The sequence below is a fragment of the Hyla sarda genome, chromosome 4 (genome assembly GCF_029499605.1).
Source record: "Hyla sarda isolate aHylSar1 chromosome 4, aHylSar1.hap1, whole genome shotgun sequence".
NCBI lineage: Eukaryota > Metazoa > Chordata > Amphibia > Anura > Hylidae > Hyla > Hyla sarda.
In genome coordinates, this window is record NC_079192.1 from 385093962 (window position 1) to 385382319 (window position 288358).

Sequence of the window (288358 nt, forward strand, 5' to 3'; positions counted from 1 at the left end):
CTTCTCTGGACAGTTCCTGACATGGACAGAGGTGTCAGCAGAGAGCCCTGTGGTCAGACTGAAAAGTAACTACACAACCTCCTGTGGAGCAGTTGATAAGTACTGGAAGGATTAAGATTTTTAATATAGTTAATTTACAAATCTGTTTAACTTTCTGGCATCAGTTGATTAAATTATTCTTATTTTTTTTTTTACAGAGTATTAACCTCATTGCTACCTTTACTAGCAATATTATCTCGAGGGTTAGAAGCATATTCAGAGACTTTTATTCAGTACGACTGCTTCCAAAGCAACTGCAAAAGGACCTGTGACCCACATTCTATACATTAAGCCTTAAGTCTTGTAATTTGCCAACCTGTGCTATAAAGTAACATTATCATCTGGATTCTGTACATAGGACGTCAGCTGCAATATGTGTTCTACATAACAACTGTGTCTGGAATCTTATTACTGCACATAACATCACATGACTCTGACCCCCAGACACCTTGTCATGTTTACCCCAGGGTCATGGACTCTGTTCTGTGAAAGACAATCCCCCCCCCCCCCATTTCCAAAAGAGTTGTAGGGTTCAGGTTGTAGGGTCCTGATGGGTCCAGTTTAGCCAAATCAGCTGACCACAGGTGACATTACAACATACTTCACCCACAGGAACTACTGCCCCCTGCAGATGCCTAACTATAAGGGGTGTAGAATGATACTACTGCTCTCATGCTATCATGGGTACCACAAAGACACATGGCTATGGCTCACAGATTCCATTATATTTCATGGGACATACAGTGCCTGATGCAGTCAATGGGGTCTTTCCTTGTGGAATCACGGCATCCTAAAGGGGTATTCCAGTGGACAAAAAAAATTATTTTTTTTTAAATCAACTGATGCCAGAAAGTTAAACAGATTTGTAAATTACTTCTATTAAAAAATCTGAATCCTTACAGTACTTATCAGCTGCTGTATACTACAGAGAAAGTTATTTTCTTTTTGAATTTCTTTTCTGTCTTACCACAGTGCTCTCTGCTGACACCTCTGTCTGTATCAGGAACTGTCCAGAGCAGGAGGTTTGCTATGCGGATTTGCTCCTGTTCAGGACAGTTACTGACATGGACAGAGATGTCAGCAGAGAGCACTGGGATCAGACAGAAAATAAATTCAAAAAGAAAAGAACTTCCTGTGGAGCATACAGCAGCTGATAAGTACTGGCAGGATTAAGCAAGTAATTTACAAATCTGCCTAACTTTCTGACACCGGTTGATTTAAAATAAATGATTTTCCACCGGATTACCCCTTTAAATTCCTTCTCCCTGCTCCTGAGACAGAACCGAAAAATAGACGCAAGACAGATGTGAACCCAGCCTTGTTTGTAACCAAAGTCACACACGCACCTCGGCCTATAATGACTCTTTCCACTATGGCAGATGTTGCCGAGTTGCTTAATGAAACATTTCTCTGTCCCATTGTGGTAGCAATATGTTTCGTAGGTATCGACAGGGAATTTCTGGGAGAAAAGACCCTATTTCAAGTATGCGGAGTCTGTTCTTATATTGTACCGGAGAAAATACTAATCAGGCAAAATCATTGTGTAGTTCAGATGTGGCATAATGCAGTGCCATCTGGTGCCGCAAACAAGATGGCACCTCCTGGTTCGCTTCTCGCAAGACAAAAATGAATTTGTTTGTCATTTCCACAGCGACAGACACATTGGGTTGGCTGCGGGATTTAGTGTACTGTACTAATCTGTTACCCATAGTGGTTTTTTTTTTTACTTTTTGCGTCTTGCTTGACAAGGAGATTGTGTTGCCTAAGGTGAAAAGGTTGTGTCGTGGATGCAATATTGTGTGTGCCGAAAATAGCGCCAAATTTTGACATAAAGTGAGCCAACTAATAGGTTGTCTATATTGGTGTCTAAGGGTGCGCCAAATTTATCAAACAGCATGAACCACTGTCATAAATGTTAAAATGTAAAATTGCGCTGTTGTATTCTAGAGCAATGTTTTCCAAACAGTGTGTCTCCAGTTGTTGCAAAACTACAATTCCCAGCATGCCCGGACAGCCGAAGGCTGTCCGGGCATGATGGGAGTTGCAGTTTTACTACAGCTTCAGACACGCTGTTTGGAAAACACTATTCTTTCCTTTAGAACACTATTCTAAAGGAATAGAGGTGCTGTACAGAGATACACAGCATGCCTCCTGCCCCATCATTTGGAACCATGGTTACTTTGTGTGTCACTTCACAGTTTTTTTTCTATGTCTCAAAAATCTAAAAAAAAAATTTACTACTAAAGTCTATTGCACTATTAGTACTATTGCACTCAATGGCAAAAATGAGTGTTGTACACACACATGCATTTTACATGATATTTATTAATATACAGTGACCCTCCGACCTACGATGGCCCCGACATTCAATAATTTCAACATGCGATGGCCTCTCAGAGACCATCGCATGTTGAAGGCAGCATCAACATACGATGCTTTTGTATGTCGGGGACCATCGCATAAACGGCTATCCGGCAGCGCAGACTGCTTCAGCTGCCACCAGATAGTCGTTTACCGTGCCCAGTGTGCCCCGACTATCACTTAAATGTCCTCGGGGCTCCGGCGCGTCCTCTTCGGGGTCCCCTGCTATGCCGGCGCTCTCCTTATCATCCAATAGGAGCGGCGTGCGTAGCTATGTGATGGCGGCGATGGAGAGCGAGGACCCTGGGCAGCAGAGACGTTCCGGAGTGACGGGGACACCCCGGGGATGCGGCGACAGCGATGGAGGGCGACATCCAGGGCAGCGGTGATGGGTCCTGAGTATTGCCTCCTATACTTTACATTGCACGGATCCCTCAACATACGATGGTTTCAACAAACGATGGTTCATTTGGAATGGATTACCATTGTATGTTGAGGGACCACTGTATAGAGATGAGCGAACTTACAGTAAATTCGATTCGTCACGAACTTCTCGGCCCGGCAGTTGATGACTTATCCTGCATAAATGATTTCAGCTTTCAGGTGCTTCCGTGGGCTGGAAAAGGTGGATACAGTCCTAGGAGACTCTCTCCTAGGACTGTATCCACCTTTTCCAGCCCACCCGAGCACCTGAAAGCTGAACTTATTTATGCAGGAAAAGTCATCAACTGCCGAGCCGAGAAGTTCGTGACGAATCAAATTTACTGTAAGTTCGCTCATCTCTACCACTGTACATCAGAAAATGACCAATTTTTTTAAATCAGTTTTTTATGTGAACCATCATTTTTAAGAATTTTGGGTGATTTTTTTTTTTTTTCATTTTTCATTTGACTATCTATATTTTATAACATTACTGAAATCTTGCAGTTTTCATTCTGACCACTAGGCCTAAAACTAAGCTGAGACTTCCTTTTCTGCAGGGATCACTTCCCAGTAATGCCTTTTATTTTCAAGAGCACAGAAAAAGGTGACATTGGTAGAGAGATAACACTGAATCCACCACCATTCATGGCAGAGATCAGCATCTCCTCTCCCCATAGAATGGCCTCTGAAAAGGTCACAGAGAATTCTCAGTAATGTCTACACTTCATCTGCATGAGGCAGCACCTCTCCATTGTTGTCTATGTCCATGGGTCCTGCTGTAAAGCATATCACTAAATGCTACAATTTAGAGCGATATGCTTTACGGCATGCCTTATAGACATAGGCGCAATAGACTGACCCAGACCCTATTTACTAGTATGGGAGTTTTATCTAGGCAGCATCTGTGACCTGTGTAAAGGGTTTTCTACAGGGAGGGGGGAAGCCGCGCTCTGATCTCCAACTTTTGTGAATGGTGTCTCCCGTCTGTGATGATAAGGAGCACCCAGTTGGAAAGTGATCTGTACAAAACAGGAATTCTTTGCTTAGTTTAGACCTAGTGGCCACACTGCAAATGTGAATCTCCAGTTGTTGCAAAACTACAACTACAACTCCTAGCATGCCCGGACAGCCGTTGGCTGTCCAGGCATGCTGGGAGTTGTAGTTTTGCAAAAACTGGAGGTCCACAGTTCAGAGACCACTGACCTTTATTGTACTGGAGGCCGTTTAAAGGGGTACTCTGGTGACATTTTTTTTTTAAGTCAACTGATGCCAGAAAGTTAAACAGATATGTAAATTACTTCTATATACTTTCAGGTCTATTCTGTTTCAGTTCCTCACTGATCCTGTCACCTTTTCTGTTCCTTAAAGGGGTATTCCGGTGGAAAACATCTTTTTTTTTTTTTTAAATCAATTGGTGCCAGAAAGTTAAACTGATTTGTAAATTACTTCTATTAAAAAATCTTAATTCTTTCCAGTATTTATAAGCTGCTGTATGCTCCAGAGGAAAATTCTTTTCTTTTCTATTTTCTTTTTTGTCTGACCATAGTGCTCTCTGCTGACACCTCTGTCCATGTCAGGAACTGTCCAGAGCAGCATAGGTTTGCTATGGGGATTTGCTCCTGCTCTGGACAGTTCCTGATACGGACAGAGGTGTCAGCAGAGAGCACTGTGGACCAGACAGAAAAGAAAATAAAAGAGCTTCCTGTGGAGCATACAGCAGCTGATAAGTACTGGAAGGATTAAGATTTTTTTTAATAGAAGTAATTTACAAATCAGTTTAACTTTCTGGCACCAATTGATTTAACAAAAAAAAAAAAAAAAAAAAGATGTTTTCCACCGGAATACCCCTTTAAGGAACAGAAAAGTTGACAGAATCAATGAGGAACTGAAACAGAATAGACCTGAAAGTGGCAAAGTCCATTATACAATAACTAAGCTTTATTTCTAAATGCCCATAAGAGTCCAAGTAACGGGATCAACATAAGAACGGCATTCACATTAACAAACAGGCCAAAAATAGCAGATAGCAACTGGCACGTCTTATAATTCATCAGAAAGTAGTATTGAAAGACCTGATACACTTACAGTACAAACAAGGAACGGCTCTCGTGCCAAATAAAGTGGCGTCTGGCATCAGATGAAAGCAATCACTTTAACTACCAGAATAAAAAAAGATTCAGGTAGGCTCAATTGTCTACAAGCTTTTATAAGGAGCGGCTGAACAACCATTTTAGGCATTGAACATCTATGGGTCTGGCCAGGAATACACGGTGGCTTTTTGCGCTGCTACTTAATGATTTTTAACTGTTAAAGGGTTTTTTCAGGAATCAAAAAACATATATATTTTCCTTCAAAAACTGCTCCCTGTCTGTCTCCAGGTTGGGTGTCGTATTACAATTTGGCTCCATTCACTTCAATGGAACTGAGCTGCAGAACCACACCAAACCTGGAGACAGACGGGAAGAGGTTTTTGAAAGAAATTGCCTCTGTTTTTCAATTCCTGGACTGTCTGGGGCCTTGTTCTCTGTAAAATTGCAGGTTCACACCCCATTCTCCCAAACCCATGTGCTGGTTGGCTTCCCAATTTGTAACATGGCGTCCTAAGGAGGAGCATGTGACCATACATGTCCCTATCATTGCTTGAGTGCAGTGCAAGGCTATGGAGGAAGCAAATTGAAGTGTTTTGTCACATGTTCCTCCATAGGATGCCATGTTATGGATGGGGGAGCCGTCTAGTCAGCACAAGGACTTGGGAAAACTGAGTGCAGAGCTAACTTTTTACAAAGAACGGGGCTGCAGACAGGGTTCAGTATATGAGTATGGACCCACATAGCGCTTACACAACACAGCGCAAAATCTACTGTGACACAGTCATGACTGCTCCACCTCCAAACCTCACTGCTGCCGGGTACCCCTGTGTGTATGCTCAATGGAGAATATGCAGAGTATTTCCCCCTGCGCAGCATGAAATTTGCTGTGTAAGCGTTGGGTGGGACTGTACCCTAAAAGTAAGTGTTGTCAGTCCCACCTACGGGGTTGGTGGTGGTGGGGGGGGGGGGGTTACTACATACAGTGGGCAAACTACCTACAGACAGGGTTCTGCCTACAGGGGATCCTATTAACAGTAGTAAACTACCTACAGGGGGTCCTGCATACAGGGAGAAAACTACCTACAGGGGGTCATGTATTCAGGGGGAAACTACCTACAGGGGGTCCTTCATACAGTAGGCAAACTACCTATAGGGGGTACTACTTTCAGATGGCAAACTACCTACAGGGGGTCCTACTTACATGGGGAAAACTACCTAAAGAGGAGGGGGGTCATGTATTCAGGGGGGAATACAACCTACTGGGGGTTATACAAACAGGGATTAATTAACTACCCCCCCTGGTCCTTCATACACCAGGAAAACTACCTACCACATACAGGAGAAAAACTACCTACATTTAGGTGGAAAACTACCTACAGGGGGTCCTACATATAGGGGGCAAACTACCTACAGGAGGGTCCTACATACAGGGGGAAAACTACCTACAGGGGGTCCTACACACAGGTGGCAAACAACCGGGAGCAAGATCCTACATACATGGGACAAACTACAAAGAGGAGAATGTATTGGGAAAATAAATAAAAAAATTCCGCTCTGTTACAAGCCACACCTCCACAAACCCCACCCACAATAAACCACACCCACATATAGGAGGAAAACGGAAAACTACCTATAATAAGTGGGCAAACCAAGGGTCAAGTCCTGGAAAAAAAATGTGTGGGAACTTATCCAAGATTTCCACTCAAGGGCTGGTCCTGCTAATGGGAATGGTGTTCCTGCTGTTGAAAAAGTGCAGGAATCCAGTTCCCAGGCATTCCTGCAGGGCTCGAGCCCTGGGGAAAACTACCTACAGGGGGCCCTACACAGATGGGGCAATTATGGAATAGGAGTCTTCTTTTGAAATGGAATTGCCTCTGTATTCAATGTGTATGGTACTGCTGAAGATCCCCAACAGTCCTATAGACAATGAATTGAGCCAGAATGCACTTACCTGACCACCATCCCATTCCGATGGAAAACTAAGGTAGGTCTCAGGATCACAGGACTCCCAGTGGCAAGACCTCCAGAGATAGTCTATGGATAGGGGATATGTTATAGGGGATAAATGGAGTTTGGTACCAAAAGCGTGCAGTTCTTATTACGCTGTAAATGCTCCTGCTACAATTCAGGATATTTAGAAAACATTTTGTAAAAGAAAAATAAAAGATAGTAGTTTTATCCCACCAGGTTGAGATTTAACAAGGATGGACCTTTGATAAAGTAGAAGATTGCATTTTTTTGCATGCAAAATAATGCAGAATGTGTTACTGGATTTTGGATCTAGTATATTGGGCAGAATTTGTTTATTTCAACATTGGAATTCATGTAATGCCACAGCTGTCCACCAGATGTCAGTCTAACACAAGTGTAAAAAAGCTCTAAAATAATGACAACCCAGAGCATCTGGACCTATGTCTGGTTATTACATATTATTATGATCTGACGCTCTTCTGAATGGTATCTCCTTGCACTTCAAAGGTGATGTTTTTTGTTTGTATTGTCACATTACATTTCAGATAATACTTAGGATTTTAGTAATATGATAATATATATATGGAATGGCCATTACGAACAGTGTAAGGTGGATGGTAAAAAAAAGCTTGAAATGGCAGTAGTGTTTTGCCTGTAATTGTGGTGAATATTCATGATTTCCATATGTTTGTCTCTCTTTTTATTAATTGCATAGAGATTTTCAAGGCAGCAGGCATCTCGCTTTTAGCTGCAAGGAGAAACAGTGATGGGAGTCGGCAGACGGAATGAGAATCAACAATTATACCAGGACTAGATGGATGTCGACAGGTGGGAGCAGAGATGGAGGGACTAGACTCACAACCAGGAGTTAGACCGAAATGAGAAATGGAACTGGAGTAGACAGGAACAGAACTTCACATTGAAAAGACAAACCCAGAGACAGGCACACAGCAATGATATGTAGGTAAGGTTCCATGGTCCGTGTAGTGCATGTGGTTGTAATTTTACACATATATGTAGTGGCTAATAAATGAATGGTTTTTCCAGTAAAACGGGTGAATTGGAAGTAACATACGGATAGGGTTTAGTCTGCATACCCTATTCATACTATGGGATCCTACCTTACATGGGGCTGCATCTATACAGCCTGATAGAACTGGAAATCAGAACTAATAACCATAAGTAAGAACACAATGCAACTGGATTGAGTTAACTGGAAAGCATACAGCAGCTGAAGGCGTCAATTACTAAGACATCCCAGTTTGTTCCCAGAAATAAGTCAGCCCAGACACAATATTTAGAACTGAACAAAAAAGAGAGGCTGGGACTGGGCACTGCAGGCAAGGGAGGTAAGTGGATGTGGCCAGCGAGAGTGTCTATATGGCGGTGGGGGGGAGATGAAACATGGAGCAAGGTGCAACGTGGTGCTCACGTATAGCAGGTGCAGTAAACTTCAATATGTAGAAAAGAAGAAAGAGGAGGAGCACACCCCTGTAAATCTTGCTTGAAGTGGTTTATTCCGGTAAACACTGAACAAGTTCCACCATCCCAACACCCCTAGACCAAGCAGAGCTGGAGCGGCTGGAGCTATTCACCTGAACGACCGCGCAGTTTCACGCTGACGTGCGTTTGCTCAGGTCCCCAGGGACTGAACGACCGGGCAGTTTCACGCTGACGTGCGTTTGCTCAGGTCCCCAGGGACTGAACGACCGCGCAGTTTCACGCTGACGTGCGTTTGCTCAGGTCCCCAGGGACTGAACGACCGCGCAGTTTCACGCTGACGTGCGTTTGCTCAGGTCCCCAGGGACTGAACGACCGGGCAGTTTCACGCTGACGTGCGTTTGCTCAGGTCCCCAGGGACTGAACGACCGCGCAGTTTCACGCTGACGTGCGTTTGCTCAGGTCCCCAGGGACTGAACGACCGCGCAGTTTCACGCTGACGTGTGTTTCCTCAGGTCCCCGGTCCCCGGGGACCTGAGGAAACGCACGTCAGCGTGAAACTGCGCGGTCGTTCAGGTTAATAGCTCCTGGCGCTCCAGCTCTGCTTGGTCTAGGGGTGTTGGGATGTCGGAACTTGTTCAGTGTTTACCAGAATAAACCACTTCAAGCAACATTTACAGGGATGTGCTCCTCCTCTTTCTTCTTTTCTACAATATTTAGAACATAGGTGTCAAAGAAGTAGCAAGTAATAATAATTTAATGAATATCTAAAGTACATAGAGCATAGGGGGACACCGCTGAATGACAGTGGGGAGGGGGGGGGAGGGGTTATATTGGTAATAGGAGATATTTATTATGGAATGTTATAAGCAGGCCTGAAATGGTGTTTTAGGGCTCATATGAAACTGTGGATGTCGGGTATAAGTCTGAGGTATCGCATTCCAGAGAACTGGTGCAGCACGAGCAAAGTCCTGGAGACGGGAGTGAGAGGTTCGGATTATAGAAGATGTTAGTTTTAGCGCGTGTAGGATGGTAGGAAAGGTAGGGAGGTGCAGCACTGTGGAGAGAGTAAGGATTTTGTACTGTATTCTTGACTGAACAGGTAACCAGTGTAGTGACTGGCATGTGGAGGGGGGGAGGCATAGGTGTAACGGCTGGAGAGGAAGAGGAGTCTGGCTGCATCATGTAGGGAGGACTGGAGAGGGAGGAGCTTGGAGAAGGGAAGTTCTATTAGTAAACAGTTACAATAGTCAAGGTGAGAAGGAATCAGAGTGACAAAAAGAGTTTTAGCTGCTTCAACAGTGAGATGTTTTTCAGGCGCAGGTAACAAGATTGTGAAAAGAAATGGACATGGGGAATGAAGGACAGAGTCTAGCACAGCATCAAGACAGCAATCACGCTGCTCAGTAGTTATGTTAGTACCACACACAGAGATGGAAATGGCAGGTTTAGGTAGGTTAGTTGATGGAGGAAACAACAGAAGTCCAGTTTTAGAATGATTTTGTTTAAGATATAGGGAGGATGAAAAAAAGTGTGGGAACTCACCGAAGATTTCCACTTCAAAGGGTACTCCGCCCCTATCCATCTTATCCCCTATCCAAAGGATGGGGACAAGATGTCTGATTGCGTTCTCCCTGCTGCACCCGGCATTCGTTTAGAGCGCTGCAGTGGTGATGTGATGGCTACAGCCCCTAAATGCAAGTCTATAGGAGGGGGCATGACAGCCGTCACGCCCACTCCCATAGACTTGCATTGAGAGGGCGTGGCTGTGACGTCACAAGCGTCTGCCCCCCTTCGCCAGTCATCTGGCACGGAGCGAAGTTCACTCTGTGCACTGGATGTCTGGGGTGCTGCAGCCAAGATCGCTGGTGTCCCCAGCGGCGGGACCCCCAGGATAAGATGTCTAGGGGCGGAGTACTTCTTTAAGGGCTGGTCCTGCAGGATTCCTGCTAATGGGAACTGCGTTCCTGTTGTGGAAAAAGTGCCGGAACTCTGTTCCCATGAGTTCCTACAGGACTTGAGCCCTGGAGGATGTGATGTTTGGGACAGAAGACAAACAGGTGTTTTGTAGGAATGCAGGGAAGATATCACAGAGGGATTTAAAGCGCTAAGTGTCATCCGCATAGGGATGGTACTGCAAACCAAATCTGTTGATAGGTAATCGAATGCCGGCTGTGTAGTGAGAAAAGAGGTGAGGGTCCAGAACAGATCCCTGAGGAACCCCGACAGCAAGAAGAAGATAAGTAGAGACAGAAAAGGATACACTGAAGAAACTGTCAGAGGTAGGAAGAAAACCAGGAGAGAGCAGAGTCCTTCAGACCAATGGAGAGGAGCCGTTGGTAATCTACAGTGTCAAACGCTGGAGTGAGATCCATCAATCATCCATTGGACCCCATAAAGAGCTTGGATTAGGGCTCCTTTTCTCCATGATCAAGTTATATCAAGAGATGCAAAGCTTATGATAATGTTGGTCTCCATTCTGTTTCCATTGCTTATTCCGTTCCCCCATTTTGTCATACTATACACTGTGATCCCTGTCTATATGCCTATCCTGGATTTGGTAGAAGAGAGTCTTTTGCCCAGTAACCATCTATATGAGCCAGAGCACAAAGCGGCTAACAAGTGTTTGTCCCATTGAATTATTCAGTAAATGAATGTCCAGGTTTACTGCACATCTCCTATAATGGCTAGGCCGGGAGGGATTTGGTAGCTGATGGAAACTTCCCCCAGCAAATACAACTGGTTGCACGGAGTGTGAGGAGCCAGACCCATTCCTGAGATATAATGATATTTTCTGTATCGCTGCAAAGCTGTACATTTCCTGCATTCTGAAACTGAAGGGGCACAAGATTCATAAGCCAAGGTGGTGGCAGAGAGCACTGTGGTCAGACTAGAAAGAACTACACAACTTCCTATGGAGCATACAGCAGCTGATAAGTACCGGAAGGATTAGGATTTTTTTTTTTTTTATAGAAGTAATTTACAAATCTGTATAACTTTATAGCACCAGTTGATTTGAAAACAAATGTGTCCGCTGGAGTACCCCTTTAAATACCAAAATACTGTTGCAATGAATTTAAACAAGAATTTCCTGTGGGTGGGATGAAAGTGCCCTGAACCTAAAGTGACCCTCAGATTTTGAAATTCTTTTGAAAAGTTACAGACAGCTACTTTTGTGGGCTCCACCAAACAGTTTAGTTTTGCACTCCAGATCTCCAAACTAATGTTAAAGAGGTACTCCGGCGCTAAGACATCTTGTCCCTTATCAAAAGGATAGGGGATAGGATGCCTGATCGCGGGGGTCCCGCCGCTGGGGACCCGTGTGATCTTGCACGCAGCACCCCGTTACAATTAGTCCCCGGAGCATGTTCGCTCCGGGTCTTATTACTGGCGATCACGGGGCCGGAGCATTATGACATCATGGCTTCGCCCCCATGTGACGTCACGTTCCGCCCCCTCAATGCAAGCCTATGGGAGGGGGCGTGACAGCTGTCACGCCCTCTCCCATAGGCTTGCATTGAGGGGGCGGAGCGTGGCATCACACAGGGGCGGAGCACAATGTCCCAATGCTCCGGGCCCGTGATCACCAGTAATCAGACCCGGAGCGAACATGCTCTGGGGACTGATTGTAGCAGGCTGCTGCGTGCAAGATCACGGGGGTCCCAAGCGGCGGGACCCCCGCGATCAGGCATCCTATCCCCTATCCTTTGGATAGGGGATAAGATGTCTTAGCGCCGGAGTACCCCTTTAATGGATCTTCAGCAGGATTCAGTGGTATACTGTTTATTCCCACCAATGCAGTTGTTTAAAAGCAGAAGGGTAAATTTAAATTGAAAGGATCTCAGTTTTATTACAGTTTTTGAAAAAAATTACTTACCGTGTAGGCCTATAATACTGATATAAGAATTACTTACCGTGTAGGCCTATAATACTGATATAAGAATTACTTACCGTGTAGGCCTATAATACTGATATAAGAATTACTTACCGTGTAGGCCTATAATACTGATATAAGAATTACTTACCGTGTAGGCCTATAATACTGATATAAGAATTACTTACCGTGTAGGCCTATAATACTGATATAAGAATTACTTACCGTGTAGGCCTATAATACTGATATAAGAATTACTTACCGTGTAGGCCTATAATACTGATATAAGAATTACTTACCGTGTAGGCCTATAATACTGATATAAGAATTACTTACCGTGTAGGCCTATAATACTGATATAAGAATTACTTACCGTGTAGGCCTATAATACTGATATAAGAATTACTTACCGTGTAGGCCTATAATACTGATATAAGAATTACTTACCGTGTAGGCCTATAATACTGATATAAGAATTACTTACCGTGTAGGCCTATAATACTGATATAAGAATTACTTACCGTGTAGGCCTATAATACTGATATAAGAATTACTTACCGTGTAGGCCTATAATACTGATATAAGAATTACTTACCGTGTAGGCCTATGATACTGATATAAGAATTACTTACCGTGTAGGCCTATAATACTGATATAAGAATTACTTACCGTGTAGGCCTATGATACTGATATAAGAATTACTTACCGTGTAGGCCTATAATACTGATATAAGAATTACTTACCGTGTAGGCCTATAATACTGATATAAAAATTACTTACCGTGTAGGCCTATAATACTGATATAAAAATTACTTACCGTGTAGGCCTATAATACTGATATAAGAATTACTTACTGTGTAGGCCTATAATACTGATATAAAAATTACTTGTCATAGAATCGGCATTATTTGTATACCTGTGTTCAAAGAATATTCAATATATGTACTGGAGAAATGATAGAACATCATTGAATGAGTTGTCTGACAGTCCTTTAATCTCCTCACAAAGGCTCCACCAGCGATCAGTGATCTGTGTGAAAACCCAAAAGTGAGTATTTTATTTCCCTGCACCACTAGAGGATATTAAAGGGGTTATCCAGGAACATTTATATATATATATATATATATATATATATATATATATATATATATATATCAACTGGCTGCAGAAAGTTAAACAGATTTGTAAACTACTTCTATTAAAAAATGCTATTCCTTTCAGTACTTATGAGCTTCTGAAGTTAAGGTTGTTCTTTTCTGTCTAAGTGCTCTCTGATGACACGTGTTTTGGGAACCGCCCAGTTTAGAAGAGGTTTGCTGTGGGGATTTGCTTCTTAACTGGGCGTTTCCCAAGACAGGTGTCATCAGAGAGCACTTAGACAGAAAAGAACAACCTTAACTTCAGAAGCTCAGAAGTACTGAAAGGATTAAGATTTTTTACAAATCTGTTTAACTTTCTGGATCCAGTTGATATATAAAAAAACGTTTTTTTTCCTGGATAACCCCTTTAAGCATTACACACATTCAAATGAATGGCTTGCCTGTGTAATGTAGGAGAAGACAGGACCTCCAGAGCTCTCCACTATGGCCAACATACGAGGATCCTGAGCAAGGGTCCCCACTGTTATTTCATAATATCCTAGTTGAGTTTACAAAAATGTGGTTTCCAAACCAGAAAACCCCTTTATATATATATATATATAAGTGATCGACCGATATCGTTTTTTTTAGGGCCGATACCGATAATCGGTGCAGGTTAGGGCCGATAGCCGATAACTTATACCAATATTCCGGTATAAGTTATCGGCTATTTAACCCCCTGCGACACCGCTGCAGATCATTGATTTAAAGCGGGCGCTTTAAATCAATGATCTGCAGTGGCTTTTGCGGGGCCATAGGCCGCCCCCCGCTTCTCTCCCCCTACCTGTCAGGGTGGTCCGGGCCATCCATCCTTCCTTTCTGTAGTGTCCGGCGGCATTCCGGGTGGAGGGTGAACCGGTCCGGGCTGTCCTTCTTCTCCGGCGGTCATCTTCTCCACTCCGGGCAGGCTCCGACCTAGTAACGCAGCATAGACGCCGCTGCGCAGTGACGCCCGTGCGCAGCAACGCACCTGACGTCATGGCGTAGCAGTGTCTATGCAGCGTACTAGGTCGGAGCCTGCCCGGAGTGGAGAAGATGACTGCCGGAGAAGAAGGACAGCCCGGACCGGTTCACCCTCCACCCGGAATGCCGCTGGACACTACAGGAAGGAAGGATGGATGGCCCGGACCACCCCCATTACGGATAAGTTAAATTTTTTTATTGACTCGGAGGGTGGGGGAGGGGTCCGACCAGTATAGCGGTATGGGCAAAAATCCATACCGGTATACCGCCCAGCATCACGGTGGGGGGTGCAACGCGGTGCGGCGGGTCGAGGGGGTGGCGGTCGCGGTGCGGGGGGCGGGGCATTATCGGCTTGTCGGCAAGGTAATTGCCGATACCGATAATGCCCAAAATCGTGATTATCGCCTGATAATATCGGCCATACCGATAATCGGTCGATCCCTAATATATATATATATATATATATATATATATATATATATATTTTTTTTTTTATTGTTGCCTTTCTTTTTTTTCTCTCCATAGCTTTGTTTTATGCCAGTTCACAGAGTACTGCAGGTACCTGAGAGTAGTGTGGGTTACAGGAGGAGTAAAATATTAATCCACAGTATATTTCTCCTGAGAAATCCTATCATCTGCTTATGATAAACAGGCAATGAAATATTCTCTCAAAAATGCTAGAAGACATGAATATAGTTTACAAAACAATAACAGGGAGAGCGCTCCCACTGTAATAATCCCTTTGTAGGTTTATTGCTGTTATTTTCTAAAGGATCATTCAGTTTATGTGGGCAATTCAGATTCATTGTCATAATTAAAACTTTAAGACAAGACAATGATGAGCAAACGGGAAGGTTGATAGTTTAAGGGCCCCGCAAAAGATATCTAGTCCCATCATGACTTGTGATTTCACGACTATCTTACTTTATGGGAACATTTACATGAAATGCACATCGGTACATTTTTTCCTTAAATTTTTGTAATGAAAAAGCTCCAGCATTTTTGCCTTGGTTAGCAAGAAGTGTGAAAAGTAATGTGGATGTAAATACAAATATACGCTATGACTATTTACTAGTCAGATTGAATGGATCCTTGACTGTAGGGGCCCACGTGGGATTATGGACATCCCTTGTGGATTTTTTAGGGTATTTTCCACAACATTAATACTCTTGCTTATAGAAGTATATTTGATTCACATCAATGTTTAGGTATTTGGTGCCAGAACCCAAGCTTTCCAATTTTTGGCAAGGTTGCCAAGAACATCTCACTGCTACCGCTGGCTTGTGGTCTTCCCATAGTGCATCATGGTGCCATCTCTTCCCCAGGTAAGTGGTGCACGTACACCCAGCTATCCACTTGATATACAGGACAACATGACTTATACCAGCCTACCTTCTTGGTCCAGTTTTGATGATCACATACACGTAGTATCCACCTTCAGCAGGGGACAGGGATCAGCATCGGTAATCTGACCTTACTTTGGCTAAGTAGCCCTATAAGTAGTAAGCTCTAATGCACTTTGTGTTCTGACATCTTTCTATCTTACCAAACATTCTATCTTAGCAACAATTTATGCTACAGTAGCTCTTCTGTGGGATCAGACCAGGTGAGTTGACCTTTGCTCCGCACATCAGTGAACTTGGGCACCCATGACCTTGTTACCGGTTTACTTGTTTTCCTTCCTATGACCACTTTATGTAGGAACTAAACCACTGCATTCATGAAACAACCCACAAGACCTGCTGTTTTGCGCCCCAAAAAAACTTCCAACCCGACCATCACTCCATTTTTCCAAGAAAAAGGGCTGTGGCTGCCCGGGAAAAGGGGCGTGTCTCCGACAAAAAAGGACGTGGCCTGACAAAAGGGGTGTGTCGGGGAAAAAAAACCACACATAAAGCTCCACTCTACTCTTAGTAAATCAACCCCAATGTCTTTGTTTCCCCTATGCAACATTTGGCTGATATTACATTAACACTTTATGTTGCACTATTTGATATTTGCGAGTGTTCCCTAAACGTGTGCATTGTAAGGTTATGTTCAAAAAGGGGAATTTTTGCAGAATGTTTGGTCCGAAAAATTTCTGGCGTACTTTCTGCAAACAGTGGGTGCTAGGACTGCTAGGAAATGCATTGTCTCCATTGGCGGGATTTCTCTGGCAGAGGTTTCCACTGTGGATCTTACGCCATGTGCATGGTGCAATAGAATCTCCTTGAAAACAATGGGACTCTGCTGCAACGGAATTTCCCAAGCAGAATTTTTCTGCCAGATTCTGCTAGAAGATTCTGCCATGTGAACATGGGCTGATAAACTGGTGTGGTCTTAAAGGGGTAGTTCAGGTAGAAGAAACAGACATGGTCGCACATCTACATATTGTATTTTGATCTAATTGCTTCTCAGCATAAATTCAAAAACTAACAGGTTGTTAGTATACATTTTGATCAAAAGGTACAAGCCCACTGGCCACGTCAAGGCCACCTAATTTGAGTGGGTCCCTAAAGTCCCTAGCATAAAATGGCGTAGCCCTGGGCAGCGACCACCACCGCCGCGACACCAGTGTCCACAGGGGGACGACCCACTGGCAGAACGGCCCCAATGCCACTCAAACCAGTCCATGGGTTGCACCTCCCCACAGACACGGCGCCACGGCAGCAACGGACGCCACACAGCACCACACCAGTGATAACAGGGTGTTAAAGCTCACTTACCATGCGCTCCCAGTCAGACTGGGAGGCTGCTAGGAAAGAAATGGCCCTTGTGTAGCTAACTACTACTTATATAGGGTTGGGCTGATGGGGTGGGGCGCCGCACAGCACCACACCAGGGGTAGTTTGACAACAGACTTTACTTTAAAATCTCATCAGAAAGGGGATAAGTAAGAACAGTATTTTACCTTTCTCGTTCGCACGCCTCTTCCGGTTTAACTCTGCTTTGTTTGGCTTGGGGATGTGATGTCACACATCCGCGCAGCCAATTTGCAGCCGCTCAAAAAAGCGGACATGTCATGTCACATCACCAAACTTGGAAGTGCCGAAAAGCAGAAAGTGGTGCTCTGTTAAATCGGTAGAGGCGCAAGAACGAGGAAGGTAAAAGACTCTTTTTTTTACTAACCCCTCCCTTTAAAGGGGTACTCCGGTGCTTAGACATCTTATACCCTATCCCCTGTCACGCCCCCTCCCGTAGGCTTGCATTGAGGGGCGGAGCATGACATCACACGGGGGCGGGGGCGTGACGTCACACGCTGCCCACCCTGTAGTCGCCAGTAATCAGTCCCGGAGCAAACACGCTCCGGGGACTGATTACAAACGGGGTGCCATGTGCAAGATCACGGGGGTCCCCAGCAGCGGGACTCCCGTGATCAGGCATCTTATCCCCTATCCTTTGGATAGGGGATAAGATGTCTAAGCACCGGAGTACCCCTTTAATTGTTGCGCTTTTCCCTATTTTTATTTTTATTTTTTTTAAATGGAAAGACCACTTATTCCAGTGATGGTAACACTTAATGTGACTGTGAGTATTAGATGCTTTCTCCTTATATCTACAACCAAGTTGTGGACCTTTGCAAAAAAAGTTAATAAAATATTGTTTAATTAAATAAATAAATAATTAAAGTTATGTGTTGGGGCTGCATTAAACGGGCAAATGGCTGACCAGTTGCACACTTGAAATAGTACATCTCCTCAACTGAGTCATACAGACTCCAAGAGACGAAAAATGATGCCATGATCTATTGTAAGCCTGTTATCATTTATAGCAGAGAACAAAGTGCCGCATCAGGGCAATGGACCTGTAGGAATCCTGTATACCACCACATGGGATTCTTACATATAGGCGAGTGCACAATGCTGTAAACTTTTAAATCCTTTTATGATCCACCATGAATAAAAATAGATCAAAAGCAGAACAAGCTGCCCCATGTGAACCAGACCTATGTCTGTCTCTTTCTTGTGGGCTAAATGCAATACGTAAGATCTGCCTTAGTAAACTACATCTGGTGAAGGTGTTCAAAGAGTTCACATGAAGACGATGTGGTTTACTGGTTAAAAATAGACGTCTATTTCCTATTTTGCGCTGTCATATTTCTTAAAAAGCTTGAAAATCCTCAGCATGTTCTGTGCAAAACATTTCACTTTATCTCCATGGGTTGAATCCGTCAAAGCAGGAGCCACTCTCTTAAAGGGGTACTCCGCCCTAAGTCATCTTAAGGATAGAGGGTAAGATGTCTGATAGTGGCGGGTCCAGCTGCTCTGACACCACACGATCTCCGGGCCAGCACTTCGGCATTCTGAACATTTATGTTATGGTTGCCTTGAGCCCAAAATTCTTAAGAGTGAAACATTTTGCAAACCGAAGAATGTAATGTACTTAGTATTGTAAGCAACAGGGAGTCCAGCAGTATACAGGAACCCCTGCTCCTGTATGTGTTTTAAACAGGAGGCAGACTATATTAGCAGATCCGATATGACTGGCACAGAGAACTTCAGAAGGCATCCAGCTGCTTTATTAGCTGATGGGGGCTACACTTTGTGCCTCAGTGGTCTTGATCGGACCCCTTTGCTTTTTTAAAGAGAACCTGCCATGATCTTGTTAAATTTTACAATCCTCCCAGTTCACTGCCTCCATCATGATAAACCACCCCCTGCCTTTATTTTTATTGTTTTTTTTAGTTTTCTACCTTGATATTGCTCTGTATTTTCTGCTCAGTCTCAGTCAGATTCACAGACTGGGAAGGGGCGTTCCCCAGCAGGCGTGACATAATCTGAAGCCATATAGGGGAGAACTTCCTCCCTCACTCTGCTACACACAGCCCAGAGCAGTTCAGCGTGTGAGATGAGCTATTATTGGATAAGGCTGCACACACACACACACACCTCAGCATTTCCTGATTTTGGACTTCTGCTAGGCCAGCAGGAGTCCAGGACACCCAAAAGATAGAGGGAAATGTGCTCTGGACTATTAGGGAGACACCTAGTGGCAGCTCTTTTAAACACAAATAAAACAAATTTTTTTTTAAAACAAAGTACATTAGAAAGATTATTTATTTACCATAAGTTTTAATGATAGTGCCCATTTAAATGCCTTGGTATATGGCATCCAAAAGGTTTCATGAAGGACATGATCTCTGATGTCCGTCATTATCAGTGAATGTCAGCAGCCGATAGCAGGCGACGGGGTATGAAGCGAGATTAGCTCCTGAGCTGGTTTTATAGTAACCATGCGCACACATGATATATACATATGTCATGAGTTGTAATGCGGTTTATAACAGAATGATGTTATTATTTAATACTGTGGTAATATGTCATACTGGTGTGGAGGTAATACTTTATTTTTTTTCAAATCAACTTTAACTAATGTACTATTGCTAATGACTCTTCTGCAAACAACGACTTTAATCAGAAAGCTGTAGCTCCTAAAGCCCTGAGCAAACAGCCGCCCATTTGTAGTATTGCATGACGGTCCATTTAAATACATGAATGACTACGGTCAGAAGGAATGAGGCTGCTGTTTGATAGTTCTCTTAGTAGTCTCTACTTGTATAGGAAACTTTCCAAGGTGGGGGCCCCTTTATTATGTTCATAGGACATATGCCCAAAGGCATACTTGCTAACAGTCCAAATTCATGTAGGTACAATTCAGTGAACAAAGTCTCAAAAAGGGCAGAGATTATGCAAACCCTTCCCATAGAGCAAGTGTTTTAGGGGTGTTCTTGTGGGGCGAGCAATAAAGCAAAACAAGTTAAAGGGGTATTCCAGGCCAAAACTTTTTTTTATATATCAACTGGCTCCGGAAAGTTAAACAGATTTGTAAATTACTTCTATTAAAAAATCTTAACCCTTCCAATAGTTATTAGCTTCTGAAGTTGAGTTGTTGTTTTCTGTCTAACTGCTCTCTGATGACTCACGTCCCGGGAGCTGTGCAGCTCCTATGGGGATATTCTCCCATCATGCACAGCTCTCGGGACGTGACATCATCATTGAGCAGTTAGACAGAAAACTTCAGAAGCTGATAACTATTGGAAGGATTAAGATTTTTTAATAGAAGTAATTTACAGATCTGTTTAACTTTCCGGAGCTAGTTGATATTTATAAAAAAAGGTTTTGACTGGAATACCCCTTTAACCCCTTAACAACGCAGGGCATAAATGCACGTCCTGGTGATGTGGTACTTAACGCACCAGGACGTACATTTACGTCCTGAGCATAACCGCGGGCATCGGAGCGATGCCGGCATCATGCGCGGCAGGTCCTGGCTTTGGATCGCCGCCAGGGACCCGCCGGTAATGGCGGACACACCCGATCCCGCGGATGTCCGCCATTAACTCCTCAGATGCCGTGATCAATACCGATCACGGCATCTGCAGCATCGCGGTCACTTAACAGGATGATCGAATCGCCCGCAGCGCTGCCGCAACGATCCGGTCATCCTGCACGGCAGACGGAGGTCCCCTCACCTGGCTCTGCTTCCTTCCGGGAGTCTTCTGCTCTGGTCTGCCTTCCCGCAGACCAGAGCAGAAGATTACCGATAACCCTGATCAGTGCTGTGTCCTATACATAGCACTGAACAGGACTATTCCCTATGTGGACTATTAAAGCGTAAAAATAAAAGTAAAAAAGTAAAAAAAAATTTAAAAACCCCCTCCCCCAATAAAAACGTAAATTGTCCCATTTTCCCTATTTTACCCCCAAAAAGTGTAAAAAAAATTATTTTATATACATATTTGGTATTGCTGCGTGCGTAAATATCCGATCTATTAAAATAAAATGTAAATGATCCCGTACGGTGAACGGCGTGAACGTAAAAAAAAAGTCCAAAATAGCTGCTTTGTTATAACATTTTATTCCCCAAAAAATTTATAAAAAATGTAATAAAAGTTTTGTATAAGCAAATATGGTATTAATAAAAAGTACAGATCACGGCGCAAAAAATGAGCCCTCATACCACCGCTTATACGGAAAAATGAAAAAGTTATAGGTCTTCAAAATAGGGAGATTTTAAACGTACTAATTTGGTTAAAAAGTTTGCGATTTTTTTTTAAGCGCAACAGTAATAGAAAAGTGTATAATCATGGGTATCATTTTAATTGTATTGACCCAAAGAATAAAGAACACATGTCATTTTTACCATAAATTGTACGGCGTGAAAACAAAACCTTCCAAAATTTGCAAAATTGCGGTTTTCTTTTTAATTTCCCCACACAAATAGTATTTTTTTTGGTTGCGCCGTACATTTTATGATAAAGTGAGTGATGGCATTACAGAATCAGCAACCTAAGAGAGCGATCAAGATGGCGCAGGTCCCTTATATGGGCAGGGGCTGGCCGTTTTGGATTGGTCCATAACAACTGTCACTCACCGTTACATTGCATTGTGGGTGAACACGTCATGGGAACCTCCAAAGGTCCTGTAGCAAAACCATAGAGTTCTAACCTAATCACGTGACCCGCAGGTCCTGCTACGCTGAATAGGTAGGCAACTAAATATATACATATATCTATACTTATATTTATAAAACTTCTATACAGTCATAGACTAACTGAGGGGTGACAAGGGGATAACTATAGAAGAGGGACCCCGACGTTCCTAGGGACTCTGACTATGGGGACCTCTACAAAGGTAACGTATGAAATACGGTATCGGGACACCACAACTGCGGCCGGTGATTGGCTGAGTGCAGTATGACTCGCCGACCACCAGCAACCAGGAAGAGGATCGCGGCGAAGACCGGAACCAGTTACCGAGGGCCCCGGGGGAGAGGAGGAAGGTATGTACATCTTAATTTTTTTTACTGCCGGCAGTATGGGGGACAATTTTTATATTCTGGAGTTCTCCTTTAAATATTTTGAATTGGGTTTGTAGATGTTGGCAAGTATGACAGTGGTTGTTCTGATGGGATAACCTCTCCAACACAGGGTTTTCCAGAAACAGTGGTGAAAAGGAAGTTACTTATTGAACTTTTTATTCTATGTTCTATATATCTTTTTGTGTGGTAGTATACAGGTCATAAGTAGACATTTCGACCATTGCGCCAAACATCCATTTCAATCACATTATTTACATAGATGTTCAGGGAAGTATGAAAAGTTCTGAACCTTTAGGTAAATGTAGTCATGGATTTGTTCAGTGTATTAGAAAATCAACACGGTAATTTAACACAAAAACCACTTGGCTTAGAAATGACCAAACAGGTGCCAGGGACACGCACAGCCAGTTACAATTTGTATCGCTCTTCTCCATGGAATTACCTTTGGCTTGGAACTAGGGTATATGTGAATGGGAATACAGATGAGACAATAGTAAGGGCTAAACTTATTCTGACAACTAGGATCATATTTGCCAACATAATCTGCTGGATTTTACAAGCCGCATTACTAGATGTTTCCGAATGGCATTTAGCAGCGATGACTAATTAGGATAATGAAAACTCTACATATCATAGACAACAAATCACCTCGCATTGACCATAAGGCCGTGTTATCAGTCTGCTCATGTCATATCACTTTTATTGGTGAAATACCAAACCTGTCCCTTCTATTCTGACTCTTCTAAAATATTTAGAAATATAATTTACTGAAAAAATATAACTAAAGTGCCCAAAAAAAAAGAATACAACAAAGAATTGTACATAGAAAGTGATGGGGAGGGGGATAGGGTACAGGTGAATTTATACACTGGAGTCCCTACCTATCTAGGATGGTGACTCCTATTCTAAGAGTGGATGGGGGAGCAAGGAACGTGATGTACAAAAATGATAGTAACACTTGATAAGTAAGTCTCACTTCCTTGCTCCCCTATCCACACTTAGAATAGGAGTCACTTCAGTGTAGAAATTCACCTGTACCCTATCCCCCTCCCCATCACTTTCTATGGACAATTCTTGGTTGTATTCTTTTTTTGGGCACTTTAATGATATTTATTCAGTAAATTATATTTCAAAATATCTTGCCTAATTTGTGGTTTCTCCTATATGATAATTATTTATTTATACACACCAAGGGATATTTTATTGTATCCTGGTTAGGGGTACCAGATATCTATTACCGTACCTCTTTTGTGCTTACTCATACTTCTAAAAAATAGATAAAAGTAGGAGCAGTATGGGTGTAACTTAAAGGGGTACTCTGGTGCTAGAAAGTTTTACAGATTTGTAAATTACTTCTATTTAACAATATTAACCCTTTCAGTGCTTATCAGCTGCTATATGTTACAGAGAAAGTTGTGTAGTTCTTTCCAGTCTGACCACAGTGCTATCTGCTGAGACCTCTGTCAGTGTCAGGAACTGTCAAGAGTATAAGCAAATTCCCATAGCAAACCTCTCCTGTTCTGGACAGTTCCTGACATGGACAGAGGTGGCAGCAGAGAGCACTGTGGTCAGACTTTTCCTGTGGAGCATACAGCAGCTGATAAGTACTGGAAGGATTCAGATTTTTAAATAGAAGTAATTTACAAATCTGTTTAACTTTCTGATAGCAGTTGATTTGAAAACATTTGTTTTCCACCGGAGTACCCCTTTGAAAGTCTCTAAAGCAATAGAAATCTTCCCTGGGCCATCTAAAGGAAACATGTTATCAGAAAATGCCCTATTGTTTAAATCATATTTTTTTCTTCAAATTTTTCATTTTACTTTTAGTTTTATTAATTATTCCTGAAATCATGCACTTTCAGACTGGCCACTAAGCCTAACAATACAATGAGACTCCCTGTTCTGCAGATTTTTTTTTTTTAGCAGTGTCATCACAGGGAGGATATAAAGTTAGAAACCTCTTTATAGAAAATATGGGATAAGAACTCAGACTCCTCTTTCCTGTGAGTGCTTTCTGCACAGGTCACAGAACATGACTAGAAAGCTTTCCTATAGAAGTCAATATTGGTAATAAGACAGAGATATACGAATAAAAAGTCCCTTGCGATGCCAATCTGACGAGGAGTCCAGTATCCAAAACGCGTTATTGGTGAAATAAAGTTTTGAAACTATACCAAAGATTCTCCTTATTGTCCACGCTGAGTGCAGTGCCTATCAGGGGACTGTCACGATGCCGGCTGGCAGGTAGTGGATCCTCTGTGCCAGAGAGGGATTGGCGTGGACCGTGCTAGTGGATCGGTTCTAAGTCACTACTGGTTTTCACCAGAGCCCGCCGCAAAGCGGGATGGTCTTGCTGCGGCGGTAGTGACCAGGTCGTATCCACTAGCAACGGCTCAACCTCTTTGACTGCTGAAGATAGGCGCGGTACAAGGGAGTAGACAGAAGCAAGGTCGGACGTAGCAGAAGGTCGGGGCAGGCAGCAAGGATCGTAGTCGGGGGCAACGGCAGGAGGTCTGGAACACAGGCTAGGAACACACAAGGAAACGCTTTCACTGGCACAATGGCAACAAGATCCGGCGAGGGAGTGAAGGGGAAGTGAGGTATAAATAGGGAGTGCACAGGTGAACACACTAATTGGAACCACTGCGCCAATCAGCGGCGCAGTGGCCCTTTAAATCGCAGAGACCCGGCGCGCGCGCGCCCTAGGGAGCGGGGCCGCGCGCGCCGGGACAGGACAGACGGAGAGCGAGTCAGGTACGGGAGCCGGGATGCGCATCGCGAGCGGGCGCTACCCGCATCGCGAATCGCATCCCGGCTGGAGACGGTATCGCAGCGCACCGGGTCAGTGGAGCTGCCCGGAGCGCTGCGGTAGCGAGAGAGGAGCGAGCGCTCCGGGGAGGAGCGGGGACCTGGAGCGCTCGGCGTAACAGGGACTTTTTATTTATATATCTCTGGCTTCTCTGCGGTGGCACACCGCTACCCTACGGCAGCAGCACGGTGGATCCCATCCCGCTGTACCCTTCATTGTAAGGGAGATATGCGTATACTATATACGCTCAAGGTGAGTGTGACGAGACCAATCTCGCCACATTGCATTGGAGAAGCCTGGTTGCCCATCTGCTGCCTTTGGACTATGGCCCTGGGAGATTGGGCCCTTTAAAACAGTATTCAGCCATACCAGAGTGTATGTCACTCATTCTGGCCCTTTAAATACAGTGGGGTCATTCGGTACTTGCCCTGCGTGAGCAGTGATACCCCAGATAGCTATGTCATGGAGCCCATTCATATAATTAAAGACTATGGGAAAGACTTTAGCTCCATGGCAATTGAACTGTATGTGTGTTGTCTGAGCACCATTTGATAATGTGCACTCAGACCTAAGCTATCTGGGGATATGTTGCATGTATATGTTTTATGTAGTAATTGTGGCATTGTGTAGTTTTATGTCTTTTTGCAACCATGTGCTCAATGGAGTCTGCCTCTATCCCTGGGAGGTAATTGGATTTCTTCGTCCTGGGAGATAATTGGATTTCTTCCCAGTTGTCTGGGGGATAGAGAGGAGGGAGGTATGGGTAAAGTGGGAAGGGCTTATGTTGAAGCCACTGCAATTGGCTACTGTCCACTATGTTTTACAGTATTCCATCAGGTCCCCTAGGGGAGTGTCCACCTGGTGGAGAACTGCATAAATACCGGGCAGGTAGCCCCATTAAAATCAGACCACTGCTTGACCCTCAACACGGAGCCTTGTCTCGTTCTTGGGGGGACTCACTGTATGCTGATAGGGACTGACTGCCAGGAGTGTAAGCCGCTTGGGAGCTTTTCCTGTTCGTCCCCTAGCAGCTATTCATGAGGTTCCAGTTTGGAGTGCTATTTTGTATCCAGTTCGGGAGTTTGGTGTTCTGCAGTAGCTGTGCCTGTCTCTCAGAAAGGGGCATTCGCCTAAATGGATTTTAATCCCTTTTCTGCTGAAACGGTCTGTTACAGTGAGCAGTATATATTGATTCACTTATTCTCTTTGTAATCGTTTAAAGGGGTACTCCGCCCCTAGACATCTTATCCCCTATCCAAAGGATAGGGGATAAGATGTCAGATCGCCGCGGTCCCGCTGCTGGGGATCCCCGGGATCCCCGCTGCGGCACCACGCTATCATTACAGCACAGAGCGAGTTCGCTCTGCGCGTAATGACGGGCGATACAGGGGACGGAGCAGCGTGACATCATGGCTCCGCCCCTCATGACATCACGGCCCGTCCCCTTATTGCAAGTCTATGGCAGGGGGCGTGACGACCGCCATGCCCCCTCCCATAGACTTGTATTGAAAGGGGTGGGCCGTGACATCACGATGCTCCGGCCCCTGCATTGCCTGTCATTACGTGCAGAGCGAACTCGCTCTGTGCTGTAATGATAGCGCAGTGCCGCAGTGGGGATCTCGGGGCTCCCCAGCAGCGGGACCGCGGCGGTCTGACATCTTATCCCCTATCCTTTGGATGGGGGATAAGATGTCTAGGGGCGGAGTACCCCTTTAATGCAAAAGGTGCCGGTTCGTTTTCCTATATTATCTATCAATATTGGTGATAAGGGAACTGAACACTTGTTGCAGGATTCACCCACAAAATAAAAATATTTAAAAATGTGTCTCATACAAGAACTTACACCACCATGCTGCAAGACATTCAGTCTCTTTCATGACCAACAGAGTGCATATGTTCAAATTGTGTCTGTCTTGTCTGATTGTTAGTAAACAAAAGAGGAGAATGCGTAAATAGATCAAAAATGATCTTTATTGAATACAAAAAACATTAAAAAGCCCACAAGGTGTAAAGAAGATAGAAAATATAGTAATGCAAATAGTCACCATGGACCAGACTAAAAAGCTGTGGCTAGAGACACAGTAAAGATTCACATATGATACAGTGCAAGGGAAGGCATGTTATGAACAATCCCTAATATTTGGGACTAAGCCCATACTACACATAACATTACAATATAGTAAATACTCCATATATGTAAAAGAATATCAATACAAAATTAGTATGTAAAAAAGTATAGTGCCACAGTGGGACGGAGTATACCTGAGTAGCCACACACTGAACCCAAGGTTTTGCTACTGCTTCATCCGGGGCGTGATGTCTAATTGTTATTCAGCACTTTTTTTTTCCAAGAAAGACTGGTATTTTTTGGTACTGCTGGATCAAGCTTCTTTCTGCTCTTCAGTGTTCATGCACATCACAAGGCCAGATAAAGATCCGAGCACACGACTGAGGAGGTGAGCTGAATATTTTTCTTTTTCTATCACATTTAAGCTGACTTCATGAGTCAACATATGTCAACACAACTTCATTCCTGTTAACATTTCATACTTGTGCTTACAGACACAGATACAGGTAAACGTGTGATTTCCATTGTACAGCCTTTGTGATCTGCTCTCCCTGAAGACTTGCATGCCTTTCTCATATCCATACTCAGATCTGTACAACCGAGAGGGCAGAAAGACAACAAGAAAAGGAATGGTAGGAACATTTTTAAAAGGCCTACAGTGAAATTTCTTGGAGAAGACCTCCCAAAATTCTGTTGAAAAGTTTTCTTAATAGTCTTCATAGTGCCTATTTCTAAGGAAAATGGGCACTATGCATAATGTATGGTGCACGGAAAATCCGTCACACAAAATCTGATCTGAATAAGGACATGGTCTTCCCAAAGTGGTGGATTGGAGATCTGGAGAAGGTTTACTGTAAAAGTAATTACTGATGGTCTCAGCAGAAGGACACCCTATGACCATCTTATTCTTGGAGGACCCTCCTAACTAAAAGAGAGTTTCCAAACCCATTTAAAGCTGTAGTAGCCATTCACGTTACATTCTCACTTTATATTTACATCTGGTATACAGAATGCCAAACTCCTGCCTCTTCACTAAGGTTCACTTCTGTCACATCACTTCACATTGTTTTACGGCATCGATTCTGTAACACACATTGTTAGAAATTGTCTAAAGGTCACTTGTTTTAGTTCCATAATTATTATTATGGTAAATGTTCATTGTAGTGTTTTGTTACTCCTGTAGCTGCATCAAAGAACGACCACCTCTCCATTGGAAAGGTACCTTTAGAACTCTTTGAATTTTCATCAGAGGTAAAAGGGGTTAAACTTTTCTTTCTACCTCTATTTAATCTCTGAACGCTATTTTCTCTGGACACAGAACCTTTAATGCGATTCTGACCTTTAAAAGTATCCCCCCCAACCCATTCCATGTTAGACAGAGCCAGTCATGGAGCGCGAAGGGTGGGGGAGGAGGGGGCTCGGGCCATGTAGGGCAGAATAATGTTGATGAGATGCAGTGCTCTCCCATGTTTGCTTTAATGGTGTTTATCATTTATTTAAGGCTGACATTTTCTGTGGTTAAATCATGTGGAAGTGTTGTTCGCCTGAGCTCTGCCAGAAAACCTTCTCCGTCTATTAGTATTTTTGCAAATGTTGGGGGAGAAATACATTGTGCTTATACAGTACAAAATTTGGCAGGCAAAACTAAATGCTGCTATGGGACCTTTGAAGGGAGGCAATACAATCTACTTTGTTTAGTATATTAGTAAAAAAGTGCTGAGAATAGGTAAAGAGAACATGTCATCTGGTTTTGGGACACTAAACAACCTTTTAAGGCTAAGTTTCCACTTTTTTTTTTTGGCAGTTTTGGAATACTGCCACTGCAGTTTTTTAGCCAAAGCCAGAAGTGTATTCAAAAGGAATAGGACATATAAAGGAAGGGATTATACTTCTCCTACGTTATGGATCCACTTCTGACTTTGGCTCAAAAACTGCCAGAAAAAAAAAAAAAAAACAAGTGGGAACTTAGCCTTAGTGCTGCTGAGGTTCTGTGTCCCAAAACTGCTTTTTCATTAAAATTTGTCATTTTATTCAATGGGAGCAGAGTGCTGGACTTGTATCCCGGGATTGCTGTGCAGGTACATTCTACTGATCAGGAGAATATACCTCACTTTATTTTTCATGCATAAAGATGTGCTGATGTCCCAAAGCTAGTTGACAGGTTCCCTTTATTTGGGTGCATTAACACCATAAGTTATGCTATACGGCTGCCGGATCTGGCAGGGAAATGTAAAAACTGTTTGTTGCCGTATCTTCGCCCGACCCGTGCCGCATCCCATTCATTTGAATGAATCTACCGGAGTCACTAGCTAACTCTGGTCGGCTTGTTCAAATACTTAAGATGCTGCACGGGTCCGGCGAGAAAACAGCAGTGGATGGTTTTTAATTTTCCCTGTGTGCTCAAAATGTAGTGTGAATATAGCCTTAAAAGTATTTGGAACTTTTGAATTAAAAACAATAAATAAATAAATCTGTTTTTACAAATATAAGCAGTTACTTTGAGTTCAAAATGTTGCACTCATTTTAAAACTGCAATCTTTATTTCTTCATTCATTTCCAGCCCCCTTAATATACAGTTTGCAACCTGCTCCTAGTTTCAGACTGGCCTTATGTGGGCGAATAATACATTCTAACTGTCTGTGTATCTACAATGCTGAAAGTTAGACAACCAGCATCCAAACCACTTGCTCAGCCAGCAGCATGAGGAGGAGGTCTGTTACAGTCTGTCACCCCATTTGTGAGCTAATTACATGAGGAGGAGGTTTGTTACAGTGTGTCACTCCATTTGTAAGCTAATTACATGAGGAGGAGGAATTTTACAGTATGTCACCCCAGAAGTAAGGTGGGGTGTGTCAATGGGCGGAGTCAAGAGGGAGCCAAATTTACTTTTGCCTAGGGTGGAAAAAATCCTTGCACCAGCCCTGCTTCTGGTATGCTCTCCATTCCGGTGCTCACTTGCAGTTCACTGAGGAGAAGGAGGAGGCACTCCCTCCGTCTGGAGAAGAAAAAGTTTAGTCTCAAGGGGCGACACGCCTTCTTTACCATGAGAACTGTGAACTTATGGAACAGTCTACCTCAGGAACTGGTCACAGCAGGAAAAATAAACAGCTTTAAAACAGGATTAGATACATTCCTGGAACAAAATAACATTAATGCTTATGAAGAAATATAAAATCCCATCCCTTCCCCAATATCGCGCCACACCCCGACCCTTCAATTCCCTGGTTGAACTTGATGGACATATGTCTTTTTTCGACCGTACTAACTATGTAACTATGTGGTGTTCCCTTTGGTAAGCGTGACACTTGCCAGCACATATTGCGGGGGAACTTCTTTCTCCTCCTTGCAGGTCCAGCAGGGCCCTGTGCCATGCATTCTAAGCAGGATGATTGACCAGCCTGGAGCACGGTCTTGCGTGTCCATCTTGGAACAAGGCCTCTTAGTTGCATTATTTATAAGACCCGACTTAGCATCAAAATAGGTTAACATTTTTGTTGATGTGTATTGCAAAGATTATTGCTAAATTCCAAATATGTTTGTTTCTGACAGTGCCCAAATTTTTTTTTTAACAGTGATCTACTATGGAGGTTGTCGACACTATGTATAGTGGACTAACAAATCAATTATACAAAATCTGGTCCTGATAAGGTGGATTAAGGGGGTGGACTTCTCAAAGAGGTCATCTTTGGGGAGGTGTTTTAGAAGTGTGATAACATTAACCAGCCCTATGTTAATCTTTGCTATGTGGCCCCTTCACCTCTTGTAAATGTGTTAAAGGGGTATTCTGGCCTTAGACATCTTATCCCCTATCAAAAGGATAGGGGATAAAATGTGTGATCACGGGGGGTCCCGCTGCTGAGACCCCTGCTATCTCCATGCAGCACCCAGCATTCTGTTCCGGGTGCTGCACCAGAGTTGGAGACATGACGTCACACCCCCTTTTGATGTCACACCACGCCCCCTTCATTCATGTCTATGGGAGCGGGCATGTCGGCTGTCATGCCCCCTTCCTATAGATATGAATGGAGGGGGTGTGCAGGAGGACATGAGGGGGTGATATCACAAGGAGGCGTGGCATGATGTCACGTCTCCGTCTCGGGAGCAGCACCTGGCACAGGATGCCGGATGCTGACGGAGATAGCAGGGGGTCCCATTGGTGGGACCCCTGCAATCAGACATCTTATCCCCTATGGATAGGGGATAAGATGTCTAAGGCCGGAATACCCCTTTAAGTATATTCTCATCTGGTGAAGTCACTTTGTTGGGGCAGATGAGCTCAAATAATTTGGCTAAAAAGTGTGTGCTAAGAACCTCAAATGTATTTGTATATTAAATATAGCAGTAATGCAATATAAAAAATCTATATACTTAATGTTTACATATGTCTTAGCAGTGTGCTTCTGTAAGTTTTGGTGTGTCCTATAGAACTATTCACTCCTAGAAGCATTTCATATTCTGCCTTGTTTCATTATTATTTCCTCTGGTTGTAATGTATAATTTAAGAGAACATTTTTGATTCTTAATATGATACAGCATCGTGAGTGTTAATTCCCAAACACAATAACCCACCATCCTCTTCTCCTTTCTCTACCTCCAGGGTTCTATGTCTGCTTTTCTGTGCCTGCCTGCTGAGTCGTAAAGAAAAGCGTCCCATTTAAAAACCATTTTTTAAATGCTGACATTACCCAGCAGGGTGTGAGAAATGCTTTCTGCTTCTGGGAAGTGCATTTTAACCCCTCATCAAAACACTTAGTACTCTTATGATGTACAAATATTGCCTCAGGACTTTGCAACTTTTTTTTTTTTTTTTTTTTATGACAAGTAACATTGCAAAGTACATTTATCCCCATCTACAGCAACCAGCAAAGCACTGGTTAATGGGGCTCAGACACCCTTTAGATACATCATCCAGTCACCATTTCAATGTATCATATTTTTCTAATCTGTTATCAAACTTTGCTAGATGATGAAAGAGTCCATATTTATCTGCAGGGACCCAGCGGAGAGTGTGAGCAGAGGTAATGGGGGGGGGGGGGCACACTGGTGTTGGTAGAGGTTCATCCGGGGCACATCCTGGTGACAGTATCCTGGCTCATGGCATTTTAATGGTGCCCTTAATGTTGGTGATGTGTGGACAAAAGCCGCATCACCAGGACTCAAGGAGTTGCGTTAGAAATGGGCAACTTTTGCTGAGCAAGAAAACTTTATACACAGAATTGCGGTACAAAAGCTAGAACAGGTGTTTAATGCAGTTTCATGTGGTTACTGGCAGTATGAGTTATCCCGTACAGTATGTTATGTTAAGCCTAGTGTTACCCCCTGATCCTATTCTGCTTTGAAGGATGATGGACAGACTTGCTTAAAGTACGGGTAAGCAGCAGTTTCCTATCATGGGATGCAGATCTGAATGGAGAGATGACATGCTAGCCATGCACTGTAATGGTCCTGACCAGCAGCCTAATTCAGGTGCCAGGTAAAAGAAGTTCCACTAGAAACCTTTGAAATGTCTGGGAACTCTTAACCTATTACTACCACTAGAGGGCAGTAAACTACAGAGCCCAACAAACTAACAGAAAGAGTGAGCATACCTGAAAAGCTCGGTAGTCTCTTACCACTTGTGGACAACCCAATAACCCAACCATAGATGGCTGGCCATTATGCTTAAAAAGAAGTCAACTTTTCAGGACCAAGTTTATAGGAACTTACAGTCCCCTTGGGCTATTTTCACCTGTGCATCTACACCCACTCCAAAGTCTTTATCAAAGAATGCACAGAGGTAGACAGGAACGTTGATGGCCATAACGTGTCTGGAAAGAACCACTGACTCCACTCTTCCTTAAACATAGATAACCTTGATCTCCTTCTGTACCTCTCACCCCTATCCATAATCTTATCAATAGGTAAAGACATATAGGCTGTGTCCATGATTGCAGCTCAACTCCATTGACTTGAATGATGAGCTGCAATACCGCACAGTGCCCATGGACAGGAGTAGTGTTGTTTCTGGTAAAAAAAAAAAAAAATAGACACTTTTTTTTTCTTACAACCTCCACAACAAGTAATGACACTCATGTGCTCATCTTCCCATATTAGATTTGTTACATTTGTAACCTTAATAAGTGGTAAGCCATCTTTTCGATCTATAAGTTTGAGTGTGCTGAAAATGTTTTGTTTCACCCACGAAAGAAGAAACTCAATCTGTTTCTTAATAGATATTGTTTTGTCCTTTTCAAGAATTTGAACCAAAAGTACCCAGACCTCAAGGAAGGTATAATAAATGTAATAGATTAGACTATAATTAAAGAACCAATGATCGTGCTTCAATTATACTAAAATATATAGTTTTTATTAAATGATATAAAAAATGATGAGAATACCACCTCACAAGGGGCCCCTTGTGAGAGGAATATGCATTTGCCTATTAAAAAGTTAAAATATACAGGCTGACACTGATATAGAAAGAAGACTATTTCTTCTATCACAGAATGCACTAAAATGATGGAACCTTAATTGCTAGATAGTGTCCTTGAAACCAGTCCTTTCTCACTGTAAAGATGGAAAGGATGCAAGGATGTATGCAATGTTGTAACGAATTCCTCTTAACAGATAAAAGTGTAACAATATTCAATATGTTACCACTATGAGGAAAAGAAATAATATTCTCCGTTGCAAGTTTCTCCGTGTCTCTGAATCAGAACAAATAGCTAGCAGCTTTACAGTACATTACCGGTCCTTATGAGCGGAGATCTCCCGTTGGGCCAAATGGAAAGAGCACTAAGTATGGTCACTGCAGGTGAGCCACCTCCGGGTCCCGGCGCTGGCAGGCGTCAGGGATGGAAACTTTTTAGAGGTGGCACTGACAGATGGAATGTCCTGCCGTCGAGGTCAGGTCTGCGTTGGACCGAAGATGAAAACTTCTACGTCGTGAGGATGGCGTGTGACGTCAGTGCCAGCACCTGCAGGATGTGCTTGGATTGCCCCGGCTCGTTGCAAGTCCACTCTGGCCTGGAGTGGAAGTCCGGTCTGGACTGGAGCAGCAGGATCGTCTCCAGACTGGTATAACAGGATATCCAGGTAAGTTTAAAACAGAGAACTTGAATGTAGTTGTTGTTGTGTCAAGTGCATTCGGAATGTAGTCTCAGTGATAGTCCACAACTGACTAGACACGTTTCAGGGTATAAAAATAAACCCTTTCTTCAGTAGTCATAATTTAGACTGGACATGGTCGTCATTTTATAGAAGCATGGATCCTATCAATTGATTGCACACGTAAAACAATGCCTGGATCAGAAAACAAGGTCTGGAATAGAAAACAAGATCTGTTTTATAAATGCAAACATGTTGTTTATGATGTGAAAAAATATATTATTCAGACGTAAATACACAGAATGTGAATATAGACGCTAATTTAGTATTAGATAAAATAGTAGTGATTGAAAGATATAAAAAAAAATGAAGAAATAGGTGGTGAATATGAGACATAAATAAAAATAGAAACGGTCAAAATTGTAAATAAATAAAAATAAATGAAAAAATAGAAATAAAAATAGAAATAAAAAAAATGAAAAATAAATTATAAAATAAAAAAAATAAAAAATTGAGAAAATAATAAATAAACATTGGCACTTGTTAAAACAGGACCGAGAAATTGGACATTCATTACCTCCACGTCCCCCAGTTGTCTTCACTCGAGCCCCTAATTTGGGGATTTCGGTGGCACCGATTATTAAACCTCCAACTAGATTATCAGAACTTGGTCATTCTTGGCTAAGCTCGAAAGGGTTTGTAAAATGTGGTAGCTGTGCTAATTGTGCCAAAATCAAAGGCCCAAAAAAAGTAGAAGAAATATATTCCAGAGACAAAACATTTAAATGAAAGATAGAAGATTTAATTACGTGTAACACAAAGGGAGTAATATATGTCATAGAATGCGGATGTGCTAAACAGTACATAGGACGTACCAAAAGAACATTAAAATTACGGATAGATGAACATCTAAATAATATCAAAAATAGAAACGTGAAACATCTGCTCTTGGCCCACTCTACTACAGTTCATAATGGCAATTTAAGCACTTTATCATTCACTGGTATACAAATAATAAGAAAAGATTGGCGTGGAGGAAATTTTATGTTGAAAATGTCCAAGGCAGAAAGCAAAAAAATATTTGAGTTTTCAACATTAGAACCGGGTGGACTCAATTCCAACTTCGAGCTGTTTGGATTCTTGTAGTGGATGCACTTGGAATTGATGGACACCCCCGGTTTATACATAAATGGTGGTCTCCTCAATACTGACTGCATCCTCCTTCATCCCTTCATCTACTGTTCTTAATGATTTTATTGTTTTCAGTGACTGTATTATTGCTGTTATTTTTTATTTATTTTTTATCATTTTTTATAATTTTATATTTTTTTATAAAAAAAAATTTATTTTAGCTTTTTTTATTTATTATTTATTTATTTTTTTATTTAAATTTTTTTATAATTTTTATTTTTTATTTTATTATTATTATTATAATTTTTTTTATATTTTTTATTTTTTTATTAAAAAAAATGAAGAGATAGGTGGTGAATATGACAGACATAAATAAAAATAGAAACGGACAAAATTGTAAATAAATAAAAATAAATGAAAAAATAGAAATAGAAATAAAAATAGAAATAATTAAAAAAAATTATTAAAAAATAACAAAAAGTTATAAAAAAATAAAAAATAATAAAATATTTTTTATTTTTAGATCTTGTTTTCTATTCCAGACCTTGTTTTCTGATCCAGGCATTGTTTTACGTGTGCAATCAATTGATTGGATCCATGCTTCTATAAAATGACGACCATGTCCAGTCTAAATTATGACTACTGAAGAAAGGGTTTATTTTTATACCCATCATTTTTGATATCATTTAATAAAAACTATATATTTTAGTATAATTGAAGCACGATCCTTGGGTCTTTAATTATAGTCTAATCTATTACATTTATTATACCTTCCTTGAGGTCGGGGTACTTTTGGTTCTTTCTCTTATTTTTAATACTAGCACCATAAGGTATAGGTGCATTACCCGCTTGTCCTCGGTAGGTTTTATAATTGTGAGCTGCACATTTCCTTTTTTCTTTTCAAGAATTTGCCTGAAAAGAAACAAATCCAGCACATGCAAAGACGAATATTAGCCCTGATTTACTAAGAGTGTAGGGTTATTTTTACTCACACGTATTTATCAGTGTTTCGCACATGTCGGGACAATTCTGTCGCATGACATAAAATTTTGTTGCACGGAGGAAAAATAAGTGTCCCTCAGGAAAAATAAAGCGTAAATCAAATAAATAGAGAAAAAAAAGAAAGAAATGAAAGCCAAGATAAAAAAAAAAAAAAAAAAAAAAGAGAAATGCCAAAAAAACTAATACATTTTTTTTTTTTTAAATATAAAAAGCTACTAAGGGGACAAAGTAACAGTCGGGTTTTCAAGTTCAGTAATTCACAATTTTTCTGGTGGGTTTTTAAATACAACTATCGGGCTTTCAGGAAAATGTTGGGAACACGCCCCTAATTATGCAAACCACGCCTCTTTAGTCGGGTTAAAAAAATGCTCAGAGTAATTGGAAACCGTCGAGTTTTTACCAGTAAAATGTGTCGCACAAAGTGTTGCAGAGGACGTGCGACACAAATTGTGTTGCATAACAAGATAAAAAGAGTTGGGATCACGTTAGTAAATCAGGGCCATTGTTCGGCACTGTCGCTAATCAGTCTCATAAAGTATACTGTACACTATGGTTGTTGAATATTTTCAGAGACATGGTGGTGCTAAGTCTTTAATAGTTCATCATGCAAATGTCCAATCAAAAGAAGGAAAGAGATGGCAACTCACCTGATCTTCATAGTATCTTCTTTATTTCTCAGCCATACTTACATAGTTGCAGGAGGGAGACAGACAGGGGGTACAGAAGAAATGAGGCTACTGCAGCCATTTCGTACTAGTTGTGCTTCATAGGGCCCTATGGAAATGTTTTCTTAAAAATGGACCAAATGCATATTCGATTTGTGGAAAACCTACATCTTATTCTAGAGGAATATATTTAGAGCAATAAAAGGAAGTAGATGTTAGCAGTCTGGACCCCATAAACGATGATGAGTCTTCTCTGGGCCGCCTTCCACAGCATCACGTTTTTGATGAAACTGGGCAGACAGAAGTAATATTTTATTTTTATGGTGAAAGTTGGTCCTGCACCTTAGATAAAAGCTGGCCCCAATGGTTTTGGTTGGATCACTTGACTATCAAATATGTACTGGGCCCCCCCAACTTACGCTGAAGGTAAATGTCAGACCTAATGAGTGGACTTGTTGAATTTTTTTCTGAAGGAAACAAGCTGTCACCAGAGGGGATTGGCAACAGCTTTTCTCCCTGTCACCCTTAATGGAGATCTGCAGCGGTATGTAACTTATATCCTGTGGATAGGGAATAAGTGTTTGATTGAGGGGGGGTCCTACTGCTGGGACCACCTATGATCTCCTGTACAGGGCCCTGGCTCTGCCATGGCTCTCCCCGTGCATTAGGCGTGAAGGCCACAGCATGATGCCCCCTCCATGTATCTCTAGGGGAGAGGCGGAGATGCAGTGTTCGTGAAACCCGTGCCTCTCCCATAGAGCTGAATGGAGGGGGCGTGTCTGCCGACCTCAGCGAGGTCGATGACACAAGCACTAGCCATGCAGGGCTGCGGCAGTGCCAGGTCACAGTATGGAAGATCGCGGGGGGTCCCTGCAGATAGGGGATATGTCATATACCGCTGCAGATCTCCTTTAAAATTATTATCCATGCTTGCTGTAGTCATGCTTAATGATTTATGGTGGAGTTGGGAGGATAAGCTGTCAGTTAAAGAAATATTTATCTTAACTGTGACCAACTTAAGGCACTATTGATCTATTCAGGACCTGTCAGGGAACTATTAATAAAGCTTGATCTACTAGCTTCCTACCTAGGGTCTTAATCAGCTCAACCTACAGTCTAGAGTCGATAAGCGGTCGACAATGCAGATCTTTGTGGCCCCCCCCAATCATCAGTTCACAGAAGTAGAATAGTTAGTTCAATTAAAACTTAACTTAACCTTTAATAGTATTTTGTGATAAGATAAGTAGTCCTCAGATTACAAATAAAAGTTTACATAAGGTATAGGTCAGATGGATGGAGAGCCAGGAAAAATCAATGGGGTTCCAATACCATCACCTATCACAACAGTATTATCCTACAAAATGCAACCTGTGCAATTAAACACTGGGAAGAAGTAATCAATCCCGATGTCTTTCCCCCCTCCAAAACAGATAAAGTGGAGCAATACAGGGTTCATCAGGGCATATAGAATGTAGGAAACAATAACCAATTATGATACAGCTGGTAAGTATTTGCTGCCAGCTAAACTAAGATATAAGGTCCGATAATGACCACTCACTCAGACCCAATGGTACAGTCCTTCACCTGGAGTGGTTGTCCGGGTAGCCAATTGATGACGGCTAGTTCCCTCCTGGCAGCGTAGCAGCCAATAGCCACTATTGTCCTAATAGCCACAATCAGCTGTCTTTTACAATTTCAGTGAATTTGTTTCCCTCAATCATCAGGAGCCAAAGCTTCATACTAATATGTTGCCTATGTCAAGATACTGTAGTAGGTCTGTTGTTGGGAGTGGAAAATGAGACATATGCTTAGAGAGTTCCAATCCCCAAGTGGCATAAGTAGCAAATGTGTAAAAGAGGGGCTCATAGGAAGCAGTCTGTGGCAAAGGAGTCATAGGAGCAGTCTATGATGGATGGGGGCTGTCTGTGTGAGGAAGAACCATTGGGAGGAGTTTGTGTGACAGGGGTACATTGAAAAGAGTGTGGTGTAGGGGTAACATTCTTTGAGTGAAAGAGAGGGAAATATAGGAGCAGTCTTTGTGAGAAAAGGGGAAAAAGGTAGCAGTCTGTAGGAGAGAAGCGCAACTATAGAGCAGTCTATGTGCATTGGGCTTTGTGCTCCTGATCTCTTATGACTGAATCAATGCCTCAAAAACCAATCTTTGTACATCACCTTTGGAATTCACAGAATGTGACTCTGTTGTTGGTACAATATTTCAGCATTTGGGATACCACTTTTTATTTTGTCCTTGGATACATTTTGTCTAAAGTCGTCCCTGAGCGTAATTCAGAAAAAAATAGCTGTCATTCACATCTAGTAAGTGAGAGTCCCAAAAGTGAACCTCCACAACATACACTGTTGATTCCATGCCTCAGATGGATGTTACCTTTTTGAGTTTTATTGTGTTTAATGTGGACCATGGGAGTGGTATGATTTGACAATGTGGCCCTTAGACCAGAAAAAGGTATACTGTGCCTAAATGATCCTTTTCATGAAACTTGCCGCAGTTCCTCTCATTTTAACTAATAATGTAATCATTGATCTGACAACATAAACCAGATATTTTTTTCTTTAAAAAGAAAAAGGTTTTTATCCTCCACAGAGAACTGTAGTTTAGAACTGAATCCTCATTGTTCTCATTTTATTCCAACAGGTGAACAAGAGAAGAAAGAACATATTCAAATATGTTGAAGGTAGAAGCAGTACAATACATGGAGCTCTCAGCTGTTTCACTTTAGTACCGTAGCTTGCCATTTGCTTTTATTTCTAAGAAATATTTCGTTCTCGGTGTACGGCTGTGATCACCGCCTCACATGTGATGACTGAATCCTCCACGTACCATCACAATGTATTCAAGGTTATGAACAGACCTTGGAAATTGTTTAATTTGTAAGCCTGTTACAATGCTTGTGTCATGATGTCACTTTCTGGCGTTGACTGTAGAGATGAGCGAACTTCCAGTAATTCGATTCGTCACAAACTTCTCGGCTCGGCAGTTGCTGACTTTAGCCTGCATAAATTAATTCAGCTTTCAGGTGCTCCGGTGGGCTGGAAAAGGTGGATACAGTTCTAGGAGAGAGTCTCTAGCCCACCGGAGCACCTGAAAGCTGAATTAATTTATGCAGGCTAAAGTCAGCAACTGCCGAGCCGAGAAGTTTGTGACGAATCGAATTACTGTAACTTCGCTTATCTCTAGTTGACTATACAAAACATAGCATTAATTCCTTGGGGACGGAGGGTTTTTCCATTTTTGCACTTTCATTTTTTCCTCCTTACCTTCTAAAAATCCTAACCCTTTCAATTTTGCACCTAAAAATACATTTGATGGCTTATATTTTGTGCCACCAATTCTACTTTGTAATTACATCAGTCAGTTTACCCAAAAATCCACGGCGAAACGGAAAAAAAAATCATTGTGCGACAAAATTTAAATTTGTAACTTTTGGGGGTTTCCGTTTCTACGCAGTGCATTTTTCGGTAAAAATAACACCTTATCTTTATTCTGTAGGTCCATACGGTTAAAATGATACCCTACTTTTATAGGTTGGATATTGTCGTACTTCAGACCAAAAATCATAACTACATGCAGGAAAATTTATATGTTACAAATTCTCATCTTCTAACCCCTATAACTTTTTTATTTTTCCACGTATGGGCCGGTATGAGGACTAATTTTTTGCACCGTGTTCTGAAGTTTTTATCTGTATCATTTTTGTATTGATCGGACTTTTTGATCGCTTTTAATTCATTTTTTCATGATGTAAAAAGTGACCAAAAATACACTATTTTGGACTTTGGAATTTTTTTGCGCGCACGCCATTAACCGTGTCATTTAATTAACGATATATTTTTATAGTTCGGACATTTTCGCACGTGGTGATACCACATATTTTTTTTTTTTATTTACAAAATTTTTTCTTTTTATGGGAAAAGGGGGGTGATTCAAACTTTTAATAGGGAAGGGGTTAAATGACCTTTGTTAACTTTTTTTTTCTTCACTTTTTTTTTGCAGTGTTATAGCTCCCATAGGGACCTATAACACTGCACACACTGATCTCCTATGCTGATCCCTGCAAAGCCATAGCTTTGCAGGGATCAGTCAGATAGGGGCTCGATTGCTCAAGCCTGTAGCTCAGGCTTGGGACAATCAATCCCCGATCGGACGCCGCGGAGAGAGGTTAGGAGACCTCCGCCTGCGTCCCAGCTGATCGGAACATCTCGATTTTATCGCGATGTCCCGATCAGCCCGACTGAGCTGCCAGGAACCATCTACTTTTGTTTTCAGACGTGGCGGTCAACTTTGATCGCCGCGTCTGAAGGGTTAACAGCGCGCAGCACAACGATCGATGCTGCGCACTGTTAGCCCAGGGTCCCGGCTATCGTTAGCAGCCAGGACCAACCCGGTGTGATGCGGGGTCATGGCGTGACCCCGTTTTTCACACCGGGACTGGGCTTAGGGCGTACTGGTACGCCTTATTTCCTTAAGAGGTTAAAATTGTCATCTTCTGACCCCTATAACTTTTCATTTTTCCGCGTCTGGGGCGGTATGAGGACTCATTTTTTGTGCCGTGATCTGAAGTTTTTAGCGGCTCCATTTTTGTATTGATCAGACTTTTTGATCACTTTTTTTCCATGTTTTCATGATATAAAAAGTGACCAAAAATACGCTATTTTGGACTTCGGCATTTTTTTACGTGTACGCCATTGACCGTGCAGCTTAATTAATGATATATTGTTATAATTCAAACATTTCCGTACGCGGAGATATCGCATATGTTTATTTTTGTTTTTATTTACACTGTTTTTTTTTAAATGGGAAAAGGGGGGCGATTCAAACTTTTATTAGGGAAGGGGTTAAATGAGCTTTATTCACTTTTTTTCACTTTTTTTTTTGCAATGTTATAGCTCCCATAGGGAGCTATAACACTGCACACACTGATATTTTACATTGATCAATGGTTTCTCATAGGAAACCATTGATCAATGATTCTGCCGCTTGACTGCTCATGCCTGGATCCCAGGCACTGAGCAGTCATTCGGCAATCGGACAGGGAGGAGGAAGGTAGGGGACCATCCTGATGTCCTACAGCTGTTCGGGATGCCGCGATTTTGCCGCTAGCTAGGCGGGAGCAATTTACTTTCATTTTAGACGCGTCTCAAAGGTTAATAGCGCGCAGCACCGTGATCAGTGCCATGCGCTATTAGCCAGGGGTCCCGGCCTCCCAACCCGCTATGATGCGGGGCCACACCGTTATGGAAAGGGAGTGGGCGGAGGGCGTACAGGTACGCCTTCCATCCCGAACAGGTTAAGCTCTTGTAGTTAAAGGGGTACTCCACTGGAAAAAAAAATGTAATCAACTGGTGCCAGAAAGGTAAGAAGATTTGTAAATAAAAAACAATCTTAATCCTTTCAGTACTTATCAGCTGCTGTTATGATCCACAAAAAGCTCTTTTTTTTCAATCTCCTTTCTGCCTGACCACAGTGCTCTCTGCTGACACCTCTGTCCATTTTAGGAACTGTCCAGAGTAGGAGAAAATCCCCATAGCAAACCTCTCCTGCTCTGGACAGTTCCTGACATGGACAGAGGTGTCAGCAGAGAGCAATGTGGTAAGGCAAAACGGAAATTCTAAAAGTAAAGAGCTTCTTGTGGATCATAACAGCAGCTGATGAGTACTGGAAAGATTAAGATTTTTTAAAATTTGTCATTTACAAATCTGATAAACTTTCCTGCATCAGTTGATTTAAAAAAAAAAAAAAATGTTTTCCAGTGGAGTACCCCTTTAAGGCCTGAGAACTCATGTGCAGCTCTACCAATTAATATATTAATAACTGATTATTATCATTTATGTTGACAATGGAATTCTTATGGAATGTTCCGCCAGACAACAGAGCTCTTAATTTCGACCTTGAAAAGGTCATGGCATCTCACATTCTCTTTGTAAGGCTTATTGGAATATTTGGAATCCATTCACTTTAATTATTTTATGGCACAATGGACGGCTTCCGGTATTTCGCTCATGATGGTATACCATATAGTGCTAGGGGAAAAAAAGAAGGTAACAAAGGAAACCTGCGGACAGTCCACAATGCGCCATAGAACAGAAATTCTTTGGCAGATTTGCATAACAAGAATATCTTTCGTTAATTCTTATCATTCAGCATTTTAATAGCCATGGTAAATAGCTGTAAAATTGGATTTTATTGTCATTTCATAGAATGCGACCGGAAAAACAATGGGCCTTATTTATTAACGAAACAAAAGATGGACATATTGTCCATAGAAACACAGAAGATTATTCTCTGTGATAGTAATTAAGTCACATAATAGAACATAACTTTTATTTCTTTCTTAAAATACATTCACTTTAAAAGAGAATAAATCAAGGGAAAAAAAAGAAGAAAAAAATAGAGAGGGGGGAACACATGATGGCTCCTATCCAGGTATAATGTGGGCCTTATTGTTCTCGTACGGATTTAAAGGGGTACTCCTCTGGGAAACATTTTCTTTTAATCAACTGGTGCCAGAAATGTAAACATATTTGTAAATTACTTCTATTTACAAATCTAAACCCTCCCAGTACTTATAATTTTTCTTTTTGAATTTCCTTTCTGTCTGACCACAGTTCTCTGCTGGCACCTTTGTGCATATCAGGAACTGTCCAGAGTAGGCGCAAATCCCCATAGCTAACCTCTCCTGCTCTGGACAGTTCCTGACATAGACAGAGGTGTCAGCAGAGAGCACTGTGGTCAGACAGAAAGGAAATTCAAAAAGAAAATAACTTTCTCTGTAGTATGCAGCAGCTGATAAGTATTGGAAGGGTTAAGATTTTTAAATAGAAGTAATTTACAGATTTGTTTAATTTTCTGGCACTAGTTGATTTAAAAAAAATAAAAAATAAAATGTTTTCCAGCGGAGTACCCCTTTAAGCCCAGGTCTGGTATAGTCAAGGTATGTATACGTGAAATATTACAGTTAGGACCTACAATAAGTGCATAATTGGAGCACCCATGCTAATACAGAGGACCCTAACCTGAAGACTTAGGGTGCATTCGCACTACATTCAAACTACAGGCGAAGACTCCACTTGTAGCGGGAACTAGGACCACTCAGAAATGCGCAGTTTCGAGAGACGTCTCCATAGTGTTTTTTTCACTTTTGACAGAGTTTGGGATCCAAACTTTCCACGGCGGAACGTCTACTGTGGAGGTTTCATAATGTGAATGGTGTAGCAAAATCCTATTTAAAACAATGGGAGGCTGCTATACCTTATTTTCCGCAGCAGAACTTTAGAGTGGAATTCCGCTTATCTAGTTAATTGAGATGACCATGAGGTAGAGGTCCTCAGCCCTGTCCTCAACCAACCAACAGTCCAGGATTAGAATTTTTACCTGTTTTACCAAAAGAGTAACTGAAAATGTTGGTGGGACTAGGTTACCACTGTCATTAGGGATTATGAGGTAAGGGAATGTATAGAAGAAGACTATGTGCAATGATACACATTTATGAAAGCTGATACAAAAACTGTCCCCTCAGCTGGGCAACGTCACTTCCCAAGTGAATGACAAACAAAAAAGGGGAAAACACCAACATATTTTTTACAGAATATAGGGTATATTGGGACAGTCCAATTAGATGCTTTCTACTGTGAGGGGCCTACACATGTTGACTTTCTGTGGTACTATACTTAGTACACATAGCACTAACACTGACCGTATGTCCACAAAGAGTATGTGTATGCAGAGGGGCCCTTGGTAAGCTATTCTCCTCCTCTGACAAGTAGATGCTTTTTCTTGGAGTTGGAAACAGGAAGAACAATGCCCTCACAGAATGAACTGGAAACAACCTTTTGAATGAAATCCTACAAAAATCTGTACAGTGCAGTAATCACTGTACTTGTGACACAGATCTGTCTCAGGTTAGATGGTGCTTGCAATTAGCAGGCTTATGTACTAATTCTAGGAGGGACACTAACTAGGTGTATGCACTTTTTGTGACTGGTAAGTCTTTCTATCAGAAGCAGTGCTAGGAGAGATGTTCACTCATCCCTGACCTTAACCAGACTAAACCTTTTTTTGCCTCAGCCTTTCTAGAAACCTCTGCATAGAAGCCTAGCTTGGAGTGTACATGTGACAAATGATTCACTTATCTTTTACAGAATGTGCAAAAACGTAACCCTTACACAGTTGTGATACCTCTCTGTATATTTGGTAATGTCAATGTAATACACAAACACAGTTATACAAGCGTACACACGATGCCCCCCACACAGATTTAAGCACTTGTTTTGATTCACTTGTAGAGGTAAAGAATGTCAAGAAAGACTGCACAAAATATATAATGCTACTATCACTTGCTAATCTCCTAGCCTTATGCTCCTGCTCTCGTGAAGGTTGAGATTATTTCGTATTTCTGTGCTGAAACAGATGCAGGGTTATCAGGGGCCTTTGAAGGAATTTGGGGGCTCCAAGCAAAATGGACATGGAGGCCCCCCCCCCCCTTGATGTTCACGCACGTCACGCTCTAGGGCCGGCGACAGGATGTAGTAACCCCCCACATTAGGTGCAGCAGAGTCCCCCCCCACATTAGGTGCAGCAGACAGAGTTCCCCCACATTAGGTCCAGCAGAGTTCCCCCACATTAGGTGCAGCAGAGTTCCCCCCACATTAGGTGCAGCATAGCTCCCCCCACATTAGGCAGGCGGTGTTCCCCCCCACATTAGGTGCAGCATAGTTCTCCCCACATTAGGTTGGCAGTGTTCCCCCCACATTAGGTGCGGCATAGTTCACCCCCCATTAGGTTGGCAGTGTCCCCCCCACATTAGGTGCAGCATAGTTCTCCCCACATTAGGTTGGCGGTGTTCCCCCCCACATTAGGTGTAGCAGAGTTCCCCCCACATTAGGTTGGCAGTGTTCCCCCCACATTAGGTGCTGCATAGTTCACCCCACATTAGGTTGGCAGTGTTCCCCCCACATTAGGTGCAGCATAGTTCACCTCACATTAGGTTGGCAGTGTTCCCCCCACATTAGGTGCAGCATAGTTCACCCCACATTAGGTTGGCAGTGTTCCCCCCACATTCGGTGCAGCATAATTCACCCCACATTAGGTTGGCAGTGTTCCCCCCACATTAGGTGCAGCATAGTTCTCCCCACATTAGGTAGGCAGTGTTCCCCCCACATTAGGTGCAGCATAGTTCTCCCCACATTAGGCTGGCAGTGTTCCCCCCACATTAGGTGCAGCATATTTCTCCCCACATTAGGCTGGCAGTGTTTCCCCCGCATTAGGTGCAGCATAGTTCTCCCCACATTAGGTTGGCAGTGTTCCCCCAAATTAGGTGCAGCATAGTTCTCCCCACATTAGGCTGGCAGTGTTCCCCACAGACATACAGACGTCAGTGACGTCCTGGCGTGCGCTATCATCCGGCGGCCCCTGCATTTTTAAACTTAACGCAGGGCCGCAGAGAGTTAACGGGGGCATTCCTGTGTCCCGAAAATATCTTTTGGGACTCAGGGATGTCCTTAATAGTGATGGGGGGAATTGCCCCATCACTACAGGACTGGCCAGCTCAGGGCCCCAAACAATTGCTTGGTTTGCCTGTCCTGTAGCGACGGGCCTGAGGGTCATCAGAATTTGTGGATTCTCAGATGTTGGGTTAAAGGAATTTTACTAAATAAAAAACTGGATGTCCAGCGCCAAAGTTTGTGCAAAACAGATTCTTTAATGCTTAAAATGTCATAGCAGGGGTCATAATGTAACGCGTTTCAGGTGCGTAAGCACCCTTAATCGTACACAAAGGAATTTTACTGTACCTGATGCAAATAACATTGGTAACCAGCTAATGCGAATTATCAATCTTAATTGAATAATGAGGCCACTGATAAAGGTTATTCGCCAAATTAGATAAAATCACATACACAAAGCTACCTATTACAAAGTGGGCGGTCACAAAACACAAAAACACTAAGTACAAAAAGAAAAAATGAGTAAGCCTATTAAAGCCATATTCTTGCCTGTGTCTTCCTTCAATTAACCAGCCTACCTTTCATCTCATTAGAAGTTTATACATATTAAATATTTCTGTATTATAACATATGCATGGAAAAGATAGAACGAAGAACGAAGAAGATGGAAAATCTTTTATAAATCCTTAAATTTAGTGATTAATTAACTTTACAAACTGAGGGTCGTTTCAGCGTAATACATTGATACATCACTAATCTTAGATCTTACACAGAATTCATTATATCCTGAAAAATTACTGGCTTTGTTATCTTTGTCTCTTTCTCTCATTTCTATCTATCCAGGTAGGTAAAGCGAAGAAAGCAGCACTTCAGTGTGAATGGGTGCCTGCTGCTGTTAATCCTGGTCAGGGATCCTTTTCAGTATCAATGGAAAAAGCAGTGGCACTCCAGGTTGTTAGCAAAGTGATCTTTATTCACTCCAAATGGTGCTATGTTTCGGCAACCACATGTTGCCATTGTCAAGTGGCAATGGTAAAGTGAGATTGCCGAAATGTGCCATTGATATCTATCTATCTGCCTATTATCTATCTGCCTATTATCTATCTATCTATCTATCTAGGATAACGTCAAATAAATTGGGTGTAGAGCAGTACCTCCAAAACCGTGAATTAAATAAATATGGTGCAGACAGGTCTCTGGGACCCTGGTCCCGGGTCCAAAAGGATACAGGAACAAAAGGATGACCGCAGCACTCCAAAGTATAAAAAATAAAAGAACACCGAAACATCGCACTTGCCTGTTCATGGAATAAAGGTCACTTTTTATTTTTGATACTTTGGAGTGATGCGGTCATCCTTTTGTTCCTGTATCTATCTATCTATCTCATATGTATCTATCTCATATCTATCTATCTATCTCTATATCTATAGGAAAAGACCGCAGCACACATAAGGTTCCATAATATGCAGTGGTTTATTGTGTCCTCACAACATAAGGTGCAACGTTTCGGAGACCTCTCATGTCCTTTCTCAAGAGACGAGAGGTCTCCGAAACATCGCACCTTATGTTGTGAGGACACAATAAACCACTGCACTTTATGGAACCTTATGTGTGCTGCGGTCTTTTCCTATGGATTTATGTTGGATACCCTGACGATGTGTGCACCTTATACGTTGTTCTGTTGGGCGGATGTGCTGCTTATTAGGATTTCTGTATCTCTATATCTATCTATCTATCTCATATCTATCTATAGAAACATAGAAACATAGAATGTGTCAGCAGATAAGAACCATTTGGCCCATCTAGTCTGCCCAATAATCTGAATCCTATCAATAGTCCCTGGCCCTATCTTATATGAAGGATAGCCTTATGCCTATCCCATGCATGTTTAAGCTCATTCACTGTATTTGCAGCGACCACTTCTGCAAGAAGGCTATTCCATCTATTCCATGCATCCACTACTCTTTCTGGAGTATCTATATCCTTCTGGAGATACAGCCTCCAGTACTGCGCACAATACTCCAAGTGAGGTCTCACCAGTGTTCTGTACAGCGGCATGAGCACTTCTCTCTTTCTACTGCTCATACCTCTCCCTATACTTCCAAGCATTCTGCTAGCGTTTCCTGCTGCTCTATTACATTGTCTTCCTACCTTTAAGTCTTCTGAAATAATTACTCCTAAATCCCTTTCCTCAGATACTGAGGTCAGGACTGTGCCAAATATTCTATATCCCCCAGGTGCATTATCTTGCACTTATCCACATTAAATTTCAGTTGCCAGAGTTCTGACTGTTCTTCTAGTTTGCCTAAATCCTTTTCCATTTGGCGTATCCCTCCAGGAACATCAACCCTGTTACATATCTTTGTGTCATCAGAAAAAAGACACACCTTACCATCGAGACCTTTTGCAATATCACTAATGAAGATATTAAACAAAATTGGTCCCAGTACAGATCCCTGATGTACCCCACTGGTAACAAGACCTTGCTCTGAATATTCTCCATTGACTACAACCCTCTGTTGTTTGTCATTCAGCCACTGACTAATCCACTCAACAATATGGAGTCCAAGCTCAATGACTGTAATTTATTGATAAGTCTTCTATGTGGGACAGTGTCAAAAGCCTTACTAAAATCTAGATATGCGATGTCTACTGCCCCTTCGCCATCTATAATTTTAGTCACCCTGTCAAAAAATCAATAAGATTTGTTTTACATGATCTCCCTGAAGTAAACCCCTGTTGTTTTTCATCTTGCAATCCATGGTATTTTAGATGTTCTACAATCCTATCATTTAGTAGGGTTTCCATTAATTTCCCCACTATTGATGTCAGACTTACTGGCCTATAGTTGCTTGATTCCTTCCTACTACCTTTCTTGTGAATGGGCACAACATTTGCTAATTTCCAATCTTCCAGGACAACTCCTGTTACCAGTAATTGGTTAAATAAATCTGTTTTGCTAGCTCACCACTAAGCTCTTTTAATAATTTTTGGTGTATCCCATCAGCCCCCTGCGACTTATTTGTCTTCACTTTAGACATCAAATGTAGAACATCTTCCTCTGTAAAGACATATGCATCAAACAATTCATTAGTCTTCCTCCCTAATGAAGGTCCTTTTCCTTCCTTTTCTTCTGTAAAAACTGAACAGAAGTATTCATTAAGGCAGTCGGCTATCCCTTTATTCTTTTATACATACCTTCCTTTGCTTTTAATTTAGTTATTCCATGTTTTAATTTCCTTTTTTCATTTATATATCTGAAAAATGTCTTATCCCCTTTTTTCACAGACTGAGCTAGTTTTTCTTCTGCCTGCGCTTTAGTTTAGTTCTTATGACTTGCTTGGCCTCTTTCTGCCTAATCTTGTAGATTTCCCTATCTTCATTGCTCTGGGTTGTTTTATAATTACAAAATGCTAGCTTTTTGCTTTTTATGATTTTGGCCACTTCTGCTGAGTACCACAGTGGTCTCATCCTTCTGATTTTAGTGACATTTCTAATGCAATTTTTTGTTGCCTTCAATAATACATCTTTTAAGTAGTCCCATTTCTCCTGGACTCAATGTAATCCATTCCAGTCTGATTGGGACTCATTTATGACTAATCTCATGTTTGAAAAGTCTGTTTTTCTAAAATCTAAAACTTTTGTTTTTGTGTGGTGTGATTCACTGTTCTTATATTAAAACACACTGACTGGTGATCACTAGATCCCAAGCTTTCGCCTATAATCACATCATATACCAAATTCCTATTTGTGAATACAAAATACAAAATGGCCTTCCTCCAGGTTGGCTCCTCAACCACTTGTTGTAGAGATAATCCCAGTAGGGAATTTAGAATATCTGTACTCCTGGCAGAACTAGCTATTTTGTTTTTCCAGTTTATATCCAGAAGAAGTCTCCCGTAATGATAACTTCTCCTTTCATTGTCATTTTAGCTATTTCTTCAACTAGTAGATCATCTAATTCTTTAACTTGGCCAGGTGGTCTATATATCACACCTACACGAGTTACTGTCTGATTACAAAATTGCAACGTCACCCTCTATGTTTGCCTCACTAACTTGTATTAGGTTAGATTTTATGCTGTCTTTCACATATAGGGCCACTCCTCCTCCTTTCTTTACTTCTCTGTCTCTTCTGTATAAAGAGTACCCTGGTATGGATATGTCACAGTCATTACTTTCATTAACCCCTTAAGGACCGGAGGTTTTTCCGTTTTTGCATTTTCGTTTTTTGCTCCTTGCCTTTAAAAAATCATAACTCTTTCAAATTTACACCTAAAAATCCATATGATGGCTTATTTTTTGCGCCACCAATTCTACTTTGTAATGACGTCAGTCATTTTGCCCAAAAATCTATGGTGAAGCAGGAAAAAAAATCATTGTGCGACAAAATTGAAAAAAAAAACGCTCCGTTTCTACGTAGTACATTTTTCGGTAAAAATGACACCTGATATGTATTCTGTAGGTCCATACGATTAAAATGATACCCTACTTATATAGGTTTGATTTTGTCGGACTTCTGGAAAAAATCATAACTACATGCAGGAAAATTAATACGTTTAAAATTGTCATCTTCTGACCCCTATAACTTTTTTATTTTTCTGTGTATGGGGCGGTATGAGGGCTCATTTTTTGCGCCGTGATCTGAAGTTTTTAACGGTACCATTTTTGCATTGATAGGACTTATTGATCACTTTTTATTCATTTTTAAATGATATAAAAAGTGACCAAAAATGCACTATTTTGGACTTTGGAATTTTTTTGCGCGCACGCCATTGACCGAGCGGTTTAATTAATAATATATTTTTATAATTCGGACATTTCCGCACGCGGTGATACCACATATGTTTATTTTTATTTTTATTTACACTGTGTTTTTTTTTTTATTGGAAAAGGGGGGTGATTCAAACTTTTAATAGGGGAGGAGTTAAATGATCTTTATTCACTTTTTTTTTTCACTTTTTTTTTGCAGTGTTATAGGTCCCATAGGGACCTATAACACTGCACACACTGATCTTCATCATTGATCACTGGTTTCTCATAAGAAACCAGTGATCAACGATTCTGCCGCATGACTGCTCATGCCTGGATCTCAGGCACTGAGCAGTCATTCGGCGATCGGACAGTGAGGAGGCAGGAAGGGGTCCTCCCGCTGTCCTGTCAGCTGTTCGGGATGCCGCGATTAGCCGCGGCTATCCCGAACAGCCCGACTGAGCTAGCCGGGAACTTTCACTTTCACTTTTAGCCGCGCGGCTCAGCTTTGAGCGCGCGGCTAAAGGGTTAATAGCGCGCGGCGCCGCGACCGGCGCTGCGCGCTATTAGAGGCGGGTCCCGGCTTCACTATGACGCCAGGCCCGCCATGATATGACGCGGGGTTACTGTGTAACCCCGCGTTATATCAGAAGAGCAGGACCAAGGACGTACCGGTACGTCCTTGGTCCTTAAGGGGTTAAACCATGTCTCAGTAACAGCCACTAAATCTACATTCTCAGATGCCATTATTGATCTATCTATCCATCTATCTATCTATCTATCTTATATCTATCCATCTATCTCACATCTGTCTATCTTATATCTATCTATCTTATATCTATCTATCTATCCATCTATCTCACATCTATCTATATCTATCTATCTATCTATCTACTTTACTACTATCTTTATTTTTTCACATTTTATTATGCTGCAGCCTCATGCTAAAAAAAAACTCGCCCCCCCCCCTCCCAATCATTCTGCAAAATCCATTGACATAAGTATTCAGACCCTTTATTCAGTACTTAGTTGCAGAATCTTTGGCACAAGGTTCTTGAGGCCACAACGTTTTCACACCTTGATTTGGGGATTTTTTGCCATTCTATTCTGCAGATCCTCTTCAGTTCTGTCAGGTGGGATGAGGAAAGGCATTTTCAGGTCTCTCAAGAGTCGGGCTCTGGCTGGGCCACTTGAGCACATTCACAGAGTTGTCCCTATGTCACTCCTGTGTCATCGTGGCTGTGAATTTAGGGTCATTGTATTGCTAAAAGATGAACCTTTAGACCAGTCTGGGGTTCAGATCATTCTGGATCAGGTTTACATTAAGAATTTCTCTTTACTTTGCTCCATTCAGCCCTGACCAGTCTCCCTTTCCCAGCCGCTGAAAAACACCCTGACAGCATGATGCTGCCACCACCATGTATTGTTGGGATGGTATTTGGCAGGTGATTTTCTGAATTTAGGCCAAAAAACTTCAATCTTGGTTTCATCAGACCAGAGAATCTTGTTCCTAACAGTATGAGAGTCCTTTAGGTGTGCTGTTTTGCAAACTCCTGAAGGTTTTTATGGTTTTTTTTTTGTTTGTTTTTTTACCGAGGATAAGCTTCTTTCTGGCCACTCTGCCATAAAGTCCAGATTGATAGACTACTGCAGTGATGGTTGACTTTTCAAAATTTCTCCGATCTGCATATACACAATTCTTGGAGCTCAATCAGTGTGAATATTGAGTTTTTGGTCATCTCTCTTACCAAGGCTCGTCTCCCTCAATTATTTGGGTTGGTGGGGCAATCAGGTCTAGGAAGAGTCCTGGACATTTCAAGTTTCTTCCATTTAAGAATTATGGAGGCCTTTGTTCTCTTGGGAACTTTCAGGGCAGCAGAAGCTTTTTTGTACCGTCTCCAAAGCCATTCCTACAGACAGTTCTTTCATCCTGGCCTGGTTTTTGCTTGGATTTGCATTGCCAACTGTGAGACCTAATATAAAGACAGGGGGGTGTCTTTCCGTTAAAAATGTAGAAACATCTTAAAGGAGATCTGCAGTGCTTATTCGCATAGTGAATAAGTTATAGATCACCTGGGAACTGAGCTCTGCCCCCCCCCCCCCCGTGATCTTCTGTACAGGGCCACGGAAATGTACAGGAAAGGGGGCGTTTCGTCCACGCATGTCATGGCAGCTGGCACACCCCTCCATGAATCCCATAGAGATACATACAGATACGGAACGCCCCCTTTCCTGTACATTGCCGCGGCCCTGTACAGGAGTTTTCGGGGGGCCCCAGTGCTCGGACCCCCTGCGATCTAGAACTTATCCCCTATCCGAAGGATAGGGGATAAGTTCAGAGCACTACAGATCTCCTTTAAAGGTGAATATGACAGAGCTGAATTTCAAGAGCCAATGCAAAGGGTCTGAAAACGTATCTCCATGCAGAATTTTCATTTTCAATTTTTAATACATTTGCAAAAATAACCAAAATTCTATTTTTTATATTCCCATTATAAACATGCAGACAAACATTTGACATGTCTCTACAAAATATCAAGGTACACTTTAAGTTTTTCAGTTCTTTATAAAATGGGACCGTGAGACAGCACACAAGGTTATGATTTCGCACCTAACTATATGTAGCCACAACATAACAGACAGTATTTCGAAGAGACAAAAACCACAACCATATTACAAGAGCTGGCTCATATTTTCCTTTAGATGTTTTCAAAATTCTTTTTAAAAACCCACATGTGAAATTTGTGGTTTACAAGTAGCAAGTCAGTGCCTTACAGACTTACTGGTGCTTGGTTCTTTACATTCTTCTTGGCCAAATTTGAATAGTAAGATAAGTAGAGAGCATTGGTTTTTTCCATGTAGCTGGCTCCTTTAGGCACTGTCAAAATTAATTTAATTTTAAGGGAAATCCAAACCTCTTTGAAATCCCCATTGATTAGTTGTACTGGAGCTGATGGGCCGTCACAATACTCCGGTCCCGTGGTCACCCGTGGACTATTCATAGTATTCAGAATATTGGGCAGACTAGATGGACCAAATGGTTCTTATTTGCCCACACATTCTGTGTTTCTACAGAGCCACTTAATATACTGGTATATACTGGTCATAGTCAATAGTAAACTGTGATAATGAACTATGCTAATTCCAGGCTATAGTACAAGGTTTATTCTTAGAAAATTGATCAAGTTTAAAGAGAGAGACATAAGATAACCTGATCTAACACTTAAAGGGGTACTCCAGTGGAATTTTTTTTTTTAAATCAACTGGTGCCAGAAAGTTAAACAGATTTGTAAATTACTTCTATTTAAAAATTCTAATCATTCCAGTACTTATCAGCAGCTGTATACTAAAGAGGAAGTTCTTTTCTTGTTGAAGTTCTTTTCTGTCTGACCCCAGTGCTCTCTGCTGACACCTCTGTCCATGTCAGGAACTGTCCAGAGTAGAAACAAATCCCCATAGCAAACCTATACTGTTCTGGACAGTTCCTAAAACAAACAGAGGTGTCAGCAGAGAGCACAGTGGTCGGACCGGAAAGAACTTCAACAAGAAAAGAACTTCCTCTGTGTTATATAGCAGATGATAAATACTGGAAGGGGTTAAGATTTTTAAACAATTTAAACAGAAGTAATTTACAAATCTGTTTAACTTTCTGGCACCAGTTGATTTAAAAAAAAATAATAATTGTTTTCCAATGGAGTGCCCCTTTAATATTTCTGTAGACAACCAGAGGGCTGGTTGCACTCTACCCCTTGCCCATATTTGAAGTGAACTCAGACTTCACCCTTCTCAAAATTAAACAAAGGGGGGGGGGTCAAAAAAACAAAGGGGGGGGGGGGGGGGGTCTGACTGACCTGAGAACCATGCCAAAATTGTCTTCCATAGAGAACTAGAAGTGTAATGGGGTTGAACAACCTTCTGGTCCTTCTGGAGAGTTATGGTGATTTAAGCTGGCTACATGGAAGGACTGCCCCTACCGCCATGTTCCTTCTCCCTCTCCTCAAAATCTATTTTTGTTTAACTTTTGTATTATATTTTATTTCACTAGACAGCCACTTATCATAACAAGCTGGCTACAGAGAACATTTCTATATCCTGCAGTAATAACATCAGATTTGAAGCGTTTCTTTTTTTTTTTTTTTTTTACTGGTATACATATATAGACACATATATCTTGATTATGAAGTGGCACCCTCCTGGAGCAAGGATTTCTCAATCAGCTCCTTGAATAAGGGTCAATTATTAGCTCTTAATGATAATTAACATTTGGAATCTGGTATGCGGTTGTGTGTTCTTTTGGATTCTGATTTAACCTGAAGAAGGCACTTTGTAATCAGACATGAGTGTTCCCCAGCGTACCAAAGGCTAGGGGACTCCTAACTCATAGCAATGAGATGCTGGGTGACCTGGACAGATTTTGATAAAGTTCAGTCATTAGGAAAATTGCCTTCACCTGTCTCCTGTAATATATGCTTGAAACACAACCACTACAGAATTATTGGGCAAAAACAAGGAGCTGATTTGGATCCGTATAAGTGGTTCAGATAACTAAATAGACTAGAAGAGCAGATGATGTGCAGGGCATTAGACTAGGAAATGATCGGCATAGTCATGGAGACTTCCGTCAAAAACGTCCAATATTGACTCAGTATCAGTCCAATATTTACTAATCAAGACATTTCCTGTCCAAGTGCCATTGAGGCAGATTGGTGTCATAGAGGGGAGTCTCCAACTGTGGACTCGCTCCCTCCTCTATAGCTAGGATGGCTTCTTCATTGATGTACGTGAGGCATCCATCTATCAGATACCACATGTTGGGCTAGTCACTGCTTCCCTAATAAATAAGCCGTATTTTTCGCCCTATAGGACGCACCGGCATATAAGACGCACCCAATTTTAAAGGTACAAAATCTAGAAAAAAAAAAGATTCTGAACCCAAAAGTGATCTTCAACCTGCGGACATAGGCGTGCGCAGCCTATTGCATTAGGGTGTGCACCCTAAAGCACAAACTCACTCCGCGCACGCGTGTGTATATATATATATATATATATATATATATATATATATATACACACACACACATACATATACACACACACACACACACGCACTCCTGCTTGCATAGTGTAGGAGGATTGGATCCAGGGCCAGTTTTAGGCTTAGCGTGGCCCTGGGCAAAATCAGAAGTGGGGTCCCAAAAGTCGTAATAGTGCACTAATCAGATTAGCACATTTTTGATCACTTCAAATACCATAAAAAAATATCTAAAAAGCAATGAAAAAAAAAAAAGTACCGATAAAAACTACAAATCACAGCGCTAAAAATGACCCTCATACATCCCCATATACAGAAAAATAAAAGTGCTATAGTACAATTTTATATTTGTGTATTCACATTAGGTTGGCAGCATAGTTCCCCCACATTAGGTTGGCAGTATAAATCTCCCATATTAGGATGGAAATATATTTCCCCCACATTAGGTTGGCAGTATAGTTCCCCCACATTAGGTTGGCAGTATAGTTCCCCCACATTAGGTTGGCAGTATAGTTCCCCCACATTAGGTTGGCAGTACAGTTCCCCCACATTAGGTGCAGTACAGTTCCCCCACATTAGGTGCAGTATAGTTCCCCCACATTAGGTGCAGTATAGTTCCCCCACATTAGGTGCAGTATAGTTCCCCACATTAGGTGCAGTATAGTTCCCCCACATTAGGTGCAGTATAGTTCCCCACATTAGGTGGAATATAGTTCCCCTACATTAGGTGGAATATAGTTCCCCCACATTAGGTGGAATATAGTTCCCCCACATTAGGTGCAGTACAGTTCCCCCACATTAGGAGCAATATAGTTCCCCCACATTAGGTGCAGTATAGTTCCCCCCCCATTAGGTGCAGTATAGTTACCCCACATTAGGTGCAGTATAGTTCCCCCACATTAGGTACAGTATAGTTCCCCCACATTAGGTACAGTATAGTTCCCCCAAATTAGGTTGGCAGTATAGTTCCCCCACATTAGGTACAGTATAGTTCCCCCACATTAGGTACAGTATAGTTCCCCCAAATTAGGTTGGCAGTATAGTTCCCCCACATTAGGTACAGTATAGTTCCTCCACATTAGGTTGGCAATATAGTTACCCAACATTAGGTACAGTATAGTTCCTCCACATTAGGTGCAGTACAGTTCCCCCACATTAGGTGCAGTACAATTCCCCCACATTAGGTGCAGTATAGTTATAATTGTAGGGAGGAGGACAAGTCTAGAATTTACCATGAGGCTTACGGGACTAATTCTACCGCTGATCTTATATTTGCCAAGGGGTTCAATGGGCGGAGCCAAAGGATTTTGCCTAGAGTGTCAAAAATCCATGCACCAGCCCTGACTAGACCTCCCACTTGTGTGTATGTTTGGTGGTCGGTGTTTAAAAAAAAATTTGAAAAAAAAATTGTAAGTTGAATGGTAAAACTCATGTTTTTCTTTACTTGGCAAACAGAAGAACGCTTTTACTATAAGATGGGGGCACAGAGGGGGGAATATTCCAAATTACATTTTTTTTTGCACCAGATTGATTGAAAAAGTCTGCAGCTGACCCAAAACTAGGACTCCCAGCATGTTGCACCATAATCTAAATTGTACTCCTATATAGTGCAAGATGTGTGGAGTTGTAGTTTTGGTCATCATAGATTGTATCAGGTCATGCTGGGAATTGTAGTTGGTAACTGCACCTCCCAGCATTGCATTCCTTGAAGGAATACAATGCTGGGATTTGCAGTTACCAACTACAATTCCCAGCATGCCCTGATACAATATATGGTGTCCAAAACTACAACTCCCATTATGTTGCACTATACTATAGTATAGGTTATATGGTGCTACATGCTGGGGGGAGCTGTAGTTTCGGTTCAGCTGCAGAGATATAGGCTGGAATCTGGATCAAGGAAATTTCTTGATCCAGATTCCAGCCTATATCTCTGCAGCTGAACCGAAACTACAGCTCCCCCCAGCATGTAGCACCATATAACCTATACTATAGTATAGTGCAACATAATGGGAGTTGTAGTTTTGGGTCAGCTGCAAAACATAAGCTGTATCAGGGCATGCTGGGCATTACAAATAGTAACTGCAACTCCCAGCATGCCCTGATACAGTCTTGGTCTGCTCTGCAGCTGTCCCAAAATTAATGCATTGCTTCCCCAGGACTCAGGAGTATAGTGCAACATAATGGGAGTTGTAGTTTTGGGTCAGCTGCAAAACCATAGAGTGTATCAGGCTGATGCAGCCTATGGTTTTGCCGCTGACCCAAAACTAATTTTGGGACAGCTGCAGAGCAGACCGAGATTGTATCAGGGAATGCTGGGAGTTGCAGTTAATACTAACTGTAATGCCCAGCATACCCTGATACTATCAGGACATGCTGGGCGTTACAGTAGTAACTGCAACTCCCAGCATGCAACTCCCAGTATGCCCTGACCACACCACACATGCCCAGGCTCACAGCTCAAGACTACATCCCCATCATGTATGATTGTGACTGTCTATTATATGTAGGCTCACAGCTCAGGACTACATCCCCATCATGTATGATTGTGACTGTCTATTATATGTAGCCTACATATAATAGACAATCACACATGATGGGGATGTAGTCCTGAGCTGTGAGCCTACATAATGTAGGCTCACAGTTCAGAACTACATCGCCATCATGTATGGCAGCAGGTCAGCAGCCACTTACCGGCACTTGCAGCTGCTGCAGGCCTCTCTCTCCTTAGCCGCCCTCTCCAGCAGCCCAGATTCCAGAGCTGGGGGCCCGGGCTTCTCCTGTCCTTGCCCTGGCAGCGGGCCTCTCCTGTGCGGGCTCTCCAGAAACAGTGCGCGTGTGCGTCATGACGTCATGTGCAGCCGTGCGCACTGACGCCGGACCCATCAGCCCCCGCGCTCTGTAAGGTCAGTCAGCGTAGGGATAATGTGTGTAGTAGTGGTTGCGGCGCCGAGAGGGGGGTGGGGGGGGGGGGTGGGGATAGTGGTGTGTGCGTGTTGGGTCGGGCTGGTGATGTCGGCGATGTCCGGTGGGGCTGGTGTTTAGTAGTGAGAAAAAAAAAAAGTCCTGCAGCAGCGGGCCGCGGTGATTAGGGTGTGCCTGTGCACACCCGGCACACCCCGTGCGCACGCCTATGCCTGCGGACCTCCAGATGTTGCAAAACTACAACTCCTACCATACCCGGACAGCCAACTGGAGGTCCGCAGGTTGATGACCACTGGATAGGAGGTAGTACTCACGTGTCCCCGCCGCTCCGGACCTGTCACCGCTGCCCTGGATGTTGCTCCATCGCTGTCGCCGCGTCCCCCGTGGTGTCCCCGACGCTCCGGACGCCTTCCCCGGGATCCACGCTCACCGTCGCTGTCATCACGTCGCCGCCATGATGTCGCTACGCACGCCGCTCCTATTGGATGACAGGACGGCATGCGCGACGACGTGATGACTTTGAAGGAGAGCGCCGGCCATGCAGGGGATCCCGACACGGAGCAGACACCAAGGAGGCAGGTAAGGTCCTTCCCGGTGTCCTGTAAGCTGTTCGGGACGCCACGATTTCACTGCGGCGGTCCCGAACAGCCCAACTGAGCAGCCGGGTTAGTGTCACTTTCCCCTCAGACGCGGCGGTCAGCTTTGATCGCCGCATCTGAAGGGTTAATACAGGGCATCACCGCGATCGGTGATGTCTTGTATTAGCCGCGGGTCCCGGCCGTTGATGGCCGCCGCAATAGGTGTGTGTATTCGCCGTATAAGACCCCCAGTTTTGGGGAAGAAAAAGTGCGTCTTATACGGCAATAAATACGGTATTTATCTAAAGCATCTATTAAAGGAGAACTCCGGAAAAAGTTAAAGGGGTACTCCACTGGAATTTTTTTTTTTTTTAATCAACTGGTGCCAGAAAGTTAAACAGATTTGTAAATTACTTCTATTAAAAAAAAGCGTAATCCTTCGAGTACTTATCAGCTGCTGTATGAGCCACAGGTAGTTCTTTTGAATTTCCTTTCAGTCTGACCACAGTGCTCTCTGCTTACACCTCTGTCCATGTCAGGAACTGTCAACAGCAGAAGTTTGCTATGGGGATTTGCTCCTGCTCTACACAGTTCCTAAAATGGACAGAGGTGTCAGCAGAGAGCACTGTGGTAAGACGCAAAGAAAATTCAAAAAGAAAAGAACTTCCTGTGGAGAAGATAACAGCTGATAAGTACTGGAAGGATTAAGGTTTTTTAAATAGAAGGAATTTACAAATCTGTTTAACTTTCTGGCACCAGTTGATTTAGAAAAAAAATGTAGATCGTGGGGTGGTCCGACCGCTGGGAACCCCAGCGGCCTTTGTGACGGGATCCCGGCTCTCTGTGAGGAGCGTGCGTACTCTGGCCCTAAGACATTTTATCCCCTATCCAAAGGATAGGGCATAAGATGGCTGATCGCGGGGGTCTCGCTACTGGGGACCCCCACAATCTCTCATACAGCACCCACCTGTTTCAGCTGCACATAGTGATGATCGCTCTGTGACTGAAGCCTGTGTCTGAAGCCTCACGACCACGGGGCCGGAGTATTGTGACGTCAAAACTCCGCCCCCTTGTGACATCATGCCCCGCCCCTCAATGCAAGCCTAATTGAGTGGGCGTGACGTCACGATACTCCGGCCCTGTGGTCGTGAGGCTTCAGAGACGGAGCGATCATCGCTTCATGCAGCAGAAACAGGTGGATGCTGCATGAGAGATCGCAGGGGTCCCCAGCAGCGGGACCCCCACAAACAGACATCTTATCCCTTATCCTTTGGATAGGGGAGAAGATGTCTTAGGGCCAGAGTACCCTTTTAAGGAAAACCCTATAAGAGAATTTACTTATAAATGCAGTGTTTAATGTCCATTTATTATCCAGAGAGCTAGAGGACCAGCTTGTCCATGCATTACATGAACAGCCAAATCGTTTCAATGGAAACTGAGCAATACTTACAGGGGTGTTCCCATCTGATAAGTGATCTCTTTTTCACTGGATAGAGGATAACAAGCTGAACAGTGGGGGGCTGCTGAACATTGGCAAGTTCAGCGCTCAGCAATGTTTGGTGGATTTACTTCTATCAGCTGCTGTATGCTCTACAGGAAGTTGTCTTTCTAGTATATATATATATATAGGAAGGGGTATTCTGGGCAAAAACATCTTATCCCCTAAAACATTCTATGCATGGCTGCATCTGAAGTTTAGGAAACCTCCGGTCTGCCGAAACGGGGATGTGACGTCACACAACGCCCACTTTATTCATTTCTATGGGAGGGGGCATAGTGGCCGCAATGCCACCTCCCATAGACATGAATGGAGGGGGCGTGGCGTGACGTCACATCCCCGTCTCGGAAGCCCGGAGGTTTCCGAAACTTCAGACGCACAGCGCATAGAATGCGGGCTGCTGTAGGGAGATCACGGGGGGGGGGGGGGGGGTGTCCCATCAGCTGGCCCCCGCGATCAGACATCTTATCCCCTATCCTTTTGATAGGGGGTAAGATGTTTTTGCCTGGAATACCCCTTTAAGGTTTAGGGTTGTCATGTGGCTGAGGTGTTAAGTGCCTAACCTAATCTTATTATCAGAGGTTAAAGGGGTTATCCAGCATAAACATTTTTCTTCAATAAATGTGCCTAGACTGTGTGATAACATAAAAAAGTCTGTACCTCTCCCGCAGCCTCCATTATTTCATCGCCTGGTCTTCGATGAACTGCACTTCTTGGTGCTGCAGAAGGTACGTCACATTTCCACTGTCTAAGGCGGGACAACGCTGTTGCCCGTGGCTGGTTGAGTGGCGCTGTGTTGTGTTTAATGCAGCATCAAGAAGCAAAGTTTACTGTATTTTATAACATCAATATATAATTCGCTATATCTTAAATGCTCTACCAATCTTCAGTGTTTCAGTGTTTATTTTGGTGGTGTTTGGTGGACCCACTTTACCTGGGTAGCAAAGTCTCCACAATCAAATTAGCCCAGGCTCTAAGGAAGCCCTTGTCTTCACCTATAACTCCCTCTGAAGTATGTTCTTTTACCTGTATTTTCTTTTACCTGTGGCACACCATTGTCGCAAAAGATGAATATGGATACACAATTTGTTTGCGCAGCGTTTGTGTTGGTTTGTGCCGCAAAAATTAGCATTTGTGCCGGTTTGGTTCCTGAGATATTGCGCGTTAGATTTTTATGAAGCCCCACCCACTTTCCACCCCATGTTTTTACATTTTAAAAACAAATACAACATTCGTTTGTGCTGCGTTTGTGCCGCAAAAATGAACGTTTGTGCTGCTTCGGTTTCCGAAATATTGCACGCTAGATTTGCTGGGGAAAAAAATACACTATTCGTTTGTGCAGAGTTTGTGCCGCAAATCACTGTAACTGATGTATGGATAATAGGAGAGAAAAAGAATGGAAAAACACTGCTTTGCCTTCCGAGATATTGTGCGCTCGATATGCTGAAACCCCGCCCACTTTCCACCCTATGTTGGTACATTTTAAAAACAAATACACCATTCGTTTGTGCTGCCTTTGTGCCCCAAAAATAAGCATTTTTGCCTCTTTGGTTTCTGAGATATTGTGCGTTACATTTGCTGAAACCCTGCCCACTTTCCACCCCCATGCTCTTAATTTTACATTTTAAAAACAAATACACCATTCATTTGTGCTGCGTTTGGGCTGGTTTGTGCATAAAAAAATGAGGGTTTGCACCGCTTTGGTTTCCGAGATATTGCTCGCTAGATTCACTGATCCAGGCAAGGATTAACGTTGCACCAAAAAATTTAGTAGTCATCAGAGAAGTTAATTTAGCATTGCAGGGGTGGAAAACTTTGATTTTTTTTTTTTTTTTTTTTTTAGCAACTGGTGCCATAAAGTTAAATAGATTTGAAAACTACTTCTATTAAAAAAATCTCAATCCTTCCAGTACTTTTTAGCTGCTAAATACTACAGAGAAATTTTTTTTTCATTTTGGAACACAGTGCTCTCTGCTAACATCATGACCACAGTGCTCTCTGCTGACACCTCTGTCCATTTTAAGAACTGTCCAGAGTAGGAGAAAAATCCCCATAGAAAACATATGCTGCTCTGGACAGTTCATAAAATGGACAGAGATGTCAGCAGAGAGCACTGGGGTCATGATGTCAGCAGAGAGCCCTGTGTTCCAAAAAGAAAAGAATTTCCTCTGTAGTATTCAGCAGCTAATAAGTACTGGAAGGATTAAGATTTTTTAAGAGAAGTAATTTACAAATCTGTTCAACTTTCTGGCACCAGTTGATTTAAAAAAAATTAGTTTTCCACCCCTTTAATGGATTAACGTAGCAATATATGCTTTATTATGACATACACAGGTTTATTACTTCATACACCATGACCGGTCAGTGATGAGAAGATGTTATACCTGGCAGAGGTGGGAATGTCTGAATGTGCATCTCTGCTACCTGAGATATAACTCCACCTCCAGCAATGTCAAGGGACGATAATTCTGTGGTGGCTGATGTTCATTCTGTGTACATTTCATTATGCAGAATGGAGGTTATTGGCTGAGCAGCATTAGCTGACACTCTCGGCTGTTGAGTGGGGATTTAGCTTCCACTGACCTTGGAGGGGACCGCACATTTGTAAAGAGTTTGTGCCATCACTGGGGAACAAGGTAGGGATACTCCTGCATTTATAACCTCTACAGCCAAGCACTGGTGCCATTAGTTGTAGTAATTTTTTTTTTTGATGGATGTACAGTAGGCCAAACCACAACTTATGTGATGTGATTGTAAAATGAATAAATAGAAAGTTACATCCGGTGGAGGAGTGTGGACAGACATTAAGAGTGTGTTCAAACTAAAGAATTTCTGAGTTGAATTGCGCTTGTGAATTCCACGCAGAAATTCCAGTTCAGCAGAGTCCCATTGTTGTCAATGGGATTCCATGGCACCATGCACACTACGGAATATAAAAAAAGGAACATGTCCATCTTTTCAGCAGAATTCTGCACAGACAGCAAAACCACCCATGGGGACTGGCAATGTCTGTGCGGTCCTAGCGCCATTCTCAGAATCTCCACCAGGAATTTCTACAATTGGCACAAACGGTCATTTTTGCAGCACAAACGAATGATGTATTTGTTGCTATAATTTAACAACATGGAAAGTGGGCGGGGTTTCAGTATATCGAGCGCACAATGGCCCTCATTTACTATTCTAAACCCGACTTGTTTTGTAGTTTTTTTTGTCGTTTTTTTTGCGAAATTTTTTCCCGACGGACCCAATGTGGATTCTCCCAAACCCGAAAACGGGGCGTAACCCGACATTTCTGAGCTTTCCCACGTATTTATAAAGCTTTCCAACCCCAATTTGTTGAATTGTTGTGGATTTTTTCCCGACAACTCAGAGGAGTTGGAAACCAAAACCAACAAAACCCAGTGCGACAAACAGGATGCAACATAATAATAAATACCAGGGGAAAAAAGCAGTCGGGTAAGAAAACAAGATAGATTTACAACCCGATTTTCTAAGTAAATGAGGGCCAATGTCTTTTTCTTTTTTCACAATTTTTTTTCTCTCCTTTTATCCATACATCAGTTATAGTGATTTGCGGCATAAACTCAGCACAAACGAATAGCGTATTATTATTTTTTCAGCAAATCTAGCGTGCAATATTTCGTAAACCAAAGCGGCACAAATGCAGCACAAACAAATGGTGCATTTTTAAAAAAAATTTAAGAACATGGGGTGGAAAGTTGGCATGGCTTCATTAAAATCTAACGTGCAATATCTCAGGAACCAAACCTGCACAAACATTCATTTTTGCGGCACAAACCAGCACAAATGAATGGTATTTATATTCATCTTTTGTGAACAGGGGATGCCAACTTCACACAGGTCCTTCTTTTGGGTGCTTCTGTCATGGTCACCAGGATAGTCTATATTCAAAAACCAGCAGGGAAGACTAAATTCATCCAAAGCCTGAAGTTAAGCCAATGGTAATATCACAATGGTTTCAGGTAAGAAATTAGGTAAAAATGTAGATGAAGATCTGGGATACATAGCGGAAATCACGACCAGAGAGAACATATAAAAATTAAACCAGGAAGATAGAAAAGGGTCATAAACAACCAAAATGCCAGGTATCAGGTAAGACAATAAGACCCTCAAGTAAGGTCACATGAACCTCCAGTTACGAGACTGATGATGGTCCTTTAAAGGTGAAAACCAAAAGCCAACTATGGGTTCATTACTTTTGCCATAATGGTACATTACAGAATCCCTTGCTTTACCATGTAGAGCATTGGTCTCCAGCCTATGGACCTCCAGATGTAGCCAAACTACAACTCCTTGCATCCCCGGACAGCCAACGGCATGCTAGGAGTTGTAGTTTGGCAACATCTGAAAGTCCCCAAACTGATGTAAAGATTATTTGGAAAAACTATTGTTTCTATCACGTTACTTACCACGTTACTTAGCAATCCAGATCCAAAAAGGTCATAAAAAGAGTCATAATACCATAAAATCAAATAAGTAGTCAATCCTAAATCAAAAATGTAAGACATAATATAAACGTGTCCAACCCCAAAAGTGCAGCTAAATGGTCTTTACTGTGTCTTTACCATTGACCTTTATACTTTTTTTTTTCACAATGTAGAAAATGTGACTTGTCTTAATGAGAAGTCGACTTGAATTTTCCCGACAATTCTTGTAATGTGACACTTGGAATCAGGCTTAAATAAAAGGCTTAAATAACAAAGCTAACAATGCGCTCACATTTGATCTTACTAAGATGAATTGTGCTCCGTCCCTGAGAACTGGGCTGAGGGGGTGCAGGTTATATTATTAATTAATTTTCTACTTGCCTGTATGAATGGCCTTATGGACTGGGTATATACTGTATGGTATATTGTTCTGTATAACCACATACAATATCTTGCTCATGTTATGGTATAACTCCCAATCACTTCGGTCCTTGAGATCAGGGACTCTATTCAAGCCAGTAAGGGTGTACTGTAGATGATAAAGGGGCTGTGCAGTGATTTTTAGAGTATACTGGGTTATATTGTGGGTGAAGAGCTGTAAAATAAGGGCTTACTCACTGAAATCCGTAGGTTAGGTTCAGAATTATGCTTGTAAATAGTTTTATTCCTAATGTGTCCCAGCGCTCATTGGAGCTCCCCGTCTCCTCCACAGTCCCCCGTCCACAGGTGAAGGCCGCGGTTGAGTGAACAGAGAGTAGAGTGCTCACCCGCAGCCTTAATTAGCATAATAATGAAGGGGCGGCCTTACTGTGTGTGCTGGAGCGTATTAGGAATAAACTGTTTACAATCATAACTCTGCACCTAACCAACTGATTTCAGTGAGTAACCCCTACTTCTACAGCTCTTTACCTGCACTATAACCCAGTATGGGTTTAGTGCAGGTGAACTAGCTGTCAAATTCTCCTTAACCCCTTAGGGACCAATGCAAATAAACCTGTACGCCCCTGAAAGACCAGGCCTGTTTTTTCAAATCGGGGATGTCTGTCTTTATTAGAGAATAACTCTGGTAACGTTTTGCCAATCACGATAATTCTGACATTGTTTTTTTGTCACAAGTCGTCCTTCATGTACATAGTAAAAGTAAGCCGATATCATTTGTAGTTTTTATTTGACAATGCAAAAAATCATGAAATTTTTACAAAAAATTACGATTTTTTGCTATTTTAACACTAATTGGTTGCATATATTTATACTTACTGACCAAATAGTTTATGAAACTTATACTTTCAGATGTCTACTTTATTTTGACGTCATTTTTTAGTTTTTAATTAACATTTTAAATTAGTTAGAAGCCTAACAATTTAACTTGAAATTTTGAAAATTTAGAAAATTTGAAAAGTAGATCTTTTTTTGTGTGCTATGCAAGGTTTGCAGAAATTAAAAGGTAGTAGAACATAGGAACACCCCCCCAAATGACCCCATTTTAAAAACTAGACCCCTCAAGGTATTCGCTAGGGGGTACAGTGAGTATTTTAACACCATAGTTTTTTGGCAGGAATTATTACAAAGTCAGTGTTAAAAATTCGAAAATTGCAATTTTTCACAAATACATCATTTGGGGGGCATATTTTTTGTACATCACTTCTGATATTAATATAAATCCTATATACACACTGGAACACCAATTTTATACATAAATAGTAAACTTTATTGAGAACATCATTTAATAAAAGCAATTAAAAGGGACAGTATAGCCAGACAAAAAAGGAGTTGGTAAGGCAGGTGATATATTGTTGGTTAGTATAACTGCAGAAGTGCAAAATATGACATAGTTATTCTTAACTATAGAGTAGAGCCACCAGTATAACAATAATTATAAGTTACACATCACAGTCCTATAAAGAATTGCACCACACAGCAAACCTAACCTAAAAAAGAAGGTCACTGCATATATAGCCTCCAGCGAGTGGTCAGGAGAAAGGGGAAAGACAAGTAATGGTGTGCAATTGGAGCACAGAGTATCAGCATTACCGGAAAACTTCCCCACTCACAAAGCACAGGCTGGAAGACATAGACAGTGTACCTACCTACACAACACCAGTACCCCAACGTCGTTTCGCCGTTTGGCTTCCTCAGGGAGCTACTCCCTGAGGAAGCCAAACGGCGAAACGACGTTGGGGTACTGGTGTTGTGTAGGTAGGTACACTGTCTATGTCTTCCAGCCTGTGCTTTGTGAGTGGGGAAGTTTTCCGGTAATGCTGATACTCTGTGCTCCAATTGCACACCATTACTTGTCTTTCCCCTTTCTCCTGACCACTCGCTGGAGGCTATATATGCAGTGACCTTCTTTTTTAGGTTAGGTTTGCTGTGTGGTGCAATTCTTTATAGGACTGTGATGTGTAACTTATAATTATTGTTATACTGGTGGCTCTACTCTATAGTTAAGAATAACTATGTCATATTTTGCACTTCTGCAGTTATACTAACCAACAATATATCACCTGCCTTACCAACTCCTTTTTTGTCTGGCTATACTGTCCCTTTTAATTGCTTTTATTAAATGATGTTCTCAATAAAGTTTACTATTTATGTATAAAATTGGTGTTCCAGTGTGTATATAGGATTTATATTTAGTCATCAACACACTCGACTTTAAATATATTGGTATTATTTTGCCCTTTCTTTGGATTTACTATCACTTCTGATATTGAAAGAAATGCACCCTATATTTTATTTAGCTGCTTGTCCCATGTTCGGAAATACCCCCGCTTTGGCCATATATGGTTCCTTGGCCGCGTGGTAGGACTCAGAAGGAGAGGAGCGCCATTTGGCTTTCAGGGCAAAACAGTACCCCCACCCCCACAAGTGACCCCATTTATATACCGCACCCCTACAAGTTGTTGGCTCGTCGGCTGGCAGTATAACGCGTCTGTCTGTGACAGCTAAGGCTCCTGATGGATATATCCGCCATGTTGTGGGAATAAGCACCCGCTCATGGCGAATATATCCATCACTGCTGCGGCTGGGTAGCTCAGTGTGTCCACTCATGACTGCTGGCGTAAAATCCGCCGCTATGAGTGGACGCACAAAGCTACCCAGCCGCAGCAGCGAGCTCATTACCGTGACTGCTGCATAATGTGTAGGATCACGTGCCGGACATCCGCAGCATATTACATGCTGCTGATGTCCGCCAATGCGATCCTACACATTATGCTTTTTTTTTAAATTAGATTCATTTAATAAATGTATTTTTAATATATATATTTTTTACACTTTTATTACATTTTTATTTATTTTTACACTTTTATTTTATTTATTTATTTATTTTTACACTTTTTAATGCTTTGGAATACTTCGTATTCCAAAGCATTGCAGTTATATGCTGCCTGCCAGTTTTCACTAGCAGGCAGCATATTTCACTAGCAGGCAATACCCAGGGCAGACCTGGGGGTCTTTGTAGGACCCCCGGCTGCCCAGGTATGCAGCAGCACCCCGCGATGCTCCAGGGTGCTGCAGGAGAGACAGAGGGAGCTCCCTCCCTCTGTCAGAACTCCTTACAGCGCTCGGTCACTTCTGACCATCGCTGTAGGGGTTAAACTGTCGGGAGTGAAGTGAACTTCACTCCCGGCAGTGCGGCCACACACAGCACCCCGCGATCGCGCTGTGGGGTGCTGCAGGAGAGACCGAGGGAGCCCCCTCCCTCTGTCAGAACTCCTTACAGCGCGCGGTCACTTCTGACCGCGGCTGTAAGAGTTAAAGTGTCGGGAGTGAAGTGAACTTCACTCCCGGCAGTGCGGCAGGCCTCGGCCAGCCGCGTATTACACGCAGCACCCCGCGATCGCAATGCGGGGTGCTGCAGGAGTGACAGAGGGAGCTCCCTCTGTCATAACACTTACAGCCCGCGGTCACTTCCGACCGCGGCTGTAAGGGTTAAAACTGCCGGGACCGAAGTTTACTTCGGTGCTGGCAGTGCAGCAGGGTCCCGGCTGTTTGATACAGCCGAGTCCCTGCCGCGATCTCGTGGGTGCACTGGGCAGCACCCACGAGAATAATGGACGAGTATAGATGTCCAGGTGCGGGAACGGCCGCCAACCTGGACGTCTATACTCGTCCGTGGTCGTTATCGGGTTAAACTGATAGTCGATAGTGTTGGGCGTGAATATTCGCATTTTTAATTTTTATCGCGAATATCGCAAATTTGCAAATTCGCGAATATTGCGAATATATTCGCTATATATTTGAAATTACGAATATTCACTTTTTTCCGCATATGCGCATTTTTCTTCTTTTCACTTGTGGGCCAACTAGAAAGATGCAAATAGACTTGTCAGAGGTTATCAACAACATCCCTAGCAACCAATAGTAAAGTTGCCCACCCCCTCACTGTTTTCTTGCTCGAATACGTGAATATGCGAATATAACGAATACGTGAAATTGGCGAATATAGAATGAATATACGTCTATATATTCGCGAAATATCGCAGATACGAATATGGGCAATGCCGCTCATCACTAATTCACCCGCACTAAACCAAATACACAGGGTTATAGTGTTTGGTAAACCTGAGTAAAATGATGTATTACTTACAAAAATCGATGCAGACTCCATTGTTAGTATGAAAATATGTCCATTTTTGCATTGAAGGTTGGAACCAAATCCCCAAGCTTCCCCGCCTCCTTTCCTAGGTACTCCCATATGACCACTCATATTAAAGCTCATAAAATATTGACAGACAGCCTCTTTAAAGGGAAACTGACAGGTGCACCTTTTTTTGTTGCACTCGGCTTTCCCCATCCCCTTGGTGCGCTGCTCTGCGTGCTCGTATCAGCAAAGTTTTACAGCCTCCTTTATGATATTCATTCTGCTTTCTTCAGTACATCGCTGATGTGTGCTCTGACATAGGCATGACGTACAGCCCCATACAAAGATGGCCCCTGTACTTTAGCCACACCTCTCCTGGCTTTCACGTGTAGTTGTGCATGCGCAGGGGTGCTATGGTGCACCAAGATGGTAAGTAGCATATTTGTTATTTTTGGTCCTAACTAGTGTTGAGCGGCATAGGCCATATTCGAATTCGCGAATATTCGCGAATATATGGATGAATATTCGTCATATTCGCGAATATTCGCATATTCGTAATGTTCTCGTTTTATTTTCGCATATGTTAATTTTCGCATGTGCGAAAATTAACATATGCGAAAATTTGTACATACAAAAATTAGCACGAACTAAAATTCGCATATGCGAATATTATCATATGCAAATTTTCGTATATGCGAAAATTCGCACGCCAGTCTCACACAGTAGTATTACAGCTTTCTTACACCACATAAGCTGGAAGCAGAGAGGGATGATCACTGTGATGTGTACTGTGAAAAAAAAAAAATAAAAAAAAAAATAAAATACGAATATTCGTCATTACGAATATATAGCGCTATATTCGCGAATATTCGCGAATTCGCGAATATGCGATATTCGCGAATAAAATTCGAATTGCGAATATTCGCGAGCAACACTAGTCCTAACTCTGGAACTGGTCCATCGATAGAAAAACTGAAAATAGCATTGGAATCAGCATCACATGCACTGTATAAGCATGTTAGTGTGGATGGTGCATCTGTCAGATATTCTGCATATTTGAATGATCCAGCGGGCTCTAGGACCGCTCTGAAATGCACCATCTCATAGACGCCAATGCATTTCCGAGCGGAATCCGCAGAAAGAATAGACATGACTATTCTTTCTGCGTAATCAGGATTTCTGCAGCAGAAAATCTGCCCAAAAACATTCTGCCGTGTGCACAGTGCAGCAGAATCCTATTGAAATTAACGGAATTCTGCTGCGGCGGAATTTCCAAGCGGAATATTCCCACAGAATTCAGCCGTGTGAATTCCGAAATCGGCATTTCTGCAGCAGTAACATCTGCCATGTAAATTCCGCAGTGCGCAATGGGATGGGACTCTGCTGCAGCAGAATTTCTAAGCGGAATATTCCTGGGGAATTCTGTTTGGAAAATCCACTGCGTGAACATAGCCTAAGACTCTTTCCACTCCGCCACATTTTTGGAGAATGTATACGTCAAAGAACTCCCTGAAAGGTATCTCTAACATACAGCTATGGCGAATATCACTTTGTGACATCCATCATACCTAAACCATACCATCATGACCGGGGTCTATAAATCCATTTTCCGTAGAGCAGTGTTTCCCAACCAGTGTGCCTCCAGCTGTTGCAAAACGACAACTTCCAGCATACCCGGACAGCCGTTGGCTGTCCGGGCATGCTGGAAGTTGTCGTTTTGCAACAGCTGGAGGCACACTGGTTGGGAAACAATGCAACAGAGTTTCACATGTCATTTTCTACTATGATAAAATGCCGATCCACATCTTTGTTTCGCTCGCCGTGAGGTTGCATGTATTATTCCGATGTATGCGTCCAGCTAATATACTGTAGCCTGAAAAATATATATGACATAGATTGAGGAGAACTTGGAGGTGAAACGGCACATGAGGAATAATCGTGGAAGAGGAATTTCCATTAAACACCACTGATGCGTGTATTGCCGCAACAACGCTAGTCCCTCGGCGCCCCGGTTTAAACAAGCCGTGAACATTGTCCTTCTCCCATTCCAGCTTCTCCGGTGAACTCGCCGTCACTAGAGGGCACGAAATCTGATCTCCAGTCATCGAGGCTGTTGCATTAAGCTTCAGTCAGAGATCTGCTGTTCGACATAATGATTCTGTAATTCCTCTTAGTCGTGATGAGTTTTGACAGCGCGTTTCAGAAGCTGATGCCTGGGTAACCAAACACCTTAGCTCTTGATCTGTTTGCCACTTAGGCCTAATGGACTCCTTTTGCATGAACACAGCAGAACTTGACTTCAATTAAAGGCAACATCAATATCTAAGATCCCTTAGAGGGGCAACCAGCCAGAGAAGAAAAAAAGATGTTTTGGAGAAAGAAGAGAAGTCCGCGGGAGGAGGGAGGGGGTTGGGGGACAACGATGATGAAAGAAATAGCATTGTGTTCAAGGGGAAAAAAATAATACCAAAACCACAATAGGATTATATTGGGCAGTTCTTTTTTATGCTTTAATGCTACTGTGATTCAATGACATACGAGACACAAACCCATAGTTATAATGAAGCGATGGAAACGTGCCGGAGAGCACACGTAAAGAGAGAAAAAATCTTAGATCTGTAAGAAATCCGTCTAATAAAAACTATGATCAAATGTTTTCAAAATGCGCCTTGCATTACAATTATACTTGTGAGTATGTGAGTTTGAATAAGAAATGTATAAATAGGCATTGACTGAATCAAAGACTTTTATATGATGTACATCTTGGAAAAACATCAACTTTTCTAATATACTTCATTAAAAAAATGTTGCCTCCTTTTTTTATTTTAGCAATGATGACTTATAAAGAAAGACCACTAGGGGTCCCCATACCATCCAGAACATAATAATGTCCGGCTGCAGCATCATCTTTGTCCCAGCTAAAGCACAGGCAGGGATAAAGTCCAGTAAGTGAGGGCAGGACTAGCATTCATCTGTGCTCACTCCTGTCCTGTCAGACTGCAGCATGACAACAGAGAGGAGGGGGTTACAGAGCATCCTGTTCATAAAACAGACATGTCAATAATTGGCATGATCTAGCGAGTAATATATATATAAGCATTAAGATTCCATTTTGTTTTTTACTTTTTTACTTGTATATTGCTTTTGTGCTTGAATTTACTTTCACAACTTCCATGATTTTAATGTAAACAGTTTTAATAAATAAAGTCAATAGGGGACATAGTCAAAATGTAGTGTAATTATGCTAGAAGACTGCATTGGGATCCCCAGGGACCTGGTGAAAATCTTGCAAGAGCTGGCGGTATTAAGCATGTTGCGAGCGGTCAAACATTATAATTGCCGCAAATCCCTGCACCGCAAAGCACTCAACATACCCGGGCCCTCTGCTCTTTATATGTCCCAGTAAAGATAGCCCTGATCCTAAAGTAACCTTAGCTAAAAATGTGGGGGCACAGGATGGGGCATTATTACTATATATGAGGGGCACAGAGTGTTTTGCATTTCGGAGGTATAGGCCGACATGTATCATTGTAGGTGTAAGTGAAACATTTTTCTACACCTTTTTTTGTGTGCTGTAATGTGTAGGAGCACCAGGTTTATTAAAAGGTAGCAGACCATTTGATACATTTTGTGCAGGTCACATTTTCTGAAATTTCTCTCTTCACATACACCAAAAAGCTAAGCTAAGTCTGGGCTGGTCTAGTTTTAGAGACTTTTCAGTGGCTTTGCGCCTTTTTTGCACCTTTTTACAAAAAGGTGCAGTTCATAAAACCATTCTATATTATGTGTTTTGCCAAAATCAGTGCAAAAAAGGCGCAAAAAAGGCGCAAATAAACCCTGCTTGCGCCTTTTTTGCACCATTTTCATTTTATATATAATGTAAATATTTTCATATAATGGCCCAGAAAAATTCTCAGCACCAGGCCCATGATGCTCTTAAGCCGTCCCTGCCTAAGGGTTAAGAGAGCCGTACTTACTCCTGTATAATACTTAAGGATGCCACCATATATACTGTTTAATTCAAGTCCAGTGGGCCCAACAGTGCCCCATGCACACATAATGGCATGTATTGTACTGCATGACTTATCTATAGTACCTGAGAGTACCTGCAGATTTGCCATTCAGGATCATAAAAAAAAAAAAAAAAAAAAAAGTTACCGTATATACTCGAGTATAAGCCGAGTTTTTCAGCACGATTTTTCGTGCTGAAAACACCCCCCTCGGCTTATACTCGAGTGAACTCCCCCACCCGCAGTGGTCTTCAACCTGCGGACCTCCAGAGGTTTCAAAACTACAACTCCCAGCAAGCCCGGGCAGCCATCGGCTGTCCGGGCTTGCTGGGAGTTGTAGTTTTGAAACCTCCGGAGGTCCGCAGGTTGAAGACCACTGCGGCCTTCGACATCATCCAGCCCCCTCTCACCCCCCTTTAGTTCTGTACAGTACTCACCTCCGCTCGGCGCTGGTCCGGTCCTGCAGGGCTGTCCGGAGAGGAGGTGGTCCGGTGGGACAGTGGTTCCGGGCTGCTATCTTCACCGGGGAGGCCTCTTCTAAGCGCTTCGGGCCCGGCCTCAGAATAGTCACGTTGCCTTGACAACGACGCAGAGGTGCGTTCATTGCCAACGTACTTCTGCGTCATTGTCAAGGCAACGCCTCTATTTTGGTCCGGAAGCGCGGAGAAGAGGAGCCCCCGGTGAAGATAGCAGCCCGGAACCACTATCCCACCGGACCACCTCCTCTCCGGACAGCCCTACAGGACCGGACCAGCCCCGAGCGGAGGTAAGTACTCAGAACTAAAGGGGGTGAGAGGGGGCTGGATGATGTCGAAGGCCGCAGTGGTCTTCAACCTGCGGACCTCCGGAGGTTTCAAAACTACAACTCCCAGCAAGCCCGGACAGCCGATGGCTGCCCGGGCTTGCTGGGAGTTGTAGTTTTGAAACCTCTGGAGGTCCGCAGGTTGAAGACCACTGAGGGCGGATGATAAGAGGATGATGGAGGGGGGGGGGGGGTGGGATGATGAAGGGGTGTGTGTGGGATGATAACAAGAGGATGATGAAGGGGGGAGGGGGGTGGGGATGATGAAGGGGGGGGTGTGGGATGATGACAAGGGGATGATGAAGGGGGGGGTGTGGGATGATGACAAGGGGATGATGAAGGGGGGATGTGTGGGATGATGACAAGGGGATGATGGGGGTCTGGATGATGACAGGCGGTGATGATGATGAGGATGTTAATGACGGGTCTGGATGATGACGGGGGTCTGGATGATGACAGGGGAGGATGATGTATTTCCCACCCTAGGCTTATACTCGAGTCAATAACTTTTCCTGGGATTTTGGGTTGAAATTAGGGGTCTCGGCTTATACTCGGGTCGGCTTATACTCGAGTATATATACTGTAGATGAGAATGTTTCACTTAGCTTTCCCTGGCCTCTAAGTGGTACATCTGCTTAGTAGTGAAACCACATGACCAGCATTACTATGCAAGAATGTTTGTAGGAACGGCCAGGATTGGACACACACTTGGCGGGAGAGGGCAGGATTGGACACACATGTTGCAGAAGTGGGCAGGATTGGACACACATGTTGCGTTAGCTGACGGTAATGGTCCTGACGAAGAGTAGAGTTATCCCCTAGAAACGCGTCGTCTATTGATATCACTTGTTTGGTCATTTGATATTACCTGTAAATAATCTTTCTAACACATCTGGAATACGTGATCTTTTTTATCTAATGGTGAGCGCAGCCATAAGTTGTTCTTTCAATTAAAGTTTGTGCCAAAACTCTCTAGCAAGTATTCTTCAATAACTCCACAAAATGGACATAGGAGAAGGGTAAGGGTCATCCCTCTTCCACAAGAACTTTTTTTTTTTTTTTTTGCCTAAAAATTTATTTCATACAACCAATTTGACTACAGTATTTTTTATTTTATGTCTCTGGAGACTAAGGAAATTCATTTCTTAAAAATACATCCTTTATTTCTCAGCTGTAAACCATGTACAGGAAAACTAAATTGTTTAGAAAAAAAAAGAGTCTAAAGTGAGTCTAAATACATTTGGCCTCCTAGCTATTGAGAGGCTAGCAGTAAATGCAAATATTCCAGAACAAATTTAAAAGCAGACTTGGAATACAAATTAGCTGAAAGCACAAGGGATAACCTGGAGAGCGTCTATGCTCATATAGGTAATTCAAATACAATTGGACCACTCGGCAAGATGAATTATATCATAGCAGAATGTGATGAAGCTACAGGCAACTTATTAAACTTGTACATTTCATCAACTTTCATCTGCGCAAGGAATCATGGGAGAAAACAAAGCAAGGACAAACTCAAGTAAAACCTGTTGGAACGTTGTACGAAAGAAAGCAGAAACAGTTTAAAACAATCTTTCATGAGAAGCATTAGGCATCTCTGAGCAAGATTTGGGGTTATGGGAGCATATTACCTTATTTTTTGTGATAATAAACTATACACTGAGACAATGTTTTTGTAAAGTGGATTTATTTACCTTTATATGTTTTTATTTTAGTTTCATAACATGTTTTTGGTGGCTACCACCTCTCCTAAAATGCTGGAACAGCAGGTAGGCCATGTTCACACAATGGAATTTCCATGCTGCAGCAGAGTCCCATTGACTTCAAGGGGATTCTGCTGCAATGTGCACATGATTTTGATGTTTCTGCTGAGGAAATCCCGATTCCAGAGTGCGCAGTAAGAATAGACTTGTCTATTCTTTCTGCTGAGCTTGTCATCTATGAGACTGTGCATTTCCGAGGGGTCCTAGTGCTGGCATGTTCCCCATGTGAACATAGCCACAGAGACTTGCTTTACAGCAGGGATCTGGGCATTGTTGGACTGAAGTACATTAGGACCGCAGGAGGAAGTTTTTTTGGGGGGCCCATCATTCGCCCCCCTCCCCCTAATTCCATGCAACCTCATATCCCGTCCTCTTATCCCGACCTCATATCCCATCCTCATATCCTGTCATCATATCACGACCTCATATCCCATCCTCGTATCTTGACCTCCTATCCCATCCTCATATTCCGTCCTTATATCTCAACCTCATATCCCATCCTCATATCCCATCCTCATATCCCGACCTCCTATCTTAACCTAATTTCCCGTCATCCTATCTCGACCTCATATCCCATCCTCACATCCCGTATTCATATCCCGACCTCATATACTGTCTTTATATCCCATCCTCATATCCAGTCCTCATATCCTGACCTCATATCCCGTCCTTATGTCCCATCCTCATATCCTGTCCTCAGGTGGGACTGATTTGTGATGAAGATATTGTAAGCTGAAAATAGAAGTGGATGTGGCTTTGTGGGACTAGGCGTGATTTGCAAACCAGACCGATGCACAAAAAGGGTAGATAATAATAGGGGTGGGGCTTAAAACATGGGCGTGTCTTTTTGAGATGGGGTGTGGCTTGCAAGCTGGACTGACACATTCACCAGGAGAGGCAGAGCTGAGCTTGTAGAGTAAGGTACTGGAAGTCCCATATACTTGCATGGGACTTGAAACAAAAAAACATCTTTTATATAAGGGTGTAGGTAAAGGTTAATTTAACTATCATATATCTTTATTTTACATTTAAGTAATATGTGTACCAGGTATTATTGAAATATCTCCAGTCGTACGGAAGTTATGTGGGAACATACATTTCCCATTGATTTGTATGGGACTTTAAACAAAAACCTGACCCTCACAAATGGGGGAAGTTAAGGGTTAAACTAACTATCCTATGGTTGTTCTTGACATCTAAGTAACATGTGGCCAAGTTTTATGTTAATATCTTTAGCCGTTTGGACGTGATGCTGGAACATACAGACACACACACACACATTGGGGGAGATTTATCAAAACCTGTCCAGAGAAAATGTTGCTGAGTTGCCCATAGCAACCAATCAGATCGCTTCTTTCATTTTGCAGAGGACTTTTCAAAACTGAAAGCAGTGATCTGATTGGTTGCTATGGGCAACTCAGCAACTTTTCCTCTGGACAGGTTTTGAAAAATCTCCCCCATTGAGTTTGAGATATATATATATATATATATATATATATATATATATATATATATATATATGTGTGTGTGTGTGTGAACATTTAATAAAGATTGTATTTTATTTGTATATCTATTTAAGTCTACCGTGATTTCATTTGTAGGATGCTTTGTTAGCATACCACGTTGGTAGAGATTTTGTGTAGGATTATATAGAGTTAAATTAACCCAACCCCCCCTCCCCCCCCCCCCTCATGCAAGGGTGTTTTTTTATTTCTCTATTGTCCAATGCAAATCTATGGAACTTCCAGTACATCTCCTGATCGTGAATCTCTCAGGATGCAGAGATTGCCCAGGACTTTTAAACATACTGTCGACTGTCTGACAGGCAACAGGCAAGTGCAGAGAAAAGTTAGTGTAGGGGATGGGATATAAGTGCAAGCTATGAGAATGAGATATTAGGCCGGCATATGAGCTTGGGATATGGGGATGACAGTGTCATAGTTGCTTTTCCTCTCCTACAAGGTTTAGGTAAGAAGACTGCAATGCCGGTTACTCTGCTAGTACTCTCCTAATGTTTTTATGGGTTTTGGTGTGTTTTGTTGTTTCTTTAAAGGGGTAGTCCAGTGTTGAAAAACTTATCCCCTATCCTAAGGAGAAGGGATAAGTTTGAGATTGCGGGGGGTCCGACCACTGGGGCCCCCTGCGATCTCTCTGTACGGGGGCCAGGCTCTCCGGCCAGATAGCGGGTGTCGACCCCCGCACGAAGTGGCGGCCGACACGCCCCCTCAATACATCTCAATGGCAGAGCCGGAGATTGACGAAGGCAGCGCTTCGGCTCTGCCATAGAGTTGTATTGAGGGGGCGTGTCGCGCCGCCGCTTCGTGCGGAGGTCGACACGCCCCCTTCCCGCGGGCTGTCGGGGCTCCGTACAGGAGATCACAGGGGGCCCCAGCGGTCGGACCCCCCGCGATCTGCAACTTATCCCCTATCCTTAGGATAGGGGATAAGTTGTTCACCACTGGGTCACCACTGGACTACTCCTTTAAGCATAGTTTAGAATCTAGGACTATTTCAGGAATATTACAGGAGCAGAGAGGTTTACTGTATCTGGTGTTAGTTTAGAGATTAGATAAAGATGTGGGGAAAGATTAGGGACAGTTAGTAAGGGCCTAAACTTGTATTTGTCTTTGTTTTTTTTACCTTCTGTTTCATTTCTTGCTGATATTATTTATGTGCATTGTCATTCAATCTCAAGGCCCAGTAAATAAATGGTGATTTTCCAACTTGTCCTTGTTATTTTTCAATATTGAAACTGTATGTTTCTTTATATTTTTTATTCTGATTGTTACGATTCGGCAGGCTGGATGTGGATCCTTTGTGTCAGCGAGGGATTGGCGTGGACCGTGTTGGTGGACCGGTTCTAGGGTTGCTACTGGTTTTCACCAGAGCCTGCCGCAAAGCGGGATGGTCTTGCTGCGGCGGTAGCAACCAGGTCGTATCCACCGGCAATGGCTCAACCTCGCTGACTGCTGAGAAGGCATGGGACAGAAGGACTAGGCAGAGGCAAGGTCAGACGTAGCATAAGGTCGGGGCAGGTGGCAAGGTTCGTAGTCAATAAGGATAGCAGGAGATCTGGAACACAGGCTTTGGACAACACTAAACGCTTTCACTGGCACAAGGCAACAAGATCCAGCCAGGAAGTGCAGGGGAAGTGAGGTAATATGGACAGGGAGCAGGTGGAAGCTAATTAGGCTGATTGGGCCAGGCACCAATCACTGGTGCACTGGCCCTTTAAATCTTAGAGAGCTGGCGTGCGCGCGCCCTAAAGAGCGGAGCCGCGCGCGCCAGGACGTGACAGCCGGGGACCAGGACATGTGAGTGAGTTGGGATGCGATTCGCGAGCGGGCGCGTCCCACTATGCGAATCGCATTCCCGCCGGCAATGTCAGTGCAGCGCTCCCTGTCAGCGGGTCTGACCGGGGCGCTGCAGAGAGAGAGACGCCGCGAGCGCTCCGGGGAGGAGCAGGGACCCGGAGCGCTCAGCGTAACAGTACCTACCCCCTTAGGTCTCCCCCTCTTTTTGTCTCCTTGTCCCTTCAAAAGAGACGAGAACATAGGGGACGCCTCTTGAGTCTCCTTCTGAAAAAAGAAGTCCTGGGTAGCTATACCAGCGGCAGGTAGTTCAGAAGAAGTGGGAATGGGGAGGGGGGGCAGAGGGTGAAGCTTGTCACGGGGAAGAGTGTCACCAGGACGGGGGCTATGAGGAGGCACGGCACAGGCCAGATAGGCCTTGGGGAGACCAGGCACAGGAGGAGACACTGAGGCCCCACAGACGGGACTGGGAGCAGATGTGAGGCATTTCTTACGGCAAGCAGAACCTTGATCTTGATCTCCCCGGTGGTCCAGTCAAGGGTGGGAGAATGATGCTGGAGCCATGGCAGACCGAGGAGGACTTCAGAGGTGCAGTTGGGAAGGATGAAAAATTCAATCTTTTCGTGATGGGGTCCAATGCACATTAAGAGGGGTTCTGTGCGGTAACGCACAGTACAGGCCAACTTCACTCCGTTGACTGAAGAAATGTAGAGCGGCTGGACGAGACGGGTCAGCGGGATGCAGAACTTATTCACCAAAGAGTCCAGAATAAAATTTCCAGAAGCACCAGAGTCCAAGCAGGCCACGGCTGAGAGGGAGGAGTTGGCAGAAGGAGAAATCCGCACGGGCACAGTGAGACGTGGAGAAGCAGACTTCGTACTAAGGGACGCCACACCCACGTGAGCTGGGTGCGTGCGTGCGTTTCCCAGATGTGGAGGACGAATAGGGCAATCCACCAATAAATGTTCGGTACTAGCGCAGTACAGACATAGATTTTTTTCCCTACGGCGAGTCCTCTCCTCATGGGTCAGGCGAGACCGATCCACTGGCATAGCCTCCTCGGCGGGAGGCACAGGGGTAGATTGCAAAGGATACTGTGAGAGAGGTGCCCAGAGATCAAGGTCTTTTTCCTGGCGGAGCTCCTGGTGTCTCTCAGAAAAACGCATGTCAATGCGGGTGGCCAAATGGATAAGTTCTTGCAGGTTGGCAGGAATCTCTCGTGCGGCCAGCACATCCTTGATGTTACTGGATAGGCCTTTTTTAAAGGTCGCGCAGAGAGCCTCGTTATTCCAAGCTAATTCGGAAGCGAGAGTACAAAATTGGATGGCGTACTCGCCTACTGAAGAATTACCCTGGACCAGGTTCAGCAGGGCAGTCTCGGCAGAAGAAGCTCGGGCTGGTTCTTCGAAGACACTACGGACTTCAGTGAAGAAGGACTGGACTGTGGCTGTGTCAGGATCATTGCGGTCCCAGAGCAGTGTGGCCCAAGACAAGGCCTTTCCAGAAAGAAGACTCACTACGAACGCCACCTTAGACCGTTCTGTAGGAAATTGGTCCAACAACATCTCCATATGTAGGGAACATTGAGACAAGAAGCCACGGCAGAGTCTAGAGTCCCCATCAAATTTGTCCGGCAGGGACAAGCGGAGGCTGGTAGCGGCCACTCGCTGCGGAGGAGGTGCAGGAGCTGGCGAAGGGAATGGTTGCTGCTGTAGCAGTGGCAGAAGTTGCTGTAACGTGGCGGTCAACTGCGACAGCTGCTGTCCTTGTTGGGCAATTTGCTGCGATTGCTGGGCGACCACCGTGGGTAGGTCAGCGAGACTTGGCAGCGGCACCTCAGCGGGATCCATGGCCGGATCTACTGTTACGATTCGGCAGGCTGGATGTGGATCCTCTGTGTCAGCGAGGGATTGGCGTGGACCGTATCGGTGGACCGGTTCTAGGGTTGCTACTGGTTTTCACCAGAGCCCGCCGCAAAGCAGGATGGTCTTGCTGTGGCGGTAGCAACCAGGTCGTATCCACCGGCAACGGCTCAACCTCGCTGACTGCTGAGAAGGCGTGGGACAGAAGGACTAGGCAGAGGCAAGGTCAGACGTAGCAGAAGGTCGGGGCAGGCGGCAAGGTTCGTAGTCAATAAGGATAGCAGGAGATCTGGAACACAGGCTTTGGACAACACTAAACGCTTTCACTGGCACAAGGCAACAAGATCCGGCCAAGAAGTGCAGGGGAAGTGAGGTAATATGGACAGGGAGCAGGTGGAAGCTAATTAGGCTGATTGGGCCTAAGGAGCGGAGCCGCGCGCGCCAGGACGTGACAGCGGGGGACCGGGACAGGTGAGTGAGTTGGGATGCGATTCGCGAGCGGGAGCGTCCCGCTATGCGAATCGCATCCCCACTGGTAATGTCAGTGCAGCGCTCCCGGTCAGCGGGTCTGACCGGGGCGCTGCAGAGAGAGAGACGCCGCGAGCGCTCCGGGGAGGAGCAGGGACCTGGAGCGCTCGGCGTAACACTGATCTGATCTGATGGTAAAGCATATTGCTGCAGCCTAGTGACTAACTGGCGTTTTTAAAGTAGGGGGGGGGGGCTGTTTTCTATTTTCTATGTATTTCATCAATAAAACTATTTGTTTCAGATATAACATGATGTGAAAATAAAGACATAAAGAAAAGTCTCTTAAATTAGGTATTCCGGCCCTAGACATCTTATCCCCTACCCCAGTGGGTGGAACCCCTGCAGTCTTCGACCTGGCACCCCGTTTTGAGCATTTATGTTCAAAACATTAGTTATGGGCGGCCGTGGTCATGATTAATGTCCCCTCAATTCATAGATACGGAAGATGTCAGCTGATAACAGTGGTTATTCAAAACTAGAATTGTCCTTAACAATCAGACATAATGTTTGTGTGATTTTTTAGTATTACTCTGTTTGTTTTTTGACATTAAATAGTCACAGAGGGATGAGTTTTTTGCTCCCATGGTAATAGGTATTAGCCTCACGCCTACCCCTCCCTCTCTAATCACTATGATATGATGGTGACTCCCACAGGGGGGGGGGGGGGGGGTTGATTTATTAATTACTTATTACTGAACGGGGCTGATGTTAACCCACGGCCATGTCATTTGTATCTACACCCTGCTGGGCGGCTCTTCTCTGGACTGTGACTTAGTCCATTGGTCAGACAGAGTGCAGGGCTGGACAGTGGGCGGGCCAGGTTGCATAAAACTGAGGGAGAAGCACACATTGTTGCCACTGCTAGAGTATTCCTCAACGTCAGAATCAGTACTGAGGTCTTCCCAATGACTCACTATGGTGGTGAGACACGGTTCTGTATAGCATCTATGTCATTATTGGCATCTTTTAGTGTACACATTTTTCATCTGTATAGCACTTGTTTTCCTAATGATTGTTTTCACACATTTCCCGTAACATTACAGGAAAAGCGTAGAGTAGGATTTAAGGTTCCTGAAATATGGGGGTCACCCTTTCTAGGGCGAGTGCCCCAGTTACGCATCACACAGTTAGGGACAATTCTAGCTATAATGTAAGTGTTTAAGGGCTGCCACGATACGGTCCACTTGGGTACAACCCCATTGGGTTGGTTGAGGTAGCCTAGGGGCATAATAACCTTATTATTGGCACTTTCTTTAACAACTACTGTCATCAGCTGACCTCATCCGAATCTATATTACACACTATTTAGGTGCTATTTATTGTATCACTATACATATTTTTATTGTGTCACCTACTTTTGAGATATATACATTATTGGCTTATTGGCATTTGGTATATACCTTTTAATAGTATTTCATTAGTTATATTTTAATCTGTATTTTGGTACAACTTACCCCAGTATTCTTGTTTGATGTTTGTTTCTGGTGGGGGATGTTTTAATAAGCACCGGTAAAATGGACACCGTACACCGGTATTTGGTGGCTTAATATTTAGGTTTCCTTGATCATATTGACTAATTTTTATTGTGTAGATGAGATGTTAATAATAAAGAATGAAGCAGATTTCTTTCCCTTCCCCATCACAAGCTGTCAGTTTTGCTTCTAGCCTATGACTCACACTAAGTCACTTCAATGCATTCCTTTTAGAAATGGAAGTATTTCTCCCTCTTAAAAGGCATTTAGCAAACATCCTTTAAATTATACCGGCAATAAGAAAGTCCGGATGTAGCCTTTAGTATTGGAAGATTTGTGAATGGATTCTAAATTGATTAACTCAACAGAAGCAAAGAGTTTAATTGAGTAGATACTCCACGGAGCCGAATTACTATTGGTGTCCCCGCAGGAGTTAGCTTTATTGCTGGAAAAAGGGATATTGGAATCTTGGAAAATGCTTTTCTAGGAAAAACGATTAAACCATTTAGTAAGCAGCCAGAGACTGACAAGAATTAGGAAACACAAGTGCATGCATTATGGATTTTATTTATATGCATCTGTGAACCCTTACAAAGTACTTTTAGACAAAAAAATATTGAGGTGGGTTAAACCTTCTTGATTCTGCGCTATCATATAGGTGCAGCAGATTTGTCAGCAGTGGCGTACCCACTATAGAGACAAGGCCTAGGTCAGTGGTCTCCAAACTCTAGATGTTGTAAAACTACAACTCTTAGCATGGAGTTTTAGATTTGGAACATCTAGGTTATGGCTCTACACAGAACTGCTTCACCTGCTTACTGTAATACTGATATAGTGTTTACTTGTAGCTGCCACTAGGAGGAGCTCACTGTATACAGGTGTACACAGCTTCCATCGAGTTTAATGATTGTATAATTCTATATGCAGTTAGCTTTCCATAGTGGTGGATTAATGCAGCTAGACCTCCCCTATACTAATGGATAATTATATAAATTAATTTACAAGGGTAGGGGAAGGAGTTGGCATGTGTGCTACAGCTCAGCACCATCTCTATATCTCTTGAGCTTTGCAAACCATTACATCCCCAGACAGTTTACCAAGTATGCCCTGGGGTCAAAGACTCTGCATCTTGTGCATGACCCCCTATTGACATAAGTCTTACACTAGGGACCCATCAGGTCCATCCTGCCACTCTTGCCACTGCAATCCACTTTACCCAAAAAGGACTACTACAGCTAGCCTGAACTACTACAACTCATCCTCTTCATGGGCACCAGATTAAAGTCAATAGGAGTTATGCAATTTCAGCTTCCCTATCAGCTCTGACAGCCACAACCGACCAGAGGGGGTTAGGGACAAAGGACGTGGCCCACATTTAACAGACATTTATGTCATATCCTATGGCTATGCCATAAATGTCCAGATGGTATTACCCCTTGAAAGGATTCTTTCAGGAGTATTAAATGATGGCCTATCCCCATAAAATGTTTCGTTGGTAGGGGTCCAATCCCCAGGGTCCATACTGATCAGCAGAATCAAGGAGGCAGCTTTCTGAGGCCATTTCATAGTTGTTCTAAAAATAGTGACGCCTCTCTACATGTGGCTGTGACTGGTATTGCAGTTCAGTTTCATCTACTTTCTAGAGTTCTATAGATTTTTCTGGGCTTGGTTAGGGTCTTGGGGCAAACCCCACCATTAGGATAGGTCATTATTGCATATTTATGAAAAGCCCCTAAGCATTGAGTTCTCTGGCAGGCAGTAACCTAGTCCAGCCTCAGTAATTCTATGGTTTGCTTGAAACATATCAGCATCGATCATACAATCGCCAAACTACTAACAACATAATGTTATAGTTTTATAAATTACACGAGTCAGCTCTGTATTGTGACTGGATTTATTCAGGCATGGAGCCCATTTGTGTTACTAAGAATACCATCATTCTTTTCATTTTGGAAATCCATCAAATTCTACCTCATAACAAAGATGCAGATCATCTGCGAGAAAATAACATTCAAGAACAAATCTAATATTACATACCATTCCGCTCATTGCCTTGAGTCTTAAAGAAAAAGGAAACAATGCTTAGGAGTTAGAAAAGGCACAAAATATCCCAATATAATGTAAACCAAGCTCATTTAATATAAGCGCCAGACAGAGGAGGCCAGCAGAAAATGCAAGTGCTCTATAATACAGTGTGAAACATCAAATGAATATAAATGAGCTTCGCCTGCCTCTGGATCAACGTAATGCAAATGCAGGTGCGGGAACCCAATGGAGAAGCTCAATAAAGTCTATTGGGAATAATTTATCAAGTGAAAGAGACAGAAAATTCAGCTCCAGTCATTTAATGCACTTTTGTGCTCTATTTAAGAAGTGAGGTTTGGATTTAAGAGGCAAAAAGTAGCAATTACATCCTAAAAGTGAGCTAAATACGGGAGTCAATTGTGCCTCATATATAGAAGGAAAATAACTTAGAATGTCAATTTTTTTCTCTCATTTTTAGAAGCGATGTCATTCCATCTTTCTGATAAATACCCCCTGGGGATATAGGACTATAGTAACTCTCTGGAGAAGGATAACTGGAACCATCATAGCACAATGACGGGATAATGTAATGACACCACCGGAAATAGGGATGAACTTGGGAGATTGTTGTAATAAAGTGGAGTTTCACCCCAGAACAGCGTGTGGAATCGTATCTATATTCTCCTGAATTCTTCCAACTTTATCTTTTTGTTTCCTTAAACATCTTTTCTTAGATGGTGTCTCTTGTTCTAGTCTTCTAAGCCTTTTGCTTAAACTGTGGGGTCAGTTGATAAAGTTTCTATTGAGACGGTTTTTATATTGTTCACTTACAATAGTGGTAGAGGGGACGCAGCTGGAGTGGAATTACAGAACCACCTGTAGTCTGAAGACCACGGCAATAATGGTGTTTTCCATTCGTTTTGTTGGAGGGTCAAGTGCAGACCCGCCATTGCTTGCAGTCAGAATCAAAGGCTGTCTTTTCTTGTGGTCATGGTGAGGGTGGCTGTCATGCTCTTTAACAGATTACTAGCTGGAAGTCTAGAAGAAAATCCTGCGCCATAGTCACTACTTAATCAATTTTATAAATATATATATATATATATATATATATATATATATATATATATATACATATAGTTTTGAGAGTCTTCAGAAACTTTTAATACATATGTGTAAGTGACACGGGCAGTTCTTGAAACAAATGTTTCTTATAACCTGCATATTTTTGATTTAGCGCTTCTTTGAAAGAAAAGTTTAGACCTAAGGCTAAGGAGACCAATTTTTATTATCTTTCAATTGAAAACTAGCTGAGTATCCAGCATTGCAAAGTCTGTGTGCTACACAGCTTTTCCATTATCCTGAAGCCCCAGGAGTGATAAGTGATAGGTTGCTTGTCCTCTCGTCTCTCACTTTACTCTCAGCCCACAATAACTCTTCTGTTCTCTCCTCAGCCTGCCCTGTCCCTTCTTCCTGCCCCTGCAGTTATTTTCTGCACCTATCTGCTGGACAGTTAAATCATACTTTACCATAATGTTGGCCTGGCTGCAGTATGTGTAAAATCCCAGGACAGCCTCTGCAGCTTTACAAGGGACTTTCAATACATCTGCTGATTATGTTACTCTCTGGCTGTGAAGACTTCCTGGGAGTTTTAAAGGGGTATTCCATCGGAAAACATCTAATCCCTTATCCAAAGCATAGGGGATAAGATGTCTGATCACGGGGATCCTGCTGTTGGAAACCCCCGAGATCTCCGGGCCGGCAGTGGCGGCATCCGGAACACTGAAGCTTAAAGCTTCGGTGTTTGTGCCGCCATGCCCCTTCCACGCATGTCTATGGGAGGGGGCGTGACGGCTAGAATGTAGCCATCACATCTCCACCCATAGACATGAATAGAGGGGGCGTGGCGGCTGTAGTCGCCAGTCACCCGGCAAACTCCGTGCACCTGATGACTGGGATGCCGCAGCTGATATCGTGCGGATCCCCGCGATCAGACATCTTATCCCCCATTCTTTGGATAGGGTATAAAATGGTTTCCAGGGGAGTACCCCTTTAAACATCCTGCCGCCTGACCAACGTCATGATAAAGTATGATTTGACTGTCCGGGCTCCACTGTTGTACTCTCAGGCTGGGGAGATTGTTGGTATTGGGATATCCCTCATGGAACTTGTGGTACATCTTTTGACTAAATTACTCTCGGGCTGTGGAGATTGCCCGGGAGTTTTAAACATCCTGACTGACACTGTCTGGGCTCTGCTGTATTACTCTCAGGATGCAGAGTTTGGACATACCTGAACTCTTCTTTATTTTTATTTAAAAAAGATGTGTACAACGTTTATTCAAAATATCTCCAGCTGTTCAGAAGTTTTGCCAAACATACATATACACATATATACACACCTTACAGACCTTAACAAAGTCACAGAAAGGGCGAGGGTTGCCATTTCTGAGTAAAAATGTGAGACTTTATAACGTTTATACAGCTTGTGCTAAGGGTGTGTGAAGGAGGCTGGAAGGGGGCTTGACCTCACATGGAGGGAGTGAGCCAGTGGTGCGCTCTCCTCACATGTGACTTTAGAGCCAAATGCAATACCTAAAGTCACAGAAACATACACCACCTCAATAGGTGGTGTATATTTGTGTACCAAGTACATTGGCAGCACAGAGCACATGCTTCTTAGTTTTACATACCAGCTTTGCATGTATATGTGTGTAAAGTATATGTGTCTACTGTGTATGCATGTAAGTAGTGTGTGTATATGTGTGTAAAGTGTATGTGTTTACTGTGTATGCATGTAAGTAGTGTGTGTATATGTGTGTAAAGTAGATGTGAGTACTGTGTGTGAATTTATGTAGTGTGTGTATAATGTGTACATGGGTGTAAAGTATATCTGAGTACTGTGTGTTCATGTATGTAGTGTGTATAATGTGTATATGGGTGTAAAGTACGTGAGTACTGTGTGTGCAAATATGTAGTGTGTGTATAATGTATATATGTGTGTAAAGAATATGTGTGTACTGTGTGTGCATGTATGTAGTGTGTATAATGTGTATATGTGGGTAAATTATATGTGAGTACTGTGTGTGCATGTATCTAGGGTGTGTATAATGTGTATATGTATGTAAAGTATATGTGTGTATTGTGTGTGCATTTTAGTAGGGTGTGTATAATGTGTATATGTGTGTAAGGTATATGTGTGTATTGTGTGTGAATGTTAGTAGGGTGTGTATAATGTGTATGTGTGTGTAAAATATATGTGAGTACTGTGTGTGCATGTATGTAGGGTGTGTTTAATGTGTATATGTGTTTAAAGTATATGTGGGAGATTTATCAAAACCTGCCCAGAGGAAAAGGTGCCCACTTGCCCATTTTGCAGAGGCCTTGTTAATAATAAAAGAAGAGAGCTGATTGGTTGCTATGGGCAACTGGGCAGCTTTTCCTCTGGACAGGTTTTAAAAAATCTTCCCCTATGTGTGTACTGTGTGTGCATGTATGTAGTGTGTGTATCAGGGGCGGACATATCACTTGTTCAGCCGGTTCGGCTGCACAGGGGCCCAGCGTGTTAGGGGGCCCCCTAGTAGCCCAGGTCACAGCCTGGGCCTCACAGTCTGGGCCCCTGCAGGGCCCCCTTCCAGTACTTCATACTAAATGCTGCAGCAACAGGTCCCGGACCTGCCGCTGACAGCAGTAATTTACCTCGGCCGGGCGAGAGGACAGGCCAGGGGCTGATGGAATCAGACGTGCCCCGCGCAGGCACGCACGTCTGTTCCAAGCCCCTGACGTCACGTGTCATGGCCTCTGACCCCGGCAGAAGCGACAGGAGCAGCAAACCCTCCCGCCTCACACGGCCGCATCGCTGAGCAGATAAGGTGAGGAGAGCGACGGTCGGGTGCAGGGCGGTGGGGGAGGGGATTGTAATGATGAAGAAGAGGACAGGAGGGGTGTTGAAGAGGTTGGTGGTGTAATGATAAGAAAGATTGGGGGGTCTGGGAGAGCATAGTGTTGATAAGGAGGACCAGAGGGGGGGTCAGTGGGGTAATGATTAGGGGGTTTAATGTTGATGAGAAGGATGGGGGGGGGTGTCAGCTGTGTAATAATGATGAGGTGCTTAAGGTATATGGGATGATGAGGAGACTGAGGATGGAGTGCATGGGATGATGAGGAGACTGAGGATGGAGTGCATGGGGTGATGAGGAGACTGAGGATGGAGTGCATGGGGTGATGAGGAGACTGAGAATGGAGTGTATGGGGTGATGAGGAGACTGAGGATGGAGTGCATGGGGTGATGAGGAGACTGAGGATGGAGTGTATGGGGTGATGAGGAGACTGAGGATGGAGTGCGTGGGGTGTATGGGGTGATGAGGATGGGGTGCGTGGGGTGTATGGGGTGATGAGGAGACTGAGGATGGAGTGCATGGGGTGATGAGGAGACTGAGGATGGAGTGCATGGGGTGATGAGGAGACTGAGGATGGAGTGCATAGGGTGATGGGACTGAGGATGGAGTGCATGGGGTGATGAGGAGACTGAGGATGGAGTGCATGGGGTGATGAGGAGACTGAGGATGGAGTGCGTGGGGTGTATGGGGTGATGAGGAGACTGAGGATGGAGTGCGTGGGGTGTATGGGGTGATGAGGAGACTGAGGATGGAGTGCGTGGGGTGATTAGGAGACTGAGGATGGGGTGCATGGGGTGATGAGGAGACTGAGGATGGGGTGCGTGGGGTGTATGGGGTGATGAGGAGACTGAGGATGGAGTGCATGGGGTGATGAGGAGACTGAGGATGGAGTGCATGGGGTGATGAGGAGACTGAGGATGGAGTGCATGGGGTGATGAGGAGACTGAGGATGGAGTGTATGGGGTGATGAGGAGACTGAGGATGGAGTGCGTGGGGTGTATGGGGTGATGAGGAGACTGAGGATGGAGTGCGTGGGGTGTATGGGGTGATGAGGAGACTGAGGATGGAGTGCGTGGGGTGATTAGGAGTGCATGGGGTGATGAGGAGACTGAGGATGGAGTGCATGGGGTGATGAGGAGACTGAGGATGGAGTGCGTGGGGTGTATGGGGTGATGAGGAGACTGAGGATGGAGTGCGTGGGGTGTATGGGGTGATGAGGAGACTGAGGATGGAGTGCGTGGGGTGATTAGGAGACTGAGGATGGGGTGCATGGGGTGATGAGGAGACTGAGGATGGGGTGCGTGGGGTGTATGGGGTGATGAGGAGACTGAGGATGGAGTGCATGGGGTGATGAGGAGACTGAGGATGGAGTGCATGGGGTGATGAGGAGACTGAGGATGGAGTGCATGGGGTGATGAGGAGACTGAGGATGGAGTGTATGGGGTGATGAGGAGACTGAGGATGGGGTGCGTGGGGTGTATGGGGTGATGAGGAGACTGAGGATGGAGTGCATGGGGTGATGAGGAGACTGAGGATGGAGTGCATGGGGTGATGAGGAGACTGAGGATGGAGTGCATAGGGTGATGGGACTGAGGATGGAGTGCATGGGGTGATGAGGAGACTGAGGATGGAGTGCATGGGGTGATGAGGAGACTGAGGATGGAGTGCGTGGGGTGTATGGGGTGATGAGGAGACTGAGGATGGAGTGCGTGGGGTGTATGGGGTGATGAGGAGACTGAGGATGGAGTGCGTGGGGTGATTAGGAGACTGAGGATGGGGTGCATGGGGTGATGAGGAGACTGAGGATGGGGTGCGTGGGGTGTATGGGGTGATGAGGAGACTGAGGATGGGGTGATGAGGAGACTGAGGATGGAGTGCATGGGGTGATGAGGAGACTGAGGATGGAGTGCATGGGGTGATGAGGAGACTGAGGATGGAGTGCATGGGGTGAATGGGGTGATGAGGAGACTGAGGATGGAGTGCATGGGGTGATGAGGAGACTGAGGATGGAGTGCATGGGGTGATGAGGAGACTGAGGATGGAGTGCATGGGGTGAATGGGGTGATGAGGAGACTGAGGATGGAGTGCGTGGGGTGATGAGGAGACTGAGGATGGGGTGCGTGGGGTGAATGGGGTGATGAGGAGACTGAGGATGGAGTGCGTGGGGTGATGAGGAGACTGAGGATGGGGTGATGAGGAGACTGAGGATGGAGTGCATGGGGGGATGAGGAGACTGAGGATGGAGTGCATGGGGTGATGAGGAGACTGAGGATGGGGTGCGTGGGGTGATGAGGAGACTGAAGATGGGGTGCGTGGGGTGATGAGGAGACTGAGGATGGAGTGTATGGGGTGATTCAGTGGTGTATCGTGGTTGGCAGTATTATATTGATAGAGTACAGTGGTTGGCAGTATTATATTCAGGGGTACAGTGGTTGGCAGTATTATATTCAGGGGTACAGTGGTTGGCAGTATTTAGGGAGTACAGTGGTTGGCAGTATTATATTCAGGGGTACAGTGGTTGGCAGTATTATATTCAGGGGGTACAGTGGTTGGCAGTATTATATTCAGGGGTACAGTGGTTGGCAGTATTATATTCAGGGGGTACAGTGGTTGGCAGTATTATATTCAGGGGTATAGTGGTTGGCAGTATTCAGGGGGTACAGTGGTTGGCAGTATTATATTCAGGGGTACAGTGGTTGGCAGTATTATATTCAGGGGGTACCGTGGTTGGCAGTATTCAGGGGGTACAGTGGTTGGCAGTATTATATTCAGGGGTACAGTGGTTGGCAGTATTCAGGGGGTACAGTGGTTGGCAGTATTATATTCAGGGGTACAGTATTTAGCAAGGTTATAATGATTATTGTCATCATACAGAGGATGAGGATCTACTGACAAATTAAGGAACCAATGATGTCCAGGTGTCAGACTCTGCAGAGAAGATGGAAGAAATCCTGGTGTCTGGACCAGAGGAAGAAGAAAAGTAAAGACAACAGAGAAGACGTCACTCAGGTCAGTGATATCATTGTGTATTTTCCTAACTGTCCCATCAGAGCTTTAGTCACTGATATCATTGTGTAGTCTCCTGACTGTCCCATCAGCTGTAGTCACTTCAGACATGATGGGAGTTGCAGCTTTCCAACATCTCGGGAGCCACTTGAACCAAGGTGATTGGTGGGGGTCCCATGAGTCAGACCCCCCACCATAAAAATGGGCTGTTTATTTTAAAATGCCTGGGCCTACTTTTGGTCCCAGTCTGGCCCTGCCTGTAAGTCACTTCTATCATTAAGGATAAGAAGCCAAGGAACCAGGGGGTGCCAAGGGGTGTCGTGCTAAGTCCAGGGGTGCGAATGTAAAGGGGAGCACTGCCCTCTGCCTCCCAGCTAGATACGGGTCAGGCTGACCTGGGGGAGTACTCACTGGGCCGCACACTGAGAGGGACAGGGGCCACCCGGAGCCCACCTCAGGAGCCGTTCCATCCACCTGTGGTGGACAAGGCAAGTGGCGACACCACACGCGCGGGGTAAGTGGAGGCCCTCCGGTGGGGTCTAGGTACATGAGGGGGCACAGTGCTGGGGGGGGGGCCCAGGCACATTCTTTGCACAGGGGCCCTCTGCTGTCTGTGTCCGCCCCTGGTGTGTATAATGTATATATATATGTGTGTAAAGTATATGTGTACTGTGTGTGCATGTATGTAGTGTGTGTATAATGTGTATATGTGTGTAAAGTATATGTGTGTACTGTGTGTGCATGTATGTAGGGTGTGTATAATGTGTATATGTGTGTAAAGTAGGTGTGTACTGTGTGTGCATGTATGTAGTGTGTATAATGTGTATATGTGTGTAAAGTATGTGTGTATACTGTGTGTGCATGTATGTAGTGTGTATAATGTGTATATGTGTGTAAAGTATGTGTGTACTGTGTGTGCATGTAAGTAGGGTGTGTATAATGTGTATATTTGTGCAAAGCATATGTGTGTACTGTGTATGCATGTATGTAGGGTGTGATTAACCACTTAAGGACTCAGAACGTACCTGTACGCCCTGAGTCCGTTCCCTTTCTATAACACAGGGCCACGGCATGGTCCCACATCATAGTGGGTCGCACTCGGCCTCTAACAACGTCCGGGTCCCGTGGCTAATAGCGCGTGGCACTGATCGCGGTGCCACGTGCTATTAGCCCTTTAGACGTGGCATTCAAAGCTGCATCTAAAGTGAAAGTAAAGTACTGCCGGTTAGCTCAGTGGGCTGTTCGGGACCACCATGGCGAAATCGCGGCATCCCGAACAGCTGGCAGACACAAGGAGGGTCCTTACCTGCCTCCTGCGTCGCTAATCGCCGAATGACTGCTCAGTGCCTGAGATCCTGGTCCCACATCATAGTGGGTCGCACTTGGCCTCTAACAACGGCCGGGTCCCGTGGCTAATAGCGCGTGGCACTGATCGCGGTGCCACGTGCTATTAGCCCTTTAGACGTGGCATTCAAAGCTGCATCTAAAGTGAAAGTAAAGTACTGCCGGTTAGCTCAGTGGGCTGTTCGGGACCACCATGGCGAAATCGCAGCATCCCGAACAGCTGGCAGACACAAGGAGGATCCTTACCTGCCTCCTGCGTCGCTGATCGCCGAATGACTGCTCAGTGCCTGAGATCCAGGCATGAGCAGTCAAGCGGCAGAATCATTGAGCAATGTTATCATATGGGATAACAATGATCACTGTAAAAGATCAGTGTGTGCAGTGTTATAGCCCCCTATGGCTATAATGTGTATAAATTATATGTGTTTACTGTGTGTGCATGTAAGTAAGGTGTGTGTATAATGTGTATATGTGTGTAAAGTATATGTGAGTACTGTGTGTGCATGTAGGTAGGGTGTGTTTAATGTGTATATGTGTGTAAAGTACATGTGTTTACTGTAGGGCTGCAACGATTATTCGATAAAATCAATCAAATTCGGTAACGGGATTCGTTGTCGACGAATCCCGTTATCGAATAATCGGCCGATTCGTTGGTGGTCATAAAGCTGCTGCGGACGGGGCGGTCAGACGCTAGGCCGCACCTCCGCAGCCTCTGTTCATCAAGTCTCTGTCCCACCCCCCGCTGACCCACTGCTTACCAATCACACATGCAGGGCCGGTTCTTCACTTTTCATAGGGGCGGCAATCCTGACCATTGAACGCTCCCCCTCGGATGCGCAGTCACAGGCCCGCCCACTGCTCACACTGCCAGCAGCAGTGTGCGCATCTAAGTAGGGTGTATATAATGTGTATATTTGTGTAAAGTATATGTGAGTACTGTGTGTGCATGTATGTAGGGTGTGTATAATGTGTGTAAAGTATGTGTGTACTGTGTGTGCATGTAAGTAGGGTTTGTATCATGTGTATATTTGTGTAAAGTATATGTGTGTACTGTCTGTGCATGTGTGTAGGGTGTGTATAATGTGTATATGTGTGAAGTATAGCTGTGTACTGTGTGTGCATGTAAGTAGTGAGTGTATAATGTGTATATGTGTGTAAAGTATGTGTGTACTGTGTGTGCATGTAAGTAGGGTGTATAATGTGTATATGTGTGTGAAGTATATGTGTGTACTGTGTGTGCATATAAGTTGGGTGTTTATAATGTGTACATGTGTATACTGTGTGTGCATGTAAGTAGGGTGTATATAATGTGCGTGTGTGTGTGTGTGTAAAGTATATGTGAGTACTGTGTGTGCATGTATGTAGGGTGTGTATAATGTGTGTAAAGTATGTGTGTACTGTGTGTGCATGTAAGTAGGGTTTGTATCATGTGTATATTTGTGTAAAGTATATGTGTGTACTGTCTGTGCATGTATGTAGGGTGTGAATAATGTGTATATGTGTGTGAAGTATAGCTGTGTACTGTGTGTGCATGTAAGTAGTGTGTGTATAATCTGTATATGTATGTAAAGTATGTGTGTACTGTGTGTGCATGTAAGTAGGGTGTATAATGTGTATATGTGTGTGAAGTATATATGTGTACTGTGTGTGCATATAAGTAGGGTGTTTATAATGTGTACATGTGTACACTGTGTGTGCATGTAAGTAGGGTGTATAATGTGTGTGTGTGTGTGTGTGTGTAAAGTATGTGTGTATGTGTGTGCATGTAAGTAGGGTGCATAATATGTATATGTGTGTACTGTCTGTGCATGTATGTAGGGTGTGAATAATGTGTATATGTGTGTGAAGTATAGCTGTGTACTGTGTGTGCATGTAAGTAGTGTGTGTATAATCTGTATATGTATGTAAAGTATGTGTGTACTGTGTGTGCATGTAAGTAGGGTGTATAATGTGTATATGTGTGTGAAGTATATATGTGTACTGTGTGTGCATATAAGTAGGGTGTTTATAATGTGTACATGTGTACACTGTGTGTGCATGTAAGTAGGGTGTATAATGTGTGTGTGTGTGTGTGTGTGTAAAGTATGTGTGTACTGTGTGTGCATGTAAGTAGGGTGTATAATGTGTATATGTGTGTGAAGTATATATGTGTACTGTGTGTGCATATAAGTAGGGTGTTTATAATGTGTACATGTGTATACTGTGTGTGGATGTAAGTAGGGTGTATAATGTGCGTGTGTGTGTGTGTGTGTGTGTAAAGTATGTGTGTATGTGTCTGGACTGCACAAACAAAGAGAGTAAAGTCGTACTGTGCCCCAGGATCTGTCATCTGCACACAATTGATAATAAACATGCTATAATAATGATATTTACCTCAGAATCCAAGTTGTTTATGAGCATCTATCAATTTGTCTTTGTAAGAACAACATTTAAATGACAATTTTCACACTTCATAAATCTATGTAAAAGCCGCATATTTTTCTGTTCATTATTTATGCAGCTGAACTTTTTGACAATTCTCCCAGAGGCCTCTGTCACCGGCTTTGTCAGTCTGCTCTGGCAACAGAGTAACCGAGGCTGTCAACACATTGTATAAATAAGCAAGAAGATGAGCCTAAGTTGTGGCTGTATAAGTCAAGCTGTATTTGGTTTGGTTCTTACTGTATGTTCAGAATACAGTCTTAAAGGGAATCAGTCAGCTCCATGTCATGCTCAGAGCTGCAGACATGGGCAAATAGTTCAAAGGGAGATAAACACAGATTAGTCTTATTTCTTTGCTTTTTGCAAAGTTTTAAAATCAAGTCAATGAGTCAATGAGGCCATACATTTGAATAGTGGTTTACCTTGCCACAGGCCAGGAAAAAAAAACTTTATCGATCGAGAGACGGAGGTTTTAGTTGAACAGGTTTTTTTGGATATTTTTTTTAAACTTGGGCAAATTAAATTGTGAGATGTTGGCCATTACTAACAATCTTATTGTTTCTTACATCTTTACCATTCCTTTTTTGTACCTTAAAAATATATATCTGATTGTTTCATATGGACAACGGCTTTACTTTTCCTTTGCACGTTTGTTGAATTTTTCACTTTACCTTATTCTCTCTCTTTCTCTCCCTTTCCTTCACTCTGGCTGATGATTTTTTATTTTTGGCAAACAGACAGGAGTAGTAATCTTTTTTAGACCTGGTCAGGAGGTGGTCTAGATTTGCGTTATTTTTTTTAAATTTTTTTTTTTTTTGCAGCTGCAGAAAAATTTGCACAAAAATAAAAAACACAGAGATACATTTGTGACCACTGCATCCGTCACTTAAAAAAATGGTAAAAATTACTTTTTTAGAACTTTTTTAGAAAATAAAATAAAAACACAAAAAAAAACCCTGCTATTAGCGCAAAAATAACCAAAAATTGCAACTGTAGACCAAAAAAAGCAATAGAACACAATGATAAATAACCCAATATGAAATTGAATCCCTGGGGGTAATGTACCATTGTACTATACTTATGAGCGCCAATATCTGGGCAAAAAATCCACTGGATGCCAAAAAAGTAAACCAGGAAATAAATTATTGGACCCTTATAACTAGTGTACCAAACCATTGAAAGTCAGGAACCTATAGCCTGGCACTATACCAGTGAAGCAAGACAGAGGCAAGACACTAAGCTAATAAGAACCAAGGTCAAAGGTGGAAATCCCTTGGCCATCAATGACAGGACACTAATCCACTAGAAGAATACCAAGAGAATAACTCAGCAGACACTAATAACTAGAGCACCAAACCAAACTGGACACTAGGCCAACAAACCCCTAGGAACAAGAAAACGAAAATAATAGTCAACCCAGGGTAGAATTCATTGGGCACCAATGACTGGACACTAATCTACTGGACACCAGGGATAATATTATTGGTTTTCAATGGGGTTCAATGGAACTGTATCTAGTTCCTGATGTTCAATGGTTTGGTGGAGATTCACCAAAGATTTACCAAAACCTGCCCTGAGAAAAAGTGTCCCAGTTTCCCATAGCAACCAATCAGATCACTTCTTTCATTTTTCAGAAGCCTTGTTAAAAAAGAAAGAGGCAATCTGATTGGTTGCTATGGGCAACTTTTCCTCTGGACAGGTTTTGATAAATCTCCCCCATAGTGTCTATCTCCCCCATATGTTTGCCACCTTAGAGAACCAACCCAAATAACGACCCTTGTTTCAGCTGTAAAGCTCCAGCATGTACAGTATTTTACCTAAAAACGTACCATTTTACATCAATTTAAGACAGTATAGTCAATTTTTAAACTCATCTTATATTTTATTCACCCTTGAACAATATCTACTGTGTTCTTGTTGTGTTCTGTATTTTTGTGATTTCTACTAGAGATGAGCGAACTTACAGTAAATTCGATTCGTCACGAACTTCTCGGCTCGGCAGTTGATGGCTTATCCTGCATAAATTAGTTCAGCTTTCAGGTGCTCCCGTGGGCTGGAAAAGGTGGATACAGTCCTAGGAGACTCTTTCCTAGGACTGTATCCACCTTTTCCAGCCCACCGGAGCACCGGAAAGCTGAACTAATTCATGCAGGATAAGTCATCAACTGCCGAGCCGAGAAGTTCGTGACGAATTGAATTTACTGTAAGTTCGATCATCTCTAATTTCTACATAACCTAGCATCTGTTATTCTTTAATTTTTGCTCTGGGGCCATAAGACGGAAAAAAATAGCTCTGTACCTTATTTTTGATTTTTATTTTTTTTTAAAGGGGGAAAATGGGCTTTTGTTTAAAAGATGTCTGAAGTCATAGGGCCACACTAGTAGAGCCTTTCCATGCCATGGGCATTATTAAAGCTAATTTATAATTAATTTGTGTGCATAAATAGAAGCCATAATCTGCCGAATGTTTTGCTTGGTTAAGCATGTTTCACTGGCTTTGGTATAAAAAATTTAATGAATGTGCATATTGGGTCCTGGTTTGGATTTATGCTTTAACCGTTTTGCCGCCTAAGGCTCTAGAGGACCCTGTTGACAGAAGCATATTTGTATATTTAACAGCTGGAATAATGCATGGTTTGCAGTAGGGAAGTAGTGTGAGGTGAGGTCAGTGGATGCTCTTTTGCTGCCTGAAAATAAGGAGAATAATTTTTATGTAAGTAGCATATGTTTTTTTTTTAAATAATAATAATAATAATAATAATAATATTATTAATATGAATAATAATAATTATAGTAATAGTAACTGGAGATATTTTGATAAAATTTGGTAGACATGTTACGTATATATCAACTAAAAATATAGGATAGTTAAATTAACCTTAACCCACCTCCATTTGCAAGAGTCAGGGTTTTTAGCTAAAGTCCTATGCAAGTCTATAGCATTTCCAGTGTCTTACTCTACAAGTTCTGCTTCTCCTGGTGTGTCAGTCCAGCTTGCAAGCCATACCCCTCTGCAAAGCCACGCCTCTTCTATTTTAGGCCTACAATCTCTTCACCACAGCCCTGCCTCCAGGGGCGTAGGTAGCCCCACAAATCTGGGGTTGGGGGGGGTGGGGGATAGCATTGTAACTGGGTGTGGCTTTGAAAAAATGCAGAACCATAAAAGGGAGGGACTAAAAGGGGCAGGGTCACTCAATTTTGCATGACAGTACAGGCTCCTCATCACAGGTACCTTCAGGGAGCAGTGAATTCAAGGGATAGGCATCTGTCAGGGCTGTGGGAGGTAGGCTGTGTGTGTGAGGTCAGGACGAGGGGTTAGTGTAGGCACCATTGACACCTTGAGGAAACATGGTGTACATGTATGCCGTGTTAGCAGTCTGAATGTATGAAGTGCGCTTACAAGCTTAGCTCTCTTCATTTATTGCTAATGCATGCAATGATAAAAGTGTAAACAAAAATAAACATATTTGGTATCGCCGCATGTGGAAATGACAGAACTATTAAATTATAACATTAATGAAACTGCATGGTAAATGGTGTAAACATAAAAAAAAAACTAAGTCCATAATTGCTGATTTCTGCTCTCTTCATATACCAGAAAAAAAGTTTATTAAAAGTGATCAAAAAGTCCCATCAAAACAAAAATGATACCAATAAAAACTACAGACCACGGAGCAAAAAACTAAGTCCCATAAGTAAAAGTCTTATAGAAGAGGACAATTTGAAGCATTAAAACCAGTTTACAAGGAGGAATAAAATCACCGTACATATTATCACCATACTATTACTGACCAAATCCTGAATACTAAGACCAATATTACCAATAATATTAGTATACAAGGAACAAATTATACCAGCACACAAAGACTGGATAATACCACCATACTAAGTAAAAACCACTATGTACAGATACCAAATAATACTAGAATATAAACAATAACAGGACCAAATAATACTGCATCATCAGGAACACACTTTACATCACACAGTTACTGACTAATCCCTCATACTGTTACTGAATAAAACCACTGTATACAGACCTGTATCTCCCTGTACAGTGACCATAAATAAGTAAATACCAGCTGTACACAGGATTTGTATACAGAAAAGCAGTAGAAGACAGCACTAGATAAATCCATTGTGCCTGCAGTCATCCAGATAGAACAGATAAATGATAGCTCTTTTGCACATATCCAGAGTTTTCCATTTCTGGTGCTGTGGTCTTCGTGGTATCCGTATACCAAACATGCAACAAAGTCCAAGACCGCAGCACCAGAAATGGAAAACTCCGGATATGTGCAAAAGAGCCATCATTTATCTGTTCCTCAAAAAAAGCTTTTGGGGAACCAGTAAAATGCAACTCTTTTGCACATATCCAGAGTTTTCAATTTTTGGTGCTGTGGTCTTGGACTTTGTTGCACGACCTATATACCATATAAGTGATTGTATCCAGGACCATATAAAGGTAGATAACAGCTGTACACAGGATCTGTATACCATATACTGTAAGTGATTATAGTTACATCTAGGGACTCACAGGTATGGTCATTTCTGATCAGCGATGTCCTCTTTCCTTTTCTTCTGCATCTGGATCAGACTGACATGGCAACTTCTTCCAGCCAAAAACCATCGCTTTAGCACCTGCAGGAAAAACATGTTAGACTCTGCATTGTTCCAGTGCAATGCCCTCCCATTATTAGGATAGTAGGTCCCCCATTAAGTAGGCCTATCCCCCACTGTAGACCTCCCCCAGTAGGTAAATACATCAGAAAGTTGGTAGGTTGTTAGCTAGGTAGATAGGCAGGTAAGTAGATAGCTAGGTATGTTCAAAGTTGTGTTGGTTGTTAGCTAGATAGGTAGGTAAGTGGATAGCTACAGATTCCTGTGAGAAATTATATTTCTCACAGGAATCAACACTCAGCTTTCCTTCTAGGAAAGCTGAGTTATGATTCCTGTGAGAAATATAATTGCAGCCATATTTTTTTTTTACCCAGCCTTCCTAGACTTCCAAACAGCAAAGTTTGCCTAAATATGTGGTAACACATAATGAAATTGCAGAAATATAATTGCAGCCAAATTTTCTTTATCCAGCTTTTCTAGACTTCAGAACAGCAAAGTTTGCCTATATATGTGATAACAACATACACTCCCCCTGTATGAAGTGTTGGATGTGTTACCACATATTTAGGCAAACTTTGCTGTTCCGAAGTGTAGGAAAGCTGGGTGAATAAAATATGTCTGTAATTATATTTCTCACAGGAATCATCACTCAGCTTTCCTAGTAGGTTACACCCCCCCTTTCCCATAGGTATATGCAGAGTTCCCCCCCCTCTTCCCCCATAGGTTTATGCAGAGTTCCCCCCTTCCCCCCTCTTCCCCATAGGTATATGCAGTTACCCCCCTCCCCCCTCTTCCCCATAGGTATATGCAGAGTTACACACACCCTCTTACCCATAGGTATATGCAGAGTTAAAAAATTTAAAGAAATGATGCTCGCCTGATGTCCCACACAGTGAACTCCTCAGCAGCAGGGGCCCCCGTCTTCTCCCCTCCACAGTACAGGCGCAGGTGAGTGACATCATAGGCACCTGTACTGCGTGCAGCGTGGGGGCGGAGGTCACGTCTCCTCTGTGTAAGCTGCAAATGTGGCTTAGACAGAGGGGACGCCTTCTCCTGTACTGAATCCCACACTGAATCCCTAGGGGAACCATCCCCCCCCCGGTTCCTACGCCCCTGTCTGCCTCACCTGAGAATGGGATATGAGTATGAGGTCGGGATATGAGGACAGTATATGAGGTTGGAATATGAGGTCGGATATGAGGATGGGATATGAGCAGGGGTCAAGTCCTGGGGGAAAAAGTGTGGGAACTCACCCAAGATTTCCACTCAAGGGCTTGTCCTACAGGACTCTGGTTAATGGGAACAGTGTTCCTGCTGTGGAAAAGTGCAGAACTTGAGCCCTGGATATGAGAATGGCATATGAGGATGGGGTATGAGGATGGGATATGAGGTTGGGGTATGAGGACGGGATATGATGAGGGGCTATGAGTTTGGGATATGAGTTTGACCTATGAGGATGGGATATGAGGACAGGATATGAGGTTGAGATATAAGCACGGGATATAACGATGGCATATGAAGATGGCATGTGAGGACAAGATATGAGGACGGGATATGAGGACAAGCAACGCCGGGTACGTAAATAGTAATAACAATAATAAAGTCTATTTTTCACAGTTACAATTTGTCTTCCAAAAACTCTTTTATTATGTAAAACAGCTTTATTTGGACAATCCCTGTTTACAGTGCAAATCCCCTGAAATCAAATGATTTGGGCTTCAACTGGTTCAGCTGCTATAGACGTGGGAGCTGAAATATAAAAGGTATGCATTGGAACTGCGGACACAAAATAGGAATCTTATATTAACATATTAGAAAGCTTTTGTTTTTTTTTCAGAAGTGTTGCGGCAATGAAAAATGGTATACCCTTTAAAGACTATTCACCCGTTGGCCAAATAAACATAAAAAGGGGCCCCTTGCTGCTGGCCCTGCCTCCTTTTCCAGCACTCTCTGGGGGTCCATATGTTTTGGCAGTATGGGGCTAAGGACCATTAAAGGGCAGTGTTTTCCAAACAGTGTGTCTACAGCTGTTGCAAAACTACAACTTCTAGCATGCCCAGACAGCCTTCAACTGTCCGGGCATGCTGGGAGTTGTGGTTTTACAACAGCTGGAGGCTCACTGTTTGAAGAACACTGTTAGGTAATGTTCACACAGCATAATTTACTGCCTTTAATGGGATTCCATTGTTCTATTCAGCAGTCCCATTCCCATTCTGCTGACTACATTCTGCCAAATTTAAAGACCAGTCTTTAATAATTTTGCAGACTTTTGCAGTGGAATCCCATTGAAGTTAAAGGGACTTTGAATTTCGGCAGAATACTGTTTGCTGAGGGCACCGTTTTCTGCTGAAATTATGCTGCAATTCCGCCGCAATCCTGAAATTGTGCAGAATTGTCTGAAATGAGCCTTAAATGTTTTATCCAGGATCAAAAAACAGTGTCACACCTGTCCTCAGGTTGTTTGTGGTATGACAATTTGGCTATATTCATTTCAATGGAACTGAGCTGCAATACCGCGCCCAACCTGAGAACAAGAATGGTGCTGTTTTTGCAATAGCTCGGCTATGTTTTTCTAATTCTACATAATGCCTTGTGGCTTTATTACAGCCATTCAATGAAACATACAGTACAACCTTGGCTCTAAGCATCAAACAAAGAAAACTTTAAGGGGTACTCCGCCCCTAGACGTCTTATCCCCTATCCAAAGGATAGGGGATGAGATGTATGACCACGGGAGACCCGCCGCTGATGACCCCCAAAATCTCTCAGCTGCACCCGGCCTTCATTGAGGGGGCCTGACTGTGGCGTCACGAGCCTCCGCCGCGCATCACCAGTCATTCGGCACGGAGCGAAGTTTGCTCTGTGCACCGGATGTCTGGGGTGCCACAGCCAAGATTGCGGGGGTTCCCAGCAGAGGGAACCCCGCGATCAGACATCTTATCCCCTATCGTTTGGATAGGGAATAAGATGTCTAGGGACGGAATACCCCTTTAATGATGTAGTTACGTTTACGTTTTCAAACAAAAAAAAAACTAATGAAACTGGCAATGAAACATAACAAATATTCAAGGGCAAGATCTACATATATAGTGTAAAGTTCTAATAAATATATCAAATAATAACAGAGAAGAGGAGAGAACCGCAGCCAGATGAAAAGGCGAGAGCTAAATTGAGACAGAGAGAGGAAAAGATAAGGGGAGCGGAAGAAGGAGCACATTAATAGTAATGCAGGAGCTTGGGATATTAATTGAAAGTGAGTGCTGTTTTATTCACTTTGTACTAAATACAAAGATGTGCAAAAATACATTTTTTTCTAAACTATGCAAAATAATAACATATCGCTGCTTTGCTGTAGGGGAAATAAAAAGAACAGCTGAATTTATATTAAAATGTGTTGCAGCAAGGAGAAGGGAGGGCGCGAAATATTATTCACACAAGCCGTTCCCTAGTTACATGTCTAACCATCTGGGTTAATACAGAGCAATGTGTAGTTAATGGAATCATTGCGAGAAAAAAAAACCAAAAATGAATCCCATATGATAGAATAAACCTAATCCGTCTTCCTGGCCAGGGAAGTGAACAGATGAATGATAAAACCTCTGGTCTGGTAGGGTCTCCAAGGTTGGACAGCCTAAAGATACAATAGGTTACCACTGGCAAAGAAGGGGGGAACTATAGACCAAAGAGAGACCAACAAAAATGGAGTCCCTAACTGGGTCTCCATAATGGTGCGGGATTTTACCATTTAGAACAGAAGGGTAACCCATGGCCCACAGTCTTGGAAGAATTCTCCACCCCTTTGATGCAGACTATGTGGCTTCTATGGAGCCCAATGGAGAGATGAGGCCCACCGTTGCTTTATTTTATCTCTTTGCTAATTGGTGAAAGGACCTTTACAGAACTGCCCCTCCCTAGAGGAACTGTATAATGATCTAAACAGGTTGTGAAAAATTCACTCAAGGGTCAGAAATGTATAAGTAATAGACCATAACTATAGTAGAGGCGCAAGATGCCCACTCTTCAAAGAAACTGCCTTAGACTGGCTGACATCTCCTCACATTGTAGATCCACCTTTGCTTTTAGCACATGTAATGGCAGATTTTGGCATAGTAAATTAGCAAAAATAGTCCTACTATTATACTATGTTCCCGTTAGAGTTGCAATAGCTGTACATTTGTGGCTGTAGAGCAGTATTTGCCAAGTCCAGTCCTTAAAGTGTACCCGTCAGATCCAACAAAAAACTATTTTTTTTAATATATCACTCAGTACCTAATCCTTACCATGTACATCTAATTTTTATGTGTCTAGCACCTTTATTTATTATTTTTTATTACACTTTTACAGGTCTGCAGGTCTCCGCCCCCTCCCTCAATATGCTGTCTGCTCACATCTCCCCTGGCATTAGCAAAACTACAACCCCCAGCTTGTCCTCACTGACAGTAGCGGGACACAAGCTGACAGTGGGAGGATTTTTCCTGCACTCACAGCTGTCAATCAAGGAAGTGTGTCCATGACATAGGTGATGATGCATGGACACAGCAGGACTAGTATGTGTCCAAGCAGACAGGGGGGACAGTTGTTTGACTGGCTTTTTCAGCATGAAAAACTGAAAATTTTCTAATGAAAGCAATTGCAAAACCTATTGGTTATACATGCTTTACAACATATCAAAAGTTTTTGTGTCTGACAGTGCCCATTTAAGTACCCCCACCAGGTCACGTTTTTAGGATTTCCTAAGTCTTTCACATCTCATATATTTATGGTCAGTTCATAAGGCATAACAACAAGTGTTCTCTATATGGGATATCCTGAAATCCTGACCTGTTGGGGGTACTTGAGAACAGCGCTTGGGAAACACTGCTTTTTAAGGTATGCTCTTGCAATCCATTATGGTGCTGGATTGTAGCATTTAGAATTGAAGGGTCACCCATAACCCACACTCTGGAGACAATTCTTCACCCCTTTTGAGGCAGACTATGAGGCTTCTATGGAGCCCCAATGAAGAGAGGAGGTCCACTCCTGCTTTGTTCCATTCCCTTTGTAACTGGGTGGAAGCATTTTTACAGGACTCCCCCCTCCAGAGGAACTGTTTTATCCTCAAACCTGGTTGTGGAAAAATCACCCAAGGGTCAGAAAAGAATGTGGAAGGGTCCATAGCATAGAAGTGCAAGATGCGAACTCTACAGAGAAACTGATTTTAACTTGCTGAAATCTTCTTATGTTATAGACCCACCTTTGCTCTAAGCCCTTAGTACATAAAATAATTATTTGCATTGGTCCGGTGACTGTACATTTGTGGCAACATACAGTGGTCCATTAACTTACAATGGCTTCAGGTTACAATATATTAAACCATTGTAACTTGAACCCATACTGAACATAAAATGCTACAGACAGTCAATATCTGTGAAATGTGCCAATGGCTGGAAGAACTGACCAATCAGAATGGGCATTCCACAGGTAAAATCCCTGTTTTACTGAAGTGTATGCACCGAATTCTTGTCTGGTAGCACCCCCCCTACAGTACAGGGAAGTACTTCATATTCTGTGCTACTCTTTACCTGTGCCAGGGTTAGCTGCTCCTTTGGACACCAGGTAAGGGCGGCTTCATTTTGTAGTAGTGTTTGTTGTAGTGTACTGTGGGGTGCAGCGACAGACAGTAAATAGTTTGTCACACCAGAAGTGTAACTCACCACACTTCAAGGTGAAGCGGTTCTCCTGGACCAGGCGCTGGGCAGTAAAGACATCAGATGCAAGTTTACATAAAACCACTAAAGACTTAAAGACTTAAAAAAATTGTTGGCAGATGTTATAACCAAAGCAATAGTCTTTCAACAGAAGGGCAGAACAGAGGGTGGCAGAGGTAGTTTATGGTGAAATGGCTGTGCACGCTGTGACTTGTATCATACTTCAATTTCTTACAATTTGACTCTACTGGACTTAGTTACTTGAGACCTTGGACTTTAGACTTTCAGAGACAACGGACACTAACTTGCGACCCACTGCAATGCATCCACGGAATTAGCTTACCCCCAGGCCTGGACGTAGACTTGTGACCCGGAACTGCCTGAGTGTTACGCCGAGCGCTCCGGGTCCCTGCTCCTCCCCGGAGCGCTCGCGGCGTTCTCCTCTTTGCAGCGCCCCGGTCAGACCCGCTAACCGGGAGCGCTGCACTGACACTGCCGGCAGGGATGCGATTCGCATAGTGGGACGCTCCCGCTCGCGGATCGCATCCCAATCTACTCACCTGTCCCGGTCCCCGGCTGTCACGTCATGGCGCGCGCGGCTCCGCTCTCTAGGGCGCGCGCGCACCAGCTCCCTAAGATTTAAAGGGCCAGTGCACCGCTAATTGGTGCCTGGCCCAATCAGTGTAATTAGCTCACCTGCTCCAGGCCTATATTACCTAACTTCCCCTTCCCCGCATTGCCGAATCTTGTTGCCTTGTGCCTAGTGAAAGCGTTCCTGTGATTGCCTTACCAGTGTTTCCAGACCTTCTGCCGTTACCCTTGACTATGAACTTTGCCACCTGCCTTGACCTTCTGCTACGTCTGGCCTCGCCTCTGTCTAGTCCTCCTGTCCCACGCCACTCTCAGCAGTCAGCGAGGTTGAGCCGTTACCGGTGGATACGATCTGGTTGCTACCGCCGCAGCAAGACCATCCCGCTTTGCGGCGGGCTCTGGTGAATACCAGTAGCAACTTAGAACCGGTCCACCGGTACGGTCCACGCCAATCCCTCGCTGACACAGAGGATCCACCTCCAGCCTGCCGAATCCTAACACTGAGGCTTTCTACTCTGGTTCCTCTCTGGTTGTGCAACAGGGCCCCTGATGTCACTTTTGCTACTTCTCCCCTCAAATTAGAACTTGGCCTGTTCAGCAGAACACCTGTAGGTAGTGTTGTTGCTCATGTCTATAAAGAAGAGATGCACTCATCACGTCTCATAAAGAATCTTCATTTATTGCAGTGCAAAACACAAGACTGTTGCAGCCAGCGATGGGCAGGGCCGGCGTTAGGGGGGGCAACCCAGGCAATTGCCTAGGGCCCCCATGCCCCAGGGGGCCCCCTGCCGGCTGCTCAGTGGGGGGGCAACTGTTTTAAAGTGTCCGCAGCCCCGGCTGCTTGTTAAAGATAAGCAACCCGGCCGCGGTCACTTTAAAACGGCGGGTTTGCGGGCTGTGTGAATAATATGACGAGTGATGTGTCCTGCCAGATCCTCTATGCGGCGTCAGGGACGTCACTCCTCATTTCCTACAGCACCGGTGTAGTGAAAAAAACGGTGTCATGAAGTGTTCTGTGTCTGGCTGCAGGAAATGAGGAGTGACGTCCCTGATGCAGCATAGAGGACCCGGCAGGAGACGTCACTCGTCATATTATCTCCAAAGCCCACAAGACCCGCCACATTACCTGAGCCTGCGGGGCGTGGCCAGGTAAGGAATTGTGAAAAATAGAACAAGTAGGGGGGGGGGGGGAAGAAGGGAACTATACTGCCAACCTAATGTGGGGGAACATACTGCCAACCTAATGGAGGGGGGGGGGGAACTGCAATCTAGTGTGGGGGGAACATACTGCTAACCTAATGGGGGGGGACTGCAACCTAATGTGGGGGAACATGCTGCCAACCTAATGGCGGTGGAACTGCAACCTAATGTGGGGGAACATACTGCCTACCTAATGGGAGGGGGGACTGCAACCTAATTTTGGGGAACTATACTGCCAGCCTAATGTGGGGGAACATACTGCACCTAATGTGGGGAAACTATACTGCCTACCTAATGTGGGGGAACATACTGCCAACCTAATGGGGGGGGGTTCTGCAACCTAACGTGGGGGAACATACGGCCTACCTAATGGGGGGGGACTGCAACCTAATGTGGGGGAACATACTGCCTACCTAATGTGGGGGAACATACTGCACCTAATGTGGGGAAACTATACTGCACCTAATGTGGGGGAACATACTGCACCTAATGTGGGGAAACTATACTGCCTACCTAATGGGGGGAACATACTGCCAACCTAATGGGAGAGAACTGCCTACCTAATGTGGGGGAACATACTGCCTACCTAATGTGGGGGAACACATTGCCAACCTAATGTAGGGGAACATACTGCCAATCTAATGTGGAGGATCTTTACTGCCAACCTAATATGGGGGGAACTATACTGACAACCTAATGTGGGGGAACTATACTGCCTATCTAATGTGGGGAGAACTATACTGCCAACCTAATGTGGGGGGAACTATACTGCCAACCTAATGTGGGGAACTTTACTGCCAACCTAATGTGGGGGAACTATACAAAAATATAAAATTGTACTATTCTGATCCCTATAACTCTTATTTTTCTGTATATGGGGATGTATGAGGTCATTTTTGGCGCTGTGATTTGTAGTTTTTATCGGTACCAATTTTGTTTTGATGGGACTTTTCAATAGCTTTTTTAGATATTTTTTATGGTATTTGAAGTGACCAAAAATGTTCAAATCTGGTTAGTGCACTATTATGACTTTTGGGGCCCCTCTTTTGATTTTGCCTAGGGCCACGCTAAGCCTAAAACCGGCCCTGGCGATGGGAGTTAGTGCAGGATGCTGTGGACGTCTAAAGGTGCGACAGCTGTTTCACCTACGCATGCGGGCTTCATCAGACCACTGGTGGTCTGACGAAGCCTGCATGTACGGGTGAAACAGCTGTCACACCTTTAGACGTCCACAGCATCCTGCACTAACTCCCATCACTGATTGCAACGGTCTTGTGTTTTGCGCTGCAATAAACGAAGATTCTCTACGAGACTTCTGGAGTGCTCTCTCTCCTCTAGACTTGAACTACTGTCTCCATTAAAGGTATGGGAAAGGGTACAGCAGAGATGCTTCTCTCTGCTCTGACAGGACTCGACTCAACACTGAATTATCTAGAAAAACTTTTCCCTGTCTAGCCAGAGGTGAGGGATGACCCTAATTGGCCACAGCTGCTCACATGACTCCTCTGCAGGTCTCTCTTAAAGGTACAACAGCCCTACTAATTACACAATATTGGTACAAATACAAAAATAACATAAATCATTGAACAATCAATAAAGTAGCACAAAACATCATCCCTATAAATGTGGGCTGGAACCAGGGGCGGATCCAGATCATAGTCTCGGGAGGGGCGTTATCAGAGTATCGTGCAGTGGTCGACACACCCCCTCCCATAGACTTGCAATGAGGGGATGTAGCGTGATGTCACAAGGGGCGTGGCTGTGATGCCACAACCCCCGCAGCCCGCACCCAAAATGTTCCGAACGCTGGGGCAGTGGAGTACCCCTTTAAGTACGCAGCATAGTTTCCCCACACTAGGTAGGCAGCATAGGTCCCCCACACTAGGTAGGCAGCATAGTTCTCCCCACATTAGGTTGTCAGCATAGTTCCCCCCACATTAGGTTGTCAGCATAGTTCCCCCACATTAGGTTGGCAGTATAGTTCCCCCCACATTAGGCTGGCAGTATTGTTCCCCCATATTGGGTTGTCAGCATAATTCCCCCCACATTAGGTAGGCAGCATAGTTCCCCCACATTAGGTTGTCAGCATAGTTCTCCCCACATTAGGTTGTCAGCATAGTTCCCCCCACATTAGATTGTCAGCATAGTTCCCCCACATTAGGTTGGCAGTATAGTTCCCCCCACATTAGGCTGGCAGTATTGTTCCCCCCACATTAGGTTGTCAGCATAGTTCCTCCCACATTAGGTTGTCAGCATAGTTCCCCCACATTAGGTTGTCAGCATAGTTCCCCTACATTAGGTTGTCAGCATAGTTCCACCACATTAGTGTGATGACTGGTTCTACCAGAACCCACAGGGTTAATGATTTCTAGCCCTGTTGTTTGATTTGGTTGCTGGGATGACGCCTCTGTGCTCCTGGGTTTGGTTAAGCTTGCTGAGCCAATTAGAGTCCTCCTGGTTGCAGCTCAGCCATATATAAGGAGGCCCTTTTCAGTCATTCTCTGCTTGTGATTGTTCTTAGTAACTTACCTAGCTATCTCTTTGCTCATTCTGTATATTCTGGTTTTGTGACTTTTGGCTTGGCTTTTGACTTCCCTTTGATACTCTGTTACTGTACTATGTGCTCTCCAGGTATAGACTCGGCCCTCTGACCACGTATTCTTGTGTGTATTCTTGTAGGTTTATTTTCTGTTAGTCGTGTACCTCCGGCCTTTCCTGACCTTTTGTCAGTTTTGTAGTTTATTGTTTTGACTTTTTGACTGTCCCTCGCTTATTTAGGAAGGGACTGTAACCGTGGTTATGGACCTGTCGTCTAGGGCAGGTATGTAAGTAGGAAGGGACAGGAGAGGGGGCGAGAATAGTGTGCACTCCTTCCCTGCCCAGACGTGAAAATTAGATTGTCAGCATAGTTCCCCCCCCACATTAGGTTGTCAGCATAGTTCCCACCACATTAGGTTGGCAGTATAGTTGGCAGTATAGTATAGGCAATATAGTATAGTATAGTAATATAGCTGGAGGCTGTATGTCTGTGTACTGCCCCACTTCAGTGCTCCGACCCCCGCTCCTCCGGTCAGGGGTCATGATCTACTGCTATGGCCTAGAGACCGTAACAGTAGGTCCCGGGACCGGAGGAGCGGTGGTCGGAGCAGCGAAAATGATGTGCCGCTGGTAACTTACCATGCGAGCGTCCTCCTCCTAGCTGCTCTGCTCCACTCTGCCGTCATTGACGTCCCTGTGTGCGCTACCTCCTGGCGACCCCTGCGTTTTTAAAGTTAGGACGGGGCCGCAGAAAGATAACCGGGACATCCTTGTGTTCCGAAAAATCTTTCGGGACACAGGCATGTCCTGAATGTGACGGGATAAGATGTCTGATCACGGGAGTTCCACCGCTGGGTGTGGCATCGGAGGCTCTTGACATCACATCCACGCCCCTGCCACGTCAGCACCACATAGCTAGTCATCAGGCGCGGAGCGAAGTTTGCTCTGTGCACTGGATGACTGCGGTGCCCTGCAATCAGACATCTTATTTTCTATCCTTTAAATAGGGGATAAGATGTCTAGGGGCATAGTACCCCCTTAAGCTTTGCTGACCAACTTGACTTTAGAGGTTGAACTAATCTTTGGCAAGAGGACCAACTGGATGTGAACCAGGCTATTGTTTTTTTTTTTACTTTCAGGTTTTTTCTTTTCTTCAAAAACTGATGCGCTATCCTGGGACCGGACCTTGTGGACAGACCATCAGAACAACCGCATACAATTGTTTACTGGAACACAAATCATGCTTAACCACAAGAGACAGGCGATGAGTTTTCCCCAGGATATCATACACCACAAAAACAACTAATTTTAGGTAGATTAGTAATATAGAACACCACAGAGGATAAAGACTAATAATTCATTATAGAGAATGGAAATGTATAACTAATTATTCAGGTAAAAACTATTTGCTCCTACTGTATTTATGTTCATTTATAAGATGATATTTATCATACATGCGTTGTGCTACTTTTTAACTCCTTTTTGCAGAGTAAATACTCTATTTCTCTGTGATAAGTATTGAATGAGATCTTTGGCAATTTGGTTTCTGGGTCCCATATATACCATGATGACTTAGGGCAATGATCCTAAAACTGTGGCCCTCTACATGTTGAAAAACGACAACTCCCAACATGCCCGGACAGCCTTTGGCTGTCCGGGCATGTTGGGAGTTGTCGTTTTGCAACATGTGAAGGACCACAGTTTGGACATACTGCTCATGCATTGCCTTTGCAAAATGTATTTTCTGTACAATGGAAAGGTAGAATTGCTGACATATTAAGCCCTTCTCCAATAGTTTTCCAGCTCCAACCCCATTGCCTGGGATAGTAGGCGGAACCAATTCTTTAGTTAGTAGATCAGTAGAGTTCTGGCTTGACCAGAGTAGTGAGAGCACACATGTCCTGCAGCTCCTGTCCCCACATGAGGAGACTGCAACAGTGAGCCTCAGGTAGGCCACAAACAAATAGGCCACAATTCCTAGTCAAATCTTCATACGAGATCCAAGTAATTCTTTCAAGTGTGTCCTGCTGTAGATTTGTAAATTACCATATATACTCGAGGGTTTTTCAGCACCATTTTTTGTGCTGAAAATGCCCCCCTTGGCTTATACTCGAGTGAAAAAACAATAAAATATACCATTGGGGGGTAGTTGGCTGGGCCGTCCATCTTTGCTGCAGGGACCATCCGACTAGTGACGCTGCATTGATGCCGCGGCACAGGGACATCTGTGCGCGGCAGATCAGGGGTGTCCCTGCACACGGACGTCCCAGCGGGGCAGCATCAATGCAGCGTCACTAGTCTTTGGCCAGCCCGGAGCAGAGAAGAGGGCCTCCCAGTGAAGATGGATGGCCCAGACCGGTTCACCCTCCCCACCGGAATGCGGACGGTCCCTGCAGCTACTAAGCAGCAGGACCGAGAGAACTGGGGAGGTGAGTAGACAACGAGGGGGACCTATATGATAACGGAGGGGGCGGTCTGGATGATGACAGGGGGCATATAGACTGGGGGGGGATGATGACGGGGGGGTTGAAAGGGAGTGATGATGACTGGGGTCTGGATGATGACGGGGGTTGACAGGGGATGATGATGACAGGGGGGTCTGGATGATGACAGGGGGGATGATGTATCCCCCCCCCCCAGGCTTATACTCGAGTCAATAAGTTTTCCCAGGTTTTGGGGGTGAAAGTAGGGGCCTCGGCTTATATTCGGGTTGGCTAATACTCGAGTATATACGGTACTTCTATTAAAAAATCTTCCAGTACTTTTTAGGGGCTGTATACTACAGAGGAAATGCTTTTATTTTTGGATTTCTCTTCTGTCACGACCATAGTGCTCTCTGCTAACCTCTGCTGTCCATTTTAGGAACTCTTTAGAGTAGCATATGTTTGCTATGGGGATTTTCTCCCGCTCTGGACAGTTCCTTAACCCCTTAACGACAATGGGCGTAAATGTACGTTGTTACGCCGAGCACTCCGGGTCCCCGCTCCTCCCCGGAGCGCTCGCAACATCCTCGCTACTGCAGCGCCCCGGTCAGATCTACTGACCGGGTGCGCTGCGATACCGCCCCCAGCCGGGATGCGATTCGCGATGCGGGTGGCGCCCGCTCGCGATGCGCACCCCGGCTCCCGTACCTGACTCGCTCTCCGTCGGTCCTGTCCCGGCGTGCGCGGCCCCGCTCCCTAGGGCGCGCGCGCGCCGGGTCTCTGCGATTTAAAGGGCCACTGCGCCACTGATTGGCGCAGTTGGACTAATTAGTGTGTTCACCTGTGCACTCCCTATGTATACCTCACTTCCCCTGCACTCCCTCGCCGGATCTTGTTGCCATTGTGCCAGTGAAAGCGTTTCCTTGTGTGTTCCTAGCCTGTGTTCCAGACCTCCTGCCGTTGCCCCTGACTACGATCCTTGCTGCCTGCCCCGACCTTCTGCTACGTCCGACCTTGCTCTTGTCTACTCCCTTGTACCGCGCCTATCTTCAGCAGTCAGAGAGGTTGAGCCGTTGCAAGTGGATACGACCTGGTTACTACCGCCGCTGCAAGACCATCCCGCTTTGCGGCGGGCTCTGGTGAATACCAGTAGTAACTTAGAACCGGTCCACTAGCACGGTCCACGCCAATCCCTCTCTGGCACAGAGGATCCACCTCCTGCCAGCCGAATCGTGACATACGTCATGGTGACGTGGTACTTAACGCACCATGACGTACATTTACGCGCCGACATGATCGCGAGCACCAGAGCGGTGCTCGCGTCATGCCCGGCAGCTCCCGGCTGCTATTAACCCCTCCATTAACCCCTCCGATGTCGTGATCAACACAGATCACGACATCTGCGGCATTGCGGTACTTTGCACGGATGATCGGATCGCCCGCAGCGCTGCCGCGGGAATCCGATCATCCAGCATGGTGGCCGGAGGTCCCCTCACCTTGCTTCGGATGTCTCCCAGGGTCTTCTGCTCTGGTCTGAGATTGAGCAGACCAGAGCAGAAGATGACCGATAATACTGAGCAGTGCTGTGTCCTATACATAGCACTGCACAGTATTAGCAATCAACTGATTGCAGTGAATAGTCCCCTATGGGGACATAAAAGTGTAAAAAAAAAAAAGTTAAAAATTGTAAAATAAAAAAGTAAAAAAAGTGAAAATCCCCTCCCCCAATAAAAAAGTAAAACATCTGTTTTTCCCATTTTACCCCCCAAAAAACGTAAAAAAATAATTAATACACATATTTGGTATCGCTGCGTGCATAAAAGTCTGAACTATTAAAATATATTGTTTTGCTTTTTTGTCACATTTTATTCCAAAAAATATGTATTAAATATTAATAAAAAGTAAAACCTAAACAAAAGTGATACTGATAAAAACTACAGATCATGGTGCAAAAAATGAGCTCACATATCACTTCATATACGGAAAAATGAGAAAGTTATTGGTAGTCAAAATAGGGCAATTTCAAACATACTAATTTTGTTAAAATGGTTTGAGATTTTTTTTTAAGCGGTACAATTATAGAAAAGAATATAATCATGGGTATCGTTTTAATGGTATTGACCCACAGAATAAAGAAAACATGTCATTTTTACCGGAAAGTGTACAGCGTGAAAACAAAACCTTCCAAAATTTGCTAAATTGCGGTTTTCTTTTCAATTTTCCCTCATAAATAATATTTGTTTGCTTGCGCCGTATATTTTATGGTGAAATAAGTGATGTAATTACATTGGTAACGCAAAAAACAAGCCCTCCTACGGGTCTGTGGATGGAAATATGAGAGAGTTATGATTTTTAGAAGGCGAGGAGGAAAAAACGAAAATGCTAAAATAAAATTGGTCTGGTCCTTAAGGCCAAAAAGGGCCTGGTCCTTAAGGGGTTAAATGGACAGCAGAGGTCAGCAGAGAGCACTGTGGTCGTGACAGAAGAGAAATCCAAAAAGAAAAGCATTTCCTCTGTAGTATACAGCTCCTAAAAAGTACTGGATGGATTAAGATTTTTTTAATAGAAGTAATTTACAAATCTGTTTAACTTTCTGGCACCAGTTGATTTAAAAAAAAAGTTTCCCACAGGTGTACCCCTTTAACTCTGGAAATGCTGCTGCACCCCTGGAGGACTCTCATGGTTCCCCAGGGTGTCACAGCACCCAGATTGGAAATAACTGTAATAGACCATAGAGATGATCACAATAGATCCCTGGCCCAGCCAGATGATATAATATCGAAACTTTTATAACTCTATATGTTTTATGAATACATTGCAATTTCTCCTTTCATCAGAAACAGTCTACAACACAGACTTTGCTATTTGCTTGACTCCGATTTTGGGTCCCCTACAGGTAGACATTTTTTTTTCTACAACTTCAGATGAGGTTTTGCTTGTTTTATAGACTTTATTTTAAATGTATGTGTGTAAAGCTGATTTGGGGAAAGTTATAATGGGATAGATATCGTTGTACATGTTCCTATATAGTATTAAATGCTCCTGGAGGAATCAGGCTGTCATAAATTCTGCCAGCTGCTTATGTCAGCACATGTAAAAATGCTGAATAACAAGACAGATAGCCAGCTTTAACTTTATGTAGAATCAAGAAGCGTACGATAAATTCTATATACCTAAAGGATCCATCTCCTTAATTGAGTAGTAGCTTCTATTTAAAATACTGTATGCGTGCTTCTTAAAGGGCTTATGTGGTTTCAGCTATATAAGGCTTCGTATCATAATATCTCCAAAACAGTAATACAGTGGTCTGTCAAAGGTATCTATAAACATTAGTTCATGAAAATGGATAATTTTCCAAAGTATCCCCAAAAAATGTTTGTTGGGTAAAATTTAGGAACCAATAATTGTTTTAGCTGAACAATGACAGAAGGTTAAGGCTACGTTCACAACTCAAAATTTCTGTGCGGAACTCCGCATTGGAATTCTGCACGGAGATTCCGAAACAGCAGAGTCCCCTTGAATTTGGTGAAATTTGCCCTAAAACCCCTATCCAAGAGGAAGCTTGGCAAAACCCACTGATTTTGGTGGTACATATGACTCCCAACACATGTATGGGAGGACTCCATCCTGACTCACCTCAATTCCTTCTTTTCTAGGACTAAAGCCACCATCAGAGTCTGTCAGTGTCACTAATTTTAGTTAGCCGGCCCATCTTGTGCTTACATGGGCTAAAGGGTCTCATGAATATTCGTTAGGTGGGCAGGCATAAAGGAACAGAGGGGATGGAGGCAGGGAAGCTGGATATGCCAGGTTCCTCCTCTATTGTGCGAAAGCAGCTATTTTCAGATTAGCAATGATGGTTAATACAACGGTATCTGTGGAACAGGGCCGCAGATCTGGGTTAGTGATATTTCATTGTAATTTGGTTCACCAACACTATAACCTTGTGTATTGCTTTTTTTTTTATTGCAGGTAGCCTGGGCATATTTAATAAAAATGCTTTTTGCCGAACAACCACTTTAAGCAAGGGTGATTCTGCATTAAAAGGAAGGGGTATGTGCATGGGAGTGTGCATATTTTCTTTTACTGTGAAGTGGGTGAGGTGTAGAATTAGATGTTATTTACTGTCTTATCTCTCTTATTCTTTCTCTAGTAAGTGGTACACAAGGTCGTCCAGGACAAAGCAGTGGCGAAACGCGTCGGAAGGTGAGGTGGGGAAGCCGGGACATACTATTCTTTGGACACCAGTGTTATTGGGTATTTCATTGCCCTATCTTTGTTTACATTTACCTCTATTTTCCAATATGTAGCATGAATATTTATTATGATGACCACCATGCACTTTACCTGTATATGTGATGCTATTTGTATATGGGTGGCTATATATGTGATGCTGCTATTATGGCCTCATGCATGACTATTATGTCTATTAGTACAGATGTGTGCCTTATTTTTGTCCATAGATCAGGGGTCTCAAACTGGTGGCCCTCCAGATGTTGCAAAACTTCAACTCCCAGCATGCCTGGACGTGCACAGACAGCCATTTGCTGCAGCTAACGGCTGTCGGCAATACTGGGAGTTGAAGTTTCGCAACATCTGGAGGACAACCAGTTTGAGACCCCTCTCCTGGATTAATTTAAGCTCCCAGTGGTACAGTAGTGTAATTTACATGGGTTGTATAGGCACTTGCCATATAGACTCAATTTGCACTATTGTATTTATATGAGCTTATAACATATCAATTATTATATACTTTATATGAATTTCTGCCCCCTCCCCATCGCTTTTAATCATGTCTTTTGTGTAAATGTTTTTATGCGTTACTTTTTGTGTTAGTCAGTACATTGGATATGCACTGGAGAGGACACAAGTCAGGCTGGATTCCCATGACTTTTTCCCCCATACGGGAGCGCATACGGCAGGGGAGAGCTAAAAACTTGCGCTCCCGATGCCTTTCTATGCGCTCCCGTATGTAATTCATTTCAATGAGCCGACCGCAGTGAAACGTTCAGTACGGTCGGTTATTTTTTTCCCCATATGCGCTTTTACAACCGGACCTAAAACCGTGGTTGACTACGGTTTTAGGTGCTGGGATAAAGCGCATACGGGACAAAAATGAGCCGACCGTACCGAACGTTTCACTGCGGTCGGCTCATTGAAATGAATTACATACGGGAGCGCATAGAAAGGCATACTAAGCCAGTTACTTACACACATTCTTCCCCAACCCAAACATTCTCATTTTATGTACCAACCTTTAAAGGGGTACTCCGCCCCTGGCATCTTATCCCCTATCCAAAGGATAGGGGATAAGATGTTAGATCACCGCGGTCCCGCTGCTGGGGACCCGGGGATCGCCGCTGCGGCACCCCGCCATCATTACTGCGCAGAGCGAGTTCGCTCTGTGAGTAATGACGGGCGATACTGGGGCCGGAGCAGCGTGACATCATGGCTCTGCCCCTCATGACATCACGGTTTGTCCCCTTAATGCAAGTCTATGGCAGGGGGCGTGACGACCGCCACGTCCCCTCCCATAGACTTGTAATGACGGGGGCAGGCCGTGACGTCACGAGGGGCGGAGCCGTGACGTAACGATGCTCCGGCCCCTGTATTGCCCGTCATTACGTGCAGAGCGATCTCGCTCTGCGCAGTAATGATAGCGGGGTGCTGCAGCAGCGATCCCCGGGGGCCCCAGCAGCAGGACCCCGGCGATCTGACATCTTATCCCCTATCCTTTGGATAGGGGATAAGATGTCTGCGGGCGGAGTACCCCTTTAACGTGGCACCATATCAAATGCTTTAGAGAAATCAAGATGTATTAACATTATAAAAAAACAACTCCTGTATCCGCTTGTTCCATAGTTTATACAATAGACATATGTGAACTAACAATAAACAATATAGAAATGAATGGATGTAACAAAATATTTCCCACTGCATTACCCCAAAATTAATGTTTAGAAATCAAATCTGCCAGTCTTTGCCTCTACGCACATGACAATTCCATAAATCCATGTTCAGTTCTTTAAAGTCCATACTGTTCCTGATGAAAATGACACTGCTCAAAAAAAATAAAGGGAACACTAAGATAACACATCTTAGATCTGAATGAATGAACTCATCGTATGAAATACATTCGTCTTTACATAGTTGAATGTGCTGACAACAAAATCACACAAACATTATCAATAAAAATCTAATTTATCAACCCATGGAGGTCTGGATATGGAGTCACACTCAAAATCAAAGTGGAAAACCCCACTACAGGCTGATCCAACTTTGATGTAATGTCCTTAAAACAAGTCAAAATGAGGCTCAGTAGTGTGTGTGGCCTCCACGTGCCCGTATGACCTCCCTATAATGCCTGGGCATGCTCCTGATGAGGTGGCGGATAGTCTCCTGAGGGATGTCCTCCTAGACCTGGACTAAAGCATCCACCAACTCCTGGACGGTCTGTGGTGCTAAGTGGTGTTGGTTGATGGAGTGAGACATGATGTCCCAGAACGGCTCAATCGGATTCAGGTCTGGGGAACGGGAGGGCCAGTCCATAGCATCAATGCCTTCCTCTTGCAGGAACTGCTGACACACTCCAGCCACATGAGGTCTAGCATTGTCTTGCATAAGAAGGAACCCAAGGGTCAACCGCACCAGCATTTGGTCTCACAAGGGGTCTGAGGATCTCAATCCGGTACCTAATGGCAGTCAGGTTACCTCTGGCAAGCACATGGATGTGCGGCCCCCCCAAAGAAATGCCACTCCACACCATTACTGACCTACCGCCAAATCGGTCATGCTGGAAGATGTTGCAGGCAGCAGAATATTCTCCCCTGTGTCTCCAGACTCTGTCAGGTCTGTCACATGTGCTCAGTGTGAACCTGCTTTCATCTGTGAATAGCACAGGGCGCCAGTGGCAAATTTGCCAATCTTGGTGTTCTCTGGCAAATGCGAAACGTCCTACATGGTGTTGGGCTTTAAGCACAACCCCACCTGTGGATGTCAGGCCCTCATACCACTCTAATGGAGTCTGTTTCTGACCATTTGAATGGACACATGCACATTTGTGGCCTGCTGGAGGTCATTTTGCTGGGCTCTTGGCAGTGTTCCTCCTGCTCCTCCTTGCACAAAAGTGGAGGTAGCAGTCCTGCTGCTGGGTTGTTGCTCTCTTACGGCCTCCTCCACATCTCCTGATGTACTGGCCTGTCTCCTGGTAGTGTCTCCATGCTCTGGACACTACGCTGACAAACACAGCAAACCTTGCCACAGCTCACATTGATGTACCCTCCTGGATGAGCTGCACTACCTGAGCCACTTGTGTGGGTTGTACACTCCATCTCATGCTACCACTAGAGTGAAAGCACCGCCAGCATTCAAAAGTGACCAAAACATGAGTCAGGAAGCATAGGAACTGAGAAGTGGCCTGTAGTCACAACCTGCAGAACTACTCCTTCATTGGGGATGTCTTGCTAATTGCCCATAATTTCCACCTATTGTCTGTTCCATTTGCACAACAGCATGTGAAGTTGATTGTCAATCAGTGTCGCTTCCTGAGTGGACAGTTTGATTTCACAGAAGTGTGATTGACTTGGAGTTACATTGTGTTGTTTAAGTGTTGCCTTTATTTTTTTGAGCAGTGTATATAATTCAATATAATCTTTGTACAGCAAAATTAAAATAGTATGTCCATATAGGATTTCTTATTACACAGTATATATACCCTGATCTTCTCTCTATTTTTCTTTCTTCTTGCCTATTTTTCATGGTCTGTACTAAAAGTAACAAACTTACCTTGTCTGGGTCCAGTGCCACTTCGGGTCTCCTTCAGACACCACTGGCAGGATTCCAATCGGTCCTGCTCGGCTCAGGACTGCTCATCACTGTGCGGCTTGCCATACTTTTTAGAAGCAGGAAGCGTCAGGTCAATCAACTGTTTTCACACCTCCCGGCAGCTGGAGAATTAAATGGATGTCTTCTATGCATTGATGCCCAAGATTGTGGGTCCATCCTATCAACAGTTTTCCTGTTTCTCATATCTATTTCCTGTATGGCTGATCTGAACTGTTGTGATCTGACCTTTGCCTGTTTCCTGAATACTCTTTTGCCTGCTGATTTTGTGCTATGCTGCCCTCCTGGTTTGACCCTTGCTTGCTTGAATTCTTGTCCTGTTTTTCTGTTATGCTCCCCTCTTGGTTTAGACTTTCTGGCTTGTCCATGGTGAACCTGCTAATTTGGTACCTTATGCCCATGTGTTGCTGACCTGGCCTGATTGAGTTCCCTGACAGTGGTTGGGGCGAATTAAAGGGGTTATCCAGGAATATAAAAACAGAGCTAATTTCTTTCAAGAATGGCTCCCTTTCTGTCTCCAGGTTGGGTGTGGTTCTGCAGCTCAGTTCCATTGAAGTGAATGGAGCCAAGTTGTAATACTACACACAACCTAGGGACAGATGTTAGCTCTGTTTTTCTATTCCTGGATAACCTTTTTAAAGTCTGGACTGCTCTTTACCTTACATAATACTAATAATTTAAAATCTGTTGAGAGTTCATGGAGATACAAGCAAAATACCATAGTAAACTTTTATCTTATCAATTGTTACCATTTAAACTTCTAGTTCTAATGTACATGTTGTATAGCCTGACCTTGTACTCCCTTGTCTTAAAGTTTCTACCATAGTGTTCATACTCTTCTTTGTACTTATTTTATTTAGCACTTAAAAGACTATCAGATTGCAAAGTTTTGTTCATAGTTGCATAGTTACTACTGTTGAAAAAAGACACATGTCCATCAAGTTCATCCAAGGAGGTGAAGGGAAGGGTTATATGTGAATGAAGGGGGAAGGGATTCTATTTTTCTGCATAAGCATTCATGTTTTTTTTTACTTTAAAAAGTAGCTAACCCTGTTTTGAATCCCTCATCTGTCCCTGTTATGACCAGTTCCTGAGGTATAGTATCAGAAAAAGAGTCCTTTAAAAAAAAAAAAAAAAAAAAATTATAAATATTTTTTTTAGTTATCTCACACAAATAATTACATAAAAACAGGAAGGAGATATCCAATGCAAGTGGGGAAGAAAAAAATAGGTGACACACTGTTCTGGAAAAATGGCTCCCAGAAGAAGGACGTAGTAGGGGTGGACGTCACCTGGCCACGCTATTATTTGCTCTGTTACATGTGGGTATTGCTCCAGTGTGCACTTTGGTATTTTTGTACCTTTGTACCTTTTGTATACACTGTTGGATGTGTATCACACCCTTATACATTGCTGCTATATTGCTGCTATACTATTTCTTGTACTGTATATTTATACATCATACATGGTGTGCATTGTTTTGCATGCATTACCCACCACATATACTACATGTATTATTTAGTATATGGCATTTTGCCATTATAGCACTCCTATTCCCCTTTGCCAGGAGACTCCTTGTCAGAAGTCATTCCTTTGTGTCATGTATGTATTTTAATATTGTGTTTTAGTAATAAAGAAATTTTTGTCATTATTCTAGTCTGCCACAGTTTTCTTTTCTTTAGATATTCACAATATATAGTATGCAAAGGGTTATAGTGCCTATTACAGTAACAATTGCATGGAGAACATGCTATCTTAACAGCATATGTAATGATAAAAGTACAAATCAGCATACTAAGGCTTTTTTACACAGGCTCCAGGACACAGAGGGATACCACCCCAACGTGGTGTTTTGGGACCAAACCTTTGTTCCTGAGGTAGACTGTGATATGGACTTTATCAGTGACATAGTAAATATATAACCCCTGTACAAATTTGTTATATATATATATATATATATATATACATCAAGTGGCCTTTTAATTAATTTATTCCATACATGTTTTAGGAGGCTTTAAACCGCAGCTTTCTACAACGCTAAAACTCCAATTTCCATCTTCAGTTCAAGAACTGTAGGCTTCTATTATCATTATTATTTTTACTAAGCTTTTCAGAGCCTGCACTTCCCTACATCTTATTTTGTGGGTCTTCAAAAATGTCCAAAACTATTAAACTAAAAGAATTTTAAATGGAACCAACCATCAGGGGTCTTGAATTTAAGACATTCTGGCAACTTTTAACATCAAAGAAGCATTTCATTACCAGCACCCCCACAAATCTTTCTATGAAATTTAGCCCTCTGGAATTTATATTTATACCTACTTTTTTATGAAACAAATAAAAAATAAAAGCTTCTTTAACTCCCCCACAAGGGTCTTTGAACTTGAGACCCTCTGCTAATGCTCAACACCATAAGAGTGCGTTCACACTGAGTAAATCAAGAGGAATTCATGCTGAAATAATTATATGCGGAAAAAAGAATTTTCTATTCGCAATTTGTGCAGAATTTGCGTGGAATTGGGGGAGAAAGAAGGGGGGTTTCAGCCATTTCTGCACGAATTCCGTGCGAAAACGATGTCGGGCGGAATTTTTTTTTACCATTGACTTCTATTGATTCCTGCTAGCGGATTCCACTTGAAGAATGAACATGCTCTTTCTTCAAGCGGAAAGGAATTCATCGTTGGAATTCCGCTAGCAGAATTTCCGATGTGTGAACAGGACAGCAGAAAAAACATTAAAGTCAATGGGCAGAGAAGATGTGCATTAATTTCGAGCGGAAAATTCAAGAGGAATTTCTCGAGTAAATTCCTCTTGAATTACTCAGTGTGAACGCTAGTGTTGCTCGCGAATATTCGCAATCCGAATTTTATTCTCAAATATCGCATATTCGCGAATTCGCGAATATTCGCGAATATAGCACTATATATTCGTAATGACGAATATTCGTTTTTTTGTTGTTATTTTTTTGAAATTTTTTTTTTCACAGTACACATCACAGTGATTATCCCTCTCTGCTTCCAGCTTGTGCAGTGTAAATAAGGCTCTAATACTACTGTGCAAATTTCCGCACATGCGAAGATTTGCATATGCTAATTTTCGAATATGCAAATTTTGTTTATGCTAATTTTCGCATATGTTAATTTTCGCATTCGCGAATTTTCGCTTATGCGAAAATAAAACGTGAATATTACGACTATGCGAATATCCGCGAATATATGACGAATATTCATCCATATATTCGCGAATATTCGCGAATTCGAATATGGCCTATGCCGCTCAACACTAGTGAACGCACCCTAAGGCATTTTCTTATTAGTAGCAACACAGACCGTTCTATGGAAGTTGGCCTTCTGTAACTTATAATTATACCCATTTCCATAAAAAATAAATAAAAAATAGGAGCTTTCTAACTTAATTTATAAGGTTCAACGCACTTTATGATATTATAAGTGGAGGAATGTGTGTCCCCTCCCCCTTCTCTTATTTTCTCCCCTTTTTCTGCATTGTGTTGTCCTTAAGGGAAAAAAAAAACTGTTTTACTGTATTCAAACAATATGTTAAACCAATGTTTTCTCATGGTAATGTTTTCTATTTTATAACAATAACAATTTGCCCTTTTAACTGTATTTTTCAGCTGATGTCATTTTTCTACATACACCTATACCATGCTCTGATTGGCCACATACACTTACCTGTGTGAACAGGATGTTATGCTCCAAGTGCGTTACGTCACCCATCCTGCAAAACTCCTGTTTTTTTTTCAAACTCTTTCTGTATAAAGCATTGATTGTATGTCATTTCTGTAAAGGACTTGACAGGACTTGTCTGTTTCTTTTTGTCTCTGCATATATATTCACATAAATAAATCACAGAGACACACATTGTCAGTAGTAACGTACTTCTAAATTTTATTTTATACACTGTTTCTGATCCCGCAGAAGCCCCAGGAAAGGCAGGGGGGAGAGAGGCTATCGCTGCCCGCTTCTCTCCCCCTGCCTGTCCTGGGGTCTAGAGCCCTGCTGGCTCCCCCATCCCCGGTTGTATAATTACCTGTTGCCGAGGTCAGGTCCGCGCTGCTTCTGGCCTCCGGTGTGGCATCCCCTGCGTCGTTGCTATGCGCTGCATGGTGCGGCGCAATGACGAGTGACGTCACTCGTCATTGTGTCTCGCAGCGCATAGCAATGACGCAGTGGACGCCACACCGGAGGCCTGAAGCAGCGCGGACCCGACCCCTGCAACAGGTAATTACACAACCGGGGATGGGGGAGGCAACGGGGCAGCTGTGCCGGCAATGGGTGCTGCTGCCCCTTCTCTCCCCCTGGCTATCGGCGCTGCTACCCCATTGCCGATAGCCAGGGGGAGAGAAGGGGCAGCGGCGGCATTAGCCAGGGGGAGAGAAGCGGCGGCAACAGGGCTCTAGACCCCAGGACAGGCAGGGGCAGAGAAGCCGGCAGCGACGGCAGGTCTCTGTACCTGCAAAAGCCGCTGCAATTCATTGATTTAAATCGCCCACTTTAAATAATTGAACTGCAGCGGCTTATCGGCATATAACAAGCAGATAGACTTTAGGCTAAAAATTTTAGCCTAAAAAATGCGTTTTATACGCCGATAAATACGGTATATTGCTTACTGTATCTATGGTTATGGAATTATTACAGTCAGACAAGGACATACTTATACTGATCCACCTTAGGCAGTTAGATGAAGTCTACTCATATTCTCTGAAACAGGTAAGGTGGTTATGGAGTGTGTTGGTCAGGTACCTTTATTGTTTTACCTAGGTCATAACAGATGCAAATAATGAAGTCTGCACAAACTTTCTTTTTGCATTCTTTTTCAGCATCTTCATATTACATTAAACTTTCATTATAAAGTTATCCGCTCACAGCTGATGTTATTCAAATAAATGCAATGTAGAATGTATAGGTATATCACATTGGGTATACATGTACTATGAACATATTACATTTCAAACCTTGGATATTTATTTCCTTCAAGTCTAATGTGACTTTGTGTGTCAGGAGAGGAGGCTGTCATTCTCCCTATAATGCCCCACCTTTCTCCTCCCACTCCTCTACGTCACTAGCCACCGCCCCTTTGAGTCTGGGTGTTTGCTTTCCCTCAGTTTAGATCAGTCATCAATAACACCTGAATGTCTAGTAACTGACTGGATTCCTGTGTTACTTTACATGAAGTCATACAATATACACATAACATGTAACAATACTGACATGTACAAATACTCAATATATAACACACAGGGCCCAACACACATTCTCACCAAAAATGTAAAAGAATAAAAAAAATATATGCAGAGCTCTATAAAAAAAAAAAATTGGAAAAATCACCTTCAATACTCATTGTTTATAATTAAATAAACCATTAGCTTAGGTTAAATGCTTAGGTAATACAAAATTATACTATCAATTAAATAGTGATCACTTTTTTTTATATCCTTTATTTTAGTTTTCTTGGCCAAACTTCTTCTCTTGTTACTCCTCTAATATAATCAGACAATGAATCAAATTTCCTGATACACTTCATTTTTGGCATCCATCCTGAGCAACTGTAAAAACAAAACTTATTAGGAACTTAATGAAATATCATCAAATATGTTAAATTAATACTACATGGATTTTCTTTTGTTCTCTACCAATACCAATGGATCCAATACAATACAAACAGCTTCCACAAACAGCTTCAACCATGCTTTAGCTCAGCTTTCCTAGAGACCTACCACGCCCTTTGCATTCCATAGCACTAAGCACTCCTCATCATCTTCTTCACTTTTGCCCCCACCATTGCAACTACCCACATTCACTGAAGTTATTATCCACACCCTGAAACAAAGGCTCCCTTCACTCAATGTGCTATCAACAGGCTACCAAAATATATAGGTGTGGATGAAGGAATGAGGAAGGCACCAAATGTATACAGCTTCTCAGGAGTTAATAATGCCAGCGAGATAATGTAGCAAAAAGCGAGGTCAACAGATTAGCCGGGTGGAGGTGCTGGAACAAATATATAGAACAACTTAAACATGTGTAGCAAGGAAAAAGAATATTATCTGCACTCACTACCAGAAGCGGTAATAGCTGCTCCTAAATGGACATCATAGCCGGACCAGGACTGCAGAGACGTTAAGTGCGCTCAGAGGCTACAACCGGTTATTTCGCGCATTAGCACTTCATCCGGCCTCGCCCCCCTGATGAAGCACAAGCGAAACGTATGTTGGGGTTGGAGGTGGCAGGCAGGTAATGCATGTCAGGATGTTATGGGTCTGACTACTTGCACTTTATCACTTAATGTCCAATGTTTATTTGGTTATGTTCTGTTTGTATGCTCTACTTTCCTAGAGTCTCATTTTACTGAAGATTTATGTGTACCCCTTACTATTCTTGAGGACAGTTTTCCTGTATTCCATGTTTTCTTGCTTGCCATGCCCCCTCCTCTTTAACTACAGTCACTGTTGTTGCACCTTGTTTTTATTCCACTTTATATTTTAAATGTCTGTAATTGGCATATATGTTATATAAAATAACCTTTTACACTACTGGCTCTTTTTGTTGGTGTATATATATTGTATAGGCCAGTGGTGGCTTTTCCTCAGGGTTGGAGAACCCCCCCCTTTTTTCTCTTCTCCCCCCTCAGTGTATGTTGGTGATATAAGATGGCTACGTACTAGCTTTCACGCCCCATTCCATAGACATAAATGGAGGGGATGTGACGTCTTGAACACAGAAACTACAAGCTGCGATGTTCCGGATGCCGCCACTGCTGCCGGCCTGGAGATCCCAGTAGGACCCCAGCGATCATACATCTTATCCCCTATCCTTTGGAGGTTTTTCCGCAGAGTATCCATTTAAATCCCATTGAAATCTTTAAAATGAACTGAAGATCATCATGATTCATAGAAGAGGCCCAAGGATTTAAAGACTTTTGTTTTGGAAGAATGGGCTAAAATCCCACCATGGCAATGTATGTGACTAGATTCTCCATACAGGAGGGAGGCGTCTTGAAGATTTCATTACATTTCATGTTAATAGTGACTTTGGAAATATATTTAGTGAAAGAAATGGTGACATGTCCAATACTCATTTCACTCGCTATAAAAAAGCTGCAAGTGGGCAGCCTAAACGTTGCTATGATATCAGGTTAATAAACTTCATTCACTTTTTGAGTGCTGCAGAATTACTTGGGACATTCATCTGCTGGCACCTACTGTTATTTCATATGTGTGGTTGTGCTGCTCTGATCGGGATTTTTTATCTATCTATCTATCTATCTATCTATCTATCTATCTATCTATCTATCTATCTATATAAAACTCAATGTGTGTGTGTATGTTCCAGCATCACGTCCAAACGGCTAAAGATATTAACATGAAACTTGGCACACGTTACTTATATGTCAACAACAAACATAGGATAGGTAATTTAACCCTTACTCACCTCCCATTTGCCAGGGTCTGGGTTTTTGTCTAAAGTCCCATACAAGTCTATGGGAAATATATGTTACTGCATAACTTCCAAACGGTTGGAGATATTTCAATAATACTTGGTCACATGTTACTTATGTGTCCACTTAAAATATAGGATAGTTAATTTAACCCTTAACTACCCCCATTTGTGAGGGACGGGGGTTTTGTTTAAAGTCTCGTGTAAATCTATGGGAAATGTATGTTCCCACATAACTTCTGGATGGCTGGAGATATTTCAATAATACCAGGTACACATATTACTTATATGTCAAATAAAAATATATGATAGTTAAATTAACCCTTACCTACACCCTTATATAAAAGATTGGATTTTGTTTCTAGTCCCATGCAAGTATATGGGACTTCCAGTACCTTACTCCACAAGCTCCGCTCTGCATCTCCTGGTGAATGTGTCAATCCGGCTTGCAAGCCACACCCCATCTCACAAAGACATGCCCACTGATTAATCCCCAGCCTTTTATTCTCTACCCTTTTTGTGCATCGGTCTGGCTTGCAAATCACGCCCAGTCCCACAAAGCCATGCCCCTTCTATTTTAAGCTTACAAGATCTTCATCACAAATCAGTCCCACCTGAGGACAGGATATGAGGATGGGACATAAAGACAGGATATGAGGACAGCATATGAGGGTGGGAAATGAGGTTGGGATATGAGGTTGGCATATGAGGACGGGATATGAGGTTTGGATATGAGGTTGGGATATCAGGACAGGACATGAGGTCGCAATATGAGGACGGGACATGAGGTTGAGATAGAAGGACAAAATAGGAGGATGGGATATGAGGATGGGATATGAGGTCAAGATATGTGGATGGTATATGAGGTCGAGATAGAAGGACAGGATAGGAGGACGGGATATGAGGTCAAGATATGAGGTCAAGATATGAGGACGAGATATGGGGTAGGGCTATGAGGATAGGATGTGAGGATAGGATATGAGGTTGGGATATGAGGTCAGGATATGAGGACGGGATAGAAGGACGAGATAGGAGGATGAGATAGGAGGTCAGGATATGAGGACGGGATAGGAGGATGAGATAGGAGGATGAGATAGGAGGTCCGGATATGAGGACGGGATATGAGTAGGGGATATGAGGTTGAGATAGTAGGTCGTGATTAGTGTTGAGCGGCATAGGCCATATTCGAATTCGCGAATATTTGCGAATATATGGACGAATATTCGTCATATATTCTCGAATATTCGCATATTCGTTATATTCTCGTTTTATTTTCGCATATGCGGAAATTCGCGTATGCGAAAATTAAAATATGTGAATATTGGCATATACAAAATTAGCATACGCGAAAATGCGCATATGCGAAAATTAGCATATGCTAATTTTCGCATATGCGAATCTTCGCACGCCAGTCTCACACAGTAGTATTAGAGCTTTCTTTACACCACACAAGCTGGAAGCAGAGAGCTGTGATCACTGTGATGTGTACTGTGAAGAAAAAAAAAACAAAAAAAAACGAATATTCGTAATTACGAATATATAGCGCTATATTCGCGAAATTCGCGAATTCGCGAATATGCGATATTCGCGAATAATATTCGAATTGCGAATATTTGCGAGCAACACTAGTCGTGATATGAGGAAGGGATATGAGGATGGGATATGAGGACGAGATATGAGGTCGAGATATGAGGTCGAGATATGAGGTCGGGAAATGAGGACGGGATATGAGGTCGGGATATGAGGATGGGATATGAGGTTGGGATATGAGGATGGGATATACATTTTATATATACATTTTGTGGGTTTCTTTTCGGCCCTTGGCCCCACTGTCAATCTAAGGGAATGGTGGATTTACAGTTTTCAATTAGACATTGTAAAGTTATGAGTATGTTGTGTCTAAAGGGGACTTTTTCACAATTATTAATTATATTTTTTTATTATGATATAACATTTTTCAATTAAGATTATTTAAAAAAAATGAAACTTAAAAGTCTGAAAAAACTTTAGAAGTCACAAAATAGAAATAAAAGTTACTAATGTGAAAATTATATATATATTTTTTATACCTTTAAATAGCTAACATGTGTTTTTTCCCCAAGAACAGAGGGATGGCCCTAAAATGAGTAAGCACCTATTTCCTCACCACATCTTTTTTCGCACCTTCACATTAATGTACATTTTTGGTCTTCATGTGATGATGATGTCACCTAAATGAAATATATAAGAAACCTCTCTCTTCAGACCATACTACAAGCTTGAAATCTGAGACTTGATCCATCATCAGGTGAACTACCAGGTGAGATGAAGCAGATATCATAAAGTTTTATACCATAAATTATAACAAACCAAATGTCTAACTCAGACTACAACTCCTAGTGCTGTCCGGACATGCAGGGAGTTGTAGTTTTGCAACAGCTAAAAGCACACTGGTTGTTAAACTCAGGTAGAACTAATGAGAAAAACCTCTTCCTTTTATGTAGGTACGGGCTACAAAAAAGCCAAGTCAATCTACTGTTCTGTTTAAAGAAAGATCTTGGTAAGTTGAAGCATATTATATCTTATTACTAGTGTTGAGCAAACTTACAATAAATATGGCCGAACCAAAACCTGGCTGCTCGGCCATTGATTGCTTTAGTCTACATGAATGATTTCCGCTTTCAAAGTGCAACAGCAGTCACAGAGGGACTGCAGAGCGAGTTCCCGGTTGCAACTAGGTAGCTCTGTGTGCCTGCTCATAGTGGCAGATTTCCTGCTGTAGAAATCGACCGCTATGAGCAGACTCACAGAGCTACCTGCCAAACTTATTACCAAGTAGAAGTTTCATTTTTCTTAACCATGTCAATGATGTTTTAGTCGTGGACATTGCTTTAGAATTAGAAAATATGTTGCATTAAAATGGTTGTCCAGTAAGACAACACCTGTCCATGTACAATATTAAAGGGGTTATCCAGGAATAGAAAAACAGAGCTATCAAAAACAGCTCCACATCTGTCCCCAGGTTGGGTGTGGTATTACAACTTGGCTCCATTCACTTCAATGGAACTGAGCCAAAGAACTACACACAACCTGGAGACAGGCAGGGAGCGTTTAAAAAAAAAAAAAAGAAATTAGCTCTGTTTTTCTATTCCTGAATAGAATATTCCTTTAAACCATATGAATGTCATAGAGGAGAGTACCCTGCTCATGCTGCCTTGAGTGGAGAGCCACAGGAAAGGGTGGGGACTGCTTGGATTTCAGTGACACTTACCGATCATGTAGTCATTCAGGGAAGGATGTCTAGAGAAGACAACTCATAAAAGATTCCTTTGTTGGTCAATGTAATATGTTTTTGCACTGAAGACTAGTAACAAATATCCCTTCTTTTCATGTCAGGAGCTCTCTGCTTTAAATACCTAAAAAAAAAGTCAAAGCAGTCAACCACTATTGTGATCAAAGCTAAATCCTGGTGAGTTCATTGTGTTATTTCTTATTGCAATTTAACAAATTACACTTTTTACTTTGTGGAAATGCTGGGGAGTATCTGTGTGGAAAATGGGCTGCATTTATGATAGCAGTGACGTGGATGAGGTCTAAGAAAATCTCATTCACATGCAGGGGCGTAGGAACCCCTCAAATCTTGGGTGGGGGAATATTTTCAGTGGGTGTGGCAATGTGAGGGTGGAGCTACAAAGGGAGGGAAAAAGGGGGGCAAAAGAGGCGGGGACACTTAATGTTGCATGACGTTACACAATTAAGTTTTAGGCTCCTCATTACAAGTACCGTTGGGAAGCATTGATTTTAGGAGATAGTGATTCAGGCAGTACTGTGGGAGACAGGATGTGTGAGGTAAGGGTGGGGGAGGGGGTGCTCTGTACAGCCTGTGTAAGCACCATTAAGTCATACATTACTTATTCTGTACTTATCCTAAGTTATTTCCCTTCTTGCACTCCAGACCTGCATTTACTATTCTGCTGGTGGAGTCGCTGTGTACGTACATTACATTACTTGTCCTGTACTGGTCCTGAGTTATATCTTGTGTTATATCCCAGAGCTGTACTCACTATTCTGCTGTACATACATTACATTACTTATCCGGCACTTATCCTGTACTAGTCCTTGTCACGATTCGGCTTACAGGTAGTGGATCCTCTGTGTCAGCGAGGGATTGGCGTGGACCGTGCTGGTGGACCGGTTCTAAGAGGCTACTGGTGTTCACCAGAGCCCGCCGCAAAGCGGGATGGTCTTGCTGCGGCAGTAGCAACCAGGTCGTATCCACTAGCAACGGCTCAACCTAGCTGACTGCTGAGAAGGCGTGGGACAGAAGGACTAGGCAGAGGCAAGGTCAGACGTAGCAGAAGGTCGGGGGCAGGCGGCAAGGTTCGTAGTCAAGATGGATAGCAAGGGTTCAGGTAACACAGGCTTGGACAACACTAAACGCTTTCACTGGCACAAGGCAACAAGATCCGGCAAGGGAGTGCAGGGGAAGTGATCAGATATAGCCAGGGAGCAGGTGGAAGCCAATTAAGCTAATTGGGCCAGGCACCAATCATTGGTGCACTGGCCCTTTAAGTCTCAGAGAGCTGGCGCGCGCGCGCCCTAGAGAGCGGAGCCGCGCGCGCCAGCACATGACAGGAGGGGCCCGGGACGGGTAAGTGACCTGGGACGCGATTCGCGAGCGGGCGCGTCCCGCTGTGCGAATCGCATCCCCGACGGCCATGTCAGTGCAGCGCTCCCGGTCAGCGGGACTGACCGGGGCGCTGCAGGGAGAGAGACGCCGTGAGCGCTCTGGGGAGGAGCGGGGACCCGGAGCGCTAGGCGTAACAGTCCTGTACTACATTCTAATAAATGATTGGACTGTATCTGCTACAATCAATTAATATGTCCCATCTGTAATGTGTGGTGCAGCCTGCCCCCCTGTAGACTTATTTGAAGGATACAGATCTTGAGTGGGGCGGGAACACTGGTGGGGTGCAGGGACAGTTCAGGGCTGCTAATGTGGATGTTGCTTACCTGCTTCTGGAGGACATGTTACTGCTGGTGCATGCTGACAGCCGGGGATCCTCCGACCATGACAACAGCTCCAGCATTGTGACTGTGAGGCTTGCATATGGCTCCTGCTCCACATCTGGTGGTTGCTGGGCTTCTGACATCTTCTCCCATTACTATCTGTACATGGAGAGGTCATCCCAGAGCACCATGACTTCAGACAGATGTGGCTCCTGCCTAGTGCCTAATCAGGGGTGAATACATAGTCCCCCAGACCCCTCTAAACTCCAGATCCCTCTGTACCCAAGACTTCTCTGTACCCCCAGATCACTCTGTACCCCAGATCCCTCTGTATCCCAAATCCCTCTGTCCCCCAGACCTCTCTGTACCCCAGACAACTCTGTATCCCAGATCTCTCTATACCCCAGACCCCTCTGTATCCCAAATGTCTCTGTACCCCAGACCCCTCTGTACCCCAAACCCCTCTGTACCCCAAATGTCTCTGTACCCCAGACCCCTCATATCCTAAATCATTCTGTGCCCCAGACCCCTCTGTACTCCACATTCCTTCTGTACCGCAGACCTCTCTGTACCCCAAATCGCTCTGTACCCAAGACCCCTCTGTATCCCAAATTACTCTGTCCCCCAGACCCCTCTGTATTCCAGATCCTCTGTAGCCCAAATCTCTCTGTACCCCAGACCCCTCTGTATCCCAAATCCCTCTGTCCACTAGAGCCCTCTGTACTCCAGATCCCTTTGCACCCCAGACCCCTCTGTATCCCAAATCACTCTGTCCCCTAGACCTCTCTGTACTCCAGATCCCTTTGCTCCCCAGACCTCTCTGTACCCCAGACCTCTCTGCACACCAGACCTCTCTGTACACCAGACCTCTCTGTACCCCAGACCCCTCTGTACCCCATATGCCTCGGTACCTCAGACTGCTCTGTACCCAAGATCTCATTGTACACCAGACACCTCTGTACCCCAGACCCTTCTGTCCTCTCCTCTGTCATATGCTCCAAAAAACACACCAAATATGTGCAACTATTAAATGATTTCTGATCAGCACTGTCAGATTTGGTGTGAGATTTGCTTTGGGTTTGTTTTGGAATTTCCTCCCCTGAATTCAGTCAAAATCCACAATAAATCAGCAAAGCTGCAGGAATTTAACCCCATATGTTTTTTTTTTCTAATTGCATAATCCTCTTGCATAATTTGCATTGATAGATAAATATGATAAAGATGGATATAAAATAGATAATAGATAGATAAATAGTTGGATAGATGATAAATATTCTCATATGAGATAGGTAGATCGATAGATAGATAGATTGATAAAGATTTTTTTTCTAATCAGCTGGTGCCAGAAAGTTAAACAGATTTGTAAATAATTTCTATTTAAAAATCTTAATCCTTCCAGTACTTATCAGCTTCTGTATGCTCCAGAGGAAGTTGAGTTTTTTTTCCAGTCTGACTACAGTACTCCCTGCTGACACCTCTGTCTGTGTCAGGAACTGTCCAGGTCAGGAGAGGTTTGCTACGGGGATTTGATCATTCTCTGGACAGTTCCTGACACAGACAGAGGTGTCAGCAGAGAGCACTGTGGTCAGACTGGAAAGAACCATAAAACTTCTTCTGGAGCATACAGCAACTGATAAATACTGGAAGGATTAAGATTTTTAAATAGAAGTAATTTACTAATTTGTTTAACTTTTTGGCACCAGTTGATTAAATGTTTATCCCCCACTGGAGTACCCCTTTAAAGGGGTTATCCAGGAATACAAAACAGAGCTACTTTCCTTCAAAATCTGCTTCCCGTCTGTCTCCAGGTTGGGTGTGGTTCTGCAGCTCAGTTCCATTGAAGTGATTTAAGATAAGTTGTAAAACCACTCCCAACCTAGGGACAGACGTGCAACTGTTTTGAAAGAAATCAGTTCTATTTTTCTATTGCTGGATAACCCCTTTAAGTTATCCATATCTGCTATAAGTAATATGAAGAAGTAATCCAAAATTTTGATGCATGTGCTTATTAATATGCTGTATGCTATTATCTCTTTGTTAAAATATTATTACAGTTTTACTGCAAACATAAAATAATAGCAAAAAGAATAAAATATTGTGTGTAGCTTTTCTACCCTGTGGCTTTATTCAGCATTTTTTTTCTTTTCTTTTTTAAATGATAATAAAAAAAAAGCAATAACACATCAATAGATGGAAATATATGAGCCTGAATGGTCATTATCAGAATCTTAACTCAAAAATAGGATATTGAAAATAAAAGATATTCTTTGATTATACCCATTTTGCCAACTTTCTACATGTACTATCTTACCCTTCTTCTACAGAGCGGGATAGGCATTCCTGTTATATTCCTGGTGGTCTCAGATGCCGTGATCAATACAGATCATAATGCGGCCATTTGCATGGATGATCAGATGGCCCGCGGTGCTGCCGTGGCGATCCTATCATCCAATATGGCCGCCAGAGGTCCCCTTACCTGCTTTGGCATTCCTCCCAGGGTCTTCTCCTCTGGTTTGACATCTAGCAGACCAGAGAAGAAGAACCCTATAATACTGATCAGTGCTATGCCTATGCATAGCACTGTTCAGTATCTGCAATCTATTGATGTAAGAAAAATTTTTTTTGAAGAATTCCCCTAATAAAAATTAAAATGGCCCCTTTTTTGCTATTTTATCCCAAAATGTAAAAAAAAAAAATTATAAACATCTTTGGTGTCACTGTGTGCGTAGATGTCCAAACTATCAAAATATACAGTTAATGATCCCATATGGTGAACGGCGTAAATGTTTAAAAAAAGTAATAAGTTGCTGCTTTTTTGTCACATACCATTTAAAAAAAAATGGATTAAAAAGTGACATATATGCAAAATTGGCCAAGTGACCAAGTTCTACACCTAGCCTTTACTTTGGTGACAGGGTGTCCACTGTCGACTACATACAAGCGGAAGATTTTAGATGAAATTTTGAAAGGACCTGATAGAACATAGAGAAAACCAGGGACAGATCTGACCGCTGATTTCAAACAAGTCAGTTTATATTCCAAGCAAAGTTAATTTAGTCTCTGAAACACTGAAACGAATACCTCTCCTCTGCACACTATAGTAACCCTTGCAGCGCTTCCAGCCTGGGACTGTTACAAACCGCTTCTGTAGTTTACATCATGTTTTACAAGTTAAATTGTGTTGCACCTTCTCCTCATTTTCCTGTGTCTGTTTATCTGAACCCTCATCATCAGGGGCATCCCGACCACCATCACCAGCACACAGTACTTTAGGCCTGTTCCGCAAGAGCCTTGTACAATCGCTCTTCAAGGTCATTAATACATTTATTAGAGAGAAGAGGGTCCGAAATTGACCCCTGTGGTCCCCACTAGTAACATTCCCCTTCTTTGTACCATTAATAACCACCCTCTGTTTCCTATCACTGAGCCAGTTACTTACCCACTTACACACATTTTCTCTTAGCCCAAGCATTCTCATATTATGTGCCAACCTTTTATGTGGCACCATGTCAAATGCATTGAAGGAGTTAAGATATATTCACATCTCTGGCAACCGGTCCGGTTCAGCATAGGACTGTTTGTCACTGAGTAATGCGGCTGGCCAAGCCTATTAGGAAACACCTGCTCAATCAGGGGTGACACCCGTGCGCACATCTCCCGGTGGCACAGATGCCTGTGATTGTGGATCTTTCACCAGCATTCTTGTTCCTTGTAACTATTTCCTGTATTGCTGATTCGACGTACCTGATCTTTGCCTGTTTCCTGACTACTCTCTTGCCTTATGATTTTGTGCTATGCTGATAGGTTTTTGGGGTGAATTAAAGTCTTCCTTGTGACAGTGGTCTTGCAATTCTTCTGTGATCTTTGCCCCATTTTTTATTTTTAAAAGCATACAAAGTTACTCAAGTCTCAGGTTTTTTTCCAGCTTGCAGTATGGCCGAGACATGACCACACTAGTCAGGTGTGCAAACAGAGCTTGTCCTGCTTCAATGGGTGAAGCGTCCCCTGGGTTGGAGAGAGATCAATCTGCAACTAATTGTTGCAACCAGGGCCGGTTTTAAGCTCAGCATGGCCTTAGACAAAATCAAAACAGGGGCCCCAAAAGTCGTAATAGTGCACTAACCAGATTTGCACATTTTTGGTCACTTCAAACAAATACCTTAAAAAATATCTAAAAAGCAATTGTAAAGTCCCATCAAAACAAAAATTCCCCAACATTAGGTTGGCAGTACAGTTCCCCCATATTAGGTTGGCAGTACAGTTCCCCCACATTAGGTGCAGTACAGTTCACCCACATTAGGTTGGCTGTATAGTTCCCCCACATTAGGTGCAGTGCAGTTCCCCACATTAGGTTGGCAGTACAGTTCCCCCACATTAGGTTGGTAGTACAGTTCCTGCACATTAGGTTGGCAGTACAGTTCCCCCACATTAGGTTGGCAGTACAGTTCCCCCACATTAGGTGCAGTGCAGTTCCCCACATTAGGTTGGCTGTATAGTTCCCCCACATTAGGTGCAGTACAGTTGCCCTTCCACATTAGGTGTGGTACAGTTGCCCCCCACATTAGGTGCGGTACAGTTGCCCCACATTAGGTGCAGTATAGTCCCCCACATTAGGTTGGCAGTACAGTTCCCCCACATTAGGTTGGCAGTACAGTTCCCCCACATTAGGTGTGCAGTACAGCTCCACCACATTAGGTGCAGTACAGTTCCCCCACATTAGGTGCAGTATAGTTCCTCCGCATTAGGTGCAGTACAGTTCCCCCACATTAGGTGCAGAACAGTTCCCCACATTAGGTGCAGTACAGTTCCCCCACATTAGGTACAGTATAGTTCCCCACATTAGGTGTGGTATAGTTCCCCACATTAGGTGCAGTATAGTTCCCCCACATTAGGTGCAGTATAGTTCCCCACATTAGGTACAGTATAGTTCCCCACATTAGGTGCAGTATAGCTCCCCACATTAGGTGCAGTATAGTTCCCCACATTAGGTGCAGTACAGTTCCCCCACATTAGGTGCAGTATAGTTCCCCCACATTAGATGCAGTATAGTTTCCCACATTAGGTGCAGTATAGTTCTCCACATTAGGTGCAGTAAAGTTCCCCACATTAGGTGCAGTATAGTTCCCCACATTAGGTGTGGTATAGTTCCCCACATTAGGTGCAGTATAGTTCCCCCATATTAGGTGCAGTATAGTTCCCCACATTAGGTGCAGTATAGTTCCCCACATTAGGCGCAGTATAGTTCCCCACATTAGGTGCAGTATAGTTCCCCACATTAGGTGCAGTATAGCTCCCCACATTAGGTGCAGTATAGTTCCCCACATTAAGTGCAGTACAGTTCCCCCACATTAGGTGCAGTATAGTTCCCCCACATTAGATGCAGTATAGTTCCCCACATTAGGCGCAGTATAGTTTCCCACATTAGGTGCAGTAAAGTTCCCCACATAGTAGTAGTTCCCGGGACCAGTGGAGTGGTGGTCGGAACACCGAAGATGACGTGTTGCCAGCTGGTGGTGACATTCCTGCCGGTGCACGTCCTCCTCGATGCTCCGCTCCTCCGTTGCTATGGGTGCATGCATGGGACATCAGTGACGTCCCTGCGTGTGCTACCTCCCGGTGGCCTCTGCATTTTTAAGGTTAATGGAGTCCGCAGAAAGGTAATGAGACATCCTTGTGTCCCGAAAAGATCTTTCGAGACACAGGCATGTCCAGAATGTTACGGGGGCCCCCTGCGGGCTGCTCAGTAGCGGCTGCGGATCCCCCTGGGCTTGATTAGGTCTATGCTGAGCAGCAGGCAGGGGGCCCCCCTGGGGGATGGGGGCCCTAGGTAATTGCCTGTTTTGCCCTGCCCTAATGCTGGCCCTGGTTGCAACAGCTGTAGGCATCCTGGGTAGAAAACACTGGTCTATTGCATGGAAAGCAGCTTATTTGCGTTTTAATGGATGGGGTGGCTGATGTTTAAGAGGGTGGAAAGTGACCTCAGACTTACAAACAAGAAACTATGGTATTTTTAGTTTGAGAGAACAAGCTCCAACAGGAAATATCAAGTTCACAAAAAGCTAGCCACTGCGTTATGTTAATCTTACAACATAGCCATTTAGCCTAATCTTTTAATATGTTGTACTTATCACAGCATTAATCTTTCTAATATATTTCATTAGGAAATTTGATTTAGAAATCATTGATTATAAAATCATGGCTTTGTCCAAGCTGAAGCACAGGCATGGACAAAGTCCAGTAAGTGAGGATGGACTAGCACTCCTCTGTGCTCTCGCTTGTCTAATAGTACTCCTCTGTGCTCTCTCCTGTCTGATAGGTCTCCTCTGTGCTCTCTACTGTCTGATAGCTCTCCTCTGTGCTCTTCTGTCTGATAGCCCTCCTCTGTGCTCTCTCCTGTCCGGTAGTACTCCTCTGTACTCTCTCCTGTCTGAATGTACTCCTCTGTACTCTCTCCTGTCTGAAGGTACTCCTCTGTGCTCTCTCCTGTCTGATAGTACTCCTTTGTGCTCTCTCCTGTCCGATTGTACTTCTCTGTGCTCTCTTTTGTCTGATATGACTCCTCTGTGCTCTCTTCTGTCTGATAGGACTCCTCTGTACTATCTCCTGTCTGATAGTACTCCTCTGTGCTCTCTCTTGTCTAATAGTACTCCTCTGTGCTCTCTCCTGTCTGATAGCACTCCTCTGTGCTCCCTACTGTCTGATAGCACTCCTCTGTGCTCTTCTGTCTGATAGTACTCCTCTGTGCTCTCTCCTGTCTGATAGTACTCCTCTGTGCTCTCACCTGCCCTATCAGACACAGAGGAGTGCTAGCTCACCGTCACTTACTGGACTTTGTCCATTCCTGTGCTTCAGCTTGAACAAAGCCATGATTTTATAAGCCATGATTTCTGTAAATAGGAAATAACATTTTCTTATGAAGTATATTAGAAAGGTTAATGTATTGCTAAGATGGACAACATATAAAATGTTTTTGAATCTTACAGTGCCCATTTAAACTTTCTATCATAGTGTTCATACTCTTTTGTGTACTTATTTTATTTGGCACTTAACCCCTTGCCGCAGCAGTACGGTACCTTACCATTGTTCCCATTGTAGGCAGCAAAGTTCCCCCACATTAGGTTGGCAGTATAGCTCCCCCACATTAAGTTGTCAGCATAGTTCCCCCCACATTAGGATGTCAGCATAGTTCCCACACATTAGGTTGGCAGTATGGTTCCCCCACATTAGGTTGTAGTACCCCCACATTAGGTTGGCAGTATAGTTCCCCCACATTAGGTAGTAGTACCCCCACATTAGGTGCAGTATAGTTCCCCCCACAATAGGTTGTAGTTCCCCCCACATTAGGTTGGCAGTATAGCTCCCCACACATTAGGATGGCAGTATAGTTCCCCCCACATTAGGTTGTAGTTCCCCCACATAAGGAAGACAGTGGACTCCACAGACATACAGCCTTCAGCCATATACAGTGTATGGAGGCTGTATACCTGTGTACTGCCCCACTTCAGTGCTCCGACCACTGCTCCTCCGGTCCGAGGTCACGTTCTACTGCTATGGCCTATAGACCATAGCATTAGGTCCCGGGACCGGAGTAGCGGTGGTCGGAGCACCGAAGATGACATTCTGGTAACTTACCATGCCCGCGTGTACTCGCTGTTCTGCTTTGCTGTTGCTATGGGCGCACGCACGGGATGTCAATGAAGTCCCTGCGTTCGCTATCTCCCGGCGGCCCCTGCATTTTAAAGTTAACGCGGGGCCGCAGAAAGGTAACCGGGACATCCTTAAAGGTAACCGGGACATCCGGCCGACTGCAGCACCTGGCATATAAGACGACCCCCGACTTTTGAGAACATTTTACGGGGTTAAAAAGTCGTCTTATACACCGGAAAATATGGTCTTTATTTTTTTATGGCTTTTTATTCATTTCTTCTGACATATGAAGTGAACACAACTATAATAAAATAGCACTGATCCGTGTGCTGTGTTTCAATAAAGCTGCGAAGAATAGTGCTGGATCCTCTGCTTCTTTGTTCCACTGATCAGTAGTATCAGAAATCTACTTGAACAGCCTGCGAAGGCAGCCTGCACAAGATCAGCCATCCTGAAGCACAATAGCGGGAAAAAGACCTATGGCCACCACATTCACTCATTGGTCCAACCCTGATTGCAATGCCGGGGTCCAATCTTATCCTCCAAACCTCATTGATCACAGCATCTAAAAGGTTAATGGTCGAATCAGCATGATGATATCCGCCATTAGCAGTGAATCTCCAGCTGCTGCCAGACCTCACCAGCTATGAAACAGGTGCATTTCTTGTAAATGTATGGTGCAGTGAGTAGAGTAGCAGCCTGCAGTGCTGCACATTTATGGCGTGTGTCCTTAAAGGGTTCAAGGTCAGCACCTCTTCAAGTGTTTTTTTTTTAGTTTGTATTTCTTGTTAAAAAGATTTATTGAATATTACAAAACAATTATAGGGTGGTAAAGAATAAAAAAAAAAAAAAAGGGGGGGGGTAATCATCAATAAATGGGGGAAGAAGACTGATCTCCCAAACCAATAACCAGATATAATTAGGTCGGGTAGACAGGATGTTATCACTGGGCCCAGAGAGTAGATTAAAGATAGGGTAGGACCTAAAACCTAGTAATAAGTGAAGCACTGAGTAACCTATCTTCTCGGTTGATTCAGCATTATTCTAAAGCAGATGACGGGCAAATAGGGAGTATAATGTCAAGAGAAAGAGAGGGTAAGAATAAGCAAGCTCGAGACTAATCTAAAAAGTGCCAATTGAGCCGTATGTATCCAACTGAATAAAGTCAATCCATGATTTCTAAAGAAGTTTGTGGTATAGCGAGCTGGTGATACCAACATCATGATCAGGCTCTGACTGACTCACCAGGAAGCCAGGGAATTCCCCAATGGGCCCCTGAGCCAAACCATGGCCCTAGATTCATAGTTTGGGCTAAAACAGCACCTTATTAGCTTTTCAGGGCCACTTCTTCCTATGTAGCCCCTGTTTTCTAGACAGCATGTGGTGGCAGCATAGTGGTGGGGTGAAGAATAAGCATCTCACAGTGTATGGGCTTCAGCTAGAGGAAAGAACACATTGCAGGGCAGGCTCCTGAGAAATATGAAAAGTGTGTCCAGGACTCTAAAGCCTATATGTGCCGCTCAAGTCAACCTGCTTCTTTTCCCTGACACAAGGCTGATCATCCTGCTGTGGCGCACAGCGGCACAAGACCACTGCCCTAAACTGTTAGGGGACACAATTTGAAAAAAAAAAATTTAAAGGGTACTCTGGAGAAAAACAAGTGGAAAACAAATGAATTGGTGCCAAAAAGTTATACAGATTTGTAAATTACTTATATCTAAAAATCTTAATCCTTCCAGGTCCTTTCAGCTGCTGTATACTCCAGAGGAAGTTGAGTTGTTATTTTCAGTCTGACCACAGTGCTCTCTGCTGACACCTCTGTTGATATCAGGGACTGTTCAAAATAGAAGCAAACCTCTCCTGCTCCGGACAGTTCCTGGCATGGACAGAGGTGGACATAGACACCAATACACTGCCCCATGGACATAGACACCAATACACTGCCCTATGAACAATACACTGCCCCATGGACATAGGGGGAAATTCATCATTGGTTTTACCCTGGTTTTGTGGTGTACATTTGTCTCACAGTTTGTCTCAGTTGCTGTTTTGAGGCTTTTCATTGCGACTTTTGCTTTAGAAGGTTTTTCAAAAGGAACATACCAAGTCATGATTTCAGTTGATATCATGCAGTGTTAAGGAATTTATGATGTGCAACTTTTCAGTTTGTCACATCTTTTGTCGCAACTGTGCTAACATAGGCGCAAATCTACACCTGCCCTGACTTGGCTTACAGAACTGACTGTGGACAGCATTTTTAAAAAGTTGCACATTTTGTTGCACAAAATAAAAAGTCGCACAAAAAGTCGCAGAGGGATCACCATACAAAGAGGTGTACTGAAGTAAGAAATCATCATTGGATAATCATCACATGCCCTGCACCAAGTAATAAATCTGCTGCAGGTAGACAGTTTCCACCACATGAATTTACACCACTCTTCATGAATTCCCCCTCCTAGACGACAATACACTGGAGCTGCCACATTCACATGAATGGGAAACATTACTGGGCATATTCTCTGACCTTCAGAAAGGTCTTTCTACAGGGAGCAGGAGGATAGGCTATAAGCTTTATCTATTGGTGTCACCCTTAACTATAAGGGTAGGGTCACATGTGTCGAATTTTGCTGCATATTTTCTGAAGCTGATTTTGCTCTCTATTAACTTCAATGGGTAGTAAAATATGCAGCAGCAAATACCCAGCAAAATAAACGGCATGTATGACTCTATGGTAATACTGCCGCCTCCTCCTTATCATTACAGACAGAACAGAACTCAGTTTACTTTTAGGCCTGTGGTCAGAATGAAGATTGCAAGATTTCAAGTTATTCAGTATACAATATAGATAGTAAAATGGAAAACTGGAAAAAAAATTGCCAATAATTCTTACTAAATATGTTTTACATAAAAGTATTTTTTTAAACTACCAGTCATTTTCAGATTATACATGTTTTAATAGTCTTATTATTTTTCTTATTCTCTCATCAGATCCAGGCATTATGTCTCCTGTGCAGTTCTTACTGATCACTTTGGGAATCGTTCTTCTGGGTTCTGTTTTATGCTCTTATTCAGACCAGGCTGAGAACAGTTTTAGTGAGTTTAAAAGGAAGCATATAGTAGGTCGTAAGACATTTATAAATTGTACACAATACATGAAGGGATATGTTAATAAGAAGGAGAACTGTCTGCGCAGGCCAAGAAACACTTTAATCTTTGGTGAAATTAACAGGGTCATTGAAACATGTGCAAAAGAACGGAACGACGAGTGCTGGAGTCCACGAGAATTTGATGTGGTTTATTGTAAGCTTTCAGATGGACAGGCTTGTATCTATAAAGAGATCAATGATAGGAAAGTACTGTCATATATTCATGTAAAATGTGAGTCTTATAAACCAGTGCATCTAAAAGGAACAAGTGTGACTAGACATGGCAGGGCTTGCAAAACTGACTTTCCCTAGTCACAATTTATGACCCTTGTGCACCACAGAAGACTGGTGAATTTCTTCAGATTATCAACATTTTATTTAAGTAATATAAAGAATCAGTACAAGTTTTTGATGAATATTGTTATCTGCATATTGTATGCAATTCCCCCCCCCCAGAGTATTATTGCTAATGTAAAACTCATTATAATAAAGGAGTTAATCGTTCTTCAGCATTTCTACATCATGCATTCATTTTTTAACTTTTTGAAATTTCCTTTTATTTAAAACAAAAAAAATGAAACAAAAAAAAAAAAAAAATTTTTAAGACCCATTCACACAGAGGATACTGCCCGGAACAGGAGTAGAGGTACAGTCATCATGAGCTCTTATGTGTGCAGGTGCTAAAACAGAATGCACAGGCATGACAGAAATGTATGTCATGGTACATTAAAGGGGTACTTCGCTTTTTGTTCAGAAAGTTCGAAGGCCGTGATCGCAATGTCACGACCACACCTCTTGTGATGCCACGCCTCCTCTATTCATGTCTATGGGAGGGGGCGTTTTGGCTGACATGTCCCCTACTATAGACATTAATGGAGGGGGCGTGGCATGGTGTCACAGGGGTGTGACCATGACATCACGACCACTGCCTCAGGAACCCAGCAATTATTTAGAATGCCAGGTGCTGAGGGAGATTGCGGGGGCACCAGCAGCGGGACCCTTGTGATCACACATCTTATCGCCTATCCTTTGGATAGGGGATAAGATGTCTAGCAGCAGAGTACCCCTTTAAGGCCCAGCCAACTATACCGTACATTTAGGTCTATTTATGTGGCTTTGTCTTAAGTTTTTTATTTCATATACTAGTCGAGTACCCGGCGTTGCCCGGTTTTTCCTTTTTAATCCTTGTTGGAAAGGAAGTTCAACAAAGGAGGAAGCTTTTGACACCCATCCTCATTTTTTGTTGTCATATCCCAACCCCATATCCCATCCCCATATCCTATCCTCACATCTCAACCTCATATCCTGTCCTCATATCTCAACCTCATATCTCAACATTATATCCCGACCTCATATCCCGTTCTCAAATCCCGACCTCATATCCCATCCTCATATCCTGTCCTCATATCCCGACCTCATATCCTGTTCTCATATGCCGACCTCATATCCTGTCCTCATATCCCATCCTCATAGCTTTACCCCATATCCCTTCCCCATATCCTGACGTCATATCTGTCCTCCTATCCCGTCCTCCTATCCCGTCCTCCTATCTCAAACTCCTATCCTGTCCTCATATCCCGTCCTCATATCTCAACCTCATATCCCATCCTCATATCCCAACCTCGCCGTTTGGACGTGATGCTGGAACACACACACACATACACACATTGGCCCTCATTTAAAACCCGACTTGTTTTGTCGGATTTTTTTTTGGCGCATCTTTGTCTGCGACACGATGCAACATTTTTTCCCGACGGACTTGATGTGGATTCACCCAAACCCGAAAAAGGGGCGTAACCCGACATTTCTGAGCTTTCCCACATATTTATAAAGGTTTCCAACCCGAATTTGTTGAATTGTTGTGGATTTTTTCCCGACAACTCAGAGGAGTTGGAAACCAAACCCGACAAAACCCACGTGCGACAAACAGGATGCGAAATAATAATAAATTCCAGGGGAAAAAAGCAGTTGGGTAAGAAAGCAAGATAGACTTACAACCCGATTTTCGAAGTAAATGAGGGCCATTGAGTTTTATATATGTAGACTGCTATAAAAATCCCATTAGAATATTCAACAATAGGCCTATTGGGTTAGTCCAGCCTTGGGAGTCTGTAAAGCTGTGCTATTCTTCGGGCAGCAGTGGTCATCACGCCCCCTCCATTCCTGTCTAAGGGAGGGGGTGTGATAGCTGTGGTCACTCGTAATCTGCATGCATGGAATTCACCCTGTGCATGCCGATTACTGGGGTGTTGGACTGGTGATCGCGGGTGGTACAGGATCCAGGTTTCTTGTGAGCACCAATGAACCCAAAGTTCCCAGGCCGATCGATAAGCTGTTTTGGTACCTGGAGCCCAGGCATCGGAGAGGATGTTCTGATGTTCTGAAGATAATGAAAGTTCTTGGATAAATCTGGAAGACCTGAAATTTTCCAGGGTACTAGGGACAATTGGTCTGACACAATTAGAGAATGAGGGTTATCCAATGGATCTTGTAATAGATAGGGATGAGTCGGAAGAAGTCTTGGAATGTCGATCGTCATTCCCAGCAAACCAAGCCTGAGATGGCCACCATGGGGTGATTAGAAGTAAAGTAGCTTTCTGAATGCGAACTTGGAACAGGATTCTGGGTAGTAGGGCGAAGGGAGAAAACACATAAAATTGATCTGAAGGCCATGTTTGAAGGAAGGCGTCACCTCCTGAAGCTTCTGAATCCGGGCACCAGCTGAAGAATTTTGGGAGCTGACTGTTCAAGCAGGAAGCGAACAGATCCAAATGAAGAGGACCCCATAGAGAATTGATTTGTTGAAAAATTACAGGATCTAACTTCCAATCGCTGAAGTCTGTTAGGTAGTGGGAATTCCAATCTGTTACAGTGTTAGAGAGGCCAGGAAGGTATTCTGCCTCCAAGATAATATTCCTGTCCAAGTAAAATTGTCAAGTCTCCTTGGTAATGTTGGTGAGAAGTTTGGATTTTGTCCTGCTCAAGCAATTGATACATTGGACAGCAGATATGTTGTCCATATGTAAAAGGATAAAGCAATAAGAAAAAGTTTTTGCAAAACTTTTCAAAGCAAAAAATTTGGCAAAGAGTTCAAAATAGTTGATGTGGAAATGATTTTGGGAGGGGGACCATTTCCCTCCTATGGTGAGAGAACCGCAACGTGTGCCCCAACCAACTAGACTTGCATCTGATTCTATAGAAAATCTGGGTTCGAATTGAAGATGGTCTTCCCATTCCATGCTTGAATGTGATGAAGCCAACAACTAAGTTCTTCTCTGGCTTCTGAAGGAAGTTGAATCTTGCCTGAATTTCCCAAACCACTTCTGAGATGATGAATCTTCAGATGTTGCAAAGTCAGCTAATGAAGAGGAGCGGGAAAGATTCCTTGGATGGAAGTTGAAAGTAAGCCTATGATCCAAGCTATTGATCTTAAAGAGACTAGATATTTGTTGAGAATTGATCGAATTTCTTTTCAAATTAGGGAGAGTTTTTTGTTGGGTAAACTCAAAAGAGCCAATTGAGTGTTGACCATAAAGCCCAGAAATTCCAGTTGCTTTGAAGGAGTGAGGATGAATTTCTTTTGATTGCTCAGAAAACCAAGGTCTGATAAGAGGGAGAGAGTCCAAGAAGTGTGGAGTTGAATCAAGTCTATGGATTGTACCATAATAAGTATAACATCCAGATAAATTATCAGTCGGACACCTCTGGATCGTAACTCGCCACTACAGGTTTTAGGAGTTTTGTAAAACACCATGGGGCTGATGAAAGGCCGAAAGTGAATTGCCAAAGTTTGTCTTTCCAAAGAAATTGAAGATAAGGTTGAGAAGATGGATGATAGGGACAGTTAGATAGGCATCTTTAAGCTCTACTTTGACCAGCCAATCGTCCTGTAATAAGATTTCTCCTTAAAGATGGATGCCCTTCATTTTGAAATGGCAGTAGACGACAAAGTTGTCGAGGAGTCTCAAGTTTATCATCGGTCTGAAACCGCCATCTTTCTTTTTGACCTAGAAGATGTTGCTTATGAAACTTTGACAATAGTGGTTTGTTGATATAATCACATTTTTTAAAGATCTTGGATTTCCAGATCTATGAGATTTTGGTCTTGAAGAGAAAATTGGAAGGGGTGGGGAAAATGGTGTTGTACAGGAGGGGATATAATGTCTATCTTGTATCCTGATATTGTGTTCAGAATCCAAGAGTCTCATGTTAGAAGATGACCTCCTAATGGTAGTTGGGAAGAAGATAGGAGAGGAAGACTTACCTGAGGGTGGATTTGATCTGGCGAATCCTCTACGTCCTTGGGATCTCCATGGGAAGATCTCTGTATGGGAAGAAAGGGGCGAGTTGGGAAGAGGGTAAAGCATATGTGGGAGTGTTGAATTGTGTAGGACCTCTGTATGATGGTCTGCATTGAGATGCACGGCTGGGAGAGCGGCCCCTGCCTTTCCCAGCCCTGCCAAAAACCTTAGGTTGAAAGAACTTTTTTAACGAGGCCTCTGCTTTGTCCAAAGATGAGAAGATCTCCAAATAATTTGGAAATCTACAAATAAAAGGCCTTCAGCAGGTGAAGCCGTTTCTGATGAGGCCAAATAGGACAATTGAGGGTCTAACCTCATCAATATTGTGCGTCTGCGTTCTGCGAAGAATGTAGAATTAACATTCCCGAATATACACATGGTCCTCTGGGCCCAACCTTTCAAGTCATTGACGTCTATTGGTTCACTAGTGGAAGCAGCCTCCTCAGACATGTCTAATATCTTGGTCAGTGGGCCAAGAAGGTCAAACAGAGAACTGCAGGTAGCAGATGAAGAGGTGATCTTCCTGGCGCTCACCCGGTGATAGGAAAGAAACCGATACGGACAGGAAAAATAATAAGGACAGGAAAAATAGTAAAGAAACCGATACGGACAGGAAAAAATAATAATAATTATTAATTAATTATAAATTTTCCTGTCCGTATCGGTTTCTTTCCTATCACCGGGTGAGGAGGAGGATCGCCTCTTCATCTGCTACCTGCAGTTCTCTGCTTGAGATTTCTCTGACCGCCTGAATTACATCAGCGACTGGAACGATCCAGGCTGCACCCCGACCTCACACCCAGGAATTGGGAAACAAGGCTCCAATAGGTGTTGTGCTCTAAGCATAACATCACAAGGTGAGCACCATTCTCTCTGTTACTAGTTGCAATCCCCGCTTCACTAGAATAACGGCACATGAGCTGCGCTTTTGTCTGTTTTTGTTTTTCATATACTGCAAGAAATTTGTCTTGGCATGCTCAAAACGAGCGATCAAGAACATTTTTAGGATTTTTGCCAGACATGAGGAGGTATTTAATCAATACAGGATCTATGACTGGTGTAGCTGCGGCATTAGATTCAAGAGAAAAGCGAGGGCATTTGAGCCCATAATTTCTTTCTTTCGGATCTGTCTAAACCCTTCTCAATCCAAAAAATTTAAAAATTTGGCCACCTGTGAAAGAGGGGTCCATTCCCCAGACCTGGTGTGTTTTATTAAAGATGGATGGAAGAAAGAGGTTCCAACACCATCTAGAATGATGTTATCAGATTTCACGGAATCTGGTGTATTAGAGTCATCTTCAGAGATATCAATATAAGATCCATCATGATCTAAGGAATCAGAGTCAGCAGATGACAAATCACTGGAAGACTCCTGAAAAGAGTTAGTTTTTTCTCTCTTAGAGGCTTTCCAAGCCCGTATGTATTTTTCTTCCTCACGGGTGGAGGGTCTGGGGTGTGATGAAACAGCACCAGTACTGTGGCTACATATAGGTGATGAGCCTTTAAATGAGTCTTGACCTGCTCCTTGCATGTGCAGTTTAGGCACTTTAGCGGAGGTATGGTCGTCATAGGTAACATGCCTCTTTTTGGAGGATTTTTTGGTATGTTTAATGTTTTTTGAGGATTGCGTTCCAGAGTCCTCCGCAGACCAGTATTGGTCATTAAGAGACTGAGGCAATATGTTAGGAGATTTTTGAGAGACATTTAGTTCACATCGACCGACACAGAGCGTGTGATAGTATCCTGCATGGAAGCCATGACAGACTGGACGGCCATCTGTACAGAATTAGTAACAGTCTCTTTTACAAGTGAATGCATTTGATCTCCTGTCATGAAATCCCCATCATGAGGGGCAGAGGAGTCTTGAGTAGACATGACAATATATGTTAAAAAATTATAAGGATAATGGGAAAAGGTAGGGAAAACTTAAAGGAAAAGGGAAAAATATGTACAATATTTAGAATATGTCCAGGTATTTATTAATTAAATAATATAATAGAAGTGTAGATGTATATACACTGTAGTACCTATAAATGGACTGAAGGTGGCGTAGGAGTAGTGGTGGGCAGCTGCCGTGTGATTATAATCACAGGAAGCCGAATTGCAGATCGGAGATGATGGAAGATACTGAGAGAAGACCTCTTCAGACCGGAGCGACACCACAGTGAAGGCATAAGGTGGTGAGTGACAGGAAGAGCTGGAAACATTGAAGATATGAGTTGGGACAATGGTGAGAGGATCTGCACGAGGACACTAAGTTATGTGAGCAACACTGAAGGGTTATTTGAAGAGGAAGGATAAATGATAAAGAATACAAAGGAATATAACAATAAATAATACATGAAAATATATGAAATTATAAGAAGAAGCAAATAATGAGAAAAGGTGGAAATAAGCTGGAAATATTAACAGGAGTAAAATTAATACCATATATATGAAAATAAATGAGAATAAATAATTAAGCAATAACAGAATAAGTTAAGGGGATACATATATGCACAACTTATCTTTTCTTTAGCAGCAAAGAAGGGGGAAAACTGAATACCCCAATGTCTTATATAACCTTGCATATGTACTGATTGGCCAGGCATGATGCCTAGCATGTTTGTCTGCACTTTTAAAGTTTTTTCATTTTATCTTATCGTTAACTGTATTGCTGCTGGTTGATTTCAGTGAAGAAAGAAATACATATAATATGAGCCTCCGTCTTATAATAATATTTTAAATTATACATTCTGGTTAGCTCCAGGGAGCTCCTTGGACTTCTGTGATAGCTACAATGGTGGCGGAGGGATCCCATACATGCCTCCTGCATGGCTGTGTGTAATTGTTCAAATAAACATATAATGTTTATAATCCAGCACAATGAATGGCGTAAATGACTGGTGCCACCCATGATCTCCAGAATGGGACTCCGGCTGTCAGTGAGAAGCGTGTGTTGTCTACCGGACCATTCATTTCTATAATTGGGTCTCTTTGGCACTCCCATAGAAATAAATAAAGCATGTGTCGTCATGTGCTACTCACTAAGAGGCAGGTCCCATTCCAGAGATCACGGAGGGTCCCAACAGTCAGACCCCTCCATGATCGCTGCTCATCCCCTATCCTGTGGAGTTAGTTTGGGCTAAAGTTCTCCTTTAAGGTGTTAAATTAAAAACAAAAACAAAATTAATTATCTTAGAAAAATGATTCTAACATGACTGGTAATATTGTTATATTATATATTATTATTTTAATTTTTTTTATTGGGTTTTATAATTCTCTTTCTCTTATCAGATCCAGTCACTATGTCTCCCTTCCAGTTCATGCTGGGAATGGTTCTTCTGGGTTTAATTTCATGCTCTTACCCGAACCAGGCTGGAAGGAATTACGACGAGTTTAACAGAAGGCACGTCAGAGGTAATAGGACATTTACCAACTGCACAGATTTCATGAAGAGAGAAGGCATATGGCGGTTGAATAAAGGTAAATGTAAACCATTCAACACCTTGATCTTTGCTAAAACAGCTGTCGTTAAAAAAATATGTCTGAACCAAAATGGTACCACGTGCTGGAGCAAAAATAAGTTTAAAGTGGTTGAATGTGCAACCTCAAAATCAAGGCCACCTTGTATATATAAACAGACTGATCCTAGAAAACTATATGTGAAGGTCAAATGTGAAGGAATGAGACCAGTGCATCTGAATGAAACAAGTGAAAAGAGTTACAAGCGAGGATGCACAGCTCCTACAGCTTCCTAAAATGTATGACCCTTTAAACCCACTTGAAGAGTGGTAAATGTCTGCAAGATATCTGGATCTGCTATAAGTATTATAAAGAAGCAATACAAGTTTTTGTTGAATGCGATTATCTATATGCTGTAGCGTCTAGGTTTCCAAACTGTGGACCTCCAGTGGTCCATCGTTCGTTTGGAGGCCACTGCTATAGAATATTACAGAAAATTTCAAAATACTAATAAAAAAACTAATAAATCATTGTTTAGCTCTTCTAGACTGAGTCTTCATTCTTTTACTTTTCAAATGTATTTTTATTGAAGAAAAAACAAACGTAAGAATATGATTGCATTCACACAACGTTTTGGGGATACAGCAGGCGGATCACAGCCCTACCCACGCCGCACCCCATTAATTTGAATGAGCCGAACAGAGTCAGATAGTGACTCTAGATAGTTGTCTCATTTTTGAACCGTATCCATTTTATTGCCGTACTAAAAACCAGTGGCAGACCGTAGTTTTTAGTCCGGTCACAAAACTGCATACGGTCAAGAAAAGAGCCGACCGGTGTAACTGACTCCGTCTGGTTCATTCAAATGAATGGGTGCAAAGCAAGGAAATGGCAGTGGATAGTTTTTAAATTCTTCCACCAGATCTGGCTGTTGTATCCCCAAAACGTGGTGTGAATGAGCCCTAAGAAATCAATAGATGGAAATATCCACTTCACTAGACCACCAGGGATGGTTTAAATCTCCCTTTAGATGCCGCTTTCAGCTTTGACATTTGTGATCTAAAAGGGTTAACAACTGGCTGTGGCGATCACTGCATTCCGGCTATTAGCAGTGACCCTCAGCTACAGGAATCAGCTGGGGGCCGCCGGGAAAGGGGCACCTAGGTCCATCATGGGTCGCAAAGGGTTCAAAAATCTTCTCAGGGCTGCAATTTGCCACCCCTGTGAAGGTGCTGCCTGCATCCAATGTTCTTCTAGGCAAGTTCATGTGTGTGGGCACAAGAGGCCTTGACCATCTCTTCCTTCAGGATGCATAATCATACACATGTGTCCAGAAGGAAGGGGTGCTTTAGGCCTCTATTTGGCAAACAGGAATATGAGATAAGTGACAGAGCTGGGAGCCAATGAATCAGTCAAAGCTTACAACTGAGCAAGATTTTTAACTGTAAGGGAATTCGGTGGGAGAAACTGGCCGCTGGGAAATTTCCCGCCAGACCCGCGCTGTACCCCTTTCATTTGAATAAGCCAAATGGAGTCGGATAGGTACTCCAGTTGGCTCATTTTTGAACCGTATCAGCTTTATTGCCAAACTAAAAACTGTGACAGACCATGCTTTTTAGTCCGGCAACAAATCCGGATACAGTCCAAAAATGATCTGTCTGGAGTGACTATTTGACTCCATTCGACTAATCAAAATTATATGTTGGCATACCTTTTTGCCAATACCCTGACATATAACAACAATGTGCTCCAAAAATGGACATGAATCCCCCCCATTCCTCTTTTTTACATTCTACAGTTGCCACCATCACTTTTACCTGAGGCACCTAAGCGGTTCAAAGGAAGAAAAACGATCTTGACTTTCCCTATGAGGTATAGATAGAATTATCAAAACCTGTCCAGAGGAAAAGTTGCTGAGTTGCCCATAGCAACCAATCAGATTGCTTCTTTCATTTTTTAGAGGCCTTTTAAAAAAATAAAAAAAGAGATCTATGGGCAAATCTCCCCAATAGAATACAAAAATTAAGGATAGAGCACTGTATTGTGTAGGGATAAAAAAAAAAAAAATGGCACCATATATAAGAGAAAACACAGGGCTTTTAAATGCCCATTTCACTGGTATTTATGCCCATGATGGAGATGCAACATTTTTCTTACAATTTTTCCCTGATGAAAAAGTAAAAAAAATGCCATAAAAAATAAGCACTATGTATCACAAAAAGGATGCAAAAACTATTTGAATAACCAAATGAGAATAAGAAATGAATAGCTTTCACATCCCACCTGTACTCAAAGAAAATGTGTGTCCTCAAGAACAGAGGAAATAGCGTGGTCAAGAAATGGTCACACAGCAGCACCTCCACCACAGCTTTTTTTCCATCTTCACATTGTTTTATATATATATATGTTTTAGTACTGATGTGATGATGACTGAAATCACATATTCAGGAGACCACAAGCTTGAATGCTGAGACTGAAGTCGGCATAAAGTGAGCTATTAGCTAAAAGAAAGCAGATAACATGTAAAAGTGACGTAATCATACTGAAAATAAAGATCAAGCAAGCTTTTGCATTTCTGCTTAACCTATCATATCACAGAAAAAAAAATTCGATATGTTACTCATTAAATCATGCAGATTCTTTACATGTCTTTTTTATGGGTCTAGCTTCTGTATTTGGCTCACAAATCCCTCAGCACTTCTGCTCACTCATTCTGACAGCCACTGCTCAGGAAGGGGCATGTCTGAGGCCAGGACTGAGCCCGTCCTCACTCACCATGCATTCACTTCCACCCTGAGTCTGCTGTGCTGTCTCTCTTCATCCAACCACTGAATCTCTAATCCTCTCATCTATGTTTTAAAACAGAAGTCTGATTGGACAGGAGTGAGCACGAAGGAGTGCTAGTCCAGCCCTCACTTACTAGACTTTGTCCCAGCCTGTGCTTCCCCTTGGATGAAGAGAATGCTGCAGCCAGATAGGATTATGTTCTTAATAGTAAAGGGACCTCAAGTGGTCTTTTGTTTTTTAAATAATTCATGATTTCCATAAAAAGGAGATCATTTTTTTTATGAAGTATATTAGAAAGGTTAATGTTTTGCCAAGATGCAAAACATATAAAAAGTTTTTTTTATTCTGACAGTGCCTGTTTAAGTTTTACACCATAAAATGCTATACAACATATACATATCAGAGAACATGAAAAATAAAATTCTGGAAAACATTTAAAAAACAAACAAAAAAAAAAAACATGCCCAGTTGGAGGCTGCTGTATTGGGCGGATCATCCAAGTCGGGACAGTGTTTGGTGCTAGCATCAGGGCTGCACTTCTCCTTACCCCGGCTGTGACAGCCATGCTGCAGACATGAAGAGAGGTAGCAGATGTCATTTATCTGCTTAAATTACAATTCAATTATTGGTTTAATTATTGATTAGTTGATTAATTATTTGAAGGTGTGAAAATGTCACCAACAAAACTTAAGCAATAGGCCAAGTGCAATCAGGGGCCCAAAAAAAAAAAATGAAACGACTGTGTTGCTTTACCTTTCCCACAAGGTTTAGGTTGGAAGATCGGGCGATGCTGGGTACTCAACTGGTTGGTTTATACTCGATACTAGCTGTATACAACTGTTCATACGGAGCACCCCCAGTGGCAGCTACAGACAGAAACAATGGTATTTTTTACAATATGTAACAATCTTTCCCAGAGGTATCGAAGGGGGGATTTCCAGGTATTTTATGCAAGATAAGTACGAGATACAATTGGTTACAAATGTCCAGGAATAGGAAGGAGACTTGCTTTGCCTATCCCTTAAAGGGGATAGGCTAGGGGATAAGATTACAGATTGCAGGGGTCCCGCTGCTGGGGACCCCGCAATCTCTGTGCTGTGCTATTCGTTTAGAGCGTCAGGTTCAGCTTCAGAGGCTCATGACGTCACGGCCACACCCCGCTCATGTGTCACAGCCACGCCCCCTCAATGCAAGGCTATGGGAGGGGCGTGATGGCCATCAGGCCCCCTCCCATAGACTTGCATTGAGGGGGCATGGCCGCGACATCACGAGCGGGGCTCGGCCGTGACGTCACAAGCCTCTGGCACTGAACCCATTGCTCTAAGTTCGCTCCATGCACTGGATGTCTGGGGTGCTGCAGCCGAGATCGCAGGGGTCCCCAGTGGCAGGATCCCCGCAATCAGACATCTTATCACCTATCCTTTGGATAGGGCATAAGATGTCTAGGGGCATAGTACCCTTTTAACCAAATACCTAGATCTGATCTTTCATTTGTGTTACCATAAAACATGTTGATCTCTTGCATATCATTCATACACCCAAGAGTTCTTAGAGAGGTAAGTTCAGTAATATCTGTACCCCTGTTCATGATATTTAGAGATTCTCTGGTGTCTGGTATTGTGCCAAGGGACTGGCGCAAGGCGAATGTGGTGCCAATCTTCAAAAAGGGCTCTAGGTCTTCCCCAGGAAACTATAGACCGGTAAGTTTAACGTGCATTGTGGGTAAATTGTTTGAAGGACTTATAAGGGATTACATACAGGAATACATAGGGGATAATTGTATTATAAGTGATAGCCAGCATGGGTTTACTAAGGATAGAAGTTGTCAAACCAATCTAATTTGCTTTTATGAAGAGGTGAGTAGAAGCCTTGACAGAGGAACGGCTGTGGATATAGTGTTTCTGGATTTTGCTAAAGCGTTTGATACTGTCCCTCATAGACGTCTGACAGGTAAGTTAAGGTCTTTGGGTTTGGAAATTTTAGTTTGTAACTGGATTGAACACTGGCTCATGGATCGTACCCAGAGAGTGGTGGTCAATGATTCGTACTCTGATTGGTCCCCGGTTATTAGTGGTGTACCCCAAGGTTCAGTACTGGGCCCGCTGTTGTTTAATTTATTTATCAATGATATAGAGGATGGCATTAACAGCTCTGTTTCTATCTTTGCAGATGACACCAAGCTTTGTAGCACAGTACAGTCTATAGAGGATGTGCATAAGTTACAAGATGACTTGGATAGACTAAGTGTCTGGGCATCCACTTGGCAAATGAGGTTCAATGTGGATAAATGTAAAGTTATGCATCTGGGCACTAATAACCTGCATGCATCGTATGTCTTAGGGGGGATTAAACTGGCAGAGTCACTGGTAGAGAAGGATCTGGGTGTACTTGTAGATCACAGACTACAGAATAGCATGCAATGTCAGGCTGCTGCTTCCAAAGTCGGCAGGATATTGTCATGTATCAAAAGAGGCATGGATTCAAGGGACAGGGACATAATACTCCCCCTTTATAAATCATTGGTACGGCCTTACCTGGAATATGCTGTTCAGTTTTGGGCACCTGTCCATAAAAGGGACACTGCAGAGTTGGAAAGGGTGCAGAGACGCGTGACTAAACTAATATGGGGCATGGAACATCTTAGCTATGAGGAGCGATTAAAGGAGTTACAATTGTTTAGTCTTGAGAAGAGACGTTTAAGGGGGGATATGATAAACGTATATAAGTATATTAATGGCCCATACAAAAAATATGGAGAAAAACTGTTCCAGGTTAAACCCCCCCAAATGACGAGGGGGCACTCCCTCCATCTGGAGAAGAAAAAGTTTAGTCTCAAGGGGCGACACGCCTTCTTTACCGTGAGGACTGTGAATTTATGGAACGGTCTACATCAGGAACTGGTCACAGCAGGAACAATTAACAGCTTTAAAACAGGATTAGATACATTCCTGGAACAAAATAACATTAATGCTTATGAAGAAATATAAAATCCCATCCCTTCCCCAATATCGCGCCACACCCCTACCCCTTAATTCCCTGGTTGAACTTGATGGACATATGTCTTTTTTCGACCGTACTAACTATGTAATTACTATGTAATTCAACCAAATCATACATAGGAAAGTAACACACAAGCTCCATCCCTATGAATACAGACATAAAAGACTATAGTTTAGTTTCTTACTATACCATGCACACTTCATATTTCTATCATCTTCCGAAAGATTTTGTTCTCCGCAACAAACAACTTGCACTTGATGTGCGATGACATGGAAAACCGCTACCTATTCATTTTTAAACATTCTGGAGACAAAAGACGCCTGCTTGATAAAGAGTTCTTTTCTTTGTTGTTACATCACAGATCTTTTCAAAGCGTTCCTAGCTTTATTGCTATGTTGATTAGGATTGCATTCTTTTTCAGTACAGGCGTATTTAGTGGATCCATTTTTTTCTTTAGAATTCTTCTTTTCTCTTGCATTGAGACTTCATGGAATGTAAAGTACAGTACTGTAATTTCTTCTGCATTCTTCACTGTTTATTGATATAAAACTTTGGCTAACAAAAGTCATAAAATGTACTTTTCTAATTTGCATCCAATAGATGCAATTTTACATCTACTGCTGGGTTTATTACATAGGTAAGAAACACCTTGTACTGTAAATAATACAGTGTAGTGTGCACCAATCCAGCGTCGGAATTTCCAAGCCAGATTCCGCATTGGAATCCGGCACTAAGATTCCGTTGCAGCAGAGTCCCTTTGAATTCAATGAGATTGTACTGTGCTGTGCACACGGCGGAATTTCCATGCCAGATGATTCCGGCATGGAAATTTCATTTTCTGTCAGCACAAAGAATGAACACGTTCATTCTTTGCATGAAGTCCACACTGAATGCATAGATGGCGCATTACTGTGTGGTCCTAGTGCCGGCCTGTTATGCCAGCGCCCTGCAGTGTCCGGAATGTCCTCACGGAGATTCTCTGCGCGGACATTTCGACATGTGAACATAGCCTAACAGTGTCCAAACTCAACATGTTACTAATTTTGCCCAAAATAGAGTCATACAGAGATGCAGTGTCCTACTAGAGATGCTCTTGATGAAGTATTACCTGAGTAATTACTGTACTGTATGTGTGTTGTCCCAGAGTGGAACACCCTTGTCTACTTACCCGGTCAGGTGGATGTCACTTCATGGTGCCCGCTTTTGGCCCCACAGCTCCATGTCAAAAGGTAGAGAATCTGAGAAATCCGAATTTGTTATGAATTTAAGGAAAAATTTGATTCGTAACAAATGCGAATATCGCGCAAATCGCTTCATTAAACTCCATTTAGTGCGGTCCAGGCTCCAGGGCATCTAAAATGGCGGATCCACATGTGAAGACATGGGGCAAGGAATCCTGGGAAGGCAGGAAAAAGGGTAGGCGGGATGACCCTGAATCACATGCAGCATGCAGCCTAACAGCAGCCAGCCGCCCCTGTGATGTCACAGCCCTATATAATCGTCAGCCATCTTGCGGCCAGTCACATCAGCGTTCTATTACAGAGATAGAGGGACAGACAGCAGTGTGTGTTGAACAGAAAAGCTTTTTTACAGCAGCGATTCACCTCAAGCCCAAATCCCGCCTTGAAGCACTGATAAGGAAGGGAGTGAGATTGAGAGAGTGCAATTTTGGGTGTAGTACACAGTAACTGTGTGCTGCAGCACTGGTGTGTACAACAACTGAAAAGCTAATAGTAGCCAGCCAGTTAGGGTGTGCAGGGAACTAAAACCATATTGTCCTCTATTAAGTGTAACCTGTACGTACAGCTAAGTGGTGTACCATTTTGTTCCTGTTAAAGTCTTAAGGGCCTAGATACTGTGAAAGGCCAGGCAAAAGTACATACCTACTGGTGTTGTAGACAAATAGTGTTTTAAGCATACTTGTCCCACCCCCCATGAGTGCATACCACATACGTGCATTTAAGTGGTGTACCATTTTGTTCCTGTTAAAGTCTAAAGGTCCTAGATACTGTGAAAGGCCAGGCAAAAGTACACATCGGCTGGTGTCGTAGACAAAGACTGTTTTAAGCGTACTGTTGCGCCTTGTCCTCCCCTTATAAGTGCAAACCATATACGTACATCTAAGTGGTGTACCATTTTGTTCCTGTTAAAGTATTAATGGCCTAGATATTGTGAAAGGCAAGGCAAAAGTACACACCTGCTGGTGTTGTAGACAAATACTGTTTTAAGCGTACTGGAGCACATTGTCCACCCCTCAGAAGTGCATACCACATAAGCACATCTAAGTGGTGTACCATTTTGTTCCTGTTAAAGTCTAAAGGACCTAGGTACTGTGAGAGGCCAGCCAAAAGTACACACCTACTGTGTTGTAGACAAATACTGTTTTAAGCATAGTGGAGCGTATTGTACTCCCCTCATATATGAACAAAGTTAGTCAGGCAGAGAAGTGCCAGGACATGCACAGAGGAGTGGCAGAGGCCTAAATTAATCAGGCAGAGGTCGCAGCAGACTAGGGGCGAGTGGCAGCAGGAGTCGCAGTGAGAGGTCTGAGCTCCCAGTATCAGCTAGCGGTCGTGTCTCGACCAGCAACCCATCTGCCGTCATTGATTGGTTAACACGGTCATCCACTTCATCACAAGTGACATCTGACACTACCAGTCAACAGTTGGTGGATTCCTCAGACACAACCCTCAGTTGGCATCGCCAGGGAGCAGTCCCTGTCCTCCCATTGCCTCTGTCCGATGCTGTTCCCTCCCCCACAGAAGTATCTTATGCTGTGGGCTCAGCTCCATTATTTAGTGAGGACGATATATAAGAGAACAGTCAGCAGCTACTGCCCAGCCAAGAAGTGGAGGAGACATCCGCTGCTTCCTCCGCTAGGCATGCAAGTAGTTATGAGGAGAGTGGCGTGGGAGGTGGTGTTGCGAGCGTTCAGGCTCCTGAAGCAGACACTGTTGAGGAACCTGAGGAGGACATCAGTGATGTTCAGACACAACACGATGATGATGAAGCCGATCCCACTTGGGAGCTGGGAGCAGAAGGGGCTTCATCATCAGGAGAAGAGGGTTGCAGGTTGCCCATGAGGCAGCAGCTGAGCCAGCATGGTGGTAGCATGGTTGGCAGTCAGCATCGTGGCAGAAGTGGAAAGTCTGGAGCCAAATGTGCCCGGGATATACCACCTGCTTTGCGGCAGCCTACCTTCCCAGGATTTAGTCGAACAGGGGTTCCTGGACTCGGTGGCAGTAGCAGTCAATCAGTGCGGACTGTTGGTGGGAAAATCAGCAACTCGGCGGTGTGGCAGTTTTTCATCAAGCATCCCGAGGATGTTAACCTGGCCACATGCAAGATGTGTCGGCAGAAGGTGAAGCATGGCTAGGGTACCATTGTTGGCACCGTGGCCCTGTGTCAACATATGCAGCATCCCCATAAAATGGCCTGGGAGAACCGTGGTTCCGATGTCCTCCAGCCTGCTGCATCACCCAGTGGCGTGCCACTGCCCTCCAGGCAGCCAAGGCTCCACCACCTAAGCCGAAGGGAGCTGTGTGTCATACCCATCTTCTGTCGCTCCAGATGCTCCTGCTCCTCCTACTTCGAGTCAGTCATTCCTCCAGCAATCTATTGGCCAAGCCATGTCCAAGAGACAACAGTATGTGCCCACTCATCGGCGCACAAGCTGAATGTGCTCCTGTCTAAGTTTCTGGTGCTGCAGTCCCTCCCTTTTCAAGTGGTTGACTCTGCACCTTTCAGAGAATTGATGGCTTGTGCCGAGCCGAGGTGGAGAGTCCCAAGCCATCATTTCTTTGCGAAGAAGGCAGTACCAGCCCAGCACAATTTTGTGGTACAGAAGGTGGGCCAGTCCTTGAGCCTGTCGGTGTGTACCAAAGTGCACAGCAGTGCCGACATGTGGAGCTGTAACTACGGTCAGGGACAATACATGTCCTTTATGGCCCACTGGGTAATTGTGGTTCCTGCACAGCCACAAGAGCTACTTGGACAGGTCACGCCATGGTGACCAACAATGGGAAGAACATCTTGCCTGCACTGCGACAAGGAAGCCTGAGACATGCGCCCTGCATGGCACACGTGTTAAATCTGGTTGTCAAGCGGTTCCTGAAGTTTTCCCCCCATCTGCAAGACATCCGAGAAGTGGGAAGAAAACTTTGCATGCACTTCAGCCACTCGTATACTGCAAAGCACACCCTCCTTGAGCTGCAGCGTCAGAACGGTATCCCCAACATAGTCTGATTTGCAATGTTTCTACATGTTGAAATGCCATCCTCCATATGTTGGACTGACTCTATGAACAGAGAAAAGACATCACCGATTTCTTTATGATCCAAACAGATAGGGGGACTCCCCTGTGTAACTTCAATGTCAACCAGTGGTAGGTCATAAATGACACCTGCTGTTTGCTCAGGCCCTTTGAGAAAGCCACATTATTATTCAGTCGACAGAATTAAGGGATGATCAACGTCATTCTACTGCTTCATTTACTACAACATGTTTTGAAAACGATGGCTGGTCAGGGCACTGGAGATGTGGCACCTACATCTCACGGCCACATGAGCCATATGGGGGCTGAACTGGAGAAGGAGGAGGAGGGGCACAGTGGAGCACATTTTAGGTTTCACGAGATGGGTGTTTTTTCTAGTCATCTGACAGGAGAGGAGGAGCAGGAGCAGCTAGAGGAGCTACAGGGTTATGATGAAGGTGAGATAGTGGACCCAGACACACTGTGGCAGTACACAGTGGAGATGGAGGCAGGGAGTCCCTCCGAGTCACTTGCACAAATGGCAGGATGCATGCTCACGTGCTTGAGTAGTTACAGCTGAATTGTCACCATTCGGCAGCGGGATGACTTCTGGCTCTCCACCGCTACCAGCACAAAATGGGGGCCTTTTTTTACACCCACTGAGAGGGAGGACAAACTGACCTACTACAGAGACATCCTACGAAGTCAGTTGGCTGATAACTATCTGCACCATCGTCCATTCTCTCGCAGGTCTGCCTCGGGGGGCCCTCTGCGTTCACCTTCCACTGCCATGGCTGTTGAGGAGGGGTGGGGTGGCAAGAGAAGTACCAGCTCCAGCAGCAGCCTGAGTCTACAGTCGCTGATGAGTAGCTTACTTCACCCACATAATGAAGCAACTCATCAGCAGCAGGTAGACCTGGAGCAGGACCTGAACCAGCAGGTGGTGGCATACCTTGACATGATTTTGCCAACACATCTTGAAGATCTGCTGGACTTCTGGGCAGCCAAACTGGATTTGTGGAACTAGCAGATTTAGCCCTGGAGAAGCTGTCCTGCCCGACCAGTAGTGTGCCATCAGAGCGGGTGTTTAGTGCGGCGGGGGCCATAGTAACCCCAAGGAGAACTCGTCTGTCCACGAAAAATGTGGAGAGACTGACCTTTGTGAAGATGAATCAGGCATGGATCAGCCAGGATTTCCACCCACCAATGCCTGATGCATCAGAGTAGATTGACCATGGTGCCACACCAACACTTTACAAATATAGATAGTGCAAAACATTTTTAAGGTGCTGCTCCCCAGTTACAGACATTCCTCGGCATAAGATCACAAGTAAGTATTGAGGATCTGCATTAGCTAAAACCTAACTTTTAGGATAAAATATGTGTACCCCAATGTTTTTTAAAATCAAACAAAAGGAAAGGTGTGCAAAAACACCATGTGCCACCTACACCACCAAGTATTGATGTGATGCAAAGATCTCTGAAAGGTGGAAGGGAACAACGTATGGTTCATTGTAAAGTGGGGGTAAAAACTTCCCCTGTTAGGCCCTACTCTCGCATTATTAATTCCCTTCTTGGCAAGTTTTACTCACCCTAAAAAGGGCAGCCCCACACAGGAACCTCTCCCTATTTCTCCCTACAAACACTGCCATTTCCCAAGGTTTTTAGGTGGAAATAGGGAGAGTTTCCTGTGTGGGGCCACCCTTTTTAGGGCGAGTAACACTTGCCAAGAAGGGAATTAATAGGACGAGAGTAGGGCCATACATGGAATTTTTTACCCCCACCTGCTACAGTGGACAATAGGTTGCTCCCTTCCACCTTTTCGAGGAAAGTGTTACTCGTCTTAAAAAGTGGGCGGCCCCACAAAGGAACATCTCCCTATTTTCACCTTAAAACCCTGGGAAATGGCAGTGATTGTAGGTGGAAATAGGTATAGGTCCCTGTGTGGGGCCGCCCTTTTTAGGGCGAGTAACACTTGCCAAGAAGGGAATTAATGATGCAAGAGTAAAGCCTTACAGGGGAAGTTTTTACCCCCACCGGTTACAATGGACCATACATTGTTCCCTTCCACCTATTAGAGGTCTTTGCATCACATCAATACTTGGTGGTGTAGGTGGCACATGGTGTTTTTTGCACACCTTTCCTTTTATTTGATTGCAAAAATTTTTTGGGGTACATATATTTTATCCTAAGAATATTATGAAAAGTTAAAGGGGTTATCCAGGAAATGTTTATATATATATATATATATATATATATATATATATATATATATATATATATATATACTGGCTCCAGAAAGTTAAACAGATTTGTAAATTACTTCTATTAAAAAATCTTAATCTTTTCAGTACTTATGAAGTTGAGTTGTTCTTTTCTGTCTAAGTGCTCTCTGATGACACGTGTCTCGGGAACCGCCAAGTTTAGAAGAGGTTTGCTATGGGGATTTGCTTCTAAAATGGGCGGTTCCCGAGACACGTGTCATCAGAGAGCACTTAGACAGAAAAAAACAACTCAACTTCATAAGTACTGAAAGGATTAAGATTTTTTAACAGAAGTAATTTACAAATCTGTTTAACTTTCTGGAGCCAGTTGATATTTAAAAAAAAAAGTTTTTTTCTGGATAACCCATTTAAGTTTTACATAATGCATATCCTCAATACTTACTTGTGCACACTAACACTTTTAGAAAAGAGACCGTTTTCTTCTGCCTACCTGCCACAGCTACTATTCTGATCCTGCCACCCGCCTAATGCCAAATATCTGATGCCAAGTTTTCCTTTTTTTCACCCACCTTCATCACCGGGCATTGGTATTGCCACCCACCGCCCCACTGTGTCACTGGGTCACTTTCAGGACTCCTGATACTGCTGATGCCAACTCCAGGCTGTCTCATTCTACCACCATATGTTCTCCTCATGCTGCTGCCACCTCCAGGCTGTCTCATTCTGCAACTATATGGTCTCCTCATGCTTTCGCCACCTCCAGGCTGTGTCATTAAGCCACTATATGGTCTCCTCATGCTGCCGCCAATTCCCAGTTGTGTAATTCAGCCACTATATGGTCTGCTCTTGCTGCCGCCACCTTCATGCTGTGTCATTCAGGCACTATATGGTCTCCCCATGCTGCCGTCACCTCCACGCTGTGTAATTCAGGCATTATATGGTCTCCTCATACTGATGCCACCTCCAGGCTCTGTCATTTTGCTGCTCTGAGACAGTGATTCTAACAGGGACACCTCTAATCTGCATGTCATACGGAATAACAGTATCATATCATTAACCCTGCACATACCCTATGCATGTTACAGCAAGGTAAAGTGTTCCACACCCTTATTGAGACTCTCTGTTGGCCAGAAATAGTCATGTTGAATACAGATATGCTGCAAAGAAATTCGGACCGAACCAAATTTTTTCGGAAAATTCGGTGAATCAGCCGAATTGAATTTTTAAAAAATTTGCTCATCTCTAAATATATTATGAGCAATGTCTTTACTGTTTTTTTCTAATAGTCTAATGTGATTGCATTTTTCATGTCATATAATGAGTGAATTTTATTTCTGTAGGAGGACCAGACAGAGGAATATAGTAGAGAGTTGAGAGATAGTGAAGGTAGAGGCAAGACCTCTGCTTTGTGACCTGTTCCTCACCACAAGGGACAAACCCAAAGACCCAGTGACCACATTCTTCACGAGGACTCCGCTGTCCTTCCTGTACAAGTCAGCTTTGGGGACAGCAGAAGAATCTGACAAGCCTCGTAGCACCCAAGGATAGAAGGGTGAAGATCCTCAGGCACCCTAGCAGTAAAACACCAAAATCAGAGTCCTCACTGTGAAGCCGTGCAAGTCAGTGTTAGTCAGCTCCCAAAGTTAAGTCTATGCAAGCAAAGTCTATTTCAGTCAAGTCTAGTAAAGTCAAGGCTATTCAGGTCAAGTCTAGTCTAGTCTTGTTAAATCTGTTCAAGTCCTGTCTATTTCAGTCTAAGTCAAGTCAGAGGCGGTTAAGTCCCCATCACTACAATTGCACCTCAGGTGAACTGAACTGTATCTATTACCAGGGACGGACTGACATCACTCGAGGCCCCCTTCTAGGCTCTGCAGCTCGTCAATCTTCTGCTATGCCCCTATTCCACCCAAATCCCCCACACAATAAACTAAAATTTACATATGTAAGAAGCACTTTAACGTAGGTAAATTTCCATGACCAATAATACTGGTATACAAGGAGTAAATATATACCACCACACAATAACTGGGTAATACCGCCATACTGTATTGAATAAAACCACCAGACACAGACGAGTATAGTATAAAGGATCTGTATACAATGTAAGTGATTATATACAGGACCATATGGCGGTAGATATCAGCTGTACACAGGATGTGTACACCATATAAGTGATTACAGTTACATGTTGGGACTCACAATTACGTATTTTCTGATCAGCGGCGTCCTCTTTCCTTTTCTTCTCTGTCCGGATGAGACCGCCATGTGGATCTCTTAACATCTGCAGGACAAACATGTCAGACTCCAGTGCCCTCCACTCCTCTACACAATCTTTGCATCTATAGGCCCACAAACTGTAATAATGCCCTCCTTTGTTTCCTGCACAGTAAAAGTGCAGGTAGGTAAGTAGCCAGGTAAATAGGTAACTAGGTAGGTAGATCAGGAAGCCAGATTTGTAGGTAGTTGACAAGCCAGGTAGGTAGAGGGCTAGCTAGGTAGTTAGGCAGCCATGTATGAAGGCCAGGTATGTACATAGTTAGGTAGCTGGGTATGTAGGTAGTTAGATAGCCAGGTATGTAGGTAAGTAGTTAGGCATCCAGGTATAGGCATAGGCAGCAGAGTTAACCCCCTTCCCTGTAGGTATAGACAGCAGAGTTAACCCCCTTTCCTCTAAGGTATAGGCAGCAGAGTTAACCCCCTTCCCTGTAGGTATAGACAGCAGAGTTAACCCCCTTCCCTGTAAGTATAGGCAGCAGAGTTAACCCCCTTTCCTCTAAGGTATAGGCAGCAGAGTTATCATCCCACCCTTCCTCATAGGTATAGGCAACAGAGTTTACACCACTTCCCAACAGGTATAGGAACAGAGTTAACCCCCCTTTCTCCTTAGGTATAGGCAGCAGAGTCCCACCCCCCACCCCCTTTCCCTGTAGGTATAGGCAGAGTTAACCCCCCCCATTCCCAATAGGTATAGACAGAGTTAAACCCCCTTTTACCCATAGGTATAGGCAGGGTTACCCCCTCCCCATTCCCCATAGGTATAGGCAGAGTTACCCCCTCTTCCCCATAGGTATAGGCAGAGTTACCCCCTATTACAGATAGCACATGGAAGGTGGAGCGACCTGTTATAGATTTTGCATCGGCGTTCAGTAGCTTTAAGTTAGGCCTTTGCACATCTACTTGCATTTCTTTATAACATTTAGGAATTATTAAAGGGGTACTCCGCCCCTAGACATCTTATCCCCCATCCAAAGGATAGGGGATAAGATGTCTGATTGCTGGGGTCCCGCCGCTGGTGTTCATACATTTCCTTCTGGTCAGTTGCGATTTGGTTTACCGCACTGTCATTTATTTACTTTTTATTTTATTTTAATAAGGCAGCGATATACAATAAAAAAAAAAAAAAATGTATCCTTTGAATTAATATATATAACTCTTTATATCATATACATTTTTAGAAATAATATCCAACTTGTGTTGTTGAATGCCGCACCGGTGACTAAGCGGTGTGACTTCTTGAGTCGCTTGTGGTGTTATATTCACACCACATGCGTTAATTATATTATATTTTATATATATATATATATATATATATATATATATATATATGTTTATAGGATTGCATTGTGCTTTCATATTGCTGTTTTATTACTACTTTTGTGATTTTTGTTTGTCTATTTATATTTATTTATATCTATTTATATATGTTTTTTCATACATTGTCACATGGATATGTAATTCTATGTAACAACTCTTTCAAAAAGCACTCTAATGGTTAACTCCTGGAGGTATATATATCTGTTACCAGCCTTCCCTTGTCATGCCTGATGAAGCTGCGCACGCGCAGCGAAACGCGTTGCATCTAATAAATCTATTGATTTTACTTGGCTGTCTGATGGTTCCTCTCTGTGCCAGACAAACTCCTGACTCCCTGGTCATTCGTTTTTTATAACATTTAGGAATTATTAAAGGGGTACTCCGCCCCTAGACATCTTATCCCCCATCCAAAGGATAGGGGATAAGATGTCTGATTGCTGGGGTCCCGCCGCTGGTGACCCCCACGATCTTGGCTGCGGCACCCCAGTCAACCGGGGCAGAGAGCAAACGTCGCTCCATGTGAGATGACTGGCAATGTGGGGCGGAGGCTCGTGACATCACGGACACACCACACTAGTGACATCACAGCCATGCCCCCTCAATGCAAGTCTATGGAAGGGGTCATCACACCCCCTCCCATACACTTGCATTGAGGGGACGTGGCCGTGATGTCACGAGCCTCCAGCCCTGAATCCAATGCTCTAAACTAACGTTGGGTGCAGCAGGGAGATTGCAGGGTATTACCACCATTTATGATAGGGGATAAGATGTCTAGGTGCGGAGTACCCCTTTAAGGCCTGTTGTTCCACCTGCCATAGAGCAGATGATATTATGAAGTTATAACAGGAGATGCTTCTTATTATATTATGGAGAAAGGGAACCATTCTGTCATAATGCTGCCTATTATCCCTTTGGGTCAAATAATACAAATTTTTTTAGACACTGCTTAGTGGCTGAGTGCCTTCTTTTATTGAGTCCTCATACATATCTGTAAGCAGAAGCAGCAAGGTTAAGCATAATCCTACTAATTTCTTTAATGATTCTTCCTAATGCATTTGCCTCTGATTAAAGACGCATTATACTCATAAAGAGCCCTGTGGTCAATCTTTTCCTCAATAGAAACCAATCCAAATGTATATCCCAGAATCCTTTGTCACAGCAGAAGCATGTAACCCAAGCCTCAGATGAGTGCTGCAGGAAGATTCCAGGGACCTCCGACCCCGACATATGATATGGTAATTGCTGGGATTCCAGTCCCTGATCATATTAAGGGGGTGACACAACGCTTGGGCTTCCTGAATCCCACTATTATATCATCTCGTATTGAACAAGCAATTTATTTTTAGGTCTCTTTCATTCGTAGCTGTAATGATTTTATTTCTCAGTTCCTTGGCTCCATTTAGAACTTCCTTTTTCAAATTTGATTTTTATTGACGGAACGTGTAAGGCTTTAGCCGCAAAGGGGATTTTTTTTTTTTTTTATATATATATTGCTTTGTGTGTTGCTTGTCCTACTTGAAAATTGTGAAATGTTCTATAAACCCTTCTCTTTTACTGAATTAGATTCAACAGTTTTCCAAGCTTATAAAAAATACAAAAAGTATCTGTTTGTCCTTAAATACTCATTGTTCACCTAAACATCACAAATAGTTATCATTTTCTTACCCAGCACATTTGTTTCGATGCTATCAGGGCTTGCAGCGGGCAGGGTTTTCAAGTGAAAACTATAGTTTCCATGATTCATCTTCCTTCTTACAGACATTGCCGTATCATACATGTAGAGACCTCTCTACAGCTCTGTAGCTAACTGACTCTGAATTAATGTGCTGCCCAGGATGTGAAACAAGATCCTTCCAGACACAGGGAGGGAGAAGGAAGAGATAGAGAACAAGAAGATAAGAATAATGAATGACAAGAGAGGAAACCCTGAAACCATGAATTCAGGTTTCTGAATATCAAACACGCAGGTGGCAAATGCCAGGATTGTGGCCATGTGTCTGCATTTAAATAGGCACTGTCACTTGGAAACACTTTTGACACGTACAAGAGACATGTGAATAGTATTAGTTGATGGGGGTCTGAGTAATTGAGCCTAGAGAAATCCGCCCTTGTGTTTTCTCCCGGCTTTTTGTCACGTGATCGAGTCTATGGGGTTTTGATCACGTGACACAGAGCATTGAATAGCGTGTGACCGTGCGATCTTCTTTCGGTTAGTTTAAGAATATAGTAGAGGTTCCTGTATATGCCTTTGCCTTTCCTGAGTTAGTTGATGTGGTAGACATGGAATAGGCTCCATGTTGGATGCATAGCTGCCTCCGTTTCCCATAAATCCTCTGGCTATGGCTTGGGCATTATATTATTGTATCTGGCTGTCTCATCAGGCTGGAGACCACCCAGGTGAAACTAGTAGACTCAAAAGTGAGTTGGTGTCACTTCACACTGTGCAGTTTTCATATGTTTTCTTACTTAAAGTGTACTTTTAAAGAAATATGGCCATAATGAAATTAATGTTTTAGCTGTTTTTCATCAAAGTTTTTGCCATATTTTGCACAATTGCGGTAAAATATCTCAATTTTTGCCATGATATAGGAAAAATCCCAGCACAAAAACAAACAAACAAACAAAAAAAAGCAGCATGGAATCCAATGTGTGAACACAGCCTCAAGGAAGTTGTATATCTACTATATATCCCATAGATATATCAGATGGAGCTGGGTAGGGGGTCTGGGAGCGGTTAGGAGGGGATGTAGTAGGTGATGATGTCACCCTGTAGTCCACAGGAAGTCACAACCCAGGTCTGACATCTTTTTGCTCACATTAAGCACAGTAAAAAAAATTTGAGTCACACTGGTGATCACATGACCAAGTTACAGTTATGAAACACCTAGATGCAGCTGTTCTGGAATTAAAAAAATGGGCTTAGTGACTAGAACTTGTATACATCATTAATAGTAGTATCAAGAAGTCTAGACATACTCTCATAGAAGTCTAGACATACTCTCATAGTGGTAGCTTTTAGGAATTAAAAAGGGTTCATTTGCGTCCATGACAACAAGTAAAGTACACGTCACATATCCAAAGCTACCTCAGTGCAGAGTCTGCAATCTTCATTTATTTCCAGAACGCCCTTTATTCAGTTCGCAGCCTATGGATGTTTTCTCCCAGTAGTTCATGCTGCAGATGAGATCTATGTTTTCAGGAATGTACAGTGTACCGTGGGTGCTCTGCTTTCTCTCAACACTTGTATATGTAGCCCATGTAATTCTCCCTGCAAACTGCCTTTTGTGTGCTTTTCTCTTAATCTACAGCCTGTGTAAGCCACCCCCATCCACCTTTTCACTCTTTCAGCTGCTGTATTCAATTCCTCCTCCACCCTACTCCTATCTTGTAAAGCACATTCACACTACAGAATTTCCGAGCATAGAAATTCTGCTCTGAAATTCCAGTACAGCAGCCTCTGTTTGTCTTCCATGGGATTCTGGTACACTGTGCACACTGCAGAATTTTGATTGTGGAAATTCAAAATCTGTACTTGAGCATTCTTTCAGCAGACATCGGTGTGGAGTACATTTCCGGCATTGTCCTAGCGCTGATAAATTTGAGCAGCAGAAAGTCTGCCTGACAGACTTCCTTATCTTATTCTAAGCAGCTGCAGGGTGGTAGGAAATTTTTAATGAAGACTATTTGCTTGATTTTGCATTCAGGAAATTTTTGGTATAAAACAATTTAGTGCAAAGATGTCCTTACCCTTTAAGAGTGTTATGGTACACTAGAGGCAGTATATGTGGAAACGTCTTTACATGACTCCCTATCCTTCATTGTTTGTTATTTTGTAAACTGCACTTTTTTGTTTAAATGGTTTATGTTAACAGTAGTATTTTTAAGAGATTGTAATAAGGAGTTGCTGTGGCCATTTTAACCAATTGTCATACATATTTATTATGGTGCTTATCTATCTGGCATCGTGGATTTTGGGGTACTTCCTGCATTTATCCGCAATGCCTTAGTCATGTGACTTCTATCCGTCATCATTCCTTTGTTCTCACTTGTTATTCCTTGTGTGCAGCCAGAGCTCTTGTGCTGCACTGCAGAATATATAACCACTTAATAATTTAAAGATAATACAAGATGGATACAGATGTGGCAGAGCTGAATTTTTTTTTAACTCTGAGATTTTTTCACCGCAATCCTATTCCAAACCTGACGTTGCCATATCACAAATGAATTGCGGGAAATCACAAACTTGGCTCTGCTACAGAGGGGCAAAAAAGTATTTAGTCAGCCACCAATTGTGCAAGTTCTCCCACTTAAAAAGATGAGAGAGGCCTGTAATTTTCATCAGAGGTATATCCCAACTATGAGAGACATAATGAGAAAAAAAAAATCCATAAAATCACATTATCTGATTTTTAAAGAATTAATTTGCAAACTATGGTGGAAAATAAGTATTTGGTCAATAACAAAAGTTCATCTCAATACTTTGTTATATACCCTTTGTTGGCAATGACAGAGGTCAAACGTTTTCTATAAGTCTTCACAAGGTTTTCATACACTGTTGCTGGTATTTTGGCCCATTCCTCCATGCAGATCTCCTCTAGAGCAGTGATGTTTTGGGGCTCTCGCTAGGCAACGCAGACTTTCAACTCCCTCCAGAGGTTTTCTATGGGGTTGAGATCTGGAGACTGGCTAGGCCACTCCAGGACCTTGAAATGCTTCTTACGAAGCCACTCCTTCATTGCCCGCGTGGTGTGTTTGGGATAATTGTCATTCTGAAAGACCCAGCCACGTTTCATCTTCAATGCCTTTGCTGATGGAAGGAGATTTTCACTCAAAATCTCACGATACATGGTCTCATTCATTCTTTCCTTTACACGGATCAGTTGTCCTTGTCCCTTAGCAGAAAATCAGCCCCAAAGCATGATGTTTTCACCCCCATGCTTCACAGTAGGTATGGTGTTCTTTGGATACAACGCAGCATTCTTTCTCCTCCAAACACAACGAGTTGAGTTTTTACCAAAAAGTTCTACTTTGGTTTCATCTAACCATTTGACATTCTCCTAATACTCTTCTAGATCATCCAAATGCTTCCTAGCAAACTTCAGATGGGCCAAACATGTACTGGCTTAAGCAGGGGGACAAGTCTGGCACTGCATGATTTGAGTCCCTGTCAGCATAGTGTGTTACTGATGGTAGCATTTGGTAGTACTTTGGTCCCAGCTCTCTGCAGGTCATTCACTAGGTCCCCTATGTGGTTCTGGGATTTTTGCTTACTGTTCTTGTGATAATTTTGACACCAAGGGGTGAGATCTTGGATAGAGCCCCAGATCGAGGGAGATTATCAGTGGTCTTGTATGTCTTCCATTTTCCAATAATTGCTCCCACTGTTGATTTCTTCACACCAAGCTGCTTGCTTGTTGCAGATTCAATCTTCCCAGCCTGGTGCAGGTCTACAATTTTGTTTCTGGTGTCCTTCGACAGCTCTTTGGTCTTGGCCATAGTGGAGTTGGAGTGTGACTGTTTGAGGTTGTGGACAGGTGTTTTTAATACTGATAACAAGTTCAAAGAGGTGCCATTAATGCAGGTAACGAGTGGAGGACAGAGGAGACTCTTAAAGAAGAAGTTACATGTCTGTGAGAGCCAGAAATCTTGCTTGTTTGTAGGTGATCAAATACTTATTTTCCACCAGAATTTGTAAATAAATTCTTTAAAAATCAGGCAATGTGATCTTCTGGATTTTTTTTTCTCATTATGTCTCTCATAGTTGAGATATACCTCTGATGAAAATTACAGACCTCTCTCATCTTTTTAAGTGGGAGAACTTGCACAATTGGTGGCTGACTAAATACTTTTTTGCCCCGCTGTACATCTCTTTTATTTTATGGAGAAATAGCTGCATTATACAGAGGGGTGATTTATGGTAAATGTAATACAGACAAGGCCTTCCCTCCATGGACTATAAAACTTTTTCCAGGATTGGTAAGGGGCAATAAAAGTGTACTTTATATTCCTTTATTAGCAGTTACAGCACAGAGCTACATTGCATATGTATACGAAGTTAATAGAAACTACTGCACTACAGTACAAACAATAATTCAATCTGATCCCAGAGGATCATACAGTATTTTCCTTAGGGACCTAATCTCTAATTAAAAATTCAGCCTCCTGTAAGTCATAACAGAACAACAACAAAAAGCTGCCTCACAAAAAAATACTGGGTGAGCAAGGCTGTGTAGTATAAGAGGACCTATTGTGGTATCCCGATACTGGACTCGGTCCCGTACCTTTGTCGTAAGTCCCCACAGTCAGAGTTCCTCCATGTTGGTAGGGCTTTCTTGGTGGGTTAACCCCTAGTCGCCTCCTAATTTCATTAACCCCTTAAGGACCTAGGGCGTATGGATACGCCCTGGCTTTCTGGTACTTAAGGACCCAGGACGTCCCATGTCGGCGATTGGCGCAAATCGCAAGTGAATTCACACTTGCGATTTTCTCCTATTCCAGGTAATACCGGTCTATGGTGACCCGGTGACCCGGAATATAAGGGGGATCACGATTGTCTAAGACACCTACGATCCCCCTGAAGGGATAGGAGTGAGGTAGCAGGGGTGCCACCCCTCCTATCCCTGCTATTGGTTGTCAGAAGCGATGACCAATAGCAGATCGGGGGCGGGGGGGGGGGTTTAACTTTCCCTGTCCTGCCCACCCACAATAGGAGGGGCAGAACGGGGAAATGACAGAGGACCGACGGCAGAAGATCCACTTACCCATCCGGAGGCTGTGGGCGACGGTGATCGGCAGGCGGCGATGTCGTGCGGCAGAAGAGGACGGCTCCCATGATCCTACGGAAGCCGGTAAGTTGCCTAGCAACATCCGGAGGGCTACAGTCTGAGACCTCTATACAGTGGTCTCTACACTGTAGCCCTCCAGATGTTGCAAAACTACAACTCCCAGCATGCCCAGACAGCTGTTTGGGCATGCTAAAATATGTAGTTTTGCAACAGCTGGAAGGCTACAGTTTGAGACCACTATACAGTGGTCTCTAAACTGTATCCCTCCAGATATTGCAAAACTACAACTCCTAGCATGCACAAACAGCTGTTTGCTGTCTGGGCATGCTGGTATTTGTAGTTTTGCAACATCTGGAGGGCCACAGTTTGGCGATCACTTTGAAGTGGCCTATAAACTGTAGCCCTCCAGGTGTTGCAAAACTGCAAATCCCAGCATGCCCAAACAGCAAGCAGCTGTCTTGGCATGCTGGGAGTTGTAGTTGCGTATCTCCAGCTGTTGCAAAACTACATCTCCCAGCATGCCCTTTGGTGATCAGTACATGCTGGGAGTTGTAGTTTTGTAACAGCTGGAGGCACACTGGTTGGAAAAAACTGAGTTAGGTAACAGAACCTAACTGAAGGTTTTCCAACCAGTGTGCCTCCAGCTGTTGCAAAAGTACAACTCCCAGCATGCACGGTCTGTCAGTGCATGCTGGGAGTTGTAGTTTTGAAACAGCTGTAGGTTTGCCTCCCCCCCCCCCTTGTGAATGTACAGGGTACATACACATGGGCAGGTTAACAGTAAATTTCCTGCTTCAAGTTTGGCTGCGGCAAATTTTTCGCCGCAGCGCAAACTCCTAGCGGGAAACTCACCGTAACACGCCAGTGTGAATGTACCCTGAAAACACTACACTACGCTAACACAAAATAAAGGGTAAAACACTACATAAATACCCCCTTACACTGTCCCCCACAATAAAAATGAAAAATGTATTGTACGGCAGTGTTTCCAAAACGGAGCCTCCAGCTGTTGCAAAACAGCAACTCCCAGCATTTCTGGACAGCCACTGACTGTCCAGGCATGCTGGGAGTTTAGCAACAGCTGGAGGCACCTTGTTTGGGAATCACTGGCGTAGAATACCCCTATGTCCACCCCTATGCAATCCCTAATTTAGTCCTCAAATGCGCATTGCGCTCTCTCACTTCGGATCCCTGTCGTATTTCAAGGAAACAGTTTAGGGCCACATATGGGGTATTTCTGTACTCAGGAGAAAATGCACTACAAATTTTGGGGGGCTTTTTCTCCTTTTACCCCTTATGAAAAGGAAAAGTTGGGGGCTACACCAGCCTGTTAGTGTAAAAAAATAAAAAATGTTACACTAACATGCTGGTGTTGCCCCATACTTTTTATTTTCCCAAGCGGTAAAAGGAAAAAAAGACCCACAAAATTTGTACCGCAAATACCCCATACGGAAATACCCCATATGTGGATGTAAAATGCTCTGCGGACGCACAACAAGGCTCAGGAGTGAGAGCGCCATGTACATTTGAGGCCTAAATTGCACAGGGGTGGCTGATTTTACAGCGGTTCAGACATAAACGCAAAAAAATAAATACCCACATGTGACCCCATTTTGGAAACTACACCCCTCACGGAACATGACAAGGGATATATAATTCAAAAACTGGGTCTACAAGAACATGCGAGTGTAAAAAATTAAGATTTAGAATTTTATCCTTCACTTTGCTGCTATTCCTGTGAAACACCTAAAGGGTTAACACACTTACTGAATGTCATTTTGGTTACTTTGAGGGGGGCAGTTTTTATAATTGGGTCATTTGTGGGGTATTTCTAATATGAAGACCCTTCAAATCCACTTCAAAACTGAACTGGTCCCTGAAAATGTCCGATTTAGAAAATTTTTTGAAAAATTGGAAAATTGCTGCTGAACTTTGAAGCCCTCTGGTGCCCTTTCAAAAGTAAAAACATGTCAACTTTATGATGCAAACATAAAGTAGACATATTGTATATGTGAATCAATATATCATTTATCTCAGAATCAGATTGAAAAGTGAAAGCATCCCAGAGTTATTAATGCTTAAAGTGACAGTGGTCAGATGTTCAAAAAATGGCCGGGTCCTTAAGGGGTTAAAAATGTATATATTTAATTTACTTAGTATAGTGTAAGTAATGTACAGGACCTTAGGTCATGTGATCACTAATAATTGTGTTATGCTAAGGTTTAAAGACCTTTGGGTCATGTGATTAGGTCATGTGATGTAACCATAATGCTTTGTGCTAGGACTGACAGGTTTGGGGACCAATAAGCTTTGATCTTGCCCCTTCTGTATATAACGGCGCTGTATCCAATAATCTCTCTCTTAGTTACTGCTTGCAAAGCAAGCAACAACTCTTTCCCTTGGCATCTCAAAGTAAGCAGACCTGTTATCGCAGTGACATGACAATCTAGGCCTGAAGCCTACCACTTCAGCGCATTCTAAACCGTGAGTTAATCCAGCTCAAATCTCATCAATCCTACATGACTACCGAACCTAAGCATACCCCCAAATTCAGTGGAACAGCGTACAATAAGAATCAAAGCTTATTTACTACAAAGTTCCAGCCAAACTGTGAGGAGCCTAAGTCCCGGTCCTCTGTAAAGACTGTTTGTTATTCATCCTGCATAAAATCTGCAGTAAAGTTATTTCAAGTTTATTACAATTCCAGCTGTGGACAATCCTTTATTCCTCCCTATCGTTCTTGGGACGGGTGGCGGTAGGACATACATATCTAGAGGAAGCCCACAGCCTTGCGTCACGACAATCAAGGGTTAATGCTAAACCCTGCAACACTACTCTGCATCACCCCTGTTCACTCTACATCCCCCAAACTCACCACATTATTATTTTCCCCGAGATATCTTTTCGAGTAAATACTTGTATTCCCTATCAAAACAACATTTTTTTTGAGTTCTGCAATGTGATGATCCTCTGTTATTCCTCCTGAAAACGTATAAATTGTCTAGTGGGAGTTGCTATGCCTCTTGTTTAAAGAGTATCTGTGGCTTTAACTCCTCCTGTGTTCAGCCGTTGCACCAATTACTGCCATGATGACACCCTGTCAATCAAAAGGCATGAAGGATGTACCGTATTAGGCTATGGCATCCTCACCCTTGTGGATTGCTTCATTGCATTGGATGTGATAAAGGGTTTTGTCCTTGTAATAGCCCCTTGTGTTTGTTACACTGTCTTCTTGTACTCCTGATCTTTTGGCTGGTTCCTTAACTACCCCTTTGCTTTGTGATGAGGTTCTGCATTACTTCATTGTTCTGACTTGGCCTGCCTGACCTTGCTTTTTCTGTTTTTGGTCTAGTTGTTGTTTACCTGTTTGTGCTCCCTGGTCTATTCCCTGGTTAATCCTTTGTGTCCTGACTTTCTCTCTGACCTAAGTACTGGTATATTTTGTGTTTGACCTCACTACGCCATACACTTGTTCAGAGTAGGGACCATAGCCCAGCTGATGGTCCATCACATAAGGATGATCAACAAGTAGGCATGGAAAGGGGTTGTGGGTGAACTCAGGGCTGCACTTTACCTCTGCCCTACATGATACTGGCAGAGTGAAAATGTCTAAGCAATCATTCTGCTGTCCAGGTAAATATTAATACCCAACTGTGAATTTGTTCATACATTTTCAGGTGGAATTACAAAGAAATGACTTGTCTACAAGATAATTTAACAGCTTTTTTTTATGGGTTATAATTAATTTACTAAGACAGACATGTCAGAAGTACTGACAGATCCCCTTCATAGACAGCTTCTGGACCTCCCACTTATTGGGAAAATAGTAAAAATGCACAAAAGCATTGTGGTCATACACCTCTAATAACTGTTGGATGAACGTTGATTTCCCCATACACATGAAAAAAAACAATACTCCCCTGTAACACCACTTCCCCGCAGCTACTCTGTGTCCACTATTTGAAATCCAATATGCCGAAAGTTGGGAAGCCCACAGCTGAGAGTTGGCTGGGCCCACCAAAGCTGGCAGATTATGATGACCTTTAACTAAACTGTTCTTTATTGTAAGAGCAGTGAGACTACGAAACTCTCTCCCAGAGGAAGTGGTGATGGTGAACTCATTAAAGAGTTCAAAAGGGGCCTGGATACATTTATGGAGAGTGAATGGATTACAAGTTACAGATATTAGGCTTATAGGGACAGAACCTTATTCCAGGGATTTATTTTAATGCCATATTTGGAGTCAGGAAGAAATTTCCCCCCCCGGTATGGGGCAATTGGCATCAACCTCCTGGGAGTATTTTGCCTTCCTCTGAATCAACACAGTAAGGACACAATAGGGATATAGGTTGAACTTGATGGATTCTTGTCTTTTCAACCTATGTAACTATGTAAACTGTATAGGTGCCTTTAGATTCTGAAAGCCCTCTTTTTGTTGGATTTTAGATGGTTCAACATATAATATATTGGTAGTTTAAGTCATTCTGCATTCCCTACCATACTTATTGAGCACAATAAGGTTAAATTACGGCCTGCTTCCACAGCTGTGGGCCTGTCATGTGCTCAGGATACCAGAAGGTTCTCTTTAATTTGCCTCGTAAATTTTTCTTGTGGCAGTGAGACTCCATTAATGGTGAGGAGAAGCATCTTAACAACTCGCCGACATTTACCCACAATTAAATCATTTGTCTGACGTTTGTATTTTTCCCAAAAGAGAGAAGACGAAAGAGAATAGAGATGGATAAATTAGTCCAATGTTTGACAAAAAAGGGAAAAAAGGAAGATAAAGTGGGAACATTTTTAAGGATTGAATGCAACTGATACATACAAATAAAAAATATATCTAAAATTTGTCTGCTAATTTTGCTATAGTATGTGGTTTGGCTGGAATATTTTTGAGGTCAACAAAACTGAATTTCCCTAAACTGGGTTCAGTGCTCTTAAACCTCCTTGTTTTTTTTATCTAGGGTTTCTCATCCCACTACATTTATTATCTGTTTGATGGTTGCTTAGTGTATTTGGCTGTTTTTTTGTGTATTACTACTTTCCCCAATGTGCGCCAATGTGCAAAATCAAGCAAAACATGTTGTAGTCATGATAAATCCATCAGGAAAGGTGTGAACATGCTTGAAATGGTATAAACACTACCAAACTGTTGGTTTTTACATTAATAAATATGGGCCATAACTATAGAGAGATCATGCACTTAGATAAAATCATCCAAACAGCTAAATAGCCCTAAATTATGTCTTATAAGAGTGACCCCCATCACAGTGGGCAATGTAGGGCCTCAGCAATGACGATAGAGACAGTGCCCCAGTCACAGTGATAGAAGTGAATACCCATAACAGAGAAAGCCAAAACAGCCCTAGAACATTTTAAGTCAAAATGCCTTTACAGTGACAAGTGACAACCATTGTGCCTCCATAACAGAGAGAGAGACAGCATCAATAGCCTCTCAAGATTGGCAACCCCAGTCATAGCTAGCTATATTTAATGTGGGACAAAAGGGGCAGCTGCCCTGGGTCCAGTCATTCCTGGGGCACCCAAGCAACTCCATCTTCTGCCCGCTCTACGGGCAGACCAGAACTTGAGTTGCAGGGGAGTAATGATCGCAGGGGAAGAGGGCCTGCCTGGGGATCCAGGACACATGTCCCATATCCCCAAGTCAGCACTGCGGAAACTGTAACAAAAGAAAGAAACAAGAGAAGAGCACTAACTACATGAATGCCCTTTTAGGCTTCATTCCATGATGGAAGCAGCAGGATGACAGGTAAATGTACCCTTATTATTGGGATATCTAATAACAGAGATGTCAACATGGGACATTTCCATAGGGTGCTAGTTAAGCAGCGTGTTTTGGCAAAAATGACATTGGCCTTCTTGAGGACATGACAAATATAAAAGGGTGCAGCTTAATATCTTAAGACTACCCTAAATGAGTATCAGATCCTAGTATTAGCTTCAGCCTGAAAGACATCATTGTATACAGACCTCAGACCACCTTTATTATAGGGATTTTCAGGGGTTTTCAAGTAGTTACAACATACTGATGCTTCCTGTAATTTACTTGTCAGCTTTACTGTGTTGACTGGGACAGACATAGCAGGGTTCATTATTATAAAGGGTGGGTGAGTAAATAAAAGTTCTGTTGTATTGCTGGGGGCAGTACAGAGATAAGACAGAATAGTACTGCTATTCACACAGGTAAGACAAAATAGTTCTACTATTCACACAGATTAGGCTCTGTATGCATCTAATCTGTTATTCCTTGGTCTCTGGGTGCACATGGTTCAGTATAAGTTCACTGTATATGGTGTAAACATTTCCTGCTGTGCTTCAGTCTTTCATACACTATATTGGGTAGAGGTAGATTGAACATTAATAAAGTATCAGGGAGCTCATGACTAGATGTGAGCGAACTGGTTCAGAACACATGAAATAAGTCAATATATAGCCTCTGATGGACTAATAATTATTTATAAAAGATACAGTAAAAGCAGTTCACAGTACAGATTTTCCTTTAGTGAATAAGAGGAGGGTTTGGTTCTCTTTCAAGCTGAATACATATTCAAGTCTCTAGGGGTAGATATGACTTAATTTACTCGTCTAGCAACTAAAGAGGTCATTTTGAAAAATGCTTAATACTTCAGAGATACTGGAGACACTGGGGGGAAGTTATAATTGGTTTTACCCTGATTTTGTGGGGTAAATTTGTCGCACAGTCTGTCTCCGATGCTGTTTAGAGACTTTTCATTACAACTTTTGCTTTAGAAGACTTTTTGAAATAGAACATACCAAGTAGTGATCTTAGTTGATATCATGCAGTGTTCAGGAATTTATTATGTGCAAACTTTTCAGTTTGTTGCATTGTTTGGCACAACTGTTCCAACTGAGGTGCAAATGTACACCAGTCCTCAGTTGGCTTAGAAACTGACTGTGGACAGCATTATCAAAAAGTCACACATTTGTCTCACATGTTGAAATTTGTACAAAAAGTCGCAGAGGAATCCCCAAAGTAGTGAAGTAACAAAAGTGATCAGCACCATATATATCCCATGCCCTGCGCCATGTAATAAATTTGGGGCAAGTTCACAGTTTCCAACACATGAATTAAGCAAAAAGACATCCTCCACTTTTCATGATTACCAACCTCTCTCCCCCCCCCCAAAAAAAAAAATAAAAACAAAAAAAAACATGGCATTTTTTGGAGCCAAAAATGCTGCATCCAGATGTTTTACCTGGTGAACAAAACTTGTAATGAGAAAAGCACAGGGGAAAAAAATCCACAAAATATGTATCTTATAGGAGAAAAAACAGGGGGCATTTTTTTAAAGGCATTTTGTTAACGCAATTTGTGGCCAAATATCGACCTGGGGCTCCCTAGAATAGAACAGTTTTGAAAAACTTAACTTAGATTATGATTTTGCACTACAGTTCCCCATTGCAGGGTGTAGGACCACAGGACTTGTAGTGTGAAAGTCATGTTCCCTGATTATCCCTTCTAGTTTTACAATTTTCTCCCTCTCTGGGACAGATTACAAAGATTATCAATTTCCCCTCAGTGTGGACTGTAACATAGATGCTGGGTATTGTACTACTTGTTGCCATGAGGATGTCACTGTGCTTGACCCACAAAGACCACAGGGATTATGATAGTCTTGGAAATGAAGAAGGAGTCCAGCACTGCAGTGAAGGCAGCTTTATTAAGTGAGGAGCAAGCAATAAAAGCACACTAGTCAGACATGTTTCAAGCGCGAACGCTCTTCCTCGGTGATTATGATAGTCTTCTCTCTCCTAAAAGTAGCTGTCAGAACCCGTAGGTTCTGACACCTACCTGTTTATCTGGTTGCTGTGGCTACGCCTAGTTTCTGGGCTGGTCAGCTAACCCCGCTAAGTTCACCTGGGTAGCTGGCTATAAAAACCTGCAGTCTGCTTTCAGGCCTTGCCTGTGAAAGAGGTCGCTCGAGTAACTAGCGTTTATTATCTGTATTCCTGATATTCTGGTATTTGTGACTTTCTGGCTTGGCTTCCTGACTTTTCTCTTGTAGATAACTCCTGGTATTGACTCGGCTAGTGGACCATGACTTATCGTGTGTGTGCATTCAGCATCTTTCTGTTAGTTTGTGTGCTTCCTTACTGAATCCTGACCTGTGTCTATATTGTAGTTTATTTTGTTGACAGTGACTTCCATCACATATCTAGGCAGACACTGTCACTGTGGTTGTCGATTGGCTATTTAGGGTGGATAGGCAAGTAGGCAGGGATAGAGGAAGTGAGTGAGATCAGTACTGCACTCCTTCCTGCCCATACGTGACAGTAGCTGTACATTAAACTGGAGTTCTAGCTCCAGTAGAGAGATGGAACTAGACCATGGCTAGCTAAGCTTACTTTACTTTTGTATTGGCAGTGCCAGGCATAACTAACCCTCTGCTCAGCAGGAGTTCTGGCAAAGACATCCTCTCTGGCCAAAGCCGGACTTCAGTTAGTTTGTTTCTGTCCTCTGAGAGGGATGTGCATAATTTCTAGCAACATCTGTAAGACACCTGTGCGGTGAAGAGCTAGGATATACTGTACCTGCTATAAACATACATTTAGTCGTCCAGGGGTGGCAGCATGGAGAATAGAGACCATGCACAAGACAGGTAATACAATACAATACCTGTCCTGATTCCCTGTACCAGAACAAATCTACTACCACAGGACAACTGTTCAGCAGAAAGGGTATGGGATACTGTTGTAACGTCCGTTTATTTGTTTTTGCATTTTTCTGTTTAGGTGTGTATTCACACACTAGTTTGTTCAGAGCCGTTGGCTATTCCACCTGGATAGGGAATGGTTAATGCTCTGGACGAATGGTAACTAGGGTGTGTCTATTTTAAGCCAGACTTCACTGCAGTGTGGGTAGGTTATTGAGTGCAATACTACTATGTCTGTTTGTGCAATACACTTCCAAGTCTGCTTGAGAATTTATCTTGTCTTTTTATCTGGGTTTTTAGCAGTGGTTATATAGCATGCTCCTTTTATTTTAGTCTGTGTTATTTTAGTCGGTTTTAGAATTATGTCTGGTCAGTTTTGTCGGTGTTCACACTGAGTCTAGTTTGTACTCAGTGTCCTATATTTATATTCTGTTTGGTTGATCCGATCCTTTGTCCTTTGTACTTTTACCTGCTTGTTATTTTTCTTAGTAACTTAGTGTTTTGCTCTCAGTTCTTCCGCTATCCCATTCATTTCCTGGATTCTGCTGTATACTCCTATCATGCCTAGTCTTGTTCATTTTATCGTGTCTGCCGTTTATCTGATATCTGGTTTAATGAACTGTTTTTTAATTCACTATATTTTGTTCTATTTGTGAGTTTATATTCTGCCCTGTTAGTATTTGTATTGTCTAGTAGGTTTCTGTTTCTTGCCTGTGACCGACTATGTTTATTATTATTTTTTTACGCCACTTCACTTTAGCGCAGGAAGGCACCGGCTCCCAGTTATCGACTCACCTAAACGGTGAGTGGGCAAGTAGGCAGGGAGAGATGTTTTAGGGTCAGTTTAGGGCTCACTCTCCCTGTCCCCCCGGTCGGTCCCTGACAACTGTATAAAGATAGAAAGATAGATATTTTGTTTTCTATTTATATGCCTATCCATTGGAAACATTCAAAGAGGTATAGGATACATTCAAAGAGGTATAGGATAAAAGGCAATACAATATATTGGAAAACTATTTCACAAAGCTTTCAATCAAACATCAAAACTGGTACTGTATGTTGGAAAATTCCCTTCTTGAACATCAGTCAGAGTAGAATACGCACAGTACTGTATGCTAATTTAGTGCTTAATAATTGAAATAACCAGGCCATTCTAGTTCATGTCACATTTTTATTTAGAAAAACCTTCTACAGTGTATGCCATGTCTGATTGGTATTACTGAGAACAAAATTAATGTGGCATATGCTTTATAAATTAGGTACACATCTAAGAAATTATTGGCTGCAGACAGTACACAAGCAGGAAACGGTTGGGCACGACAAACAAAGGATAAGCATAATAACCAGATACTATGAAATGCAAAAACTGCAAGGGGGTAACTTGAAGCTTCTAGGTCCCAGGAGAAAATCTGCAATAGGGTCTCTTTGATTTTACAGGCCATTTTTTTGTCTCAAGGTACTTGTCAGGATCCACAAAACCAGATAGAGATGATCCAGGAACTTGGTAAAACACAGCCAGGGGTCATGAGCAAAAGCAAGTGCTCAGGAATTTTCAAAGTTAGGATACCAGAAGCAGCATAGTCAGAAACAAAATCAGGAACCAGAGTGGATGTCTGCTAGGTCAGACTCACAGTCAGGAACATCAGGAACTTTCTTTGAGATCAGAGACACAGGGCAGACTGAACATTTTTTTTTTTAAATAGCCAGGGCCCAGCAGGGAAAGGGTTCACTGATTATCCAGGAAAAGGAGGAGCTGCTGGTTACAGCTAAGGTGTTGCTGTCTGCAGTAGGGATTATCCAGTATTAGAAAAACACTGGAGTAGTGAAGCAGAGGAGGGGTACAACCCTGAAAGTACTGTAATCTGTGGGGGAAAACCAGGCAGTGTACCATTCTGCCACAGTGCCACCACAAGGGAAATAAAGCATTGCACAATTCCCACCACAACTAATTCCAAATAGCCTATTTAGAACTGATATATTGATCCTTCTTTTTTTCTGTTGTTCATTGACACTACAAGGATACTTAGTAATGCTATCTGGACTGGATAAATGGTTAATGGATGATCATTTTTTTGTGTCTACATGCCTTATGTTTAACCCCTTAGGGACTCAGCCTATTTTGACCTTAGCGACACAGGTATTTTTTTTTACTTGTACGCCAATGACCGCATGGTTTAGCTAACCTAATATTTTAATAGTTCGGACATTTACGCACGCGGCGGTACCCACCGGGTTTAACCTGTTCTCTGCTGGTGAGAGCGGTTTAAACCCGGTAAACGGGACCCTGCGTCCCCAAGTGGTTAAGGAGGTTGCAAGGGGAAAACAAAAAAACTAAACAAAGAAACTAAACAAAAAAAAAAAAAAAAAAAAAAAAAATATATATATATATATATATATATATATAGTGGGTGGTGGTGTAAAAATCTATCCAGATCCCCTGTAACTTCTGCTCTGATGGCTCCCAGTCCTCACTCGTCACTGCTTCTTCCTATAACATGTCATCCCCACAGGAACTGCCAAGTTTAGCCAACCACTGGCTGCATTCTTATGTGATTTTCACCCCAATATTTGTTTTTAACAGCATACAAAATGACTGCTGTCTCAGATTTTTCCCAGGTTGCAATGCTGCCGAGACCTGACTCACTAGTCAGCTGAGGACAGGGAGCCTGTCTGCTTCAATGAGTAGAAGGATCGCTTGGTGGGAGAGAGATCAATCTGCACCAATGCAACAGCTGTAGGCACACTGATTGAAAACCACAGGTCTTTTGAATGGATGCAGCTCACTTATGTTTCAATGGGTGGGGTGGCTGATGTTTGGGAGGGAGGAAAATTGAATTATGAGATTTGTAGGCAAAAAAGAAAAACTAAAACGGGAAATACCAGTTAACAAAAAGCTAGCCACAGTGTTATGGTAATCTCACAACATAGCCATTTAGCCCCAAGACAAGCGCAGATCCTTCCTAAGCATGTCAATTACTGTCTGCCAGGTACGTACTAATATCACCTTATGGTGGATAACCCCTTTAAGAAGTGATGATGAGCAGAATCGGGAAGAGGGGAGGTGAGCATCACTTTTTTATTTTTACACCACCCCCAGCCAAACATAAAAAATAGTATCCTCGGACAACCTTTTTAAATATACTTCTGGCTTCTTAACCCTATTAGAAGCATACACTTCTTTTGAAGTAAATGCAATTTTTGCCCTTTTAATATTTATATAATTATCTATCTATCTATCTATCTATATATCTATCTATCTTTCTATCTATGTATTATATCTATCTCATATATATCTCTATATCTATCTATCATGTATCTATCTATATCATTTCTATCTCTATATCTATCTATCTATCTGTCTATCTTTAAAGTGTACCTGTCATCAACAAAAACTTTTTATATAAAGTAGACAATACCATTATATGTATATTTGTAATATACATTGGTTAAACATTGTGTATATTTTTGGGTGAAAAAAATGCTGTCCCTTCAGCTATTGCCTGTGTGTCTCTGTGATTTGTCCACATACAGGAAGTGAGGGTAGGACAAGCAGGGATCTGTGCGGACTCCTGGCTTGTCAATCATCCTAATGTATGAGCATGTTATAGAGCCTCAGTGCACACTGTCCTGCTTTTTCTTAGTGCTCAGAGCCCTGCTTGTCCACCCTCACTTCCTGTATTTGGACTCCTCATAGAGACACACAGGCAATAGCTACAGGGACAAAAACATACAAATTTTTTAACCAATGTATATTACAAATATACATATAAATGTATCATCTACATTATATAAAAAAATTGTTGACGACAGGTACACTTTAAATATTTATATAATTATCTAGCAACAGAAGAATGCAGCAGCACACTGCCAGCACAAGGATATAGGTGCAACATGAATATGCAGTTAAAACATGGAGAGCTATACAGCTATGGTGTAATAGATGCAAATGTGAAACTATGAAATAGTGAGGCACTTAGCTCGCAAATTTGTCTCCGCCGCCGGTCAAATAGCTTGGACCGTCCCACCGCGATAAGGTGGCCTCCTGGGACGGACCCTACACTGTGAATATGCCTCTGTGTGAACAGTTCAGTAAGCATGGCAGGATCTGGAACATCCAAGCCACCTTATATACACACCTGATAGAGGTGGGTGGGGTGCAAGGCCAACATGGAGGTAGCCACACCCCCGTATGTGCAATACAGATGTTACGCCGAGCGCTCCGGGTCCCCGCTCCTCCCCGGAGCGCTCGCTACACTCTCCTCACTGCAGCGCTCCGGTCAGGTCCACTGACACGGGGCGCTGCGATACCGTCTCCAGCCGGGATGCGATTCGCGATGCGGGTAGCGCCCGCTCGCGATGCGCACCCCGGCTCCCGTACCTGACTCGCTCTCCGTCGGTCCTGTCCCGGCGCGCGCGGCCCCGCTCCCTAGGGCGCGCGCGCGCCGGGTCTTTGCGATTTAAAGGGCCACTGCGCCGCTGATTGGCGCAGTGGTTCCAATTAGTCTGATCACCTGTGCACTTCCCTATATCACCTCACTTCCCCTGCACTTCCTTGCCGGATCTTGTTGCCATCGTGCCAGTGAAAGCGTTTCCTTGTGTGTTCCTAGCCTGTGTTCCAGACCTCCTGCCGTTGCCCCTGACTACGATCCTTGCTGCCTGCCCCGACCTTCTGCTACGTCCGACCTTGCTTCTGTCTACTCCCTTGTACCGCGCCTATCTTCAGCAGCCAGAGAGGTTGAGCCGTTGCTAGTGGATACGACCTGGTCACTACCGCCGCAGCAAGACCATCCCGCTTTGCGGCGGGCTCTGGTGAAAACGAGTAGTGACTTAGAACCGATCCACTAGCACGGTCCACGCCAATCCCTCTCTGGCACAGAGGATCCACTACCTGCCAGCCGGCATCGTGACAGTAGATCCGGCCATGGATCCCGCTGAAGTTCCTCTGCCAGTTGTCGCTGACCTCACCACGGTGGTCGCCCAGCAGTCACAACAGATAGCGCAACAAGGCCAACAGCTGTCTCGACCGTTATGCTACAGCAGTTACTACCACAGCTTCAGCAATCATCTCCTCCGCCAGCTCCTGCACCTCCTCCGCAGCGAGTGGCCGCTTCTGGTCTACGCCTATCCTTGCCGGATAAATTTGATGGGGACTCTAAGTTTTGCCGTGGCTTTCTTTCCCAATGTTCCCTGCACTTGGAGATGATGTCGGACCAGTTTCCCACTGAAAGGTCTAAGGTGGCTTTCGTAGTCAGCCTTCTGTCTGGAAAAGCCCTGTCTTGGGCCACACCGCTCTGGGACCGCAATGACCCCGTCACTGCCTCTGTACACTCCTTCTTCTCGGAAATCCGAAGTGTCTTTGAGGAACCTGCCCGAGCCTCTTCTGCTGAGACTGCCCTGTTGAACCTGGTCCAGGGTAATTCTTCCGTTGGCGAGTATGCCGTACAATTCCGTACTCTTGCCTCAGAATTATCCTGGAATAATGAGGCCCTCTGCGCGACCTTTAAAAAAGGCCTATCCAGCAACATTAAAGATGTTCTGGCCGCACGAGAAATCCCTGCTAATCTACATGAACTCATTCACCTAGCCACTCGCATTGACATGCGTTTTTCCGAAAGGCGTCAGGAGCTCCGCCAGGATATGGACTCTGTTCGCACGAGGCGTTTTTTCTCCCCGGCTCCTCTCTCCTCTGGTCCCCTGCAATCTGTTCCTGTGCCTCCCGCCGTGGAGGCTATGCAGGTCGACCGGTCTCGCCTGACACCTCAAGAGAGGACACGACGCCGCATGGAGAGTCTCTGCCTGTACTGTGCTAGTACCGAACACTTCCTGAAGGATTGTCCTATCCGTCCTCCCCGCCTGGAAAGACGTACGCTGACTCCGCACAAAGGTGAGACAGTCCTTGATGTCTACTCTGCTTCTCCACGTCTTACTGTGCCTGTGCGGATATCTGCCTCTGCCTTCTCCTTCTCTACTATGGCCTTCTTGGACTCCGGATCTGCAGGAAATTTTATTTTGGCCTCTCTCGTCAACAGGTTCAACATCCCGGTGACCAGTCTCGCCAGACCCCTCTACATCAATTGTGTAAACAATGAAAGATTGGACTGTACCATACGTTTCCGCACGGAGCCCCTTCTAATATGCATCGGATCTCATCACGAGAGGATTGAACTTTTGGTCCTCCCCAATTGCACTTCTGAAATTCTCCTTGGACTTCCCTGGCTTCAACTTCATTCCCCAACCCTGGATTGGTCCACTGGGGAGATCAAGAGTTGGGGGCCCTCTTGTTCCAAGGACTGCCTAAAACCGGTTCCCAGTAACCCTTGCCGTGACTCTGTGGTTCCTCCTGTAACCGGTCTCCCTAAGGCCTATATGGACTTTGCGGATGTTTTTTGCAAAAAACAAGCTGAGACTCTACCTCCTCACAGGCCTTATGATTGTCCTATCGACCTCCTCCCGGGCACTACTCCACCCCGGGGCAGAATTTATCCTCTGTCCGCCCCAGAGACTCTTGCCATGTCTGAATACGTCCAGGAAAATTTAAAAAAGGGCTTTATCCGTAAATCCTCCTCTCCTGCCGGAGCCGGATTTTTCTTTGTGTCCAAAAAAGATGGCTCCCTACGTCCTTGCATTGACTACCGCGGTCTTAATAAAATCACGGTTAAGAACCGCTACCCCCTACCCCTCATCTCTGAACTCTTTGATCGCCTCCAAGGTGCCCACATCTTTACCAAACTGGACTTAAGAGGTGCTTATAATCTCATCCGCATCAGAGAGGGGGATGAATGGAAAACGGCATTTAACACCAGAGATGGACACTTTGAGTATCTGGTCATGCCCTTTGGCCTGTGCAACGCCCCTGCCGTCTTCCAAGACTTTGTTAATGAAATTTTTCGTGATCTCTTATACTCCTGTGTTGTTGTATATCTGGACGATATCCTGATTTTTTCTGCCAATCTAGAAGAACACCGCCAGCATGTCCGTATGGTTCTTCAGAGACTTCGTGACAATCAACTCTATGCCAAAATAGAGAAATGTCTGTTTGAATGCCAATCTCTTCCTTTCCTAGGATACTTGGTCTCTGGCCAGGGACTACAAATGGATCCAGACAAACTCTCTGCCGTCTTAGATTGGCCACGCCCCACCGGACTCCGTGCTATCCAACGTTTTTTGGGGTTCGCCAATTATTACAGGCAATTTATTCCACATTTTTCTACCGTTGTGGCACCTATCGTGGCTTTAACCAAAAAAAATGCCGATCCCAAGTCTTGGCCTCCTCAAGCGGAAGACGCCTTTAAACGGCTCAAGTCTGCCTTTTCTTCGGCTCCCGTGCTCTCCAGACCTGACCCATCTAAACCCTTCCTATTGGAGGTTGATGCCTCCTCAGTGGGAGCTGGAGCTGTCCTTCTACAAAAAAATTCTTCCGGGCATGCTGTTACTTGTGGTTTTTTTTCTAGGACCTTCTCTCCGGCGGAGAGGAACTACTCCATCGGGGATCGAGAGCTTCTAGCCATTAAATTAGCACTTGAGGAATGGAGGCATCTGCTGGAGGGATCAAGATTTCCAGTTATTATTTACTCCGATCATAAGAACCTCTCCTACCTCCAGTCTGCCCAACGGCTGAATCCTCGCCAGGCCAGGTGGTCTCTGTTCTTTGCCCGATTTAATTTTGAAATTCACTTTCGGCCTGCCGATAAGAACATTAGGGCCGATGCTCTCTCTCGTTCCTCGGATGCTTCTGAAGTTGAACTCTCTCCGCAACACATCATTCCTCCTGACTGCCTGATTTCCACTTCTCCAGCCTCCATCAGGCAAACTCCTCCAGGAAAGACCTTTGTTTCTCCACGCCAACGCCTCGGAATCCTCAAATGGGGTCACTCCTCCCATCTCGCAGGTCATGCGGGCATCAAGAAATCTGTGCAACTCATCTCTCGCTTCTATTGGTGGCCGACTCTGGAGACGGATGTTGTGGACTTTGTACGAGCCTGCACTATCTGTGCCCGGGATAAGACTCCTCGCCAGAAGCCCGCTGGTTTTCTTCATCCTCTGCCTGTCCCCGAACAGCCTTGGTCTCTGATTGGTATGGATTTTATTACTGACTTACCCCCTTCCCGTGGCAACACTGTTATTTGGGTGGTCGTTGATCGATTCTCCAAAATGGCACATTTCATTCCTCTTCCTGGTCTTCCTTCAGCGCCTCAGTTGGCTAAACAATTTTTTGTACACATTTTTCGTCTTCACGGGTTGCCTACGCAGATCGTCTCGGATAGAGGCGTCCAATTCGTGTCTAAATTCTGGAGGGCTCTCTGTAAACAACTCAAGATTAAATAAAATTTTTCTTCTGCATATCATCCTCAATCCAATGGACAAGTAGAAAGAGTTAACCAGGTCTTGGGTGATTATTTACGACATTTTGTTTCCTCCCGCCAGGATGACTGGGCAGATCTTCTACCATGGGCCGAATTCTCGTATAACTTCAGAGTCTCTGAATCCTCCTCCAAATCCCCATTTTTCGTGGTGTACGGCCGTCACCCTCTTCCCCCCCTCCCTACCCCCTTGCCCTCTGGTCTGCCCGCTGTGGATGAAATTTCTCGTGACCTTTCCATCATATGGAGAGAGACTCAAAATTCTCTCTTACAGGCTTCATCACGCATGAAGAAGTTCGCGGATAAGAAAAGAAGAGCTCCTCCCATTTTTTCCCCTGGAGACAAGGTATGGCTCTCCGCTAAATATGTCCGCTTCCGTGTCCCTAGCTACAAGTTGGGACCACGCTATCTTGGTCCTTTCAAAATTTTGTGCCAGATTAATCCTGTCTCTTACAAACTTCTTCTTCCTCCTTCTCTTCGTATTCCTAATGCCTTTCACATTTCTCTTCTTAAACCACTTATCCTCAACCGTTTCTCTCCCAAATCTGTTCCTCCCACTCCTGTTTCCGGCTCCTCGGACATCTTCTCCGTCAAAGAGATCCTGGCATCCAAAAAGGTCAGAGGGAAAACCTTTTTTTTAGTGGATTGGGAGGGTTGTGGTCCAGAAGAGAGATCCTGGGAACCTGAGGACAATATCCTAGACAAAAGTCTGCTCCTCAGGTTCTCGGGCTCTAAGAAGAGGGGGAGACCCAAGGGGGGGGGTACTGTTACGCCGAGCGCTCCGGGTCCCCGCTCCTCCCCGGAGCGCTCGCTACACTCTCCTCACTGCAGCGCTCCGGTCAGGTCCACTGACCCGGGGCGCTGCGATACCGTCTCCAGCCGGGATGCGATTCGCGATGCGGGTAGCGCCCGCTCGCGATGCGCACCCCGGCTCCCGTACCTGACTCGCTCTCCGTCGGTCCTGTCCCGGCGCGCGCGGCCCCGCTCCCTAGGGCGCGCGCGCCGGGTCTTTGCGATTTAAAGGGCCACTGCGCCGCTGATTGGCGCAGTGGTTCCAATTAGTCTGATCACCTGTGCACTTCCCTATATCACCTCACTTCCCCTGCACTTCCTTGCCGGATCTTGTTGCCATCGTGCCAGTGAAAGCGTTTCCTTGTGTGTTCCTAGCCTGTGTTCCAGACCTCCTGCCGTTGCCCCTGACTACGATCCTTGCTGCCTGCCCCGACCTTCTGCTACGTCCGACCTTGCTTCTGTCTACTCCCTTGTACCGCGCCTATCTTCAGCAGCCAGAGAGGTTGAGCCGTTGCTAGTGGATACGACCTGGTCACTACCGCCGCAGCAAGACCATCCCGCTTTGCGGCGGGCTCTGGTGAAAACCAGTAGTGACTTAGAACCGATCCACTAGCACGGTCCACGCCAATCCCTCTCTGGCACAGAGGATCCACTACCTGCCAGCCGGCATCGTGACAACAGACAAAGAATAAGTCAGCCAGCACTTTAGTTGGTACCAAACTATTATATGGACCTGGCCTACAGGTGCACGCTACTAGGCTAGATATACAGCAACAGAAGAATGCAGCAGCACACTGCCAGCACAAGGATATAGGTGCAACATGAATATGCAGTTAAAACATGGAGAGCTATACAGCTATGGTGTAATAGATGCAAATGTGAAACTATGAAATAGTGAGGCACTTAGCTCGCAAATTTGTCTCCGCCGGCGGTCAAATAGCTTGGACCGTCCCACCGCGATAAGGTAGCCTCCTGGGACGGACCCTACACTGTGAATATGCCTCTGTGTGAACAGTTCAGTAAGCATGGCAGGATCTGGAACATCCAAGCCACCTTATATACACACCTGATAGAGGTGGGTGGGGTGCAAGGCCAACATGGAGGTAGCCACTCCCCCGTATGTGCAATACAGACAAAGAATAAGTCAGCCAGCACTTTAGTTGGTACCAAACTATTATATGGACCTGGCCTACAGGTGCACGCTACTAGGCCTTGCACCCCACCCACCTCTATCAGGTGTGTATATAAGGTGGCTTGGATGTTCCAGATCCTGCCATGCTTACTGAACTGTTCACACAGAGGCATATTCACAGTGTAGGGTCCGTCCCAGGAGGCTACCTTATCGCGGTGGGACGGACCAAGCTATTTGACCGCCGGCGGAGACAAATTTGCGAGCTAAGTGCCTCACTATTTCATAGTTTCACATTTGCATCTATTACACCATAGCTGTGTAGCTCTCCATGTTTTAACTGCATATTCATGTTGCACCTATATCCTTGTGCTGGCAGTGTGCTGCTGCATTCTTCTGTTGCTGTATATCTAGCCTAGTAGCGTGCACCTGTAGGCCAGGTCCATATAATAGTTTGGTACCAACTAAAGTGCTGGCTGACTTATTCTTTGTCTGTATTGCACATACGGGGGAGTGGCTACCTCCATGTTGGCCTTGCACCCCACCCACCTCTATCAGGTGTGTATATAAGGTGGCTTGGATGTTCCAGATCCTGCCATGCTTACTGAACTGTTCACACAGAGGCATATTCACAGTGTAGGGTCCGTCCCAGGAGGCTACCTTATCGCGGTGGGACGGTCCAAGCTATTTGACCGCCGGCGGAGACAAATTTGCGAGCTAAGTGCCTCACTATTTCATAGTTTCACATTTGCATCTATTACACCATAGCTGTATAGCTCTCCATGTTTTAACTGCATATTCATGTTGCACCTATATCCTTGTGCTGGCAGTGTGCTGCTGCATTCTTCTGTTGCTGTACATCTAGCCTAGTAGCGTGCACCTGTAGGCCAGGTCCATATAATAGTTTGGTACCAACTAAAGTGCTGGCTGACTTATTCTTTGTCTGTATTGCACATACGGGGGAGTGGCTACCTCCATGTTGGCCTTGCACCCCACCCACCTCTATCAGGTGTGTATATAAGGTGGCTTGGATGTTCCAGATCCTGCCATGCTTACTGAACTGTTCACACAGAGGCATATTCACAGTGTAGGGTCCGTCCCAGGAGGCTACCTTATCGCGGTGGGACGGTCCAAGCTATTTGACCGCCGGCGGAGACAAATTTGCGAGCTAAGTGCCTCACTATTTCATAGTTTCACATTTGCATCTATTACACCATAGCTGTATAGCTCTCCATGTTTTAACTGCATATTCATGTTGCACCTATATCCTTGTGCTGGCAGTGTGCTGCTGCATTCTTCTGTTGCTGTATATCTAGCCTAGTAGCGTGCACCTGTAGGCCAGGTCCATATAATAGTTTGGTACCAACTAAAGTGCTGGCTGACTTATTCTTTGTCTATAATTATCTATCTATTATCTATCTACAGTGGGGATCAAAAGTTTGGGCACCCCAGGTAAACATTGGCATTACTGTGAATAAAGAAGCCAAGGAAACAAAAGTTAGATTTTATTTCCATCATTTACACTTTCCAAATAACAGAAAACAAAAAAATGGCATCTGCAAAAGTTTGGGCACCCTGCAGAATTTATAGCATGCACTGCCCCCTTTGCAAAGCTGAGACCTGCCAGTGTCATGGATTGTTCTCAATCATCATCTGGGAAGACCAGGTGATGTCAATCTCAAAGGTTTTAAATGCCCAGACTCATCTGACCTTACCCCAACAATCAGCACCATGGCTTCTTCTAGGCAGTTGTCTAGAAACCTGAAACTGAAAATAGTTGACACTCACAAAGCTGGAGAAGGCTATAAGAAGATAGCAAAACGTTTTCAGATGTCAATATCCTCTGTTCAGAATGTAATTAAGAAATGGCAGTCATCAGGAACAGTGGAAGTTAAAGCAAGATCTGGAAGACCAAGAAAAATATCAGACAGAACAGCTTGCAGGATTGTGAGAAAAACTATTCAAAACCCACGTTTGACTGCACAATCCCTCCAGAAAGATCTGGCAGACACTGGAGTTGTGGTACACTATTCCACTATAAAGAGATACTTTAGTATGGTCTTCATGGAAGAGTCATCAGAAGAAAACCTTTTCTACGTCCTCACCACAAAAATCAGCATTTGAACTTTGCAAATCAACATATAGACAAACCTGATGCATTTTGGAAACCCGTTCTGTGGACCTATGAGGTTAAAATTTAACTTTTTGGCCGGAATGAGCAAAGGTACGTTTGTAGAAGAAGGGGAACAGAATTGAATGAAAAGAAACTCTGTCCAACTGTTAAGCATGGGGGTTGATCAATCATGCTTTGGGGTTGTATTGCAGCCAGTGGCACAGGGAACATCTCACAAGTAGAAGGAATGAATTCAATAACATTTCAGCAAATTTTGGATGCTAACTTGATGCCATCTGTGAAAAAGCTGAAGTTAAAGAGAGGATGGCTTCTACAAATGGATGATGATCCTAAACACACCTCGAAATCCACAGAGGATTACATCAAGAGGCGTAAACTGAAGGTTTTGCCATGGCCTTAACAATCTCCTGACCTCAGCACAATTGAAAATCTATGGATAGACCTTAAAAGAGCAGTGCGTGACAGACAGCCCAGAAATCTCAATGAACTGGAAGACTTTTGTAAGGAAGATACCTCAAACAAGAATTGAAAGACTCTTGGCTGGCTACAAAAAGTGTTTACAAGCTGTGAAACTTGCCAAAGGGGGCAGTACAAGATATTAACTCTGCAGGGTGCCCAAACTTTTGCAGACGCCATTTTTTTTTCTGTTATTTTGAAAGTATAAATGATGGAAATAAAATCTAACTTTTGTTGACATATTTTAAGAATGTCTAATCTGTAATTTGATACCTTTTGGAGATTTTTCCATCTTTCCTTGGCTTCTTTATGCACATTAATACAATTTTTTACCTGGAGGGCCCAAACCTTTGATCCCCACTGTATCTGTCTGTCTATCTATCTCTATCTATTTATCTATCTATCAATCAATCTTATATCTATCTATCTATCTATCATGTTTCCATTTGTCCATCTAAGCTTTTAGAACCATAGCAGAAAAGTCATATTAAATAGAAAATTGCTTATAACTACTGTCCCTGGTAGACTTTTTTTATATTACTGATTTTTATTCTATAGAAAGTGTCATTTCGGTTGAAGGACAGAAAACGATAATTATTTTGGAAATCTCTGTTGTGACAGTTTTATTCTCTTATACCCAAAGAGTAATTGTGATAAGATGCCTTTAGTGTTTTAATAAAGTGCCTCTAATTAGACCTATTGTGATAATACGACTGTGCGAATTAGCCGCAGCATGGCAGCAGTTTTCTTTTTTTTTTTGCTTCATAAATGGAAGGTAAAAAAAAATACAAAAAAAAGTAGCAAACAAGCAAAAGATATTACAGAGGGAAAAAGAAAAGGCAGATAAATACATTGAATTAAAAAGAACTGCGAAGGAGATTGAAATTATGAAAATAGCATTAAAATGAATGCTATCGAGCATCAGAGATTCTGGAGTTTTAAGACTTTAGATAATGAGGAATCCAATCAAGTTCCTAATCAGACAGATTAAATAAAATTAGAGGAATCTTTGTTTCCCTCATTGCATTAATTTACGGTCTAATTCCCACATCTGAAATAAAGAGGGAGGAAGCGGAGAATAGAGTTCAATAAGAAAACAGCTGCTAGCTAGAATCTGTCTGCACTGTCACGGGGTTGTCAGGTCAGCCATTGAAATACAGGAAAATGAAATGTTGTGGACATACAGCTGGACATAGGAGTATTCGTAATGATGGATGGATACACAGATTACAGTACCAGATTATTGTGGATTATGCTCAGTAACATGAGGATGACAAAAACATTGCCAAACTTGTCTGGTGTTGCAGATGAGGAGATCTTCCTACCTGAACCATGTCAGAGAGGAAAAGCAACTTGTTATTGTTTTTTTTATTATTGTTGTTTTTCATCTCCCACAAGATTTAGCGAGGAGGACTGGGCAACTCCAGATAATAGCACTATTTTCCGTAGATTTTAGGAAAATCACAGCAAAACACATGGAAAAATGCGTGTAAACACAGTCTCAGGGGAGGTGTATAACTACTTTGTATCTTGATCCCATAAAGATAGCAGCAGCAGCAATATACAGATAGAGCTGGGTGAGGAGGGGGGTCTGTGAACTGCAATAGGCATCTGATAGGTGATGATGTCATCCTGTAGTTTAAGCCCTTAAGGACCAAGCCCAGAGCGTTTTTTGCACATCTGACGACTGTCACTTTAAACATTAATAACTCTGGAATGCTTTTAGTTATCCTTCTGATTCCGAGAATGTTTTTTCATGACATATTCTACTTTAACATAGTAGTACATTTTTATGGTAACTTGCATCCTTTCTTGGTGAAAAATCCCAAAATTTGATAAAAAAATTTGAAAATGTTGCATTTTTCTAACTTTGAAGCTTTCTGCTAGTAAGGAAAATGTATATTACAAAATAAATTTTTTATTCACATATAAAATATGTCTACTTTATGTTTGCATCATACAATTGATGAGTTTTTACTTTTGGAAGACATCAGAGGGCTTCAAAGTTCAGCAGCAATTTTCCAATTTTTCACAAAATTTTCAAACTCGATATGAAGTGGATTTGAAGGGTCTTCATATTGGAAATACCCCACAAATGACCCCATTATAAAAACTACACCCCCCAAAGTATTCAAAATGACCTTCAGTCAGTGTTTTAACCCTTTAGGTGTTTCACAGGAATAGCAGCAAAGTGAAGGAGAAAATTCTAAATCTTCATTTTTTACACTCACATGTTCTTGTAGATTTTTGAATTTTTGCAAGTGGTAAAAGGAGAAAATGTTTACTTGTATTTGTAGCCCAATTTCTCTTGAGTAAGCACATACCTCATTTGTCTTTGTAAAGTGTTCGGCGGGCACAGTAGAGGGCTCAGAAGGGAAGGAGCGACAAGGGGATTTTGGAGAGAGCATTTCTCTGAAATGGTTTTTGGGGGGCATGTCACCCTTAGGAAGCCCCTAGGGTGTCAAAACTGCAAAAAAAATAAAACACATGGCATACCATTTTGGAAACTAGACCCCTCGGGGAATGTAACATGGGATAAAGTGAGCTTTAATACCCCACAGGTGTTTCATGACTTTTGCAAATGTAAAAAAAAAAAAAAAAATACTTAAAATGCTTGTTTTCCCAAAAATTTAAAATTTTTAAAAAGGGTAATAGCAGAAAATACCCCCCAAAATTTGAAGCCCAATTTCTCACGATTCAGAAAACACCCCATATGGGGGTGAAAAATGCTCTGCTGGCGCACTACAGGTCTCGGAAGAGGAGTAGACACATTTGGCTTTTTGGAAGCAAATTTTGCTCTGGGGGCATGCCGCATTTAGGAAGCCCCTATGGTGCCAGGACAGCAAAAAAAAAAAAACCCACATGGCATACTATTTTGGAAACTGGACCCCCTCGGGGAACGTAACAAGGGGTTAAGTGGACCTTTATACCCCACAGGTGTTTCACGACTTTTGCATATGGAAAAAAAATATTTTTTTTACCTAAAATGCTTGTTTTCCCAAAAATTTTTCATTTTTAAAAAGGGTAAAAGCAGAAAATACCCCCCAAAATTTGTAACACAATCTCTCCAGAGTACGGGGATACCCCATATGTGGCCCTAAACTGTTGCCTTGAAATACGACAGGGCTCCAAAGGGAGAGCGCCATGCCCATTTGAGGCCTGAATTAGGGATTTGCATAGGGGTGGACATAGGGGTATTCTACGCCAGTGATTCCCAAACAGGGTGCTGTTGTAAAACTGCCAGCATGCCTGGACAGTCAGTGGCTGTCTGGTAATACTGGGAGTAGTTGTTTTGCAACAGCTGGAGGCTCCGTTTTGAAAACAGTGGCGTACCAGACGTTTTTCATTTTTATTGGGGAGGGGAGGGGGGCTGTGTAGGGGTAGGTGTATATGTAGTGTTTTTTACTTTTTATTTTATTTTGTGTTAGTGTAGTGTAGTGTTTTTAGGGTACAGTCACACGGACGGGGGTTCACAGTAGTTTCTCGCTGGCAGTTTGAGCTTACTGTAAACCTCCGCCCATGTGAGTGTACCCTGTACGTGGGGGGGGGGGGGGGGGACATCCAGCTGTTGCAAAACTACAACTCCCAGCATGCGCTGACAGACTGTACATGCTGAGAGTTTTAGTTTTGCAACAGCTGTAGGCACACTGGTTGTTTATCACTGAGTTTGTAACCTAACTCAGTGTTTCACAACCAGTGTTCCTCCAGCTGTTGCAAAACTACAACTCACAGCATGTACGGTGCATGCTGGGAGTTGTAGTTTGCAACAGCTGGAGGCATACCGGTCGTGAAACACTGAGTTAGGTAAAAAAAACTCTGAGTTTCACAACCATTGTGCCTTCAGCTGTTGCAAAACTACAACTCTCAGCAGTCACCGACAGCCAACGGGCATGCTGGGAGTTGTAGTTATGCAACCAGCAGATGCACCACTACAACTCCCAGCATGCACTTTAGCTGTTTGTGCAAGGTGTCACTCATCTCCTACTGCTGCAGGCCGCCACATACCGTCAGTCCCTCGCCGCTCCTGGGGCCCCGATCCCAACAGGGACGCCGGGGATCAGGGTCCCCAGCTGCCGGGGTCCACGTCCTGCACGCGCTCACGTCCTCCGGAAGAGGGGAGGAGCGGGTTGCGGGAGTGACACCCGCAGCATTTGCCCTGATTGGTCGACCGGTAAACCGGCCGACGAATCAGGGCGATCGTGAGGTGGCACCAGTGCCACCTCACCCCTGCTGGCTATGGCTGTGTCCTGAAGAGGTGAAAGGAAGTCAACTCACCCAGGACCGACCACTTCCTCTGATAAATTAAACACTTATTTTCTATGGTTCAGGCTGGTGATCACAAGACCCAGTTACAGTAATGAAACACATGGATGCAGCTGTGCAGGAAAAAAACAGATGGCACTGTAGGACTAGTGATGGTGAGTGTGCATGAAATGGGCAAAAAAAAAAAAATACAATAACTTTTGGAATATGATGCAAAAGCATGCAAAAACAACATGTTTTGCAATTGTTTTTCTTAGAAAATTTTCAGTATTTCATACTGAAAAAGCCAGTCAAAAAAGTGTCCACTAGGGGTCCCTCTGCTTCTCGAGACACTTATCAGTCCTGCAGTGTCCAGTGGTCATTGACATGTCATGGACACCATGAGTGATTGATATGGCTGCAGGCAGGTCGAGGGCCCCCTGTGAGTCAGTGCAGAGTGAGGGAGGGGGAGGAGTCATCACAGTGAGGAGAAGAGAGGGACACGCTCTATTCCTCTGCATGGACAGAAACCTCACTGAGCAATGACTGCAAGTAAATAAAGGTAAATCTGAGAGAAATATAGGTCGTAGACACATAAAAATTACATGTGCATGATCAGGATGAGGTACTGAGCAACATATAACATTTTCTTACAGAAGATTTTGGAGTGAGAAGTGGAGCTGTAGTGTAACTTTTTAGGAAGGCAGACTGGAGCAGCCTGTGAGGAGATGTAGGACAATGACTTCACAGCCCTTATAAAAGACTATGTGGAAGTGTTTAAGGGGTATTCCAGTGATAAACAATTTTTTTCAAATCAACTGGTACCCGAAAGTTATACAGATTTGTAAATGACTTCTATATAAAAATCTTAATCCTTCCAGTACTTATGAGCTGCTGTGTGCTCCAGAGAAAGTTATGTAGTTCTTTCCAATCTGACCGTGCTCTCTGCTGCTACCTCTGTCCATGTCAGGAAGTGTCCAGCAAATCCCCATAGCAAACCTCTCCTGCTCTGTACATTTCCTGACATGCACAGATAGTTCTTGTTAGCAGAGAGCACTCTGGTCAGACTGGAAAGTACTACACAACTTCCCCTGGAGCAGGCAGCAGGGTTAAGATTTTTAAAAGGAAATAATTTACAAATTTGTATAATTTTCTGGCGCCATTTGACTATAAATAATTTTTTTCACTCCAGTACCCCTGTAACCATCTGTTTGCCAAGTAACTGGAAGTTACTATTTTAAGGTTACTCTGCCTCTCACTATAAAATGCACCCCACCTAACATCAACTGAAAAACATTTTACATAGGGATTGCCCTTGGTAAACTATTACCACCATTATCTTGATGTACAACACCATTATGTATGACGGCCATAGAACAATTTTTTGTGCCCCAAAATAGTATACTCTGACCTTCTGACATGGTATTCTGATGCTGCTTGCACTGGATCATTAGAGAGCAGAGATGCGGCAGGGGAGACACCTAAAGTCTCAACAGCAGCTTGTCTTCTCTGTACACACTGTGGCCCTAAATAGACCCTGTGGACATCACAGATGCATGTGGCGGCCGGGAGGTGCCTCAAGTTGCACCTGAGGAAGGGGCATGTTGGCACAGAAATGCGTTGTCCCATTGTTTCATTCAATGAAATCTATAGTGGTCAACTCTATGTCAATATTTTCCAACCAGCATTCCTCCAACTGTTGCAAAACTACAACTCCTAGTATGCCTAGTATTTGAAACAGCTGTGGACACACTGTTCTATATATCACAGTAAAGCAGCGCTCAGCTAAACCCTATTTTTCCTTATTTTTCCTATTTTGCTTGAGCATTAAAGTGGTACTCCGCTGCTCAGCGTTTGGAATAAACTGTTCCGAACACTGGAGCCGGTGCCGGGAGCTCGTGGTGTCATAGTCCCATCCCTTTGTGACGTCACAGCCCGCCCCCTCAATGCAAGCCTATGGGAGGGGACGTGACAGCCGTCACGCCTGCTCCCGTAGACTTGCATTGAGGGGGCAGGGCAGGACACCATGAGGGGCAGGGCTATGATGTCACAAGCCCCCGGCGCCGGCTCCAGCGTTCTGAACAGTTTGTTCCAAACCATGAGCAGCGGAGTACCACTTTCAAGAAAAGTGGCCACATGCACCTTAGTGTATTGGAGGATAGGAGGTTAGACAAATGCTTGGATTTATGGCAACACATTGGGCCCAGTCTGATCTGTATTCTGTAGGCACTCCGCGTGTTGCCTTAAAGGGGTACTCCCCTGGAAAAAAAACATGTTTTTTGTAAATTACCTGGTACCAGAAAGTTACACAGATTTGTAAATTACTTCTATTTAAAAATCTTAATCCTTCTAGTACTTATCAGCTGCTGCATACTCCACAGGAAGTTCTTTTCTTTCTAAATTTCCTTTCTGTCTGACCACTGTGCTCTCTGCAGACACTTCTGTCCATTTTAGGAACTGTCCGGAGCAGGATAGGTTTGTTATGGGGATTTGCTCCTACTCTGGACAGTTCCTAAAATGGACAGAGGTGTCAGCAGAGAGCAGTGTAGTCAGACAGAAAGTAAATTCAAAAAGAAAAAAAACTTCCTCTGGAACATAAATCAGCTGATAAGTACTGGAAGGAATGAGATTTTTAAATAAAAGTAATTTACAAATCTGTTTAACTTTCTGGCACCAGTTGATTTAAAAATAAATGTTTTCCTGTTGAGTACCCCTTTAAATTCCCTTAGTAAAGAATCTCTCGATCATATGGCATGCGGTGGAGCATTCATACAGAATCTGTAGCATGAAGTCATGTAACTCATGTCAAGGGGGTTGCAGCACCCCTCCTGCACACAGGTTTTGTGTGGTAATGCAGCTCAGCTCAAGTGGGAGCTGCAGTACTACACATAACCTGTGGACAAGAGTGGCGCTGTTTTTGAAAAAAGGAAAAAGGCAAAAACAAAAAAACGTCAAAAAAAGCAGCGTTTTTCTAATACTGGATTACCCCCTTTAACGTCTTAAGGATGCTGGGCGTACCTGTACGCCCTGCACCCGTTCCCGGTCGATAAAGCGGGGTCACACTGGATCTTTGTGGGTCGGTCCCGGCGGCCAATGAAAGCTGGAACCCTGGGCTAATAGCGTGCTATTAACCCTTTAGACGCGGCATCAAAATTTATCGTAACAAAGTTGAAGTAACAAAAACACACTCCCGGCAGCTCAATCGGGCTGATTGGGACCATCGCGGTGAAATTGCAATGTCCTGATCAGCTAGAACGCGAGCGGAAGGTCCGTTACCTGCCTTCGACGTGTCCGATCGGCAATTGATTGCTCCAAGCTTGAAATCCAGGCTTGAGCAATCGACCACCGATAACACTGAACATTGCCATGTTGATGCATGGCAGTGATCTGTGTAGATCAGTGTGTGCAGTATAATAGCCACTAGAGGGAGCTATAACATTGCAAAAAAAAAAAGGGTGAAAAAATGTTAATAAAGATCATTTAACCCCTTTTCCCATTTAAAAAGAAAACTGTGTAAATAAAAATAAACATATGTGGTATCGCCGCGTGCGGAAATGTCCGAACTGTATATATCATTAATTAAACCGCACAGTCAATGGCGTATACGCAAAAAAATTCCAAAGTCCAAAATAGCTTATTTTTGGTCACATTTTATATAATGAAAAAATGAATAAAAAGCGATCAAAAATTCTGATCAATACAATAATGGTGCCGCTAAAAACGTCAGATCACAGTGCAAAAAATTAGCCTTCATACTGCCCGCTACGCGGAAACATTAAAAAGTTATAGGGGTCAAAAGATGACAATTTTAAACATTCATTTTCGTGCATGTAGTTATGATTTTTTCCAGACGTATCGTAAAATGACTAATGTCACTGCAAAGTAGAATTGGTGGCGCAAAAAATAAGCCATAATGTGGAATTTTAGGTGCAAAATTGAAAGGGTTATGATTTTTATAACGTAAGGAGTAGCTCCCACCATCCTTTTTTTCCCTGTGTCCCTGCCTATTGCCCATCTATCCCTAACCCCCTCCCTGCCTTTATTTTTTTTTTTACTATTTTAGAAATGCCTTTGTCTGCCTGGTAGTGTGCTCACTACCAGGCAGACTTTCCCAGAAGGCGTGACATCACTGATGCCTGCTGGGGGGGGGGGGGGGGACTTCTGCCCTTAGTGCACCTATACAGGGTGCCTCCAGCTGTTTTACCACTACAACTCCCAGCTTGCCCTGACATCTATTGGCTGTCAGGGCATGCTGGGAGTTGTAGTGGTGAAACAACTGGAGCCACCCTGTGCAGACCCCCCCACCCCCTCCTGAGAACAATACATTTGTTATGGCCGCAGTACTACCAACCACCCCCCCTTCCTCCTTCCCCGCTCCCCGCTCCAGACATACCCAAGTGCTGCGTCCAGCAGCAGCGCCGCGTATATGCCGGCCTGTGGCCAGGGAGCCAATGCGCTCTCAGCGCTCGCTTTCGCCTGTCTGATTGACAGGCGGGGAAAGAGCGCAGGCTGAATGAATTAGGACCAAGGCATCGGTCCGAATTCATGCTTGACGTTACACCAGCCTGCAGCCGGCCACTAGGAGGGAGACCCCTAGTGGGCGGTTTTCAAATGTAAAATAAACTAGTTTAATGAAAAAAATAAAAATAAATAGATCTATATTAGAGATATGTTGTAGTACATGAGTACTACAACATATCCAAAAAATGTTTGGTGACAGTGGCCATTTAAGGGGTTTATATAAACCTTGTCATCGTGCAAGATGTGCAATATGGTACTATGGAATGGTATGGTAAATGGAAAATGATAAGGTTTGTGATGTTCTATACACAATATACTTTTACTTCCTATTGGCTTTCCATCGATACCGTACGGTGATAATATATCTTGTTGAGAGTTATGATATGGAAAAACATTGCAGAAACAGAACGGAGCTGATCTATGCTGGTTAAAATTTAGTCTCTCTCTCTCTACTGCCATCTGCTGGCTGAAGCCATAACAGCAGGATGCTGAAGCCAGTTTGTCCATAAGGCAAAGAGCCTGACTGTTATCAGGATTACACGTAGTCTCTATGGCAGTGTTTGCCAACCAGGGTGTCTCCAGCTGTTGCAAAACTACAACTCCTGGACTCCCGGCATGCGGTTTTGCAACAACTGGAGGCACACTGATTGGGAAACACTGACATCGATTCTTTACCTCAATGGATGCACAGAACTTCATGATTTTATTAATATGAAACAATAAGACAACGCATTTCGGCACCAACAGGTCCCTTCCTCAGGTCCATCGTGAAACACTTCCTGGCATCCTGTCATATACAGTATATATCAGCAATTCACATGTCAGACAGCCAGGACGTCAGGAGTTGTTTTGAACGTTGGACATGAAGAAGGTGCATGTTGACACTGAAACGCGTTGTTCCAATGTTTCATATCAATACAATTGTAAAATCCTGTGCAGCTATTGCGGTCAAGACTCCATGTACTACACTACATCATTGACTGTCAGGCAGGGCCAGCGTTAGGGCGGGGCAAACCAGGCAATTGCCTAGGGCCCACATTCCCCAGGGGGCCCCCTGCCGGCTGCTCGGCATAGGCCTAATCAGGCCCTGGGGGATCCGCGGCCACCACTGAGCAGCCCGCAGGGGGCCCCCGTCACATTCTGGACATCCCTGTGTCCCGAAAAATCTTTTCGGGACACAAGGATGTCCCTGTTACCATTCTGCGGTGGCCCCCGTGTTAACTTTAAAAACGCAGGGGCCATTGGGAGCTAGCACACACAGGGGCGTCACTGACACTGACACCGTGAGTGCACCCATAGCAACGAAGGAGAGAAGCGGAGCTGTGAGGAGGACGTGCGCCGGCCGGAATGGTAAGTCACCAGCACCAGCTGGCAGAACGTCCTCTTCAATGCTCCAACCACCGGTCCTCCGGTCCCGTGACCTACTGCAATGTCTATAGGCCATAGCTGTAGATCGTGACCCCGGACCGGAGGATTGGTGGTCAAAACACTGAAGTGGGGCAGTACATAGGCATACAGCCTCCAGCCATACACTGTATATGGCTGAAGGCTGTATGTCTGTGGGGGAACTATACTGCACCTAATGTGGGGAACTATACTGGCCTAATGTGGGGGAAGTGTACTGCACCTAATGTGGGGGAACTATACTGCTCCTAATGTGGGGGAAGTGTACTGCATCTAATGTGGGGGAACTATACTGCACCTAATGTGGGGAAAGTGTACTGCACCTAATGTGGGGGAACTACAACCTAATGTGGGGGAACTATACTGCACCTAAGGTGGGGTAAGTGTACTGCACCTAATGTGGGGGAACTATACTGCACCTAATGTGGGGTAAGTGTACTGCATCTAATGTGGGGTAAGTGTACTGCACCTAATGTGGGGGAACTATACTGCACCTAATGTGGGGGAACTATACTGCACCTAGTGTGGGGGAAGTGTACTGCACCTACTGTGGGGGAAGTGTACTGCACCTAATGTGGGGAACTATACTGCACCTAATGTGGGGGAACTATACTGCACCTAGTGTGGGGGAAGTGTACTGCACCTAGTGTGGGGGAAGTGTACTGCACCTAATGAGTGGGAAGTGTACTGCACCTAATGTGGGGGAACTATACTGCACCTAATGTGGGGGAACTGTACTGCACACCTAATATGGAGGAACTGTACTGCACCTAATGCGGGGGAACTATACTGCACCTAATGTGGTGGAACTGTACTGCACCTAATGTGGAGAGCTATACTGCACCTAATGTGGGGAGCTATACTGCAGCTAATGTGGGGGAACTGTACTGCACCTAATGTGGGTGGAACTATACTGCACCTAATGTGGGGGAACTGTACTGCACACCTAATGTGGGGGAACTGTACTGCACACCTAATGTGGGGGAGCTGTACTGCACGCCTTATGTGGGGGGGGGGGGGGAACCGTACTGCACACCTAATGTGGGGGGAACTGTACTTCACACCTAGTGTGGGGGAACTATACAGCCAACCTAATGTGGGGGAGCTATACTGCACACCTAATGTGGGGGAACTATACAAAAATATAAAATTGTACTATTCTGATCCGTATAACTCAATATATAATTAATTTTTCTGTATATGGGGATGTATGAGGGTCATTTTTTGCTCTGTGATTTGTAGTTTTTATTGGTACCATTTTTGTTTTGATGGGACTTTTCAATAGCTTATTTTTTATGGTATTTGAAGTGACCAAAAATGTGAAAATCTGGTTAGTGCACTATTACAACTTTTGGGGCCCCACTTTTGATTTTCCCTAGGGCCACGCTAAGCCTAAAACCGTCCCTGCTGTCAGGGCATGCTGGAAGTTGTAGTTCTGCAAGAAAAAGAGGAACCCTGGTTGGGAAACACTGCTCTAGGGTTTCGTCTGACCAAAATAGGAACCATAATGAATCCTATTTATTTCTATGGGGCTCAAACAGATGCCAATGCAAACCTTCATCAGGTCCTCAAAATGCAAACTCATATTAATGTGCCATATAATGTAGATGAGTTGCAGAGTAAGAATGTATACTGTGAAAAGTGCCAAGCTAGCCTTAGGTTTTCTGAGAACATTGGGTTAAATTGCAAACTCAGCTCTGCTATGCCAGTACTCCTGCGTTCTTTTGACCTTCTGGGGAATTTTTTATCCTGACTGAACGTACACTCCAGAACTGCCTATTATGCAGCGTGGGCGCATTTTTCATTGACACAAATTTATTATGTATATGACGCTAAGTATGTCGGGTGCCAAGTGCAGGAGCTATGCCATGATGGGCACCGCAGGCCAGTTGAGGGCGATGTGTGTACTGTGCGGTAGACATCTGCTCGCTATAGAGGTCAATGATTTTCACATTGATAGGAGAATTTCTGGCTTGATAGCTGCCCGTCTGTATCCAGATAATAGGATGAAGCTTCATCATCATCATCCCATACCTCATCCTGGATGTAATAGTTTGTATGCCCTAAGCTAGTGGGTGCTGACAGGGACATACGTTTTGATGAGCAAAAGAACTAGGGACATGCTGGGAGTTGTAGTTTTGCAAAAGCTGAAGGCACACTAGTTGGGAAACACTAATCTAGTGTATTCTGTTACAAAGAGGCTCTCTGGTTCCGGTGAATACCCAGGGTTTTCCAACCAGGGTGCCTTCACCTGTTGCAAAACTACAACTCCCAGCATGCCAAAACACCCAACCACTGTTGAGGCATGCTTGGAGTTTCACCACAGCTGGAGGTCCACATTTTGGAGACCACTGGTCTATACCATTTATATTCCCTATAGCAGTGGTCTTCAACCTGCCGACCTCCAGATGTTGCAAAACTACAACTCCCAGCATGCCCGGACAGCCGTTGGCTGTCCGGGCATGCTGGGTGTTGTCCTTTTGCAACATCTGGAGGTCCGCAGGTTGTAGACCACTGCCCTATAGGAGTTGTAGTTGTTGCTAGGAGATGTAGTTGTGCAACAGCTAGAGGCTCTCTGTTCTGAATACAGGTGAAACCCCCTTCTATAACACCCAGGGACAGCCTCTATCCAGGTTTTCCAAAGCAGGGTGTCTCCAGCTGTTGCAAAACTACAACTGCCAGCATGCTCGGACAGTCGTTGGCTGTCCGGACATGCTAGGAGTTGTAGCTTTGCAACAGCAGGAGATCGGCAGTTTGGAGACGGCTAGTCTATACCATTCATATTCTCAATAGGCATGCTGAGAGTTGTAGTTGTGAAACAGCTGGAGGTTCTCTGTTCTGGTTACAGGTGAACCCCCGTTTTATAACACCCAGGGACAGCCTCTAGCCAGGGTTTCCAGACCATGGTGCAACAGCTGGAGGTTCTCTGTTCTGGTTACAATTGAACCCCCGTTTTATAACACCCAGGGACAGCCTCTAGCCAGGGTTTCCAGACCATGGTGCAACAGCTGGAGGCTCTCTGTTCTGGTTACAGGTGAAATCCCTTTTATAAAATCAAGTGTCACCCTTTTTTACCAGTGTTTCCCAATCGGGTGCCTCCAGCTGTTGCAAGACAAACTCCCAGCATGCCTAGACAGCCAACGGCTGTCTGGGATTGCTAGGAGTTGTAGTTGTACAACAGCTGGAGGTCCACAGTTTGGAAACCCCTGGTTTATTCCATTCATATTCTCTATGGGCATGCTGGTAGTTGCAGTTTTACAACAGCTGGAGACACCCTGATTGGGAAATACTTCTCTATCCAGTGGTCTCCAAACTGCGGCCCCACCCCACCTCCCCCCAGCTGCTAAAAAAAACCTGCTACTCGGGGCATGCTGGGAGTTCTAGTTTTGAAACATCTGGAGGTCCACAGTTTGGAGACCACTACTCCATACAATTCATATTCCCTCCATATTGCATCATCATATTTCTGTAATAGTGAGTCCAGCGTTATCACGAGTTGTTTAATGTGCCTCGACCAAGTCAGCTCAGCTACCATCTGTACATTATATACTTCAGACAATGCAAAAAAAAAAAAAGTTTTCTTCAAAACTTCTGCTGGACCGTAAATAAAGTCCACAGACGTAAATCTGCATTGAACCGCGTGTTCACCCCGGACAATGCATAACTAGCATATCTGAATATTTGCTATTGCAGACCTGAGCGGTAATGTGATGAGTGCTGTCAGCTCAATGCCAGGGATAAAAAAAAAACTGTCCAGGAGGTGGCAGCACAGCTCTACCAATGTGCACTAAATGGGGGGGGGGGGGGGGGGGGACTTTGCATCCCATTGATTCTGTCTCACCTCAAACAGGGCTCCTTACGGGCAGGCATATCAGCTCTGAGCAGTGTGGGACACGCCGCCATCTGCACTTACGCCGTGATAGCCTCTGTTTACTGTTGTGTCTTGTCGCACGCTGGGTGCGTCTGAGAGTGTTTAGGCATACAGTACGTACTGCGAGCGTGTTGTTTATATACTGCAGACAGGTACTCCTCCATTTGTCTCCTAACCTGCTCCGTCTTACCGTCTGGGCTTATGACTTGCGCTTCATACATTCGAGAGGTAGACGTCATGGCGTGACCCATGTATGCACACAAGCTGCTCCCTCATCTTATTATGACAATACAGTGACCCCCCCCCCCCACCCCCGACCTACGATGGCCCCGACATACGATAATTTCAACATGCGATGGCCTCTCAGAGGCCATCGCATGTTGAAGGCAGCATTAACATACGATGCTTTTCTATGTCGGGGCCATCGCATAAACAGCTTTCCAGCAGCGCAGACTGCTTCAGCTGCCGCCGTATAGCCGTTTACGGCGCCCCGTGTGGTCCGGTGATGGTTTCCTACCTGTCCTCGGGGCTCCGGCGCGTCCTCTTCGGGATCCCCTCCATCGTCGGCGCTCACCATCATCGTCATCACGTCGCTGCGCACGCCGTCCCGTCATCCAATAGGAGCAGCGTGCGTGACGACGTGATGGCGGCGACGGAGAGAGAAGATGCCGGGGAAGCAGAGGCCTTGCTGGAGCGTCAGGGACACCCTGGGGATGTGGCGACAGCGATGGAGGGCGACATCTTGGGCAGCGGTGACAAACGGTGACGGTCCGGAGCGGCGGGTACAGGTTAGTACAACTTCCTCTACCGGTGGTCTTCAACCTGCTGACCTCCAGATGTTGCAAAACTACAACTCTCAGCATGCCCGGACAGCCGTTGGCTGTCCGGGCATGCTGGGTGTTGTAGTTTTGCAACATCTGGAGGTCCGCAGGTTGTAGACTACTGTCCTATACTTTACATTGCACGGATCCCTCAACATACGATGGTTTCAACAAACGATGCTCCATTTGGAACGGATTTCCATCGTATGTTGAGGGACCACTGTACTCGCATTCACTTACACCAGTGTTTCCCAACCGGAGTGCCTCCAGCTGTGGCTGGGAAACACTGACTTACACACTTGCTTCATAGTGAAACAATCTGCAGACGGATTTTTATTTATTTATTTATTTTTTGCATAGTGATGTATTTTATAGCATGTATTCCTAGTCCGCACCTTGCCTTCTGTGCTGCAGTTTACGTTCTACATTAAAGGTGTGAATAATTGTTATGGCCATGACAGATATTTTCCCACACCGACTGAGATGTGACAGATCCCTCCCCTTCTATATCATTTTTATTACTTTTACATTAGCATCACAGATGGTTATCTCATAGTTTTTTTACTTAAAGAAGCACTTTTTTTGTTTGTGCGCTTATCATGCACGCTCAAGATTAATGGTGTCTCCAGCTTTCATATTTTTTTTTTATTTTTTATACTGGGGGCCATGACAAAAGTAGTTACATTGTATATGTCTCCAGGATATATTAGTGCTGCATATTGTGCTGAAAGGATATAATAGTGCCACACACTGTGCTGCCAGTATACAATAGTGCCACACACTGTGCTGCCAGGATATAATAGTGCTACTCACTGTGCTGCCAGGATATAACAGTGCTACTCACTGTGCTGAAAGGATATAATAGTGCCACACACTGTGCTGCCAGTATAAAATAGTGCCACACACTGTGCTGCTAGGATATAATAGTGCTGCTCACTGTGCTGAAAGGATATAATAGTGCCACACACTGTGCTGCCAGTATAAAATAGTGCCACACACTGTGCTGAAAAGATATAATAGTGCCACACACTGTGCTGCCAGGATATAATAGTGCTACTCACTGTGCTGAAAGGATATAATAGTGCCACACACTGTGCTGCCAGTATAAAATAGTGTGCATTCTATACGGTACCTATTTATGTATGGGTCCCCAAAGCCAGAGTCCCTAGGATGTAGGGATCCCTGTCATCCAGTCTACCCCTAGTCGCCTCTATTTCAGTTTATAGATCGATATTTTATGCAAAGATTAATTTAAATAGGATAACATATATGTAAATAAATGGTTAATTACTTGTTTCCATAGCGTTGCAGGACCTGCGGGTCATGTGACTAGGTGAACTCTATGGTATTAAGCTTAAGGACCTTTGGAGGCCCTGTGACGTAAGCAATCCCATTACACCATGTAATGGTGAATGGCAGATGTTCGGACCAATCAGATTTGCCCCGCCCCGCCCCGCCCCCTGCCCATATAAGGGAGCGGCGGCCATTTTCTCTCTCTCTTGTTCCTGGGCAAGCAAGACATGTACAGCAACTAACGCAGTGAGTTAGGCCTGAGCCTTGCGGCAACGGCTGAACAATCTAATTATAGAGTGTATCAATTCCCAGACACTCTGCAGCATCACCGGACCTAATAATTCCCCTAAATCCGGATGGATCTGCAAATCTCTCCCTAAATTCAGAGACTGTATAACTAGCTCAAGGTCCGCTACAACTGTCAGTCACTAAGCAACCTAAGGACTGTTTATATGAGACTGTTACTGTGCCGTGGATATTGCAAGCACTTCAGTAAAGTTGTTCAAGTTCAATCTCTTTGTTGGCCTTCAGTCATTTCATGCACCTATCGTTACTGGGAAGGGCGGCGATAGGCCGGAGCATTGATTCAGCATACCAGCCCTCAGCCCTGGCGTCACGAACTATAGGGTTAACATTAACCCCTGATATACCGATACCATACCACCACTACCATAAACCCCCCAAGGGCTACCACAATAGTGCTACTCACTGTGCTGCCAGTATATAATAATGCCACTCACTGTGCTGCCAGTATATAATAGTGCCACTCACTGTGCTGCCAGGATATAATAGTGCTACTCACTGTGCTGCCAGTGTATAATAATGCCACTCACTGTGCTGCCAGGATATAATAGTGCCACTCACTGTGCTGCCAGGATATAATAGTGCTACTCACTGTGCTGCCACGATATAATAGTGCTGTACACTGTGCTGCCAGTATATAATAGTGCTACACACTGTGCTGCCAGTATATAATAGTGCTACACACTGTGCTGCGAGTATATACTGTAATAGTGCCACACGCTGTGCTGCCAGAATATAATAGTGCTACACACTCTCCCCAGGATATAACACTGCCACACAATGACATAAGGAAAGGACATATATGTTTGGCACACTGTGCTGTCAGAAAATAATAGAGCCACACATTGCACTGCCAAAATAAAATAGTGCCTACATTGTGCTGCCAGCATATTATAGTGCCACATACTGTACTACCATGACATGTGCATGAAGTGCACACACTGTGTTGCAAGGATATAATAATGCCAAATGCTGGGCTGCCAGGATTGTATAATGCCACCTTCTGTGCCACTAGGATGTATAAGAGTGCACATACTGAGCTGCCGGGGCATAAAAGTTCTACATATTGTGCTGCCAGAATATCATAGTGCCACTAGATTATATGAATGTCACACACTGCTGCCAGGATATAATAGTGCCACTAGGATATATGCCAGTGCCACACACTGTGCCGCCAGTATACAATAGTGTCACGCACTGTGCCACCAGGATTCCACAGTTCCACAGGATACAACAGTTCCACAATAGTGTGCACTGTACCCCTTGTATGTAAAAGTGTCCAATGGACCTAAAGCTTCCAAAACATGACTGTCCATTCAGTAGTCCCCAGTGCAGTCCCCATTCTTTATAGTGTGCCATACACAGCAGTGACTCTTCCACTATGTCCCCCAGCCCCCATTCATCCTTATCAATTGCTATCCTGCCGGATGCCCGTCAGTATGAAATGTGTTTCTGAGTCCAGACCAAGTGTAATGAATAAGTTCACTGCCTGGAACATGGAGCCTTTTCTCGTATCAGGGTCTGTGATGCTGCAGATGATGCGTAACACAGACAGTAGACATCTTCTGACTAAAGGCACACCATGTGTAGTCACTGAAGTACTGGATGAGGAGCCAGGCCAGCACAGTGAGTTGGCAGCCATAATAGGGCCCGCTAGAAAAAATTGTGCCAACCCAATATCCCTGGTACCTAACCTGCACTGGTGACCAGTTATAATACCAGTAGGGTCTGCAGAGAAGTTCATGGGTCTCAGGAGGACTACATTGTGCTCATACACATGAACAAGGTCCAGAGCAGCAGTGAAAGGGATCTTCTGTATACTTTTTTTTTTTAGCTGAGGAATGTGCTCTCGAATCACCCAAAGTGCAAGAAAAAGTGCAAAACGTGTTACACAAAAAAAAAGTGCACAAAGGATGCAGTCTATCACAACCCTTCTCCGACAGGACAGAGGCCCCCCCAACAAACCTTACCCTTCGCCTCCGGACCAAAAGGTACCTGCGAGTTTCCAGGTTCGATGTTCCTTTTCGCTGAAGCTACTAAGGGACCACAAATGCTCCCGGCATCCCCCTATATGCCCGCAGAGCCGCTAATGGTCGGTACCCTGCCCATGCAGGAAAGAAAGATCTGCTGGAAGCTGTAAATCCCTGTCTATGTAGAGGACAGGAGCTTCTTCAGGGTCCTGTACAGTGCACGCAATGTCCTAAAAAAGTTAAATGGAGCCGTCCTCACCTGGTGTCCAAAGGAGCAGGTAACTGTGGCACAGGTAAAGTGTGGAGGTGCTACCAGACAGCCAGTCAGTGCATACACTTCAGTAATACAGGGGTTGTACCAGTGAATGCCCATTCTGATTGGTCAGATCTTCCAGCCATTTACACAGATCTGGACTGTCTGTAGTATTGTATGTTGAGTCTGGTTTCAAGTTACAATGGTCTAGAATGTTGTATGTTGAAACTATTGTATGTTGAGGCCATTGTAAGTTGAAGGATCACTGTACATTCCCCTTCCAGTTGGACAAGCTACTGCCTTTGGAAAACTTTCTGTCACAGAAAATCTGCAGCATATATGCAACATGTGTTACGAACCTAAGGGTCTGTTCACACGGGCGCATTTCATTGCGATATAACAGCGTGTTTCCTGCTGAGAGTTTGAACCCAGGCGGGTTCCCTGGTGGAGATTTTCTACAGCGGAATTTCCTCTGAGAAAAATCCACAGCAGACCTCATTGAAGTAATCTGCTAAAGATTTTCTGCAATTGAAATTCTGCTGCTGAAAACCTGCCGCAAAATGCTTGCCCTGATTCAAACTTGCAGCAGGAAAACATGGTGTTATCTCGCAATAAAATCCGCCTGTGTGAATGAGCCCTAATTCATTTTTTATAATTGCCAACCAAAAAATAGGGGATAGGATGTTTGATCACGGGGGCCCCGCCGCTGAGGACCCTCGCGATCTCTAGGCTGGCAACGGCGGCATCCGCAACATGGAAGCTTGCTGCTTCCATGTTCGTAACGTCACACCTCCATTCATGTCTATGGGAGGGGGCATGACGGCTAGTACATAGCTGCTACGCCTCCTTCCATAGACATGACTAGGGGATAGTCTATACCGCTGTGACCCACCCATACCCCTTCATAAAATACACTAACACCATGTATGGTAGAGAAAATCCACAGCAGCCCAATTTTATTAAATAACATATTTAACAAATATAAATAACTTTTATAAATAATCAGGTAAACATTACCAATAACATTATCAACAGTGCAAATAATGACCCTAAGCACTATCCCAGCGGGAGGGGGACCTGAAGGTGCAAGAATCTTCAGTCTCCTACTTTACCCTTGCCTGTACCTCACCTGACCCAAGGGCACCTCGTTCATAGACCATTCCCCCTTTGGGACCACCCCTACAGGGAATTTCCACCACTGGCTGGGTACCACCCCAGCCACACCATAATAATATCTCCAATAATCTTCTCTGGGTCTCTCCAAATGCCTCCAAGTCCCCCTCCAGCCCCTGCCTCTGTGACCAAGGAACCCAAACTGACCTCAACGAACCCAAAACAAGGGCGGGCAGGCAACTTTTCCAGTCAGCTCTGCACAGCCCTAAGGCTCTTCTTCCTACCTGTTTAGCCCTCCTTTTAGACCACCCCTTTCTCCAGTTAACCCCTACCTCTCCGCTATTCCGCCTCCCCCGGTCATGTGCCCCTCCGCTCCCATGCTGTCTGCTCCAGAGCTGCTTGACTAGGGGACAGTCTGTACCGCTGTGACCCACCCATACCCCTTTGTGGTGTCCTGGTACCGTATCCTATCCGGTACCTGCGTGTGTGGGTCCCCTTAGCCAGAGTCCCTAGGACATCGGAGTCTGCATTGTCTAGTTCACCCCTGGTCACCTCTCATCCAGATAGTTATTGCGCTAATAGTTTATTTGGGAAGCATGTAAATATGATACCCATGTCTATAAATAATTAATTACCTGTCTATAGCGTAGCAGGACCTGCAGGTCACGTGGTCAGGTGAACTCTATGGTATTTCTGCTTAAGGACCTTTGGAGGTCCCTGTGAGAGTCAATCCCATCACACTGTGTAACAGTGAATGACGGATGTTCGGACCAATCAGATTCACCTGCCCACCTGCCCATATAAGGGAGCGGCGGCCATTGTTCTCTCTCTTGTTCCCGGGCTGTCAAACGAGCAGGATCTGCGCAGCTGTCTATCGCAGTGAGTTAGGCCTGAGCCTTGCGGAAACGGCTGATATATTCAGGATCGCGAGTGTATCAATCCCTAAACACTCTGCAGGATCACCGGACCTTATCTATCCTCTAAATCTGGACGGATCTGCAATAATTACCCTAAATTCAGAGACTTTAATTTAATTCAAGGTCCGCAACAATTGTCAGTCATTGAGATATATAGAGACTGTGTGCCTGAGACTGCTATTGTTCATTGGATGTACCGCAAGCATCTAAGTAAAGTTCTTCAAGTTAAAGTTCAACTACCTTGTGGATCTTCAGTCATTTTATTACATGCACCTATCGTTATTGGGAAGGGCAGCGATAGGCCGGAGAATTACCTCAGCATACTAGCCCTCAGCCTGGCGTCACGAACTATAGGGTTAACATTAACCCCTCATTTACTGAAACAATACCCTCACTACCAACACCCCCCAAGGGCTACCACACCTTCATAAAATACACCAAAACCATGTATGGTAGAAAAAGGCCACAGCAGCCCAATTTTATTAAATAGCATATTTAACAAATATAAATGATTTTTATAAATAATCAGGTTAACATTACCAATAACATTATCAATAGTGCAAATTACAACCCTATGCCTATACTAGTGGGAGGGAGACAATTCCCCCTTTTGGACTGCCCCCCGCAGGGAATTTCCCCCACTGGCTGGGTACTGCCCCACCCCCACCATACTAATATCTCCAATACTCTTCTCCGGGTCTCACTAAATGCCTCCAAGTCCCCCTCCAGCCCCTGCCACAACAGGCGCGAGTGACACCTTACAGCCACCCACAAATTCACAGCCCTCTCCACCGCTTCCCAAATGGAAAGCACCCACAAGTCAGTCCCAATATCATTCAAATGGACACCATCGGATGCCATCAAATGCAGCCAGGGAACCTCCAACTCCCTGTGCCGAACAACAAACCCCCATTTCCTGGCCACAAAATGACCCACCTCTCAATTAACTTTAGTCCAGACCATATTAAGGCCCCGAACTGACCTCGCCTGACGCCAAACCAATCAGGCCACCATATCGGACCATACTAACAAAATCCCGGGAAAAGAGGCCCACAACTGTCACGATGCCGGCTGGCAGGTAGTGGATCCTCTGTGCCAGAGAGGGATTGGCGTGGACCGTGCTAGTGGACCGGTTCTAAGCCACTACTGGTTTTCACCAGAGCCCGCCGCAAAGCGGGATGGTCTTGCTGCGGCGGTAGTGACCAGGTCGTATCCACTAGCAACGGCTCACCTCTCTGGCTGCTGAAGATAGGCGCGGTACAAGGGAGTAGGCAAAAGCAAGGTCGGACGTAGCAGAAGGTCGGGGCAGGCAGCAAGGATCGTAGTCAGGGGCAACGGCAGAAGGTCTGGAAACACAGGCAAGGAACACACAAGGAACGCTTTCACTGGCACTAAGGCAACAAGATCCGGCAAGGGAGTGCAGGGGAAGTGAGGTGATATAGGGAAGTGCACAGGTGAACACACTAATTGGAACCACTGCGCCAATCAGCGGCGCAGTGGCCCTTTAAATCGCAGAGACCCGGCGCGCGCGCGCCCTAGGGAGCGGGGCCGCGCGCGCCGGGACAGAACAGACGGAGAGCGAGTCAGGTAGGGGAGCCGGGGTGCGCATCGCGAGCGGGCGCTACCCGCCTCGCGAATCGCATCCCGGCTGGCAGCGGAATCGCAGCGCCCCGGGTCAGAGGACGTGACCGGAGCGCTGCCGCGGGGAGAGTGAAGCGAGCGCTCCGGGGAGGAGCGGGGACCCGGAGCGCTCGGCGTAACAGTACCCCCCCCCTTGGGTCTCCCCCTCTTCTTGGAGCCTGAGAACCTGAGGAGCAGACTTTTGTCTAGGATGTTGTCCTCAGGTTCCCAGGATCTCTCTTCAGGACCACAACCCTCCCAGTCCACTAAAAAAAAATTTTTCCCTCTGACCTTTTTGGCAGCTAAAATTTCTTTGACCGAGAAGATGTCCGAGGAGCCGGAAACAGGAGTGGGAGGAACAGATTTGGGAGAAAAACGGTTGAGGATGAGTGGTTTGAGAAGAGAGACGTGAAAGGCATTAGGGATACGAAGAGAGGGAGGAAGAAGAAGTTTATAAGAGACAGGATTAATTTGACACAAAATTTTGAAAGGACCAAGATAGCGTGGTCCCAACTTGTAGCTAGGGACACGGAAGCGGACATATTTAGCGGAGAGCCATACCTTGTCTCCAGGGGAAAAAACGGGGGGAGCTCTTCTTTTCTTATCCGCGAACTTCTTCATGCGTGATGAAGCCTGTAAGAGAGAATTTTGGGTCTCTCTCCATATGATGGAAAGGTCACGAGAAATTTCATCCACAGCGGGCAGACCAGAGGGCAAGGGAGTAGGGAGGGGGGGAAGAGGGTGACGGCCGTACACCACGAAAAATGGGGATTTGGAGGAAGACTCAGAGACCCTGAAGTTATACGAGAATTCGGCCCATGGGAGGAGATCTGCCCAGTCATCCTGGCGGGAGGAAACAAAATGTCGCAAATAATCACCCAAGATCTGGTTAATCCTTTCTACTTGTCCATTGGACTGGGGATGATATGCAGAAGAAAAATTTAATTTAATCTTGAGTTGTTTACAGAGAGCCCTCCAGAATTTAGACACGAATTGGACGCCTCTATCCGAGACAATCTGCGTAGGCAACCCGTGAAGACGAAAAATGTGTACAAAAAATTGTTTAGCCAACTGAGGCGCAGAAGGAAGACCAGGAAGAGGGATGAAATGTGCCATTTTGGAGAATCGATCAACGACCACCCAAATAACAGTGTTGCCACGGGAAGGGGGTAAATCAGTAATAAAATCCATACCAATCAGAGACCAAGGCTGTTCGGGGACAGGCAGAGGATGAAGAAAACCAGCGGGCTTCTGGCGAGGAGTCTTATCCCGGGCACAGATAGTGCAGGCTCGCACAAAGTCCACAACATCCGTCTCCAGAGTCGGCCACCAATAGAAGCGGGAGATGAGTTGCACAGATTTCTTGATACCCGCATGACCTGCGAGATGGGAGGAGTGACCCCATTTGAGGATTCCGAGGCGTTGGCGAGGAGAAACAAAGGTCTTTCCTGGAGGAGTCTGCCTGATGGAGGCAGGAGAAGTGGAGATCAGGCAGTCAGGTGGAATGATGTGTTGCGGAGAGAGTTCAACTTCTGAGGCATCCGAGGAACGAGAGAGAGCATCGGCCCTAATGTTCTTATCGGCAGGACGAAAGTGAATCTCAAAATTAAATCGGGCAAAGAACAGAGACCACCGGGCCTGGCGAGGATTCAGCCGTTGGGCAGACTGGAGGTAGGAGAGGTTCTTGTGGTCGGTGTAGATAATAACAGGAGAACTTGATCCCTCCAGCAGATGCCTCCATTCCTCAAGTGCTAATTTAATGGCTAGAAGCTCTCGATCCCCGATGGAGTAGTTCCTCTCCGCTGGAGAGAAGGTCCTAGAGAAAAAACCACAAGTGACAGCATGCCCGGAAGAATTTTTTTGTAGAAGAACAGCTCCAGCTCCCACTGAGGAGGCATCAACCTCCAATAGGAAGGGTTTGGAAGGGTCAGGTCTGGAGAGGACGGGAGCCGAAGAAAAGGCAGACTTGAGTCGTTTAAAGGCGTCTTCTGCTTGAGGAGGCCAGGACTTGGGATCAGCATTTTTTTTGGTTAAAGCCACGATAGGAGCCACAATGGTAGAAAAATGTGGAATAAATTGCCTGTAATAATTGGCGAACCCCAAAAAGCGTTGGATAGCACGGAGTCCGGAGGGGTGTGGCCAATCTAAGACGGCAGAGAGTTTGTCTGGATCCATCTGTAGTCCCTGGCCAGAGACCAAATATCCTAGAAAAGGAAGAGATTGGCATTCAAACAGACATTTCTCAATTTTGGCATAGAGTTGGTTGTCACGAAGTCTCTGAAGAACCATACGGACATGCTGGCGGTGTTCTTCTAGATTGGCAGAAAAAATTAGGATATCGTCCAGATATACAACAACACAGGAGTATAACAGATCACGAAAAATTTCATTGACAAAGTCTTGGAAGACGGCAGGGGCGTTGCACAGTCCAAAGGGCATGACCAGATACTCAAAGTGTCCATCTCTGGTGTTAAATGCCGTTTTCCACTCGTCCCCCTCTCTGATGCGAATGAGGTTATAGGCGCCTCTTAAGTCCAATTTAGTGAAGATGTGGGCACCTTGGAGGCGATCAAAGAGTTCAGAGATGAGGGGTAAGGGGTAGCGGTTCTTAACCGTGATTTTATTAAGACCGCGGTAGTCAATGCAAGGACGTAAGGAGCCATCTTTTTTGGACACAAAGAAAAATCCGGCTCCGGCAGGAGAGGAGGATTTACGGATAAAGCCCTTTTTTAGATTCTCCTGGACGTATTCGGACATGGCAAGAGTCTCTGGGGCAGAGAGAGGATAAATTCTGCCCCGGGGTGGAGTAGTGCCCGGGAGGAGGTCGATAGGGCAATCATAAGGCCTGTGAGGAGGTAGAGTCTCAGCTTGTTTTTTGCAGAAAACATCCGCGAAGTCCATATAGGCCTTAGGGAGACCGGTTACTGGAGGAACCACAGAGTTACGGCAAGGGTTACTGGGAACCGGTTTTAGACAGTTCTTGGAACAAGAGGACCCCCAACTCTTGATCTCCCCAGTGGACCAATCCAGGGTAGGGGAATGAAGTTGAAGCCAGGGAAGTCCAAGGAGAATTTCCGAGGTGCAATTGGGGAGGACCAAAAGTTCAATCCTCTCATGATGAGATCCGATGCTCATAAGAAGGGGCTCCGTGCGGAAACGTATGGTACAGTCCAATCTTTCATTATTTACACAATTGATGTAGAGGGGTCTGGCGAGACTGGTCACCGGGATGTTGAACCTGTTGACGAGAGAGGCCAAAATAAAATTTCCTGCAGATCCAGAGTCCAAGAAGGCCACTGTAGAGAAGGAGAAGGCAGAGGCAGACATCCGCACAGGCACAGTAAGACGTGGAGAAGCAGAGTAGACATCAAGGACTGTCTCACTTTTGTGCGGAGTCAGCGTACGTCTTTCCAGGCGGGGAGGACGGATAGGACAATCTCTCAGGAAGTGTTCGGTACTAGCACAGTACAGGCAGAGGTTCTCCATACGGCGTCGTGTCCTCTCTTGAGGTGTCAGGCGAGACCGGTCGACCTGCATAGCCTCCACGGCGGGAGGCACAGGAACAGATTGCAGGGGACCAGAGGAGAGAGGAGCCGAGGAGGAGAAACGCCTCGTGCGAACAGAGTCCATATCTTGGCGGAGTTCCTGACGCCTTTCGGAAAAACGCATGTCAATGCGAGTGGCTAGGTGAATAAGTTCATGTAGATTAGCAGGAATTTCTCGTGCGGCCAGAACATCTTTAATGTTGCTGGATAGGCCTTTTTTGAAGGTCGCGCAGAGGGCCTCATTATTCCAGGACAATTCTGAAGCAAGAGTACGGAATTGTACGGCATACTCGCCAACGGAAGAATTACCCTGGACCAGGTTCAACAGGGCAGTCTCAGCAGAAGAGGCTCGGGCAGGTTCCTCAAAGACACTTCGGATTTCCGAGAAGAAGGAGTGTACAGAGGCAGTGACGGGGTCATTGCGGTCCCAGAGCGGTGTGGCCCATGACAGGGCTTTTCCGGACAGAAGGCTGACTACGAAAGCCACCTTAGACCTTTCAGTGGGAAACAGGTCCGACATCATCTCCAGATGCAGGGAACATTGGGAAAGAAAGCCACGGCAAAACTTAGAGTCCCCATCAAATTTATCCGGCAAGGATAAGCGTATCCCAGGAGCGGCCACTCGCTGCGGAGGAGGTGCAGGAGCTGGCGGAGGAGATGACTGCTGAAGCTGTGGTAGTAACTGTTGTAGCATAACGGTCAGTTGAGACAGCTGTTGGCCTTGTTGCGCTATCTGTTGTGACTGCTGGGCGACCACCGTGGTGAGGTCAGCGACAACTGGCAGAGGAACTTCAGCGGGATCCATGGCCGGATCTACTGTCACGATGCCGGCTGGCAGGTAGTGGATCCTCTGTGCCAGAGAGGGATTGGCGTGGACCGTGCTAGTGGACCGGTTCTAAGCCACTACTGGTTTTCACCAGAGCCCGCCGCAAAGCGGGATGGTCTTGCTGCGGCGGTAGTGACCAGGTCGTATCCACTAGCAACGGCTCACCTCTCTGGCTGCTGAAGATAGGCGCGGTACAAGGGAGTAGGCAAAAGCAAGGTCGGACGTAGCAGAAGGTCGGGGCAGGCAGCAAGGATCGTAGTCAGGGGCAACGGCAGAAGGTCTGGAAACACAGGCAAGGAACACACAAGGAACGCTTTCACTGGCACTAAGGCAACAAGATCCGGCAAGGGAGTGCAGGGGAAGTGAGGTGATATAGGGAAGTGCACAGGTGAACACACTAATTGGAACCACTGCGCCAATCAGCGGCGCAGTGGCCCTTTAAATCGCACAGACCCGGCGCGCGCGCGCCCTAGGGAGCGGGGCCGCGCGCGCCGGGACAGAACAGACGGAGAGCGAGTCAGGTAGGGGAGCCGGGGTGCGCATCGCGAGCGGGCGCTACCCGCCTCGCGAATCGCATCCCGGCTGGCAGCGGAATCGCAGCGCCCCGGGTCAGAGGACGTGACCGGAGCGCTGCCGCGGGGAGAGTGAAGCGAGCGCTCCGGGGAGGAGCGGGGACCCGGAGCGCTCGGCGTAACAACAACCTCAACAAGTCTAACTTGACGTCACGCATGAGGGACCTGGACGTGCCCACCCCCAGGTCATTGCCCCCAGCATGCAATGCTAGAATGTCCGGGGCCCATTCCAACCCAACATAATATTGAATAAAAGGCTGCAAACCTGCCCACAAAAGCTCCCCTTTCCCCAACCACCGAACCTGAGCCCATTCCCTATGAAGTCCCATCTGACGCCCATTCGGGTGAACATCCATCCGCAAGGCGCCCTTCCGGATGTACGAATGCCCCACAATCCACACGAGACACAGAGCTGGCCTTGCAAGACACAAACAGAAAGTAAAGAGAAAACACCCTGCAACACACCAGCAAACAGTAAAACAGCAAGCCAACTTACAGCAAATGAGGCCGAACATACAACCTAAAATGTTCCAACTCCCACCGCCCAATTCTCTGAATAGCCTCAGGCCCCAAACCCCATTGTGCTGCTTCCGTGGCAGCCACAATTCTAAATGAGTGAGAGCTAAACTCCCCAGAGGGCCTATACAGCGCCCCCAAACAACGGCAAAAAAACAACTGTGTGAACTGATACAGTGACAAAAACTCCCCATTCTAATGGACCAACAAGGACCCACCCCTGGCGGGCGAATGAACATCCGAAAACACTCCACCAGACACATAAGGGACCCCTTCACCAAGGCCAACCGAACTACAAAGTCCCGAGCCAGCTAGTCTGTCTTAGAGCGCCGAATGCGACACTCCAACAACGACCCCACCATCAACCAATCTGACAAGCCGCCCACCACCTTGCTACTAGGGGCAACCAGTTCCAAGACCCGAAAGCCCCCCAAAAAAGCTAACGAGAAAGCCAAACTAAACAGCGCCACCTCAAACACCGAAAAACACACACGCACTAACTCCTCCCCCAACTTCACCAACAAAGAAAAAGACTCTGGGCGCCGAGAGTCCCGAACCACGACCCCCTTCCGAAAAACCCTTAGCCGCCTGGCGAACTAAAACGACTTGGTAACATCCACCAAGCCCCGAACCTTAAATCAAAAGGTGAGCGCCATCAGCCGGCACCCCAGCCTTAATGGAGACACCCCGTCACCAAACAACCGCTCCACATAAAACAGGACCAGCACCTCTTAATCACCCAGACCTCGGTCTCTCACAACCTCCGACAACAAAGCTTCCCATTCCCTTGAACACTGTCCATAACTAGTCAAGGTAGACACACTTACATTGACTGCTGCACCAGCGCCAATGCAGCCATCACACGATGTTCCACAGTTGATCCGGGCAAGGAATGCCTCCGGAAAATGATCCAACTGGAAATGAGAAAGAGAGTCAGTGATTTCATTGAAAACCCCAGGCACATGCAAAGCAACAAACTGCGCATTCTAAACAAAACCCAGCAACACCAGCTGCCGCAAAAGCCGCACCACCGGTGGGGAGTTCGCCGTCTGCGCATTAACCGCACAACTCAGTGTCCCATTTGGACACCTGTTTCTCCATCAACAAAGATCGGCCATTATACAAAGATCGACATGATGCGACACGCAAAATTAAGACAGCTGCAGATTGCGCAACTGAATCTTGCACACCCGAGCCGCTGACCCCAAAGCCAACCTTAATTTTCCAACTTCTCCTCCAGAAGCTGACATTCCATGGCAACCGTATCAATAACGATACCAAGGAATTTCAACACAGCAGCAGGCCCCTTCATTTTGTCAGGCACCAAGGGCACCCCAAAGCAGGCCGCCACCCTTTCCATGGTATGCAACAAGATAGCGCAGACTGCCGATTCCTCCGGACAGATGAACAGGAAGTCATCCAGGTAGTACAAAGCAGAGGCCACCTGCGACTCCGAGCCATTCGGGTGACAAAAGCAAATTAGGAAAAGGAAGTTCCCAAAAAGAGCCAGCCATCCTGCCCAACCCAACCTCCTTCAACAGTTTTTCCCATACAACCTCCGGATGTCGAAAAGCCGAGACCGAATTCTGCACTTCTCCCTCCGGATGCTCCATAGAACACGGAAACCGGAACCCTTCCTCAAACCAGCCCTCAACAGCCGGGCCACCTGCCTATCGGGGTACCGGGCGAGGTATGGAAGCATCCTTCCCACCATCACTGATGTCGCCCCTATTCTGGTCGGCATCACCACCCCCGCGCTCCTTCGCCTTCTTGAAAAACCGCGACAAGCTATGACACCCCCCCCACCCGCATCGGAAGCGACTCATCAGACTTACACTGGCTCTCATTGAATTGAACTGCCAGCAGCAACCCTTGCCTGCCCCAGCCGGCCACCCAGTCCTGGGTCCAAAGCCACTGGCCCCATCCCGAAAGGGCTGCGGAGCCACATTCCCTTTCGGCACCGCCATCAAGTGCATCCAAAGGCTAATGTTGTGATCCCACCGCAAGGCCGCCCGAACAGCCTTCCGCTGATGGAACTTCTCTTCATAACGCAGCCAAGCCGTGCCGCCATAAACCCTATACACTTCCCCAATAGAGTCGAGATAGCAAAAAAGGCCAGAACAATGCTCCGGAGCCTTCTCCCCTATCACACTGGCCAAAATAGTGAGCGCCTGCAGCCAGTTCGTAAAATTATGAGGAATAAGGCGATACTGCCGCCTCTCCTCCTCCTCTTTCTTAGACTTGTCCAGCTTAACCCGGTCCAAGTTAAACTTCTCCAAGGGAATCAGGGAAAATATTTCCACATACTCCCCTTTTCAAATACGCTCCCTAACCTCCTGTTTCAAATGGGCCCCCAACAGGCCCTCGAAGCACACGTAAACTTCACCCCACATGGCATCTGCCAGACGCACTTCCTCGCCACTCCTACCCAGAGCTGCAGCCATCGCCAAAGGCACCCCCACCACAGGTGCCGCCACAGGCGCCCCCACCACAGGAGCCGTCACAGGTGCCCTCACCACAGGAACACTTACCCCCAGAGCTCCAGAGGACCCAGCAACCCCACTGGACGACCCTGACACTGCTTTCACGTGAGCCCCACCAGACCTGCTAATGGGGACCCCGCCTGCACCCCTAACATGTGCAGCATGCACATAATGCATCAAAGCTTGAAACCCTCTAACAAACCCCCACCCGCAACCCGAAAACTAGAGAAGGTGCACCGGCGCAGGAGGCCCAGCACCACGATCGCAGACAGCAGCAGCAATAGGCGACGTGCTTGGGCCTACGGCCCCGCGGCCCGCAGCCAGCGGTACCACCACACTGCGGACTGCAGTTCACCTGGAACCAGCAGCATCTTAATCATCATCCAAGGCCAGAAGGGAAAGCCTCTCCTCCCCATCAGCTCCATACAGCTCCGACCCGGAATCCACGGCACCAGAAGCACAAGGGGCGGGCCACCACCATGCCCCCCACAGTCCAGAAGCTCCCTTCCAGCCTGAATCCATAGATGGAGCTGGCTAACCTCCAGCATGGGGGACACAGCACGGGAAACTGCTGTGGCCCTCCGTCCTGAGGCCATCACCGCCGCCCTCCGCTAAGCTGGACGGGCTGCGGGCACAACACTCCTCCCCGACCGCCGAGCCCAACCGGCATGCAGCACTTCCACACAGGCTCCGGCACAGATGCAACACTCCTCTGGTTCCGGTCACTCCTGGAGGCAGTCATGCTATCCCCCGCCATGTCAGCTGTTCGCTGCCGCCCAGAGGGATTCCTCACGTCCCCCCCACCGCTCGCGTCAGGAACAGAGCGGGAGGAGGAAGCGGGAGGGTCCTGAACGGGGCGAGCGCTGGACAAATTCCCGAGCAACTGGGCCTCCAGCCAGCCAGGTCCCGAACCAATGCCTCTTCAAGGACCCTCTGCAGAGGCTCCTCCAGGGCAGACGACATCGCAGCACAGGTGAACACGTCAAGCAACTTCTCCAGTCAGCTATGCACTGCCCTAACACTCCTCTTCCTGTCTGTTAAGCTCTCCTCTTAGGCCACCCCCTTCTCCAGTTAACCCCTACATCTCCGCTATTCATCCTCCCCCTGTCAAGTGCTCCTCCGCTATGCTGTCTGTTTCAGAGATGCTTTCATGGAGGGGGCATGGCAGCTGTAGTTAGCAGTCATCCAGCATGGAGTGGAGTTTGCTCCATGCACCAGACAAGATGGGGGCAAAATGCAAGACTGGAACTGTATTGTATTGTGGAAACAAAGCCTTGTGGTGAAAGAAGCAACAATATGGCTGTTTAGGTATATCATGTTACTGGCAGGGAGTAAAAAAAAGTGTTGCTTTAACCAAAGTGTAGTAAAAAGTTTTGCAGTTTTCTAATTCTTTTAGATTTTTCCTTATCAGTATTATCAGTATTTTTACATACTGCCAGTGACTAGAAATATTCTTGTTTAAATTTAGAGGCCTAAACACAGGGGCACTGATCCTCTCACTGTTATGGTGAAACTGTAGCTGGGACCAGGGCTGGTTTTAGGCTTAGCATGCCCCTGGGCAAAATCAAAAGTGGGGCCCCAAAAATCGTGATAGTGCACTAACCAGATTTGCACATTTTTGGTCACTTCAAATCCGATAAAAAAAATATCTAAAAAGCAATAGAAAAGTCCCATCAAAACAAAAATGGTACCAATAAAAACTACAAATCACAGCACAAAAAATGACCCTCATACATCCCCATATACAGAAAAATTAAAGAGTTATAGGGATCAGAAAAGTACAATTTTATATTTTTGTATAGTACCCCCACATTATGATGGCAGCATAGTTCCCCCCAGTGGCGTACTAAGGGGGGGGGGGGGCGGGGGGCTACCTGCCCCGGGTGCCGCTCACAAGAGGGGTGCCAGGGGCGGACTGACCCGCCGCCACCACTACTGAGGATCCGGGACACTCGTCCCAGATCCCCAGCAGACAGCGGTGCCTTCTCTTGTATTGCACAATACACGCACATACAGGAGAAGGCATCCCCTCTGTGTGAGCCACATCTGCAGCTACACAGAGGAGACGTGACCTCTGCCCCCACGCAGCACGCAGTACAGGCGCCGATGACGTCACTCATCCGGCACCTGTACTGAGGAGGGGAGAAGACGCGGGCCCTGCAGCTGAGGAGACCGCTGCGTGGGATATCAGGTGAGCGTCCTTTTTTTATTTTTTTTTCTCAACTTTGCATATACCTATGGAGAAGGGGGGGGGGTTACTCTGCATACACCAATGGGGAAGGGGGGGGGTTACTCTGCATACACCAATGGGGAAATGGGGGGTTACTCTGCATACACCAATGGGGAAGGGGAGGGGGGGTTACTCTACATATACCTATAGGGGGGGGGGGTTTACTCTACATATACCTATGGGGGGGGGGGTTACTCTACATATACCTATAGGGAAGGAGGGGGGGGGTTACTCTACATATACCTACACCCTCCTCCTCCCTCAGGCCAATTGCCGTCAGTCATCAGCCACAACTTTGTCCTCAGTCAGGTGAAACGGTGTCCCGCCTCCTACCTTGGACCAATGGCCATCAGTCGTCAGCCACAACTCCGTCCTCCATCAGGTGAAATGGCGTCCCGCCTCCTCCCTCACACAAATCGCCGTCATCCTTCAGCCACAACTCCTACCTCCCTCGTCCAAAACGCTGTCACAGCATGTATGGCAGAGTCGAAACTGTGAAACCTGCATGTGCATACTACAGACACTACATCTGCTACAGAGTCTGCATAGCAGGCCGACATTGAATAGCGTGTACAGCAGAATCCGTATAGCAGAGAGCCAACACTGACTCGGCTCTGCTACACAGTAGGAAAGTTTTTTTCTTGAAGGATGACGGCGTTTCAGATGAGAGACTTTAGAATGACAAAGGAGGGAGGAGTTGTGGCCGACGCCTGACAGAGATTGGCCTGAGGTAGGAGGCAGGACGCCGTTTCACCTGACGGAGGACAGAGTTACAAAAATGAAGATAGAAAAAAATCGTTGCACTCACCATGTTTTAAAGGTTGAAGTAAAGCAGGTTATATTCATGCGTGCTGTACATACAGGTAGAGAGGAAGGGAGGATATGTGCAGTGCCGATGACCCGGGAAGGAGTGCGTCGGTGCCTGTTGATGACATCAGTGGACTAATGCGTCAAGGTGTGTGTGTAATGTGTATGTGAGAGGGTGATTAGGTAAGTGGGGGGGGGGGGGGAGGAGGAAAGAAGCTGCAGAAAATTCTGAGTTTAGTATCAGTGCAAACCAGAATTGTCGATGAGCTAAATATACCGGTATGCTATGCGCGCAATGCTATTTTAAGCGGTGCGCGAGGACAGAGTTACGGCTGACGACTGGCGATGTCCTAAAATAGACACAGGTAGATAGATACAGGTAACTTCCCATGCACACGTGCCCATCCTCCTCCTTGGTGCTCCGATGCTCCACTCCTCCATTCCTAGTCCCTGCGTGTCCCTGCATGTGCTCCACTCCTCCAGTCCCTGCATGTGCTACCTTCTGGCAGCCCCTGCATTTTTAAAGTTAAGGCGGGGCCGCAGAAAGGTAACCAGGACATCGTTCTGTGCCGAAAAGATCTTTCGGGACACAGGGATGTCCCAAATGTGACGGGGCCACCTGCGGGCTGCTCAGTGGCGGATCCCCCCCCGGATCCACCACTGAGCTACCTGCAGGGGGCCCCCTGGGGCATGGAGGCCCTGGGCAATTGTCCAGATTGCCCCGCCCTAACGCTGGCCCTGTCTGGGACTATAATATGGGGCACTGGGACTGCCACAATAATATGTGCGTCTAGTTGAATGATCACATAAAAATTTTATTTTTATAAATATTTAAAAATAAATGACAAAAAACGTATTTTCTAGTTTATATAAGTCAACAAAAAGATTAAATACAAATAAATAAATAACTGGTTTCCCCCCTACATATAAAAATCCAAGCAATGAAGTTATGTTATTAGCTCAGCTCTGCTACATTTACTTTTGCTGTATTTTTTCACCCCGCTGGGAAATAATGTATCCTTACAAACTTCCTGTATTTCAGTGCTGACCTACTGTACGGTTCAGATCCGCTTATCATGCAGCGCGGACACAACTCTCATTAACTATTCTAATGATGTGAGTGTTTTACATTTAAGAAGCAGAATCTGTAGAATGCCAAGTGCAGGAGCTATGCCATGATGGGCACTACAGGCCAGTCTAGGGCTATGTGTATAGTGTGCGGTAGACATCTGCTCGCCATAGAGGTCAATGATTTTCACATTGATAGGAGAATTTCTGGCCGGATAACTGTCAATCTGTATCCAGATAATAGGATGAAGCTTAATCATCATCCAATACTAAATTCTGAATGCAATAGTTTGTATACCCGTAATGGTGATCATGTAGAGACACAAGGAATATAATACCACTTCTTCGGAATGATTAGGGTCAGGCATATCTTATCTTGTCTTTGTCCTAATATCCCAAATATAGCAAAGGCTAGTATCCTATTGGCCAGATGTTAGGGTTCCTTGGTTCGGTGTTTATAACTTGATCAAATAGGCAGGGAATAGATGTGCAGAAAGAAATCGTTCACTGAGGGGGGGGGGGGGGGGGCAAGGTGGCAAGCACTGGGCTGGCACTCATTGGGGCCTTGTTGCTGGCATAGGGTGTATTGTATCTTTCACTGCTATGGTGAAACTGTAGCTGTTACTGTTATGGGGGCACTATGGCTGGCACTGTTATATGGGCACTATAGGGGGGGGATTCATCAATAGGTGTTATCTTGTGTTTCTTTTTACCCCGTTTTTTTCTTGTTTTGGTTATCTAGATTCTAATTCATCATAAGGTGCACACCATTTGATGAATCAGAATCAAATAGAGAAAAATAAAAAAAAGTTGCTGTGGACAGCATTTTTTCCCCACCAGAAAAGACATGGTGTAACATTGTGCCAAATGAACATAAGACGTACCAAAACATGTAACTTTTGGCGATTGTCACACATAATGAATTCAATATCACTGAAAAAATAAGGGCTACATTAACACGAATCAAACTTGGGGATATGGAAAACGGCATAAAAGGTTTGGCACATGCAATTGTTGCACGCGGAGACTTGCAAAAAACATCGATGAAAAAAACAGGTAAACACCTTGATGAATTTCCCCTATGACTTTCACTGTTATGGGACACTATGACCGGAACTATGTACTGAAGTAATTTGTGTGACATGTATTTAAGTTAACTTAGAAGCAGTCAACTGTACAAAAATCCTTGACTTTAAAGGCTTAAAGAGTACCTGTCATCAAACAAAAATGTTAATATATTGTTCCTTATGTTATTATAAGACACTTTGCTATTTACTTGCTGTTAAAATTCTCAACGTTTATATGTTTTTAATGTGATTCAAAAAACGGCCACTTTCTCCCGCCGGGAGCTCACACAATGTGATCAAGGGGAAAGGTACGATACACAGCTTTTTAAAGCTCAGATTTTTTTTTTAGGGCAGGAGGGGTGTTAGGAGTAGTTAGTGAATATAATCTGAGTTAGTTTAGAAAATAGGGTTTGATGACAGGTACTCTTTAAAACAAATAAAAAAACAGACAAAAAATACTTTTTAAATAAATATATTTATTCTATTCAAGTCTAAAAAGAACAAATAATAACATTTTTGGTGACTGCCAATAAAGAGTCACAATGTAGATTTAGAATCTTTTAATGTAAACAGAAAACAAAGAAAAAAAAGATGGTGGAATAACTTTCTTGTATTCAACTATTTTTCAAAAAATTATAGAAATTAAACTGTAACCACATGTACTAAATAAATAAATCAGAGTACACATATCAAAACTAAGTTTTCCTTATATCACAACAAAGGCATCAAATAGTAAATAATAATAGTAATAATAATAATAATATGTCTGAAAGAATGTAGGGAGGCAAAGACAGAAAATGTGAAAATGAGTTTGGTCTTTAACCCCTTAAGGCCGCAGGACGTAAATGTACGTCCTGGTGCGGTGGTACTTAACGCACCAGGACATACATTTACGTCCTGTGCATAACCGCGGGCATCGGAGCGATGCCCGTGTCATGCGCGGCTGATCCCGGCTGCTGATCGCAGCCAGGGACCCGCCGGCAATGGCCGACGCCCGCGATCTTGCGGGCGTCCGCCATTAACCCCTCAGGTGCCGGGATCAATACAGATCGTGGCATCTGCGGCAGTGCGCGATTTGAATGAATGATCGGATCGCCCGCAGAGCTGCTGATGGGATCCGATCATTCAGAACGCCGCACGGAGCTCCCCTCTCCTGCCTCCGTCCGGCTCATGGCGTCTCCTGCTCTGGTCTGAGATCGAGCAGACCAGGGCAGAAGATGACCGATAATACTGATCTGTTCTATGTCCTATACATAGAACAGATCAGTATTAGCAATCATGGTATTGCTATGAATAGTCCCCTATTTTTTTATAGACATATTTTGTATCGCCGCGTGCGTAAATGTCCGAACTATTAAAATAAAATGTTAATGATCCTGTACGGTGAACGGCGTGAACGAAAAAAAAAAAAAGTCCAAAATTCCAACTTTTTTAATACATTTTATTAAAAAAAATTATAAAAAATTTATTAAAAGTTTTTTATATGCAAATGTGGTATCAAAAAAAGTACAGATCATGGTACAAAAAATGAGCCCCCATACCGCCACTTATACAGAAAAATTAAAAAGTTAGAGGTAATCAAAATAAAGGGATTATAAACGTACTAATTTGGTTAAAAAGTTTGTGATTTTTTTTAAGCGCAACAATAATAGAAAAGTATGTAATAATGGGTATCATTTTAATCGTATTGACCCTCAGAATAAAGAACACACATCATTTTTACCATAAATTGTACAGCGTGAAAACGAAACCTTTCAAAATTTGCAAAATTGCGTTTTTCGTTTTAATTTCCCCACAAAAATAGTGTTTTTTGGTTGCGCCATACATTTTATGATATAATGAGTTATGTCATTACAAAGGACAACTGGTCGCGCAAAAAACAAGCCCTCATACTAGTCTGTGGATGAAAATATAAAAGAGTTATGATTTTTAGAAGGCGAGGAGGAAAAAATGAAAACTAAAATTAAATTGTCTGAGTCCTTAAGGCCAAAATGGGCTGAGTTAAACAAGTTGTTTAGTTATTTCCATTCCAATCAAGAGAATGAAGAGGAAAGAAATGAAATAATAATAATAATAATAATAATAATAATAACAATAATAATAATAACAATAATAATAATAATAATAAAAATAACAACGATAATAATAATAATAAATTGTATTAGTGGCCAGAAGGAATAGAAGACCATGTGGCCCTATCATAATCATACTAATTATGGTTATTAAAAGCAGATATCTATCCAATTGATGTAATAAAATTGATACATTTTGTGCCTTCGTCCTTGCAAGGTTACATCAATCTACTTTTAGACCTAGCGCTGCAGCATCCTTTGGCTCAGAAAACAAACGTTCCATATCCTATTAATGAAGGCTCGGAGCACAGGAACAATTCACAGAGATGCTTTGTAACTTTATCAATACAGATGACACTGATTGATTGATTCCACTGTAATAGCCCTAGGCTAGGAATAACCGTAGGAAATCAACATGGCAGGTTCGAGGTTAAAGTGCACTGTTCTAGAGGCTTTTGGGGACTAGAAGTGTATAAAGATATTAAGTATCTGTACTCTGTACCGTGCGCTCATATCGTACAAGAAACGTTACTTTACGGGGAAAAAAAATGTTGACCTCATGCCAGGCCTGAAATGACAAAAACCTCGGTGAGGCCTCGGCATCAATCACAGTTTATGCTGCGGGATTTTATGGCCGCTCGGTAACGGGAGGGAAATAGCTCGCTGATGTGCGAAGTCAGGAGAGCTTGTCCTAATGTCACTGATACTTTGTGATGCATCTTAATGGAGAACAGCTCGAGAAGTACCCTGTTTCTCCAAGGGATGAGAAAATGTCAGGCCAGACAGTGTATCCTATTTGATATGTTATACCAGTTTCCTCTCTCAATGTATGTGCTGGAAATCTCACAAAGTGGACAAAGTGTCAACTTCGTGCAAGTCCGGAGATTACTGAGGAATTAGTTATTGGAAAAGTAATGAAGAAAGCAACCAAATTGGCCTTAAAAGTACAGGGAACTCCCTTTTACCTCTTAAAGGCATTGCCCTAGGATGAAAATATTTACAACGGGCAAAATAAAGAGTAAAGCATACTCACCTTGCCCAATCCCCTGCCAACACCATTTGAATGGCTTCCAGCCCTCGACTTCTTCCTGCATCCTATGACATGGTGACTCTAAAGGAAACTGCTCACTCATCCAACTACTGGTCAGTGGTGACCTGCCCCAGCTAGTGATTGGCTGAGAAGGCATTTCCTATATTGTTCCCTCTTCAGAAAAAAGCCATGAGTTCTGGGGTGGGGGGAGGAATGGAAAAAACTGCAATTGTGTTTAGATTTTTTGTGTTTTGTTTTGACTACTTTACTTTATCCTGTGGTTCGGAAATGCAATGACGTTACCAGATTTATATTGCTTTTGCCATGAGGGGTTCCAATGAGAGCAACTCGGGGTCTAAATGACAACAAGCTCTACTGACAGCCTTCCTGACCAATCTGGAAGTGAAGGTGCTGGGCTGGTCAGCTGCAGTGATGGTGCTCTTACCTCCTGAGGGTGGGAGATTTAAAGGGGTATTCCAGGAAAAAACTTTTTTTTTTTTTATATATCAACTGGCTTTAGAAATGTAAACAGATTTGTAAATTACTTCTATTGAAAAATCTTAATCCATCCAAAAATGATCAGCTGCTGAAGTTGAGTTGTTCTTTTCTGTCTGGCAACAGTGCTCAATGCTGACATCTCTGGTTGTCTCTGGAACTGCACAGAGTAGAAGAGGTTTTTCTATGGGGATTTGTTTCTACTCTGGACAGTTCCTGAGACAGGTGTCATTAGAGAGCACTTAGACAGAAAACAACAACTCAACTTCAGCAGCTCATAAGTACTGAAAGGATTAAGATTTTTTAATAGAAGTCTTTTACAAATCTGCTTAACTTTCTGGAGCCAGTTGATATATAAAAAAAAGTTTTTTTTCCTGGATAACCCCTTTAACCTCTTAAGGACCCAGCCATTTTACACCTTAGGGCCCGGCCATTTTTTGAACATCTGACCACTGTCACTCTAAACATTAATAACTCTGGAATGCTTTTAGTTATCATTCTGATTCCAAGACTGTTTTTTCGTGACATATTCTACTTTAACATAGTAGTAAAAAATTTTTGGTAACTTGCATCCTTTCTTGGTGAAAAATCCCAAAATTTTATGAAAATTTTGAAAATGTTGCATTTTCTAACTTTGAAGCTCTCTGCTTGTAAGGAAAATGGATATTCAAAATATTTTTTTTTTATTCACATATACAATATGCCCACTTTATGTTTGCATCATAAAATTGACAAGTTTTTTCTTTTGGAAGACACCAGACGGCTTTAAAGTTCAGTATCAAGTTTCCAATTTTTCTCAAAATTTCCAAACTCACTATTTTTCAGGGACCAGTTCAGGTTTGAAGTGGATTTGAAGGGTCTTCATCTTAGAAATACCCCACAAATTACCCCATTATAAAAACTGCACCCCCCAAAGTATTCAAAATGACATTCGGTCAGCCTTTTAACCCTTTAGGTGTTTCACAGGTATAGCAGCAAAGTGAAGGAGAAAATTCACAATCTTAATTTTTTACACTCGCATGTGCTTGTAGACCCAATTTTTTAATTTTTACAAGGGGTAAAAAGAGAAAATGTACACTTATATTTGAAGCCCAATTTCTCTCGAGTAAGCATATACCTCATATGTCTATGTAAATTGTTCGGCGAGCGCAGTAGAGGTCTCAGAAGCGAAGGAGCGACAAGGGATTTTGGAGAATACGTTTTTCTGAAATTGTTTTTGGGGGGCATGTTGCATTTAGGAAGCCCCTATGGTGCCAGAACAACAACAACAACAAAAAAAAAAAACAACACATGCCATACCATTTTGGAAACAAGACCCCTTGAGGAACGTAACAAGGAATTAAGTGAGCCTTAATACCCCACAGGTGTTTTACGACTTTTGCATATGTAAAAAAAATTTAAAAAGATTTCACTAAAATGTGTGTTTCCCCCCAAATTTCTAATTTTTGCAAGGGTTAATAGCGGAAAATACCCCCCAAAATTTGTAACCCCATCTCTTCTGAGTAGGGAGGTACCCCATAAGTTGACCAGAAGTGCACTACGAGCGAACTACAATGCTCAGAAGGAGTCATATTTGACTTTTTGAGAGCAAATTTTGCTCAGTGGCGTGCGTGTCACATTTGGGAAGCCCCTATGGTGCCAGGACAGCAAAGAAATAAAAAAACACATGGCACACCATTTTGGAAATTGGACCCCTTGAGGAACGTAACAAGGAATAAAGTGAGCCTTAATACCCCACAGGGGTTTCACGACTTTTGCATACGTAAAAAAAAAAACTAGACCCCTCACAGAATGTAATTAGGGGTACAGTGAGCATTTACCCCCCACTGGTGTCTGTCAGATCTTTGGAACAGTGGGCTGTACAAAATTTTTAATTTGCACAGCCCACTGTTCCAAAGATCTGTCAGACACCAGTGGGGGGTAAATTCTCACTGCACCTCTCATTACATTCCATGAGGGGTGTAGTTTCCGAAATGGGGTCACATGTGGGGCTTTGTTTTTTTTTGCGTTTGTCAAAACCGCTGTAACAATCAGCCCACCCTGTGCAAATCACCTCAAATGTACATGGTGCACTCTTCCTTCTGGGCCTTCTGCGCCCCCAGAGCACTTTGCGCCCACATATGGGGTATCTCCGTAGTTGGGAGAAATTGCATTACTAATTTTGGGGGGCTTTTTTCCCCTTTTACCTCTTGTCAAAATGAAAAGTATGGGGCAACACCAGCATGTCAGTGTAAACAATTTATTTTTTTACACTAACATGCTGGTATAGACCCCAACTTCACCTTTTCATAAGGGGTGAAAGGAGAAAAAGCCCCCCAAAATTTGTTAGGCAATTTCTCCCGCGTACGGCGATACCCCATATGTGACCCTAAACTGTTGCCTTGAAATATGACAGGGATCCAAAGTGAGAGCGCCATGTGCATTTGAGGCCTGAATTAGGGATTTGCATAGGGGTGGACATAGGGGTATTCTACACCAGTGATTCTCAAACAGGGTGCCTCCAGCTGTTGCAAAACTCCCAGCATGCTTGGACAGTCAACAGCTGTCCGGCAATACTGGGAGTTGTTGTTTTGCAACAGCTGAAGGCTCCATTTTGGAAACAGTGGCATACCAGACGTTTTTCATTTTTATTGGGGAGGGGAGGGGGGCTGTGTAGGGGTATGTGTATATGTAGTGTTTTTTACTTTTTATTTTATTTTGTGGTAGCGTAGTGTATTGTAGTGTTTTTAGAGTACAGTCACACGGGCGGGGGATTACAGCGAGTTTCCCGCTACGAGTTTGAGCTGCCGTGCAGAATTTGCTGCATCGCTAACTTGCAGCCTGATACTCACTGTAAGCCCCCTGCCCATGTGAATGTACCCTGTACATTCACAGGGGGGGGGGGGGGACCTCCAGCTGTTGAAAAACTACAACTCCCAGCATGCACAGTCTATCAGTGCATGCTGGTAGTTATAGTTTTGCAACAGCTGGAGGCACACGGGTCGGGAAACACTGAGTTAGGAAACAGACAATGTTTCCCAACCAGTGTTCCTCCAGTTGTTTCAAAACCACTACTCCCAAACATTCTCAGGCATGCTGGGAGTAGTAGTTCGGCAACATCTTTAGAGCCAGATGTTGCCGAACTACAACTACCAGCATGCTTGGAGTTGTAGTTTTGCATCATCTGGAGGACTACAGTTTGCAGACCACTAATACAGTGGTTCCCAATCTGTGCCCTTCTAGATGTTGCACAACTACAACTCCCAGTATGCCAAAATTGTCCAGGCATGCTGGGAGTTGTAGTTCTGTAACATCTGAAGGGCCAGATGTTACAGAACTACAACTCCCAGCATGCCTGGACAGTAAGGGCATGCTGAGGATGTGTAGTTTTGCAACATCTGGAAGGGCACAGTGGTCTCCAAACTGTGGACCTCCAGACGTTGCAAAACTGCAACTCCCAGCATGCCCAGATGACAAGGGCTGTCTGGGCATGCTGGGAGTTGTAGTGTAAGGGGACCAGATGGAGCAGTCCAGATCGCTTTACGGCGGTCTGGACTGCTGCAAAGGTCCCGCACCGCCGCCGAAGATCAACTCACCTGTCGCCACCGCCGCCGTCGGGATCCGGGTCTTCAGGGACGAGGTAAGTACCGGGGCCGGGCCCCAGCACTCCCCCGTCCCCCGCCGCATCCTCCGGTCTTCCTCCCGTCCTCTCCGGACTTCCAGGGGCCAGGCAGGGCGGGAGAAAGTAACCGCCCCCCCCCCCCGCGATTGGTCGGTTAGCTAACCTCAGAATCGCAGGGGATAGGAAGAGGTGGCAGGCTTGCCACCTCGCTCCTAGCCTTCAGCATGGTCCTGTCTGTCTGTGACAACTGGGATCATGCAAAATTACCGGGCGATCGGGTCCCAGAGACCCGATCAGCCCGGTATCGCCGCAGATCGCAGGGGCGATTTCCCTTGCGATTTGCGGCGACCGCTGACATGGGGGGCAGACATGGCCCCCCTCGGCGTTTGCCCTGGATGCCTGCGGAAGCATTTCAGCAGGCATCCGCTTCCGATCTCTGCCCGGCATGGGCAGGGACTGGAAAATGCCAGGGCATATGGATACGCCCTGGGTCCTTAAGGCCCAGGGTGTGAGGGCGTATCCATATGCCCTGGGTCCTTAAGAGGTTAAACCAGCAGCTGAAGTTGTCTTCTTGCAAGCCCCACTTAGATTATCTGAGGACTATTGACCCTTTGCCTTTTCTCTGACCTTGACATTGCCTTCTGATTTGGATTTGACATTACTCTCCTGGTTTGACTCTTGTCTGTCCTGGCTCTGTACTGACTCTGATTTTGTACTGTGCTTCCCTCTTGGTTTCTGACTTTGGGTTTGTTTCTGGTAAACCCCATGTATACCATGTCAGGCCCAAGGCCTGATTATGGAATCCTATATTTGTATTATAATTGTATTTGTGTATAATGTATAATCTAAGGCATGGGTGAGGGTTTATTCAGACTGTATTTGTTTTTGTGTATTCCAGTTTTATTGGGGGGTCTGTCTGCCTGTGTTATACTTCTTTTGAAGTCAAAAGCCTTCGTAGAAGCAGAATATGAGATGTCTCTGGTCCCATCATAAAATCAAAAAGAGACCCGGAAGAGAGATGCCCCCCTAACATAAAACTTAGAAGCTGGACAAACCTTTGTTCAAGCCTGTGGCAAAAGCTGACAAGACATCCTAAGATACAGCTGGACTCTGACTGCTATACCATAATGCTGTAAGGACTTTCTTTTTGTTTTCTGAACTTGTCTTGCTGAACTCTTTTATATAGTTTTGTACTTGTATATCATTTGTTTATTTTATACGTAGCACTGTGATAACTTTTTTCAGATTAAATGTTTAATTAATCAGATCTGGTCTTTGATCTCTAAATATAGGAGCTCACCTATCTGAAGGAAGCTCTGGTGAAAGACATTTATCAAAGGGTTAATTTGGTGACTTGCTGGGACTAGTAGTGGATACCCAGAGGTCTGGTGGCTTTAACCCTTGCACTATCACACTCTCTCTCGCTGGCCGTGAGCACATGGTCCTGTTACCTGCTTCTGCTGGCGAAGCTGGGACTTGCATCGAGAGATGCGCCCGCATGCGAGCCCCAGTCCATTACTCACCTGGTGCTTCTCCTGCCCCAGCCTCTGCCTCACTGCTCCGGCACGTGTGTCCCCATCCCCTAGGGCGAGCGTCGGAGCTTTAAGATTTAAAGGGCCAGTGCACTCATTAGTGTAACTCACCCTCCTCACTCCCCTGCCGGATCTTTGTTGCCTTGAGCCTGAGAGAAAGCATTCCTGTTTCTGCCTTGCCGTGTATCTGATCCTTTGCTTTGTGACCCGACCTTGCTTTTCTGCCGCCTGCCTATTGACTTCCTGCTACGTCCTGACTTCGCAACCATGACGCTTGCCCTGACCTTCTGCTATCCAGACTACAAGCTGCCTTATGCCTCCTGTGCCTCACATCTCCTCAGCCGCCTGTGTGGTTGAGCCGTGCCAGGGGTAGTTTCCTGGGTTCCGCGTGATGCAGCAAGTCCATCCTGCTCTGCGGCGGGCTCTGGTGAAAACCAGCGGCACCTTAGACTCCGCTCCCTGGTACGGTCCGAGTCATCTGCCACACAGGTCCAGCGGATCCACATCCACCGGGATTCCTGTCTTCTGAAACGTGAGTGTTACACTCTCTAGTGTCCTGGATGGACCAATAGGGTGTGATCATGACATGCCGATTTTGTACTTTTCTGCCTGTGTGTGGCTGACCTGGCCTGTTTTACTAACCTGACATCCCTGTGTCAGAGTAAGGACTGTCGCCCAATGTCACAGTTTAGGATGGAACGTCCAAGAATATGGGAACGTTGTTGGGGAGAGCTCTAGTCTGCAATGATCCTTACCCCAGACAATGACAGTTTTTTAATGTTTTACTTCTACTGTACAAAAAGGTGCTTTACTGTTGCCATATTCTAAGAGCAATATATGTCTGTTTTTATCGACAGAAAGAATCAACATTCTTATTATTGGTACCATATGACTTGATCACTTTACAAAAAAAATTTTTGATGTGAGAGGACTAAAAAAAATTCAGTTTATGTAGGCCGCAATACAAATTATGCTAATTTCTTTGGACCTTTAGAGTTTTAAATTGAAACTTTGGAAAAGGGGGCGAAATTAAAGATCTTCTGCACGGCACCCTGGCTGTCCTCAGAAATGGGGCATATTGATCCCTGTAGGAAGCCGTGGCCGACACCCCCCCTCTATGTTTCTCTATGGGATACATGGAGGGGGTGTGTCGGCTGCCACTTCAGGCAGGGGTTGACACGCCCCCTTCCTGCTGACTGCTGGAGTCCTGTGCAGTAGATCACAGGGGCTTCCAGCGGTCGGACCCCTCGCAATCTAAAACGTATCTCTTATCCTGTAGGGGATAATTTTTTATTGCACTGGAGTATACTTTTAATGTACATATATATATATATATATATATAGAAGAAGGTGGTGGGACAGCACCGGGGTTCGACCTCTGTGCCCGTGGTTGCCCAGGCAGCCAGCCCAGGATATTTGTACAAGCAGTCCAAAATCACAGCACCAGACAGGTCAAGGATCTTCAAAGAAACTGGGTAGTCTTTATTAACCCCACATCAAGAGCAACGTTTCGGCAGTAGTAGCCTTTGTCAAGCATAACAAGTTTGTGAACAGTGTATATATATATATATATATATATATATATATATATATATATCACAGATACATTTCATTGGTCATAACACAAGTGACATACATGTGCAATCAATTAAAACCACACCTCTATTGAAATATCATTGGTGCGATCATCTACCTTTACTAATGATGTCAGGTTGGCATAGCAACCTCACATATACAAAGCAATAATTGCTATTATAAAGTGGCCAGTGCTATAAAAAAATACAGTGCATAGTAGTGTCAGATGGGTACCTTCAATACCAGCCTTCCTGCATCGGCGATCATCTTAATGTCAGACCGATCATAATTTCTTCTACATGTACAACTGTTTGTAAACATAGTCACTGCGCATGTGCAGGGCGGTCACAGACACCCTCATGTCTATGTCACTTCCGCCCTGCACCATGCTTCGTCCGTTCTGTCAATCATGCTTACCTCATGCCCTCACCCTCAATGTGCATTCTGTGATCTGTGCGGCTGCCCAGGCAATGTCCGCGATCACGTTTCTATGTGTAACATATCGCGATCCCAGCGGAAAGCAACGCATGCGCACCTACCACATATTCAACCATATTTGTGCGGCTGCACGTACCATGCCGGCCATCGCAACGTTCTGTTGATGATATTGCGATAGCAGCAGTTGACCGCGCGTGCGCACTCGCGTAGCCAGAATTTGCCAATAGAGGGGAACATGATAATCACCACGATTGACCTTAGAGAATATCAGAGAATTATTTTTATTTATTAAATACATTTACACACATGAATATAGAGTAAATAAAAAGGGACAATTGTTTTTATATTTTCATTTTTTTTTTGTCATAGTGACATTGATCATGATGGTTTTGACTTCGGTTGCATTGAAGGACCTTCATAATATTGAGCGTTTCCCATAGTGATTAATTGATCTAAAAACAATAGAGAAGAAAGAGTAGTATTAAAATCACATTATTCCAATGAAGTTGCATATATATCCTGAACAGGAAGATGAAGAAAAAGTTTGAACTGAAGAAGAGAAAAAAAAGAGAGAAAAGAAAAGGAAAAAAGAGGAGGAAAGGAAAATTAATATAGATGAAGTGAAAATAGACAAATCATGAATATGATAGAAGAAATGGAGTGTATGAGAGGGGAAAAGAAAAAAGAGAGGGAAAATAGACAAATAGACAAATCATGAATATGATAGAAGAAATGGAGTGTATGAGAGGGGAAAAGAAAAGAGAGGGAAAAAGAAAAGAAAGGAGGGGGAGGGGGAAAAGGGGGCGGGGGGAAGAAAAGTAGAAAGAAGGAAAGAGAAAAAAAGGAAAGAGAGAAAAAAATGAAGAAAAAAGAAAGAAAAAAAGAAAAAAGGGGAAAAGAAAAGCAAGCCAGGTAAGTAAAAAAAGGGAAAAAGGGAAGGGAGAAGCAGGGGAAAAAGGCAGAGGATAGGGGGGAGGGGGGGGGGGGAGAGGAAAAAAGGAAGAAAAGAAAGGAAGGACTAAGGAAAGGGGAAAGGAGAACAAAGAAAAAAGGAAAAAAGAGAAAATTGCACATAGAATACAAAAATATCTTACATAAAAGGTTTTAAGCTAAAATCTATATTTAAGCCCTTGGGGGACATTGTATCCAACATATGGATCCATTTAAGTTCCTTTTGGCGTAATAACCTCTCTCGATCACCACCTCGACGTAATGGGGGAACATGGTCAATTATACGAAAATGGATTTGACTTATATTATGTCCCATCTCCAAATAGTGTTTGGGGATGGGTAAATCCCTCCTGCCCGTTCTAATGGAAGATTTATGACCATTAAGACGAATTATGCATTCATTTGTTGTCTTGCCGACATAATATAGCCCACAAGGGCATTGTATTAAGTAGATTATATAGCTCGAGCGGCAAGTGTAATGGCTCCTGATTTTGAAGGTTGCCCTGTATAAGGATGGTGAAAGGTGTCACCCTTCACCATGCTGTTACAGTGGCTACAGGATCTACACGGGAAAGTCCCATTTTTTAGATCCATAAGAAGGGTCTGTCCACTTTTGTGTTTTTGGCTGCCTATATCAGATGTAATCAGTCAATCTTTTAATGTTTTGCCCCTCCTGTAGGCCATCATAGGGAATTCCCTAATTTTGGTGGTTCTACTCACAAGTGTCCAATTTTTACGTAAGATGTTTGCAATCCTGGAACTATTTTTATTAAAAGTGGACACAAATGGGGTTCTCTCGGAAGCTGTCTTGGGTTGAGTACTTCTGTCCATAGAGGTAAGTTTAGTATTGTGAGTATCCAACAGTTGTTGTGGATATCCCCTTTGACGGAACTTAGTACACATCTCATTTAGTCTTTACTCCGAGAAACTGGCTCCAGGGGAGGGATCTAATGGTGGAGTGGGGGTGAAAACTGTCATAAGCCAAAATACTGTTTCTGTCTGTTTCCTTAACATAAAGGTCAGTAGGCAATGTGGAATTCTCCAATTCCACAAGGGTATCTAAGAATTGTATAGCGCAATCTGAAACCACCATAGTAAATTGTAGTTCCCGATAAATTCCATTCAACTCTTCAAAGAATAGATCAAGTTGGAGTCTGGTGCCCTTCCAAATTACAAAGGTATCATCAATATATTGGAACCATGTTCCGACATATTGAAACCACTGAGATGTATAGATGTACCTTTCTTCAAATTCAGTCATATAGATGTTTGCATATGTTGGGTCCACATTGGAACCCATGGCCGTTCCTCTGTTCTGGACATAGAAGTCACCCCCAAGCAGAAAATAATTCTGCCTGAGGATGACCCCCAATAAGTCTAGAACAAAGGAGTGGGCTTGTTTACTTAACTCAGTTTTTAGCAGACAATTTTCAACAGCTTTCAGTCCTTTCGCCCCTTTCCCCTCCCTCTCCCCTCCTTTCTTTTCTTTTTCCTTCTCTTTTCTTTTCCCCTCTCATACACTCCATTTCTTCTATCATATTCATGATTTGTCTATTTTCACTTCATCTATATTCATTTTCCTTTCCTCCTCTTTTTTCCTTTTCTCTTCTCTCTATTTTTCTCTTCTACAGTTCAAACTTTTTCTTTATCTTCCTGTTCAGGATAGATATGCAACTTTGTTGGAATAATGTGATTTTAATACTACTCTTTCTTCTGTATTGTTTTTAGATCAATTAATCACTATGGGAAACACTCAATATTATGAAGGTCCTTCAATGCAGCCAAAGTCAAAACCATCATGATCAATGTCACTATGACAAAAAAAGTGAAAATCTAAAAACAATTTTCCCTTTTTATTTACTCTATATTCATGTGTGTAAATGTATTTAATAAATAAAAATAATTCTCTGATATTCTCTAAGGTCATTCGTGGTGATTATCATGTTCCCCTCTATTGGCAAATTGAGGGTGAGGGCATGAGGTAAGCATGATTGACAGAACGGACGAAGCATGGTGCAGGGCGGAAGTGACACAGACATGAGGGTGTCTGTGACCGCCCGGCACATGCGCAGTGACTATGTTTACAAACAGTTGCACATGTAGAAGAAATTATGATTGGTCTGACATTGAGATGATCGCCGATGACGGAAGGCTGGTATTGAAGGTACCCATCTGACACTACTATGTACTGTATTTTTTATAGCACTGGCCACTTAATAATAGCAATTATTGCTTTGTATGTGTGAGGTTGCTATGCCAACCTGACATCATTAGTAGAGGTAGATGATCGCACCAATGATATTTCAGTAGAGGTGTGGTTTTAATTGATTGCACATGTATGTCACTTGTGTTATGACCAATGAAATGTATCTGTGATATATATATATATATATATATATATATATGTACACTGTTCACAAACTTGTTATGCTTGACAAATGCTACTACTGCCGAAACGTTGCTCTTGATGTGGGGTTAATAAATACTACCCAGTTTCTTTGAAGATCCTTGACTGGTCTGGTGCTGTGATTTCGGACTGCTTATATATATATATATATATATATATATATATATATATATATATATATATTACAGTGTACTGTTATTCACATAATTACCTATTGCAACCTGTCAATGGCAAAGTGTGATAGGAGTCCCATCTTGGCAGCTATGTAGGCCTCCAGAAGGCCCCTGGCCTTTTACAGCCAATTGGCATACTATCCTCAACATATCCTCAACATATCCTCAACATATCCCCAACATATCCCCAACATATCCTCAACATATCCCCAACATATCCCCAACATATCCCCAACATATCCCCAACATATCCCCAATATATCCCCACACCTCTTGTTTGAATAGTTATTGTGTAATTTTATGTCTGATACTTGTCTTTGTTTGTCCCCCCATAATTGTAAGCTCTGCGGAATCTGTAGGTGCTATATAAATAAATAAATACATTCTATGATCGCATCATGAAGAATAACCAACTGGACACATGACAGGACTGGCACCTGTCATATAATCACCTAGATGTTGTGGTGTCTATTGATCGCAGCATCTAAGGGGTTAGATGACCATTAGTTCTCACCTCTAATGTGCTGTGGATTTTCTGTGAGCAAATATGCATGAAAAGTCTTCAGCAAATCCAACCTGTGTGAAATTACTGTAAGGGAACCATATTGAATCACAGGTGACATCTTCTCAGACTTGAACTTTTCACATTCTCTTTTCTCCTTTATCCAGCCCAGAAGGACATGACAACTTATCCTGTTCACAGTCTGTCTCTGTAGACATTTTTTAGCTCCCCATCCTACTATTAGCACTAATGTTCTTCTTGTGGAGCACCATTGTGGTACTTGCTGCTTCTGATAGGAGCAGATCTTCTCTCTTTCACTGTACCCCAGTATTTTCTGTTTCCAAGAGCTTCACTATACTGGTCCCATTGAAAAGGCCATTGTCCCTGATCTCAGAACCTCTGGTCTCCTTGGTGGATGTTTGACCTCCTTCAGGCTCCTGTGAGGTAGAGGTAGCATAATGAAGAAAATGGCTGCACAAAAGCTGATTTGTTGGACAAATCGATTCTTTCCCTGGTTACTCTTTTTCATACTATCTGGCCTCTGATCCCTTAGTCCTCTTACAGCACCCAGCAGGTCCTCTCTGTGCCTTCCCTCCCACTGTTCTTGGAGGCCCAAGCCAAGGTTCCTACTTTCAAACCTCTTTGCTCTCCGTGTGCCCTCTGTTTGGGGCCAAAGGACACAAACACAGTAGAAAATGACACCACCACCAGGGGATCAAGGGGGCTTGTCGCAATAGCACCATTTGTGCTATGGTTAAATCAACCCGGGATCTTTGGGGTTATAGGCTCAAAATCTGAGTTATCTCCAGTGCTGTAATGTAATGCTGAGGAGCCCCGACCATCACTGTACTGCCCTAACCCTTTAGTATCAGCGCTGTATGTATATGTGGATGATGAAAAGGGCTTATCTGCCATTTGATAACACACTCGCTATTCACTTAATATTTCAGGAGGTACATTAACACCTTGGTGCATTAAGGTCAGGATATCAAAATGTCCCAAATGGGGTGTACATTTTTTTTCCAGGTTTCATATAAAACAGCCTTAACCCCTTCCCGCTACAGGACATATGCGTTCGTCCCAGCACCCGACATGTTTGCGCGCTGGGATGTTTGCATACATCTTGCTGATCTCCTGTTCTGCAGCGCGCAGTTCAGGAGATTGGCGGCAGGACCCAGCTGTCAATCACAGCTGGGGTCCCGCCACAGCTGCAGGAACTTGATTGCGACGGTCAAGGCAGCATTTACCCCATAGATGTTGTGTTCAATTCAGATCATGGCATCTATGGTGTTGACAGGGGGAGGGTGCTTCCTCTGTTCACCACCGGCAGCGCTGCCGCGATACGATCACAGGTAGCCATTGGTTGTTATGACAGCAGTTGGCCAGCTTATGGCCTCCTGTTGGCCAGCTATGGAAGCCTGTGAGATCTAACCACAGGCTGTAGTGTGTGCAGCTCATCGGGTTATACTTTGCTGCAGTATAAATGTATTGCAGCATAGTATAAATAATAAAAGGGGGTTCTTCAATAAAAGTATGAAGTGTAAAAAAAAAACATAAAATAAATGCCCCATTCCCAATAAAAGCCCTGTATTATCATAAAAAAAAAACACATCATGTACATACTAGGTATTGCTACGTCTGTAATGATGTGCACTATAAAGCTATAATGTAAATTATCCCACACAAAAAAGCACAACATTCACCAATTTTGGTACATATAGGGAAATAAAAAGATCAAAAGGTAGCATGTATTGCAAAAAGGATACCAATAAAAAGTACAGCTCATCCTGCAAAAAATAAGCCCCACCCAATGGTGTTGGACAAAGAAGAAAAAGGTTACGGTAGTCGGAAAATAACAAAAAGAAAAGGAAAAAAAAAATTTTGCTCAGAAAATTTTAAAGAACATAAAAGCTATATAATATAGGTATTGCCATAATCCTACCGACCCACAATATAATAATAACATCACATTTACCGCACAGTAAACACCATAAAAAAGACTTTGAAAAAAAAAAAAACGCCAGAAATTTTCCAGTTTTTCACAATATTTTGGAGTTTCTAAGAATTGCTCTGAAAAAGCACTCTAAAGTTATTATCATTTAAAGAGACCCATGTCAATTTTTTTTTTAAAAGAGCCTGGGAAGGTCCTTCCTTAAGGGGTTAAAACCCATTAAAAGGGTGCCAGGAAGATTTGTAAATTACTTTTATTTAAAAATCTTACTCCTTCCAGTACTGATACTGATACTGCTGTATGCTTTAAAATTTCCTTTCTGTCTTACCACAGTGCTCTCTGCTGACACCTCTGTCTGTGTCAGGAACTCTCCAGAGCAGGAGCAAATCCCCATAGCAAACCTATCCTTTTCTGGACAGTTTCTGTCACGGACAGAGGTGTCAGCAGAGAGCACTGTGGTCAGACTGAAAGAAATTCAAAAAGAAAAGAACTTCTTCTGTAGTATACAACATCTGCTAAGTATTGGAAGGGTTAAGAAGATGTTTTAATAGAAGTAATTTAGTTTCATGGACCTTCGCCAATTTATACCTTGCCGCCCTCAAGCAAAAAATGGTGTATAATCCTAATAACCATTTCATTAAGAATTTTAAACTCTACACCTGCTATGTGGATGACGTTTCTATTGTCTGGGCAGGCGAAGAAAAATTATTTTCTGATTATCTTTCCTACCTCAATAACAAAAATCAGATGAACATCTTCACTAGCAAATTTGCCAACGACATCATTGACTTTTTAGATGTCGAAATTCATGTGATGGACAATTCTATCACCACCATAGGTTACAGGAAACAGACTGCCACCAACTCATATCTGCATTTTAACAGCTATCACCCTGCACACACCAAAAATTCTCTACCGTACAGTCAACTGCTCCGACTGAAGAAAATCAACAGCACGGAGGAACAATTCAAAATCCAAGGCGTAGAACTCATTACCAGATTCACTCAGAGGGGCTACCCCAGAGACCTGCTCATGTCCTCCTTTGAAAAAGTTTCTCAGATTCCCTGTACAGAACTGATCTATAAAACATACAAAAAAAATAAATAAAAAGAAACAAAAAGAAAGAACCAAGAAAGGAGTACCCAAAGAGAAAAGATTTGTTTTCTCTTTTCAGTTCAACCCTCTGTCTGGCATCACGAAAAAAAACACTGTTTAAAAACTGGCATATTCTTGAACGTGATCCTGTTCTGCATGACATTGCTATGAATAAACCATTGATCACCTTTAGATGCAGCACTAGCCTCAAAAATCTGCTAGTTTTTTCCACTTTCTCCTCTAAAGAACCAAATGAAAACTGGCAAACCAAAAATGAATTAAAAGGGAATTACAAATGCGGTTCCTGCATTCATGGTCCTCAACTGCTCAAAGGTGTCTTCCTTAGACTTGGTGGCACTGAATTCCAAATAAAAGAATTCATGAGTTGCCACTCGGAACGTGTAATCTATGCCCTTTTATGCCCCTGCAATTTCTACTACATCGGCTCCAACAAGCACTTCCTTTTCTCTCGCTTCCAAGAGCATAAGAGATCTCTGAAAACCGGCATCGGATCCGCCAGACTTATCAAACATATGCGATCTCAGCACAACAGGAACCCTGGTCGTCTTACCTTCTGCGGCATAGAAAGAATCCCTACCACTGGTAACATGAAAGAAGCGATCCTTAGACAACGTGAAGCTGTATGGATTGTGCGCACCGATGCGCTTGGAATTCTCGGCCTGAATGACCGTAATGAATTAACTGTATTTCTATAATTTCATTTTTTATTCCTGATTTCTGATTCTAACTTTTTTCAGAATATCCTCACTAGTACTTAATTTTCATTTTGGTCACTCCCTGTTTGTCACTAGTGTATCTCAGGTTATTGGATTTCAATTTTTTTTTCTCATCCCACAAGCGCCCTGTGCTCCTCCCTCCACTATGACGTCACTGCTCCCACCATGGTAAATCCTACCTGGACGTGACGACAGGTGAGGCCAGAGGAAGCGGAATATCAGCTTGTTGCCACCCACCCACACAGCTACAGCTGTTGCGCTTTTTGTTTCCCGATCCCACCAAGGCCGGCCTTCCTGTTTTATGAAGATGATGAAATAAAGTGAATGTTAACAGGTGAGTGCAGATGTGAATTTCTTACACCGGATTCTAATTCCCACGGGAGTACAGGTACGTCGTGGATCCTTAAGTACCAGGGAGTGAAGGCGTACCTGTACGCCCTGGGTCCTTAAGTGGTTAAAGGGTTACTCCAGTGGAAAACTTTTAATCAACTGGTACTAGAGAGTTAAACAGATTTGTAAATTACTTCTATTAAAAAATCTTAATCCTTCCTGTACTTATTAGCTGCTGAATACTACAGAAATTATTTTCTTTTTGGAGCACAGAGCTCTCTGCTGACATCACAAGCACAGTGCTCTCTGCTGACATCTCTGTCCATTTTAAGAACTGTCAAGAGTAGGAGAAAATCCCCATAGCAAACATATGCTGCTCTGGACAGTTCCTAAAATGGACAGAGATGTCAGCACTGTGCTCATGATGTCAGCAGAGAACTCTTTGTTCCAAAAAGAAGAGAATTTCCTCTGTAGTATTCAGCAGCTAATAAGTACTGGAAGGATTAAGATTTTTTTAATAGAAGTAATTTACAAATCTAGATAATAAAAGTTATTGAGGCTCAAGGTCTGTAGATAAAGTACACACTTGTTTATTGATAGATAATAATGAAAAGATGGGATATCAAACTGACATTCTGGGATCACAGGGCCCTTGTGTATCCTCAGAATCAGAGATATTTAATAGGTAAAACTCTATTGTAAAATTAATAAAATTAATAAAATATATAAGACCACTATAAAATATACTATATAATAAAATGTTATATCATCAATCACAGCTTATTCAGATTGGCAAATATCAACCATAAAGCTGTTGTTCAATGTCCATTTATAATGCAATTGCAGTTGCAGTCATAGAAAAGTCACAGTTATTTAGCACTTTTTGTCTGTCCTTTGAAAAATGAAACAATCCTGTAACAGTTAAGTATCCACACTTAAAAGGTTGTAGAGGAAACAATGTTCTAAAATGTAGCGGTTACAAATAGGTTCAGGATACTATAGTTGTCCAATCCACTACGGCTTGTTTACAGAGATGAGTGCCGGCAATTGCTTAAACTATGCGCATAGTATAATATTGGAAATTTCTCACCGGTCCAGATGCTGGAATCTCGATCATATAATTACCACTCTGTGTTTGAAGCGATATCTGTCAGCCTTCTGTGCCCGCTCTCCGGCCGGAGAGTGCACCGGTGGAGTCTCGGCCGACTCCTAATTCCATGGAGCTTGCTGATGGTGGGCGAAATGTTCAGGGGCTGCAGCGCTTCCACAAGTAGGTATCTTGGAGCGGCGTCCTCGTGGAGGTAGTGAGCGCGCTTTCGGTCTGTGACCGTGCGTTCAGTGGGTAATTTTAAAAGTCTCTCTGGATGGTTAGTGGTGATTTCTATGGACTGCAGATAGTGATAGTATATCGGTGGTCTTAGAGGTCTATATGGGGATCGCTGGACGCTTTTCAGCACCCACTAGGTGCTTTTTTCAGCAGCTAAAATATGTAGCCTATATATTTTAGCTGCTGAAGAAAGCACCTAGTGGGTGCTGAAACGCGTCCAGCGACCCCCCTATAGACATCTAAGACCACCGATATACTATCACTATCTGCACTATCTGAAGTTTTTCCCAAAAAATGACAAAATGGCCCTCATGTCGTTTTTTCATTGAAAAAACGCTGAGGCCAGATTTTAGCTGTAAATCAATGAGAAATCGCATAATTGCGTTTTTCAGTTTGGCATTTTTTTTTAAATCCTTTTGGCGTCTTTTCACTCCTTTTTGGAGTTTTGCACAGTCACAGCAGGCTTAGCTTATTGAGTTTTTTTTCCTGAAATCATGTCATTTATTTTCCATAGAAATCTACGGGAGTAAAAAAAAAAAAACTCCATGTGGGTTTTAACTTTGGTGTTTTTGCAGGCTGTTTTTATTCTCTTTTGGACTTTAGCAATCCAAAAAAGGGATGGAGATACCTTTTTAATAAAATTTCGTAGGGTACCATTAAAAAAAAATTATAAAAAAGATACAGTAGGGATGGAAAAAATTTGCATTTAACAAAATTAATATTTTTTTATAACAAAATTTTTATTATTTTTTAAACAGAAATACATTTATGTTGGCGGGCAGGGAACTAAAAATGTAGCCGAAAATAATAAAAATGTAGAAAGGGGCCATTTTAATGGAAAAATAATATATTTTTTATAATTAATTTTGTTAAACTTTTTATTAGTAATGTAATTGAATAATGTATATGAACAAAAAGAACAGAAAGCTGCACTCACTCGCTTAGACGTGGTGTCACTTCATTTATTTTGTTTCTTCATGCGGATAAAATCATGTAGGGCAGAGACGCGGCTCTCACGTGTAGAGGGGGCGTACCACTGAGACTAGTTTTGCGTCATGCGTGACGCTTCTCCCTGTCAGATACTCGTCTACCTGTGGTAAGGTAATTACTTATACCATAGAAACCATAGAAACTACAAAACACCAAAACATGGAAAGAAAAGGGTTAAAAGCAAATAATCACTGCACAGGATTGTGATCTTATATAAACGACGATATATAATTTCGTTCATTGAGTCTAAAGGACCCAAAGCTTTAAGTTTCATAATCCAGAGGGCTCCTTTTTGAAGCAACTCTTCATGGCGAAAAACCCCGTAGGGAACATTTTCTATGCGCTCCACACCTGCAAATTTTAACTCATTAGGATTGCCCCCATGTACGTCACATATATGATTTATAAAGCGGGTGGCTCATTTTCCAATGCAGAGCAAATATAAGTGTTCCCTTATTCGTGTACATAATTTTCTTTTTGTGTTGCCTTTGTAAAAATAGCCGCAAGAACAAATTATAGCGAACACAACAAAGGATGTTTGGCAGGAAATAAATTGATTCACAAAAATATTTTCTCCTCCTAGAATAAAATTCCTTTTAGCTAGATTGTAGCAGCAATAGCTGCATTTGAGTGACAGTGTTACATATGAAAAGTTAAAAGAGAATCCCACCAGGAGCATGATGGACAAACTCAGGTCACTTTTAGACGTCAGGTGGAAAAATGGAATACTGTAAAACAAAATGGCTGAAAAATTGATCCCAGACATCCCGAAGCCTGCAAAGTGGTACGTGTTACCCAAAGTACATAAGAGCATTGATAGCCCAACCGGCCGCCTGATTGTAAGTGGAATAGGGTCTATCACTGGGTCATTGTCAAGCTATCTAGAATGGCTCCTGGCCCCATTATTAAAAGGGATTCCTTCATTATTAAAAGACACAAATAAGTTATTGGGTGCTTTGGATAATTTTGTTTGGCAGGACTCTTATAGGTTGACATCTTTAGATGTCGTAAGCCTGAACACCCGCAGGCCTGAACACCCGTAAGCCTGAACACCCGCATCTCACTCGATGCGGGTGTGCAGGCTATGAAGGCCTTCTTGTCTGAGTCAGGTAAATTCTGAGTTTACACAATTTATTGAGAAGGCATTGACTTTTGTTTTGAGAAACAATTTATTTTTTCATTAGGGTACATGGTATAGGCAGGCCCATGGCACAGTCATGGGCACGCCTATATCATGTAAATATGCCCAATTTTTTTTTACTTTGTTTGAACAGAGGTATGTGTTTTGCTCTGATAATCCCTTTATACACCACATTAAATATTACCTGCGTTATGTGAATGATATATTGATAGTATGGGATGGCACTAGCACTAGCTAGTTTTGTTACCCATTTGAACACAGTCAATGATGTAAACATGATGTTCACCAGTCAATACGGGGATAGTTCCCTAGATTTTTTGGATATAAGGCTACAATTAAACGATTGCTTTATGGAAACATCTGGCTTCCGGAAGACAATTGCGAAAAACTCTTTGTTACATTACGCAAATTTGCGTCCTCCGTATGTTAAAAACAATATCCCATATAGTTAAATGCTTAGACTAAAAAGAGTTAACAGCAATACTGATAAATATGAAGAACAAGTAACAGGTTTGAGTGAGAGGCTAAAAATCTGTGGGTACCACAAAAAAATTATAGAAAGAGCATATCAAAAAGCACAATGCAGAACCAGGGAAGAATTACTAAAACCAAAATGAAAAAAAGAAAGGAAAAATGAAAATGCATGCGTTTTTTCCTTTGCTAAAACCAATATGAATAACTGTATAAAAAGAAGTATCATTAACAACTGGTACCTTTTTGAACACGATCCTGACTTAAAAAGAGTTAGTTGAGGTATAACCCATTGTTACATTTAGATGCTCAAAAACAATTGGAGATTGTATTAAAATTGGAGTACAAAAGAGAGAACAAAATTGGTTGGAAAAATGAAGTCCTAAAGGAAATTACCCATGCAGAGATTGCAGCTATTGCTGCTACAATCTAACGAAAAGGAATTTTATTCTAGGAGGAGAAAATATTTTTGTGAATCAATTTATTCCCTGCCAAACATCCTTTGTTGTGTTCGCTATTTTTACATAGGCAAGACAAAAAGAAAATGATGTATACAAATAAGGGAACACTTATATTCCCTTCGCACTGGAAAAGGAGCCCCCCGCTTTATAAATCATATATGTGACGTAAATGGGGGCAATCCTAATGAGCTAAAATTTGCAGGTGAGGAGCGAATAGAAAATGTTCCCTACGGGGTTGATAGCCATGAAGAGTTGCTTCGAAAAGAAGCCCTGGGGATTACAAAACTTAAAGCTTTGGGTCCTTTGGGACTCATGGAATGAAATGATCTTACCCGTGTATATAAGATCACAATCCTGTGCAGTGATTATTTGCTTTTAACCCTTTTCTTTACACGTTTTGGTATTTTGTTGTTTCAATGGTTTCTATGGTTACCTAACACGGTTACCTAGCAGTGTAAGTAATCACCTTACCACAGGTAGACGAGTATCTGAAAGGAAGAAGTGTCACACATGACGCAAAACTAGTCTCAGTGGTAGGCCCCCTCTACACGTGAGAGCCGCGTCTCTCTGCTCCCCGCTGTATGGATTTCCTCTGTTCTACATGATTTTATCCTCATGAAGAAACAAAATAAATGAAGTGACACGACGTCTAAGCGAGTGCAGCTTTCTGTTCTTTTTGTTCATGTACATACCTGCCTGCTGTATCCCTTTGCCTGCTAGCACCCCACAGTGACACGTTGAGGAATTCACATAGTGTTCAGTTCTCCACCACGGCTGTGTACATATCTACACTATTTACGTCCATGCAGTGCCTGAAGTGACTTCTCATTTTTTATAAATATGTGTTGAATAAAGTGTGTGTGTGTGTTTAACATTTTCTTTTTTTTTTTTCTTTCTTTCTTTCTTTCTTTCTTTTTTTTGGTAGTACTACTACTCCCAGCATTGAACAGACTGTTCCATGATGGAAGTAGTAGTACCAGTAGTAGTCACTTCTGTTACCCCTTGCAATCCTCCTATATAACGTATAGAAGCGCACAGCACTGCTGCTCTTCTCTGGTCCCCTGCACTGCCTTATATATACATCTATTCATATTTCCATCATATTTCCCGGATGGTTTCAGCCAATGACAATTCTCTGTGGGAAATATGAATAGGTGTATATATATATATATATATATATATATATATATATATATATATATAGGGCAGTGCAGGGGCACAGAGAAGAGCGGCCATCTGCATCTATACATTATACTGGACGATTGCAGCAGGTGTCAGAAGTGACACCCGCTGTGATCTGTCTATTAATGTAGGTACTGCAGCTCCCAGCATGGAGCAGAGTGTGTTCCATGTTGGGAACAATAGTACCTGCAGTTAAAGGGGTATTCCAGGCCAAAACTTTTTTTTATATGTCAACTGGCTCCGGAAAGTTAAACAGATTTGTAAATTACTTCTATTAAAAAATCTTAATCCTTCCAATAGTTATTAGCTTCTGAAGTTGAGTTGTTGTTTTCTGTCTAACTGCTCTCTGATAACTCACGTCCCGGGAGCTGTGCAGTTCCTATGGGGATATTCTCCCATCATGCACAGCTCCCGGGACGTGACAGTTAGACAGAAAACTTCAGAAGCTAATAACTATTGGAAGGATTAAGATTTTTTAATAGAAGTAATTTACAAATCTGTTTAACTTTCCAGAGCCAGTTGATATATATATATATATATATATATATATATATATATATATAAAAAGGGTTTTGCCTGGAATACCACTTTAAGGACAGATTACAGCGGGTGTCACTCCTGACACTCTCTGCGATCGTCCTTCATCCTTCATCCCTGAGATGCAGAGCAGCTTTCTCCTGCCCTCTGCATCTCTACACTATACTCCAGCTGGCCATTCACTCATTCATATTTCCCACTGAGAGTGGTGATTGGCTGACACCATCCGGCCAATCACCACTCTGGGCGGAAAATATGAATGAGTGATGTTCTATTCCCATCACTGGCCGGCCCGGAGTATAGTGCAGAGATGCGAGCGCTATATATATAGCCGCCTGCATCTCTGCTATATTATGGTCAACCGTATCAGCAGTGACACCCAGGGTGATCTGGCTATAAGTACAGGAACTTCTATTCCCATCATTGAACAGTGTGTTCCATGCTGGGAGTAGTAGTACTACCTAAAAAGAATTATAAAATAAAGAAAAAATGTGTGAAAAGTTAAAAACACACACTTTATTAAACACATTATTAAAATACATTACTAATTAAAAGTATAACAAAATTAATTTAAAAAAAATGATATTATTTTTATTTAAATGGCCCCTTTTTAAATTTTTATTATTGTTGGCTACATTTATAGTTCGCTGCCTGCTCACATAAATTGATCCCTGTTTAAAAATGTATAAACATTCCGTTATAAAAAATATAAAATTTTGTTAAATACATGTTTTTTCATCCCTACAGCATCCTTTTTTTTTTTTTGGTTCCCAACAAAATTTTGAAAAAGAGCCAAAGGGGCCAAACATGCCATTTCCACTCAAAGGCAAAAACGCCAGAAAAAACGCTAAACACAGGAAAATGCTGTGCCATTTTTTCTGGCAGTTTTTTGAGCCAGGGAAAAAACAAGTAGAAACTTAGCCTAAGGGTATGATCAGAGTCTGAGATGTTGACATAGAAAGTCAAGGGGTGGTAGAGGCATATGTATTGTGTCTCCAAGGATGCCAGCTTGAGTTAAAAGATTGGAGGGTGTTTCTCCCACAGGTGTGTGATACTGCCAAAGAGCAGAAGAAGGAATGGCTCTTCGGCAAGATCAGTGTGTCTTTGGAATACTGGATGCTGATACGCTGCACCAAAAAAGATTGATTTCTGGGACTGAATCTGCCAAGTTATAGGTGAGAATTTCAGAAGTCTATGTTGGTGTAAATAACTTGATGTGACAGACATTTACGTTTCCGTTTTACTGCATGCTGCAAGCCAAACTTACTGCTGTATGTGAACTGCTACAAATAAACCCACCGTTCACATTAAAGTGTGAACCTACCTGTTTGGTTCAGTTTGCTTGGTTGAAAGACTGTTTGAAGGGTCCTCTTCTACAATATATTTATATATATCGACCAGATTCTATCACGTTCAACCTTTATCCATACTGTGTCCCTACTTTTTTGATCCAGAAGAAGGCAAAAAAAAACCTTATTATCCTGATGCCAAAAATTCCTTCAAGACTCCCAATATATCAGAATAAATCCCTGGATCAAAGTTCTGTACCTATAAATCTGGTATCAGATGTGTGCCTACTAATAATAAGGTCACATGGGGGTGTTAAAGAGAGTTGCAATAAAAAAGAACATCTTTCCTAGACTTCAATGCCAGCACAGATGGGGTTCTTTACTGTAAGAGAAGAGAGATGATGGAATTTGCAACCAGAAGAATTGGTCGTGAGAAACTCAATAAAACAGTCCAAAGGGGCCTAGATACATTTCTGGATAATAATATTGCAAGTTTTATGTTCTAATGTTTGGATAAGGGCTGTTTATCCAGGGATTTTTTATGCTCCATTTGGAAACAGGAAGGAATTTTTCTTCTTAAATGGGCACTCTCATTAAAGGACCTCTAGAGTGCAATATAACTTATCCCCTGCCGCCATCTCCTGTACGGGGCCGCGGCAGTATGCTGGAAAGGGGGCGTTCTGTAACCCCCTTATGATGCGATACCTCATAGAGATACATGGAGAGGGCGTGTCTGACTGAGGAGCAGGGACCCGGAGCGCTCGCGGCGTTCACCTCCATGCAGTGCCCCGGTCAGACCCGCTGACCGGGAGCGCTGCATTAGTCTCACCGGCGGGGATGTGACCCGCGTAGCGGGACGCGCCCGCTCGCGGCTCGCATCCCAATCCCCTCACCTGTCCTGTCCTCCGTCGGCTCAGTCCCGGCACGCGCGGCCCCGCTCCCTAGGGCGTGCGCGCGCCGGCTCTCTAAGATTTAAAGGGCCAGTGCGCCATTGATTGGCGCCTGGCCCAATCAGTACTCACACCTGTGCTCTCATTATAAAAACCCACTTCCCCTTCCTAGCATTGCCGGATCTTGTTGCCTCAGTGCCTAGTGAAAGCGTTTTTGTGTATGCCCTTACCAGTGTTACCAGACCTTCTGCCGTTGCCCTTGACTACGAACCTTGCCGCCTGCCCTGAGCTTCTGCTACGTGTGACCTCGCCTCTGTCTAGTCCTCCTGTCCCACGCCACTCTCAGCAGTCAGTGAGGTTGAGCCGTTATCGGTGGACACGACCTGGTTGCTACCGCCGCAGCAAGACCATCCCGCTTTGCGGCGGGCTCTGGTGAAAACCAGTAGCAACTTAGAACCGGTCCACCGGTACGGTCCACGCCAATCCCTCTCTGACACAGAGGATCCACCTCCAGCCTGCCGAATCCTGACACTGCCGCAGCTTTTTGCTGGGGACGACACTGCACTTCCTGCAGACTTCCACGGCCTCGTCCAGGAGATCGTGGGGGGCCCGAGTGCTCGAACCCCACGCAATCTATAACTTATCCCCTATCCTTCGGATAGGGGATAAATTATATTGCAATACAGATGTCCTTTAAAACTAATTTTTGCTATTGCATTTATGGTAAATATAAAACATTTCTAATGTACTTTGTTTAAAGAAATGAAGTTTTCTATGCTTTATTTGTGTTTAAAAAAGCTTCCAATAGGTGTCTCCCTACTTGTCCAGACCACTTTTCCCCCCGGTCACTTTCACAGAATTGTGACACCTGTTGGCCTGACAGAAGTCCAAAATCAGGAAATGCAGTCTGGAGAGCTAGGGGGATGTGTGCAGCCTTAGCCAATCACAGCTCATCTCACACACTGAAACTCTTTTATTATGAAAATATAAAACCTTACAGAAATACAAACATTATTATTAACATAAATACAAACTTTCCGTTTCTAAAGAAAAACACAAAAATAAGTGTAACCAGCAATAACTATAACACAAAACAACCTCAGAACCTAAATCCTGCCTAACCAGCCAGCCCAGCTATATCTAAATGAAATCAGACCTCAAATTGGCATGCATACTTAGCAAAAAAAAAAAAAAAAATATATATATATATATACTAGTTTTAATAATAATAATAATAATAATAAAATAAATATAGCTGACTTCGCTTTTTTTATTAACTTCCCTACAACTAAAGTAAATTACGACCTCTAAAATTTTTTAACCTCTCACAACACTACACACGCAATTAAACTATCTTTATTTCACACCAACACTCCTATTATACTAAAACAAATGTTTTTCTTAATTAATTATTACTATAAATAAATATATTATAAAATTACTATAAATAACAAAAATATAGCTTATTTCGCAACAGCTAAAAAAAATTTTTTGAATATATTTTTTATATATATAAACCACACTACTCACAAAACTCACTACCCACACAACTTACCTAGCTACATCACTCATATTATACTAAACTATAAACTAAACAAACATTTTTTTTATTAGTATAAATAACAGAAATGTAGCTTACTTTGCTATAACAGAAAAAAAATTCGACTTGGACAAATGTTATTTACAATATTTAAAAAAAAAAATGTTGCCACACACCACACTACACACCAAACTTACGTAGCTTTAGTACACTTTTGCCTTAACTGAAAACAATGTAACGTAATTTCGTTTCCATACCAGCTTAAGTAAACTGGTCCTACTGCCAAAATCTTTTACCTACATAACTATACACCCAATAAGATTATACATACAATATATACAATATACACACAATATAAGCACATGGAGAAAAAAAAATTACAAATAATTAGTGACAATAACCTAATACACTAAATTAATTCTACCTATACCCATCACCCACACCACCCCCACCTGGACGAGGGTCAGAATCCAATATAGTTTTAAGTAGAAAAGTCTTGTCTTACTGACCCATACCAGGCACCCAAAATCAACATGAAGTCATAACATAAGTCCTTTCTTGCTCAACCCAAAATCCAACCCAACCCAACTAAGACCCGACCCTCTACCTATACAGAACAACATAACGAAACATAAAATACTACAAACAATACAAACCCTTTATAAAGCTCAAGTTCAGTACCTGTAAGCCCTTTATCAACCTTCACATTCTAAACAAAAAGCTAGGATATCCATGCATTAGCCCACCACCAGGATTGGTTGATGGCAATCCTGATATACATTTGAACTCTCTTCCTAACTCTACCTTACCTCTCACTCTATTGCTATCCCTTCATTAAACTAACCCTACACTTACCCTAACCCTGTCCCTATATCACTGCCCCTAACCAAAATAAGGGTACTCGGCTCAAAAGACCTAATACCTTGGGCACATCAAAAGTGCCACATGGACTCTTCCACAGTTTATCAGCCCTGCGAAGGACATTGGTGCAATGCCCCAGGAACTGTTTTGCTATTGTACGGCCTCCAGTGGCCACTTCATCTCATCCGCTCTCCAGAACTGGGCACCAAGGATGGCTGTTGTTGAGTGGGAGAGTTTGTGGTGGCCCAGTACAGGAGTTGCACTCTTGTACCTTTCTGTTCTGTGTGGCGGTCTTTATCTCAGTGTCCCCTTAGTCCACCCTTATTGTATATGTCTCAAATGGTTAATAAGTGCCTTAAAGAGGACCTGTCGTTGTTAAAAACTTTTCATATATTGCAGGACTCATTGTAATATGACATTTCACAATATACACCTGTTAAAAATGTTTTAAATTTTCACCTGAAATTTAAGCTCAAAATAGCCACCACTAGGGGTCACCTGTCTTTTAGACAGACAGACTAGTCTAGATTTTACAGCATACTGGATACCGGCCGTAAATCATACCGGTATCCAGTATAGGAGATTTCTATTGAGTGTATGCAAAACTACAGATAAAGGATGTGTGGACATGCTGGGAGCTGTAGTTTTACAACAGCTGGAGGCAACACTGCTCTAACACAGTTATTTACAAACATTGCAGCTTCAGTTGTTACTAAACTACAACTCCCAGCATGCTGAAGAAGTCAAAGCTTTCTCGGACTCCTGAATGACAAAGAAGTTGATCAGACAGTCAGGAGTCTGTGAAAGATGAATGACACACATAGTGACAGCTATGCTGATTATCATCCAGCTTTAGTAGGAGAAGATAAAACAGATAGAACATGTATTCATAAAAATGCTGTACTTTTATCTAAAAAATCCTTGCACTAATTTTATAAAGATCTATTCTTATATTTATACATTTTATCCTGTTATGAATTCACCATAATGTCTTCTGATTACTGCAGCCAAGCTCCAAGTATCTTTCTCTTTGTAACATGACACAGCATAAAACCAGAGAGGAAAGGGTTACAGAATAGAGAGTACTGATTGGCTGACTGCACAGGCTTGCTCCTGTGAGGGAGACAGACTGACACGCCCCCTCCAGCCTGCACAATGAAAAAGTAACTCACCAGCAGATAAATGCTTATATCTCTGGATATATAGGTCCGAGACACATAAAAATGATATGCACATGATCAGGATTGGGTACTGAGTAACATATCACTTTTTTTTCTTTTTTTTGCACTATGACAGGTAAGCTTTAAGTTATATATGAGAATGTCTTTATAATGTTCATATGCCTTTAAATGTTGTTACCAAGTTATGTAACTAGTGAAAGTGTCAGTGACCAGGTGACTTGTGAGGTGACCTATAGAACTCCCCAAAAGACCTCCTACATAAACTAAGAGGAGGAGCTAGTTCACTCTCTTGAGTTCCAGTCTTTGCTGAGTACAGAACAGTCAAGACCTGAGAATGTCTCGTGTCCTGAAGAGACCCAAGGTCTAACCACGCAGCAATGCTTCCAACAACCAAGTGTCCCACAGGTGAACGTCAAAGCCTGGTAAGCTACACAAGGGGTGAAGTCTGGTCAGTCCTAGTCAAGCCAGTCTGCATAATTCAGCCAAGTCTACTACAAGTCCCAGCGAGCCCGCAAGTCTCCTAAGTCACTGGTCATCTTCTTGGGCCAAACTGAGCTATAAAGACTATTCCATCTGTCTGCCTCCGTAAATGTGTCATCGTAATGTGTCATCTTTGTAACAGCGCGTGAAACAATGTCATTTTAACATACATTAACATGTTCTAAAGGGTGTTGATAAGACGAGCACTAAGGGTTCACAAGATTACAACATGGTGATAGTGTCTAGGAGTGTCATGTATACCTGTAACACATTCATTTATTCCTTACCTAATGACAACCCATGTTATACAGTGTACAAGGATACTGGAAGTAAGAAATCTAAGTTTCTTGATATTATTATCACCTTTTAGTATAACCTTCTCACCTTGTACCTGGTGGTACAATATTCTTGCTCTGTTCACTGTTCATATTTCATGTCTTTTTTATGATAATATCTGTGTGCAATCCAGTCCAGAGAGAAAAACCATTGTAACGGTACTAGTCCAGTGCTGCGTGTGAGTGGTGATTGTCTTGTTTTGTGATGTCACATTGGATATCACATCAACACCTTTGGGGCAGTACACCCATCCCTTGTGGCACTGGGGTGCTAGATTCTAATCCAGCCAAGCACAACATCTGCATTGAGTTTCCATGTTCTCATTGTTTGTGGATTTATTGACTTTCTATAATTTATTGGCCTATGCTTAAAGGGACATTCATTGCATATCCATAGTAGATAATATACATGTATTAAAGATGTGGGTCCCACCTCTAGGACCTGCAGCTATTTTGAGATTGAGGGTCCCTTATCCATCCCGATCCGGCTTGTTTGCTGTGGTCATAAAGGGAGGGACATGGTCAGCAACAATACTCAGGTAGGCTGTCGCATAGAAACAATTCTCAATTGGGAACCCAAATTGTTCCAAGAAAATGTCCCCACACCAATACACCACCACCAGCCTGAACTGTTCATACAAGGCAGGATGGATCCATGCTTTTATGTTGTATTAGTTAAATTCTTACCAGGCAATGTTGTTTAGGACTCATCAGACCAGACAACGTTCTTCCATTCTTCCATTGCCCAACTTAAGTGAGCTTGTGTGAATTGGATCCTGTTTCCTGTTCTTTGTTGACATGAGTGGCACTTGCTGCTGTAGCCCATCTGCTTCAAGAATTGACATCTGGGCATTCAGAGATGGTATTCTGCATACCTTGGTTGTAACGAGGGGTTAGTTGAGATACTATTGCTTTTCTGTTATTGTGAACCAGTCTGCTCATTCTCCTCTGACACCAACAAGGTATTTTCTTCTACACAATTGCTGCTCACTGCATATTTTGTCTTTTTCGGACCATTCTCTGTAAACCCTAGATATGGTTGTGCGTGAAAATACCAGAAGATCAGAGGTTTCTGATACTCACACCAACAACCATGCCACATTAAAAGTCACCTACATTTCTTTCCTCCCAATTCTGGTGCTCGGTTTGATCTTAAGCAAGTTGTCTTGACTACGTCTACATGCCTAAATGCAATGAGTTAAATTGTGATCTTTTAATATATTATAACTTTAGAATTTCCGACTTTCACCTTTAGCACGTTTTTTTTTTTTTCAGTGCTGATCTGCCTTTCATTCAGAGCACAGAGGTGGTGACATATAAGCCGCCTAGCTTTTAGAATGCAGAGCATAAGAAAAGATGCAAAACGGAACTCTACAGAATGTGTGAAATATTAATCTGCAACCATTGGGTTTAGTGTGTCGATAACATTTGTTCGTATGAGGCACAAAGCCTTCCGGCTGCAAAAAAAGAAAGAAAAAAAAACACTACAAATTACATCTCACATAAGGTTTTACTGAGTCGTATGCAGCACATAGACCCGGATTCCTACATAGAAAATGTGCAAGATATACTGTACCATTATTATAATGTACCAATAGCAAGGGAACGAGAAAAGAAAGTAGCAGCATTGTAGGCCACATACTTCAGTTCTATAGAAAAACTTGTTTGGCATTTTTCTGCCCAGCGTGTATTGATGTTATTGATGTGATTGGGCTGTGGAAGAACAAGAGCCTTGGGTGCTTGTCCTGAAGACTGTCTGTTGCTCAAGACGTCTATACAGGAAGGCGGTTTCAATGTATATCGCCATGTAGCAATGCTGCAAGGTTTCTGTACCACCCTATGAATCCTTTGACGTCAAACGAATCCTTCAATTCATAAAAAAGAAACTTTTCAACAAAAAGCTTAAAGGGGTACTCTGGTGCTTAGACATCTTATCCAAAGGATAGGGGATAAGATGCCTGATCGCGGGAGTCCTGCCGCTGGGGACCCCCGTGATCTAGCATGCGGCACCCCGTTTGTAATCAGTCCCCGGATCGTGTTCGCTCCGGATCTGATTACGGGCGATCACATCTGCGACATCTGGTCACGTCTGCGCCCCCGTGTGATTTCATGCTCCGCCCCTCAATGCAAGCCTATGGGAGGGGGCGTGACAGCTATCATGCCCCCTCTCGTAGGCTTGCATTGAGGGGCGGAGCGTGACGTCACACGTGGGCGCAGGCGTGACGTCACACGCCGCCCGCCCTGTGATCCCCGTAATCAGACCCGGAGCGAACACGCTCCGGGGACTGATTACTAACGGGGTGCCGCGTGCAAGATCATGGGGGTCCACAGCGGCGGATAGGGGATAAGATGTCTAAGCACCGGAGTACCCCTTTAAATACATATAATAATGCTGACATACCCTGCCAGTGTCTATCCCTGCCTTGGACATTAACCACTTAAGGACCGAGGGAGTACCTGTACGCCCTGAGTCCGCTCCCTTTCTATAATGCGGGGCAACGCCGTGTCGGCCGGGACCTGTGGCTAATAGCGCCCGGCACCGCAATCAACCCTTTGGATGCGGCATTCAAAGTTGAGCTCAGTGGGCTGTTCGGGACTGCCGCGGCGAAATCACAGCATCCCTAACAGCTGGAGGACAGCAGGAGTGTCCTTACCTGCCTCTTGCGTGTCCGATCGCCAAATGACTGCTCCATTCCTGAGATCCAGGAATGAGCAGTCAAGCGGCAGAATCATTGATCAATGTTTCTATTCAGTGTGTGCAGTGTTATAGCCCCCTATACATTGCAAAAAAAAAGTTAAGAAAGATTATTTAACCCCTTCCTTAATAAACGTTTGAAAAACTGTGTAAATAAAAATAAACATTTGTGGTATCGCCGTGTGTGGAAAAGTCTGAATTATAAAAATATATCAAATAAAAAAAAAAAAAAATAAAAAATATATATATATATATATATATATATATATATATAACTTCAAAAAATGGTGCGGCACTCCAAATATCCAAAAAATAACTTATTTATTCCACATGTCAAACAGTGCGACATTTCAGCCCCTCAATGGAGCTTTTTTCAAGCATGCTTGAAAAAAGCTCCATTGAGGGGCTGAAACGTCGCACTGTTTGACATGTGGAATAAATAAGTTATTTTTTGGATATTTGGAGTGCCGCACCATTTTTTGAAGTTATCAATTGGCTGTGATCGAGCCTGAGGAGCTGGCACCCGTCTACTGTGGTATAGTAGTGCTGCATTTTTTTGGACATCTATATATATATATATATATATATATATATATATATATATATATATATATATATATATAAAAAAATATATATTTTTTACGTCATGAAAAAATGAATAAAAAGTGATCAAAAAGTCTGATCAATACAAAAATGGTATCCCTAAAAACTTCAGATCATGGTACAAAAATGAGCCTTCATATCGCCCAGTTTGCGGAAAATTTAAAAGTTTCAGGGGTCAGAACATGACAATTTTAAACGTATACATTTTCCTGCATGTAGCTATGACAAAATCAAACCTATATAAGTAGGGTATCATTTTAACCGTATGGACCTACAGAATAAAGATAAGGTGTCATTTTTACCAAAAAATGTACTGCGTAGAAACGGAAGCCCCCAAATGTTTCAAAATGGTGTTTTTTCTTACATTTTTTCGCACAATGATTTTTTCCCCCATTTCGCCATAGATTTTTGGCTAAAATGATGGGTAATAAGCGAACTCTGTTCCGTGCTGGATAACTGGCAACCACAGTCGCCACTCCCAACACAGCCAGATGACTGGCTGCCACAGCCGCTACATACAAGCCCTCATGCCCCCTACCATAGACATGAATGGAGGGGTTGCGGCGTGACATCACAAACACCATGCTTCCGTGTTTCGGACGCCGCCACTGCCGGCCCCGAGATCGCGGGGGTCCCCAGAGGCGGGACCTCTATGATTAGACATCTTATCCCCTATCCTTTGGATTGGGGATAAGATGTTTTCTACCCCCTTTAAGAATGTTTATCCCTAACCCCCCAAGGACACAGGTAAAACTAGACCTTCTTCCACCCAGGATAAAAATTCAGTATGGACCTTTAGGCTGTGTTCACACGTCTGGAATGTCTGCACGGAAAATCTCTGTGCGAACAGTCCTCAGAATGCGGGCGCCGCCATTATATGCCCGCGATAGGACCGCTCGTAAATGCCCATCTCATAGACAGCAGTGCATTCCGTGCGGATTCCACAGAAAGAATTGTGAGGTTCATCCATCCTACAGACACGAAAATAACAAATTTTGCAGCGCAGTAGAATCCCAATGAATTCCGCACGGAAACTCTGGTTTTGTGCGAACATGACCTTACTGCCAACTTTTGATTAGTAACCGCTATACAAGTGTTTCTCAACCAGTGTGCCCCCAGCTGTTGCAAAACTACAACTCCCAGCATGCCCGGACAGCCTTTGGCTCTCCGGGCATGTTGGGAGTTGTAGTTTTGCAACAACTGGAGGCACACTTGTTGGGAAACAATGCTCTACACCAGTCAGGTGATCCTTCGTTAAACCATACAAAATATACTTGTACTGGGGGATACTGCAATGCCATGGTGGGCTATGTCTAAAGTGTAGCGCAGAACCCGGAGTACTTCTTTAACACCAACCGCCAGCTTTTCCAGACTCCTAAATGACGCATCTTCTTAGTAATGCAACCAAAATGGCTGCCAGCAATTGACAGGAACTATAATATGAGATCTGAAGTATTCCTGCACATCGATTGATACAGCTGTAAGCAGATATGCCATTCAGGGGCACAATAAAGCTAGTTGAGAATGTCTCACCTTGCTTTTCCATGCTCCTAAATGGCATTTCTGCTTATAGCGGTATCACTTTATGCACAGGAATACTTCAGAATTCTTATATTAGTCGCTGTAATGAGGCCACGGCTGGTAATCGTGGTCAACTGACAATGTGGCTGATGTACCAAGCACGTGCTATTCAGGAGCTTGGGAAAGCTGTGTGTGACAGTCAGACCTTGTAATGGTAGTGCCGGGGGGGGGTGACCCCCGCCGCCGCGATACCAAGCCCACAGGGGAAATGACCCAGTGGTCAGGCCGTCCAACTGTCTAAATTATAGACAGTATAAAAGGACAATTATTATTATTATTTATCTATTTATTTAGACTTTCTTAACACATAGACTCCATAGGATGATTTTTAAGAACTGGAATAAAAAAAATTATTTTATGGCCATCGTAACCATGATCACATGAGAGCATTACGGGTGTATTTTTGTGCCGGTTTTGTGCCGGTTCATGTCCTAACTTGGGTTTACTCACCTGAAGCCACAGCATCATAGGGATTTATGATACTTTAAGTTTGGGTCAGTAAACTCATTGTCTGACGGGGACAGTCGACAAATTATGGGTGCAGAAACGAACCCCTAATTCATGCACTTAAAAGTGGGAGGTGCCCTATGATGTCCCAAAGGAAAATTACAGCCCCGTGTAATGTTCTTGCCATCTGTCCCCTGCTATGTTCGTGCCGGCACCCGCAAGAATTAAAGGGTTAACCTGCATTTCATAAAGTCCTTTAAGCTGTATTTATGTTACCTGGTCTGCTTCAAAAGCCATTAAGGAGCAGCTGTATTGTGCTTTACTGCGGCTCAGACAGAGAGGAAAGCTTTTAGGACAGAATTTTTCAAAGGTTTATGATATATTTATATTTCAAGACCTTACAGCATCATAATCTTGCCTGAATTGTGTAATCGCATTCACTACCAAAGAGAACCGACGGCGGTGACATATTTAAAGACATATATTTTTTAAGTGCTCGATGTCTATGTTTCAAGTCAGGGAGACACATAGAAGATGGTTTAGCACTTTGCGCTCGGAGATCCTTTATGTCTGAACCGGCAGCGGCAGTTTCGGAAAATTCAGGGCTCGGATCTATTTGTACAGTTTTGTCAAGCATAAAAACAAATGAGCGTGCTTACATTTCCAGGATGAAGGCTTTATAGTGCTTCCGTCTGGACATGCGGCATAGATAACCTGCTTATGGAAATGTAGTACAGTGACCCCTCGACCTACGGTGGCCCCGACATACGATAATTTCAATATGCGATCACTCTCAGAGGCCATCGCATGTTGAAGGCAGCATCAACATACGATGCTTTTGTATGTCGGGGCCATCGCATAAACGGCTATCCGGCAGCGCAGACTGCTGCAGCTGCCGCTGGATAGCCGTTTACGGTGCACCATGTGGTCCGCTGACGATCACTTACCTGTCCTCGGGCCTCCGGCGCGTCCTCTTCGGGATCCTCTTCATCGTCGGTGCTCTCCATCGACGTCATCACTTCGCTGCGCACGCCGTCCCATCATCCAATCGGAGCGGCGTGCGGAGCGGCATGCGGAGCGGCATGCACAGCGACGTGATGGCAGCGACTGAGAGCACGGATGCCGGGGAAGCAGAGGCCTTACCGGAGCATCGGGGGCGCGGTGACAGCGATGGACGGCGACATCCCGGGCAGCGGTAACGAATGGTGACAGTCTGGAGCGGCGGGGACACGTGAGTATAACTTCCTATACCAGTGGTCTTCAACCAGTGGACCTCCAGATGTTGCAAAACTACAACACCCAGCATGCCCGGACAGCCAACGGCTGTCCGGGCAAGCTGGGTGTTGTAGTTGTGCAACATCTGGAGGTCCGCAGGTTGTAGACCACTGTCCTATACTTTACATTGCACGGATCCCTCAACATGCGATGGTTTCAACAAACGATGGTCCGTTTGGAACGGATTACCATCGTATGTTGTGGGACCACTGTATTTGGTTCACCCCTGATATCGGGGGAAATAAGTAAGTAGTTAAGGAAAAAAATGAAAGGAAAAAGACAGAGAATGGGTTGTGGTTTATACTGTTTAATGGAGGTCTGGACCTTGCAGGTTAAACGCTTAGTCCATTCTCTCCTGTCTTTGTGTCGTGTAACTTGGACAGCCACATAAGTGTATGGGGCCATCCTGGCCACATAGACACTTTAAGACACAGAGCTGGGGGTGGGGTGGGGGTGTGTGGTAGGTGATCTTATCACCCCCTGTCCACCTCTGCTCACCTTGCCCATTCTTGCCATCGGTTAGGTTCTGAACACTTATACATTTTGTATAACTTATCACTTTTACAATCATTTTGCATTGTTTACATAGAACCAAGAAAAACTTTTTGTGAAACCATCAAACTAATAATCCAAACTAACGTCATCATAGACCCTTGTCCTGCTGGTGGCTCAGTTGACAGACCTGGAGTCAAGATGGAATTTTTACATGTAGTAAGGGTGCAAATATGTGCCTGTATTGCATTTGTGTGAAATTGGCCTTTAGCTCACCTCCAAATAAAGTGGATGTCCCAAAGAATTGATGATAAATGTATGATCACTCGGGGTCTGACAGCTGGGACCTCATGATTGGGTCCCAAGTCTCCCATTGTAATTGAGACTAGCTAAGATAATCAAGTGCAGTGCCATTAATATAAAGTGCCAGAGTACAGGAGTGACCTCAACTCTAACAGGAAACTCGGAGCCCTCACTCTCAAGATTTACGGGGCCGTTGTTACGCCAAGCGCTCCGGGCCCCTGCTCCTCCCCGGAGCGCTCGCAGCATTTATCTCCTGTTCGCAGCGCCCCGGTCAGACTCCCTGACCGGGAGCGCTGCTCTGTTTCCCCCGGCGGGGATGTGATCCGCGCGGCGGGGCGTGCCTGCCCGCGGGTCACATCCCGTTCTGCTCACCTGCCCCGTCCTCTTTCGGCTCCGTCTCTTTATGAAATTTAAAGGGCCAGTGCACCACTAATTGGTGCCTGGCCCAATCAGTGTATTACCACCAAACACTACTTAAACCCACTTCCCCTTCCTGTCCTTGCCGGATCTTGTTGCCTTGCGCCCTGTGAAAGCGTTTTAGTGTGTTCCCAAGCCTGTGTACCCAGACCGTCTGCTGTTGCCCCTGACTACGAACCTCGCTGCCTGCCCTGACCTTCTGCTATGTCTGACCTCGCCTCTGTCTAGTCCTTGTGTACCGTGCCTGTCTCAGCAATCAGTGAGGTTGAGTCGCTATCTGGTGGAACGACCTGGGGGTTACCTGCCGCTGCAAGTCCATCCCGCTTTTCGGCGGGCTCTGGTGAAAACCAGTAACCCCTTAGATTCCGTTCCCCTGGTACGGCCCACGCCATCACCCCACTGACACAGAGGATCCACCACCAGTGTCCTCTCTGCATACCAGTCCGGATCCTGACAGCCGTAGTCGTCAGATCCCAGTATTCATACTCTTATGTCCTATAATAGGGGCGATAGGTGTTTTTGGTGGGACAACTCCCTTTAATATTTTATTTATTAAAACATCATATCACAGGACAAGCCAGGGACAAACCAGAAGACGATAGCACAATACAAAGTCAGGAGACAAAGGCAAGATCAGGACACAAGCAAAGAACAGGTCACAGTAGGTCAGGTATACAGGAAAAACAGGGGTCAGAAACGCCGATGACAGTAAAGAACCTCAATTGTCTGCATAGGACTGAGCATCCGCTTAGTTTAAATCAACTGCTTTAAATTAAGTGAAAAACAGCCCTGCCAACCACCGCCAGAAAGAGGACCGGAGGCCGCGCTGGAGCATGGGAATGTTAATTTTTAAACACCATTGTCACAGATCTTTTAATGGTTCAACCAAAATGGTCACATTTTGCAACTACATGTACCATTATTCTTATGTTTTGAATTGAGTACAATAGATACAATGTGATTTATGTAACAGGCTAACCGGTCCGTGAATCCCATAGAGTGACTTTGTGTGGAGCATGACAGCTGTACTCATGACCTTGTTTTATAGTTAGGTAAAAATAAGAGCAGTTACATGAATAAAGGTTAAAATTAAATATAATTACCCACTTTATATCTATCTGAAACCATGCATGCCTGAATGTATCTCTCCTAGATTTCAGCGAGCTGCTTATTCTTCAATTAATGGGACATCGGACAAGTATTTTACTGGGACCTTAAGCATTTTACTTGAGATACATAAATAAATATATGAATGTCATCAATGTCTGAACATTTAATATAAATTTGGCAAATTGAATTCTGCGTCAGAACAACTTGATTGTTTTTAAATGATGACTAAATTGGGGTATGACATGGAGGGCAAGGATTTACAGAGGCGACCCTAATATTTTATCACCTAGACATGACCAAAGAAATTCTGAGCTGATACATAGACTGACATCATTGTTCGGTAGTGAGAGCACAACTAACCCCTAGAGTAAAATATGACGTAAAAGTCATAACTCAGTATTGCCCCATGTCATTGCTGTCTTGATTAGCTCATCTTGGCTTTTATTGTAATGTCAGATTATAACTATTAATCTATAAAAACAAGTAATAAATAACATCGGACCTGCCATGAGATAATTTTAGAGAGGACAGAGTGTAGTTTTGTTTAAAAGTCTTTTATGAGATTAGAAAAAAAATGAGTTGTTTTTTTTATTAACAAAAATAGTGCCACTCTTTTTCATTGGTGATGAGTGGAATTGCAGCTGAATAGGACTGTGTTGCATTACTACATCCAATCTGGATAAAACCGGAGCTTGGACTAAATAAAGTCTTATACCTGGACAAGTCATGTTAAGTGTGCGTTCTCTAGTAACTTACAACGGGTTACCTATGCTACCATAGAGTCAGATTTACAGACTGACAGCCATTGTGGACTGTACGCGGACCCATTCAAATGAATGGTAGGGTAACTAGCGGGGGATTTCTCACAGTGGGAAACCCGCTGCTAGTTACTAGCATGTGAACGCATCCGTAAGGAGTGTTTTGAAGATTTTTTTTTAAATCAGAAAGAACTGGAGCCAAAAAGTTATACACATTTGTAAACCACCTCCAGAAATGTTTTCAGCCTTCCTGTACATTTCAGCTGCTGTATGCCCCACAAGACGTTGTGGTTGTGTAGTTCTTTCTAATCTGACCCAGTATTCCCTGCTTCCACCATGTCAGGAACTGTCTAGAGCAGGAGCAAAGCCACTGAGCTGACCTCTCTTGCTCTGGATAGTTCCTGACATGGACAGAGGTGGCAGCTGAGAGCACAGTGTCAAATTGGAAAGAACTACACAACTTCCTGTGGGGCATACAGCAGCTGATAAGTACTGGAAGGCTTGAAATGTGCACTGTTGGGATGTCAGTGTCAGGGCACTTTACTGCTTTATATAGACTATGGCTATACCACAGTATGTGCAACAAAGAATACTATATGATCTCCTTGCCCATTATATAAAATCAGAAATTGCAGAAGTTTTAGTCACAGCAAGAACTTTCTGGAAATGAAAGGTTACCCATATAATGATGCTACTGGAATGTAGTAGTGTTGGAGTTATCTATCTGTTGAAATAGAGAAGAATTACTTGCATTTTACAAGATCAGAAGTAGTAATACATTGTATCTAAGCAATTCATCTTGAGCTGATCTTGTGTTTCATAGAAGCAATGACACCTTTTACCCCTAGTGTTGTATTAAAAAAAAAATTGACATTTAATATGTACACTTTTGTAGTGTATATAAAGCTACTCACACCTTGTTTTTCTCTAAAATGCTCCCAATATATACATAGAATTTATAGCTTTGGTGTATTTAACTGTATGACCAACATGTAATTGGGCACTGTCTTATTCAAAAAAAAAAATTATGTTGTAAATCTTGGCAAAACATTAACATTTCTAATATCTTTAATTACATTTTTTATCTTTTTTTTTTTTTTAATAGAAATCATGGCATTAAAAAAAATACCACCCATACTATTGAGAACACAATCCTTTCCAGATGTCGCATCATCTTTGTCCCAGCTGAAAAACAGGCTGGGACAAAGTCCAGGATGTGAGGACAGGACTAGCACTCCTCTGTGCTCACTCCTGTCTTAGCAGAACGCAGCATGAAAGCAGAGAGTAAGGGGTTACAGAGTGGCCTGCAGTGATTGAATGAAGTGACATGGCCCAGCAGACACAGGGAGGAAATGAATGAATGGTGAGTGATTGTCGGCTCAGCACTTGGCCCAGACACACCACTTCCTGAGCAGTGAATGTCAGAATGAGTGAGCAGCAGAACAGAGGGATTTGTGAACCAAATGCAGATGTTAGACACATATAAAAGATATGTAAATGATTAGCATGACATAGTGAGTAACATGTATAGACATTTTTTTCTGTGACGACAGGTACGCTTTAAAGTCTCCTATTGACTTGGTTATACAAAAATAGAGTAAAGTCTACATTTGTTTGCCCAAATGCATTCTTTAAAGACACATTTGTAGGGTCCATTATACCTAGGGACTAGAGTTGATTGAGCTCACTCAACTTTCGGAAAGTTTTCGGTTTGGGGAGCAGCGCAACAGCAGCGCTAATTAACTCCTTACTTGATGGGATAAACTGTACTCGCGGCTGTCAGCTGCGGGCACAGCTCAGCCCTGACATTGCCAGATTTGCAAGAGTTGAACCTGACAAAGTTTGAAAGTTCGGCAAGCCTCAAACCTCCTGAAGTTTGGATTGAATCAGGGTTCGAGGGGCTTGGCTTGCTAAACTCTACTAGGTAGACATTTGATGTAAGTTAAGAAGACTTTTCTGATATACACCGAACAAGTATCACAAAGATAGACAAATCACATACTGTATATCCAGCCCATACAAAGTAGGATGTGACATTGCAGCCTATTCACAGGGGAGAGATGGTACAAGCTTTACATCTATGCTAGTTATAGATTTACAATGTATAATATAACACAAATATCTAGAACCCCATTTTGAAAAAGCCAAAAATTAGCAGGTTGCTATGTTGTTAGCAATACTTGGCCCTGGCTGGTGTATTTATTCCTCGCCCATCTATCTTCAGGCAGATGGATAACAGTCAGTGTGCAGAGGAAAAATAGCGCTGAAACAGCAAATGGAAAAGACAGATTAAATCTCAGAAAGTTCCAAAATATCAATCTCCAACTCTATCAAGACGGCTATTTGACTTGGTCTTGTTTGCACAACACAGCATTTATTGATGGCAGTTCTCTTGTCATTCGCGAGGCATAATGTGGGAGTCCAGCAGGGAAAGAGTTTTATACGTTGTATCAGCTGTTATAGACATCATTGGCAACCATAATTCCTTCCCTAATAGATGATTGTAAGCAAGTAAACACTTTAAGCGATATCCATCACCAAACACCATCATGTTTAAGGTCACGATTTGCTTGCGTTCCCGGAATACTGATATAATGGGTTTTCAATACTGTTCTTTGCATTTCTTGCTGATAAGGATCTCAAAAAGTGTAATAAATTATATAAAGCAGCATTGTACATCACTATGTGGCTAAACTTGAGGAATATTATGGCTTATCTTTGTAGGGCTCTATTTCTGAAGGGGTTATTACGTAAAAACAATCTGTGTCAACTTGCTTTATTAGGGAATATGGATGTCATGGAGGGTCGCCCCCTTCTCAGGATCTCCCTGTATGAGCTATAACAGAGAGCCGTCCACATATTACAAAGATCAGTCATCTACAACTAGATGCCAGGCTGTGGCTTCCCCTGACAAAATATGGTTATTTTTGGGAGTCATGGGAGCTGAATCGCTTATGGAAGGGGTTGTCTCTACAGTGACAAATAATAGGTCATGACAGCAATGACAAGAACACGAAGAAGAAAATAAACAGGGACAAAGTTATCTATAGGCCCATCAGAGCCCCATTCCAGACCCCAGCATGAATTCAGACCAAAGACTTGAGCCCATAATTAATTCACATCTCATACCAGTGCCCAAATAAATTCAGACCTTAGAATTAATTCAGAACACAGACCAAATCCCATAATGGGATATTGCAGGGTTATTGCTAAAGTAATTCACACCTTATACCAAAGCTTAAAATATATTCTGATCAAACTGCAAGTGAAAGCTTACCTGTTGTTATATATAAAAAAAAAAAAAAAACCTTTGGCATGTCCTAGGGACATCGTCCAGGGTTTGAGTGCTCAGACCCCATCCAATCAGTTTAAGCCCTGCTCCGTGTCTGTGTGAGCAAGAGTGTCCTAGAAACTTACAATATGAGTCCGACTCGTGACACAGAGCCAAGAGGAAACGTTCTACTTCTCACTGTTCGTTCTACTGATCACTTAGGCCCCGACCATTCAGAACGTTTGATATCTCTATGACATGACAAACATTTTTGATGGCAGTGTCCTTTTATTTACACCTCAGATCAGACACCATATTTAAAGGGGCATTTCAAGTCAAAACACTTTCAAGTCAATCCCCCAAGTGCATGACGTTTCTCAATTGCATTATTGTCTGTGGCTCGTCTGACATCTCCAGCATTACTACTATCCCTATGCTCTGTAAATCAGTACTCAATTCACTATGCATTTTGGCAGTGTGAGCCCCACAGAGATGCATAAGGAAAGTGATTTCCGATCTGCACCACAGTAGATGGGGGATGCAGGCAACCAGATAGGCAACTAGAACAGCATTGTAGCTGAAAAATAAAGCATCCTGGTAAGAAGAATATCATCTTGGGCTGGCTGTTGAAAGGGGTATTCTGGCCAAGACATCTTATCCCGTATCCAAAGGATAGGGCATAAGATGTCTGATTGCGAGGGGCCCGCTGCTGGGCTGCAGCAACAGTCCCAGAAACCTCTGTGTTTCTGCTACGCCCCCTCCATTCATGTCTATGGGAGGGGTCCCCCGCGATCAGACATCTTATCCCCTATCCTTTGGATGGGAGATAAGATGTCTTTGGCAGGAATATCCCTTTAATGAGTACTGGTCGTATTATAGAAATAACTAAAAAAGTCACTCAGTACCTAATCCTGATCATGTACATATAATTTCTCTCACGAATACATTCTATCTGTTGCGCACTTGGTTTATCATTCTGTGTTTTGGAGAGGGCTTGTCCTCGCTAGTCCCGCCCTCACATCCTGTCAGGATTCTGTTTTAGATAGTGTGGGGACCCCTAGTTCTATAAAAAGGAAATACTGTTTTTCTTATGAAGTATATTTAAAAGGCTAATGTTTTGCCAAGATGTACAACATAAAAACTTTTTGAATCGGACAGTGCCCATTTAAGTATTGCATGCTACCGGGCAGGCAAAAAATGGCCAGAATGATTCTTGAAGTCAAACCTCAGACTATATCCCCAAAGTTCGACCTCAAATAAACCCAGACCCCAGACCAGACCAAAGAAGATAAATTCAGGCTCCAGACTAGACCATTCTATTTACTTTCAGCTCCCTACTATCTGCGTTTCTTTACTTTTAGATGCCGCAGTACACAAGCTGCTAACATTGACCCTATAATGCATGGACAGTAGTTATGCCACTGACCGGGTAATGTGATGCTACTATAATCCATTGAAATACCGGGATGATGATACAGTGGATGTTAAGAGCAAGCTAAAACAAGATACTCATACAAAAAGAATCAGAGAACCAAGACAACACATAGTATTATAACGTTCAAATCCAAGTTGTGATTTCCCTCTTGTATTAAACAATCCCTTTCCATGTCCGGTAAAGCTAATAATCCCCACATCCTAATGGCACATTTCATTTAAAGGATGTCTCCTAAGACAACAAAATGGCTGAGCTCTACTCAGCAGGAGTTCCTCATTATTAACAATCTCATTAAACAGACCTCCGCATGCCGCCTTATGTAATGTCCTGCAGTGTCCTTGTTAACCCGGTGGAATTTATGCAATCATCTGCAATGTCTACAGCACCAAGTTATGCAATGGTCTGCCTCACATATGCCTCAGAATCTCGACTTGGAGCTTATGCACTGCTCTGCTTGATCTGTTCCTTGAAGCTGCTGTATATGACTGATTACACTCTATGGTAATGCGATGCCCTGCAGGTTTTCTTGTCAAAGCCATTATGGATAGGAATACACAATGCATTATTACCAGTGCATCTTGCCTTCAATCATATATTAACACTGTGCTGGCGCAGTGTGTAAACTTTGGAAAACAGCACCTGCCTCCTTTGTTATAATCCATACTTATAGACTGCAGTACTTGCAAACTTTGGCTTAACCCCTTCAGGACGGAGCCCATTTTGGCCTTAAGGACCGGAGCGTTTTTTGCACATCTGACCACTGTCACTTTAATCATTAATAACTCTGGAATGCTTTTAGTTATCATTCTGATTCCGAGATTGTTTTTTCGTGACATATTCTACTTTAACATAGTGGTAAATTTTTGTCGATACTTGCATCCTTTCTTGGTGAAAAATCCGTAAATTTGATGAAAAATTTGAAAATTTAGCATTTTTCTAACTTTGAAGCTTTCTGCTTGTAAGGAAAATGGATATTACGAATACATTTTTTTTTGGTTCACATATACAATATGTCTACTTTATGTTTGCATCATAAAATTGACGTGTTTTTACTTTTGGAAGACACCAGAGGGCTTCAACGGTCAGCAGCAATTTTCCGATTTTTCACAAAATTTTCAAACTCAGTATTTTTCAGGGACCAGTTCAGGTTTGAAGTGGATTTGAAGGGTCTTCATATTAGAAATACCCCATAAATGACCCCATTATAAAAACTACACCCCCCAAAGTATTCAAAATGACATTCAGTAAGTGTTTTAACCCTTTAGGTGTTTCACACGAATAGCAGCAAAGTGAAGGAGAAAATTCACAATCTTCATTTTTTACACTCACATGTTCTTGTAGACCCAATTTTAGAATTTTTACAAGGGGTAAAAGGACAAAATTTTTACTTGTATTTGTAGCCCAATTTCTCTCGAGTAAGCACATACCTCATATGTCTATGTAAAATGTTCGGCGGGCGCAGTAGAGGGCTCAGAAGGGAAGGAGCGACAAGGGGATTTTGGAGAGTACGTTTTTCTGAAATGGTTTTTGGGGGGCATGTTACCTTTAGGAAGCCCTTATGGTGCCAGAACAGCAAAAAAACCCCACATGGCATACCATTTTGGAAACTAGACCCCTCGGGGAATGTAACATGGGATAAAGTGAACCTTAATACCCCACAGGTGTTTCACGACTTTTGCAAATGTAAAAAAAAAAAAAAAATTTTACCTAAAATGCTTGTTTTCCCAAAAAATTTTTATTTTTAAAAAGGGTAATAGCAGAAAATACCCCTAAAAATTTGAAGCCCAATTTCTCCCGATTCAGAAAACACCCCATATGGGGGTGAAAAGTGCTCTGCTGGCGCACTACAGGTCTCAGAAGAGAAGGAGTCACATTTGGCTTTTTGAAAGCGAATTTTGCTCTGGGGGCATGCCGCATTTAGGAAGCCCCTATGGTGCCAGGATAGCAAAAAAACCCCCACATGGCATACCATTTTGGAAACTAGACCCCTCGGGGAACGTAACAAGGGATTAAGTGAACCTTTATACCCCACAGGTGTTTCACGACTTTTGCATATGTAAAAATTTTTTTTTTTTTTTACCTAAAATGCTTGTTTTCCCCAAAATTTTACATTTTTAAAAAGGGTAAAAGCAGAAAATACCCCCCAAAATTTGTAACACAATTTCTCCCGAGTACGGCGATACCCCATATGTGACCCTAAACTGTTGCCTTGAAATACGACAGGGCTCCAAAGTGAGAGCGCCATGCGCATTTGAGGCCTAAATTAGGGATTGCATAGGGGTGGACATAGGGGTATTCTACGCCAGTGATTCCCAAACAGGGTGCCTCCAGCTGTTGCAAAACTCCCAGCATGCCTGGACAGTCAACGGCTGTCCGACAATACTGGGAGTTGTTTTGCAACAGCTGGAGGCTCCGTTCTGGAAACAGTGGCGTACCAGACGTTTTTCATTTTTATTGGGGAGGGGAGGGGGGCTGTGTAGGGGTATGTGTATATGTAGTGTTTTTTACTTTTTATTTTATTTTTTGTGGTAGTGTAGTGTAGTGTTTTTAGGGTACAGTCGCACGGGCGGGGGGTTCACAGTAGTTTCTCGCTGGCAATTTGAGCTGCAGCAGAAAGTTTGCGGCAGCTCAAATTTGCAGCCAGATACTTACTGTAATCCTCCGCCCATGTGAGTGTACCCTGTACGTTCACATTGGGGGGGGGACATCCAGCTGTTGCATAACTACAACTCCCAGCATGCCCGTTGGCTGTCGGTGACTGCTGAGAGTTGTAGTTTTGCAACAACTGTAGGTACACTGGTTATGTATCACTGAGTTTGTGACCTAACTCAGTGTTTCACAACCAGTGTGCCTCCAGCTGTTGCAAAACTACAACTCCCAGCATGTACGGTGCATGGTGTAAGGTGACTGCTGAGAGTTGTAGTTTGCAACAGCTGGAGGCACACCGGTCGTGAAACACTGAGTTAGGTAAAAAAAAACTCTTGAGTTTCACAACCAGTGTGCCTTCAGCTGTTGCAAAACTACAACTCTCAGCAGTCACCGACAGCCAACGGGCATGCTGGGAGTTGTAGTTATGCAACCAGCAGATGCACCACTACAACTCCCAGCATGCACTTTAGCTGTTTGTGCAAGCTGGGAGTTGTAGTTAGACAACAGCTGAAGGTACACTTTTCCATAGAAATAATGTGCCTCCAGCTGTTGCAAAACCATAAGTCCCAGCATGCCCATAAGGGAATGCTGGGAGTTGTGGTGGTCTGCCTCCTGCTGTTGCATAACTACAGCTCCCAGCATGCCCTTTTTGCATGCTGGGAGCTGTTGCTAAGCAACAGCAGGAGGCTGTAACTCACCTCCTGCTGTTGCTTCATCGCTGGACTGTCCCTCGCCGCCGCAGCTGCTCCTGGGGCCCCGATCCCAACAGGGGCGCCGGGGATCGGGGTCCCCAGCACCGGGGGTCGTCTTCCCGCACCCGCTCACGCCCTCCGGAAGAGGGGCGGAGCGGGTGCGGGAGTGACACCCGCAGCAGGCGCCCTGATTGGTCGGCCGGTAATCCGGCCGACGAATCAGGGCGATCGTGAGGTGGCACCAGTGCCACCTCACCCCTGCAGGCTCTGGCTGTTCGGGGCCGTCAGAGACGGCCCCGAACAGCCAGTAATTCCGGGTCACCGGGTCACCGGAGACCCGATTGACCCGGAATCGCCGCAGATCGCTGGACTGAATTGTCCAGCGATCTGCGGCGATCGCCGACATGGGGGGGCATAATGACCCCCCTGGGCGATATGCCGGGATGCCTGCTGAACGATTTCAGCAGGCATCCGGCTCCGGTCCCCAACCGGCTAGCGGTGGGGGCCGGAATTCCCACGGGCGTATGGATACGCCCTCGGTCCTTAAGGACTCGGGATGCAGGGCGTATCCATACGCCCTATGTCCTGAAGAGGTTAAAGATACCATCATGCCATAATCTATGGGGAATTAGATCACATACCATAGCATATTTGATCTTTATATCGGTAATGGGTATATATATAGTATACTTGTGGTCAGGTAATTTCGTACCGAGGTGTAACTAAACAAATAACCATGATTGAGTTGTGCCTGGACGGCCGTGTAGGGTAACCTATAAAGAAGGGGACTACCCTAAAGGAATGACTTTAAAATAAGGAAGGGAGGGTGGGTTAAACGGGACGCCAGCAGTTACCACATCAGGTCACTTCCTGTATATATGTGGACAGACCCCTCCCACAAATTAGGTTAACTCAATTTAATTAACCCATACTTGTGGTCAGGTAATTTGTACCGAAGTGTAACTAAACAAATAACCATGCCTGAGGTATGCCTGGACGGCCGTGTAGGGTGACCTATGAAGAAGGGGGCAAAACACATGCGGTTAGGAAGAATTTTATTGTAAGTTGTACATACACTATAACTCTGCCAATTGACAGAAAGCTCTTGCCATTTTAACCTGAGGGTGAGGAATATATGTCTGAAAACAAGATGAACTCCACCGACCCAACTTTTTAATGATGTGAGAGTGAATCGGATGTCTAGAAGCTGATGATGCAGCCCCCATCCTAAAGGAATGACCTGAAACAGTATTTGGATCTAAACCAATGCAATGAGCCAAGGTCCTGACATGCTTAATTAAGTCCCCTGAGGACAACAGAGCTATGTGAAAAGGAAGTAACAGGAGAGTCCTGTGAATTAGCCTTGAGTAACCATAAAAGACTCCTGAAAACTGCCACAGGGCACCACTGATTGTTAGTAGGGAAGAAAGTGACTTCTACGTGCCTGACTTGTTGTGTTTTGGTATGACCTAACAATAGCTTAAAACAAGAGCCTTGGGGAATTAGATGTTTGATTAACAGAACCTGGGACCTATAAGACGTCTTGGTAAATTCACCTGGCCTGAGGAAGCTGTAATAACCAATGTAAATGGCCGCTTTCAGAACTAAGCTAACAGACACCCCAAAAGGACCTTTGTCTAACAGTAGACTGAACTGCTGGGTGTCTACTGGGACATTTAGGGACCTCTGACTTCAGAATACCTTTAAGAGCTGCTCTAACCGTATGTGCGTTAAACAGAGATGGAATACCTGGGTGAGAGAGGGATGATGTTGTATGCCTGCCAGGTATAACCGGATAGTGCTATGACCAAGTGTAAATGATGAGTGGCAAAAAGATACAAAGGCTAGAATGTACCTAATGTTTTGTGGACAGGAGGATGGATGTGATTGTTGGAATCTAAGAAAAGTGTCCAAAGCTAACTTATAGGACCTGGCTATGTTCTTTGCTAAGGAACCATTAATTAAATGAACTGTGTCAAAAAAATAAGTGCTCAGTCCAGCATCAGGGAAATGATATGAGGAGCTGGGGTAGCCCAACTGTCCGCCTGTGGCATAAGTTGATGAAATATCTGAAAGTTCAAACTAGATAAAGCGTCAGCAGCACAGTTCTTTTTTCCTTCAATGTGTACACACTCAATATGGAACTTAATTAACAACGCAATATGTGTGAGTTTGCGCAAAAAGGACATGATAAGTAATGATTTAGATCTTTCATTGCTGATTATGTCGAGGGTTGCCATATTATGTGTATGGAAGACTACTGTCTGACTTTCCAATAAGTGACCCCAAATATATGCTGCTTCCACTATGGGTACTATCTCGAACAAGGCTGAGGTGCTAGTGAATTCAGGAAAAGCGAACACTTCCACAGGCCAAGTTTCAGCCAACCAGTGGCACTCGAATATCACTGCATAGCCGCTTGACACAGCTGCGTCAGTGACCACAACAAGAGATGTACGAGAACGTTTGGGGAGAAACATGGACACCCCATTCCATCCAGTCAAATACTGATCCCACATGACCAAATCAGCTTTGGCCTCTTGATCCAACCTCACCGGAGAATCGGCTTCTGGTCCGGTTGATAACAGGGCCAAGAGTCTACCCTGAGGAATTATCTTCATGGCAAAGTTCGGCATATCCAGAAGACTTTGCAGTTTATGCCTATTGGTCACCTGAGACAGTACCATGCCGTGGATGACTGATTGGATATGATCCCATTTGTATTGAGGCAGTCTTGCCACCATGTCAGCAGTGTCCAATACTATCCCCAGAAATTTGATATGCGGTGTCCCGGTACCGCATCCTATGCGGTCCCTTTATGTGTATGGGTCCCCATAGCCAGAGTCCCTAGGACGTAGGGGTCCATATTGTATAGTCTACCCCTTGTCACCTCTATTCCATCTAGTAAACCAGTAACTTATGCAAGGTTTATGTAAATATAGTTATATAAATGTAAATGAATAGTTAATTACCTGCGCGTAGCGTACCAGGACCTGCGGGTCACGTGACTAGGTGAACTCTATATTATTTCTGCTTGAGGACCTGTGGAGGTCCCTGTGACGTATGCAATCCCATCATTCTGTGTACGAGTGAATGACAGGTATTCGGACCAATCAGTTTCACCCCGCCCCTGCCCCGCCCCGGCCATTATTCTCTCTCTTGTTCCTGGGCTGTCAACCGAGAAGGACCTGCGCAGCTATTCTCGCAGTGAGTTAGGCCTGAGCCTTGTGGCGACGGCTGATCAATACTAAATCGAGAGTGTATCAATCCCCAGACACTCTGCAGCATCACCAGACCTATTCTAACCCCTAAATCCGGACGGATCTGCAATATCTACCCTAAATTCAGAGACTTTCTAAATACCTCAAGGTGCAACAACTGTCAGTCACCGAGCAATATAAGGACTGTTATATTAGACTGTTACTGTGCCTTGGATGTACCGTAAGCACTTAAGTAAAGTTGTTCAAGTTAAGTCTCCTTGTGGACCTTCAGTCATTTCATGCACCTATCGTTATTAACCCCTCATATACCGATACAACATCCCCACCACTATACACCCCCAAGGGCTACCACAGATAGAAGTAATGGGACCTTCCACCTTATTATCTGCCACTGGGACGTTGAGGCAACAAAACATGTACAACAGGGTGTCTAGCTCCTCAGGCTGACTGTCTGGAAATGCCAACAGCAAAAAATCATCTAAATAGTGGAGTGCGTTTGAACACTGACAGTAATTAACCAGAACTCACTCCAATGCCGCAGCAAACTTATCAAATATCCAGGGGCTACTTTTGGATCCAAATGTAAGACAAGTTGCAAAATAGTACTGATTGTTCCATTTAATGCTGTGCCATTGCCACAAGTCCGGATGAATCGGCAGAAGCTTAAAGGCGCTTATTGGCTTTTGAAAGCCACATGCCTCTGCTGAGAAGCAGGACCTGCTGAATGGCCTTATCAGCTGATGTATATTTTAATGTGAATTCCTCTAAACGAATGAGGGAATTGATACTTGGAATTCTCTAAGAATAGGGCGCGAACAAATAATAGATTAGTCGATATTTATTTGAGAACTTTCTGCATGCTACCCCAATAGAGCTCACTCTCCATTGGCTAAATAAGGCACTGGAAAAGGGGCCTATAACAAAACCTTTAAGATCTCTTTCTGCAGTAGCTCATGAACAACAGTTGGGGACCTGATGGCTGACTGTAGGTTTCTACATTCGTGAGTCACTTGGGGAAGCGTGACCAGCCTGGTAAAGAACCCTGAGGTGAAACCATCACACAAGAACTCAACTAAATCAGGAGCAGGATGACCATCCAAGCAAGTTTGCAGGACATTCGTATTAACTCCATCTAGTCATGCCTCTGGCCAAATCTTCTTGGGACACTGACTCCTAGGGTGATCCCTGTGACAAATGCTACAAATATGCAACAGGTGGCATTGGCTGAACCTGCAGGATGGCAGGTTAAAATTATTGCATATTTGCACATTTCCAAGGTAATGAAAAGGTCGTTCTAACTTGTCAATTGCCGCATTCGCTTGGGTCTTAGGAATCCAACCACTGGCTGGAGTATCTGAAGTGCTAGGAATGGCTAATGACAACACGTTAGGACACCAGTTCGTGGCATGACTGGGTGATTGACAAATTGCACATAGAAATACAGAGGCGAAAGCTTCAGGGGTGCAGGAATACAGGCGCTGACCAAGAAGGGGACCAGTGAAGCCAGGTAGATATCAAACAGCTTTAATCCAATGCGACGCGTTTCACTGCGCTTGCGCGGTTTCATCAGGCATAGCAAACACTTCGCCGGGAGGGGTTTATATACACGCAGGTATTAACCCCTGCCTGACTTGGTGAGAATAACAAAATACAAAATGTTTTTACCTTAATAAAAGAACACGAAAGAAGTATATACATATAATGAAAAAATATACACAAAAATACGACATTACAACATTAACAACTGTATGGCCTTAAAAACAAGACCAAATATTCAATAAAAAAACTGATTTATAACCAATTAGAATCACAGACTGCAAGCCATCGTAATGCATGAGTCACCTGCCGCTATAAAAGTAAAGTGCAACTGAGTCTAAAAAATGTGGTATCGCATAATGTATATTGTGCCCAGGGTCAGACATGTTTTTATAAATTTTATAAATACTGACCGTAACGATCCTGCACATCTCCCATCCCACCTTAGTTGGGATGGGAGATGTGCAGGATCGTTACGGTCAGTATTTATAAAATTTATAAAAACATGTCTGACCCTGGGCACAATATACATTATGCGATACGACATTTTTTAGACTCAGTTGCACTTTACTTTTATAGCGGCAGGTGACTCATGCATTACGATGGCTTGCAGTCTGTGATTCTAATTGGTTATAAATCAGTTTTTTTATTGAATGTTTGGTCTTGTTTTTAAGGCCGTACAGTTGTTAATGTTGTAATGTCGTATTTTTGTGTATATTTTTTTTTTATATGTATATACTTCTTTCGTGTTCTTTTATTAAGGTAAAAAAAAATTGTATTTTGTTATTCTCACCAAGTCAGGCAGGGGTTAATACCTGCGTGTATATAAACCCCTCCCGGCAAAGTGTTTGCTATGCCTGATGAAACCACGCAAGCGCGGTGAAACGCGTCGCATTGGATTAAAGCTGCTTGATATCTACCTGGCTTCACTGGTCCCCTTCTTGGTCAGCGCCTGTATTCCTGCACCACTGAAGCTTTCGCCTCTGCATTTCTGTCGATTCCAGGAAGGTTGCAGACCCAGCTCACTATACTACAAACGCAGATCCTTGTTGTGTGGGAATTTGCACAACTTGGCAGGGTGAGCATTCATTTTTACCCTCCCTTCTCACGCATCTGTGATCCCGTTGATTCTCCACAAGGGAGCGCCTGTTCTTCTTTTATTTTACAAATTGCACATAGAGGAGCACTCAACCCGGCAAAATGCCTACAAAATAAGTCTGTATCGAGAACTGCCCAATTAGTAGCCTGGTGAAATTGGAAAAAGGTGGCTGCAGCTTTGGCAGAAAAGGAACAATAGTAGTCCTAAAATAAAAACCCTCCATATTTGTATTCTAAATCAGCAAGTTTTTACAGATACTAATCCAATTCCACCCTTCTATCTGAGTTTGGCAGAGCATGCCACATCCCTTAACAAACTAAAAGCTAGTATGAACTCAGAGATATTGAGTTTCCTATTGAGTCTGGGATCTCTAGACTTGACTATTACGGATACTTCTCCGCAAGAAAAGGTTTTATTGTCAAGGACTACTAGGCTACTAGGAGTGACGCAGGTTGACATTTTTCCCATTGAGGATGTCTTTCCTAATAGCCTCAAGGATAAAGTGTGCAGTAATGAGGTCCACCAGAGGTGGGACATACCTGGCATGAGAAAATTTGCTGAGGATGTGGCAACAGACTCAGGATTAATTACAAGCGCTGGTGAAGTATTGTGGGTTTCTAAAGCCACAAACCTGTCCTGCATGTTATTAACAGATTGGATTTGAACTAAAGAAGTGTCGACAGGACCCTGCTCAACCTGCTCTTGGGTGTTAGGGGTACCATAAGCACACAAAATTCTGAAAAGTATGGTGATAGCTACCTCTTGAGGTCCGCCCCTTTTGAACTCCGCCACCGCTCCATAGCGCTAAGGGATCTGACAGCTCCGGAGTCAAAGTGATACACACGTAACACAGGTCTCCGCCCCCTGACCTATCAGGAGCATCTTCAGCTCCGCTCACCCAATCAGCCTTGTTCTCTCGGCCGCAGAGATAAAGAAGGATATCTCTCTTCGGCCGATATAGTTTCCTAGTAAGGCAATCCCTGCACATACCTGTATCATATTGCCCTTACCTCACAGTCCCTTGCAGGTTGCTGACTTCCCGGCCGTCTAATGCATATGCAGGAATGCACCCGTACGGCATCGGGTT

The 288358-nt window shown here is 43.7% G+C and overlaps 1 protein-coding gene and 2 long non-coding RNA genes across 7 annotated transcripts; 1 reads left to right on the forward strand and 2 right to left on the reverse strand.

Annotated features, from left to right (window-relative positions):
* Positions 1-7600: 7600 nt before the first annotated feature.
* On the forward strand, positions 7601-152985 carry RNASE1 (ribonuclease A family member 1, pancreatic). Of its 5 annotated transcripts, none has more exons than XR_008843159.1 (4): positions 7601-7848; positions 117605-117685; positions 117786-117889; positions 121406-123096. XR_008843159.1 is itself a non-coding variant. In XM_056517037.1 (3 exons), exons 2-3 carry the CDS (start codon positions 144567-144569, stop codon positions 152752-152754), a joined length of 558 nt encoding a protein of 185 aa, XP_056373012.1. In that variant the 5' UTR covers positions 136841-136945; positions 144556-144566; the 3' UTR covers positions 152755-152985. The 5 variants fall into 5 exon arrangements, 1 of the variants encoding a protein (XP_056373012.1); XR_008843160.1 differs by having other exon boundaries at positions 117786-117838; XR_008843161.1 differs by having other exon boundaries at positions 117786-117838; positions 121433-123096.
* On the reverse strand, positions 126916-134010 carry LOC130267376 (uncharacterized). The gene is made up of 3 exons (XR_008843164.1): positions 133924-134010; positions 132182-132326; positions 126916-127040 (listed from the first exon to the last, which is right to left on the reverse strand). It is a non-coding gene; the product is annotated as an uncharacterized LOC130267376 (long non-coding RNA).
* Positions 144561-158549, reverse strand: LOC130267375 (uncharacterized). The gene is made up of 3 exons (XR_008843163.1): positions 158435-158549; positions 155999-156111; positions 144561-144895 (listed from the first exon to the last, which is right to left on the reverse strand). It is a non-coding gene; the product is annotated as an uncharacterized LOC130267375 (long non-coding RNA).
* Between the last annotated feature and the right edge of the window lie 129809 nt (positions 158550-288358).

Coding starts and splice junctions, on each gene's coding strand:
- RNASE1 (XM_056517037.1), top strand. CDS start 144,567: ATGTCTCCTGTGCAGTTCTTACTGATCACTTTGGGAATCGTTCTTCTG. Junction 144,661..152,290: donor CCAGGCTGAGAACAGTTTTA/GTGAGTTTAAAA, acceptor TTCTCTTATCAG/ATCCAGTCACTATGTCTCCC.